Here is a 288358-nt window from a genome sequence, read left to right on the forward strand (position 1 = left end):
AAGGGTAAAGCCTACAGGTCAAGAATACAAATACAGAGGCTTCCAAGACTAGTAAGAGCATAGAACTTCAATGTGTTATGTCAAATTAGAAACTGTAGCCTATGCGCTCAGGATTCCCAAAAGACTTTCAACATGAAGGATACTTGCTGAATAGTAGCACCACACTGCAAATTTGTCTTCACCGCTACCTTCCAAGGTATTTTGGCCAGATAAGGTGAATGCCATTGTTTCGAAATGTGGCGAGGTAGTTGATTAGTAATGGATCTCCTTCAGTCCTGATTCTCTCACAATGACTGTGGACAGCCTTGTCCTGTAAGCAGAGTACATTTATGAAAATGTTAGCATTTGACAGAGCAGATGAAACAGCCCTGAGCTGTGGGAATCAGGGGGAAAACTTTCCACTGGCTGGAGTCATACCTAGCACAAAGGAAGATGGTTATAGTGGTTGGCGGTCAATCATCTTAGCCCCAGCAACTTACTTAGTCTCCCTGTGGCCTTGGTTATAGCTCTTTATTCTATTTCATTACTTGTATGCTGTTTTTTTTAGTTATTGGCTTTTTTGAGGTTTTTTTATATTCACGTGTTTGGAAGGCCTGGCTCTAAAATCTAGAAAACGTTATGACTTGCTTTTCATTGTCTGTTACTCAGTGTTTCAGATTGTAGCCATTGGTAATCCTGAGCAACAGTAACATACTAAGAATATATAGTGTTAAAGATTAAACATTCACTCCTTAACATATTCTGACAGTTTCTTGACTTCCTCTTGTTGAGAGTAAGGCAATCCAGCTGGCTATCGAGTTATCTGTTCATCCATATACGAACACTAACCATTATCCTCAATAAATGCACAATACCGGATTACAACCAACTTTACAAGTGACTTTCTTTCATCAGATAGGGTTTCTTTCAAAGTGAGCATCTGTCCCATTTGTGCATTTATAAAAACTTCAATAAGCATAGTAAAACACATTTGAGAAGTGATCACTGCATACCTAGAAAGGTAGGCTTGCTGGAAACCTTCAGCATATATGACCATATACCAACAAATTGTCCTTGACCACTAAATTCTCTTTTAAAAATTGAATTTTCAGTAATCAGTTCCCTATTTGTTCCTTTTGAAATAAAGTTGCTGAAAACTTTCAATCGAACAATAACGTTTAGCAGGTGGAAATGATGGGGTAGAAATTGGTCCTCGTTGTCAGGACCAATTTAAGTCAATGTTCTACCTGAAATAGGGTCGGGCCTTTTTTCAGCCGTACGGCTAAAACAGGAATTGGGCGTCTTGCATATTCTAATAAGGGGCCTAATGCCCGTTTAAAGACCGTTACCAGAAATTGGGCTGCCCCTAGAGGAGTGGGCCTTGAGCCTGCACCACTCAGGCTTTTGGAATAGGGCTGCGGCCTCGCCAGCGGACACCAATGAAACAGTAAGTGATTTTTTTTTTAATTGTGTGGAGCCTGGAGGTGCAGGAGTACTTCCACAAGCCACTGCCGGCTGCGATCGGCTCACCGCCTGATGTTGCCGTTCCCCCCCGATCCGGGATCTACCTGAGGGTTTCTGCTGGCAAGGCAGGTGTTCAAAATTGAATGGTTCCGTCAGGGGAGCTGATTGTGGTGGCATGATGGACACTGGCAGCTGCCCTGAATCTTCTCAGGCAGTCCCTCGGAGTTGAGGATGACTTGCTTCCACACTATTATGAGTTATCAGGTGACTGATGAGTCCAATGCGGGACCTGCAGTCTCCGTCATAGGTGGGGCAGACGGTGGTTGAGGGGATGGGTGGGTGGGGTGTTTAGGTTGTCCTGCGCTCCTTCCGCTGTTTGCGCTTGGCCTCTGCTTGCTCCCGGCGAAGAGACTTGAGGAGTTCGGCGACTTCCCGGATATTTCTCCTCCACTTTGACCGGTCTTGGACCAGGGATTCCCAGATGTCGGTGGGGATGTTGCACTTTTTCAAGGAAGCTTTGAGGGTGTCCTTAAAGCGTTTCCTCTGCCCACCTGGGACTCGCTTGCATTGTCAGAGTTCTGAGTAGAGCACTTGTTTTGGAAGTCTAATATCGTGCATGCAGACGATGTGCCTGTCCATTGGAGCTGATTGAGCATGGTCAATGCTTGGATGTTGGCCTGAGCGAGAACACTGATGTTGGTGCGCCTGTCTTGTCAATGGATTTGCAGGATTCAAAAAAGGAGGCAGTGTCGGTGGTACTTCTCCAGTGCTTTGAGGTGCCTGCTATACATGGTCCATGTATCTGAAGCATATAGGAGGGCAGGTATCACTACTGCTCTGTAAACCATGAGCTTGGTGCCGGGTTTGAGGTTCTAGTCTTCAAACACTCTTTCTCAGGTGACCGAAGGCTGCATTGGCACGCTGAAGGCAGTGTTGGACTTCATCATCGACGTCTGCCCTTGTTGACAGTAGGCTCCCAAGGTATGGAAAATGGTGCACGTTGTCCAAGGCCACATCATGGATTTTGATAATCGGGGGGCAGTCCAGGGTGGCGGGGACAGGTCGGTAGAGGACCTTTGTCTTACGGATGTTTATGTAAGGCCCATACGCTGTACGCTTCGGTGAAGGTGTTGATGATGATTTGGAGTTCGACCTCCAAGAGTGCGCAAGAATCCTCCTCAATCGCCTTCTCCCAGTGGCTGAAGAGTTCATTCCAGAGTCGCATTGCGGATTCCATCCACTAAGGGGAACAATGGACATGATCTTTACTGCGTGTCAAATTCAAGAGAAATGCAGGAAGCAGCATCATGGCCAGTACATGGCCTTTTTCGACCTCACACAAAAGCCTTCGACACTGTCAACCGTGAGGGATTATGGAGTGTCCTTCTCAAATTTGGCTGCCTTCAAAAGTTTGTCACCATCCTCCATCTGCTCCATGCAAGCCAGTGGATCTCCCACAGACCCAATTCACGTATGGACCGGGGTCAAGCAAGGCTGTGTCATTGCACCAATGCTCCTCTTGATTTTCCTTGCTGCAATGCTCCATCTCACGCTCAATAAGCTCCCTGCTGGAATGGAGCTAATCTACAGAACAAATGGGAAATTGTTCAACCTCCATCGCCTCCAGTTCAGATCCCAGGTCGTCCCATCCTCTGTCATTCAGTTGCCCCTGAATATTTAGATAGGGTCTGAAAAATGTTTTGCAATCCTCAGACATTCATCTTCAGGCACAGAGATCTTTTTCTCCATCTGTTTATCCCATTAAGAATGGCCTGAAGGAATTTCTAGGCTGATGTCTTGTCTTCTACTCAAAATGGAAGAGCAGATGAAATCAAGTTATTTTAAGTAACTTAAAATTTCTTCAGCATATTGTCACATACAAATGTTGATATTAAAATATTAACTTTTGATTAGTTAATAGTAGGTATGTTGTACACCATAGCATATATCAAATGAGAGAGTTATCTTAAAACAGTGCACAATGTTTTGTTACATTGAGGTAAAAAAAAAGAAATCTAGTAAGGAATTTAAAAAAAAATTTAAACCAATCTCCTTTTTATTTTTCTGGTTTTTTTTACTGATCTCATAAATTTCTAATGTTTTGAACAGAAGTCAATGGAGAACTGGTGGAAAAAGGATCTCCTGATCTTCCTTGCCCCATCTCAGTGCTGTCATTCAGGGAAGGCATAAGGGGGGGATCGGGGGGACAGATGGGGCAGTCGCCTGGGGCCCAAACCTAGAATGAGGCCCATACAGGGTTGGATTAATGGTCAGGGTAAACAGTATTGACATAAGTGAAGTAGCAAGAGTGGAGCGAAGCCACGAGGGCTCAGGCACATGTTATTCTCGACTTGATGTAAACAGACTCGAGATGCCCTTTTTCTAGAGGTGCATTCTACACACAAATCGGGGGTGGATAAAAGGAAAGGGCACCAGCTACACGAGGAGCAAAAGAGACGAGAAGCAGCTAAACTGCTTAAACTACATAATTTTTTCCAACTAAAAACCCAAGATCATGAAGATGAAGGCCAAGACGACGCTGTGCAGTCAACTTCAACAAAACCACTGATGGACCGGGAGTTGGCCGAGTTGGAGCTCCAAGTCCAAAAGATTGAGGAAGATGAAAACCAACTGGTGCATACTGAGCTGAAAGAGGCGCAACTTACGAGTGACATTGGGCTGTGGGGAGACAATATCTCAGAAGACATGCAAAGCCATTGGATTGCAAAAGGTAGTGAGGACTGCTGAAACTGCGATAAAGACTTCCAAAACTCTGGCATGATTCATGCCAAGGAAGGATGTTGCCAATACTGCTCGAAGTCCTTCTTCACACGTGTGCACCCGCTGACAGGGGAATGTGTGGAGCGAAGGTGGCTCTGTTATTCACCTTCAAACGGTAGAGTATACTGCTTTGATTGCAAGGTCACAGCACGAATAAATAGCCACTTTACTCATGGGTTTAATGACTGGAAGCATGGAGATGAGAAGATTTCACCTCACGAAAATAGCCACCAACATAGAGAAGCCATGGTAGTAATGTGCACTAGACATGCAGGCACTGGTTGTGTGGATGGACATATTGTCTTCCAGTTTGTAAATGATGGCAGTACTGGCGCAAGGTGCTAGAGCGGGCTGTCTGTGTGATAACGCTGTGAACAAGGTCATTCATTGCGAGGCAGAGACAAAGTCATTGAGTCTCCAAGTAATGGCAATTATCTGGGTGTGTTGGAGGTTCTCGCAAACTACGATGCATTTCTTGCTGAATGCATCAAGCGGTTCGCCAACAAAAGCAAGGGGCATACTTCATTCTTGTCTTCCACCACTTGTGAAGAGCTGATTAATCTGATGGGTGCAATTGACGATTATCTAGGAATTGAAATCAGCGAAGTTCTATTCAATATCTGTTGATTCAATGCCAGATAGCACACACTCAGATCAGCTTACATTTGTCGTACGCTATGTTCTACCAACTGGTCCTGAAGAAAGGTTTCTAAAGTTCTTGCCGATAATCGGTTATACTGACAAGAAATAGCAGAAATAGTACTGGCCTTTCTGGATGAGAACGGGATCAACATATAAAATTGTCGTGGACAATCTTATGATAATACTTCAAATATGAGTGGGAAATACATTGGTGTCCAAACTATTATCAAAGAGCAATGCCCATATGCGACGTTTATACCATGCGCAGCACATCCATTCAACCTTGTGCGGAAAAACAATGCCGAATGCAGCCCAGTGATCGTCAGATTTTTTGACATTCTTTTCTCTCTACATCGGCGTATTACTGGCGACTGCTTTATGAAAAACTAAAGTCTTTAGGGCTGTCTGCCGTCAAACAGCTTTCTGCTACTCAATGGTCAGCAAGGTATGAAGCAGTGTCAGCCCTACTCAAAGGTTACACTCCCATATGCGAAGTGTTGGAACACCTGGCAACTGACATGGATCAGAAAGTTGAATACCGAAATGAAGCTCAGTTGATCCTTGACAAACTGGGCAAACTGGATTTAGTTTCCTCATTGTTATTTGGAACACAGTCCTGAAGCGTTTTCACCTGACCAATCTCTCGCTTCAAGAGACCGGCTTGAATCTGAATGTCATGTTGTCCTTACTCGAGTCCCTTGTGAATTTTGTCAAGACCCAGCGGACAGAGTTTGAGGACTTCGAAGATCTAGGGATTAAACTGTGGCGCCACAATGAGTACAATTCAGCTCAGAGGCGCATCCGGGTACACAACTGCCGCTTTGATGATGGAAATCCTGAAAACACTGTACTGTCACCCAAGTAAAAATTCAAAACTGAAGTGTTCCTTGTCATCATTGATCAACTAATCAGTATCTTGAAACACCGCCTTGAAGCATACAAGGAAATTAACGAAGTTTGGATTCCTGTCCAAGCTAGCCGCGCTCTCGACTTATGAGATCAAGCAAGCCGGAGCAAATTTTACCCGCTCCTATCCTAAAGATCTGGAATTTATGATTGAAAGTGAATTCATCCAGTTTTCTAGCTTGGTGACATCCTCACCAGAGCTTCAAACCTCAATTTGTGTCAAACAAACTAAGTCAGCAGAGCTGAGAATGTATCAATTCCTCCATACACACGCCCTCACCCAAACCTTTTCTAATATTGAAATAGCTCTTCAGATATATCTGTCGATGATGGTATCAAATTGCAGTAGTGAGCGGTCCTTCGTGAAACCAGAACACATCAAGGACAGGAACCGAATGGGACGAGATCGATTTAATAGTCTTTCAATCATGAGCATTGAGAGCAAAGTACTGAGAGGATTTGACTTCTCGCAAATCATTGTCAAGTTTAGCCGACAAAAATCTAGGAAAAGACCAATGTAATGTTATATTTGTAGTTGCCTCTGGAGAAAATGGAATGCAAATGACAAATGATGGTCTTCCAAAAAAATTGCGCTGTCTTGTTCTTCTCATTGTCGATTTAGTTTCAGAATGTAAGGATTTTATTTTATTAAAGCATTGTTTACTGTTTATACAGGATTTCATCCAGGTGTCGGTTTGATTGTTTGGAAACATCATAAAATATTAAATGAGTGTCATCATAGTATCAATAAGAACATAACCTGAGATACAGACCTTACCTGACAATGACCTGATGCATACTCCGTATAGTGCCCTGTGATTTAGCTCACTAATGTCATTTACTGCAGGATGTGAATGGGAGCAAGGGGCCCATGGACGGGGTACTGTCCAAGGCACTCTTAATCTGTCCCTACTGTCATTGCATATATACTTTTGTTAGATTGGCTTCCTTTTTGAAGAAGGAACATACTGGGAAATATCAGTGTGGTTCTAAGAGCACTAGTTTTCCCTCCCTCCATGTGGGGAAAGTTTGGTTCTGCTTCGTGCTTCTGCATCATGATCCTGTCACGGTCAGGGACTTGGTATTTGTTGAACCATGACACAAACCTATGTCTTACAAAGTGCATTGGAACACACGGTGAAGTAGACTTTTCATGCATGTGCCATATTACAATGAAGACTATCGGCAAAAGTAAACTGGCCTTTTGTGCATTCCGTCCTTTCAGCCCTCCATTGGCGGCAGTGCTTTCATCCACTTACACCTCATATTATGGAATTCACTGCCTAAGCCCATCTGTCTCTCCATCTCTAAGATTTTGGGTGCCCCTCTTAATATCTCCTTTGGCTCAGCAGCCATTTATTTCTGATTATGCTTTTGTGTAACACTTTTGGCATTCCATATATTCTTTCATTAGATTGGCTTCCTTTTTGAAGAAGGAATATGCTGGGAAATATCAATGTGGTTCTAAGAACAATCTTTAGTAAAAGTAGCTTTTTCACTGCAATACAAAAGATAGTAACTCTTACATTATGCTGCCCTACAGACACAGATATACAGAGTTCAAATGTATGTCAAGGACTACAAAACGCGGATCTTTTTGTCTTTATTTTTCTACTATTAAGAAAGTAGGAAAATCACTAAGCTCGAATGTACAGTTACAAAAAGAGTTGCATTTCAGAATTTCAATAGTGGCAAACAATGTATGGAGTCTCTCAATTTGTTTGAAAAGTGAGGAACTGCTGATTAAAACTTAACTACTTGCAGGTCATTCTGCATGTGCATGTAGCCTCAATCTTTCTTCCAACTGTTGTGACATTTTACTTCCCACACTTTCAATACAGGCCTTCAGCCAAGAATGTCAATTTAGCATAAGTTTTATGTTGCGGACCCATGTCCACTAGGGATTAGAGAGAGCTTGTCAGTCAGAATTTATTTTCAGATATAACTTGCACAGAGATCCGTTTTGTCACCCATGCCTGGGCTGAATTTAATCCTGGTTCCCTAGAGGTAATAAACACTGTGTAAAGCCAGTGTTTAGTCCCTTATTTCATAGAGGCATTAAAATTAATCTGAAATTTTCCAGAAAGCACTGCCAACATCAAGATGGACATTATAACCTGGAAAATGTTGTCAGGGTAATTGCTTATGCCAATAGCGATTGCACAGGCAGAGGCAACAATTTCAGGAGTTTCAGAACTCATGTGTTTGCCATGTACTAAGCATTGAAATATTGGTAAACGTTCCATACTGGCAGTGTGATTTCTCGCACAGATTCTGCATTAGCTTCATTATCAATTCTAAATATGTTCATGAATAATACTTTGAGAAGGTGCCTATTTTCTATTTTGCAATTGCCCATTTTGACACAATTGTAGCTCAATGTATGATAAATCACAGAACCAGACCCAGATCTCATCTATATGTGCTGCAGTATTCTTGAGAGTGTCCTTCGAACAAGATTGTTTGGGATTGTAGCACTCAAAAGGTTAGTAATATTGGACTACAACAATAAGGCCTATCTCCTGGGGCTGATTTGAAAGCCACCACAAAGTAATGGGATTCAAATTGAATTAGTGTGAACTATCTTGATTTAAATCCACGGTGACTTTCTCCCTGAAAGAATAGCAGCAGATTTATTAAGTTAGTCAAGTTAGTATCCAGAACGTGTGCAGTCTTTTGTAAATGCTGAAAATCTACATTGTGCGGCTGAAAAGGCTACTTATTGTGTGTTAATTATGATGCAGCACTGGTAGTTATCTCCTGAACTACTTCCCATCAACTGGCTGTTAAATGGCAGGATATATAAAGAGGCAGAAAACAGGGCATTAATTTTTTTCCAGTTAGCATTCTTGCAATGTGTCTACACCGTGACACATACAAATCAAACGTGTAACAATATCTATTCTGTTGGTCTAGTCGTCCAAGTAAACCAGTTCGGTACTTCTGGCATTTTCACCTAACTCCCTCCCAACCGGATTAGTCTAGCTAATTAAGGTGATACTTTGGGGGTGATTTTCTGAGTCCATGCTGGTGGCCGAGAATCTCTCTTGCCAGAAATGTGCCTGTGCTTTTTCTGCCATGTGCTGCCAGGGGTGAAGTTCCCCGTTGCCACCAAATACTCAGGACACTAGTCCCTTTTGTAATGAGACATGGTTAATTAGCAATCTCATAGTAAAGGATCCTCTAGGACAGAGTGATCATAATATGATAGAATTTCACATTACACTTGAGAGTGACTTGCCCAAGTCCGAAAATAGAGTCTTAAACTTAAATAAAGCCAATTATATAGGGTGAGTTGGCTAAGGTAGATTGGAAAAATAGAATAAAAGGTGTGGCAGTGGATAAGCAGTGGCTAGCATTTAAAGAAATATTTCATAATTCTCAACAAAAATACATTCCATTGAAAAAAAAACACACAGGAAAAGTGATCCATCCGTGGCTAACTAAAGAACTAAAGAAATAGCATTAGATTAAAAGAAGAAGCTTATAATGTTGCAAATAATAGTAGTAAGTCTGAGGATTGGGAGAGTTTCAGAAACCAGTAAAGGATGACCAAAAAATTGATCAAAAGGGAAAAAATAGACTGAGAGAAAACTAGCAAGAAATATAAAAACAGATTGTTAGAGCTTCTATAAGTATGTAAAAAGGAAGAGAGTAGCAAAAGTAAACATTGGTCCCTTAAAGGCTGAAGCAGGAGAAATTATTATGGCAGAAACGTTAAACACCTATTTTGTATCTGTCTTCATAGTAAAAGATGCAAAAAGCATACCTAAAATGGTGGGGAACCAAGGGTCTAATGAGGGTGAGGAACTTAATGTAATTCATATAAGTAGAGAAAAAGTACTGGAGAAACTAATGGGACTAAAAGCTGATAAATGCCCTGGATCTGACGGCCTACATCCTAGGGTTTTAAAAGAGGTGGCTGCCAAGATCGTGGATGCATTGTTTTTGATCTTTCAAAATTCCCTAGATTCTAGAATGGTCCCAGCAGATTGGAAGGTAGCAAATGTAACACCGCTATTCAAGAAAGGAGGGGGAGAGAAAACAGGGAACTACAGGCCAGTTAGCCTGACATCAGTCATCGGGAAAATGCTGGAATCCATTGTTAAGGGAGTGATATCAGGGCACTTAGAAAATCATAACATGATTAGGCAGAGTCAACATGGTTTTATGAAAGGGAAATCATGTTTGACAAATTTATTAGAGTTTTTTGAGGATATAACTAGCAGGGTAGGTAAAGGGGAACCAGTTGGATTTGCATTTGTATTTCCAAAAGGCATTGGATAAGGTGCCACATAAAATATTATTACACAAGATACGGGCTCATGGGATTGGAGGTAATGTATTAGCACGGATACAGGATTGATAAATGGACAGAAAACAGAGAATAGGTATAAACGGGTCTTTTTCAGATTGTCAGGCGGTAATTAGTAGGGGGCCGCAAGGATCGGTGCTGGGACGTCAGCTATTTACAATCTATATTAATGACTTGGATGAAGAGACTGAGTGTAATGCATCCAAATTTGCTGACGATACAAAGCTAGGTGGGACAGTAAGCTGTGAGGAGAACATGAAGTGTCTGCAAAGGGATATAGACAGACTAAGTGAATGGGCAGTAAGGTGGCAGATGGAGTATAATGTAGGGAAATGTGGGGTTATTCACTTTGGCAGGAAGAATAGAAAAACAGAATATTTTTTAAATGGTGAGTAACTTAAATGTTGGTGTTCAGAAAGATTTGGATGTCCTTGTGCAACAAACACAGAAAGCTAGCATGCAGGTACAACAAGCAATAAGGAACCCAAATGGCATGTTGTCCTTTATTGCAAAGGGGTTGGAGTATAAGAGTAAGGAAGTCTTGCTATAGTTGTAGAGGGCCTTGATGAAACTACACCTGGAGTACTGTGGGCAGTTTTGGTCTCATTATCTAAGCAAAAGATATACTTGCCTTGGAGGCGGTGCAACGGAGGTTCATTAGATTGATTCCTGGGATGAGAGGATTGTCTTATGATGAGAGACGGTGTAGAATGGGCCTATACTCTGGAGATTAGAAGAATGAGAGGTGATCTCATTGAAACATACAAGATTTTGAAGGGGATTGGCAGGGTAGATGCTGAGAGGTTGTTTCCCCTGACGGGAGAGTCTAGAACTAGGGGTCCCAGTCTCAGGATAAGGAGTAGGCCATTTAAGACAGAGATGAGGAGGAATTTCTTCACGCAGAGGGTCGTGAATCTTTGGAATTCTCTGCCTCAGAGAACTGTGGATGCTGAGTCTCTGAATATATTCAAGGCTGAGACAGATTTTTGGGGTCTAGGGGAATCAAGGGATATGAAGATTGGGCGGGAAAGTGGAGTTGAGGTCGATGATCAGCCATGATCTTATTGAATGGCGGAGCAGGCTCGAGGGGCTCCGATTTCTTATGTTCTTGTGTTCTTATGTAGCATTAATACTGCACTATATATACATTTTATGTAGCTTCATGATTGGATACTGTCATGTATTCAACTATCATTGTAACCCATGTATAAGCTGATCTAAGTTGTACACCTTGAGAACATTGACCACAAGGGGGTGAACTTGTGGGAGACACTCCTAACCTGGACTTTCAGGTATAAAAGGGGAAGCTCCACCCACCTTCATCACTTGAGGTCTTGGTAATAAAGGCAACTGGTCGCAAGTATGGGCCTCGTGTGCATTTATACTGTATAGTAAGGACATATCAGATACCATATCGGAAATTAAATTGCTTCCAGAACTGGATTAATTTTTAAATATGTTGAACTTAATGCTATTGTTTAAAAAAAAGTGCACCAGTCAGTTCAACCAAAGTGTTGAAGATAAATGGGTTGCTGACTTAGTTAAATTAGACTGCACACAGGAATTTGACACAAAATGCATTAATTGTTGTACTAAAAGTCACACACAGTGAAATTTCAATTTCAAAGTGCCTAAAAGTCTTGATTCCTGGTCTGTGTATGAACTAATTTCATTTTGGGCAATATTAGGAGCTCTACAATTGGCCTCCGTGTGCTTGAGCTACAGTAGTAGTGATGTTGGGGAGGGCATCAAACATGAAATTAGGAGTGCGTGCAATAAAGGTGCAGCAGTTATAATGGGTGACTTTAATATGCACATAGATTGGGTTAACCAAACTGGAAGCAATACGGTGGAGGAGGATTTCCTGGAGTGCATAAGGGATGGCTTTTTAGACCAATATGTCGAGGAACCAACTAGGGGGGAGGCCATCTTAGACTGGGTGTTGTGTAATGAGAGAGGATTAATTAGCAATCTCGTTGTGCGAGGCCCCTTGGGGAAGAGTGACCATAATATGGTGGAATTCTGCATTAGGATGGAGAATGAAACAGTTAATTCAGAGACCACGGTCCAGAACTTAAAGAAGGGTAACTTTGAAGGTATGAGGCGTGAATTAGCTAGGATAGATTGACGAATGATACTGAAGGGGTTGACTGTGGATGGGCAATGGCAGACATTTAGAGACCGCATGGATGAACTACAACAATTGTACATTCCTGTCTGGCGTAAAAATAAAAAAGGGAAGGTGGCTCAACCGTGGCTATCAAGGGAAATCAGGGATAGCATTAAAGCCAAGGAAGTGGCATACAAATGGGCCAGAAATAGCAGCGAACCCGGGGACTGGGAGAAATTTAGAACTCAGCAGAGGAGGACAAAGGGTTTGATTAGGGCAGGGAAAATGGAGTACGAGAAGAAGCTTGCAGGGAACATTAAGACGGATTGCAAAAGTTTCTATAGATATGTAAAGAGAAAAAGGTTAGTAAAGACAAACGTAGGTCCCCTGCAGTCAGAATCAGGGGAAGTCATAACGGGGAACAAAGAAATGGCGGACCAATTGAACAAGTACTTTGGTTCGGTATTCACTGAGGAGGACACAAACAACCTTCCGGATATAAAAGGGGTCGGAGGGTCTAGTAAGGAGGAGGAACTGAGGGAAATCCTTATTAGTCGGGAAATTGTGTTGGGGAAATTGATGGGATTGAAGGCAGATAAATCCCCAGGGCCTGATGGACTGCATCCCAGAGTACTTAAGGAGGTGGCCTTGGAAATAGTGGATGCATTGACAGTCATTTTCCAACATTCCATTGACTCTGGATCAGTTCCTATGGAGTGGAGGGTAGCCAATGTAACCCCACTTTTTAAAAAAGGAGGGAGAGAGAAAACAGGGAATTATAGACCGGTCAGCCTGACATCGGTAGTGGGTAAAATGATGGAATCAATTATTAAGGATGTCATAGCAGTGCATTTGGAAAGAGATAATATGATAGGTCCAAGTCAGCATGGATTTGTGAAAGGGAAATCATGCTTGACAAATCTTCTGGAATTTTTTGAGGATGTTTCCAGTAGAGTGGACAAGGGAGAACCAGTTGATGTGGTATATTTGGACTTTGAGAAGGCTTTCGACAAGGTCCCACACAAGAGATTAATGTGCAAAGTTAAAGCACATGGGATTGGGGGTAGTGTGCTGACATGGATTGAGAACTGGTTGTCAGACAGGAAGCAAAGAGTAGGAGTAAATGGGGACTTTTCAGAATGGCAGGCAGTGACTAGTGGGGTACCGCAAGGTTCTGTGCTGGGGCCCCAGCTGTTTACACTGTACATTAATGATTTAGACGAGGGGATTAAATGTAGTATCTCCAAATTTGCGGATGACACTAAGTTGGGTGGCAGTGTGAGCTGCGAGGAGGATGCTATGAGGCTGCAGAGCGACTTGGATAGGTTAGGTGAGTGGGCAAATGCATGGCAGATGAAGTATAATGTGGATAAATGTGAGGTTATCCACTTTGGTGGTAAAAACAGAGAGACAGACTATTATCTGAATGGTGACAGATTAGGAAAAGGGGAGGTGCAAAGAGACCTGGGTGTCATGGTACATCAGTCATTGAAGGTTGGCATGCAGGTACAGCAGGCGGTTAGGAAAGCAAATGGCATGTTGGCCTTCATAGCGAGGGGATTTGAGTACAGGGGCAGGGAGGTGTTGCTACAACTGTACAGGGCCTTGGTGAGGCCACACCTGGAATATTGTGTACAGTTTTGGTCTCCTAACCTGAGGAAGGACATTCTTGCTATTGAGGGAGTGCAGCAAAGGTTCACCAGACTGATTCCCGGGATGGCGGGACTGACCTATCAAGAAAGACTGGATCAACTGGGCTTGTATTCACTGGAGTTCAGAAGAATGAGAGGGGACCTCATAGAAACGTTTAAAATTCTGACGGGGTTAGACAGGTTAGATGCAGGAAGAATGTTCCCAATGTTGGGGAAGTCCAGAACCAGGGGACACAGTCTAAGGATAAGGGGGAAGCCATTTAGGACCGAGATGAGGAGGAATTTCTTCACCCAGAGAGTGGTGAACCTGTGGAATTCTCTACCACAGAAAGTTGTTGAGTCCAATTCACTAAATATATTCAAAAAGGAGTTAGATGAAGTCCTTACTACTAGGGGAATCAAGGGGTATGGTGAGAAAGCAGGAATGGGGTACTGAAGTTGCATGTTCAGCCATGAACTCATTGAATGGCGGTGCAGGCTAGAAGGGCCGAATGGCCTACTCCTGCACCTATTTTCTATGTTTCTATGTTTCTATGTTTCTATGTTTCTATAGTTTATCTTTTGCAGGTGTTTCTAAATGTTGTGTTTGGTATGATAATGGACCATGAATCAGTTGTAATGTTAAGTAATAAACTTTATTGAAACGTTTACAATGTACTTTACTTTAGTGCAATAATAATAAAAGCGTTCTTGTCATGATTCAGTTTCAATGTACAATATATTTCATTGAAATCTTTACAATGTACTTTACTTTACTGCAATAAAATCATTCTTGTATCAAATTTGACATGACTCTTTCCGATCACTTAACAACCCCAAAAACGTATATAGTTTTAAAGATAGAAAACTTAGTAAACAATTTTAATTTGTGAACAAAATCACTGAAAAACATTAAGATAACTTTTAAAGCAGTAAATTTAAACAACTTATTAAGATCACTTAAAAATTCTAAGATCACTTATATACTTGTAAAGTTACAAAACTTAGTACACAATTTCAATTTGAAAACAGTTACAACAGTGGCATCAAATCTACTACATCAACACCAACAGCAAAGAAAGGCTGCACCCAGCTCTCATCCACATCTCAGTGCATGTGCACTGCCTCATGGTGGGGGGGTTGTAGGGAAAGAGAAAGGGTGCGGAGGTTTAAGGGAAGAGAAGGGGTGGTGGGGGTGGGGGGAGGGGAAGAGAGAGGGTGGGGTGGGAGAGAGGGGGAGTCCCAGCTTGGATCCCTACAGAGGCTGATTCTGGGATTGCAGTGGGAGGGGAATTTGATTGGCCGGGAGGTGTGCGCTTATTGCAGCAGCTAATTGCCTGATGGCCTCTGCCAGCATTTGCGCTGCCCCAGCGATTCCCGCACTCAGTTCACGTGGCATAACTGCTATTTGCTCAGACAGCGCTGTCAACTCATCACCAACCCCTCTGATGGTGCCCTCCAGTGAACGGGTAAGGTCATTGCCCTCCACACCCAATGCAATAACCTCACGCGCATTTGTTGAACGCTGCATCTCAGGAGAGCCTACTCGGGTTTTCCTTCCTCTCCCCCCGGCTCTGCCTCATGGCACCACTCCAGTGCGAGGTGCAGGGTGGGACGGTGGGGCCCTGGGTGTTCCACACTGCATTCCACCACCACCACCACCACCACTGGGACCCGCTTCTTCTGACACTCGGGCCCTGGGTGTTCCACACTGCATTCCACCACCACCACCACTGGGACCCGCTTCTTCTGACACTCGGGCCCTGGGTGTTCCACACTGCATTCTACCTCCATCACCATGCCCCCCTAGCTCTGATAATGAGGCCCTGAGTGTTCCACGCAGCATTCTACCACCACCACTGTGACCCTCTACCTCTGATAATGGGGCCCTAGGTGCTACAAGCTGCACCGCACCACCACCACTGGGACCCTCTACCTCTGATAGTAGGGAACTGGGTGTTCCAAGCTGAATTCCCTGCCACAGAGAGATGTTGATGCCAGTTCATTGGATATATTCAAGAGGGAGTTGGATATGGCCCTTAGGGCTAAGGAGATCAAGGGGTATGGAGAGAAAGCAGGAAAAGGGTACTGAGGGAATGATCAGCCATGATCTTATTGAATGGCGGTGCAGGCTCGAAGGGCCGAATGGCCTACTCCTGCATCTATTTTCTATGTTTCTATTTCCACCACTACCACTGTGACCCTCAACCTCGAAGGATGTGAAACGTCTTACCATGGAACGTCTTACCAGAACTTACATCACTAAGCGCGGATGGATACGTGAGAAGACGATTACATGCCGCATCAGAACTTAAAGCACCACGCAAGGATAGGGGTGGATGAAGGAGTGGAATGTTGGAGGAGAATTCATGGTATTCCCTGGGATAGTGAGGCCCTGCACTATGGACTGATCTATATTACGATCGACATTCTTCCCTGAACACATATCCATTCCCCCTCCCCCCCCCCCCCCCCAACCGCCTTGGTCTTGATCGCATACATCCGACTCTGCCTCTGAGTCTTCTGGATTGACATCATGTTCTGCAAAATATAACTGACCAGTCAAATGGTTAGCAGCACAGGAGTGGGCAGGATGGGTGACATGGATAGTCTCGCACATAGCAGGCTAGGCAGCAGGATGATTTGAAGGGTCACAATGCATTTTCAGGACTTACCCTCTCCCAAGCGTGTGGGCCCAGCATGCCTTTCTCCAGGCAGGACCCATCAAAACAGCGACCTTCTGATCCAATGTGTGTCAGTTGCTGCAGATTTGGCGGGCCTCCTCCTGTTCGTGTTCTTTCCCTTTTGTTGTGAGCCAATTTTTTCTGCAATGATGAAAATATAACTTTTTAGAGAGGATGCCTTTCTGCCGGGTGAGACATATACAGCTGGTCACATTTACAATTGCAATTCCATTGAGAAAATAAAGATATTACTTACACTAACGACTTGACCAAGGTTCTGCCATTTCTGTTTACACTGGGCTCCAGATCTCCTGGTATTCACCACTGCGCAGTATTCGTCTGCAACTAGGTCCCAGCGTTTCTTGATTTCTTTGGGTGTCACCTTTGAGCGGCCTCTGTTGCTGGTGTTCAGCTCCTGCCATCTACCATCAATGACATTAACTAGCGTCTCTACTTCGTCATGCAAGAAGTTCTTCGTTCTCGCTGCACGTTCTTGCATTGCTGTACAGGTACTGGATTTCCACTCAGTGATTTTTAAAAATACAGTCCTTTCCTTACATGCACATGTGCAGCACTCCTTTGCACTCCAAGAATCACTTAAAGACTTTTCACTCCTTCCCTTCCTGCACCCAAAAATCACGCAGCTCGCTGTAACAGAGTGCCACGTTTTCTCTTTAAATGTCCTTGCTTGCACCTATGCAGCACTCCTTCGCACAAGAATCAGTAAAATAATGTTTACACCTTTTCCTACCTGCAACCAGAAATCCCAGCTAGCTTTAAATTAGTGCCACGTTCTCCCTTTAAATGGCCGATTGCCAAGGTCGAGGTCCCATTGCGCATGCGCGCAAGTTGCAACACACACACGCAAGGAAGTCGGCTGTGAAATACACGCAGGGGCTTAGCCCCGCCCCCCTGCAGACTGCAATAGGCTTGCTCCGCCCCAGGGAGACTCCGCTGCGCCATGCCACACCATGCCACGCTCCAGGAGAACCGGAGAATTGCTCGGGAAGATTCCGGCGCACTTTCGAGCCCAGGCAGGTCACGTAAGTCTCGGAGGTGCGCTGTTTTCGCCAGAACCGGAAACCTGGGGCCCCATCTGATACGTCCTTACTACACAGTATAAATGCACAAGAGGCCCATGCTTGAGAGGTCAGTCTGTGACCTGTCCTTTATTCCTTAGCACTCAAGTGATGAAGGTGGGTGGAGCTTCCCCTTTTATACCTGAAGGTCCAGGTTAGGAGTGTCTCCCACCTAGTGGTCAGTGTTCTCACGGTGTACAACTTAGGTCAGTTTATACACGGGTTACAATGCTGGTTGAATACATGACATCACCTCCCCCCCAAAGTCTTATTGGGATCACAGGTTGAGTCTCTCTGGTGGTTTACGCTCCCTTGCAGAGCGTCTGAGTTGGGGCTCCGGTTGTTGGGCGCTGGCCTGAGTGTCTGCTGTTTGCAGTGCCTCAGGCCTCTCCGGACTGTCCACAGTGACTGGGCTCGCCTCCCTTTGGTTCCGGTGTTCGATCACCTGTGGTGGAGTGAACTCTATATCGTGTTCTTCCTCTGCTTCTTCTATGGGGTTGCTGAACCTCCTTTTTGTTTGATCCACATGTTTGCGGCAGATTTGTCCATTGGTAAGTTTAACTACCAGAATCCTATTTCCCTCTTTGGCAACCACAGTGCCTGCAAGCCATTTGGGCCCTGCAGCGTAGTTGACAAAAACAGGATCATTTACATCAATACATCAAGCCCTCGCATTCCTGTCATGGTAGTGATATTGTGACTGGCGCCTGCTCTCGACAATTTCTTTCATGGTGGGGTGTATAAGGGATAATCGGGTTTTGAGCGTCCTTTTCATTAGTAGCTCTGCGGGTGGAACCCCTGTGAGCGAGTGTGGTCGGGATTTATAGGCCAACAGGAGGCGTGATAAGTGGGTTTGTAGGGAACCCCCTTGGAATCTGAGCATCCCCTGTTTGATTATCTGCACTGCTCGTTCTGCCTGGCCTTTTGAGGCCGGCTTGAACGGTGCCGTTCTAACATGGTAAATTCCATTGCCTGCCATGAAGTCCTGTAATTCAGTGCTGGTGAAGCACGAGCCATTGTCGCTGACCAAGATGTCCGGTAGACCGTGGGTGGCGAACATTGCCCGTAGACTTTCTACCGTGGCAGAGGATGTGCTTGAATTTAAAATGTCACACTCGATCCATTTGGAGTAGGCATCTACTACAACCAAAAACATTTTCCCCATGAAAGGACCTGCGTAGACCACATGGATGCGTGACCAAGGCTTGGCGGGCCATGCCCAGGGGCTAAGGGGGGCTTCCCTGGGCGCATGGCCCAGCTGGGCACACGTGTTGCACCTGCGAACACAAAGTTCCAGATATGCGTCTATCCCTGGCCACCAAACGTGTGACCTGGCAATTGCCTTCATCGTGACAATGCCCGGGTGCCCATTGTGGAGTTCTCTGATGAACACCTCTCTGCCCATCTGGGGCATGACTTCGCGGTTTCCCCACAGTAGGCAATCGGCCTGAATCAAGAGTTCATCCTTGCGCCTGTGAAATGGTTTAAATTTCTCAGGGCATGCCCTGTACGTGGCTGCCCAGTCCCCATTCAGGACACATTTCTTGACTAGAGACAATAGCGGGTCTCTATTTGTCCAGACTTTAATCTGACGGGCTGTCACTGGTGAGCCTTCGCTTCCGAAAGCTTCAACAGCCATGACCATCTCAGCAGCATGCTCGGTAGCCCCCTCAGTGGTGGCTAGTGGGAGCCTGCTGAGTGCATCGGCGCAGTTTTCGGTGCCCGGTCTGTGCCGAATTGTGTAGTCATAGGCAGCTATGACCGGGCCGATGCGTTTGCATTTATGGCCTTGTTGTTGGCCAAAAGGGATGTTAGGGGTTTGTGATCTGTCTCCAGCTTAAATTTCCTGCCAAACAGGTACGGGTGCATTTTCTTTACCGCATATACACATGCGAGCGCCTCCTTTTCTACCATCCCGTAGCCCCTTTCTGCCTGGGACAGACTTCTGGAGGCATAAGCTACCGGCTGTAACTGACCCTTGGCATTGACATGCTGCAACACACACCCGACACCATAGGACGACGCATCGCACGTTAACACAAATTTCTTACATGGGTCATATAGCGTTAACAGATTGTTGGAACATAACAAATTGCGTGCTCTATTAAAAGCCCTTTCCTGGCTGTTCCCCCAGACCCATTCGCGACCTTTGCGTAGGAGCACGTGTAGCGGCTCTAGCAGCGTGCTCAATTTGGGAAGGAAGTTACCAAAATAGTTCAGGAGCCCCAGGAACGAACGCAGCTCCGTCGTGTTATGGGGTCTGGGTGCTCTCTGGATCACTTCCGTCTTGGATGCAGTAGGGCTGATCCCGTCTGCTGCTACCCTCATCTCCAGGAATTCTACCTCTGGAGCTAGGAAGACGCACTTCGCCTTTTTCAGTCGCAGACCTACCCGGTCCAGTCTGCGTAGCACCTCCTCCAGATTGTGGAGGTGTTCTTCAGTATCGTAACCCGTAATGAGGATGCCATCCTGAAAAACCACCGTCCCTGGAATCGACTTGAGGAGGCTTTCCATATTTCGTTGGAAGATTGCGGCGGCCGAGCGAATCCCGAACGGACATCTGTTATACTCAAACAACCCCTTGTGTGTCGTGATGGTGGTCAGCTTCCTCGACTCACTCGCCAGCTCCTGGGTCATGTAAGCTGAGGTCAGGTCCAATTTTGAAAAAAGTTTGCCACCGGATAGCGTCGCAAAGAGGTCCTCCGCTCTCGGTAGCGGGTACTGGTCTTGGAGTGACACCCGATTGATGGTGGCCTTGTAATCGCCACATATCCTGACCGACCCATCCGCCTTGAGCACCGGCACAATCGGGCTCGCCCAGTCACTGAATTCGACTGGCGAGATGATGCCTTCGCTCAACAGGCGGTCCAATTCGCCTTCTATCTTTTCCCGCATCACGTACGGCACCGCTCTGGCCTTGTGGTGTACTGGTCTGGCGTCCGGGTTTATGTGAATCACTACCTTGGCCCCCATGAAAGTGCCAATGCCAGGTTGAAATAATGAGTCAAATTTGTCCAGGACCTGTGAGCATGATACTTGCTCCACAGAGGAAATTGCATTGACATCACCCCATTTCCAGTTCATGACAGCAAGCCAACTCCTCCCCAGTAGTGCGGGACCGTCCCCTGGGACAATCCAGAGTGGTAGTTTGTTCTCCGAATCTTTGTGGGTCACGACTACCGTGGCGCTGCCTAGCACCGGAATGATCTGCTTTGTGTAAATCCGTAGCTGTGCGTCAATCGGCGATAATTTTGGCCTCCTGGCCTTGGATGCCCACAACTTTTCGAACTGTTTGATACCCATCAGGGACTGGCTGGCAACCGTGTCCAACTCCATTGATACTGGGATGCCATTGAGGAGCACTTTCACCATTATCGGTGGTGTCCTGGTGTATGAACTGTATACGTGCTCCACATGAACTCGCTGAACTTTAGCTTCCAGCGATTTCCCCCAGTGTCCATTTCTGCAATTTCTGCAGGTATTTTGCTCATCTCTGTAAACTCCGGCTGAATGTATGCCTCCACGCCTCCAGCATGAGTTGCGGTTTGAAACAAAAGGTCCCTTGCCAGTCGATCGTCCCTGACTGCCCCTGTTATTGTCCTTGAGTGCACCATTAACAGGTGTTGATGGCCCCATTACTGGCTGCATTGTCCCTTGCAATGGCATGAATCGCTGTTCAGCTTGCCATTGTCTCTGTCGAACTCCCCCTCTGGGTTCGACTACATGTTGGGGCATGCCTGACTGCCCTTATCTGCCTGGAGAACTGTGTCCTGCTTTAACAATGTTGAATCTCTGTCCCAACCATTCCTTAACACAGTACCTCTCGTCTGTTCTGCTAGTGGCCATGCTCGCGTGGTTTAAATCCCAGTTTCTTGTCGCCATTGATACGTCCTTACTACACAGTATAAATGCACAAGAGGCCCATGCTTGAGAGAAGGTCAGTCTGTGACCTGTCCTTTATTCCTTAGCACTCAAGTGATGAAGGTGGGTGGAGCTTCCCCTTTTATACCTGAAGGTCCAGGTTAGGAGTGTCTCCCACCTAGTGGTCAGTGTTCTCACAGTGTACAACTTCGGTCAGTTTATACATGGGTTACAATGCTGGTTGAATACATGACACCATCTACTTTGTCCTTTCCCCTCATCATTTTTAACACTGCTATCAAATATCAGAAAGTTGTGGGTTCAACTCCCACTCCAGAGATTTAAACACAAAATCAAAGCTGACACTTCAATGCAGCACTGAAGGAGTGCTACACTGATGAAGGTGCAGTCTTTCAGACAAGACGTTAAACCAAGGCCCCATCTGTCTTCTTAGGTGGGCATAAAAGATCCCGTAGCACTATTTTGAAGAAGAGCATGGAAGTTCCGTCAATATTTATCCTTCAACCAACATCACTAAAACAGATTATCATAGAATCATAGAAATTTCCAGCATGGAAGGAGGCCATTTTGGCCCATCGTGTCCACACCGGCTAATCCAGCCTAATCCCACTTTCCAGTACTTGGGGCTCAATATTCCCCAGTGACTTGCGCCGTTTTTTGGCGCTCGCTGATTTTTTGGGCATAAGTTAAAAAATTAAATTTTCTCCAAGGAATGTGCGCCAGCGTGACTCAGTTAGTTTTTTTTTTAGTTTTTTGTTTTGCATCATAGGAGGCGTAATCTGATGCCTGCGCCAGTCAATTATGGAAGGTTGCCCAAAAAACTGTTCTCCTAGGTTGGTATATGTGACCACTCCCGAAAAACCTTCTGGTGAGTTAAGAAAAAGCAGCAGCGCGCATTGAAAATCGGCGCAGAAAGACGCCATCGTTTTTCAGTGAAGGTTTGAAGGTAGTCAAGAAGACTTAAATATACATAATAAAGATTACATTGTTTTACCTTATCACGCAATAAGTGGAAGTTTGATGGAATTCTGTAAGTTTTCATATTTTTTCAACAGACACGCCACCACCGAATGTCTGCAACAGGCCTGGAGGGTCGGAACGTCGGCCGGCAGAATCGGTCCCACGCCCGGACTGAGGGGCTCAGGGCTCGGCTGCAAAAGAAGCCTAGTGGGGAGGTTGGGGGAAAGCGATCGGAAAGCAACAGAAAACTGCACTACGCATCAAATGTAGCCCGGGTGGGTGAGGGGGCTGTGGAAGATGATCGGAAGGCATCAGAAGCCTGCACTATGAATCAAATGTAGCCCAGGGGGTTGGAGGATGGAGGGTTCCCAATCGCTGCACCCGCTCAGACCTGGGTGTGGTCCATACAGACCTGTGGGGAGAGAGAACAAAGAACCTTGTCCTGCCTGCCTGCCGTTTTGAGCTTTTTGCAAAGGTAACATTTAAGCATGGGGGCAATACTGACAATACCATAACTTGTGCAAGCCTTTTGCATGATGGTGCTGCGGAAGAGACAATTGATTTGACGTCATCGCATGACGAACCTCAGAACCCATAGGGTGATGTGCAGGTGGCCTTACCCACATCGGGTATATCGAGACAGGCATTCGTACTTGCACCTGAGTGAAGCAGACTGTGTGAGAAGGCTGCATTTCCGCAAAGAAGTTGTAACTGAGATCTGTGAGTTGGTCAAAGCAAACCTGCAACCTGGAAGCATCAGGTGAACTGCTTTGTCAGTTGAAGTGAAGGTTACAGCTACACTTTCATTCTATGCATCTGGATCGTTCCAAGCTACAACTGGGGATGTGTGCTCCATTTCTCAACATGTATGCGTGATTTCTCAACATACAACACATGTCTGCATTCTGCAGGTGACTGCTGCACCATATGCCCAGAGGAATGACGACATAAAGTTCACCATGACCACCCAGGCAATGCGTGACTGGGCTGTGGGCTTCTCCAAAATTGCTGGCTTCCCAAAGGTACAGGCCTGCATTGATCGTACCCACATCGCCTTGCGAGCGCCACGGGCCAGGCACTGAGAACGGTACTAATGCCCTCAGTTGGCTACCATTGCCCACCACCGGGGTGGAAACGGCGCAGCCTGCAGACCCACTCGCGGTTGTGGAAATGCTAGAAAGCGAGGGGTCAACCGTAACAGCCCCCCTAGTTTAGGACCTGGACCAACCAGGATCCCATGTTACCGCCTGCCAAAGGTGAACTGCTGGATGGGATGTTGCAACCTATACGTCGCAAAGACGATAGGCCCATCCCAACGTTGCAAAGTAAGGCAGGGCGGCTACACACAGTCGGTGATCCGGATCCACGGGGAGCACTAGGCCTCTCACCACTACCGAAAGTCTCAAGGCCATTGCGGCCATTCTGGGCTTGCTAAACCTTAGGGTCAGTGACAATAGCCCGGAGCAGGCAGCCTAAATCTCTAAACCAAGCACCATGCGTGTCACGGTAGACTCCCTACAGACCTGGCTATCCTGGGTGCTATGCAGTCACCAGACAGAATCACTCAGAACCGAGCCTTCCATAGGCCATCAACAGAAAATGCACCATGATCACGCGGCTCCCCCCACGCGACATCAGAATAAGTGATGTAGACCATGTTCAGGGCCCCAGTTAGGTCCCTAGCACCGCATTAGCAAGGGGGGGAATGGAGTGTATATAATGAAAATGGAGCGTTTGATTGTAAAACCATGTACTGGGCTAACGAGTAAAGGATTTGGACCAGACCAAACTGCGAACTACAGATAACCAGGAACCACTGTGAAAGGACCTGGCCCCCAGCGACCCACTAACACGATCGACTTCGCCGTCAACCACGAGGATGAACTCACCATGTCAAGACTTCAACCCAGGGACACGGGGCGCCAGATCGCCTCAATTTACAAATAACTTGCACATAAGACTTTGGGGGGGGGGGGGGAGTGATGTTATGTATGTATATAAACCTTACCAAAATGTAAGACTTGCCACTAGGGGGTATACCTGTGGGAGACCTAAGGGTCACCTGCGCACCCTGGGGCAAGCAGGTCTAAAAGGTGATTCACCATGCTGCTGCTCCACTCTGGAGTCTGAATAAAGAGACCATGGTCATAACAGTTTGAGCTTGCAATACAGTCCTGTGGATTTATTCTGAACATAACAGTAATCTTCTGCAAGTTGGTTCCAGTGTTTCTTCTTTTCTTTGGGTGGAACTTTTATGTGAGCTCTGTTGGTGTCCAGCTTCTGCCATCTGGCCTGAATTACAGTAACTAGTGCCTCCACTTCATCCTGTGCGAAATTCTTGGTCCTTGCGCCGTGTTGCATCTTGTATTGCAGCTCTGGTTTTTCCAAAGAGAATTAAATGTTCTCACACACAGCTGGCTCTTTAAAAATGGCCGATTGCAGACCAGGAGCTGTACTGCGCATGCACGCCCATAGGAATCACGTCAAAAATGTCCTTTTTTTCCCCGTGCATATGCAGAAGGGATTTCTGGGCGCTGACAGTAGGCTCCACGCCCCCCCACCCCCCAAGGCTACAGAACAGGCTGCAGGGCGCCAATTTTGAAAAATAGAACGTGGAAATTTGGCCCATTTATTTTTGGAGTAGTTCTGATCTAGAAAAACGGGCTTAACTCTGGCAATACGCCAACAAACAGCTTTGGCCAAAATTGAGCCCATGGTCTGTAATCCTGTAGGTTATGGCACTTAAATATTGTGATGGTTTCTGCCTCTACCACCCTTTCAGGCAATGAGTTCCAGATCCCCACCACCCACTGGGTGAAGACATTTCCCCTCGTATCTCCTCTAAGCCTCCTACCAATTACTTTAAATCTATCCGCCCTGGTTGTTGACCCTTCTGCTAAGGGAAATAGGTCCTTTCTATCTATTTTATCTAGTCCCCTCATAATTTTATGCACCTCAATAAGGTCTCCCCTCAGCTTCCTCTGCTCCAAAGAAGACAAACCCAACCTACCCAATCTTTCTTCATAACTAAAATTCTTCAGTCCAGGCAACATCATCGTAAATATTCTCTGTACCCTCTCCAGTGCATTCACATCTTTCCTGTAATGTGGTTACCAGAACTGCACACAGTACTCTAGCTGTGGCCTAACTAGTGTTTTATACAGTTCAAGCATAACCTCCATACTCTTATATTCTATGCCTTGGCTAAGAAAGGCAAATATTCCATATGCTTTCTTAACCACCTTAATTACCTGACCTGCTACCTTCAGGGATCTATGAACCTGCACCCCAAGGTCTCTTTGTTCCTCTACACTTCTCAGTGTCCTCCCATTTAATGTGTATTCCCTTGCCTTGTAAGCCCTTCCCAAATGCATTACCTCACACTTCTCCAGATTGAATTCCATTTGCCACTGTTCTGCCCACCTGACCAGTTTATTGATATCTTCCTGCAGTCTACAGCTTTCTTCTTATCAACCACACAGCCGATTTTAGTATCATCTGCAAACTTCTTAATCATACCCCCTACATTCAAGTCTAAATCATTGATATATGCCACAAAAAGCAAGGGACCTGATACTGAGCACTGCGGAACTCCACTAGAAACAGATCATCTGGTCCTTCTCTCATTTCTGTTCCAAAATAAATAGTGCACAGAGGTAGATAATGTAAAAGTTAAGCAAAGTACACTAAAATGATGGGACCTAAAAATCCACGATTGAATGCACCTTTGGCAATGACAACGAGGGCCCTAACGGACTTCCTCAGTTCAGGGAGAGGTTCCCTTATTTTTGTGCCAATAGCAGGTGCTCGTCATAAGGCTACCCATCAAGTGTTTGGAGAGGAGGGGGTGGGTAAGAACTTTATGGTGTCCCAGCAGGCTCTTGGCAAGGAGACCACAGAAATATTGGATCCTCTTCAGGGGTCCCCACTTCTGTCTGTGTCAGTGAGATGCACCTAGTCTCACTATCCAATGGGTCCCACTACTGACCCGGGCACACCAATACTAGAGTTTGGGTTCCCTACCTTGATGCCGCTACCCTAACAAAGATGGCTATGTTTGGCATGAGCAGAGTGTCTACCCTCAACAGGTCAGCACTTCTGCCTAATCCTGCACTTGACGACATGTTCACCAGCCTGTCTGGGTCCTGGCTTATTTTCTGGTCATTCCAGCAGACCTCTGAAGTTAACGTGACTACGCTACAACGACCGCGGGTTTTCAGCACCCTAGTCATTTTGTCGATTAAGCAGAGCCAGGAAGGAATTCTCCTTTGAAGGAACTTCTGCCTTTATTAGTTTATCAGCAGGAATTGCTAATCTTAATGCAAGTCTGCATCATGCCCTTATCAGCTGCAATATGATCACCTTGTCCAGACTCAACTGATTGGTAGGTATCTGTAAGGGGCAGCTAAGGTTAAAAAATTAGCACTTTTAAAGATTGCCTACATGTGGAAGAACAGGCAGAGGCATCCAAAGAAGGAAGCAGGGTTTTGGAAGCAGGCAGAAAAAGACTAGCCCCGAATTTTAATGAGGCCAATCTACAGACATTCCTGGTGAAAATGCCACAAAATTGAGGAATAGACTGCTAAGTGCCTATGGAAAGAAACCTGAGAGAAATCTTTCTGCTCTGTGGAGTGAGGTGGTAGTAGTTCTGAGTGCCACCTTTCTCACCCCCAAACTGTAGAGCAGTGCCAGAAAAAGTTCAATGACCTGGCAAGGTCTCAAACACGCCACTGCCCCTTCTCTGTCCACAGTTTACCCTAATCTATACTCAATAGTTGCATTGATCTTACAATATGTGTTGTCTACTCCCCTAATAGGAATTACCTGCATACAGAACCTTAAAACCCCTTCCTCTACTTTAACACGGTGTTAACCAGCAGATCTATTAGATCAGCTGTCTGATGCTACCTGAGAGACATCCCTCAAATGCTAGCCTTTTTCACTCGTTACAAGAGAAACTTGTGCACAGTTTGCATGAAAAGCAGGAGAATGGAGGGGACATACTGTAAATTAGAGAGATGACCCCCTACAAGGAGCAGGCTGCAGGGATACTGGGAAGCCACTCTGCTCTAGCCATAAGGGATGGTGAGATTTGTGGGACAGTACAGCCAGCAGGTTAGCGGCTGCAGACCTAGACAATCGTAGACCTGTGAAGATGGGGACAGCCAGAAGCTTCCTCACCCTTTAATGTCTCCTTAACCTCAAGGACATTATACTCATCCTATCTTAACTTATTCTCTCCTTTCCTGCTTAGGTATTAGAGGGTAGAGGATGATGAAGAGGAAGAGGAATATCTTCTTGGTGGACGATGATCATGCTCATGATGGTGAATGATGATGAAGCCTTTGTAATCTGCGACAGTCCTCTATCTCAAAAGTGGCCAGGACCAGTAAGTACCTTGTTCTCTGTGGAAGCACATAAGAACATAAGAAATAGGAGCAGGCGTAGGCCATTTGGCCCCTCAAACTACTCCGCCATTTAATAAGATCATGGCTGATCTGATCATGGTCTCAGCTCCACTTCCTTGCCCGCTCCCCATAACCCTTTATTCCCTTATCGCCCAAAAATCTGTCTATCTCCGTCTTAAATATATTCAATGACCCAGCCTCCACAGCTCTCTGGGGCAGAGAATTCCACAGATTTACAACCCTCAGAGAGAAGAAATTCCTCCTTGTCTCCGTTTTAAATGGGCAGCCCCTTATTCTGAGACTATGGGCTCAAATTTCCCCAGGAGTTGCCCCATTTTTTTTGTAGTAAGTAGTTTTTTTTGGAGTAACTTAAAAATCGCAAATTTCCCCATTTAACTTACTCCAATGCAAGTCAGTTAGTTAGGTTTTTTTCTAGTTTCGTTCTTTTCTCTCCAAAAGGGGGCGTGACAAGCAACTTACGCCTCTTTTGGCCATAGAAGCAAATTTGGCCAGCTAAAAGTTACTCCAAACTAACTTAGGCCAGTGTATGTGGCCACTTTTGTAGGCACAGAAAAACCTTACCTATATTTAAGAAATCAGCATAGGTAGCCAGAGATGGTGGGGGAGGGGGGGGAGGTGAGTTAGAGGATTCTAAAGCATTAAACAACATCACAACATCTTCACCACAACATAGAAACATAGAAAATAGGTGCAGGAGTAGGCCATTCGACCCTTCAAGCCTGCACCATCATTCAATAAGATCATGGCTGAACTTTCACCTCAGTACCCTTTTCTTGCTTTCTATCCATACCCCTTGTTCCCTTTAGCCGTCAGGGCCATATCTAACTCCCTCTTGAATATATTTAATGAACTGGAATCAACCTCTCTCTGTGGTAGAGAATTGCAGAGGTTAACGACTCTCTGAGTGAAGACATTTCTCCTCATTTCAGTCCTAAATGGCTTACCCCTTATCCTTAGACTGTGAGCCCTGGTTCTGGACTTCCCCAACATCGGGAACATTCTTCCTGCATCTAACCTGTCCAGTCCCGTCAGAATTTTATATCTTTCTATGAGATCCCCTCTCATTCTTCTAAACTCCAGTAAATACAGGCCCAGTTGATCCTGTCTCTCCTCATATATCAGGCCCGCCATCCCGGGAATCAGTCTGGTGAACCTTCGTTGCACACCCTCAATAGCAAGAACGTCCTTCCTCAAATTAGGAGACCAAAACGGAACACAATATTTCAGGTGAGACCTCACCAAGGCCCTGTACAACTGCATTAAGACCTCCCTGCTCCTATACTCAAATCCCCGAGCTATGAAGGCCAACATGCCATTTGCCTTCTTCACCGCCTGCTGTACCTGCATGCCAAACTTCAATGACTGATGTACCATGACACCCAGGTCTCGTTGCACCTCCCCTTTTCCTAATCTGCCGCCATTCAGATAATATTCTGCCTTTATGTTTTTGCCACCAAAGTGGATAACCACACATTTATCCACATTATACTGCATCTGCCATGCATTTGCCCACTTACCTAACCTGTCTAAGTCACCCTGCAGCCTCTTAGCATCCTCCTCACACCGCCACCCAGCTTAGTGTCATCTGCAAACTTGGAGATATTACACTCAATTCCTTCATCTAAATCATTGATGTATATTGTAAATAGCTGGGGTCCCAGCACTGAGCCCTGCAGCACCCCACTAGTCATTGCCTGCCATTCTGAGAAGGACCCGTTTAACCCTACTCTCTGCTTCCTGTCTGCCAACCAGTTCTCTATCCATGTCAATACATTATCCCAAATACCATGGGCTTTAATTTGGCATACCAATCTATTGTGTGGGACCTTGTCAAAAGCCTTTTGAAAGTCCAAATGCATCACATCCACTGCTTCTCCCTTGTCCACTCTATTAGTTACATCCTCAAAAAATTCTAGAAGATGTGTCAAGCATGATTTCCCTTTCATAAATCCATGCTAACTTGGAACGATCCTGTCACTGTTTTCTAAATGCGCTATTTCATCTTTAATAATTGATTCCCACTATTGATGTCAGGCTAACCGATCAAAAATTTCCCGTTTTCTCTCTCCCTCCTTTTTTAAAAAGTGGTGTTACATTAGCTACCCTCCAGTCCATAGGAACTGCTCCAGAGTCGATAGACTGTTGGAAAATGATCACCAATGCATCCACTATTTCTAGGGCCACTTACTTAAGTACTCTGGGATGCAGATTATCAGGCCCAGGGGATTTATCGGCCTTCAATCCCATCAATTTCCCTATCACAATTTCCCGAACACAATTTCCTGATTAATAAGGATTTCCTTCAGTTCCTCCTTCTCTCCAGACCCTCGGTCCCCTAATATTTCCAGAAGGTTATATGTGTCTTCCTTCGTGAAGACAGAACCAAAGTATTTGTTCAATTAGTCTGCCATTTCTTTGTTCCCCATTATAAATTCACCTGAATCTGACTGCAAGGGACCTACAAATGTCTTCACTAATCTTTTTCTCTTCACATATCTATAGAAGCTTTTGCAGTCAGGTTTTATGTTCCCGGCAAGCTTCTTCTCGTACTCTATTTCCCCCCTCTTAATTAAACACTTTGTCCTCCTCTGCTGAATTCTAAATTTCTCCCAGTCCTCAGCTTTGCTGCTTTTTCTGGCCAATTTATATGCCTCTTCCTTGGATTTAACACTATCCTTAATTTCCCTTGTTAGCCACGGTTGAGCCACCTTCCCCGTTTTATTTTTACTCCAGACAGGGATGTACAATTGCTGAAGTTCATCCATGTGATCTTTAAATGTTTGCCATTGCCTATCCACCGTCAACCCTTTAAGTGTCATTTGCCAGTCTACTCTAGCCAATTTACGCCTCAAACCATCGAAGTTACCTTTCCTTAAGTTCAGGACCCTTATTTCTGAATTAACTGTATCACTCTCCATCCTAATAAAGAATTCTACCATGTTATGGTCACTCTTCCCCAAGGGGTCTCGCACAACAAGATTGCTAATTAGTCCTTTCTCATTACACATCACCCAGTCTAGGATGGCCAGCTCCCTGGTTGGTTCCTCGACATATTGGTCTAGAAAACCATCCCTAATACACTCCAGGAAATCCTCCTTCACCGCATTGCTACCAGTTTGGTTAGCCCAATCAATATGTAGATTAAAGTCACCCATAATAACTGCTGTACCTTTATTGCATGCATCCCTTATTTCTTGTTTGATGCTGTCGCCAACCTTACTACGACTGTTTGGTGGTCTGTACTCAACTCCCACGAGCGTTTTCTGCCCTTTGGTATTCCGCAGCTCCACCCATACCAATTCCACATCATCCAAGCTAATGTCCTTTCTTACTATTGCATTAATTTTCTCTTTAACCAGCAATGCCACCCCGCCTCCTTTTCCTTTCTGTCTATCCTTCCTAAATGTTGAATACCCCTGGATGTTGAGTTCCCAGCCTTGGTCACCCTGGAGCCATGTCTCCATGATGCCAATTACATCATACCCGTTAATTCGTCCACCTTATTCCGAACACTCCTTGCATTGAGGCACAGAGTTTTCAGGCTTGTCTTTCTAACACACTTTGCCCCTTTAGAATTTTGCTGTAACGTGGCCCTTTTTGCTTTTTGCCTTAGGTTTCTCTGCCCTCCACTTTTACTTTTCCTCTTTCTATCTTTTGCTTCTGCCCCCATTCTACTTCCCTCTGTCGACACAACCTCAAAATACGGGGGAGCCAATTTAAAACCGAGTTGAGAAGGAATTTCTTCTCCCAGAGGGTTGTGAATCTGTGGAATTCTCTGCCCAAGGAAGCAGTTGAGGCTAGCTCATTGAATGTATTCAAATCACAGATAGATAGATTTTTAACCAATAAGGGAATTAAGGGTTACGGGAAGCGGGCGGGTAAGTGGAGCTGAGTCCACGGATAGATCAGCCATGATCTTGTTGAATGGCGGAGCAGACTCGAGGGGCTAGATGGCCTACTCCTGTTCCTAATTCTTATGTTCTTATGTTGTGTTCTTATGTCTCCCTGCATAGGTTCCCACCCCCCTGCCATATTAGTTTAACTCCTCCCCAACAGCACTAGCAAACACTCCCCCTAGGACATTGGTTCCTGTCCTGCCCAGGTGCAGGCCATCCGGTTTGTACTGGTCCCACGTCCCCCAGAACCGGTTCCAATGTCCCAGGAATTTGAATCCCTCCCTGCTGCACCACCCCTCAAGCCACGTATTCATCTGAGCTGTCCTGCGATTCCTACTCTGACTAGCACGTGGCACTGGTAGCAATCCTGAGATTACTACTTTTGAGGTCCTACTTTTTAATTTAGCTCCGAGCTCCCTAAATTCACCTTTTAGGACCTCATCCCTTTTTTTACCTATATCGTTGGTACCTATATGCACCACAACAATTGGCTGTTCACCCTCCCTTTTCAGAATACCCTGCACCCGCTCCGAGACATCCTTGACCCTTGCACCAGGGAGGCAAGATACCATCCTGGAGTCTCGGTTGCAGCCGCAGAAACGTCTATGTATTCTCCTTACAATTGAATCCCCTATCACTATAGCTTTCCCACTCTTTTTCCTGCCCTCCTGTGCAGCAGAGCCACCCACGGTGCCATGAACTTGGCTGCTGCTGCCTCCCCTGGTGAGTCATCCCCCTCAACAGTACTCAAAGCGGTGTATCTGTTTTGCAGGGGGATGACCACAGGGGACCCCTGCACTACCTTCCTTCCACTGCTCTTCCTGTTGGTCATCCATCCCCTATCTGCCTGAGTAACCTTTTCCTGCAGTAAGACCAACTCACTAAACATGCTATTCACGTCATTCTCAGCATTGTGGATGCTCCAGAGTGAATCCACCCGCAGCTCCAGTGCCGCAATGCGGTCCGTCAGGAGCTGCAGCAGGATATACTTCCCGCACACGTAGTCGTCAGGGACACTGGAAGCACCCCTGACTTCCCACATAATATAGGAGGAACACAAGTGTCCGAGCTGTCCTGCCATGACTTAACCCCGAGATAAACTTAAATTGGCAACAACAATGCTAAAGGTTACTTACTGATATCGAAAAGAAAAAGCAAAACTACTTAGCAATCACCAACCCCCTTGGCTGTGACGTCACCTTTCGATTTCTTTCTACTTCTTTTCTGCCTTTTCACCCTGCTGCAGCTGCACCGGCTCACCTTTATAGGCCGCTGCCGATTCTCGGACTCCCGCTGGGCCTTTATAGGCCACTGCCGATCCCCGGACTCCCGCTGGGCCTTTATAGGCCTCACCAATGTTGCTGCTCCACCATTCCGACTGCCGCCGATCCCCAGACTTCCGCTGGGCCTTTATAGGCCTCACCAACATCCCACTCCGCCTCTCTGACTGCCGCTGATCCCCGGACTCCTGCTGGGCCTTTATAGGCCTCACCAACATCCCACTCCGCCTCTCCGACTGCCGCCGATCCCCGGACTCATGCTGGGCCTTTATAGGCCTCACCAATGCTGCTGCTCTGCCTCTCCGACTGCCGCCGATCCCCGGACTCAAGCTGGGCCTTTATAGGCCTCACCAACGCTGCTGCTCCACCTCACTGACTCCGAATGTTGTGTGGTCCTAATGGAACATGATTCAGTTTTAATGCAAAATATCTTTTATTGGATATTTTACAATGCACTTCAACAATAACAACAACAACAGCAAAGAAAGGCTGCACCCATCCCTCATCTCGGGGAAAGTGCATTTCCTCATATGATGGTGGTGGAGCGGGGGGAGGGGGGAGTTGGGGGCCCGGCTTGGGTCTCACTGGTGGTTGGTGCGTGGATTGAAGTGGGAGTGGCATTTGAGTATCCGGCCTTTGTGCTCTTATTGCAGCAGCTAGCTCCCTCATGGTATCTGCCATCGTTTGCACACCATCTGAAATGCAAGCCCTCAGTTCCCAACTCAGTGCTGATATTTCTCCCAACAGTGTTGCTACCTCATCACGCACCCCACTGATGGTCTCCACGAGTGACCTTGTAAGGGCATTGGTCTCCTCACTCAATGACATAACCTAATTAACATCTCATGAAGACTGCATCTCAGGACAGACTGGTCGGCTTCTCCTTCCCCTCGCCGTGGGTCTGCCTGGTGGCACCCCTCCAGTGCGAGGCGCAGGCTGGGACGGTGGGGCACTGGGTGTTCCAACATGCATTTCAGCACCACCACTGGGACCTGCAACCTCGGAAGGTGTGAAACTATGGAACGTCGCCGCGGAGCTCATGGAGGTTTCTGGCAGTGTGATGCCCGGTACTATCGACTGATCCATATCACGATCAGCATTCTCCCGTGAACACATTTCCATGGACTCCTCCTCCCCCCACCCGCCTTGGTCTGGAGCGCACACATCTGGATCTTCTGATGGATCTTCAGGATCTTCAGGATTGTCGTCTTCTTCTACAAAATACAACAGACCAATCAAATGGTCAGCAGCACAGGAGGGGACAGGATGGGTGGCATGAGTAGTCTGACGCATAGCAGGCCATTCAGCAGGTTGATTTGAAGGGCGACTATGCATTTAAATGACTCATCTTCACCCTCGTGTGTGGTTCCAGCTTGTGCAGAGCTGATTCTTTTTCTGCCGATGCGGCTCAGCAAAGCAGCAACCCTCTGTTCCAGGGGTGATAGTTTGTGCAGATTTGGCGGCCCTCCTCCTGTTCTAAGTCTTTTCCTTTTGTTGTGGGCCAATTTCTTCTGCAAAGATGACAATATAACTTTTTACACATGGGTGGGACACATACAGATGGTCACATTTACAACTGCAATTACATTTAAAGATGAAGATATTACTTACACTCACTACTTGACCAACGTCCTGCCACTTCTTTTTGCACTGGCTTCCAATTCTTGCGGTAGTCACCCCTGCGGAGTATTCTTCTGCAACTAGGTTCCATCCTCTTCTCATTTCTTTGGGTGGAACTTTTGTGGGACCACTCTTACTGATATCCAGCTCCAGCCATTTGTCCTCAATGACAGTGACTAGTTTCTCCACTTCCTCATGGAGGAAATTCTTTGTTCATGTTGCACGCTTTCTTGCGACATTGGTGTATTGGACTTACACTCAGGTAATCTTGAAAAATCACAGTTCTCACCTTTCTTCCACCTATGCAGCACTCCTTTCCACTTCCTCAGCCACCCAAAAATCACTATTCACACCTTACCTTTATATATGGTCCATTGCCAATGCTGCTGAGGCACTGAGGACGCTCTCCCTTTAATTGCCGATTGCCAAGCTTCCTGCTCCATTGCGCATGCGCGCATGCTGAAACGGACAGGCATCCCCCTGCCGGCACTCGAGGAAACGCTGGGCCCAAGCACCGCCCCTCTGCCGGCTGCGCTCAGCAAGCGCGGCCCAAGCTTTGCCCCCCGCAGGTTTCTCAGCGCCACGCCACGGAACCACAGGGATCCAGGAACGGCCAAATTATCCCGGTAAGTTTTCAGCGCATTTTTTCCTCCACGAAGTCAGCATACCACAGCTAACTATGCCGTTCTAAGCGGCTGGGTAAATTTGGGCCCTATGTCGCCTAGTTTTAGTTTCCACTATAAGTGGAAATATCCTCTCAGCATCCACCTTGTCGAGACCCCTCATTATCTTATATGTTTCGAGAAAATCACCTCTCATTCTTCTGAACTCCAATGAGTAGAGGCTCAACCTATAATCATAAGGCAACCTCCTCATCTCTGGAATCAACCGAGTGAACAGCCTCCAATGCAAGTATATCCTTCCTTAGGGAAAGCCAACATCGCTAGAGTCCTCCTCAATCATCTTCTCCCCGTGGAGAAGACGATTGAGGAGGTCCTCCTAGAGTTGCACTGCAGATTTCATCCCTTCCGGGGCACATCGGACATGATTTTTGCAGTGCGACAGCTGCAGAAAAAATGCAGGGAACAGCGCCAGCCCTTATACATGGCCTTCTTCGACCTTACAAAGGCCTTTGACACTGTCAACCGCAAGGGTCTATGGAGCATCCTCCTCCGTTTCAGATGCCCCCAAAAGTATGTCACCATACTCCACCTGCTCCACGACGACATGCAAACCGTGATCCTTACCAACGGATCCATCACAGACCCAATTCATGTCCGGACCGGGTTCAAACAGGGCTGCGTCATCGCCCCAACCCTCTTCTCAATCTTCCTCGTTGCCATGCTCCACCTCACAGTTGATAAGCTCCCCGCTGGAGTGGAGCTAAACTACAGAACCAGTGGGAAGCTGTTCAACCTTCGCCGTCCCCAGGCCAGGTCCACGACCACTCCAACCTCTGTCATCGAGCTACAGTATGCGGACGACGCCTGCGTCTGTGCACTTACAGAGGCTGAACTCCAGGACATAGTTGACGTATTTACCGAGGCGTATGAAAGCATGGGCCTTACGCTAAACATTAGTAAGACAAAGGTCCTACACCAGCCTGTCCTCGCCGCACAGCACTGCCCCCCAAACATCAAGATCCACAGCGTGGCCCTGGACAACATGGACCACTTCCCCTATCTCGGGAGCCTCCTATCAACAAGAGCAGGCATTGATGATGAGATCCAACACCGCCTCCAGCGCGCCAGTGCAGCCTTCGGCCGCCTGAGGAAAAGAGTGTTTGAAGATCAGTCCCTCAAAACTGTCACCAAGCTCATGGTCTACAGGGCCATAGTAATACCCGCCCTCCTGTATGGCTCAGAGACATGGACCATGTACAGTAGACACCTCAAGTCGCTGGAGAAATACCACCAGCGATATCTCCGCAAGATCCTGCAAATCCCCTGGGAGGACAGACGCACAAACATTCGCGCCCTCGTCCAGGTCAACATCCCCAGCATTGAAGCACTGACCACACTTGATCAGCTCTGCTGGGCAGGCCACATAGTTCGCATGCCAGACATGAGACTCCCAAAGAAAGCGCTCTACTTGGAACTCGTCCACAGCAAACGAGCCAAAGGCGGGCAGAGGAAACTTTACAAGGACACCCTCAAAGCCTCTCTGATAAAGTGCGACATCCCCACTGACACCTGGGAGTCCTTGGCATAAACTGCCCTAAGTGGAGGAAGTGCATTCGTGTGGGCGCTGAGCTCCTCGAGTATCGTCACCGAGAGCATGCAGAAATCAAGCGCAGGCCGCGGAAGGAGCATGCAGCGAACCAGGCTCCCTGCCCACCCTATCCCTCAAAGACTATCTGTCCCACCTGTGACAGAAACTGTGGTTCTCGTATTGGACTGTACAGTCACCTAAGAACTCATGCTAAGAGTGGAAGCAAGTCTTCCTCGATCCCGAGGGACTGCCTATGATGATGATCCTTCTTTAAATACAGAGACTAAAACTGTGCGCAGTACTCTAGGTGTGGCCTCACCAATATCCTGTGCAGTTGTAGCAGGACTTCTCTGCTTTTATACTCTATCCCCCTTCCAATAAAGCCCATCATTCCATTTTCCTTCCTGATTACTTGCTGTACCTGCATACTAACTTTTTGTGTTTCATGCACAAGGACCCCCAGGTCCCTCTATACTGCAGCACTTTGCAATTTTTCTCCATCTAAATTATAATTTGCTTTTCTATTTTTTCTGCCATTGTGGATAACCTCACATTTTCCCACATTTTCCCATATTATACTCCATCTGCCAAATCACAGCCTGTCTATACCCCTTTGCAGAATTTTTGTGTCCTCCTCACAACTTGCTTTCCCACCCATCTTTGTATCATCAGCAAACTTGGCTACATTACACATACTGCAGCCCTGATAGCTGTGGGGGACAGACTCGATAGAACCCTGTATATTAACCTTCAGGCACTTGGGGCTGGGGTGAAGTCTCCTGTCTATCAGGGCTTTCAGGGTCTGATAGTTGCCATTAGTCAAGATTTCCTGCTATTCGGTAGACAAACACATCACAGACTCAATATAACGTGACATTTGGAGCCGACCTGCTTGAAGTTGCCATTTCACAGGACAACTGAATCTCTTACTGGGGTTGGAGGGCAATATTCTGGTGGCCTGACCAGCCAACAGGCTGTTAAAGGCAAGGTCAGCATTGGAGCACACATTGGCTCAAATGGAAACACCAGCGTAGCTATTATGGGGCGGAGAGTTGACAGAAATAAATCCCACCCCAAAATATAGTAAAGTATAGGGGGCCAAAATTGCTCCTCTCCTTAAGGCCTGTTTACCATCGCAAATCAGTGGCCACACTGCGGAGTGGAGTAGCCACCAATTTTTCGTGGAATGGCTGCTGCTAGCCCAACGCCTTCCCGAGTTTTCCCGGCGGTGCCCCGATTTCCCCCCACCCCCACTGCTGCCGATCCGTCTTAAGTGCGTCATCACCGTGCGCACCGCCGATCTAACCGCCAACGGCGACATTCCCCTCCAAAAATCTTCGGCCCGCCCAGCAGTGCCAAAACAAACTTTTTCACCCTCTTGGGTGCCAGGCCGCTGGCCCAGCTGAAACCCTCCCTGGTAGCCCAGTGGGTGGAAGTTGAAAAATCGCAAAGCCTTTACGTGAAGGGGAGAGCCGTGGTGACGCGGCACCGTGATGACATCATCGCGGCGGTGACTCTGCCTCGCCCCCAACTTCCGCCCCTCAGTTGCTGTCATCACCTTTGCTCCTCAGGTGTAGTCACGCCCCCATTTACACCGACTTAAGGATCAAAACAAATTAAAACAAAGAGCAGAATTTTGCGAAAGAGTCGACCTGAACCGCAGCTGCGGTAAAAACCATCAAAACGGGGTGGGAGCGCATTCTGTTAGGCATTGTATGTACTCATTTATGGACTGTAATGGAGCAGGATGTTTGGCAGATTCTGCTAAATCTCTGCCGATTCTATGCTCTGTACACATTACCATGTCTGAGAAGATGGCTAGCAGGATGTTTTTGCACTAAAAGATAATAAAATGAAAGGTTGGATGGTGACATTTCAATTTCTGACATTGCCAGTGTGCATTATACACAATGCTCTTCACACCCATGTATAATGGGCATCCAGGGTTGCTAGACACTGAGCTGTATATGGAGGTAAGTTTAAAGGGCCAAGTAAGAAGATTCAATGCATACTCTTCTGCCCACTTCTGCACCATTTTTCTGTTTTTCTTTTAGACATCAGATGAGGATAGAATTAGGTTTTTTGTGATGTCCAAGATAGTTTGTTGTCACTGAGTGTTCAGACTCACACATGAAGAATCGGCACTTGAATGAGAGTATGCAAAGCTTCTGGGTGCCAAGGGAACCTTAAACCAGAGGAAAGAAGAAAAAGGTAAAATGGGGGCAGGCTGGGCAGAGGGTAGTTGCCTATCTCAAGTAATTTATTTAATTTGATGAGCATGTTAAAATGGGAAAAAAAAAACTTGTTTTCAACACGTTTTTAAAAAATCAGATACCGATATTTCCACTTTTACATAAATGTATTCTAATGTGGTAAAACATGTTGCAAGACATGACTATACTAGGGGGCCAAAATTGCCCCCCTCCATTGTGACGTGTCAGCGCAGCACGTCCGCCCCACAGCTGCCCAAAACACCGCCCCGACCCCCAAAAAAATTTAAAGTGGTAAATTTCTCCGGTATCTCCGCCCCATGGATTGGGGTGGAGAACAACTTTCCAAAATGATAGGGCTCAATTTCAGCACCTAGGCCTTTAAAGAGGCACCATCATTCCAGAGGTGAGAAGAAAGAGAACATGTACTTTATCATTTTCAGCACAATGATAATAGCCCAACAGAGCTTGTATTCTCAAGCCTACACTCTTTATCCCCAAACTTGATAAACAGATTAAATAAATGGCCTCCTGTCTGTAAGGCACAACTATACATGGCAATCTAGCAACAACTAGCGACGACTTTCCCAGTGGCTGATAGCAGGGATATTCCTCTGTAGTTGCCACAGTTGGACATGTCCCCTTTTTTTAAAGATGGTCACTGTTATGTATTATGGCAGACATTTAAAGATCACATGGATGAACTTCAACAATTATACATCCCTGTCTGGCGTAAAAATAAAACGGGGAAGGTGGCTCAACCGTGGTTTACAAGGGAAATTAGGGATAGTGTTAAATCCAAGGAAGAGGCATATAAATTGGCCAAAAAAAGCAGCAAATCTGAGGACTGGGAGAAATTTAGAATTCAGCAGAGGAGGACAAAGGGTTTAATTAGGAGGGGGAAAATAGAATATGAAAGTAAGCTTGCAGGGAACATAAAAACTGACTGCAAAAGCTTCTACCGATACGTGAAGAGAAAAAGATTAGTGAAGACAAATGTAGGTCCCTTACAGTCAGAATCAGGTGAAGTCATAATGGGGAACAAAGAAATAGCAGATCAATTGAACAAATACTTTGGTTTTGTCTTCACTAAGAAAGACATAAATAACCTTCCGGAAATACTAGGGGAACAAGGGTCTAGCAAGAAGGAGGGACTAAAGGAAATCCTTATTAGTCAGGAAATTGTGTTCGGGAAATTGATGGGATTGAAGGCCGATAAATCCCCAGGGCCTGATAGTCTGCATCTCGGCGTACTTAAGTGTTATGTATTGTCCAGGTACATTAAATGTATAAGTACAATGGTGCGCCATAGAGGGCGCTGTGGTGAAAGACCTGAAAGTACCTGCAAGACAGAGTATAAAAGGCTGCCCACCACACCTGAGAGGCACTCTGGAGTTGCACAATAAAGGACTAAGGTCACAGCAGTTACTACAACACCAGACTGTGTGGAGTCAGTGATTTGAGTGCTACATGCATCACATTGGCGACGAGGACACAGACGAGCTTCACTCAACCATGGCTACTCTGGGCTCATTAAAGGATTTTACGGTGGGCAATGATTGGGAGGCCTTTACGGAAAGGCTTGAGTACTACTTTACGGCAAATGACCTGACGGGGGGCACGGACACACTGAGAGAGAAGCGTAAGGCGATATTGCTTTCCAGTTGTGGCGATGAGGTTTACTGTCTCGTCAGGGATTTGCTGGCACCTGCGAGCGCCAGGGACAAGTCATATGAGAAGCTGATCGAACTCATTCATGACCAACTGAAACCGAAGGAGAGCATCCTCATGGCCAGGCACAAATTCTACCATCACTGCAGACCTGAGGGCCAGGATGTCACCAAATATGCTGCAGACCTCAGGAGACTCGCGGCGCCATGTGACTTTGGCACACACCTTGACGAGGCGTTGCGAGACGTTTTTGTTATGGGGATTGGCCATGAAGGTCTCCTTCACAAGCTGCTATCCGCTGAACCTACAGTCACCCTGAAGCAAGCCATCACCATCAGCAGGGCAGTCCTGATCTCGACTTGCAGCACCAAGCAGATGATACACACAGTCTCAAACCCGGCAGGCACTGTCCACAGGATAGTGCCCGCCACGGATAAAACTGCAGAACGTGGCTCTGCCCAGGGCAGAGAGCACGGACCTTGGGGTCCTGGAACTCAGAGTCTGCCGAGGGGGGCTAATCGAGTAGTACCATGCTGGCGCTGTGGAGGAAGCCATGGGGCTCACTGGTGCAGAAATGCGGAGTATACGTGCAATGCCTGCCACATGAAAGATCACCTTCAGCGTATGTGCAAAAGAAACCTGAGTCACCATGTGGCTGAGAAGTTGGTAGAGGATCCCAGCGAGGAGCAGGCAGAAGAAGATGAGGCGTTTGGACTGTACACCTGTACTGACGATTCGGCCCCAGTGATTATAGAAATCAAGATTAACGGAGTCCCAGTGAGTATGGAAGTAGACACTAGATCGGGTCTGTCGTTGCTGAGTCAGGAAACTTTTGATAAACTGTGGGTCAACCCAGCTGCATGACGCAAGCTGGTCTCGGTCACGGCAAAGCTGCGTACCTACACCAAGGAACTGATACCTGTTCTTGGCAGAGCGGATGTGCAGGTATCTCACGGTGACGAGATGCACGGTTTACCTTTGTGGATCATTGCAGGCGATGGGCCGACGCTACTCAGCAGGAGGTAGATGGGGAAGGTCCGTGGGAGCTGGGAAGACTTCATTCCTCCACAGACCGCTGTCCACCGGGTTCCCAAAGAGCAGCGCCGACCGAACTGGAGGAGAAAGAAGCAGTCCACCGGCAGGCTAAATCCCCACATAGACGAGCAGACCCGGGAAGAGCAGTTTTGTAGGTGTGGGCCGATCGCTGGGGTGCGGGTCGGCGACGCGCTGCGGGCGATGAGCGGGAGGTCTATCGATGGCCGACAAATCCGGGGGGCCCATGCAGAGGAAAAGTCGGGTGGCGGTCGCAGCTACGGTGGTGGTGGCTACGGCGGCCGCAGGAGAGGCGGCAGTTCCGGAGACAGTGACAGGAGCGGAGGCTACAGCGGCGGCTGGTGTGACTCGGGAGAACGCAACTTATGGCAGCAATTACGGAGGCCGCTCTCAGAGGGACTATGATTGATCGAATCCAGGGAACCACTTCTGCCAGAGTCAAGATAAAGTTGTTCTTGGCCGTTTTTCTCCTTTCTTTTTTGTTCCTTCTGTTCCTTCTTCGCCAGTGAGCTCAAGATGGTGGCGAGCCTCGTGGCAGCAGAGCTCTGCAGAGAAAGGCAAGCAGAGCAACTAAAATGACGGCGCCCAGTGGAAGCCTCGTGGGAAACACAAGATGGCATCTTAAAAGGGAAATGCACGCGGGAGTCTTAAAAAGGCCTTACACCGTTGGCGGTCCCCACAAAAAGACTTTTGTAAGGCAAGAGCGAGTCTAAATGATCAATGTGAATGTAGGATGACGGATTTATGATAAGAGTTAATATTTTAATGCTGAATGGTTGCTGTGTTTAAAATAATGGATATGAATTACGAAAAGAGTTAATACCACGAGGTACAAGTAAAAGAGTAATGGATCCGTGACTAACATGACTAATGGACTAATGTGATTTTCGATTTATGTGATTCATGCAATGGTTCAGCGGCTGCAGATGAGCCGCCAAGGTGACTACTTTCTGAGAACAGAGGCAACGCACCAGATGCAATACCCTGTCTCAGAGCAGCCCATTACCTTGGGCAAAAAGGGGCAGTATACCGCCACCGTACCTCACCCAGAGGAGCTGGAATTAAATAACTGTTCAGTGTACCTGCAACCTTTTGACATAACATCTGTACCACATATTATATGTACCATACAAATGTACTATCTATGTATACCTGCTTTCTGTTGGAGGTTATGCTCATGTACTTCATCACCCATGTAAGGACTGCAAACACCACATGCTTGCACCGGATCGCAAGCATAATCTCTACATGGGGGAGAAGAGGGAATTGGATGGTCATGGACTCACACTCACAAATCAACCAGGACGAACAAGGCCGAGGTTACCAGCAATGGCTTTTGGAACTGCGGGGGGAGTGAGATGTTATGTATTGTCCAGGTACATTAAATGTATAAGTACAATGGTGCGCCATAGAGGGCGCTGTGGTGGGAGACCTGAAAGTACCTGCAAGACAATATAAAAGGCTGCCCACCACACCTGAGAGGCACTCTGGAGTTGTACAATAAAGGACTAAGGTCACAGCAGTTACTACAACACCAGACTGTGTGGAGTCAGTGATTTGAGTGCTACGTACATCATATTAAGGAAGTGGCCCTAGAAATAGTGGATGCATTGGTGGTCATTTTCCAATATTCTATAGACGCTGGATCAGTTCCTATGGACTGGAGGGTAGCTAATGTAACACCACTTTTTAAAAATGGAGGGATAGAGAAAACATAGAATTATAGACCAGTCAGCCTGACATCGGTGGAGGGGAAAATGTTGGAATCAATTATTAAAGATATAATAGCAGCGCATTTGGAAAGCAGTGACAGGATTGGTCCAAGTCAGCTTGGATTTATGAAAGGGAAATCATGCTTGACAAATCTTCTAGAATTTTTTGAGGTTGTAACTAGTAGAGTGGACAAGGGGGAGCCAGTGGATGTGGTGTATTTAACCTTTCAAAAGGCATTTGACAAGGTCCCACGTAAGAGATTAGTGTGCAAAATTAAAGCACATGGTATTGGGGATAATATACTGACGTGGATAGAGAACTGGTTGGCAGACAGGAAGCAGAGAGTAGGAATAAACGGGTCCTTTTCAGAATGGCAGGCAGCGACTAGTGGGGTACCGCAAGGTTCAGTGCTGGGATCCCTGCTATTTACAATATACATTAATGATTTAGACAAAGGAATTGAATGTAATATCTCCAAGTTTGCAGATGACACTAAGCTGGGTGGTGGTGTGAGCTGTGAGGAGGATGCTAAGAGGCTGCAGGGTGACTTGGACAGGTTAGGTGAATGGGCAAATATATGGCAGATGTGCTATAATGTGGATAAATGTGAAGTTATCCACTTTGGTGGTAAAAACAGGAGGGCTGATTATTATCTGAATGATGACAGATTGGTAAAGGGGGAGGTGCAACGAGACCTGGGTGTCGTGGTACATCAGTCATTGAAGGTTGGCATGCAGGTGCAGCAGGCGGTGAAGAAGGCAAATGGCCTTCATAGCGAGAGGATTTGAGTATAGGAGCAGGGAGGGCTTACTACAATTGTACAGGGCCTTGGTAATGCCACACCTTGAATATTTTGTACAGTTTTGGTCTCCTAATCTGAGGAAGGACATTCTTGCTATTGAGGGAGTGCAGAGAAGGTTCACCAGACTGATTCCCAGGATGATAGGACTGACATATGAAGAAAGACTGGATCGACTAGGCTTGTATTCAATGGAATTTAGAAGAATGAGAGAGGATCCCATAAAAACATGTAAAATTCTGACGGGACTGGACAGGTTAGATGCAGGAAGAATGTTCCTGATGTTGGGGAAGTCCAGAACCAGGGGTCACAGTCTAAGGATAAGGGGTAAGCCATTTAGTACTGAGATGAGGAGAAACTTCTGGGCATGTGGAATTCTCCACCACAGAAAGTTGTTGGAGCTAGTTCGTTAGATATATTCAAAAGGGAGTTAGATGTGGCCCTCACAGCTAAAGGAATCAAGGGGTATGGAATGGAGTACCAAAATGCATGATCAGCCATGATCATATTGAATGGTGGTGCAGGCTTGAAGGGCCGAGTGGCCTATTCCTGCACCTATTTTCTATGTTTCTATGTTCATCCCTTGTAACCTGTATTACACTACCACCAGAGGGCCTACCTGTTGGAGTCCCAAGGGATCCCGTGCGAAAATGCAAAGAACAGTCGGTGTCCTGGAGAAGTTCTCAGAAGGGGACGATTGGGGGGCCTTCGTGGAGAGACTCGACCAATACTTCATGGTCAACGAGCTGGAAGGGGACGAGAACGCTACCAAACGAAGGGCGATCCTCCTAACTGTCTGTGGAGCAACAACCTATGGCCGCATGAAGAACCTCCTAGCTCCGGCAAAACCAACAGAGAAACCCTATGAAGAACTGTGTACGCTGGTCCGGGAGCACCTAAATCCGAAGGAAAGAGTTTTGATGGCGAGATATCGGTTCTACACGTGTCACGGGCCAGGAAGTGGCGAGCTATGTCGCCGAACTAAGGCGCCTCGCAGGACATTGTGAGTTTGAGGGATTCCTAGAACAAATGCTTGGAGACTTTTTTGTACTGGGCATTGGCCATGAGACAATCCTTCGCAAATTGTTGACTGCAGAAACTCCGAACCTAAGTAAAGCCATAACGATAGCCCAGGCATTTATGTCCACCAGCAAAGCCATAACGATAGCCCAGGCAACACCAAACAGATTTCGCAGAGTAAAGAAGTTTCAGCCAGTACTGTGCATAAAGTAACGTCGGTTTCGAGCAGAAGTATACATGGCAGAACATACACGCCGGCGGCTGCTGCCCGACCTCAGATGACCCAGAGTCCGCCATCAATCGTTAATGCGAGGCAGTTAACACCTTGTTGGCGCTGTGGAGGTGATCATCGGCCCCATCAGTGCCGCTTCAAGCACTATGCGTGCAACAGCTGCAGAACAATGGGACCTCCTGCGAATGTGCAGGCGAGCTGGAAACCCTGCAAACCACCACGTTGCAGTGGAAGATCGATCCACTGTGCATCAGGCTGAATTGAAGACTCATACCGAGGAGGCAGAAGTGTACAGGGTACACACATTCACTACGAAATGTCCACCAATAATGTTGAAAGTTGAACTGAATGGTGTTCCAGTATCTATGGAACTGGACACGGGTGCAAGTCAGTCCATAATGAGTAAAAAGGCCTTCGACAGGCTGTGGGGCACAAAGGCACACAGGCCCAAGCTCAGCCCCATTCACACCAAAATAAGGACTTACATCAAGGAACTAATCCATATAATTGGCAATTCAGATGTCAAAGTTTACTATGACGGAGCAGTACACGAACTCCCGCTGTGGATTGTGCCCGGGGATGGCCCCACGTTGTTTGGCAGAACCTGGCTGGGAAAAATCCACTGGAACTGGGACTACATCTGAGCGCTTTTGTCCGTAGCCGCCGCCTCATGTGCCCAGGTTCTGAGCAAGTTCCCATCGTTGTTCGAGCCAGGCATTGGAAGCTTCTCGGGGGCGAAAGTGCAGATTCATTTGCTTCCCAGTACAGTACCCATCCACCACAAGGCACAGGCAGTACCATACATGATGCGTGAGAAAGTGGAAATTGAGCTGGACAGGCTTCAGCGAGAAGGCATCATGTATGGAGAAAGAGTCAGACTGAACACTGTGAGCTCAAATGAAAGTGTGACCTTAGTCTTTTATTGCAGGTCTCCAGAGTGCCTCTTCAATCTGTGAGGGCCCCCGCAAATACCCGTGCTCCCAAGGGATTATTGGATCCCTTGGGACTCCAGGGGATGAACCTTCTGGTGGCTGCACAGAGTAAACACAGGTTCACATATATAACAGCGCCAGTGGAATTCAACGAATGGGCTATTCCGATTGTCCCTGTACTTAAAGAGGACGGCACAGTTAGAACTTGTGGGGACTATGAAGTAACAATTAATTGTTTTTCGCTACAGGACCAGTACCCGCTACCCAAGGCAGACGACCTATTTGCAACCCTGGCTGGAGGGAAGACATTCACCAAGCTGGACCTGACCTCGGCCTACATGATGCAGGAGCTGGAGGAATCTTCGAAAGGCCTCACCTGCATCAACACACACAAAGACCTGTTCCTGGGACTCCTTAACTATTTCGGTAATTTCCTACCTGGGTTAAGCACCCTGCTAGAACCCCTACATGTGCTACTGCGCAAGGGAGATGACTGGGTATGGGGGAATTCACAATAGGCTGCCTTTAAGAAAGCCAGAAATCTGTTGTGTTCAGACAAACTGCTTGTCCTGTATAAACCTTGTAAAAGATTAGTGCTAGCTTGTGATGCGTCATCATACGGGGTCGTGTGTGTGTAACAACAGGCTAACAAATCGGGGATTTTGCAACCGGTCGCTTATGCATCCAGGAGTTTGTCCAAGGCCGAAAGGGCCTACAGCATGATTGAAAAAGAGGCTCTGGCATGCGTTTACAGGGTAAAAAAAATTCATCAGTACTTACTTGGCCTCAAGTTTGAGCTTGAAACTGACCACAGGCCGCTCATATCGCTGTTCTCTGTGAGCGAAAGGATTAACACCAATGCCTCTGCCCGCATCCAAAGATGGGCGTTCACGCTGTCGGCATACAACTATATAATCCTACACAGACCGGGCACAGAGAACTGCGCAGATGCTCTCAGTCGGCTGCCATTGCCCACCACCGTGGTGGAAATGGCACAGCCAGTGGACTTGTGCATGGTCATGGAGGCATTCGAAAAGTCCCCCGTTACGGCCCGCCAGATCAGGACCTGGATCAGCCAGGATCCTTTGCTGTCCTTGGTAAAAAAACTGTGTCCTCCATGGGAGCTGGTCCAGTGTCCCAGCGGAGATGCAGGAGGCGATTAAGCCGTTCCACAGGCGCAAAGGCGAAATGTCCCTGCAGGCGGACTGTCTGCTGTGGGGCAATCGCGTGGTCTTGCCCAAGAAAGGCAGAGATACATTCATATGTGAACTGCACAGCACCCACCCAGGCATTGTAATGATGAAAGCCATAGCCAGATCCCATGTTTGGTGGCCAGGCATCGACTCAGATTTAGAGTCATGCGTGCGCCAGTGCAACACTTGCTCTCAGCTGAGCAATGCACCTGGAGAGGCACCACAAAGTTTGTGGTCGTGGCCCTCCAAACAGTGGTCGAGAATCCATGTAGACTATGCGGGCCCATTTCTAGGCAAAATGTTTTTGGTTGTCGTGGACGCTTACTCAAAATGGATCGAATGTGCGATAATGTCTGTAAGCACGTCCACGGCCACCATTGAAAGCCTACGAGCCATGTTTGCCACGCACGGCTTGCCTGATGTCTGAGTCAACGACAATGGGCCGTGCTTCACCAGTGCTGAATTCATGGAATTCATGACCCACAATAGGATCAAATACATCACATCTGCCCCGTTCAACCCCGCAACCAATGGCCAGACAGAACGGGCAGTTCAGACCATCAAGCAAAGCTTGAAACATGTGTCGGAAGACTCCCTGCAGACCCGGCTGTCCCGATGCTGCTCAGCTACTGGACCAGACCCCATTCACTCACCGGGGTTCCCCCAGCCGAGCTGCTCACGAAAAGGGCACTAAAAACAAGGCTCTCTCTTGTCCACCCTGATCTCCATGATCACGTGGAGGGCAAGCGGCATCAACAAAGTGTGTACCATGACCGCGCAAATTTGTTACGCGATATTGAGGTCAATGATCCTGTGTTTGTGCTCAATTATGGACATGGTCCCAAATGGCTCGCTGGCATGGTCATAGCCAAAGAGTAGAGTAAGGTGTTTCAGGTCAAATTGACCAATGGACAAACGCACAGAAAACATTTGAATCAAATCAAATTGCGGTTCACCAACAGCTACGAACAACCCAAAGAAGACACCACCAACTTTGACCCTCCAACACACACACAAGTGGCAACTGACATCATGGTTGACCACGAACCCGAACTCACCATCCCCAGCAGCCCGACAAGGCCGGCTGCCCAACAGCCCAGTGAAGAACTGACCAACCCACCCACACCAGCATTTGTACCGAGACGATCGACAAGGGAGCGAAAAGCCCCAGATCGTCTCACCATGTAAATAAATGTACTGTTGACTTCACGGGGGAGTGATGTTATGTATTTAACCCCTTGTAACCTGTATTTCACTACCACCAGAGGGCCGACCTGTTGGAGTCCCAAGGGATCCCAGCATCCCTTGAGAGCACGGTATATAAGCAGGCATATCAATTAACATTGCATTCTGCAGTGCACTACATTGTTGCGAAGCCCTAATGTTTATGGGTGATGCTTTCACCCCACCTTGCCTCAACCCCATCCAATGCCTTCCGCTCCTCCTCAATGTGACATCATAGCTTGCAGCAAGGCTACTAGAGGGCGCTGTGTTGGGGGTTCAGACAATTGGGATGGCGTCTGAGGATGCACTGGACCAACTCCCAGCGTGGAAGGCCCGGCTTCCGACTAATGCGCCTCTTCCTCATTGTTACCAGGTGGTTCAGGTGTCAGCTGTCATTGGTGCTTGGTTGGCGAATGAGTGGTGGGAGTTGGAATGCTGTCATCCTGAGGAATGCCAGCACCTCCCATTTCCGTGGAACCATTCTGTCGCCTTAGCAATCAAAGCATGATATAAAGCATCACCTTGCTGGCCTGCTTTGGCACTGTCACAGTGGGAACACAGAGAGTATGGAGGCAGACATGGACTGCATCACTTGCCCAAGCTGAAGCAGAGCTTGTGCCTGTGATGCGCCCGAGTGCTATGTGATCAAGGGCACGGGCCACACTCTCTGGAACTCCACTGTCGCTGCTCGAGGCCATCAGCCTCTGTGTATGGGTAATGATGGCCTCGCTGGACTCATGGCTCGCAACAACAATCTGCGACCCTGCCTCCGTAACAGTCGCAGTGAGCTTGTGGATGCTCGCGAGGATCCGTCCCAGGAGCAGCGAGGAGCAACTAGCCCCAGCACAGAGCGCCGACCCCCGGACCTGTGAGGGAACAACACCGGCGGCGGCAGATAAAAGGAGCAGCGAGCAACCAGCCAACGCAGGCAGCAGCACGAGCAGGTAAGAGAGGGTGACAGGAGAGCAGGGCGACTACATTCAACGTCACAGGGAAGTGATTGGTTGGTGAGTTTTCCTCTCCTTTCTTGCTTAATTTAAGGACTGTAAATTTGGGGCCGGGATTAAAAACTAAATCTAATTAATTACATACATTATAGATGGCAGGGCAGGCAATGTGTCACTGCTGCAACATTTGGAAGCTAGTTCGCGGTGACCACATCTGCAGCAAGTGTCTGCAGTTCGAGGAAGTTCGGCTCCACATGGATCAGCTGGAATCTGAGCTGCAGGCATTACCAGGAGCTAATTAGATTAATTAATTCAAATTCGATCTGTGGTCAGGTCCGTGGGTGTGACTACGAGTGAGGAAGGTATGGGGACTCAGGATGGAGTGATGGAGGAGCCTCAACCCTTGCTCTTGTCCAACACGTTCGAGGCTCTTACTCCCTGTGTGGACGAGAACAGGGACTGCAGGGAGGATGAGCAAACTGACCACAGCACCATTGTACAGGGCACTATTCCAGAGAGGGGAGTAAAAAGAAACATTGTAGTTGAAGGAAGCAGTAGCATTAGGGGAATAGATACTGTTCTCTGCAGCCGAGAGCGTGAGTCCCGAAGGCTGTGTTGCCTACCCGATGCCAGGATTAAGGACATCTCCTCTGGGCTGGAGAGGAACTTGGAGTGGGAGGGGGAAGATCCACTTGTCGTGGTCCACATAGGTACCAACAACATAGATAGGACAAACAAAGAGGTTCTGCTGAGGGATTATGAGCAGCTAGGGACCAAATTAAAAAGTAGAACCACAATGGTAATTGTTATATATGTGGACTTGTATTTGCTCTGTACAGCCACCAGAGGGTTCATCCCCTGGAGTCCTAAGGGATCCCATAATCCCTTGGGAGCACAGGTATTTAAGGAGGCCTCACAGGTTGGTGAGGCACTCTGGAGACCTGCAATAAAAGGCTACGGTCACACTTTACTTTGAGCTCACAGTGTTCAGTCTGACTCTTTCTCCATACATACCATCTGGTGACAAGATACAGATAGCGAACCCAAAGCGGAGAACAGTGGGCATCCTGGAGAAATTCTTGGAGGGAGATGATTGGAAAACTTTTGTGGAGCGACTCAACTAATACTTTGTGGCCAACGAGCTAGATGGGGAAGAGAACGCTGCCAAATGAAGGGCGATCCTCCTCACCGTCTGTGGGGCACCAACATATAGTCTCATGAAGAATCTTCTCACTCCAGCGAAACCCACGGAAAAATCATACGACGATTTGTGCACACTGGTCCGAGAGCATTTGAAGCCGAAGGAAAGCATTCTGATGGCGAGGTTCTACATCTACAAAAGGTCTGAAGGCCAGGAAGTGGTGAGTTATGTCGCCGAGCTAAGACGACTTGCAGGACGTTGCGAATTTGAAGGAAATTTGGAGCACATGCTCAGAGACTTTTTCGTACTTGGCACTGGCCACGAAACCATACTTCAGAAATTTTTGACTGTAGAGACCCCAACCTTGAGTAAGACCATAGCGATAGCCCAGGCGTTCATTGCCACCATTGAAAATACGAAGCAAATCTCTCAGCACACAAGTGCTGCTACAAGTACTGTGAACAAAGTGATGTTGTTTTCAAATCGTACCATACAGGACAGGTGACACATACCTGCAGCTGCACGTCCGCAGATGTCTGAGTCCACCCTCAAGGGTGATGAATGCAAGGCCATTAACACCTTGTCGGCGCTGCGGGGGTGATCATCGTTTCCATTCAGCCAATTCAAAGAGTCCGTTTGCAAGGGCTGTGGAACAATGGGACACCTCCAACGAGTGTGCAGGCGAGCTGCTAAGCCTGTTAAACTGCAAACCACCACATTGCAGAGGAGGACAGATCCACGGAGGATCACGATGAACCAGAGCCTCAGACCGAGGAGGCAGAGGTACATGGGTTACACACATTCACCACGATTGTCCCCCGATAATGTGGAATGTTGAACTAAATGGACTCCCGGTGTCAATGGAGCTGGACACGGGCGCAAGCCAGTCCATCATGGGCAAAACGACTTCCGAAAGATTGTGGTGCAACAAGGCCTCAAGACCAGTCTTAATTCCAGATCGCACTAAGAACTTACATAAAAGAACTGATTCCTGTAATCAGCAGTGCTACCGTAAAGGTCTCCTATGATGGAGCGGTGCACAAGCTAACACTCTGGGTGGTACCGGACGATGGTCCCACGCTGCTTGGCAGGAGCTAGCTGGGAACAATACGCTGGAACTGGAATGACGTCCGAGCGTTATCGCCCGCTGACGACACTTTATGTGCCCAGGGCTTAAACAAATTTCCTTCGCTGTTCGAACCAGGCATCGGGAAATTCCAAGGAACAAAAGTGCAGATACACCTGATTCCGAGGGCACGACCCATCCATCACAAGGCGAGAGCAGTACCGTACGCGATTTGAGAAAGGGTAGAGATCGAGCTAGACCGGCTGCAGAGAGAGGGCATCATTTCACCGATCGAGTTCAACGAGTGGGCCAGTCCGATCATTCCTGTCCTCAAGGGAGACGACACCGTCAGAATCTATGGCGATTACAAAGTAACTATCAATCGTTTCTCCCTGCAGGACCAATACCCACTACCAAAGGCCGCGACCTCTTTGCAACGCTGGCGGGAGGAAAGACGTTCACGAAACTGGATCTGTCTTCAGCCGACATGATGCAGGAGCTGGAGGAATCATCAAAGAGCCTCATCTGCATCAACACGCGCAAAGATCTTTTTATTTATAACAGATGCACGTTTGGAATTCAATCAGCGGCGGCGATATTCCAGAGCAACATGGAAAGTTGACTGAATTCGGTCCCGCACACCGTGGTCTTCCAGGACGACATCTTGGTCACAGGTTGGAACACAGCCGAGCATCTGCAGAACCTGGAGAGATTCTTAGTCGACTCAACCACGTGGGGCTCAGATTAAAACGCTCAAAGTGCGTTTTCCTGGCGCCTGAAGTGGAGTTCTTGAGAAGGAAGAATGCGGCGGACGGCATCAGGCCCACCAACGTGAAGACGGAGGCAATCGAGAACGCATTGATGATACAGAACGTGCGGAGCTGCGGTCATTTCTGGGACTCCTCAACTACTTTGGTAACTTCTTACCGGGTCTCAGCACACTGTTAGAACCACTGCATGTCTTACTACGAAAAGGGGATGAATTGGTTTGGGGCAAAAGCCAAGAAAATGCCTTTGTAAAAGTGAGAAAATTGTTATGCTCAAACAAATTGCTTGTGTTGTATGATCCATGTAAGCGTTTGGTACTAGCATGTGATGTGTCGTCATATGGCGCGTGTGTGTGTTGCAACAAGCTAATGATTTCGGGAAACTGTAACCGGTTGCTTATGCATCCAGGAGTCTGTCTAAGGCTGAGAGAGCCTACAGCATGATTGAGAAAGAAGCGTTAGCATGTGTCTATGGGGTAAAGAAAATGCATCAATATCTGTTTGTGCTAAAATTCGAATTGGAAACTGACCATAAGCCACCTATATCCCTGTTTTCCGAGAATAAAGGGATACATACCAATGCATCTGCCCGCATCCAGAGATGGGCGCTCACGTTGTCCGCATACAATGACGCCATCCGCCACAGGCCAGGCACAGAAAACTGCGCCGATACTCTCAGTAGGCTGCTTTGCCCAACACGGGGGTGGAAATGGCGCAGCCTGCAGATCTAGCCATGTTTATGGAAGCATTTGAGAGTGAGCAATCACCCGTCACTGCCTGGCAGATCAAAACCTGGACAAGTCAGGACCTCTTATTATCTCTAGTCAAAAGCTGTGTGCTTCACGGGAGCTGGTCCAGTGTCCCAGTGGAAATGCAGGAAGAGATAAAGCCGTTCCACCGGCACAAAGATGAAATGTCTATACAGGCAGACTGCCTTCTGTGGGGTAATCGAGTATTAGTCCCCAAGAAGGGAAGAGACACCTTTATCAATGACCTCCACAGTACCCACCCAGGCATCGTAATGATGAAAGAGATAGCCAGATCCCACGTGTGGTGGCCCGGTATCGATGCGGACTTAGAGTCCTGCATTCACAGATGTAGTACATGCTCACAGTTAAGCAATGCACCCAGGGAGGCGTCGCTAAGTTTATGGTCTTGGCCCTCCAAACCGTGGTCTAGGGTACACGTCGACTATGCAGGCCTGTTCTTGGGTAAAATGTTCCTTGTGGTTGTAGACACGTACTCCAAGTGGATTGAATGTGAGATAATGTCGGCCAGCACGTCCGTTGCCACTACTGAAAGCCTGCAGGCCATGTTTGCCACTCACGGCCTAACGCATGTCGTGGTGAGCGACAACGGGCCATGTTTTACCAGTGCTGAGTTCAAAGAATTCATGACCCGCAAGGGGATCAAACATGTCACATCTGTCCCGTTTAAACCAGCATCCAATGGTCAGGCAGAGAGAGCAGTGCAACCCATCAAGCAAGGCTTGAAGAGGGTAACTGAAGGTTCCCTGCAGACTCGCCTATCCCGAGTCCTGCTTAGCTACCACACGAGACCCCACTCGCTCATTGGAATCCCACCTACTGAACTGCTCATGAAACGAGCACTTAAGACAAGGCTCTCGTTAGTTCACCCTGATCTACATGAACAGGTAGAGGGCAGGCGGTTTCAACAAAGTGCATACTATGATAGCGCAAATGTGTCATATGAGATTGAAATCAATGATCCTGTATTTGTATTGAATTACGGACAAGGGCCCAAGTCGCTTCCCGGCACTGTCGTGGCCAAAGAGGGGAGCAGGGTGTTTCGGGTCAAACTTTCAAATGGACTCATTCACCGGAAATACTTGGACCAAATCAAACTTAGATTCACGAACTACCCTGAGCAACCCAGCTTGGACCCTAACTTTTTTGATCCCCCAACATACACACCAGTGGCAACCGGCACCACGGTTGACCACGAAGCTGAATCCATCATCCACAGCAGCCCAGCAGGGCCCAACACACCAGGTAGTCCAGCAAGGCCAGCTGCATAGCAGCCCAGCGAGGGCCCAACAAATGATTCAACAATACCAGCTTTCACACCAAGACAATCAGGGCGAGAAGGGCCCCAGATCGACTCACATTGTAAATAGTTACACTTTTGACTTTGTGGGGGGGGTCTGTTGTTATATATGTGGACTTGTACTTACTCTGTACAGCCACCAGTGGGCTCATCCCCTGGAGTCCCAAGGGATCCCATAATCCTCACAGGTTGGAGAGGCCTCACAGGTTGGAGAGGCACTCTGGAGACCTGTAATAAAAGACTACGGTCACACTTTACTTTGAGCTCATAGTGTTCAGTCTGACTCTTTCTCCATACATAACAGTAATAATCTCTGGGATACTACCTGAGCCACGAGAAAATTTACATCGGATAAATAAGATCAGAGAGTTAAACACGTGGCTCAAAGATTGGTGTGGGAGAAATGGGTTTTGGTTCGTGGGACACTGGCACCAATACTGGGGTAAGAGGGAGCCGTTCCGTTTGGACGGACTACACTTAGACCGTGCTGGGACTAGGGTCCTGGCGAATCAAAAAATGAGGCTGTTGAGAGGGCTTTAAACTAATTAGTGGGGGCGGGGAGGGTTCAGGTGAGCAAACATTTAAAAAGTCAAAGAATAAGGAGAAGGCAATAGAGCAGGGTAGCACTGGGGGAAATGAAAACCAGAGCATAACAGGAAGGAACAGAATGTATAAACATAAAGGTGAATCAGAAAGTGGGGTCGTAGCAGGAAAAATGGTTAAAAAAAAAACAAATTTAAAAGCTCTTTATCTGAATGCACACAGAATTCGTAACAAAATAGATGAGTGGATGGCACAAACAGATATAAATGTGTATGGTGTGATAGCCATTACAGAGACGTGGTTGCAAGGTGACCAAGGCTGGGAACTAAATATTCAAGGGTATTTGACAATTCGGAAGGACAGTCAGAAAGGATAAGAGGTGGTATAGCACTGTTAATAAAGGATGAGATCACTGCGTTAGTGAGAAATGATTTTGGCTCAGAGGATCAAGACATTGAATTAGTTTGGGTGGAGATAAGGAATAATAAGGGGAAAAAGTCACTGGTCGGCATAGTCTATAGACCCACTAACAGTAGATACACTGTAGGATGGAGTATAAATCAAGAAATAATAGAGGCTTGTAAAAAAGGAATGGCAATAATCATGGGCGATTTTAACCTTCATATTGATTGGACAAAGCAAATTGGCCAGGGTCGCCTTGAGAAAGAGTTCATACAGTGTATCCGGGATAGTTTCCTTGAACAGTGTGTTATGGAACCAAGCAGGGAGCAGGTTATCTTAGATCTGGTACTGTGTAATGAAACAGGATTAATAAACAATCTCCTAGTAAAGGATCCTCTAGGAATGAGTGACCATAACTGTTATGTATGCAACATCTTGTAACCAGCATTCTACTGCCACCAGAGGGCGCATCTGTTGGAGTCCCAAGGGATCCCAGCATCCCTTGGGAGCACTGCATATAAGCAGGTCTCCCATGCTGTGCCAGCACTCTGGAGTCAGAATACAGAGACTAAAGTCACACTTACTTAAGTCTACAGTACTCAGTCACGTTGCTTTGTTTGAGACATAACAACTGGTGACGAGTAATAGATAACGAACCATCACTTGAAAATGCAGAGAACTATTGGTATCCTGGAGAAATTCTCAGAAGATGGCGATTGGGAAGGCTTCGTGGAGCAACTCGACCAATACTTCGTGGCCAACGAATTGGAAGGGAATGAGAACTCTGCCAAACGAAGGGCGATCCTCCTCACCGTCTGCAGGGCAACAACCTATGGCGTCATGAAGAATCTTCTTGCTCCGGTGAAACCAATAACCAAATCGTATGAAGAACTGTGTACGCTGGTCCAGGAGCACCTAAATCTGAAGAAGTGCATTCTGACGGCAAGGTATCGATTTTATACATGTCAACGGTCTGAAGGCCAGGAAGTGGCGAACTACATCGCCGAACTAAGGCGCCTTGCAGGACATTGCGAATTCGGTATATTCCTGGAGCAAATGCTGAGACATTTTTGTGCTTGGCATTGGCCATGAGGTTATCCTTCGCAAACTATTCACTGTTGAAACACCGAACCTGAGCAAAGCCATAACGATAGCCCAGGCATTTATGTCCACCAGCGATAACACCAAACAAATTTCACAGCATAAAGATGCATCGGCAAGTACTGTACACAAAGTAATGACGTTTTCAGGCAGGAGTGCAAATGGCAGAACGTACACGCCTGCAGCTGCATCACCTCAGATGACTCCGAGTCCGCCATCAAGTGTGGATGCGAGGTAATTAACACCTTGTTCGCACTGCGGAGGTGATCATCGAGCCCATCAATGCCGCTTCAAACACTATGTGTGCAAAGGCTGTGGAACAATGGGATATAAAAACATAGAAAATAGGTGCAGGAGCAGGCCATTCGGCCCTTCGAGCCCACACCGCCATTCAATATGATCATGGCTGATCATGCAACCTCAGTACCCCACCCCTGCCTTCTCTCCATAACCCCTGGCTGTAAGGGTCACATCAAACTCCTTTTGAATATGTCCAATGAACTGGACTCAACAACTTTCGGTGGCAAAGAATTCCACAGGTTCACCACTCTCTGGGTGAAAAGGTTTCTCTACATTTTGATCCTATTTGTCTTACCCCTTACCTTTAGACTGTGACCCCTGGTTCTGGACTTCCCCAACATCGGGAACATTCGTCCTGCATCTAACCTGTTAGAATTTTATACGTTTCTATGAGATCCCCTCTCATTCTTCTAAATTCCAGTGAGTATAAGCCTAGCCGATCCAGTCTTTCTTCATATGTCAGTCCTGCCATCCCGGGAATCAGTCTGGTGAACCTTCGCTGCACTCCCTCAATAGCAAGAATGTCCTTCCTCAGATTAGGTGACCAAAACTGTACACAGTACTCAAGGTGTGGTCTCACCAAGGCCCTGTACAACTGCAGTAAGACCTCCCTGCTCCTATACTCAAATCCTCTCACTATGAAGGCCAGCATGCCATTCGCTTTCTTTACTGCCTGCTGTACCTGCATGCCTACCTTCAATGACTGATGTACCATGACACCCAGGTCTCATTGCACCTCCCCTTTTGCCATTCAGACAATAATCTGCCTTCCTGTTTTTGCCACCAAAGTGGATAACCTCACATTTATCCACATTATACTGCATCTGCCATGCATTTGCTCATTCACCTAACCTGTCCAAGTTCCCCAGTAGCCTCTTGGCATCCTCCTCGCAGCCCGCACTGCCACTCAGCTTAGTGTCATCTGCAAACTTGGAGATATTACATTCAATTCCTTTGTCTAAATCATTAATGTATATTGTAAATAGCTGGGGTTCCAGCACTGAACTTTGCGATACCCCAATAGTCACTGCCTGCCATTCTGAAAAGGACCCGTTTATTCCCACTCTTTGCTTCCTGTCTGCCAACCAGTTCTCCATCCACGTCAATACATTACCCCCAATACCATGTGCCTTAATTTTGCACACTAATCTGCTGTGTGGGACCTTGTCAAAAGCCTTTTGAAAGTCCAAATATACCACATCCACTGGTTCTCCCTTATCCACTCTAGTAATTACATCCTCAAAAAACTTAGATTTGTCAAGCATGATTTCCCTTTCATAAATCCATGCTGACTTAGACCGATCCTGTCACTGCTTTCCAAATGCGCTGCTATTACATCTTTAAGAATTGATTCTAGTATTTTCCCCACCACTGATGTCAGGCTAACCAGTCTATAATTCCCTGTTTTCTCTCTCCCTCCTTTTTTTAAAAAGTAGGGTTACATTAGCTACCCTCCAGTCCATAGGAACTGAACCAGAGTCCATGGAATGTTGGAAAATGACCACCAATGCATCTACTATTTCTAGGGCCATTTCCTTAAGTACTCTGAGTTGCAGACTATCAGGCCCTGGGGATTTATCGGCCTTCAGTCCCTTCAATTTCTCTAACACCATTTCCTGACTAATAAGGATTTCCCTCAGTTCCCCCTTCTCGCTAGACCCTTGGTCCCCTAAGATTTTCAGGAGATTATTCTTGTCTTCCTTCGTGAAGACAGAACCAAAGTATTTGTTCAATTGGTCTGCCATTCCCTTGTTCCCCATTATGAATTCACCTGATTCTGACTGCAAGGGACCTACATTAGTCTTCACTAATCTTTTTCTCTTCACATATCTATAGAAGCTTTTGCAGTCAGTTTTTATGTGCCCTGCAAGCTTACTCTCATACTCTATTTCCCCCCTCCTAATTAAACCCTGAGTCCACCTCTGCTGAATTCTAAATTTCTCCCAGTCCTCAGGTTTGCTGCTTTTTCTGGCCAATTTATATGCCTCTTCCTTGGATTTAACACTTTCCCTAATTTCCCTTGTTAACCACAGTTGAGCCACCTTCCCTTTTTTATTCTTATGCCACACAGGGATGTACAATTGTTGTCGTTCATCCATGTGATATTTAAATGTCTGCCATTGCCTATCCACCATCAACCCTTTAAGTATCATTCTCCAGTCTATCCTAGCCAATTCACGTCTCATACCATCGTATTGTCCTTTCTTTAAGTTCAGGACACTCGTTTCTGAATTAACTGTGTCACTCTCCATCTTAATGAAGAATTCTACCATATTATAGTCACTCTTCCCCAAGGGGCCCCGCACGACCAGATTGCTAATTAATCCTCCACGTTACACAAGTCCCAGTCTAGGATGGCCTGCTCTCTAGTTGGTTCCTCTACATATTGGTCTAGAAAACCATCCCTGACACTCCAGGAAATCCTCCTCCACAGTATTTCTACCGATTTGGTTAGCCCAATCAATATGTAGATTAAAGTCACCCATAATAACTGCTGTACCCTTATTTCACGCGTCCCTAATTTCCTGTTTCATGCCATCCACAACCTCCCTACTACTGTTTGGTGGTCTGTACACAACTCCCACTAGCGTTTTCTGCCCTTTGGTGTTTCGCAGCTCTACCCATATAGATTCCACATCATTCACGCTAATGTCCTTCCTTACTATTGCGTTAATCTCTTCTTTAACCAGTAACGCTACCCCACCTCCTTTTCCTTCCTGTCTGTCCTTCCTGAATATTGAATACCCCTGGATGTTGAGTTTCCAGCCTTGGTTACCCTGGAGCCATGTCTCCGTAGTCCCAACTACATCATATCTGTTAACAGCTATCTGCGCAGTCAATTAATCCACCTTATTACGAATGCTCCTCACATTGAGACTCAGAGCCTACAGGCTTGTTTTTTTAACACTCTTTGTCCTTTTAGAATTATGTTGTAATGTGGCCCTTTTTGATTTTTGCCCTTGATTTCTCTGTCCTCCACTCTTGCTTTTCTCCTTCCTACCTTTTAATTCTGCCCCCTTTTTTACTTCCCTCTGCCTACCTGCATAGATTCCCATCCCCCTGCCCTTTTAGTTTAAACCCTCCCCAACCGCACTAGCAAACATTCCCCCTAGGACATTGGTTCTGGTCCTGCCCAGGTGCAGACCGTCCGGTTTATACTGGTCCCACCTCCCCCAGAACCGGTTCCAATGTCCCAGGAATTTGAATCCCTCCCCTTTGCACCATTCCTCAAGCCACATATTCATCTGAGCTATCCTGCAATTCCTACTCTGACTAGCACGTGGCACTGGTAGCAATCCTGAGATTACTACCTTTGAAGTCTGACTTTTTAATTTTAACTTCTAGCTCCCTAAATTCAGCTTGTAGGACCTCATCCCGTTTTTTACCGATATCTTTGATACCTATATGTACGACGACAGCTGGCTGTTCACCCTCCCCTTCCAGAATGCGCTGCAGCCACTCCAAGACATCCTTGACCCTTGCACCAGGGAAGCAACATACCATCCTGGAGTCTTGTTTGTGGCCGCAGAAACGCCTATCTATTCCTCTTACAATAGAATCCCCTATCACTACAGCTCTCCCACTCTTTTTCCTGCCCTCCTGTGCAGCAGAGTCACCCCTGGTGCCATGGACTTGGCTGCTGCTGCCTTCCCCTGATGAGCCAACTCCCCCAACAGTACCCAAGATGGTGTATCTGTTTTGGAGGGAGATGACCACAGGGGACCCCTGCACTACCTTCCTTCCACTGCTCTGCCTGATGGTCACCCATTCCCTATCTGGCTGTGTAACCTTTACCTGCGGTGTGACCAACTCACTAAACGTGCTATTCACAACATCCTCAGCATCGCGGATTCTCCACAGTGAATCCATCCGCAGCTACAGTGCCGCAATGCGGTCTGTCAAGAGCTGCAGCTGGATACACTTGCTGCACATGTAGTTGTCAGGGACACTTCTCCCACATAGAACAGGAGGAGCATGACACGGGTCTGGGCTCTTCTGCCATGACTTAACCCTTGGGAGCACTGCATATAAGCAGGCCTCCCATGCTGTGTCAGCACTCTGGAGTCAGAATAAAGAGACTAAGGTCACACTTACTCAAGTCTACAATGCTCAGTCACATTGCTTTATTTAAGACATAACAATAACATGGTTGAATTTCAAATTCAGTTGGAGGGTGAAGTCTTAAGCTTAAATAAAACAGACTACAAAGGTATGAAGGCAGAGTTGGCTAAAGTGGACTGGGAAAATAAATTCAAGTGTGGAATGGTTGATGAGCAGTGGCAGACATTTAAGGAGATATTTCATAACTCACAACAAAAATATATCCCAATGAGAAGGAAAGACTGTAAGAGAAGGGATAACCATCCATGGCTAACTAAGGAAATAAGGGATGGTATCAAATTGAAAACCAGGGCGTAAATGTGGCTAAGACTGGTGGGGGGCCAGAGGATTGGGAAACTTTTAAAATCCAGCAAAGAACGACTAAAGAAAAATAAAGAAAGGGAAGATAGATGATCAAAGTAAACGAACACAAAATATAAAAACAAATAGTAAGAGTTTCTAAAGGTACATAAAAAGAAAAAGGGTGGCTGAAGTAAATGTTGGTCCCCTAGAGGATGAGACTGGGGAATTAATAATGGGGAACAGGGAATTGGCAGAGACTTTGAACAAATATTTTATATTGGTCTTCAAGGTAGAAGACACTAAAAACATCCCACTAGTGGATAATCAAGGGGCTATAGGGAGAGAAGAACTTAATACAATCAATAAAAAGAGTTCCCTGTGGAAACAAAAAGGTATTTTATTGTGTATTATTGCCACGCTGATTCCTTAAGTTAACATATGTTTTTTTTTTGGTGGGGCTTTTGGGCAGTGTGCGCATGCTGAAAAAAATCGCGGATGGCCAAAACCGATAAAGTTCACAAAAACGCCGTCCAATCCCATTTTGACTCGTGTCTGCGGCAAAAAATTTTAAACTGCCGCACATGGTCGACGCCAGCGTCCAAACGTTAGCGAAAGTTGGAAAGTGAGTATTTCATGCCAAAAAACGTTTGGACGCAAAAAAACGGCACACAGTCGTGGCAAAAAGAGGGGCCATAGACAGGTTAAGTGAGTGGGCAAAAATTTGGCAGATGGAGTATAATGTGGGAAAATGTGAGGTTATCCAATTTGGCACAAAAAATAGAAGAGCAAATTATAATTTAAATGGAGAAAACTTGCAAAGTGCTGCAGTACAGAGGGACCTGGGGGTCCTTGTTTTTGAAACACAAAAAGTTAGTGTGCAGGTACAGCAAGTAATCAGGAAGGCAAATGGAATGTTGGTCTTTATTGAAAGGGGGATGGAATATAAAAGCAGAGAAGTCTTGCTACAACTGTACAGGGTATTGGTGAGGCCACACCTAGAGTACTGCATACCGTTTTGGTCTCCGTATTTAAGGAAGGATATACTTGCATTGGAGGCTGTTCAGAGAAGGTTCACTCGGTTGATTCCAGAGATGATGGGGTTGACTTATGAAAATAGGTTGAGTAGGTTGGGCCTATACTCTGGGAGTCTCGTGTCTGGCATGCGAACAATGTGGCCTGCCCAGCGGAGCTGGTCGAGTGTGGTCAGTACTTCAATGCTGGGGATGTTGGCCTGGTTGAGGTCAGTCCTCCCAGAGGATTTGCAGGATCTTGCGGAGACATCGTTAGTGGTATTTCTTCAGGGACTTGAGGTGTCTACTGTACATGGTCCATGTCTCTGAGCCATTCAGGAGAGTGGGTATTACTACAGCCCTGGGAGAGTTGAGGGCCTGGTCTTCAAACACTCTTTTCCTCAGGCGGCCGAAGGCTGCACTGGCTCACTGGAGGCGGTGTTGAATCTCGTCGTCAATGTCTGCTTGTTGATCTGGAAGTAGAAAGCAACTGACAAGTGGTTAGCAGCAGGGGAGGGGACAGGGTGACATGACAAAGGCAGCATAGCACAGGCTCATTGAAAGGTCCACCTCTACTCCATTAGATGTCTCAATGTAGTGATTTGTGTCGCGTGATCCATTTACTTACCCTCACTATCCGAAGGAGGCTCGGCACCGCCCCCGGCAACTGTCCGACCTGTGACTCTAATAAGGGTCAAGACTCTCTCCTCCACGTCAGTCAGAGGAAGTGTTTGAGGCAGAACCCCGCCTGTCCGCAGTTGCTCCCTCTGGTTGTGGGAGTGCTTGACTGAAAAGATAAAAATGGGAAGAGTGAAAAAAAGGGTGCATCTGCTGTTGTGGCACAGATGCCTACCAAAGTAGTTTAGGTGTGAATGTTCTAGTGGCATCTGTTTAATGTGCTTGGCTCTTGTACAGAATCATTGAAGTTTACAGCACGGAAGAAGGCCATTTCGGCCCATCATGTCCACGCCGGCCTACAAGAGGCTATCCAGTCTAATCCCACTTTCCAGCTCTAGGTCCGTAACCCTGCAGGTTACGGCACTTCAAGTGCACATCCAAGTACTTTTTAAATGTGGTGAGGCTTCTGTCTCTGCCACCCTTTCAAGCAATGAGTTCCAGACCCCACAACCCTTTGTGTGAAGAAATTTCCCCTCAAACCCCCTCTAAACCTTCTACCAATTACATGTGCTTTGTCAGTATGTATTCAAAGATCACAGGCATCTAACATGTGGTCTGTAAGAGATCTTTCAGAAAGCGATAGGAGCAATTGCAGTGCATTGCGATGGACGATGTTAATTATGTGCATAGATCATTCAACACCAATAGGGTGTCGAAGTAAGCCTTCCTTTCTGTTATGCATTGTGAGAGGCACAGAGTGTTGTCAGGGACAAAAAGCATGAGAAAAATCAGATAGTGTGTGAGATTTATCTTTGAAGTCATGGAGGCTTGCATAGATGAAAGTGTAATTCACCGTGACGAGCCTCATGAGGTCGTTAAACTTTTTTCGGCACTGTGTGTCAGTCCTGCGCACAGTGTCTGCAGCAGAGACCTCTCGTGCTATGTCCCTCCAAATCTGCATGAACACAAGAGGCAGTGGTCTTGATCTCTCTCTAAGATGGATTGCAGCCCACCTCCTCTAAACCGCGCCCACCCACGCTTCATTCGCCTCATGGGTAAAGCGTCTGGTACGCTGCCTTCCCTCTTGCTCCTCTATCTCAGCAGAAGTGGCTGAAGTGGGCCGGTTTAAGTGCGCAGGAAGCTGCCGCGCCCTGCATTAGCATTTGCGACCAGAAAATAAACCAGGACGGTGGGGGGAAGGGGGGGAATTGAAAGCGCATGCGCAAAATGGCCTCTTCCTTCAACGTCGAAAGTTTCGGCTCTGGCGCACAGAGTCTGTAGTGCAACGCCCGACTTAATGCCGGAGCATTTTGTTGGCGAAAATTCCTCACGAGGTCGCAACTGTTTTTCTGATGAAAACTTTTGCACTCCGCCATGAATTGCGCCCGGAAATCCTAAAACCTCAAAATCCAGCCCCAGGGTCTGAACTATACTCAGGCCTCTGGAATCGTGGGGACATAAGTCAAGTGCTACTGACCCGATGGGTGTGGAAATTTGGGTAGGACCTGGGCGGGTGCCCCAAGCATGGTCCGTTACATCAGAGCAAGTGACACTGGGGGCTGGATTCATGTCTCTATTCACCCAGCAATTTGGCCACTGGGTAGTACTCGGCATACGGGGCACTCGTTGGATGGGAGTGGGGCCCACTGGATCTCCAGGCTATGGTCATTGGCCGGAAGAACTCAGAAATTCTTCCAGGAAATGTTTTGATTGGACCTCCTATAAAGGTGGCCAATCAGCTGGAGTGCCTACACTTTTGAAAGTGGCCCAGTAGTGGTCTCTACATTTCTCACCCTCCACAATCTGGTGGGCTCCCAAGATGTGTTGATACCGGCGCTGGTGCCCACCACAGACATGCAAATGAACTGACCCTGCTCTTATCCCAGACACTATGAATAGGCAGTAGCAGAGTTTAGCGGTGCAGCTCCTCAGCACTTACAGGGAGGGAGGAGCCTTAAGGATCTTCATGCCATGTCTCTTTAAAGGGCACTGCCTCAGGACAAAAATATGTTTAACAAATCCCTTCTTGTTTAGAGAGGTTGAAAGGCCATTCAGCACTGTTGTAATGTCATGTGCAAAAGATGCGATGTTGCAATTGAAAATAATTTACATCAAGTGGTGGAGTTGCTAATAAATGAGAGAAAACATTGGCAAACATTTTTTTAGGAACTGTATATCTTGGTACATGTTATAGAGAAAGCATTTCTCCTTTTTGTTTGTATTATTATACAGGAGCTATAAACAATACATATTTGAAATGCAGGCAGAAATGGGATTGCTCTTGCCCATAGTGTGGGAAATCTTGGAATGGTAGCACGGAGGGCTGTCCTCAGTAATTTTGCAAAGGTAGCCCACGCCTAATTATAATAGCCTTCTTGTGCATGAAAAATAGAGGCAGGAACCTGACCTGCAGCATGATTGGCTGGTAAGCAGAAAATCTGGCAAGGGAGGAGCTCCTAAAGGATTACTATTACAAAAAGCACTTCTTTGTTTGACTGAACAAACTGCTTTCTGGTATGAATAATATAGGCATGGAGGAATGCGGGAAAACTCCACCTATTCATAAGATAGAGGTACTGCTGCAGTTGAAAGGGGGCCTTGTTCGAGTGGGAATGTCACCCTTCTGTCAAAACAGAAAGTTAAAGCCGAATGGATGGAGATTGTGGAAAGAGGTGAATGGATCTGGAACAAAAGAGAAAGGAGGTGAAATTGGTTTGGGCCTGAAATGGGCACAGGGATCGCAAAGCACAATCTGTCCCCGCCCGTTCAAAGTGGTGCAGGCAGCAGGTAAAATTTGTGTTTCCTGCTCAGTATAGTGATTGGAGTGCTACAGGTTGACTCAGTGCTCAAGAGGGATATCTGGTGCAGTCGACTGGCCAATAAAATTTTGCCTAGGCTCTCTGCATTTCCCACACCTTGCACACAATCGCAGCTATTCAACCATGACGGGCATATCATCCAAACACATTGCACCACAATCACTGGCACAGTTCCCTTTCTCTTACAAGTCAAGGTAGCTCAACTGTCATGAGCAGCAGCAGACAGGCGGGAGTGAAGCACATCTGCAGAACCTTACTGTGCTGGAGATCATCGGAGAGGCAATCACTGAGGCCGTGGCGAGCCGCGAGGTTGACTGTATGCTCATACTTAATCCTTCTCACATCCCACTATCCCCTCGACACACAATCTCTTCTCACTTACAAGCTGCTTGATACATCCTTACTATAGAGTATAAATGCACACGAGGCCCATGCTTGAGAGGTCAGTCTGTGACCTGTCCTTTATTCCTTAGCACTCAAGTGATGAAGGTGGGTGGAGTTTCCCCTTTTATACCTGAAGGTCCAGGTTAGGAGTGTCTCCCACCTAGTGGTCATTGTTCTCACGGTGTACAACTTAGGTCAGATTATACATGGGTTACAATGCTGGTTGAATACATGACATCACCTCCCCCCCAAAGTCTTATTGGGATCACAGGTTGAGTCTCTCTGGTGGTTTACGCTCTCTTGTAGAGCACCTGAGTTGGGGCTCCGGTTGTTGGGCGCTGGCCTGAGTGTCTGCTGTTTGCGGTGCCTCAGGCCTATCCAGACTGCCCACAGTGATTGGGCTCTCCTCCTTTTGGTTCCGGTGTTCGGTCACCTGTGGTGGAGTGAACTCTACATCGTGTTCTTCCTCTGCTTCTTCTATGGGGTTGCTGAACCTCCTTTTTGTTTGATCCACGTGTTTGCGGCAGATTTGTCCATTGGTAAGTTTAACTACCAGAATCCTATTTCCCTCTTTGGCAATCACAGTGCCTGCGAGCCATTTGGGCCCTGCAGCGAAGTGGAGGATAAAAACAGGATCATTTACATCAATACATCGCGCCCTCGCATTCCTGTCATGGTAGTCACATTGTGGCTGGCGCCTGCTCTCGACAATTACTTTCATGGTGGGGTGTATAAGAGATAGCCGGGTTTTGAGCATCCTTTTCATTAGCAGCTCTGCGGGTGGAACCCCTGTAAGCGAGTGTGGTTGGGATCTATAGGCCAACAGGAGGTGTGATAAGCGAGTTTGTAGCGAACCCCCTTGGATTCTGAGCATCCCCTGTTTGATTATCTGCACTGCTCGTTCTGCCTGGCTGTTTGAGGCCGGCTTGAACGGTGCCGTTCTGACATGGTTAATTCCATTGCCTGCCATGAAGTCCTGGAATTCAGTGCTTGTGAAGCACGGGCCATTGTCGCTGACCAAGACGTCCGGTAGACCGTGGGCGGCGAACATTGCTCGTAGACTTTCTGCCGTGGCAGAGGATGTGCTTGAATTTAAAATGTCACACTCGATCCATTTGGAGTAGGCGTCTACTACAACCAAAAACATTTTTCCCATGAAAGGACCTGCGTAGTCCACATGGATGCGTGACCAAGGCTTGGCGGGCCATGGCCAGGGGCTAAGGGGGGCTTCCCTGGGCGCATTGCCCAGCTGGGCACACGTGTTGCACCTGCAAACACAAAGTTCCAGATCTGCGTCTATCCCTGGCCACCAAATGTGTGACCTGGCAATTGCCTTCATCATGACAATGCCCGGGTGCTCAGTGTGGAGTTCTCTGATGAACACCTCTCTACCCATCTGGGGCATGACTACGCGGTTTCCCCACAGTAGGCAATCGGCCTGAATCGAGAGTTCATCCCTGCGCCTGTGAAATGGTTTAAATTCCTCAGGGCATGCCCTGTAGGTGGCTGCCCAGTCCCCATTCAGGACACATTTCTTGACGAGAGACAATAGCGGGTCTCTATTTGTCCAGACTTTAATCTGACGGGCTGTCACGGGTGAGCCTTCGCTTCCGAAAGCTTCAACAGCCATGACCATCTCAGCAGCATGCTCGGTAGCCCCCTCAGTGGTGGCTAGTGGGAGCCTGCTGAGTGCATCGGCGCAGTTTTCGGTGCCCGATCTGTGCCGAATTGTACAGTCATAGGCGGCTAACGTGAGTGCCTACCTCTGTATGCGGGCCGATGCGTTTGCATATATGGCCTTGTTGTCAGCCAAAAGGGACGTTAGGGGTTTGTGATCTGTCTCCAGCTCAAACTTCCTGCCAAACAGGTGCTGGTGCATTTTCTTTACTGCATATACACATGCGAGCACCTCCTTTTCTACCATCCCGTAACCACTTTCTGCCTGGGACAGACTCCTGGAGGCATAAGCTACTGGCTGTAACTGACCCTTGACATTGACATGCTGCAACACACATCCGACACCATAGGACGACGCATCGCACGTTAACACAAGTTTCTTACATGGGTCGTATAGTGTTAACAGAGTGTTGGAACATAACAAATTGCGTGCTCTATTAAAAGCCCTTTCCTGGCTGATCCCCCAGACCCATTCGCGACCTTTGCATAGGAGCACGTGTAGCGGCTCTAGCAACATGTTCAATTTGGGAAGAAAGTTACCAAAATAGTTCAGGAGCCCCAGGAAAGAACGCAGCTCCGTCGTGTTACGGGGTCTGGGTGCTCTCTGGATCGCTTCCATCTTGGACGCAGTAGGGCTGATCCCGTCTGCTGCTACCATCATCCCCAGGAATTCTACCTCTGAAGCTAGGAAGACGCACTTCGCCTTTTTCAGTCGGAGCCCTACCTGGTCCAGTCTGCGTAGCACCTCCTCCAGGTTGTGGAGGTGTTCTTCAGTATCGTAACCCGTGATGAGGATGTCGTCCTGAAAAACCACCGTCCCTGGAATCGACTTGAGGAGGCTTTCCATATTTCGTTGGAAGATCGCGGCGGCCGAGCGAATCCCAAACGGACATCTGTTGCACTCAAACAACCCCTTGTGTGTCGTGATGGTAGTCAGCTTCTTCGACTCACTCGCCAGCTCCTGGGTCATGTAAGCTGAGGTCAGGTCCAATTTTGAAAAAAGTTTGCCACCGGATAGCATCGCAAAGAGGTCCTCCGCTCTCGGTAGCGGGTACTGGTCTTGGAGTGACACCCGATTGATGGTGGCCTTGTAATCACCACATATCCTGACCGACCCATCCGCCTTGAGCACCGGCACGATCGGGCTCGCCCAGTCACTGAATTCGACTGGCGAGATGATGCCTTCCCTCAGCAGGCGGTCCAATTCGCATTCTATCTTTTCCCGCATCACGTACGGCACCGCTCTGGCCTTGTGGTATACTGGCCTGGCATCCGGGTTTATATGAATCACTACCTTGGCCCCCATGAAAGTGCCGATGTCGGGTTGAAATAATGAGTCAAATTTGTCCAGGATCTGTGAGCATAATACTCGCTCCTCAGAGGAAATTGCATTGACATCGCCCCATTTCCAGTTCATGACAGCCAGCCAACTCCTCCCCAGTAGTGCGGGACCATCCCCTGGGACAATCCAGAGTGGCAACCTGTTCTCCGAATCTTTGTCGGTCACGACTACCGTGGCGCTGCCTAGCACCGGAATGATCTGCTTTGTGTAAGTTCGTAGCTGTGTGTCAATCGGCGATAATTTTGGCCTCCTGGCCTTGGACGCCCACAACTTTTTGAACTGTTTGATACCCATCAGGGACTGGCTGGCCCCCGTGTCTAGCTCCATTGATACTGGGATGCCATTGAGGAGCACTTTCATCATTATCGGTGGTGTCCTGGTGTATGAACTGTATACGTGCTCCACATGAACTCGCTGAACTTCAGCTTCCAGCGATTTCCCCCAGCGTTCACTTCTGCAATTTCTGCAGGTATTTTGCTTATCTCTGCAAACTCCGGCTGAGTGTGTGCTTCCATGCCGCCAACATGAGCTGTTGTTTGAAACAACAGGTCCCTTGCCAGTCGATCGTCCCTGACTGCCCCTGTGACTGTCCTTGAATGCGCCATTAACAGGTGTTGATGGCCCCATTACTGGCCGCATTGTCCCTTGCAATGGCGTGAATCGCCGTTCAGCTTGCCATTGTCTCTGTCGAACTCCCCCTCTAGGTTCGACTACATGTTGGGGCATGCCCGATTGCCCTTGTCTGCCTGGAGAACTGTGTGCTGCTTTAACAATGTTGAATCTCTGTCCCAACCATTCCTTAACACAGTACCTCTCGTCTGTTCTGCTAGTGGCCATGCTCGCGTGGTTTAAATCCCAGTTTCTCGTCGCCATTGATACGTCCTTATTATGCAGTATAAATGCACATGAGGTCCATGCTTGAGAGAAGGTCAGTCTGTGACCTGTCCTTTATTCCTTAGCACTCAAGTGATGAAGGTGGGTGGAGCTTCCCCTTTTATACCTGAAGGTCCAGGTTAGGAGTGTCTCCCACCTAGTGGTCATTGTTCTCACAGTGTACAACTTAGGTCAGATTATACATGGGTTACAATGCTGGTTGCATACATGACACTGCTGATGATGTAAGCATGCACATGTTGCTTCCCCGCTCCCCTCACCACAACCCAACCCTTGAGCCTTTTTCCTTTCAGATACCCAAGAACTGCCAGCAGCCCAAGTAGAGGAGGAAAGTAATGGAGAAGAGGCACCATCACTTGATCTGGCACTCCCATACACCAGCTCAGAAAGTGACACAGTGTGAACTTTAGAGGGTAATATAGAGGTGGGATCTGCACATGTTGAGTCACTGGGCACGAGTGGGCTGCAGCTAGGGCGGGGAGAAAGGGTAGGTCGGATGCCAGCTCCCCGGAGCACAAATTATGCTGCTTATGACTTGAATGAGGACTTTGATTCGACGGTCTTCAGAAGAAGGGTGATGGGCATGCACACACAAATGATTGGTGCAATGGCAGGCCTGCCAGAGAGCCTTTTGTCAGTGTCAAGCAGGAGTCCAGCTCCAACATTGCACGGGGCTTTGGGCAGAGCTTGGAGCCCATGATTTCTAGGATGGAAGTGATGGGTAACTTCATTACATCACGTGGATCCATCCATGATGCTGGGTGTGATGGGCGATGTTGCAGCTTCCATTGCAGGCCCAATATCGCAGTGCTGCAATGGAAACTCAGACTGATCTCATGCCATCTGAGCTTGTGTGGCTGTAGATTGATGCGAGTGTGGAAAGGGGCTGGCAGTGTTTCACAGCAGTTCAGCAATCTGTGTTCCAACAGATGACTAGGAATGCTGAGGTGCCGCCCTGGAGGAGTGGCAGTGGTTCCATGGAACAAGAACCTGCTGTCCTTTCTCAGGATGGCAGCATTTGTACTCCCACCACTGCCACTCCACCATTGCCCTTGCTGTTGCCTGTCAGCCAGCCAGCCTGGACTGCTGCCACTCATGCCAAGGTGGTGCAGTCTACAGCTGGGCTTTCTAGGCCCACAGCTGCTCGAGGTCATCCTGCAAGGCCATCTGTCGTCTCCCTCCACCATCAGCAGCCTTCCATCTACTGGGATAGCACTTCTTAGGACCACTAGACTAGGTAAAGGAACACAACAGACAAACACTGAGGGAACGCACAAGAATGATTAGTTAGTATTGGATTGAATCATTTATAAATGATTGAATGAAAGAAAGACTTGGATTTATATAGCGCCTTTCATTACCACCAGACGTCTCAAAGCACTTTACAGCCAATGAAGTACTTTTGGAGTGCAGTCACTGTTGTAATGTAGGAATGTTTGATTTGTGGTGGCTCTCATTTCAGCTTTGTGCCCAAGAGGATGCTGTGATATTCCATGAGAGAGCAATGGTAAGGTGGGGAGCTGTTGAGAAATGGGGATCTAGGGTATCATTCATTGGAGCTGAAGTCTGATGAGGTGCCCACGGACAGCCCGTTCAGAACGGGGATCTACTGCCTGCCTCTCCCCTTCTTCCTCGTCTTCCTGAGGTGGTCGCGGAACTCTCAGTGGCAAGGGCTGTGCCCTCATGATTGCCAAGTTGTAGGGAATGTAGCAGACCACCACGAAATGGGACACCCGCTCCAGCGTGTACTGGAGGGCTCCTCCCAAGCGGTCAAGGCAGCGGAACTGTTGCTTTAGCACCATGATGTTCTGTTCGATGAGGTTCCTCGTGACAGCATGGATGTCATTATATGACTGTAGGCCATGAGTGGTGGGGTTTCGGCGGGGAATCATCAGCCAGGTGTTGAGTGGATAGCTTTCGTCTCCAAGCAGCCACCCTCAGGTTTGACGTGCCTGGAAGATTGCTGGCACATCGGACTGGTGCAGGATGACGGCATCATGACTGGCTACCAGGATAGTGGGCATTCACCCTCATGATGTGCTGGGCGTGATCGCACACCAATTGCACATTAAGTGAGTGGTAGCCTTTGGGTTGGGGTACGTCTCAGGATTAATGTGCTGCGCCCTCAAAGCCATGTGTTTGCAGTCCACGGCGCCCTGCACCATGGTGAAGCCCGGTATTCTGGTAAAGCCACATGCATGCTACTCCTGCTTCTCTCAGTTCAGAGAGAAGACGATGAAGTACCTTCTCCTGGAGTACAGAACCTCTGTGATCTCCCAGATGCAGCAATGAATGGCGAACTGGTAGATGTTAGCTATGTCACCAGCTCCAGACTGGAAGGATCCGGTGGTGAAAAAAACTGAGGGCCACAGTGACCTTGAGGGCCACTGACAGAATCGTCATTGCCCTGTTCTGAGGCTGCAAGTCTGGTTCCAAGAGCTGGCAGAGTTCTGTGACCATCTCTCTTGGTGAAGCAGAAGTGAGGCTCCAGCCCTTTTTTTTGCCGAAACTGGCCTTAACAGCCGGCGCTAAGGTGCCAGATTTCGTGGCCAAAAAGGTTTTGCGATATCAGGAGGAGAGCCAAAGTAAGAACACCCACCTTTTGCTTATGTTATTTTGTTGCTGGGTAATAGTTCACATGACACAAGCCAAAATTGTGTTGTAATATCCTTGTGGTGCTTCTACACTTTCATGGCAGAAAAGCTGAAAAACACATTTTTCTTGTGGAGCTCACAAATCTTGCATCGTGACACATAATTGTGCTGTTGTATAAACTGGTCTTCTGAAAACCAACACTGCCACTAGGAGTGACATGCTTGCTGCTTTGGCGAGGAATCACACAAGGACTAATGTGAACTGGACACAGGCATTTTGTCCGTTCACAACATCTGGGTGTCTTCTGCACTTCCAGTGGGAAGGGTTCTCACAACCACTGTGAACAGATGAGCACTGTCAGGGGCCTTCCCAATGTCACACAGCTGTCCAGATTTGAGGAGGTGGCTCTCTGCATTTTCTCTCTGGAGTCTGTTGAAAGAGTTGGAAAGGGAGAATGTGGAGGCACGCTGCCACTGTCCAGCATATATTCTCCTTTAATTTGTCTCGCATTACCCATACACTCTCATTCAGTAACACTGAGGCATAAAATGTACAACAGTAGCAAGGCACACAAATGTATTAGATCCTATTGGAAAACATTCCATTCTGAAACCCTTGTAACACATCTTCCTTTCACTTTCCTTTAGGGTCTTTCTAAGATAAAAAATAATCATCTAACATGCATTTCTCCTTTAAAGGACAAGTTAAATGTGACCAGGTCCTTCCTCACCAGTCAAATCAGTTCTCATAAACTGTTGAATGCAACCCTTTGTAACAGCGGATTGTTTGACCTCTGTGGGTTAGAAAGTTAACTTAGTCCAGTAGAAGTGCGCCTCCGGCACAAAACCAGCTCAGAGTGGTTTTGCAGAAATGTCAGCAGCACTGAGCCAACAGAAGAATGCAGAGAAGAAAAAGTGTCTGAGGAACCAGTTAAAAAGTTTAAGAAACAAATAACTATGGTTTAAAAATGTGGCATAAACAAATGTCCTTTAAAAAGCACTTTTTATTTGAGAGAGATTATGCTTTGTTTGTTTTGATTTTGGACCAGAGCCAGGGGGATTTGCTTGTTAACTTAATAACGTCATGTACATTACAAATATTTACTTTTGCTTTAGAGGACAAATTATTGCACTAATCAGAGCCAATAACTTCATGCAGAATGCGAGATTTCCCCAAGTTAAGGTGACAATCGTTAACCTTGTATTTTGCCCTTCATTGATTCTGTGGTAATAGTTGTTGCACATGCTCAACATATTGTTTAGCAATACAGTTTACATTGTAATTTTGACTTTTGGAGTTTGTGTTTTCCCTAGATATTTTTAAGTATTCAGATACAGATTTCAAGGTTATTTCAGGCCCCAAATTGTTACTTTCATTTAAGGACGCATCTGGGCAACAGTTTTCAATATCAATCTAAGTTTCAGCCTGTTTCTTTTGTCTAGAGATGTACTTCACTTTCTACAACGGCAGCTGCATGGGGTTTTGAGGCTGGTCAAGGCCTGCTAACCACTGCTTTTGACGGTGTGCCTCAATGTGGCCTACATGAAGTGAGAGTACATGGCCATTGCTTGGATTTTACCTATAACGTGCTCTCCAGCTCCTAGGTCCATCTAAGAGTGAATGAGAGATTCAATTAACTAATTTCTTTTGACAAAAAATTATCCACTGTCACCTATTCTCTTCCATGTCTTCATCAACAATGACCGGGAAATTCCTCGGAGCCACTCCCAGTCAGCCTGAGTTACCTCGCCATAAGTGCAAAGGAAACTCCTTTTACGAATGTAAATAGGGTTTCTGCCACACATCCGGTGAAGTAACGACGCCGGAGGTATTTTCCGGCTAATGTGTTAGATAACATCATAATGGAATGAATTGAGAGTATTGTGACATGCACAGATGATATTGTGTTGTTAGTGGTCTCATCTGGGTGGGGAGGGGGGGCGGGGGGGGGGGGGTTGGGGGCGGGGGGGGTCTAGTGTACTTTGCCCACTATCTTGAACAGTGGGCTAACCAATGGGATATGGAGGTGGTTGCTTCCAAATGCAGCATTATGGCTTTGAGTGACTTAAGTGGGGGATCTCAAAGATATTGAATGTGTATACAAGGAGCATTTGTTCAACTATTCATTTATATCGGTACCTGGGAGACTTGGTAGATGCCAATTCCAGCCTGGGCACAATCCTTCAGCACTGCTATGAAAGGGCAAAACCCACCTTGATCTTAACTGTCTTTTTTCATTAACAGCAAAATCATAAGCTTATGGGTTTTAAGAAAAGTTCTCCTTCATAGTTCAGAACTCACTTCACTTTTTATTCTGATCCCCTTGCTTTCTAAACATTAAGTGATCATTTTAGAATTCCTTTGGCTCATATTTGTAAAATCTGGAATAAGCTCTATTTACATCATCTGACTTTCATCAGTTAGATTGAATCTGTTCCTAGCTTTAACTTATTCCCAGCCAGACTACCCTGAAGGTCATATTGTTACCTTTTCAAATTCAAATCAGAGATTGCCTATCGTCACAAGAAATCAGTTTGCTTTACTCAGATTAACCACACTCTGGAAGCCTAATCTATAATATTAAGGAAACATGCCAACAGAGGTCTATGGGCTAGACTTTCCACTTTTGTGCAGATCACCCAAAAATGGGCGTTATTTCCAGCGTTGGCAGTAAATATGGGTTTTGAGATCGCCGGATTATCGCCCATTTTCAAAACCCTAACTTTCCATTTTATAAAATGGGTATTACTGCGAGCGATCTGAAATGGCCGTTACCGTAAAATTTTTTGACCTTCTGCCATAAAGTGTCGCCGTCCATAGCAACGCTGTGGCAATGGTTGTTTCCCGCATTTCAGGAGGTTAGTGGTCATCAATACATGCGCAGAAGAGGGGAGAGAGAGAGAGAGAGGAACTGACCTTGTGGGTGTGTTGTATGCTTGTTTGGCTGTTGTGGGAGGTAGGAGGGAGATTTACCAGCAAAAAAGACTTGTGAGCATAAAGAGCGTTGTTCCCACGGAGTTTTTGGCGAAAAAAAAATATTTAAAATGGAAGGGATGGAGGAGGCGATACGCACACTGTGGAGGCTGAGGACGCTAGCGAAAGCAGTGAGGTGGGGGAGGAACAATTGGAAGGACTCAAACTAGTGAGGAGATTCTCCGACGAGGCAAATGCCTTCCTCCTGCAGGAGGTGGAGTCACGCTGGGGCGAGTTGACCCAGCATGGGCATGAGAAGCCCACCCCAAAGTTCTACCAGAAGATATGGGTCAACATAGCCGGGGTGGTCTCATCGGCGACCAACAATGTGCGTGAGGGCAACCAGTGCCGCAAGCGCTGGAACGACCTTGTCGGATTCGCCAGAACAAGTATTACATTTAGTTACATGTACTTATATATTTATATAATTTGAATTGTAAGCGTTTATGGTGTACATTTTTAGGTAAAGAATGATAATGATCTAATAATGATGATTACATCTGTCAGTTATGTGTTATATCAGTCTCTGTAACAATACCTAGCAATGATCTCACGCAATGATCTCATGTCATGTCGTGCTGGCATTACCTTTTACAGAAGAAACTTTCGAAGAATAGGGCCGAGCAGAGGCGAATGGGTGGCGGGCCACCAGTCATCAGCGACCTCATCGACATCGAGGAGCGGGTGCTGGCACTAGTGGGGAGCCACCCTCGGTCAGCCACAGAACCTGATGTGATGCCACGTGAGTAAAGTATACACCATTGCGTAATGTAAAGTCAATAGTTGCCACACCCACTCATATCCGACCAATAATATATGATAGATGATTGATAGAAGTGTTATATAAATAATGATGGCCTCATGAGAATCATTGCAATGCAGAATTTGGTGATGGTCATGAAATGTGATGTCTGTGATGATTTTGATAATGGTGGTGCTTTTGTCGTGCATATGCTGTGTGTAGCGCTGGAATCACCTTGTGACCCTAGCACCCCCTTCTCCTCTAATAACCTCATTTATGTTTTGTAGCTCAACCAGCAGCGCGGCCTCATGCAACACCACCGAGCCCAGAGGGTGGGGGTGCAGGGCCAGACTCGCCGAACGATCATGCATCTGGTGCTGAGGAGCATCGATTCTCGCGCGTGGAGCTGCTGGGTGCCTTCTCCACAGATGAGAGTGCGGACTTCGAGGAGCCTGCATCGCCAAGCTCCATAATGCAGTCAACACCCATGACATCGAGTGCTCCTGCGGCCATTCCCTCCTCCACCATGGATGGAACCGGGCCCAAACACCTTGCCGCAGGGCGCCTGAGGTGTCTCCAGGATGGCGCCGACAACGCGGAGGTTGGTTCGATGCAGCAGGTCTGCTCCACGAGCGGCAGATCTGAGCGGGGACATGGCACACTTGTCCAGGAGGAGTGTTTACATAGGTCAGCAGATCCTACAGACAATGGGGGGCATATCCCAACAAATGGCCAGCATGTCCGCCACCATGAGCGAGTACTTGCCACGGATGGCGGCGGCCCTAGAGGTGATAGCCAGGAACACTAGTGGCAGAGGCCTCTCAGTGGTTTCAGAGCACGGCACTCGACCCCAAGGTGCCGCACCCCCATTGCCAACGACTCGAGAGCCAGGAAGAAGATCTTGCTTCTGGCTCGGAGCACGTTCCCACCTCAAGATCGTCCTCTCCCGTATCCATCCAACCAGCGGTTCTGCCACCATCTCCCCCAATGAAACAGCGCCTGAGGAGCTCCTCAGCCAGGTGACTTGGAGTCAGGAGGGGAAAGGGAAGGGTTAGAGGTGGGGAGGAGAAGAGGGGGGGCGAAGCGAAAGGAAAGTGAGGTGCATGGCCGCAGGTGTTGTCACAGTATTTTTATGTTGTTGCTATTTTGTTGGGAGGTTTGTGGGAAGAGGGGAGGGGGGGTATTTTGTTGTTTTGCATTTGTGTTCTATGTTTATGAAGTGTTGTTGGAAATGTTTAACATTTAATGAATGATACAAATGTTATACATTTGTTGTGGGGTTTTTTACAGTTATAATTATGATCTTATACAAATGTTCTCATTAAATGTTTTTTATTTCACATAACCTTGTTGTGCATTGTCTCAGATAGCTGCACCATTACACACTGGTGATTCCTTAACACGAAAGGGGATAATTCAATGTCACTTGAATAACTTAACTGTCACCAAGGTAATGCACACCATCCATGTATGAGCTGCAGACATCAGTCTGGCAGCTTTGTAAATACCATCAACATTATTTCAAGCAAAGCGCTCATTTATGAGCTGCTGACGTAAGAGTCTTACATAGAAACATAGAAAATAGGTGCAGGAGTAGGCCATTCAGCCCTTCGAGCCTGTACCACCATTCAATAAGATCATGGCTAATAATTTACCTCATTATCCCTTTCCTGCTTTCTCTCCATACCCCTTGATCCCTTTAGCCATAAGGGCCATATCTAACTCCCTCTTGAATATATTCAATGAACTGGGATCAACAACTCTCTGCGGTAGGGAATTCCATAAGTTAACAACTCTCTGGCTGAAGAAGTTTCTCCTCATCTCAAGCCTAAATGGCTTACCCTTTATCCTTAGACTGTGTCCCCTGGTTCTGGACTTCCCCAACATCGGGAACATTCTTCTTGCATCTAACCTGTCCAGTCCCGTCAGAATTTTATATGTTTCTATGAGATCCCCTCTCATCCTTCTAAACTCCAGTGAATACAGGCCCAGTCGATCCAGTCTCTCCTCATATGTCAGTCCTGCCATCCCGGGAATCAGTCTGATGAACCTTTGCTGCACTCCCTCAATAGCAAAAACGTCCTTCCTCAGATTAGGAGACAAAACTGAACACAATATTCCAGGTGAGGCCTCACCAAGGCACTGTACAACTGCAGTAAGACCTCCCTGTTCCTATACTCAAATCCCCAAGCTATGAAGGCTAACATTTGACTTCTTCACTGCCTGCTGTACCTGCATGCCAACTTTCAATGACTGATGTATCATGACACCCAGGTCTCGGTGCATCGCCCCTTTTCCTAATCTGCCGCCATTCAGATAATATTCTGCCTTCGTGTTTTTGCCCCCAAAGTGGATAACCACACATTTATCCACATTATACTGCATCTGCCATGCATTTGCCCACTCACCTAACCTGTCCAAGTCACCCTGCAGCCTCTTAGCGCCCTCTTCACAGCTCACACCACCACCCAGCTTAGTGTCATCTGAAAACTTGGAGATAAATCTACATCATTAATGTATATTGTAAATAGCTGGGGTCCCAGCACTGAGCCCTGCGGCACCCCACTGGTCACTGCCTGCCATTCTGAAAAGGACCCGTTTATCCTAACTCTCTGCTTCCTGTCTGCCAACCAGTTCTCTATCCACATCAGTACATTACCCCCCAATATCATGTGCTTTAATTTTGCACACCAATCTCTTGTGTGGGACCTTGTCAAAAGCCTTTTGAAAGTCCAAATACACCACATCCACTGGTTTTCCCTTGTCCACTCTACTAGTTACATCCTCAAAAAATTACGGAAGATTTGTCAAGCATGACTTCCCTTTCATAAATCCATGCTGACTTGGACCGATCCTGTCACTGCTTTCTAAATGCGCTACTATTTCATCTTTAATAATTGATTCCAACATTTTCCCCACTACTGATGTCAGGCTAACCGGTCTATAATTACCCATTTTCTCTCTCCCTTCTTTTTTAAAAAGTGGTGTTACATTAGCTACCCTCCAGTCCATAGGAACTGATCCAGAGTCGATAAACTGTTGGAAAATGATCACCAATGCATCCACTATTTCTAGGGCCACTTCCTTAAATACTCTGGGATTGCAGACTATCAGGCCCCGGGGATTTATCAGCCTTCAATCCCATCAATTTCCCTAACACAATTTCCTGCCTAATAAGGATTTCCTTTAGATCCTCCTCCTCACTAGACCCTCGGTCCCCTAGTATTTCCGAAAGGTTATTTGTGTCTTCCTTCGTGAAGACAGAACCAAAGTATTTGTTCAACTGGTCTGCCATTTTTTTGTTCCCCATTATAAATTCACCTGAATCTGACTGCAAGGGACCTACGTTTGTCTTCACTTATCTTTTTCTCTTCACGTATCTATAGAAGCTTTAGCAGTCAGTTTTTATGTTCCCGGCAAGCTTCCTCTCATACAATATTTCTCCCTCCTAATTAAACCCTTTGTCCTCCTCTGCTGAATTCTAAATTTCTCCCAGTCCTCAGGTTTGCTGCTTTTTCTGGCCAATTTATATGCCTCTTCCTTGGATTTAACATTATCCTTAATTTCCCTTGCTAGCCACGGTTGAGCCACCTTCCACGCTTTATTTTTACTCCAGACAGGGATGTACAATTGTTGAAGTTCGTCCATGTGATCTTTAAATGTTTGCCATTGCCTATCCACCGTCAACTCTTTAAGTATCATTTGCCAGTCTATTCTAGCCAATTCACGTCTCATACCATCGAAGTTACCTTTCCTTAAGTTCAGGACCCTAGTCTCTGAATTAACTGTGTCACTCTCCATCTTAATAAAGAATTCTACCATATTATGGTCACTCTACCCCAAGGGGCCTCGCACAACAAGATTGCTAATTAGTCCTTTCTCATTACACATCACCCAGTCTAGGATGGCCAGCCCTTGATATATTGGTCTAGAAAACCATCCCTAATACACTCCAGGAAATCCTCCTCCACCGCATTGCTACCAGTTTGGTTAGCCCAATCTATATGTAGATTAAAGTTGCCCATGATAACTGCTGTACCTTTATTGCATGCATCCCTAAATTCTTGTTTGATGCTGTCCCCAACCTCACTACTACTGTTTGGTAATCTCTACACAACTCCCACTCGTGTTTTCTGTCCTTTGGTAATCCGCAGCTCCACCCATACAGAGTCCACATCATCCAATGCTAATGTCCTTCCTTACTATTGCGTTAATTTCCTCTTTAACCAACAACGCTACTCCCACCTCCTTTTCCTTTCTTACTATCCTTCCTGAATGTTGAATACCCCTGGATGTTGAGTTCTCAGCCTTGGTCATCCTGGAGCCATGTCGCTGTGATGTCAATTATATCATATTCATTAATTGCTGCCTGTGCAATTAATTCGTCCACCTTGCAGCTATGTAGCCATCACGGGCCCTTTTCTGCAGTCTAGAGGGGGGCGGGGGCATGGTTTCATCGTCAGCCTGATTGTCTGACCTGAGGTCAGCGTCCACCTCCTCGTCCTCTTCCTCTCTCTCCTGAGGTGGACCGGCAGTCCCCTCTGGCAATTCTTGTCTCCTCCTGATAGCCAAGTTATGCATCATCATCATCATCATAGGCAGTCCCTCAGAATCGAGGAAGACTTGCTTCCACTCTTAACATGAGTTCTTAGGTGGCTGTACAATCCAATACAAGAACCACAGTCTCTGTCACAGGTGGGGCAGATAATCGTTGATGGAAGGGGTGGGTGGGATTGGTTTGCCGCACGCTATTTCCGCTGCCTGCGCTTGATTTCTGCATGCTCTCGGCGTTGAGACTCCAGGTGCTCAGCGCCCTCCCGGATGCACTTCCTCCACTTCGGTCGGTCTGTGGCCAGGGACTCCCAAATGTCAGTGGGGATGTTGCACTTTGTCAGGGAGGCTTTGAGGGTGTCCTTGTAATGCTTCCGCTGCCCATCTTTGGCTCGTTTGCTGTGAAGGAGTTCCGAGTAGAACGCTTGCTTTGGGAGTCTCGTGTCTGGCATGCAGCACACCAACACGAATTGAGCCACCTGCACAGGGTGGTCTTGTAGCTCGCCTCCCAAGTGGTCCAGGCATCTAAAGCACTGCTTAAGCACTCCAATGGTATTCTCGGCGATATTGCATATGGCTCTCGTTGTATCGCTTCTCGGCTTCTGTCTGGGTGTTACGCAGGGGGGTCATCAGCCAGATGGCAAGGCCATATCCTTTGTCACCAAGCATCCAGCATTGACCTTGTGGCTGACTGGAAAACATGTCAGATACAGCGCTCTCACGCAGGATGTGAACATCATGGATGCTGCCCGGAAATTTTGCATTTACTGCCATTATAATTTCTTGGTGGTCGACAACGAGTTGTACATTCAGGGAGCGGAATCCCTTTCGGTTCCGAAAAACCTTTGCATCCTGAAAAGGTGCCCGCATCGCAATGTGCGTACAGTCTATTGCTCCCTGCACCCTGGGGAAGTTTGCAATTCTGGAGAATCCTAGAGCCCTCTCAGGCTGTGCCTCACTGGTCATAGGGAAGCTGATAAAGTCCATCCTGCGTGCGTAAAGGGCTTCAGTGACCTGTCGAATGCAGCACTGTGTGGCATGCTGAGATATAATGCAAATGTCGTCAGCTGAGGCCTGAAAGGAACCCGATACAGAGAAGGCAAGTGCCGCAGTGACCTTGATCTCAATGGACAGTGCAGTCCTGATGGTGCTGGCAGGCTGCACATCTCTCCTGATGAGCTGGCATATCTCACTGATAATCTCTTTCCGGAAGCGCAGTCTCCTAAGGCACGTGTTATCGGATAAGTTCAGGTAAGACCACTTCTCCCTGTAAATGCGTGGAGTGTAAGGTCTCGTCCTCCTCAGCAGTCTGCCACCTCTTTGATTGGGCACATAATGCTCTTGAATATACCTTCTGTTATCTCTAGTCTGCAGCATGTGCGTGGTCATCAAGACAGGCTGAGAAATTACAGGCCCCATTACAATCACAATCAGTATTATACCTAATGTTCACAAACAATAAATTTACCTACTAAAACACCTAAAATAAATTCAAATCATCCACAGTATAAGATGCTTGTTCAGATGTTCAAATCACCTTAAAAGACCTCTAGTGTACATCAAAACTCCCCAGAAGTTGAAACAGCCTTTTATATGAACTGACCTCCGATTTACAAAATGGCGTCCATACCGCTGGGTTTAGTTCAGGTGAGAGCAACTTTTTCTCAGCGGGTTTTTCGGCGAGCGATATTTTCGGCGATATGTGGGTGAGGTGCCGAAAGTAACGCTCGACGATATTATGAGCATTAGTTTCGCCCATTCTGATCTTTATGGCAAAGAAAGTGGGCGGGCGGTATTATTTCTCAGTGCTAACTACATGCCAAAAATAACGGCAGCTGCTAAGTGAGCGATACAGGGGCGTTAGTTTCCATTTTGTTGCTAAAGGGGCGCTATTCCTCATCTCAGCGTTAAAATGGACGTTAAGTGAGCGGTATCGATGCAAAAAGAGTGGAAAGTCTAGCCCTATGTCTTCAGAAAAAAGGGGGAAGCCGTTGTTTCCAACAGACAGTGAAGGAAAATTTAAAATCTCTATTCATTTCCCAAATGTAATTGCATAACAAATGTTGAGGAATCCCAGAGCTCAGATATCTTCAGATGAGACAAACAAAATGTTTCTGAATGCTCATTAGAATAAACACTGGGTTAAACAGGACTGGTTAAACAACTGCCAAGTAGAAAAATCACTTCTGAACTTAAATACTCAGCCATAACTAAGTGTAGATATTGATACTTTGGTTGCCTCAGCTTTTTCCTTTCTATCTGTTCCCTTTTTCTCTACTTCTGCCTGGATGATAAACAGCCCCTTAACCCCAAACAAACTCATTCCAGAAGAGTTGAGATTAATGTGCACCCCAGAGTCTTGTTGCTACTCCTCATCAACATTTCATGTACTGCCACTATATCTGTAATTGTTCTTGCCATGGTATTGTTATTTTTACTGCTACTTGTCTCAGAGCCACAAAAAAAATACAACTGTCCAACATGACTGAATTATTTAGACACCTTATGAACACCAAAATTCTTAGCCAATCACTGTATTTTGAAAAAAAAGGAAAAGTTATTGGAAAATTTAAACCAACACAAGTAAAACAAGCTAATGTTAAGTAATGTAGCAAAATCTCCAGTATACTCTCAGCAAGAACGTAGCCAGGCAGCTCTTAATATGACAGCATGGGATTTTCAAACAAAGGGCTACCAGGTTAAATTGTGGCTTTCTTTGACCAAACTGAACTGCACTCATCAATTTTTAGGTTTTATTACTATCCTCCCAGGACACTGGACAGATCTGTAGTCCAGTACTCTAACTTAGAGAAGGAAAAAAGCGACAGGTCGAGAAGCACACCTCCTGTCAGCTGAACATCTATCCTTCCAGATTGAAGTCAGAATTCCCTGATGGGTCATGTGGATAATGCAGTGAATAGCTAAGCAATACACAGGAGAAAGACCACAGTTTAAATCACTGGTTCTCTCTGAGCTAGTTGAGTTTCAGTGAGGGTAGTGGTAAGGGCACTGCAGGTCCATCGTCAAGAATCCAGAATTCCAGAATCCGGAATGTTCCAGAATCCAGACTCCAGACCGATCAGTGGCAGAGTTGTCCGGAATCCGTAAAATGTTCCGGAATCTGATCCCGACGACCCTGTCGTCCTCGAGGCTCCACTGCTGCCCAACCTCGGGCTTCGCCTCCACCGCCGCTGTCCTCACCTCGGGGCCTCCTCGCCAGCCCGCCCGACGACCTCCTCGGCAGGGGCTCGCCCAACGCTAACAGCTCGTCGGCGGGGCTGGCCCGACAACCTCCTTGGCGGGGCCTGCCTGATAACCTCCTCGGTGGGACCCGCCCAACATCCTCCTTGGCGGGTCCCACCCAATGACATCCTCCTCGGCAGGGCTAGACGGCCCGACGACATCCTCCTCGGCAGGGCCGGATGGCCCGAACAGCTCCTTGGCGGGAATCCCCCCCCGCTTTCTGACGTTCCAAAATCCGGAAATACCCGAACCTGGGCTTGGGTTTTTCCAGCTTTGTGACGTCAGAAAGCAAATCGAAAGTCCAGAAAAGCCCAGAATCTGGAACGGCCTCGGTCCTGAGGGTTCCGGATTCTCGACACTGCACCTGTAAAAGTGACCTTAGTGACACTGGGCTAGGGAAAATAAGTCAGGGTTCTGATTCTGATTGCCATCAGTGATCCTTACTGAACATTTGCATGTGTAGCTGTCTGGTGAGGAAAGGGAAAGCTTATCTATGAAGCTGTCAAATAATTTGCTGAAATATGCTCTCGAGGCTCACACATAGAGAATTGGATGTTACTGATGGCTCTTGGTACCTATAAAACCAGAAGAAGCTTTATCACTCAAATAATGATAAACCTTTGGATAACCTGCCAGACAGGGTAGTTGAGGCACAATAAGTTAGACTTCTATTCTTTACACTTTTTCATCTGTACATTTTTAAATGATTTTCATCGTTTTTTTTTCTATTTCTACGCTCAGAAGAATTGCTGTTTTTCTGAATGGTACACATAAATACAATGGTTCATCTGTTTAAGATGGACACACCTCATTAAACCAAAGTGTAATTTCGTCAATGCATTAAAAATTACCTGGCTACATCCTTATGCAGGATGCACATATCCTTCTTGTATTGTTTCACAATGGAATGCTGCAATTTGAAGATCACTATATTTATATGAATTGGTTATTATTGATATACCAGGAAACTCGCTCTCTGTTTCTTACCATCTTTGTTTTCAAATCTCTTCATGACCTAAATCCACTATACTTTCGTGACCTCCTCCTGTCCTGTATACCTACACACAATCTCCGTTCCTCTAACAGTGAACTATGCTTCACTCCTTCTGCTCCAACATCAGCAGCCGTTCATTCAGTCATTACACTTCTGTCCTCTGGAATTCTCTGTTCAATTCACTCCATCTGGCCATGTTCCTTCTGTTTTCAAAAGATTCTCAAAACCCTCATCTTTACACTTGCCTTCAGTTCCTATCCCTGCGTCAATATTTCCCTCCCCTTGCCACAAGCTCCATGTCCACCATATCTCTTGCCTCCTTATTGTAAAGTACTCTGAGTCATGATCCTGCACATGAGAAGTGCTATATAATTACAAGTTGTTGTCTCTCTTTCTCATTTACACACGCATATTGCTATAAATTATCAGATTTTTCTTCCTGTAATTGCACCAAATAAATTTGCCTGATAAATACAAGGGGTCCGAAATTCAGCCTCCCAATAAGGCTTTTGGCTGCCTGATAGCGGCAGCCAAGGGGCAGTGCCAAATGGCCGCCAACTTGCGGCGGCCTGGCCGATGCTCATTAAATTCACTTTGGGGCTTTTTGCTGAGGTGTGATGATCCGCCCCGCTCCTGCAGATGCGACTTAAAGACGTCTCAGAGTGCGCACCGCAACGGAGCCGTCCCGGAAGGGAAATTCATCTGAAAAGTCTCCCGGTGCCGCTCGGTGCCCCCGACAGCTTTTTGTGTCAGTGCACTCCTTGTTGGGCCTTGTTAGTTGGGGGCGCGGCCGTCCTTAAAGGGGAGGTGTCGCTGCTGGCGACGCCATTTTATTTTATTTGTCGGCCGACTGCCAGGTCGGGCTGACAATAATGCCCCCGGGTTCAGCCGGGCTGCCAACAAGTAGCCTGGCACTCCCTCTTGGGTGCCAGGCTTCTGGCCCAGCCGAAACCCTCCCTGGTGACCCAGTGGACCTAACTGAAAAAGATGCAGAGCCCGCAGCAGCTCTCCCCTTTAACTGAAGTGGAGAGACGTGTTGACACGTCAGCGCGATGATGTCATCGGCACAGCGCAGATGACTGACAGCGGTGGAGGCTCCGTCCCGTCCCCACTTCCGCCCCCGTGATGAGGCCACTTCCGCCCTGCTTGAAAAAGCAGTTTGAGGAGCTGAATTTCTCCGGATAGGCCGCCGCATCCAATACAGCGGCCAGAAGACTTTGAAAACGGTAGGTCCGCGCCGTTGCGTGCGGTGGTGAATTTTGGCCCCAAGATTTCTCGTAGATATGGGAGCATTCTTGACCAGCATTAATGGAGTCGAGATCAACTTGACTGAATGATAAAGCATAGCAATCAGAAACAACAGTGAAAGACCTAATAAAAATATCGATATGTTTATCAAATACAAACTGTTTCAGACGGAAGGTATTACTCGAAAAATAAACAAATGAAGAAAAAAACTTAATGTGCAATATATATTTCTTCGATCTAACTTGGGCTGTAAATATGCTGAAATATAGAATGTGATCCAAAGATTGAGTTATTAATAATTTACAGCTAATATTTAGTTACAAGAAGGAACACAACAGATGTAAATGGTGAAAAAGAAAAGAAAGGCTGAAAATATACAGTATATCAACCAGCATCTGAAAGGAAAAGATAGACTAGTGATCCTAGTTTGAGCCTTCATCAGAATATTTAATCTATCTTTTCACTTTAAAGTGCTAACCAACCTGGAGTGCCTTTCCATATTTTTTGTTTTATTTCAGATTTCCAGCATTAGCAGTTTTTCTTTTTATCTTTACTAAATGTAATAGTCATGTCTCTTCAAATCCTATTCAACAGTTTAAACATTTCCTCATTGTATGCACATTTGCTCAGAATTGAATACTTTTTTTTATTTATCCTGGGATGTGGGCGTCGCTGGCAAGGCTAGCATTTATTGCTCATCGCTAATTGCCCTTGAGAAAGTGGTGGTGAGTTGCCTTCTTGAACCGCTGCAGTGCTTGTGGTGAAGGTAACTCCCACAGTGCTGTTAGGGAGAGAGTTCCAGGATTTTGACCCAGCGATGATGAAGGAACGGTGATATATTTCCAAGTCAGGATGGTGTGTGACTTTAGGGGAACTTGGAGGTGATGGTGTTCCCATGCACCTGTTTCCCTTGTCCTTGTGATTGAATAGTTACTCCAAAACATAATTTAAGACAATATACACTGTACACATGTGGTTCTTCCCTATAATATTTAATGATTTAACGACTGTATATCCAGAACTTTACCATGTGGTGGCACTGTTCACAGAACATTCTTATAAGAACTCTGACATAAAAAGATATCTGCCCTACTCCTTTTTCCACTTTATTGTACTGAATTAGCAAATTGTAATCTATTTTCCTATTCCTGCATAACAGCGAAGTTTGCATTTGTTCTAGTACATTCCCCAAATTCATTGATACTGCAGTATTACTACTAGTATATACTTTTTAAAGAAAATTGTGAGATTTTGTGATTGTGGAAGAGTAGTATCAATTTTTTGAAAATGTGTATTAAGAGTAAATAAACTACTGTTGTTTCACTTCCTGCCATTATTAACAATTCATCAGTGAAAGAGGACAAAGGCCAAATTTTAAATGATATTTACTTTTCTCTCGACCAACAGTTTTCTTTGGCATGTAGCACCTAAAAAGGCTGAGGTTTGGGCTGTGCTACAAATTACTTGTCTACTTTCAGAATTTCTAGCCCTCCAAAGCAACTCACAGTTGTCCCAATTTTTTTAAGTCATCCCTTTCCACAGCTTACTAGCTCTCACATTTTAAAATTGTTTTGTAGCGCACATACACACGTGTGCCCACACATCTGTGCTTTTTTTCGGCTCAGTTATTTTTCTTATTGTTTACAATTTGTTCTCTTGAGTATAGCATTTCGCAGTCAGGCATGAAATCTGTTCTCAGTGGAGTATAAGCCTCCCAATTTCCAATGCAATTGAGGTGTTTGTGTTTTATGCCTCGGAGTCAAACCTAAGCAGTACTAAAGCTTGTAAAAACATCATTTCAAAGTCCCAGGATGCAGCACTCTGGCCTCACTGGAAAGGGGCTAGGGATCCAGAGATGCAAAAATGGCTCTAAATGGAAAGTCACTTTAGGAGCAACAACATCTATTTAATTGGGAGAATAATTTTTGAACTCAATGTAAGAGCAGGGTTATTAATACTAATTGCTAGGGCCGAAATTCAAGGTACCAAAGAGACCCGTTAATGCTCGTTTGCGGCGACCATTCCTAAAAATTGAATGGCTGCCGCTTTAGGGTCAACAGGCCGACCCAATCAAAATTAAGGTCGGGAATTTTTCGGCCTAGACCCCATCCCACCCACGTAGATGCACCGCCAAATTAAATGAATAAAAAAAATTTACCAGCCATTTTCACCTTCATTCGTCGATCCCCCGCCGCACGGTGCTCCCGGCAGGTTCTTCTACCGGTGCACTCTCTGAAGACCATGTGCAGCCAGCAGCACGACCGCCCTTAAAGGGGAGGGCCCACTGCCGTGGCCGCACCTCTTGGGTGCCAGGCCGTTGGCCCGGCCGAAACCCTCACTAATGGCCCAGTGGCCAAAGGTAAAAAAGGCTCGAATCACTCCCCTTTAATGACGGGGAGAGAGCGTGGTGACACACACGCGCTGTGATGTCACCACGTTGATTGACAGCGGCGGAGGGCCCAACAGACCCATTTTCAGTCAGTCAGTCAGCCTGGCTTTGAGTCTAAGGCCCGTCCCCATTATGATCCATTTCCTGTAGGACTTTGAAAAAAATTCAATCCTGAAAATGGATCTACTCACCGCACCAAGAGTTCCAGCAGTAACAGTTAAAAAGTTATAGGTGCGCCAGCTTTCTAGTACACTTGAATTTCGGACCCTTAGAGTACATCCTCATCATCATCATCATAGGCAGTCCCTCGGAATCAAGGAAAACTTGCTTCCACTCTTAGAATGAGTCCTTAGGTGGCTGAACAGTCCAATTCGAGAGCCACAGTCCCTGCCACAGGTGGGACAGACAGTCGTTGAGGGTAAGGGTGGGTGAGACAGGTTTGCTGCACGTTCTTTCCGCTGCCTGCGCTTGATTTCTGCATGCTCTCGGCGATGAGACTAGAGATGCTCAGCGCCCTCCCGGATGCACTTCCTCCACTTAGGGCGGTCTTTGGCCAGGGACTCCCAGTTGCCGGTGGGGATGTTGCACTTTATCAGGGAGGCTTTGAGGGAGTCCTTGTAACGAGTCCTTGGCTCATTTCCAATGAAGGAGTTCCGAGTAGAGCGCTTGCTTTGGGAGTCTTGTGTCTGGCATGCGGACAATGTAGCCTGCCCATTGGAGTAAAAGCAGACATTAATGAGGAAATTCAACACCAGTGCAGCCTTCAGCCACCTGAGGAAAAGAGCGTTCGAGGACCAGGCCCTCAAATCTACCACCAAGCTCATGGTCTACAGGGCTGTAGTAATACCCGCCCTTCTGTATGGCTCAGAGACATGGACCATGTACAATAGACATCTCAAGTCGCTGGAGAAATACCACCAATGATGCCTCCGCAAGGTTCTACAAATCCTCTGGGAGGACAGACGCACCAACATTAGTGTCCTCGACCAGGCCAACATCCCCAGCATTGAAGCAATTAGTGTACAACTTGGTCTCTTACATACAGTCGCATACTTCTGGTGAGGTTCCTATCTTGGTGTTGTATGCACACAGTCAATATGGTGCATTCTTATTTGGGTCTCTGTAGATCGAGATCATGATATTACTGATTCCTCAATGTGATGACTTTCTGTTGCATTGTCCTGATTCCTTCATTCCATTGGCCGTTTATTTGACCATTTAATTATTGCATCTTTTGTTCCATGAGAACATAAGAAATAGGAGCAGGAGTAGGCCATTTGGCCCCTCTAGCCTGCTCCACCATTTAATAAGATGATGGCTGATCTGATCATTTCCCTGCCTGCTCCCCATAACCCTTTATTCCCTTATCGTTCAAAGTCTATCTCTGCCTTAAATATATTCAAAGACCCAGCCTCAACGACCCTCTGGGGCAGAGAATTCTACAGATTTACAACTCTCTGAAATAAGAAATTCCTCCTTATCTCAGTTTTAAATGAGCAGCCCCTTATTCTGAGACTATGCCCTCTAGTTTTAGTTTCCCCTAAGAGTGGAAATATCCTCTCAGCATCCACCTTGTCGAGCCCCCTCATTATCTTATATGTTTTGATAAGATCACCTCTCATTCTTCTGAACCCCAAAGAGTATAGGCCCAACCTACTCAACCTATCTTCATAAGTCAACCCCCTCATAGAAACATAGAAAATATGTGCAGGAGCAGGCCATTCGGCCCTTCGAGCCTGCACCATCTTTCAATATGATCATGCAACTTCAGTACCCCACTCCTGCCTTCTCTCCATACCACCTGATCTCTTTAGCCGTAAGGGCCACATCTAGCTCCCTTTTGAATATAGCCAACGAACTGAACTAATGAACTTTCTGTGGTAGTGAATTCCACAGGTTCACAATTCTCTGAGTGAAAAAGTTTCTCCTCATCTCGGTCCTAGATGGCTTACTCCTTATCCTTAGACTGTGACCTCTGGTTCTGGATTCCCCAACATCGGGAACATTCTTCCTGCATCTAACCTGTCCAATCCCGTCAGAATTTTATATGCTTCTATGAGATCCCCTCTCATTCTTCTAAATTCCAGTGAATATAAGCCTAGTCGATCCAGTCTTTCTTCATATGTCAGTCCTGCCATCGCGGGAATCAGTCTGGTGAACCTTCGCTGCACTCCCTCAATAGCAAGAATGTTCTTCCTCAGATTAGGAAATCAAAACTGCACACAATACTCAAGGTGTGGTCTTCCAAAGGCCTTGTACAACTGCAGTAAGATCTCCCTGCTCCTATACTCAAATTCTCTCGCTATGAAGGCAAACATGCCATTTGCGTTCTTTACTGCCTGCTATACCTGCATGCCTACTTTCAATGACTGATGTACCATGACACCCAGGTCTCACTGCACCTCCCCTTTTACTAATCTGTCACAATTCAGATAATAATCTGCCTTCCTGTTTTTGCCACCAAAGTGGATAACCTCACATTTATCCACATTATACTGCATCTGCCATGCATTTGCCCGCTCACCTAACCTGTCCAAGTCACCCTGCAGCCTCTTAGCATCCTCTTCACAGCTCACACAGCCACCCAGCTTAGTGTCATCTGTAAACTTGGAGATATTACATTCAATTCCTTCGTCTAAATCATTGATGTATATTGTAAATAGCTGGGGTCCCAGCACTGAACCTTGCGGTACCCCACTAGTCACCGTCTGCCATTCTGAAAATGACCCGTTTAGTCCCACTCTTTGCTTCCTGTCTGCCAACCAGTTCTATATCCACATCAATACATTACCCCCAATATCATGTACCTTAATTTTGCACATTAATCTCTTGTATGGGACCTTGTCAAAAGCCTTTTGAAAGTCCAAATACAAGACATCCACTGATTCTCACTTATCCACTCTACTAGTTATATCCTCAAAAAATTCTAGAAGATTTGTCAAGCATGATTTCCCGTTCATAAATCCATGCTGACTTGGACCGATCCTGTCACTGCTTTCCAAACGTACTGCTATTACATCTTTAATAATTGATTCCAGCATTTTCCCCACGACCGATGGCAGGCTAACCGGTCTATAATTCCCTGTTTTCTCTCTCCTTTTTTTAAAAAGTGGGGTTACATTAGCTACCCTCCAATCCATAGCAACTGATCCAGAGTCCATGGAAAGTTGGAAAATGACCACCAATGCATCTACTATTTCTAGGGCCACTTCCTTACCTACTCTGGGATGCAGACTATCAGGCCCTGGGGATTTATTGGCTTTCAATCCCATCTCATCTCCGGAATCAACCTAGTAAACGTTCTCTTAACAGCCTCCAATGCAAGTATATCCTTCCTTAAATATGGTGACCAAAACTGTACGCAGTACTCTAAATGTGGCCCCACCAGTACCCTGTACAATTATAGCAGAATTTCTCTGCTTTTATACTCCATCTCCCTTACAATAAAGGCCAACATTCTATTTGCCTTCGTGATTACTTGCTGTACCTGCATACTAACTTTTTGTGTTTCATGCACAAGGACCCCCAGGTCTCTCTGTACTTGCAATTTTTCTCCATTTAAATTATAATTTGCTTTTCTATTATTTCTGCCAAAGTGGATAATCTCACATTTTCCCACATTATATTCCATCTGCCAAATTTTTGCCCCCTCACTTAGCCTGTCTGTATCCCTTTGCAGATTTTTTGTATGCTCCTCACAATTTGTTTTCCCACTCATCTTTATATCATTAGCAAACTTGGCTACATTACACGCGATCCCTTCATCCAAGTCATTAATATAGATTGTAAATAGTTGAGGCCCCAGCACCGATCCCTGCGGCACCCCACTAGTTACTGTTTCCCAACCGGAAAATTACCCATTCATCCCGACTCTCTGTTTTCTGTTAGTTAGCCAATCCTCTATCCATGCTAATATATTACCTCCGATCCCATGAACTTTTATCTTGTGCAGTAACCTTTTATGTGGCACCTTATGGAATGCCTTCTGGAAATCCAAATAAACCGCATCCTCCAGTTCCCCCTTATCCACCCTGCTTGTTACATCCTCAAAGGACTCCAGCAAATTTGTCAAATGTGATTTCCCTTACATAAAACCATGCTAACTCGGCTTGATTGAAATATGCTTTTCCAAATGTCCTGCTACTGCTTCCTTAATAATGGGCATGGGCCTTACGCTAAACATCCGTAAGACAAAGGTCCTCCACCAGCCTGTCTCGCCGCACAGCATTACACCCCAGTCATCAAGATCCACGTCGCGGCCCTGGACAACAGGGACCATTTTCCATACCTCGGAAGCCTCTTATCAACAAGAGACGACATTGATGAGAAGATTCAACACCGCCTCCAGTGCAGCCTTCGGCTGCCTGAGGAAAAGAATGTTCAAAGACCAGGCCCTCAAATCTACACCAAGCTCATGGTCTACTGGGCTGTAGTAATACCCGCCCTCCTGTATGGCTCAGAGACGTGGACCATGTACAGTAGACACCTCAAGTCGCTGGAGAAATAACACCAACGATGTCTCCGCAAGATCCTACAAATCCCCTGGGAGGACAGACGCACCAACATTAACATCCCCATCATTGAAGCACTGACCACACTTGATCAGCTCCACTGGGCAGGCCACATTGTCCACATGCCAGACACGAAACTCCCAAAGAAAGCGCTCTACTTGGAACTCCTTCACGGGAAATGAGCCAAAGGTGGGCAGAGGAAACGTTACAAGGACACCTTCAAAGCCTCCCTGATAAAGTGCAACTTCCCCACCGACACCTGGGAGTCCCTGGCCAAAGACCACCCTAAGTGGAGTAAGTGCAGCCGGGAAGGTGCTGAGCATCTCGAGTCTCATCGTCGAGAGCATGCAGAAATCAAGCACAGACAGCGGAAAGAACGTGTGGCAAGTCTGTCCCACCCTCCCTTACCCTCAGTGACTATCTGTCCCACCTGTGACAGGGACTGTGGCTCTTGTATTGGACTGTTCAGCCCCCTAAGGACTCATTCTAAGAGTGGAAGCAAGTCTTCCTCGATTCCGAGAGACTGCCTATGATGATGATGATGATGATGATGAATAATGGACTCCAGCATTTTCCTGACGATAGATGTTGGGCTAACTGGTCTAAAGTTTCCTGCTTTCTGTCGGCCTCCTTTTTTAAAACAGGGGTGTTGCATTTGCTGTTTTCCAATCCGCTGGGACCTCCCCAGAATCCAGGGAATTTTGGAAGATTACAACCAATGCATCCACTATCTCTGCAGCCACTTCTTTTAAGACCCTAGGATGCAAGCCATCAGGTCCAGGGGACTTTTCCAACTTTAGTCCCATTATTTTATCGAGTACTACTTCTTTAGTGTAAGTGATTGTATTAAGTTCTTCCCTCCCTATAGCCCTTTGATTATCCACTATTGGGATGTTTTTAATGTCTTCTACCGTGAAGACCGATACAAAATATTTCTTCAAAGTCTCTGCCATTTCCCTGTTACCCATTATTAATTCCCCAGTCTCATCCTCGAAGAGACCAACATTTACTTTAGCCACTCTTTTCCTTTTTATGTACCTGTAGAAACTCTTACTATCTGTTTTTATATTTTGTGCTAGTTTACTTTCATAATCTATCTTCCCTCTCTTCATTATTTTTTTAGTCGTTCTTTGCTTGCTTTTAAAAGTTTCCCAATCCTCAGGCTTCCCACCAATCTTGGCCACTTTGTTTTGCCCTTGTTTTCAACTTGATACCATCCCTTATTTCCTTAGTTAGCCACGGATGATTATCCCTTCTCTTACAGTCTGTTCTTCTCATTGGGATGTATTTTTGTTGTGAGTTATGAAATATCTCCTTAAATTTCTGCCACTGCTCATCAACCATCCCATGCTTTAATCTATTTTCCCAGTCCACTTTCGCCAACTTTGCCTTCATACCTTTGAAGTCTCCTATATTTAAGCTTAGAACCCTGGTTTGAGAGCCAACTTTCTTAACCTCCAACTGAATTTGAAATCAACCATGTTATGGTCACTCATTCCTAGAGGATCCTTTACTCAGAGATTGTTTATTAATCATGTCTTATTACACAGTACCAGATCTAAGATAGCCTGCTCCTTTGTTGGTCCCGCAATGTACTGTTCAAGGAAACTATCCCAGGGAGCAGATTATCTTAAAACTGAGATACGGAGGAATTTCTTCTCTCAGAGGGTTATAAATCTATGAAATTTTCTGCCCCAGAGAGCTGTGGAGGCTGGATCATTGAAAATATTTAACGCAGAGATAGACAAATTTTTGGGCGGTAAGGGAATAAAGGGTTATGGAGAGCGGGCAGGGAAGTGGAGCTGAGTCTATGACCAGATCAGCTTATTAAATGGCAGAGCAGGCTCGAGGGGCCAGGTGGCCTACTCCTGCTCCTATTCTTTTATTCTTATACACTCTATGAACTCTTCCTCAAGGCTAGTCTGGCCAATTTGCTTTGTCCAATCAATATGAAGGTTAAAATCACCCATGGTTATTGCAGTTCCTTTTTTACAAGCCTCCATTATTTCCTGATTTATACTCCGTCCAACACTGTAGCTACTGTTAGGGGCCTATAGACTACTCCCGCCAGTGACTTTTCCCCCTTAATATTCCTTATCTCTACCCAAACTGATTCAAAATCTTGATCTTCTGAGCCAATATCGTTTCTCACAAATACGCTGATCTCATCCTTTATTAACAGAGCTACTCCACCTCTTTTTCCTTTCTGTCTGTCCTTCTGAATTGTCAAATACCCCTGAATATTTAGTTCCCAGCCTTGGTTACCTTGCAACCATGTCTCTGTAATGGCTATCAGATCATACCCATTTGTATTGATTTGTGCCGTCAACTCATCTATTTTGTTACGAATGTTGCGTGCATTCAGTTAAAGAGCTTTTAAATTTATTTTTTTACCATTTTTTCCTGCTTTAACCTCACTCTCTGATTCACCTTTATGTTTTTCCATTCTGTCCCTTCCTGGCACACTCTGGTTTTTATTTCCCCCAGTGCTACCCTGCTCTATTGCCTTCTCCTTGTTCTTTGACTTTTAAAATTTTCGCTCACCTGAACACTCCCCCCACTAATTAGTTTAAAGCCCTCTCTATAGCCCTTGTTATTCGATTCGCCACGTACCTAGTCCCAGCACGGTTTAAGTGGAGTCCGTCCCAACGGAACAGCTTCCTCTTACCCCAGTGTTGGTCCAACTGGTGAATAAGGAGAGATTGGTAGAAATGAGTAGCTTTCTTTCGAGGTACCTCAGCACAATTCTTCCTCATCATCAGCAACAACATGTATTTATACAGTGCCTTTAACATAGTGAAACGTCCCAAAACGTTTCACAGGAGTATTATGAGATAAAAAATTTGACACCAAGTGCATAAGTAGAAATTAGCGCAAGTGACCAAAAGCTTGATCAAAGAGGTATGTTTTAAGGAGCATGTTGAAGGAGGAAAGAGAAAGAGAGAGGTGGAGAGGTTTAGGCAGGGAGTTCCAGAGTTCCTCATTACAAGACTCTCTTGCTGAAGTTTTCTGTTATATGGCAGCCAGTAAGAACTTGAGAATAGGACAGGACTACAAAATAAATACTTCACTAATAATTTGAGCATTAATTTTTGCTTATCATAAAAGGAGGAATAGGGAAATCAATCTGGACACATCATATGTGACTGGTTACACTGGCATGAATGGAGGCAATGGAGATCTAAGTGACAACTTGACTCAGTTGTAACACCCTCGCCTCCGAATCAGAAGGCTGACACTGCAATGCAAATCGCTGGAGAAATACCACCGGCATTGTCTCCGCAAGATCCTGCAAATCCCGTGGGAGGACAGACGCACCAACGTTAATGTTATATATTGAATGAAGGGCTAGACTTTCCACTGAGTGGCTAAGGCCCAAAAAAATGGGCCTTGTTCCAGCGATGTGGGACGTATCGCCCGTGCTGATCGCCGGCACAAGGCCCATTTTTTTTTGCAATTTTCCACTCGGCCTTACCCCAATGGGCGATCTGTTTTTTTGGCTACCTCACGATCGCCCAAAGAAAGCAGAAGTGAATGAAAAAAAAACTTCCCTAGTAACGCTATACTATGCATGTGTAGCTTGATTTTTTTTTAAAGATTGATTTTCTTTGCCGCATTTTGAGAGGTCAGGGATTGTCACACGTGCTCAGAAGCTCTGTGAGGGTCGGGGAGAGAGAGGGAGGAGAAAGGAGAAAAGAGAAAGAAAAATGCAGTTACTGGATTGTTTGAATTTATATAATATTACCTATATTTCGAAAATGGAGGGATCAATGGAAAGTGAAGGGCCAAGCCTTCAGCGAGGAGGCCAATGAGGCCCTCATTAATATAGTGAGCATGAGGTGGGAGGATTTGACACGGGGTGGGCATGGGAAACCTCCACCCCGTGCATATCGGAGGATTTGGGCAGAGATTGCCAACGTGGTCACGTCGGCATCAAATGAAGCACGGACACCGGACCAGTGCCACAAAAGATGGAACAGCCTACTGGTGGCTACCAGAGTAAGTTGAAATTTATATTTGAAATCATCCATATGTATTATTTAATGATGTATTGAAATTGTAACTAGAATCTGCAATGTTATTTCGTAATTTTTAAACATAACTAAATTATGAATACATTTATGTACCCTAACATAAAGTTGAATGTTATAGTATGAAATATTTTATTCCTATGCAATGTAATGCAAATTTGTAATTGAACATATAAATCTGTCAGTCTTAAATGTTTATTGCCAAATTTATTGGCTTATGCCGTGCAATGTTATCTTATCATTTACAGAAGAAGATATCTATCAACCACCGCGAGCAACGCAGGACGGGCGGGGGCTGTACCATGCTGCCGTCTCCAAGTGCTTACAAGGAGCTTGTGGTGGCCTTGGTGGGGCCAGAAAACCGTTCGGTCACAACCCGTGGTGTGGCCGACCCCACCCTTGAGTCACGTGAGTAATGAGAACTGTGCATTGTGCAATGTGTGAATCAATAGTAAATACTACATATATCTTAGTTACGCATGTAATGTTATGCAATTATAATGTAATTTGATATATAATTGAGATGTACTACTGGTCTTTGAATGAGGTCATGTTAGGCCTGGTGATCGCTTGTGCATATGGGGTAATGGAAAGCATTGAAATGTTTTGAGTTCTTGAAAAATTGAGATGTATTGGTTTGAATTGTTAAACGTTGTTTATAAATTTCATTTGTCTTTCAAAGGTCAACAACGTCCACGGACCCTTCTGGAACTTCGCAGGAGGAAGAGCCACTGCAGACTCGTGCTGCTGTGCATGAGCAGGAGGAGGAAGAAGAAGAGATTTTTTTTTTTGGGGGTGCGGGGGGAAACCTGCGGCCATCTCTTTTGAGATGGATGAGGCACCGGGACCAAGCGGTGTGCAGGTGGTGATGCCAAGGCGCGTGATATTGTACACGCCGACCCCATGGAGGTCCGGTCAGTGTGATATGCAATCGCCTACCACGGAGGACCAGACGGAGAGCTTACTATCCCTGTGCAAGGAGACGGTCGCAATTGGTCGCGACCTTATCCAGGGGTTCGCGGCTTTCTCATCAAATTGGAGCCAGTTCTCCACAGCTTGGAATGAGTTCTGCTCGCGCTTCTCCAGCTGGCCTTCCGAGCAGTCACGGACTGCTCGGGAGACGTTGAAGGCGATTAGTGAGCATACAGCCGCAACAAATGCCCTACTGCATGCGTTGCTGGCTGGACATGGCACTGCACCCCAAGGTGTCGTGTCCACTCGCAGCAAGACCCCAAGCACGCAAGCGAGTACAGAGGACACAGTTCCTCCTGACTCAGAAGTAGAGCCTGAGGCTTCCGCTTCTGCTCCGTCACCTCCACCACGGCAGGAAGTCTTGCCGTCACAAACTGCACAACGCGTTCATGTCGGTCTGCGTAAACCAAAACGGGCAGGTCGGGTGCGAACACGGGGTGGGACAGGATCTGGAGGGAAACGTGGCTGCAGGAAGGGAGGGGGGAGTGTTTTTCAATAGTTCCATGGGTTGTTACTTAAATGTTCACTTGTTACTATTACTTAAATGTTCAATTTCTTCTTATAACGTTTTGGGGATTTGAGGGAAGGGTGGGTTGGTGCGGGGAGCGGGGGGTTGGAAGGAGGGTGTTGTTCATTAGTTAATTAAAAAAATTCTACCTTTGTGAATAAAAAAAAAATTATTCAACAACTTTTGTGCCTTCTCTCTTAGTTACATTAGTTTTCAAACGTACAGTTTTTCATGCATATTTGTTTGTTTAATTTGTTATTTTACCAGTACTTTTACTTTGCCAGTACTTTAAACTTTACTTAAACTAATTCAGATGACAGGCCAGTGCAGGAAAGCAAGGAAACCCCATGCAAATGAAACTTTTGATTAACCCTAACTGTAATTGAACATTTGAATATCCACAATAGTTCATGCGAAGCGTTCATTAATGAGCTGCTGACGCAAAAGCTTGGCGGCCGTGTAAGTATCACCGGCTACTGGTCTTCGGGAAAGGTGTGGTGGTACCGGTGCTAGATCGCCAGGCTGATTAAGCTCCCCTGTGTCCTCGCCCGTGTTCTCTTCCCGCCTGTTCCTCCTCTTCATCCTCGCCGGCTGCCTCTTCTGTCTCATCTCCTTCTGGGGGTGGACCTGTAGCATGATCTGGTATTACTTGTCCTCTCTTTATCGCTAGGTTATGCAGCATGCAACACACCACAATAAACTCTGCTACCTGATCAGGGTGGTACTGCAGGCTGCCTCCAGAATGATCCAGGCATTTGAAGCGCTGCTTTAGGACTCCAATTGTCTTTTCAATGATGTTGCGAGTCGCTATGTGACTTTCATTATGCCGTTTCTGTGATTCAGTGAAGGGATTACGCAGAGGGGACATCAGCCAACCGGTAAGGCCATATCCTTTATCTGCCAGCATCCAACCGTGACCTTCTGGCTGATTGACAAACAGGTCAGGGATAGCACTTTCACGTAAGATGTGCGCATCATGGATGCTGCCAGGAAATGTAGCATTCATTGTTAAAATTGTTTGCTTGTAGTCGACAACAAGCTGCACATTTAGTGAGTGGAACTCCTTTCTGTTACGAAACACCTCTGCGCTCTTTAAGGGTGCGTTCAGGGCAATGTGCATGCAGTCTGTTGTGTCCTTACACACTACAGCAAATCAACATGAGGCACATACTGGAGACAAGGTCACTCTGTGACCTGTACCTTTATTCACAGGACCAAGAAGTGATGTCCCTGCGTGGGACCTCCCTTTATATACCCGGATGACCAGGTGAGGAGTGTCTCCCACAAGTTCACCCCCTGTGGTCAAGGTATGCATTATTCAGGTGTATACAGTGTACAGTGTTGTTACATAAAGGTTACAGTTATGTGAAGGTGACAAACATGACATCACCTCCTCCCAACGTCTTTGGGTCAAAGATTGAGTCTTTCAGGCGGTCGACGCTCTCCCGTGGAGCGCCGCAGTTGGGGCTCTGGTTGTTGAGCCTTGGCATGCGTCTTTGTCACCTGTGGTGATTCCGGCTTGTCCGGGCTGGCCGCAGGGACTGTGCATGCTGTTGACGGTTCTTGTTGCTCGTTCACTGGCGGTGGTGTGGGCAGCATCTCATGATGTTCCTCAGGTTCCTCAGTGTCCATGCTGAACCTTTTTTTTTACTTGGTCCAACTGCTTGCGGCATATCTGTCCATTGTTAAGTCTGACCACTATGACCCTATTCCCCTCTTTACCAATTACAGTACCCTCAAGCCACTTGGGCCCCAAAGCGTGATTAAAAACAAATACCGGGTCATCGATTTCTATCCATCTCCACTTTGAGTTACGGTCATGGCACTCATTTTGGGATTGGCGCTTGCCCTCAACAATGTCTGACAAGACTGGATGAATGAGGGACAGCCAAGTTTTAAGTGTACGTTTCATGAGTAGTTCTGCTGGCGGAACTCCCGTGAGCGAGTGCGGTCGGGACCTGTAGGCCAACAGGAGGCGCGATAGATGGTATTGAAGGGAGGGTCCTTGAATCCGGAGCATGCCTTGCTTTATGATTTGGACCGCACGTTCCGCCTGGCCATTGGAAGCTGGATTGAATGGCGCTGTCCTGACATGTTTGATGCCATTACCCGACATGAACTCCCGGAATTCATAGCTAGTTAACCACGGGCCATTGTCGGTAACTAGGATGTCCGGCAAGCCGTGGGTCGCAAAGACCGCATGCAGACTCTCCACTGTGGTGGATGTCATGCACGAATTCAATATGATGCACTCGATCCATTTCGAGTACGCATCAATGACAATGAGGAACATTTTTCCCATGAACGGGCCCGTGTGGTCTACGTGAATATATGACCATGGCTTGGTGGGCCAGGGCCACCGGCTGAGTAGGGCCTCTGTGGGGGCATTGCCCAGCTGGGCACATGTTGTGCACCTGCGAACACAGTGTTCCAGGTCTGCATCAATTCCCGGCCACCATACATGTGACCGGGCAATGGCCTTCATTAGCACGATGCCTGGGTTCTCGCTGTGGAGTTTCCTGATGAATGCTTCTCTTCCCTTCTGGGGCATGACTACCCGGCTTCCCCATAGTAGGCAGTCGGCTTGGATGGAGAGTTCATCCATCCTCCTGTGGAACGGTCTGACCTCTTCAGGGCATGCTCCGTGTGCGGGTGCCCAATCCCCAGTCAGGACACATTTCTTAATCAAGGATAGGAGGGGATCTCTGTTTGTCCAGGTTTTGATCTGGTGGACTGTGATGGAGGAGCCTGCGCTGTCAAAGGCATCGGCAGCCATGACCATCTCCGCGCTTTGCTCCGCTGCCCCCTCAGTGGTGGCCAGTGGAAGCCTGCTGAGCGTGTCAGTGCAATTTTCGGTGCCTGGCCGGTGCCGTATGGTGTAGTCATACGCAGCCAGCATGAGAGCCCATCACTGTATGCGAGCTGACGCATTGGCATTGACAGCTTTGCTATCGGATAACGGCTTGTGGTCCGTTTCTAACTCAAACCTTCTGCCAAAAATATACTGGTGCATCTTTTTCACCCCGTAGATACATGTGACTGCCTCCTTTTCAACCATCCCATACCCCCTTTCTGTTTGGGAGAGCGACCTGGAGGCATAAGACCCAGGTTGGAGTTGGCTCTCATCATTACTCTGTTGCAACACACACCCAACCCCGTAGGATGATGCATCGCACGTCAGAACCAATTTCTTACAGGGGTTGTACAGGGTCAATAACTTATTAGAACAAAGCAGGTTCTGCGCCCGATTGAAAACCCGTTCCTGACAGTCCCCCCAAAACCAATCGCAACCCTTACGCAGGAGCACATGCATAGGCTCCAACAATGCACTTAAGTTCGGCAGAAAGTTCCCGAAATAGTTCAATAGTCCCAGAAATGAACACAACTCTGATGTGTTGCCGGGCCTGGGCGCACGACGGATCGCCTCCGTTTTGGATTCGGTTGGCCGTATCCCGTCTGCGGCAACCCTCCTGCCCAAAAACTCAACCTCTGGGGCCAAAAACACACACTTGGACTTCTTTAGTCGGCGTAGCACCTCCTCCAGGTTGTGGAGGTGTTCCTCGGTGTCTCGACCCGTGATAAGGATGTCGTCCTGAAATACGATTGTTCCAGGGATGGATTTGAGTCGGCTTTCCATGTTCCTCTGAAAGATAGCGGCTGCTGAACGAATGCCAAACGGACACCTGTTGTAGACAAATAGCCCCTTGTGCGTGGTGATGGTGGTCAGTAGCTTGGATTCTTCGGCCAGTTCCTGGGTCATGTAGGCTGAAGTGAGGTCCGACTTGGTGAACAGCTTGCCGCCTGCCAGCGTGGCAAAAAGATCCTCCGCTCTCAGAAGCGGGTATTGGTCTTGTAGTGACACTCGGTTGCTGGTGGCCTTGTAGTCGCCACAGATCCTGACCGAGCCATCCGTTTTTAGGACAGGGATGATGGGGCTTGCCCAATCGCTGAATTCAATGGGCGAAATTATGCCCTCTCTTAGCAACCTGTCCAACTCACTCTCAATTTTCTCCCGCATCACATACGGCACAGCTCTGGCTTTGTGGTGCTCTGGTGTGGCGTACGGGGTGATGCGTATCACCACTTTGGTGCCTTTGAAAGTCCCGACGCCAGGTTGAAATAATGACTCGAACTTTTGTAGGACCTGTGAGCATGAACTTCGCTCCACAGATGAAATGGCGTGCACATCCCCCCATTTCCAGTTCATCTCGGTTAGCCAGCTCCTCCCCAAAAGCGCGGGAGCATTTCCCGGGACAATGCAGAGTGGCAGCCGGTTCTGGGATCCATTATGTGTGACCACCAACATTGCACTGCCTAGCACTGGGATGATCTCTTTGGCGTACGTCCGTAATTGTGTGTCAATGCGTTCAAGTTTGGGTCTGCTAGCTCTGAGTGGCCACAGTTTCTTGAATTGTTGGACACTCATAAGTGACTGGCTGGCCCCTGTGTCCAGCTCCATGCATACCGGAATGCCGTTTAACAGTACTCTCATCATCATAGGTGGCGTTCTTGTGTATGAGCTGTGGATGTTTGCCACCAGAACCCGCTGAACTTCAGCGTCCATTGCTGTATCCCAGGCATACTCCTGCCTTGCAGACCCCTCTTGCGGTTCATCCACTTCGTAAACCAGCCTCGCTGCGGGCATCCTGCACATCCTGGATAAATGTCCACTCAAGTTACATTTCTGCAGATGAATTGTTGAAACCGGCAGGTCTTCGCAGCATGTCTGCCCCCGCACCTCCAGCATGAGCTGAGATTGTTGTGAACAAAAGAGCTGTTACCAGGCATTGCTCTCGGATTGTCTCTTTGATTACTCTTGAGCACTCTGTTTGTGGGTGTCAATGGCCCCATCCCGGGACGTATTGTCCCTTGTTATGGTGTAAATGGCCATTCAACCTGCCATTGTCTATGTTGAGGACCCACCCTAGAGTCGGTTACTGCCTGGTTGGTGTCGCATTGCCCTTGCCTGCCTGCAGGGTTCTGAGTCGCGTTTACCATATTAACTCCCTGCTCCATCGCCACGTTGGGAGCAGAGTTGCGCATGTATATGATCTTGGTTTCCTCCTCCCCTGCCATGAAGGTTTGAGCCATCAACACCGCTGCTTCCAACATCAAGTCCTTGGTCTCAATTAGCTTCCTAAAAATCCCAGCATGATCAATGCCCTCAATGAAGAAATCTCGTAACATCTCCCCCCTGCAGGTGTCTGTGAACTTAGAGGCTGGCCAAGCGCCGAAGGTCCGCAACAAAGTCCGTTATGCTCTGCCCTTCCCGACGTCGGTGCGTATAGAAATCGGTGTCGGGCCATGTGTATACTACTTGCCGGTTTGAGTTGCTCACCGATCATTTTGCTGACCTCCTCGAAGGTCTTGTCCGCTGTCTTCTCGGGTGCGAGCAGGTCTTTCATCAGCACGTACGTCTTAGGTCCACAGCTGGTCAGTAGATGCGCCTTCCGCTTGTCAGCCGCTGCCGCTCCCAGCCAGTCCTTCATGACTAAATTCTACTGGAGCCTCTCAACGAAATCGTCCCAGTCCTCACCAACACAGTACCGTTCCTCCGTGATACCATTCTCTTGAGTCATTAATTCCTGTTTCTCGTCGCCAAATGTTGTGTCCTTACACACTACAGCAAATTAACACGAGGCCCATACTGGAGACAAGGTCACTCTGTGACCTGTACCTTTATTTACAGGACCAAGAAGTGATGACCCTGCACGGGACCTCCCTTTATATACCTGGATGACCAGGTGAGGAGTGTCTCCCACAAGTTCACCCCCTGCGGTCAAGGTGTGCATTTCTCAGGTGTATACAGTGTACAGTGTAGTTACATAAAGGTTACAGTTATGTGAAGGTTACAAACATGACACAGTCTATTGCTCCCTGCAACTTGGGGAAGTCTGCTATTCTCGAGAAACCCAAAGCCCTCTCCGTCTGTGCCTCCCTGGTCATTGGGAAGCTTATGAAGTCCATCCTGCGAGCGTAAAGGGCTTCAGTCACCTGTCGAATGCAGCAGTGTGTAGCGTGCTGAGAGATATGGCAGATGTCGCCAGCTGAAGCCTGAAAAGATCCCGATGCGTAAAAGGCTAGGGCAGCAATAACCTTCACCTCAACGGACAGTGCGGTTCTGATGGGGCTGGAAGACTGCAGATCATCCTTGACGAGTTGACATATCTCATCGATGACCTCCTTCTGGAATCGCAGCCTCCTAAGACAAGCATTTTCAGACAAGTTCAGGTAAGATTGTTTTTCCAAGTACCTTCGTTGGCTGTACGGTCTCCTCCTGTGTCTTCATCGCCATCTACGCATTTCTCTGCCACCTCTTCGATTGATCCTTTCAGTAACCAGTGTGTGAGCAGTTGCAATTAAAGGCAGGGAAAGTATGGGCCCCATCACTATCGATAATTACTTTCACTAATTTTAATAATCTTTCTATTCTATACTCTCTAATCACTGTACTCTGCACTCTCTACGCTGTATATCAGTCAGTTTGCTAGGCCCCAACAATATCAGTAATTAACTTCCCTATGTAAAAGCTATTTACACAATAATTTAAATATTTAAAAGCTATTTACCAAAAATAACTTAATACCTATTTATATTTCCTGACCCTCCAATATTCTGAGTACAATTATCTTCAATTTAACTCTCTAAATAGTTCACAGCTAATCCTCCACCCTTCCTCCGAAGTTCAAAATGGCATCCGTAGTGCCCATTTCCTTCTCTTAGGCCCAGAAAATGCAACTATTTCTCAGCACGCTTTTGGCCTTTGCATCGGCCCAGCGAAGTGTATGCTAGGTGCCGAAACTTGGGATGGGCCTTGTGTGGGCGATCATTTGGGCGAAGATCTCGGCGATCAAAGCGATCTTAGGCACCTGTTTTTCCGGCGATATTTTGGGCCTAGTTTCTACTTTTTGCTCAAAATGGGCAATAGAGGTCCGTTTTGGGCGATAGATGGGCCATAGATGGGCGATGTGAAGTGGAAAGTCTAGCCCAAAGAGTCTGACCAGACACTGTAAGCTCAAAGTAGTGTGTGCCCGTAGTCCTTTATTGCAGGTCTCCAGAGTGCCTCTCCAGCCTGTGAGGCCTCCTTATGTACCTGTGCTCCCAAAAGATTGTGGGATCCCTTGGGACTCCAGGGGATGAGCCCTCTGGTGATTAAACATTGTATTTACAGGTTCACATATATAACACTCCCCCCCACCCCCCTCCCCCCAAAGTCAATAGTTTTAACTATTTACAATGTGAGTCAATCTGGGGCCTTCCTTTCCCTGGTTGATCGTCTCGGTGCAAATGCTGGTTTGGTGATTCGTTTGTTGGGCCCTCACTGGGCTGCTGCGCAGCTGGCCTTGCAGGGCTGCTGGGTGTGGTGAGTCCTGTTGAGTTGCTGCAGGTGATGGGTTCTGCTTCGTGGTCAACCGCTGAGTCGGTTGCCACTTGTGTGTGTGTGTATAGAGTCTATTGTGGGTTGTTCTGGATAGTCCGTAAATCTTCGTTTGGTTTGGTCCAAGTGTTTCCAGCAGGTGAGTCCATTTAAAAGTTTGACCTGAAACACCCTACTCCTCTTTGGCCACGACAGTGCTGGGAAGTCACTTGGGACCTTGTCCATAGTTTAACACAAATACAGGATCATTAATCTCAATTTCGCATGACACATTTGCGCAATCATGATATGTATTCTGTTGAAGCCGCCTGCTGTCTACCTGTTCGTGGCGATCAGGGTGGACTAACGAGAGTCTTGTCTTTGGTGCCCTTTTCATGAGCAGTTCAGCAAGGGGAACCCCAGTGAGCGAGTGGGGTCTTGTGCGGTAACTAAGCAGGACTCAGGATAGGCGAGTCTGCAGTGAGCCTTCAGTTACCCTCTTCCAGCTCTGCTTGATTGTTTGCACTGCTCGCTCTGCCTGACCATTGGACGCTGGATTGAACGGGGCCGAAGTGACATGTTTGATCCCATTGCAGGTCATGAACTCTTTGAACTCGGCACTGGTGAAGCACGGCCCATTGTCACTTACAAGGACATCAGGCAGGCCGTGCATGACAAACATGGCCCGCAGGCTTTCAATGGTGGCAGCGGATGTGTTTGCCGACCTTATCTCACATTCAATCCATTTGGAATACGCATCTACAACCACAAGAACCATTTTTCTCAAGAATGGGCCTGCGTAGTCGACATGAACCCTGGACCACGGTTTTGAGGATCAGGACCATAAACTTAGTGGCGCCTCCCTGGGTGCATTGCTTAACTGGGAATATGTGTTACATTTGTGCACGCAGGACTCTTAAGTCTGTATCGATACTAGGCCACCACACGTGGGATCTGGCTATCGCTTTCATCATTATAATGCCTGGGTGGGTACTGTGGAGGTCACTAATGAAAGTATCTCTGCCCTTTTTAGGCACCACTTCCCGATTACCCCACAGGAGGCAGTCTGCCTGTATGGACATTTCATCTCTGCGCCACTGGTACAGCTTTATTTCTTCCTGCATCTCTAAGGGGTCACTAGACCAACTCCCGTGGAGCACACAGTTTTTTTACTAAGGACAGTAAGGGGTCCTGGCTCATCCAGGTTCTAATCTGTCGGGCGGTAACAGGTGATTGCTCACTTTCGAATGCTTCCATTACCATAACTAAATCTGCGGGTTGCGCCATCTCCACCCGTGATGGGCAATGATAGCCTGCTGAGAGCTTCGGCACAGTTTTCTGTGCCTGGCTTGTGGCGGATGGCATAGTTGTTTGCGGACTAGGTGAGCGCCCATCTCTGGATGCGGGCCGATGCATTCGTGTTTATTCCCTTACTTTCAGAGAAGAGGGATATCAATGGCTTATGGTCGGGTTCCAATTCAAATTTGAGCCCAGACAGATATTGATGCATTTTCTTTACCCCATAAACACAAGCTAATGCTTTTTTATCGATCATGCTGTAGGCCCTCTCAGCCTTAGACAGACTTCTGGATGCATAAGCGACCGGTTGCAATTTCCCAGATTCATTTCCTTGTTCCAATACACACCTGACACCATATGACGACGCATCACATGCTAGTACCAAACGCTTACATGAATCATACAACACAAGCAATTTGTTTGAGCATAACAGTTTTCTAGTTTTTACAAAGGCATTTTCTTGGCTTTTACCCCATATCCATTCATCTCCTTTATGCAGTAAAGAGTGCAGTGGTTCTAACAGTGTGCTTAGACCCAGTAAGAAATTATCAAAGTAGTTCAGGAGTCCTAGAAATGACTGCAGCTCCGTCACGTTCTGTGGTCTCGGTGCGTTCTCGATTGCCTCCATCTTCGAATCGGTGGGCTTGATGCCGTCCGCCGTGATTCTTCTCCCCAGGAACTCCACTTCAGGCACCAGGAAAACGCACTTCGAGCGTTTTAACCGGAGCCCCACACGATTAAGCCGACTAAGAAAGCTCCTCCAGGTTCTGCAGATGCTCAACGATGTCCCGACCTGTAACCAAGATGTCGTCCTGGAAGACCATGGTGCGTGGGACCGACTTCAGCAAGCTTTCCATGTTCCTCTGGAATATCGCCACGGCTGATCGAATCCCAAATGGGCATCTGTTGTAAATGAAGAGACCTTTGTGCGTGTTGATGCAGGTGAGGCCCTTCGATGATTCCTCCAGCTCCTGCGTCATGTAGGCCGAGATCAAGTCCAGCTTAGTGAACATTTTTCCTCCTGCCAGCGTCACAAATAGGTCATCAGCCTTTGGTAGTAGGTATTGATCCTGCAGGAAGAAACGATTGATAGTTACTTTGCAGTCGCCACAGATTCTGACAGTGCCATCTTCCTTGAGGACTGGAACAATCGGACTGGCCCACTCATTGAATTCGATCGGCGAAATGATGCCCTCTTGTTGCAACTGGTCCAGCTCAATCTCCACCCTCTCCCTCATCATGTACGGTACTGCTCTCGCCTTGTGATGGATGGGTCGTACCTCCGGAATCAAATGGATCTGCACTTTTGCTCCTTGGAACTTCCCGATGCCCAGTTCGAACAGCGAGGGGAGCTTGTTTAAGACCTGGGCACGTGAAGTGTCATTGACGGACGAGAGCGTTCGGACATTATCCCAGTTCCAGCGCATCTTTCCCAGCCAGTTCCTGTTGAACAGCGTGGGGCCATCGCCCAGTACCACCCAGAGTGGTAATTTGTGCACTGCTCCATCGTAGGAGACCTTTACGGTAGCACTGCCGATTATGGGAAGCAGTTCCTTTGTATACATTCTCAGCATAGTACGAATTGGAGTCAGGACTGGCCTTGAGGCCTTGCTGTACCACAGTTTATTGAAAGTCTTTTTGCTCATTATGGACTGGCTCGCGCCAGTGTCCAGCTCCATTGACACCGGGAGTCCATTTAATTCAATCTTCAGCATTATCGGGGGACACTTTGTGGTAAATCTGTGCACCCCATATACCTCTGCCTTCTCAGTCTGAGGCTCTGGTTCATCGTGATCCACCGTGGATCTGTCCTCCTCTGCAACATGGTGGTTTACAGGATTAGCAGGGTTTGCAGCTCGCCTGCACATACGTTGGAGGTGTTCCATTGTTCCACAGTGCTTGAAAACGTATCACTTGAAGCGGCATGAATGGAAGCTATGATCACCTCCGCAGCGCCAACAAGGTGATAATGGCCTTGCATTCACCACCCTTGATGGTGGACTCTGAGACCTCTGCGAACGTGCAGCTGCAGGTATGTGAGTCCTGCCCTGTACGTTACGATTCGAAAACAACATTATTTAGTTCACAGTACTTGGGACAGCACTCGTGTGCTGAGATTTGTTTGGTATTGTCACTGGTGGAGGTGAACACTTGGGCTATCGCTATGGCTTTACTCAAGGTTGGTGTCTCTACAGTCAAAAGTTTGCGAAGTATTACTTCATGGCCAATGCCAAGTACAAAGAAGTCCCTGAGCATGTGCTCCAAGTGTCCTTCAAATTCGCAATGTCCTGCAAGGCGCCTTAGCTCGGCGACATAGCTCGCCACTTCCTGGCCTTCAGACCTCTTGTACATGTAGAACCGGTACCTCGCCATCGGAACGCGTTCCTTCAGGTTTAGATGCTCCCGGACCAGTGTGCACAAATCATCGTACGACTTCTCTGTGGGTTTCGCTGGAGCAAGCAGATTTTTCATGAGGCCATACGTTGGTGCCCCGCAAACGGTGAGGAGGATCACCCTTCGTTTCGCAGCGTTCGCTTCTCCTTCCAGCTCGTTGGCCATGAAGTATTGGTCGAGTTGCTCCACAAAGGTTTCCCAATCATCTCCCTCCAAAAATTTCTCCAGGATGCCCACGGTTCTCTGCATTGTTGCGTTGGGGTTCGACGTCTGTATCTCGTCGCCAGTTGTTATATATTGAATAAAGAGTCAGACCAGATACTGTAAGCTCAAAGTAGTGTGGGACTGTAGTCCTTTAATGCAGGTCTCCAGAGTGCCTTTCCAGCCTGTGAGGCCTACTTATATACCTGTGCTCCCAAGGGATTGTGGGATCCCCTGGAACTCCAGGGGATGAGCCCTCTGGTGGTTAAACATTGTATTTACAGGTTAACATATATAACAGTTGTGTTCTCGATCATGCCAACATCCCAGCATCGAAGCACTGACCACACTTACATAAGAACATAAGAACATAAGAATTAGGAACAGGAGTAGGCCATCTAGCCCCTCGAGCCGGCTACGCTACTCAACAAGATCATGGCTGATCTGGCCACGGACTCAGCTCCACTTACCCGCCCGCTCCCCATAACCCTTAATTCCCTTATTGGTTAAAAATCTATCCATCTGTGATTTGAATACATTCAATGAGCTAGTCTCAACTGCTTCCTTGGGCAGAGAATTCCACAGATTCACAACCCTCTGGGAGAAGAAATTCCTTCTCAACTCAGTTTTAAATTGGCTCCCCCGTATTTTGAGGCTGTGCCCCCTAGTTCTAGTCTCCCCGACCAGTGGAAACAACCTCTCTGCCTCTATCTTATCTATCCCTTTCATTATTTTAAATGTTTCTATAAGATCACCCCTCATCCTTCTGAACTCCAACGAGTAAAGACCCAGTCTACTCAATCTATCATCATAAAGGTAACCCCCTCATCTCCGGAATCAGCCTAGTGAATCGTCTCTGTACCCCCTCCAAAGCCAGTATATCCTTCCTTAAGTAAGGTGACCAAAACTGCACGCAGTACTCCAGGTGCGGCCTCACCAATACCCTGTACAGTTGCAGCAGGACCTCCCTGCTTTTGTACTCCATCCCTCTCGCAATGAAGGCCAACAATCCATTCGCCTTCCTGATTACCTGCTGCACCTGCAAACTAACCTTTTGGGATGCTACGGCCACACTAGTCTGAAAACGCCCAATCTCATCTGATCTTGGAACCTAAGCAGAGTCAGCCCTGGTTATTACTTGGATTGGAGACCACCTTGGAATACCAGGTGCAGTAGGTTTACCGTTGGTGGACTTTGAATCCAGCGATCAGAGTTCAAATCTTGGTAAAAGCTGATTTTTAATGTTGGTGTTTCCCCCAGATCGGGGGGCACGGTTTAATGTTTTTTGTTTACTCCTAAAAAAGAGTTTCATGCACAAGGACCCCCAGGTCCCTCTGCACCGCAGCATGTTGTAATTTCTCCCCATTCAAATAATATTCCCTTTTACTGTTTTTTTTTCCACCAAGGTGGATCATCTCACATTTTCCGACATTGTATTCCATCTGCCAAACCTTAGCCCATTCGCTTAACCTATCTAAATCTCTTTGTAGCCTCTCTGTGTCCTCTACACAACCCGCTTTCCTACTAATCTTTGTGTCATCTGCAAATTTTGTTACACTACACTCTGCCCCCTCTTCCAGGTCATCTATGTATATTGTAAACAGTTGTGGTACCAGCACCGATCCCTGTGGCACACCACTAACCACCGATTTCCAACCTGAAAAGGACCCATTTATCCCGACTCTCTGCTTTCTGTTAGCCAGCCAATTCTCTATCCATGCTAATACATTTCCTCTGACTCCGCGTACCTTTATCTTCTGCAGTAACCATTTGTGTGGCACCTTATCGAATGTCTTTTGGAAATCTAAATATATCACATCCATCGGTACACCTCTATCCACCATGCTCATTATATCCTCAAAGAATTCCAGTAAATTAGTTAAACATGATTTCCCCTTCATGAATCCATGTTGCGTCTGCTTGATTGCACTATTCCTATCTAGATGTCCCACTATTTCTTCCTTAATGATAGCTTCAAGCATTTTCCCCACTACAGATGTTAAACTAACCGGCCTATAGTTACCTGCCTTTTGTCTACCCCCTTTTTTAAACAGAGGCATTACATTAGCTGCTTTCCAATCCGATGGTACCTCCCCAGAGTCCAGAGAACTTTGGTAGATTATAACAAATGCATCTGCTTTAACTTCCGCCATCTCTTTTAATACCTTGAGATGCATTTCATCAGGACCAGGGGACTTGTCTACCTTGAGTCCCATTAGCCTGTCCAACACTACCCCGCTTGTGATAGTGATTGTCTCAAGGTCCTCTCTTCCCACATTCCCATGACCAGCAATTTTTGGCATGGTTTTTGTGTCTTCCACTGTGAAGACCGAAGCAAAATAATTGCTTAAGGTCTCAGCCATTTCCACGTTTCCTATTATTAAATCCCCCTTCTCACCTTCTAAGGGACCAACATTTACTTTAGTCACCATTTTCCGTTTTATATATCGGTAAAAGCTTTTATTATCTGCTTTTATGTTTTGCGCAAGTTTACTTTCGTAATCTATCTTTCCTTTCTTTATTGCTTCCTTAGTCATTCTTTGCTGTCGTTTAACATTTTCCCAATCTTCTAGTTTCCCACTAACCTTGGCCACCTTACACGCATTGGTTTTTAATTTGATACTCTCCCTTATATCCTTGGTTATCCATGGCTGGTTATCCCTTCTCTTACCGCCCTTTTTCACTAGAATATATTTTTGTTGAGCACTATGAAAGACCTCCTTAAAAGTCCTCCACTGTTCCTCAATTGTGCCACCATTTAGTCTGTGTTTCCAGTCTACTTTAGCCAACTCTGCCCTCATCCCACTATAGTCCCCTTTGTTTAAGCATAGTACGCTCGTTTGAGATACTACTTCCTCACCCTCAATCTGTATTACAAATTCAACCATACTGTGATCACTCATTCCGAGAGGATCTTTTACTAGGAGATCGTTTATTATTCCTGTCTCATTACACAGGACTAGATCTAAGATAACTTGCTCCTTATAGGTTCTGTAACATACTGTTCTAAGAAACAATCCTGCATGCATTCTATGAATTCCTCTTCCAGGCTACCCCGTGCGATTTGATTTGACCAATCGATATGTTGGTTAAAATCCCCCATAATTACTGCCATTCCTTTTTCACGTGCCTCCATTATTCCCTTGATTATTGTCCGCCCCACCATGAAGTTATTATTTGGGGGCCTATAAACTACGCCCACCAGTGACTTTTTCCCCTTACTATCTCTAATCTCCACCCACAATGATTCAACATTTTGTTCATTAGAGCCAATATCGTCTCTCACAACTGCCCTGATATCATCCTTTATTAACAGAGCTACACCACCTCCTTTCCCTTCTTGTCTATCTTTCCGAATTGTCAGATACCCCTGTATGTTTAATTCCCAGTCTTGGCCACCCTGCAACCTCGTTTCTGTAATGGCCACCAAATCATACCCATTTGTAATGATTTGTGCCGTCAACTCATTTACTTTGTTTCGAATGCTGCGTGCGTTTAGGTAAAGTGTTTTAATACTAATTTTTAAACCATGATTTTTAGTTTTGACCCCTCCTGCAGCCCCTTTATATTCAAACATATTGTCCCTTCCTATCACCTTGTGGTTTACACTTACCCCAGTGCTACTCTGCTCTGTTGCCTCCTGCCTTTTGCATCCTTTCTTGGGGTTCTGTCATCTGAGCTCTCACCCACTCTAACTAGCTCAGAGCCCTCTCCTGGGTTCCCATCCCCCTGCCAAGCTAGTTTAAAGCCCTCCCAACCGCACTATCAAAACCACCCGTGAGAACATTGGTCCCGTCTCTGCTGAGGTGTAACCTGTCCGACTTGTACAGGTCCCACCTACCCCAGAAGCAGTCCCAATTGTTCAGGAAACTAAAGCCCTCCCTCCTACAACAATGCCCCAGCCACGTATTCATCTGACTAGCCTTCCTATTTCTACCCTCACTAGTATGTGGCACTGGCAGTAATCCCGAGATTACCACCTTTAGGTCCTGGCTTTCAATCTTACTCCTAGCTCCCTAAACTCAACTTTCAGGACCTCACCCCTCTTTCTACCTATGTCGTTGGTACCAATGTGGACCACAACCACTGGCTGTTCCCCTTTCCTCCCCAGAATGCCCTGCAGTCGCTCAGTGACATCATTGACCCTTGCACCAGGGAGGCAACACACCATCCTGATGTCACTTTTGCTGCCGCAGAAGCACCTATCTGCTCCCCTAACTATTGAATCTCCTATCACTATAGCCCTTCTCGTCTTCTTCCTCCCCCCCTGTACAGCTGAGCCACCCACGGTGCTGTGGACTTGGCCCTGGCTGCACTCCCCAGAGGCATCATCGCCCTCACCAGTAGTCAGAATAGAGTACCGGTTGGAGAGCGGGATAGCCTCAGAGGACTCCTGCACTACCTGCCTCGTCATACTCTTGTGTGCGACGGTCACCCATTCCCTATCCTCCTGTACCCTTTTAATCTGTGGGGTGACCAACGCCTGAAACGAGCTATCCACGTACCTCTCGTTCTCTCGGATGCTCCTCAGTGCCTCCAGTCCTCGCTCAAGCTCCGAGACTTGGCGCTCGAGTTGGAGGAGCTGGAGACACTTCCTGCACATGTGGTCATTCCCGTTGCGGGAAGCATCCAGGAATTCCCACGAGACACAGGTATTGCATTCCGTTTGAACGAGCTGCCCTGCCATCCCACTAGTTATCCTTAAATTACACAGCAAAAACACTGACTCCCACTACACACACTAAACAGCTATTTAGTAATTTATCCTCTTATCTATTAGAACACAAAATCAAAGAGATATACTCACCAGCCGATCAGCCAACCACTTACCATCTTGGCTGTGACGTCACGATTTGATTTCTTGTCCCTCCTCCCCACACTGCTCGCTCACCGACTGCCGCTGGGCCTTTGTAGGCCGCTGACCCCGGACTGCCGCTGACGCTGCTCCTCCCCGTACTTGATCAGCTCGGTTGGGCAGGCCACATTGTTCACATGCCTGACACAAGACTCCCAAAGCAAGTGCTCTACTCGGAACTCCTACACGGCAAGCGAGCCCCAGGTGGGCAGAGGAAATTTTCAAAAACATCCTCAAAGCCTCTTTGATAAAAGGCAACATCCCCACCCACACCTGGGAGTCCGTGGCCAAAGACCGTCCTAAGTGGATGAAGAGCATCCGGGAGAGCACTGTGCACCTCGAGTCTCGTCGCCGAGAGCATGCAGAAAACAAGCGCAGGCAGCGGAAGGAACGTGCGGCAAATCAGACTCCCCACCCACCCTTTACTTCAACCACTGTCTGCCCCACCTGTGACAAAAACTGTAATTCACATATTGGACTGTTTAGTCACCTAAGAACTCATTTTTGGAGTGGAAGCAAGTCTTCCTCGATTTCGAGGGAATGCCTATGATGATGATGATACTTTGCAATCTATAACTTCTCAGAAATGTTTATTATTTAAATAACAATTAAGAAATTAAGAAAATTGAAACATAAAATAACATACGCAACAAAAGAAAAATTGGTACAATAAGGTACTACTCATAATCGAACAGTAGCCATTCATGGTCATAATATGTTAGATTTATCAAGGAGATGAATTATACAAAAATGTAACTTCACTTTCTTTGCTTGTTTAAATGATTTACTCAAAAATATTGTCAAATAGGTTAATTCAGAATAACACCATCTACAAATCAGCTTGCAGGAAAATATTTATTGTTGCCCTCACATCTGAAATATTACTTTGAAGTAAAATATTCATCTGCATACTTTGTGTAAAAGCAGATGTGCACTACTTTACACAGGCAATTACTCCAACAGCATGAAAGTCTACCTGCCTTTGTGAATTTTGCACTGAAGATGAATTAAGCCAGTGCCATGGAATGGGGTAGTGCACAATAAGGAACAATTTGTATTGAACTCAGTGTGGTTTTGTGTATGAACTCACATCAATTGGGAATTACATTAACATTAATTCAAAATATATTTCACTTTTTCTAACTTATTCAGCCTGGAGTGTATTCGGAATGGTTTTCTCTGGCGTGTATTAGGGATGGTTTTCTAGACCAATATGTTGAGGACCAACTAGAGGGCTGGCCATCCTAGAATGGGTGATGTGTAATGAGAAAGGACTAAGTAGCAATCTTGTTGTGCGAGGCCCCTTGGGGAAGAGTGACTATAATATGGTAGAATTCTTTATTAAGGTGGAGAGTGACACAGTTAATTTAGAGACTAGCGTCCTGAACTTAAGGAAAGGTAACTTCGATGGTATGAGACGTGAATTGGCTAGAATAGATTGGCGAGTGATACTTAAAGGGTTGACAATCGATAGGCAATGGCAAACATTTAAAGATCACATGGATGACCGTCAACAATTGTACATCCCTGTCTGGAGTAAAAATAAAACGGGGAAGGTGGCTCAACTGCGGCTAACAAGGGAAATTAAGGATAGAAACATAGAAAATAGGTACAGGAGTAGGCCATTTGGCCCTTCTAGCCTGCACCGCCATTCAATGAGTTCATGGCTGAACATGCAACTTCAGTACCCCATTCCTGCTTTCTCGCCATACCCCTTGATCCCCCTAGTAGTAGGAACTTCATCTAACTCCTTTTTGAATATATTTAGTGAATTGGCCTCAACAACTTTCTGTGGTAGAGAATTCCACAGGTTCACCACTCTCTGGGTGAAGAAATTCCTCCTCATCTCAGTCCTAAATGGCTTACCCCTTATCCTTAGACTGTGTCCCCTGGTTCTGGACTTCCCCAACATTGGGAACATTCTTCCTGCATCTAACCTGTCTAACCTCGTCAGAATTTTAAATGTTTCTATGAGGTCCCCTCTCATTCTTCTGAACTCCAGTGAATACAAGCCCAGTTGATCCAGTCTTTCTTGATAGGTCAGTCCCGCCATCCCGGGAATCAGTCTGGTGAACCTTCGCTGCACTCCCTCAATAGCAAGAATGTCCTTCCTCAGGTTAGGAGACCAAAACTGTACACAATACTCCAGGTGTGGCCTCACCAAGGCCCTGTACAACTGTAGCAACACCTCCCTGCCCCTGTACTCAAATCCCCTCGCTATGAAGGCCAACATGCCATTTGCTTTCTTAACCGCCTGCTGTACCTGCATGACAACCTTCAATGACTGATGTACCATGACACCCAGGTCTCTTTGCACCTCCCCTTTTCCTAATCTGTCACCATTCAGATAATAGTCTGTCTCTCTGTTTTTACCACCAAAGTGGATAACCTCACGTTTATCCACATTATACTTCATCTGCCATGCATTTGCCCACTCACCTAACCTATCCAAGTCGCTCTGCAACCTCATAGCATCCTCCTCGCAGCTCACACTGCCACCCAACTTAGTGTCATCCGCAAATTTGGAGATACTACATTTAATCCCCTCGTCTAAATCATTAATGTACAGTGTAAACAGCTGGGGCCCCAGCACAGAACCTTGCGGTACCCCACTAGTCACTGCCTGCCATTCTGAAAAGTACCCATTTACTCCTACTCTTTGCTTCCTGTCTGACAACCAGTTCTCAATCCATGTCAGCACACTACCCCCAATCCCATGTGCTTTAACTTTGCACATTAATCTCTTGTGTGGGACCTTGTCGAAAGCCTTCTGAAAGTCCAAATATACCACATCAACTGGTTCTCCCTTGTCCACTCTACTGGAAACATCCTCAAAAAATTCCAGAAGATTTGTCAAGCATGATTTCCCTTTCACAAATCCATGCTGACTTGGACCTATCATGTCACCTCTTTCCAAATGCACTGCTATGACATCCTTAATAATTGATTCCATCATTTTACCCACTGCCGATGTCAGGCTGACCGGTCTATAATTCCCTGTTATCTCGTTCCCTCCTTTTTTAAAAAGTGGGGTTACATTGGCTACCCTCCACTCCATAGGAACTGATCCAGGATAGTGTTAAGGATAGTGTTAAATCCAAGGAAGAGGCATATAAATTGGCCAGAAAAAGCAGCAAACCTGAGGACTGGGAGAAATTTAGAATTCAGCAGAGGAGGACAAAGAGTTTAATTAGGAGGGGGAAAATAGAGTATGAGAGGAAGCTTGCTGGGAACATAAAAACTGACTGCAAAAACCTCTATAGATATGTGAAGAGAAAAAGATTAGTGAAGACAAAAGTAGGTCCCTTGCAGTCAGATTCAGGTGAATTTACAATGGGGAACAAAGAAATGGCGGACCAGTTAAACAATTACTTTAGTTCTGTCTTCACGAAGGAAGACACAAATAACCTTCCAGAACTACTAAGGGACCGAGGGTCTAATGAGAAGGAGGAACTGAAGGAAATCCTTATTAGGCGGTAAATTATGTTAGGGAAATTGATGGGATTGAAGGCCGATAAATCCCCGGGGCCTAATTGTCTGCATCCCAGAGTACTTAAGTAGGTAGTCCTAGAAATAGTGGATGCATTGGTGATCATTTTCCAACAGTCTATCGACCCTGGATCAGTTCCTATGGACTGGAAGGTAGCTAATGTAACACCACTTTTTAGAAGGGAGAGAGAAGGCGGGTAATTATAGACCGGTTAGCCTGACATCAGTAGTGGGAAAATGTTGGAATCAATTATTAAAGATAAAATAGCAGCACATTTGGAAAGCAGTGATGGGATCAGTCCAAGTCAGCATGGATTTATGAAAGGGAAATCCTGCTTGACAAATCTTCCAGAATTTTTTGAGGATGTAACTGGTAGAGTGGATAATGTAGAACCGGTGAATGTGGTGTATTTGGACTTTCAAAAGGCTTTTGACAAGGTCCGACACAAGAGATTGGTGTGCAAAATTAAAGCACATGGTATTGGGGGTAATGTACTGACGTGGATAGAGAACTGGTTGGCAGACAGGAAGCAGTCAGGATCAATGGGTCCTTTTCAGAATGGCAGGCAGTGACTAGTGGGGTACCGCAGAGCTCAGTGCTGGGACCCCAGCTATTTACAATATACATTAATGATTTGGATGAGGGAATTGAGTACAATATCTCCAAGTTTGCAGATGACACTAAACTGGGTGGCGGTGCGAGCTGTGAGGAGGACGCTAAAAGGCTGCAGGGTGACTTGGACAGGTTAGGTGAGTGGGCAAATGCATGGCAGATGCAGTATAATGTCGATAAATGTGAGGTTATCCACTTTGGTGGCAAAATCACGAAGGCAGAATATTATCTGAATGGCGGCAGATTAGGAAAAGGGGAGATGCAACAAGACCTGGGTGTCATGGTACATCAGTCATTGAAAGCTGGCATGCAGGTTCAGCAGGTAGTGAAGAAGGCAAATGGTACGTTGGTCTTCACGGCTTGGGGATTTGAGAATAGGAGCAGGGAGGTCTTACTGCAGTTGTACAGGGCCTTGGTGAGGCCTCACCTGGAATATTGTGTTCAGTTTTGGTCTCCTAATCTGAGGAAGGACATTCTTGTTATTGAGGGAGTGTAGCGAAGGTTCACCAGACTGATTCCCGGGATGGCAGGACTAACATATGAGGAGAGACTGGATTGACTGGGCCTTTATACATTGGAGTTTAGAAGGATGAGAGGGGATCGCATAGAAACATATAAAATTCTGACGGGACTGGACAAGTTAGATGCAGGAAGAATGTTCCCGATGTTGGGGAAGTCCAGAACCAGGGGACATAGTCTAAGGATAAGGGGTAAGCCATTTAGGACTGAGATGGAGGAGAAATTTCTTCACTCAGAGAGGTGTTAACCTGTGTAATTCCCTACCGCAGAGAGTTGTTGATGCCAGTTCATTGGATATATTCAAGAGGGAGTTAGATATGGCCCTTACGGCTAAAGGAATCAAGGGGTATGGAGAGGAAGCAGGAAAGAGGTACTGAGGTGAACGATCAGCCACGATCTTATTGAATGGTGGTGCAGGTTCAAAGGGCCGAATTGCCTACTCCTGCACCTATTTTCTATGTTTCGATGTTTCTACCGACTTCCCAGTTTCAAATACCAATTGTTCACTTAAAAATTAATAATTAGCTTGTTGAACTTACAGATTGTATGAACATTCTGTATTTTTCATAAATACTCCAGACAAAACACTGTTGCATAGTCAGTTGGCTTCACTTAATCTTTCCTCTACTCAATAACCAGGAGCATATGGTTAATACCCCAAACATCTTGAAACTCGCCCCAAAATCTCTGAGTTCGGCATGGACTGGTTAGGCCGAATGGCCTGTTTCTGCGCCGTATATCCTATAAATATCAAGAGATTGCAGACAAACTCACCCTGATTTTCCATCCATTCATATTACAGGCAACTCTCGATTATCCGGGTCCCTCGGGGATTGGGCTATGCCGGGTAAACAATTTCTCTGTTAGAGCGAGTTGACATTATAAAGTTAAAACTTCAATGATAAATACTGTGCAATCAGCTACAAACAGTATCAAGGCAGTTAAGTGGACATTATCAGCATGCATGCAGGTGGCCTCGAGGAGGAGATTGATAGCAGATTCCAATGGCACCCACATCCAAAGAAGAAATATTTTAAAAATGGTAAATCATGTGGAGTCTCTGATCTTTGTACCAGAATTGTAGATATGTGGTCGGAGTGTGCGTTTACCCTTTTGTATTTTGTTTTTCAGGGCATAAAATCCCTTTATTTTGTTTCCAGTTTCCACAGATTGCAGTTAATATAGTGATCAAGCCTCTACCAGTGTGACTCGCAGGTCGGGGGGGTCACGATGTTGCAGGGGCCCGGAGCTCCAGCTCTTTATCCTCCTGACCTGCGGTGTATTCTCTCGCAGGTCGGGGTGGCCCACAATGTGGGCCCCTGCAACATCGTGGGCCACCGCGACCTGCAAGGGAACACCACCGCAGGTCGGGAGGATAAAGAGCTGGAGCGTGCCACTGCAGCTTCCAGCACGAGCTGACACAGATATGCGGCGGCTTCGAGGTGAGCGACCCAGGTCGCCGTTTGGAGCGTGGGTGTTATATATGTAAACTTGTATTTACTCTGTACAGCCAGCAGAGGGCTCATCCCCTGGAATCTCAAGGGATCCCATAATCCCTTGGGAGCACAGGTACTTAAGGAGGCTTCACAGGTTGGAGAGGCACTCTTAAGACCTGCAATAAAAGACTAAGATCACACTTTACTTTGAGTTTGCAGTGTTCAGTCTGACTCTTTCTCCATACACAACAGTGGGCACGAACATCGGCTGGGCCCTGGTAAGGCAGAGGAGCATGGAAGATCATGGCCGACTTGCGACGAGTGATCGGGGCAGAGGAGCGATGAGGGATTGTGATTGAGATTTGATGGATGATCGTAGCGAGTGTTTTTGTGGCGGAGGAGTGCCGAATGTTTGTGGCGAAGGTGCGGCGAATGTTTGTGGTGGATGAGCAGCGAGATTTTGTGGCGGAGGTGTGGCGAATGAGGGTATGGGGCCCAGAAGAGCCGAGGGCCCAGGGACAGCACTAGGTCCATGCAGCAGAGCAGGTCTCCAGTCGTCCTGGTTAGCCCTTGCCACTGGATAAAGGCCTAGCTCTGTCAAGCCCGTGTGGTGGCTGATGTGCAACGGTCACCACACATTAAAAAAATCCACACACAGGCATCTTCCACCCCCTCAATTGGAGTTCAGGACTGGAACATCAGGCCCTTCATTGAAACATCTGTGAACTCAAGTGGAAGCAAGTGATCCTCGTTCGAGGGACAGCCCATGATGATACCAGTGCAACTCTGAGCTAGCTACTAGAAGGTGTGCAAAGCCAGCTCAGATCAATATTCCCTCAAATTTTGCCTCCCATTCCCCCCTCATTCTCATCCCCGCCCCCATTGGGTGCAGCCTGACCTCTGCTTCCACCTCCTCATAGCAATGCAGCTAACAGGAACTCAGTGGAATGGAGACTTCAAACCTCTGTGCCTCCATTCCATGGCATCAAACAGTTCAAATATATTCAGAAACAAACTCTATATATGAGGTAATACCATAAATGTTTTCTAGTAAAATAAAGAATAGAAGAACAATAGAAACTATTGAAATAATATGCACATGCATTTATAATGTTGAGTTTTAAACAAACTTGGATAGAAAATTGCTTGGGGATGGGATCCCGATAGTTACATCAGAATCACATCCGTGAGTAACCTTTGCCATTGGGGTAAGTCACCCTATATAAGTATTGCCAGTGGGCACCTACTCCACTAGAGGTGCATAAGAACATAAGAAATAGGAGCAGGAGTAGGCCATACGGCCCCTCGAGCCTGCTCTGCCATTCAATAAGATCATGGCTGATCTGATCATGGACTCAGCTCCACTTCCCTGCCCACTCCCCAAAACTCCTTATCCCCTCATTGTTTAAGCAACTTGTCTATTTCTGTCTTAAATTTATTCAATGTCCCAGCTTGCACAGCTCTCTGAGGCAGCGAATTCCACAGATAGACAATGCTCTGAGAGAAGAAATTCCTCCTCATCTCTTTAAAATGGTCGGCCCCTTATTCTAAGATCATGCCCTCTAGTTCTAGTCTCCCCCATCAGTGGAAACATCCTCCCTGCATCCACCTTGTCAAGCCCCTTCATAATCTTATATGTTTTGATAAGATCACCTCTCATTCTTCTGAATTCCAATGAGTAGAGGCCCAACCTACTCAACCTTTCCTCATAAGTCAACCCCCTCATCCCCGGAATCAACCTAGTGAACCTTCTCTGAACTGCCTCCAAAGCAAGTATATCTTTTCGTAAATATGGAAACCAAAACTACACGCAGTATTCCAGGTGTGGCCTCACCAATACCTTATATAGCTGTAGCAAGACTTCCCTACTTTTATACTCCATCTCCTTTGCAATAAAGGCCAATGGTCATTTGCTGTACCTGCATACTAGCCTTTTGTGTTTCATGCACAAGTACCCCCAGGTCCCACTGTATTGTGGCACTTTGCAATCTTTCTCCATTTAAATAATAACTTGCTCTTTGATTTTTTTTCTGCCAAAGTGCATGACCTCACACTTTCCGACATTATACTCCATCTGCCAAATTTTTTCCCACTTAGCCTATGTCCTTTTGCAGATTTTTTGTGTCCTCCTTACACGTTGCTTTTCCTCCTATCTTTGTATTGTCAGCAAACTTGGCTACATTACACTCAGTCCCTTCTTCCAAGTCGTTAAGATAGATTGTAAATAGTTCGGATCCCAGCACTGATCCCTGCAGCACCCCACTAGTTACTGGTTGCCAACCAGAGAATGAACCATTTATTCCGACTCTCTGTTCTCTGTTAGTTAGCCAATCCTCTATTCATGCTAATATATTACCCCCAACCTCGTGAACATTTATCTTATGCAGTAACCTTTTATGTGGCATGTAGGGCATCCAACAGCCCACAGAAACTGGAAAATCCATTATCTGGGGTAGTATCTGGTTCTCCTCCCCACTCTTTGTAAAGGAGATTGTACGATGATTAATTTTTTTTAAGTTAGTTTCCTTGAGTGATCCAGTTTACCTCCCTGGTCTGGTCTTGTGCCCTTCAGGAGAACAATGTACTTCATCTCACTCGCATACAGGCCTCTAAATTTATGCCAGATCCCTTTTGAAGCCGTGGAAATGGGAACACCTAGCATAGACATTCCTCATCCTCAGTCCCTCCTCCTCCTCATCAGTGACTTTGTTTTGGGCAGCCTGGGGCTCCGCCTGGTAAGGACATACCTGGGCTAGCTATCTGGATTCCAGTGGAGTTTAGGGTTTTCAAACCAGGAGTCTGCAAGAACAGCAGAGTCATTTCAGGGCAAATGTTTCTAAAGTGACAGCACCTCAGACTCAAGCTATTGCTTTTTCTAATGTAATCTATTTCCTACACCTTTGCTCCCATTTGAACTTTCACTCTGAAAAAAGCCCATGTTCTATTTTTCATCATGACACAGAGATTCTTTTATGTTACCCCTCATTAAGTTTACTCTGGTGCTGCTAATTTCAGTCAATTGCTACTATTAAAAGAATAAGTTTACCTGTAACATTCTAACCGGTGATAAATGAGTGAATCAATACCAGTTCATTTCTCTCATGCATTGCGAACTAGTGAATAAATAATCATTTATATAATGCTTTTCGTGACCTCAGGATGTCTCAAAGCACTTCACAACCAATTAAGTTATTTTGAACTGTAGTAACTGTTGTAATATAAGGCAGAAAATAGCAGAACATTTGTGCAGAGGAAGGTCCCACATACAGCAATGAGATAAATAATTAGATAATCTGTTGGCCAGGACATTAGGAGAACCTCCCTGCTCTTCTTCAAATAGTGCTCTGTGAATGTAATCTTTTACATTCACCTGAGAGGACAGAGAGGGCCTTATTCGAATGTCTTATCTGAAAGACAGCACTCCCTCAGTACTGCACAGAACTGTCAACCCAGATTATGTGCTCAAGCCTCTGGAGTGGTGCTTGAATCCCATAATCTTCTGACACAGAGGCAAGAATGCTACCGCTGAGCCAAAGCTGACACAAATAACGTGCGGACAAATCCATTTGTCAAGTGTTATGGCTACTGATTTTTTTTAAGTCACAGTTATTGAATCCAAAGGTGGGGAATATTTCAAAGGGCGATTTAATTATGAATAACTCAAGTGGGTCCAGGTGTCCAATTCGCGAGGCATCATATTCAAAGAAAGAGCTCAAGGCCTAATTTTTAAATAACATTTTGGAGTTCTCACACAGATTGTTTATAAGCCTTGTTACATCTCTTAATTGTAGTTAACAATATGTAAATAGGTTCAAGCCAAAATGAATGTCCTTTTCATCTGTTCAATCTTCCAATGCAACTTGCCCATATAAAATAGGTGCACCTGGGAGTTCCTGTTCTGGCCTTTTGAAGCTTGAATTTTAACGGTGTAATTGACAGCTTAGTATTACATTTGTGTTTTGATGTTTTTTGTCTGCTTCTCACATAGCATCTGCATTATCTCTGGTGTATTACTTGCTGCTGATATTTGTAGTTGCAGCCACGGAAGCCCTGGAAAAATGTCATAAACAGCGTGCATGCCGCTTACTCTGCTTTCTCAGGGTTTCTGCGACTCTGACGCCAAAGTTACAATGGCGAATCCCTGCAGAAATTCACCCCCAAGGTGTCCAAAATAATCTGCATCTGCTGTAAACTACAAAATTTTGCAATATAAATGGGGAAACCATGCGGAAAACAGAGAAGAAACAGCCTGAAGACTTTGGGGTGGAGGAGGAGGAACAGAAAATGGTTGATGGTGACTTGCAGCCAGGGATACTGGTGTGTCAATCATTAACTTTAACGTAACTCTGTAAATGTGCCCTGTATGAATAATCCTATGGTCACCACCATCATAATATACTACCTCTATGAACAGCATGCTCTGCCTAACTAACACGACTACAACTTTCATATCTACCTGGGAATCCCTGGCCCAAGACCGCCCTAAGTGGAGGAAGAGCATCTGGGAGGGCGTTGAGCACCTCGAGTCTCGTCGCCGAGAGCATGCAGAAACCAAGCGCAGACAGTGGAAGGAACTTGCGGCAAACCAGACACCCCACCCACCCTTTCTGCCCCACCTGTTACATAGACTGTAATTCCCATATTGGACTGTACAGTCACCTGAGAGCTCACTTTTAGAGTGGAAACAAGACTGCCGTCCCTCAAACAAGGATGACTTGCTTCCACATGAGTTCACAGATGTTTCAATGAAGGACCCAATGTTCCAGTCCAGAACTCCAATTGAGGAGGTGGAAGATGCCTGTGCGTAGATTCTTTTTTAACATGTGGTGACCGTTGCACATCAGCCACCACACGGGCTTGACAGAGCTAGGCCTTTACCAGTGCAAGGGCTAAGCAGGACGACTGGAGACCTGCACTGCTGCACGGACCTAGCGCGCACACATATTGCAGTGTGGGCTGGCCCATTCTGCCCCTGGGCCCTCGGTTCTTCTGGGCCTCGTACCCTCATTCGCCGTACCTCCGCCACGATTTCTCGCCGTTCCTCCGCCACAAACATTCACCGCACCTTCGCCACGATCCCTCACCGCTCCTCCGCCACAAAAACACTCACCGCACCTCCGTCACGATCTCCCACCGCACCTCCGCACCAAACATTCACAGAAACTCCGCCATGATCAGTCACCAAATCTCAGCCACGATCCCTCATCGCTCCTCCGCCCCGATCACGCGTCGCGAGTCCGCAATGACCTTCCTACTCCTCTGCTGTACCAGGGCCCCGCTGATGCTCCTGCCCACACTCCAAACGGCAATCTGGGTCCTGATGACATCACCCAGTCGCCTACCTCGAAGCCGTCGCACATTTGTGTCAGCTCGCGCTGGAAGCTGCAGTGACATGCTCCAGCTCTTTTTATAGCCTCGACCTGGGGAGATGTTCTCACACAGGTCGGGGTGGCCCAGGATGGTGATGGCCTATGATGATGATGATAACCTGCTGCATTAAAAAGTTGCTTCTGAAAATTAATCTCCTCAAACATTTCAAACAAGGTGCAACTACTTTATTTCTGTACCACTGTTTTGCTTTTACATTCTTAAGGGCGAAATTCCCCTGTTGATTACCTCCCATTTCGCCTGGGGGAGGGGGGGTCGTGCTACCGGCACCTGCAAAACTGATGTGTCTCTGGCAATTACATCATTGCCGTGATCATGGTGATCCCTTTGCTCAAGTCTCACTCCAGGGACTTGAGCACAAAAAAAATCTAGGCTGAGGGAGCGCTGCACTGTCGGAGGTGCCATCTTTCCGATGAGACGTTAAACCGAGGTCCCGTTTGCTCTCTCAAGTGGACGCAAAAGATCCCATGGCAATATTTCGAACAAGAGCAGGGGAGTTATCCCCGGTGTCCTGGCTAATATTTATCCCGCAATCAACATAACAAAAACAGATTATCTGATCATTATCACATTGCTGTTTGTGGGAGCTTGCTTGTGGCCAAATTGGCTGCCATGTTTCCTACATTACAACAGTGACTACACTCCAAAAGTACTTCATTGGCTGTAATGTGCTTTGAGACATTCAGTGGTCGTGAAAGGCGCTAGATAAATGTAAGTCCCAAAGCAAGTGCTCTATTCGGAGCTCCTTCATGGCAAATGAGCCAAAGGTGGGCAGCGGAAACGTTACAAGGACAACCTTAAAGCATCCCTGATAAAGTGCGACATCCCCACTGACACCTGGGAGCCCTAGGCCAAAGACCTCTCTAGGTGGAGAAAGTGCATCCGGGAGGGCGCTGAGCACCTCGAGTCTCAATGCCGAGAGTGTGCAGGAAACAAGCGCAGGCAGCAGAAAGAGCGTGCGGCAAACCAGTCCCACCCACCCTTCCCTCAACGACTATCTGTCCCATCTGTGACAGTAGCTCAGAGTATTGGACTGTTCAACCACCAAAGAACTCACTTCAGGAGTGGAAGCAAGTCTTCCTCAATTCTGAGGTACTGCCTATGAATGAATGAATATATAAATGTAAGTCTTCCTTTCCTGTCAGGGGCGGTTAGCCCAGTTTCGCTTTCGGGGTGGGACTTCTACACAGAGTGTAGAATGTCTGGTCTCCAAAAGGTTACCAAATGGGGCGATATGTAATTTCGGCCCTGACTGTTTGTTTTCTCAGTGATTCCCCTTGGTGAGAGCATTCGTAGATTTGAGACATCTCCTATCGAATCTTGTGCTCCCTCCGTAGAAGTAATAAGTGTGTTGGCAGCCTGCTACTCCAAGATGGGGCCTCATGTTCACAGTGGTGCTGTACATCTTTCTGTATAGTCAAGGGTGACCCTGCAATTGCAACCAGCTCTTTGGACCTCACGCTTCCTGGCAACTTCTTTATCAGACCTCAGAGACGATTGATTGGGCTGGATGAATATGGCATGACTGAGAGCCACTTATCTCATCCATGCCCCCTGCCATAACCCAGTTGTTCGGTTTCCCTTGAGGATCAGAGATCTGTGCAGCAATAGACCCTTGGCCACCACTTAGGAGAGTGAAGCCTGTCAGCAAGGTTCTCTCAAGCAGAGCCCCTCGCGTTTCAAAGACAGAAATGAGAGTTTCCTGTAAAGTGAATAGTTGCAGTGACAGTGTTAAGTATGCAATAAAGGTTCAAACTGAGTACTGTTTAACTAAGCAAGGTACGACCTTGGCTCTGCTTTATTTAGGCCCAAAGTGCCTGACTCTCAAAATGGCTAACCTTTTATACCATGTGCGTGCTGTTCAGTGGCCTCCAACAATGACGCCATCTGGTGGCTACAAACAGAATGTACATACATGACAATACCCCCCTCTGAGATCTTATCACAGTCTTTCACAGGTTGAGACGGTCCGGTGCTTTGCGCTCCCGGGTTGACCGTCTCAGTTCGATTCCAGCCTTGGGTGAGTGTATGGGATCTATTGTGGCTGATAGCTGGATGACTGACTTGTTGGGGGTGGCAGTAGCCATGTCAGGAATTGCAAGTCCATTTTTATTGAACAGGTCCGTGATGGAAATTCCGGGTTCACTGATGACCCTTGAGTCCTCTGAAGACTGCTGGTAGTTTGGTTGGTCGTCGATGGTTTCTTCGTCCGACTGCTCTGGCTCATCTGTGTGCCTCAGCTTTGTCTGATCCATGAGTTTCCTGCAAGTTTGCCCATTCTTGAGCTTAATAATGAATACTCTGTTGCCCTCCTTGGCCATGACCGTACCAGCGATCCATTTGGGACCCTGACCATAGTTCAACACATATACAGGATCATTAAAGAAATCTCGCGTGACACAGTTGCGCGATCGTGGTACCCTTGTTGACTTTGTCTTCTGTATTCAACATGATTATTTAAATCCGAGTGTACAAGAGATAGCTTGTTCTTAAGACCTCTTTTCATCATGAGTTCAGCAGGTGAGACCCCTGTGAATATGTGTGGTCTTGTCCTGTAACTCAGCAGCATGCAGGACAAGCAGGTCTGCAGTGACATAGAAACATAGAAACATAGAAAATAGGTGCAGGAGTAGGCCATTCGGCCCTTCGAGCCTGCACCGCCATTCAATGAGTTCATGGCTGAACATGCAACTTCAGTACCCCATTCCTGCTTTCTCGCCATACCCTTTGATCCCCCTAGTAGTAAGGACTACATCTAACTCCTTTTTGAATATATTTAGTGAATTGGCCTCAACAACTTTCTGTGGTAGAGAATCCCACAGGTTCACCACTCTCTGGGTGAAGAAGTTTCTCCTCATCTCGGTCCTAAATGGCTTACCCCTTATCCTTTAACTATGACCCCTGGTTCTGGACTTCCCCAACATTGGGAACATTCTTCCTGCATCTAACTTGTCTAAACCCATCAGAATTTTAAACGTTTCTATGAGATCCCCTCTCATTCTTCTGAACTCCAGTGAATACAAGCCCAGTTGATTCAGTCTTTCTTGATATGTCAGTCCCGTCATCCCGGGAATCAGTCTGGTGAACCTTCGCTGCACTCCCTCAATAGCAAGAATGTCCTTCCTCAAGTTAGGAGACCAAAACTGTACACAATACTCCAGGTGTGGCCTCACCAAGGCCCTGTACAACTGTAGTAACACCTCCCTGCCCCTGTACTCAAATCCTCTTGCTACGAAGGCCAACATGCCATTTGCTTTCTTAACCGCCTGCTGTACCTGCATGCCAACCTTCAATGACTGATGTACCATGACACCTAGATCTCGTTGCACCTCCCCTTTTCCTAATCTGTCACCATTCAGATAATATTCTGTCTCTCTGTTTTTACAACCAAAGTGGATAACCTCACATTTATCCACATTATACTTCATCTGCCCACTCACCTAACCTATCCAAGTCACTCTGCAGCCTCATAGCATTCTCCTCGCAGCTCACACTGCCACCCAACTTGGTGTCATCCGCAAATTTGCAGATACTACATTTAATCCCCTCGTCTAAATCATTAATGTACAATGTAAACAGCTGGGGCCCCAGCACAGAACCTTGTGGTACCCCACTAGTCACTGCCTGCCATTCTGAAAAGTACCCATTTACTCCTACTCTTTGCTTCCTGTCTGACAACCAGTTCTCAATCCACGTCAGCACACTATCCCCAATCCCATGACCCTTGGGTTACTCTCCTCATGCTTTGCTTGATAATTTGTACTGCATGTTCTGCTTGCCTATTGAACGCAGGCTGACTTTACATGTTTTATACCGTCAAGTTTCACAAACTCCTGAAACATGACCCATTGTCGTTCACCACTATGTAAGGCAGACCATGTGTCACGAACATGACATTGAGATTCTCTTTGGTTGCTGTGGACATGCTGGATGACATGATTATGCATTCTATCCACTTTGAATAAGCGTCCACCACCACTAAAAACACCTTGCCCAGGAACGGACCTGCAAAATCTACATGGATCCTTGACCAAGGTTTGGATGGCCATGACCACAGACTCAGCGGTAATTCCGCTGGTGCTTTGCCGAGCTGCATGCAGGTGTTACACTGATGCACGCATGCTTCCAGCTCAGAATCAATTCCTGGCCACCATACATGGGACTTGGCGATGGCCTTTGTTTTGTATCTGTAAAGCATGCACTCCCATGTTCCGCCACCAGGGAGTGCATCCCCAGAAGTCCCAAGGGGTCCCAGCATTCCTTGGGAGCACTGTATATAAGCCGGCCCCTAAGGCCAGTTCCTCACTCTGGAGTGTTTTAATAAAGACTGAGGTCACTGTTACTTTAACCTCCCTGTGTGCAGTCTCAACTGTGTTAGGAACACAATAGCCTTCATCATCACTATACCCGGCTGTGTGTGCTGTGTAACTCATGCACGAACTTCTCTCTCCCTTTCTTAGGTATTACAATGCGATTGGCCCAGAATATGCAATCTGCTTGAATAGTAACTTTGTCCTTGCGACGAATGTACAGTTTGGCCTCCTCGCACATTTGCTTAGGTATGGCAGACCGATCCCCTTTGAGGATGCAACCCTTTACCACTGATAAAATCGGGTCCTGGCTGGTCCAGGTCTTAACTTGTTGAGCTGTGACAGGGGTTCCTTCACTCTCAAAAGCATCCATGATTAACATTAGATCTGCCAGTTGCCACCTCCAGTGTGGGCAACGGCAACCGGCTCAAAGCATCGGCACAATTCTCTGTGCCAGGTCTGTAGCGAATGACATAATCATAGGCAGATAATGTCAGCGCCCACCTTTGGATGCGGGATGAAGCATTGGTATAAATACCTTTGCTCTCAGAAAACAACGAAATGAGCGGCTTGTGATCAGTCTCCAATTTGAACCTCAGACCGAACAGGTATTGATGCAACTTTTTAACACTGTACACACACGCTAAAGCTTCTTTTTCTACCATGCTGTAGGCTCTTTCCGCTTTAGACAAACTTTTGGATGCATACTCGACAGGTTGAAGTTTCCCCAACTCATTGGCTTGTTGGAGTACACAACCAATTCCATATTGTTATGTTCATAATAAAGTAATGTAACTGAGTACTGTAGACATGAGTAAGTGTGACCTTAGTTCCTTTATTCAAACTCCAGAGTGTTGGTACAGCATGGGAGGCCTGCTTATGTACAGTGCTCCCAAGGGATGCTGGGATCACTTGGGACTCCAACAGGTATGCCCTCTGGTGGCGGTATGATACAGGTTACACAGGTTGCATACATGACATCACTCCCTCCCAAAGTCAATAGTACACTTATTTACAGGGTGAGACGATCTAGGGATTTTAGCTCCCTTGTCGATCGTCTCGGTACAAATGTAGGTGTGGGTGAGTTGGTTGGTTCTTCGCTGGGCTGCTGGGGTTAGTGAGTTTAGCTTCGTGGTCAACCCTGATGTCGGTTGCCACTTGAGTGTGTGTTGGAGGGTCGAAGTTGGTGGTGTCCTCTTCGGGTTGCTCGTGACTGTCTGTGAATCGCAGTTTGGTTTGGTCCAAATGCTTTCTGCAAGTTAGTCCATTAACAGGTTTGACCTGAAACACCCTCCTCCTTACTTTGGCTATGACAGTGCCAGCAAGCCATTTGGGACCATGTCCATAGTTGAGTACAAATACAGGGTCATTGACTTCAATATCACGTGACATGTTTTTCACGATCATGGTACATGCTTTGTTGATGTTGCCTGCCCTCGACAAGGACATCAGGCAGGCCGTGCGTGGCGAACATAGCTTGTAGGCTTTCAATGGTGGCAGTGGATATGCTTACAGACATTATTACACACTCAATCCATTTTGAATAAGCATCCACAACAACCAAAAACATAGAAACTGGCCCGCAAAGTCAACGTGGATCCTAGACCACGGTTTGGAGGGCCATGACCACAAACTTAGCAGTGCCTCCCTGGGTGCATTGCTCAGTTGAGAGCAAGTGTTGCATTGGCGCACGCATGACTCCAAATCTAAGTCGATGCCGGGTCACCACACATGGGATCTAGCTATAGCTTTCATCATTACTGTGCCTGGGTAGGTACTGTGTAGGTCGCGTATGAATGTTTCCCTGCATTTGTTAGGCAAAACCACGCGATTGCCCCACAAAAGACAGTCCGCCTGTATGGACATTTCATCTTTTCGCCGCTGGACCGGCTTGATCTCTTCATGTATCTCCGCTGGGACGCTGGACCAGCTCCCATGGAGGACACAGTTTTTTACAAGGGACAGTAAAGGATCCTGGCTGGTCCAGGTCCTGATCTGGCGGGCCGTAACGGGTGACTTTTCATTTTCAAATGCATCCATCACCAAGAGCAAGTCTGCAGGCTGTGCCATTTCCACCCTGGTGGCAGGCAATGGTAGCTGTTTGAGAGCATTAGCGCAGTTCTCTGTGCCTGGTGTGTGGCGGATTACATAGTTATATGCAGACAGCGTAAGCGCCCATCTTTGGATGCGGGCAGAGACATTGGTATTAATCCCTTTGCTCTCCGAGAATAGCGATATGAGCGGCTTATGGTCAGTTTCTAACTCAAACTTGAGACCAAACAGATACTGGTGCATTTTTTTCACCCCGTAAACGCATGCAGGAGCTTCTTTTTCAATCATGCTGTAGGCCCTTTTGGCCTTGGACAAACTCCTGGACGCATAGGCGACCGGTTGCAATGTTCCCGATTCGTTTGCTTGTTGTAACACATCCGACCCAGTACGAAGACGCATCGCAAGCTAGCTCGAAACGTTTACATGGGTTACAGCTCGTCTGTACATTCACTGGAGGTGTTCCACATTGTTCCACAGCCTTTGCACACATAGTTTTTGAAGCGGCAGTGATGGGCTCGATGATCACCTCCGCAGCGTCAACAAGGTGTTAATTGCCTCGCATTAACGTTTGATGGCGGACTCTGGGTCATCTGAGGTCGTGTAGCTGCAGGCGTGTACATTCTGCCATATGCATTCCTCCCTGAAAACGATGTTACTTTGTGTACAGTACTTGCTGAAACCTCTTTATGCTGCAAAATTTGTTTGGTGTTATCGTTGGTGGACATAAATGCCTGGCTATCATTATGGCTTTGCTCAGGTTCGGTGTTTCAACAGTCAATAGTTTGCGAAGGATAACCTCATGGCCAATGCCAAGCACAAAAAAAATCTCTTAGCATTTGCTCAATGAGTCCATCGAATTCGTAATGTCCTGCAAGGCGCCTTAGTTCAGCAACGTAGCTCGCCACTTCCTGACCTTCAGACCGTTGACATGTGTAAAATCGATACCTTGCCATCAGAACGCTTTCCTTTTGATTTAGGAGCTCCCGGACCAGCGTACACAGTTCTTCATACGATTTGGTTGTTGGTTTCACCGTAGCTAGAAGATTCTTCATGAGGCCATAGGTTGTTGCCCCCACAGACGGTGAGGAGGATCGCCCTTCGTTTGGCAGCGTTCTCATTCCCTTCCAGCTCATTGGCCACGAAGTATTGGTCGAGTCGCTCCACGAAGGCCTCCCAATCGTCCCCTTCTGAGACTTTCTCCAAGATACCAACAGTTCTCTGCATTTTCGCCTGATTGTTCGTTATCTCGTCGCCAGTTGTTATGTTCATCATAAAGTAATGTAACTGAGTACTGTAGACATGAGTAAGTATGACCTTGGCTCCTTTATTCAAAATCCAGTGTTGACACAGCATGGGAGGCCTGCTTAAATACAGTACTCTCAAGGGATGCCCTCTGGTGGCGGTATGATACAGGTTACACAGGGTTGCATACATAACACGAATAACGATGCGTCACAAGCCAAAACTAAACGTTTACATGGGTCATAATGTACCAGCAGCTTGTTCGAGCAAAGCAGATTGGTGGCTTTCTTGAAAGCTCTGTCTTGCGATGCGTCCCACACCCAGTTGTCGCCCTTTCTCAATAACATGTAGAGTGATTCCAATAAGGTGCTTAATTTAGGTAGGAAGTTACCAAAGTAGTTGAGTAGACCCTGGAACGAACGCAGCGCCGTCACATTCTGCGGCTTGGGTGCATTCTTGATGGCTTTGGTTTTCACGTCAGTAGATCTGATGCCATCAGCGGCGATTTTCCTCCCGAGGAATTCGACCTCCGGTGCCATGAAGACGCACTTCGAGCATTTCAGTCTGAGTCCCACTCTATCCAAACGCAGTTGAGCCTCTTCCAGGTTGTTCAGATGTTTCTTGAAGTCATGACCGGTGATCAGGATGTCATTTTGGAACACGACAGTTCTGGGAACGGACTTCAGTGGACTTTCCATATTCCTCTGGAATATTGCGACAGTCGAGCAAATTCCGAAAGGGCACCTGTGGTAAATAAACAGTCCTTTGTGTGTGTTAATGCACGTCAGTCTCTTCGACATCTCAAACAACTCCTGTGTCATATAGGCCGACGTTAAGTACAGTTTTGTGAAGGACTTCCCCCCGGCTAGGGTCGCAAACAAGTCATCAGCCTTCAGTAATGGGTACTGATCTTGTTTCGAAACCCTGTTGATCGTAGCCTTGTCGTCTCCACAAATTCTGACTGTGCCATCACTTTTCAGCACAGGAACAATAGGGCTGGCCGGTCATTAAATTCGACCGCTGATATGATCCCTTCACGCTGGAGTCTGTCCAGTTCAATTTCGACCTTCTCCCTCATCATATACGGCACTGCCCGAGCTTTATGATGGACGGGTCTTGCATCAGAGTCCACGTGGATCTGCACCTTGGCTCCCATGAAGTTGCCGATACCCGGTTCGAACAGCGAGGGGAACTTGCTCAATACTTGGGCACATGTATCTTCCTCCAGTGACAACGCCTTTATGTCGTTCCAGTCGCATCTGATTTTCTCCAACCAGCTCCTGCCGAGCAACGTTGGGCCATTGCCTGGAACAATCCACAGCGGTAACTCGTGAACCACACCATTATATGACACGTTAAAGGTGATTGGCAGTGCACAAGTTATCAATTCTTTGGTGTACCTGCGCAGCATGGTATTAACAGGACTCAGCCTGGGCCTCACAGTCTTAGTATCCCACAGTTTATTAAATGCCCTCTCGTTCATGATCTGGGTGGCGGTGTGAGCTGTGAGGAGGACGCTAAAAGGCTGCAGGGTGACTTGGACAGGTTAGGTGAGTGGGCAAATGCATGGCAGATGCAGTATAATGTGGATAAATGTGAGGTTATCCACTTTGGGGGCAAAAACACGAAGGTAAAATATTATCTGAATGGCGGCAGATTAGGAAAGGGGGAGGTACAACGAGACCTGGGTATCATGGTTCATCAGTCATTGAAAGCTGGCATGCAGGTACAGCAGGCGGTGAAGGCAGCAAATGGTATGTTGGCCTTCATAGCTAGGGGATTTGAGTATAGGAGCAGGAAGGTCTTACTGCAGTTATACAGGGCCTTGGTGAGACCTCACCTGGAATATTGTGTTCAGTTTTGGTCTCCTAATCTGAGGAAGGACGTTCTTGCTATTGAGGGAGTGCAGTGAAGGTTCACCAGACTGATTCCCGGGATGGCGGGACTGACATATCAGGAGAGACTGGATCGACTGGGCCTTTATACACTGGAGTTTAGAAGGATGAGAGAGGATCTCATAGAAACTTACAAGATTCTGACGGGACTGGACAGGTTAGATGCGAGAAGAATGTTCCCGATGATGGGGAAGTCCAGAACCAGGGAACACAGTCTTAGGATAAGGGGTAGGCCATTTAGGACTGAGATGAGGAGAACTTCTTCACCATGAGAGTTGTTAACCTGTGTAATTCCCTACCGCAGAGAGTTGTTGATGCCAGATCATTGGATATATTCAAGAGGGAGTTAGATATGGCCCTTATGGTTAAAGGGATCAAGGGGTATGGAGAGAAAGCAGGAAAGGGGCACTGAGGGAATGATCAGCCATGATCTTATTGAATGGTGGTGCAGGCTCGAAGGGCCGAATGGCCTACTCCTGTACCTATTTTCTATGTTTCTATGATTCTAGGACTCGTTCCCGTGTCCAGTTCCATCGATACCGGTATCCCGTTAAACTTCACATTAATCAAAATTGGTTCACTCTTGGTTATGAAGAGTACAGTCCATATACTTCCTCCTCCGGCATCTCGGATTGCGTATCCGGATTCACGCTAGTCTGACTCTTTACCTCCAGGTGGTGTGTCGCAGCTCGCTTGCTCATCTGCAGACACTTGCACTGGAGATGCCCCACTCTCAGACAACATTTGCAACTACATTGCTTAAATCAGCACTGCCGGTGCTGATGATTTTCCCCACAACGCCAACATGGAGAAGTCGGATATATTCCCGTTGGCGGACTTTGGGCAGCCACAGGTTTGGCGAACACAGTCGGATAGGCCCTGCCATGTGCCGCTCTGCCGAACGCCGAATCAATCGCATTTACAGTACTTGCCAAGGTTCAGTTCTTCACCGATATTTGCTTTAAACTCCTGTCCGTCGTCAGACATGATTGAGCGATCTGGATGGCCCTTTTTAAATCCAACTCCTCCACCTCCAGAAGCTTGCGCAAGATCACCTCGTGGTTGATACCGATAACAAAGAAGTCCCGCAGGTGTCTGCCAATGCCATCCCGAACTTGCACGGTCCCGCTAGACGTCTCAGGTCGGCAACGAATTCTGCCGCACTCTGGCCCTCTGATCGAACTTATGTATAAAACCTGTATCTTGAGATGATGATGCCGTCGTCTGGCTTGAGGTGCTCCTGTACCAATGTACACAACTCTTCATACGTTTTCTCTGTTGGATCACTAGGCATGAGTAGATTCTTTATCAGACCATAGATCTTCAAACCACACCCAGTGAGGAACACGGCCCGGCCCCGATCTGCATCGTTGACCCCCTTCATTTTGTTGGCCACAAAGTACTGGTTCAAACGGCTCACAAAGTCTGCCCAATCTTCTCCCTCCATGAATCGCTCTAAAAATCCAATCGTGCTCATTTTACAAACAAAGATTCTTGTATTCTCGTCGCCAAATGTTATGTATGCAATAAAGGTTAAACTGAGTACTGTTTAACTAAGCAAGGTACAACCTTGGCTCTGCTTTATTTAGGCCCAAAGTACCTGACTCTCAAAATGGCTGGCCTTTTATACCTGAGCAGCACCATGTGCATGCTGCTCAGTAGCCTCCAATAATGATGCCATCTAGTGGCTACAAACAGAATGTACATACATGACACAGAGTTTGAGAGATAAACAGTATCTGTAATTTGGAGGTGTGTTGGAGGTTTCTCCTACAAATGTTCATGGAGTTACTAATCAATCCAGGGTGTACTGCTGGTTTCCCAATCCCTTTCCTCTCAAATTCCCCTTCCTAGACAGTTGCTTTAACAACACTTCTCCAGAGTCTCCAACTTTCTCAAAAGACAGCATTAAATACTTCTTCTCATTAATCAGCTGCCTTCTACAGTATTGGTGGCAGTAATCACGGTACAGTCATTGTGGAGACGAAGATTTAGAACACATCTACTTGCACAAAATTGGGCATCCATGAGGCGCTGTGGGCCATCAGCAGCAGCAGAATTGTATTTCACCACCATCTGTAACCTCATGGCCCGGCATATCCCTCACTCTACCATTACCATTGTCATGTATCCTACATGGCCACTGTTGGTACTATCACAAGGTGTGCCACCAGAGGGCACAGCAGTGGGAGACTCGTAGGTTACCTGTACAGGTGTGCCTGGCCTAGTATAAAAGGCAGGCCACCGGGTGTTATCCTCACTCTGGAGTTAACTAATAAAGGACTAAGGTCACTACAGTTCAAGTACAACATACTGCCTCGTGGACCCATTGTTAGAGCATCTAAGGACACAGCAATTGGTGACGAGATTACGAACTTTCACGCGGAAATGGCTACCCTTGGTACGTTGCAACAGTTCACCGATGATGATGATTGGGATGCCTTTGTGGAGAGGCTAGAACATTTCTTCACAGCAAACGACCTGGCAGGAGACGACCCGGCCACACTGGCTGATAAGCGGCGCGCTATCGTACTAACCAGTTGTGGGCCCAATGTCTATGGCCTTGTCAGGGACTTGCTGGCACCAGTGAAGTCAACAACCAAGTTGTACAAGGAGCTCATAACCCTGATCCAGGAGCAACTGAAGCCCAAGGAGAGCATCTTCACAGCCAGATACCGGTTCTATACCCACCGACGGCCCGAAGGCCAGGAAGTCGCGAAGTATGCCGCAGACCTCAGGAGGCTGGCGACACCATGCAAGTTCGGCACCCACCTCAACAAAGCGCTGCGGGACATTTTTGTCATTGGAATTGGCCATGAGAGCCAACAAGCTACTGTTGGCGGATACCACAGTCACACTGCAGAAGGCCATCTCTGTGAGCCAGTCATTCATGACTTCGACCTGCGGCTCTAGGCAGATGTCTCACCGTCAGGACTCAAATCCGGCAGGTACTGTGCACAGAGTGGCGCCCTTTAGAGGCTGGACTGAAGAGCGCGAACCCTCTCAGGAAAGAGAGAACAGGTCCCCGAGTCCCTTAGCTCAGAGTCCGCCGAGGGGGGCTAATCGAGTAGCACCATGCTAGCATTGTGGAGGGAATCACAGGGCTCACCAGTGCCATTTTAAAGACTATGTATGCAAAGGCTGCATCACAAAGGGCCACCTCCAGCGAATGTGTAAGAGAAATAGGACTAACTGTGTCGATGAAGAGTCCGCAGATGGCCATGAATCCAGTGTGGATTATGAATCGATAGACAGAGAGACAGCCCAGTCCCACGGGGAGGTACATAGCATGTTTACCTGCACCATCGAGTGTTCCCCGCTGAAGATGGAAGTCGAGATAGAGGGAAGTCCAGTCTTCATGGAAGTGGACACAGGGGTGAGCCAGTCAGTGATGAATCAAGGAGCCTTTGAGAGGCTATGGGACAAGCTAGCTGAACGACCCAAGTTGGCCCCGGTTCAGGCAAAGCTGCGCACCTACACCAATGAAATCATCCCAGTCGCTGGTAGTGTCATGTATCTTACATTATTATATATAACTGTATCCTAACATGCTATACATGACTGTAATAAGATATGACCTGTAACCACCAGCATACCTTACCACCAGGGGTGCACTTGCAAGGGACAGGTATATAAGGACAGGTCTCAGGCAAGTGAAGCATTCCAGAGCTGTGAAATAAAGGTGCAGGTCCAGAGTGACCTTGACTTCACTACATGCCTCGTGTGAATCTGTACTGAGGGGACAGGACTTTACAGTGGCGACGAGTTACGGGATTACAGAATCCACAGAATGGCGAACAACGGATCAGATGAAAAGTACAATGCGGGAGATAATTGGGAGGACTTTATAGAAAGGCTCCAGCAAAGCTTTGTAACCAAAGACTGGTTAGGCGATGATAAGGCAGACAAGAGAAGAGCCCATCTCTTGACCAGCTGTGGCTCGAAAACATACGCTTTAATGAAGGATCTGTTGGCACCCGAGAAACCAGCAAGCAAGTCGTTTGAAGAATTGAGCACACTGGTAAGAGACCACCTGAAGCCAGCGAGCAGCCTACACATGGCCAGACACAGGTTCGACAACTACAGACACTGTGTGGGCCAGAGCATACCCGACTTCGTGGCGGAACTTCGGAGGTTGGCTAGTTTATGTGAGTTCTCCGATGAACTGAGGAGAGAAATGCTGAGAGACTTTTTCATTGAAGGAATAGGCCACGCAGGTATATTCCGAAAGCTCATAGAGACCAAGAACCTGACCTTAGAGGCAACAGCACTGGTTGCACAGACATTCTTGGTAGGGGAAGAAGAAACGAGGTTGATTTACAATGCAGGTACGACAACTAACGAAATATCGGAACAAGAAGTTCACAGCACTAAACAAGCTGCTACCCCCACACACAGACAAAACTGGGAGAACAGGCTCTCGACAGCAGGCAGAAGTCATCAAGGGCCACAGGAACGGCAGTTCACACCTCATCAACCCAAAATGCGAGCAATCAACTACAAACCGAGTGAAGCTCAAGAGAGATCAGCCAGACGCAGCTCATTCTTTGGGAACACTTTGAACAATGGAACAGGTCTGTGCTGGAGGTGTGGGGGTGGGTACTCGTCAAGGGGATGTCGATTTCAGCAGGCTGTTTGCAGAAATTGTGAAAATACAGGGCATTTGGCCCGCATGTGCAAAAAAACGGCAGCTCGGCTGGTATACGAATCGGATGGGTCGGAAAGCAGACCAGAAGATGGTGGGGACAGTACCCGGGACACCGATGTACAGCGGGTCAACACGATCAATGGCCGCTGCTCCTACAACAGGACGCCTTCTATAATGATGAGGGTCCTACTCAACGGGATATCTGTCAACATGGAGCTGGATATGGGAGCGAGTCAATCTCTCATGGGCGCTCAACAATTTGAACAACTGTGGCCGCATAAAAGAGACAGACCAAAACTCACAAGGGTCGACACCAAACTAAGGACCTATACCAAAGAAATCATACCAGTCCTCAGCAGCGCCATGCTCTCTGTCACACACAAAGGGACAGTGAACCGACTTCCCCTGTGGATTGTCCCCAGAGACCCCCCCAGCACTGCTGGGGAGAAGCTGGCTGGCAAAACTAAACTGGAAATGGGATGATGTCCATGCCATGTCATTAGAGGAACGGACCTTCTGCTCAACAGTTTTAAAGCGATTTGAACATCTCTTTCAGCTAGGTGTGGGCACTTTCAAAGGGGCCAAAGTCAAAATCTACATCACACAGGATGCTAGACCAGTCCATCACAAGGCCAGAGCTGTACCCTATGTGATGAGGGAAAAGATTGAACACGAACTAGACAGGTTTCTGTGGGAAGGCATTATATCACCTGTGGAATTTAGCGACTGGGCAAGTCCCATCGTCCCAGTCATGAAGCCTGATGGATCCGTACGAATCTGTGGGGACTACAAATCTACCATAAACAGAGTCTCCCTACAGGACCAGTACCCGCTGCCCAGAGCAGAGGACTTATTTGCCACATTGGCTGGAGGTAAACTTGTCTCAAAATTAGACCTCACATCTGCGTATATGACGCAAGAATTGACCGAGGAATCCAAGCTACTCACCACCATCAACACACATCGAGGCCTTTTCATGTACAATCGATGCCCATTCGGCATCAGGTCGGCAGCTGCCATATTCCAGCGCAACATGGAGAGTCTGCTCAAGTCCATCCCGGGGACGGTTGTATTTCAAGATGACATATTTATCACGGGCAGGGACACCGACTCCCATCTCTGTAATTTGGAGGAAGTACAAAAGCGGTTGGATCAGGTAGGTCTACGAGTCAAGAAATCCAAGTGCCTGTTTCTCGCACCCGAGGTTGAATTTTTGGCCGGAAGGATTGCCGCTGATGGAATCCGCCCAACAGAGTCCAAAACAGAAGCTATTCGCCTGGTACCCAGGCCCCGGAATGTCTCAGAACAACGCACCTTTCTCGAGCTACTCAATTACTTTGGGAACTTTAGCACGCTGCTGGAGCCTCTCCACGAGCTACTCAGGAAGGGGTGCGATTGGTTTTGGGGGGACGCCCAGGAATGCGCCTTCAATAAGGCACGCAACCTTCTGTGTTCCAACAGTGTTTTGACTTTCTTTGACCCAGGTAAAAAGCTAGTTCTCACATGCGATGCGTCAGCATATGGGGTCGGGTGCGTTTTGCAACATGTCAATAGTGCGGGCAAATTACAACCCATAGCTTATGCCTCCAGGTCACTTTGGCGGGCGGAGCGCGGGTATGGAATGGTAGAGAAGGAGGCGCTCGCGTGCGTGTACGGTGTCAAAAAGATGCACCAATACCTTTTCGGGGCCAAGTTCGCGTTAGAAACCGACCACAAGCCCCTCACGTCCCTCCTATCCGAGAGCAAGGCAATAAACGGCAGTGCCTTGGCGCGAGTTCAACGGTGGGCACTCATGCCGGCGTCCTGCAACTATACCATAAGGCACAGACAACTGTGCCGACGCGCTCAACAGGCTACCCCTGGCGACCACGGAAGGGTCTGACGAACAGGACTGTGAGATAGTCATGGCAATCAATGCCTTTGAGTCCACAGGTTCGCCCATGACGGCTCGCCAAATCAGAGCCTGGACGGCCAGCGACCCCATGTTATCCTTAGTAAAAAGATGTGTCCTAACCGGTGACTGTACAGAGGCCTGCAATGCCTGCCCCGAGGAATTAAAACCCTTTCACAGGCGCATGCATGAGCTATCACTACAAGCAGACTGCCTGATGTGGGGCAGCCGAGTAGTCATGCCTCTGCAAGGCAGAGAGGCATTTGTCCGGGAGCTCCACCGCGAGCACCCGGTGATCGTTCTCATGAAGGCCATAGCCAGATTCCACGTCTGGTGGCTTGGTATTGACACGGACTTGGAGCTCTGCGTCCGAAGGTGCACCATTTGTGCCCAATTCAGCAATGCCCCCAGGGATGCTCCACTGAGCCCCTGGCCCTGGCCTACCAAACCGTGGTCGCGGGTGCACGTAGACTATGCGGGCCCATTCATGGGCAAAATGTTCCTCGTAGTTGTAGATGCATTTTCAAAGTGGATCGAATGCACCATTTTAAACTCGAGCACAACTTCCACCACTGTCGAGAGCCTCGCAACCATGTTTGCAACGCACGGAATCCCTGACATATTGGTCAGTGACAATGGTCCGTGCTTCACCAGCGCAGAATTCAAAGACTTTATAATTGACCACGGCATAAATCACGTCAAGACGGCACCATTCAAGCCGGCCTCCAACGGCCAGGTGGAGAGAGCAGTGCAAATCATTAAACAAGGCATGCTTAAAATCCAAGGTCCCATGCTGCAGGGTCACCTTCGCGACTGCTGCTGGCAAACAGATCTCGTCCGCACTCAGTGACTAGGATCCCCCCGCGCAACTGTTGATGAAAAGGACTTTAAAAACAAGGCTCTCATTAATCCTCCCAGACATGCACGAAATCGTTGAGGCAAAGCGCCATAAGCTGACTGAGTACCATGACAGAAATTCGAGGGGGAGATGGAATGAGATAGGGGACAAAGTATTTGTACTAAACTATGGCAGGGGTCCCAAATGGCTTGCAGAGACAGTAACGGGCAAGGAAGGAAACAGACTACTGGTAGTACAAATGGACAATGGCAAAACCCGCTGGAGGCATGTGGACCAAGTCAAAAGCAGATTTACCAACAACACTGCAGAACCAGAGACAGACTACAATGTGGAACTCGCACCACACCTGGTGGACAGACAGAGGGAACAACCTGAGGAAAGGGCAATCCCAACAGACAGCCCAGGCGAGTCAACAACAATCACACCAATCTAAACAGACAGCCCAGGCGAGATACCAGCAACCACACCCAAAGAAAAACAGACACCAAGGCAAACTACTGAACCACAACTCAGACGCTCCACGCGAGAGCGTAGACCACCTGAGAAACTGAACCTATAAAGACAATAAGACCTTGGGGGAGGGCGATGTCATGTATCTTACATTATTATATATAACTGTATCCTAACATGCTATACATGACTGTAATAAGATATGACCTGTAACCACCAGCATACCTTACCACCAGGGGTGCACTTGCAAGAGACAGGGATAGAAGGATAGGTCTCAGGCAAGTGTCGCATTCCAGAGCTGTGAAATAAAGGTGCAGGTCCAGAGTGACCTTGACTTCACTACATGTCTCGTGTGAATCTGTACTGAGGGGACAGGACTTTACAGGTAGTGCGAATCTAAAGGTGCTCCATGATGGCGCAGTGCACAAGTTACCTCTGTAGATTGTTGCAGGTGATTGCAGGTGATGGACCAACGCTGCTCGGCAGAAGGTGGATGGAGAAGATCCATTGGAAGTGGGAAGACTTCACCCCTCTAGTGATCGAAGCCCTCTGAGATCAGAGGCAAAGCAAGCCCTCACCTGAGCGTGGGCCCGGCACCGGAGAGCTGACCAGCACAGCACCCGAGACACAAACTGCTCAGCACGACTGCGCGAGGTACATGGCATGTTTACCTGCACCACGGAGTATTCCCCGCTGAAGATGGAAGTCGAGATAGAGGGAAGTCCAGTCTTCATGGAAGTGGACATGGGGGCGAGCCAGTCAGTGATGCGTGGAGATGATCCAGCTGAGACGACCCAAACGCATCTTCCAGGCTCTAGTGGCAGGACTGCGGAGGAAGAAAATCGGATCCAGAAGCGACTTCCCAATTGCGCAGGCGGAACCCGGGGAGAAGAGGATCACCGCAGTCAACATCGTGGACGAAGGAAAGATGCCGCCCAAACCACGAGGTGATGCGCTGAAGACAAAGAGGGCCGCGGCCAGACCACGAGGTGCAGCGCTGATGGAGCAGCAAACAGAGAAGCAGATTGGGATAAAGCAAGCAAGGCTCTCTTAAAGGAGGCCTGCATCCCACTCCAATTAAAAGGGACAGTTCCACACACTCAAGCAATGTAATAGTAACTGTAAGTCAGAGACAAAATGTGTAACTGATCATGTAAAATGTGTAACTGATAATCTGAATTGTATACGCGCAACCAGCGAGGAAAAGTCGCGCGATTATGTACAATGTGTAATTGATGATCTGAACTGTGCATATGCAACCAGCGAGGAAAAGTCGCGCAATCGTAATCGGACCCACAGAGTGCCCATCATAAGTAAGGAAAATCTGTGCGATGCAGGATTTCCACTGCACGCAGCCAATGCAGCGGGCAGACACCCATCGGATGCACACAGGTCTAGCGAGCTACCCAATGCTGTAGCCTGCGACCCGGGGACCAGAGTCATGCACCACGAAGTGTGGCCACAAGCAGCCAACACACACGAGCTGCGAAGCAAGCGACCTCAGCAGGGCAACGGCACCGGTATCGATACCATGCCCCTGATCGGTTCCACCTCTCAGACAACCGATAACACCAACGGCCACGAGCCTGAAGGAGCAGACTGCACCAAGGCCATACCCCTAGATGTAGGGTCACCCGCCACTGTTCCCACAAAGGAAACAGGCACCAGCCAGGATCCCAAACCAAAGGACACTCAGGCCAGCGAGTCAGCAGTTCCCTGTGCACTGCTAGACGACAGCTCCCCAGGAAGCAGCTGTGACCCAGGGCGCAAAGAAAGGACGGGAGGTCACAGACATCTGTGAACCGGCCCGACGCTAGGGACCACAACAACAGCCCCGAGAGCAGGCTACACGAGCCAACTGGCTTCCCACTGCCAGCACCGGGCACTGAGCCACCACCAGACTGCAGGACACCACCCAGCAGCTCCGGAACTAGCTTGTCCTCACGCACTGGTCACTGTATCGACAAGGCATCTAACGTACTTGTCGCACCACGGAACCACACACAAAAAAAAATATGCGAAACCCACTTACCTGAACTTGAATGTGCATGAATATCAGGAGCCCCCGCCATAATCGATGTGGGGGGGGGGGGGGGGGGGGGAGAATGGAGTGATCAGGGACACACACACACAGCAACCACCAGCATGCTACTGCACCAATTACTCACCCAAGATTGAAGTGACCCGCCAAGGGTCAACCAGACAGAGCCCACATAGAGCTAAGCCCAGGGCACAGTCAATGCAGAGGCGATTTGCACTGAGGGCTCAGGGAGGAGTGATGTCATGTATCTTACATGGCCACTGTTGGTACTATCACAAGGTGTGCCACCAGAGGGCAGAGGGAGATTTGTAGGTTACCTGTACAGGTGTGCCTGACCTAGTATAAAAGACTGCCCACCATATGTGATCCTCACTCTGGAGTTATCAATAAAGGACTCAGGTCACTACAGTCCAAGTACAACACACTGCCTCGTGGAGTCATTGTGAGAGCATCTAAGGACACAACAACTGTCAAGCCAGGGGATCAACCCTGGTTCAATAAGGAGTGCAGAAGAGCATGCCAGGAGCAGAACCAGGCATATCTAAAAATTAGGTGCCAAACTGGGGAAGCTGCAACATTATCCTCATAGGCAGTCCATCAAAATGAGGATGACTTGCTTCCACGACAAAAAAAAAGTATGAGTTCACAGGTGTTTCGAATGAAGAACCCGAACTACATCCTCAAGGGTAGAAGATGCCTGTGCGTGGATTTTTTTAATGCGTGGTGGCCATTGCACACCAGCCACCACACGGGCTTGACAGAGCTAGGTCTTGGTCCAGTGGCAAGGGTTACCCAAGACAACTGGAGACCTGCCCTGCTGCACGGACCAAGTGCGCACACATATCACACTGTGAGCTAGCCTGTGCTTCCCCTGGGCCCCTGGCCCCGAACCCACGCCTCCCCTGGGCACCGATCACATCCCTCCACAGTCTCTCACAGCTCCTTCGCGCCGATCTTGACACACATGCTGCATCTGCCCACGCTCCAACCACCGACCTGGACTTTGCTGATGTCACTCTTTGCTGCCGTCGCAGCTCGTGCTATACCTTGTAGTGGTCTCCATGCTGCTCCAGGGCCTCTGCATGGGAGGGGGGGGCCAGGGGGGAGAAGGACTACATACATGCCTGCTAAACAGCGGAAGCAACATACTGTAGACAGAGCTAAGTGATCCCACAATCAACGGATCAGCTCAAAGCTCTGGAGTCCTGCCACATCCGGTCGAATGGTGGTGGACAATTAAACAACTAACGGGAGGAGGGAACTCCATGAATATCCCCATCCTCCATGATAGCAGAGCCCAGCACACAAGTGCAAAAGACAAGGCTGAAGCGGTTGCAACCATCTTCAGCCAGAAGTGCCGAGGGGATAATCCATATCGGCCTTCTCCAGATGTCCCCACCATCACATAGCCAGTCTTCAGCCTTCAGCCAATTCGATTCACTCCATGCGATATCAAGAAGCGGCTGAGCTCACTGGATACAGCAAAGGCTATGGGCCCTGACAACATCCTGGCTGTTGTGCTGAAGACTTGTGCTCCAGAACTAGCCACACTTTCGCCAAGTTGTTTCAGTGCAGATTCAACACTGGCATCTACCAACAATGTGGAAAACTGCCTAGGTATGTCCTATCCACAAAAAGCAGGACAAATCCAATCCAGCCAATTACCACCCCATCAGTCTATTCTCAATCATCAGCAAAGTGATGGAAGGTGCTGTCAACAGTGCTATTAAGCGGCACTTACTCACCAATAACCTGCTCACCGATGCTCAGTTTGGGTTCCAACAGAACCACTTGGCTGCAGACCTCAATACAGCCTTGGTCCAAACATGGAGAAAAGAGCTGCATTTTAGAGGTGAGGTGAGAGTGACTGCCCTTGACATCAAAGCAGCATTTGGCATCAAGGAGCCCTAGTAAAATTGAAGTCAATTGGACTCAGGGGGAAAACTCTTTACTGGCCAGAGTCATACCTAGCACAAAGGAAGATGGTTGTGGTGGTTGGAGGTCAATCATCCCTGCCCCAGGACATCGCTGCAGGAGTTCCTCAGGGCAGTGTCCTTGACCGAACCATCTTCAGCTGCTTCATCAATGACCTTCCCTCCATCTTAAGTTGAGAAGTAGGGATGTTCGCTGATGATTGCACGGTGCTCAGTTCCATTTGCAACTCCTCAGAAAATGAAGCAGTCTGTGCCCACATGCAACAAGACCTTGACAACATTCAGGCTTGAGCTGATAAGTGGCAAATAACATTTGCGCCACACAAGTGCCAGGCAATGACCATCTCCAACAAGCGAGAGTCTAACCACTTCTCCTTGATATTCAATGGCATTACTATTGCCAAATCCCCCACCATCAACATCCTGGGATTACCATTGACCAGAAACTTAACTGGACCAGCCACATAAATACCGTGGCTACAAGAGCAGGTCAGAGGCTGGCTATGCTATGGTGAGTGTCTCACCTCCTGACTCCCCAAAGCCTTTTCACCATCTACAAGGCACAAGTCAGGGGTGTGATGGAATACTCTCCACTTGCCTGAATAATTGCAGCTCCAACAACACTCAAGAAGCTTGACACCATCCAGGAAAAGCAGCACGCTTGATTGGCATCCCATCCACCACCTTCAACATTCACTCCCTCCACCACCGGCACACCGTGGCTGCAATGTGTACAATCTACAAGATGCACTGCAGTAACTCGCCAAGGCTTCTTCGGTAGCACCTCCCAAATCTGTGAGCTCTACTACCTAGAAGAACAAGGGCAGCAGGCGCATGGGAGCACCATCACCTCCAAATTCCCCTCCAACTTACACACCATCCTGACTTGGAAACATATCGCTGTTCCTTCATCATCGCTGGGTCAAAATCCTAGAACTCCCTCCCTCACAGCACTGTGGGAATTCCTTCACCACAAGGACTGCAACAGTTCAAGAAGGTGTCTTACCACCACCTTCACAAGGGCAATTAGGGATGGGCAATAAATGTTGGCCTTGCCAGCAATACCCAAATCCTGGAATGAATATTTTTAAAAAAACATAAGATAAGCATCCATAGGCAGTGCATTGGAGGAACATCTTGCCTTCCATTCGCCTTGTTTCTGCTCATCAATGCCACTTCAGCTTGCTTCTCCTTACTTGTGCTCAAGAGACGCTTTCTGATTCCCAAGGTGGATGTACCTGACCTGGTGACTGTGTAATCTAGAGTTTGGGACCAATGCTTGTGAAATGGCCCAAGTTTCCTGCTCTGGGATTGTATATAATTCTTCTTGGGTAGCCCCCATACAAGAGAATAGGAACACATGTTAGCGTGGTGAAAGTATGAAATTATTCTGTACACAATATTAATGTCAATACACTGAAGGGTCATTCTGTAATCACATGCTCCAAGTGGGAATTTCACACTTGGAGATCGCGTGACAACAATGTATCACCAATTCTCTGAAGCATAATCCCTGTGAGCGTAATTCTCATGGTGGCATGGGATTCTGGTATTATTCCTTGAGGGCCATGCAGGTGCTACTGAGTGAGTGAATTTAAAAGGGAAGCAACAAGAATACATTACATAGAGCACTTGCCACCAATCTATCTCTAGCACAGACTCTCTATTGCCTCAACTCCCATGAACTGAAAGATCGCCTCTCGTGTGGATTCAAAATTTAGAGATTGGCAGGGCTGCCAGCAGTCCAATTTGATCTCTGGGGTTTCAGCAGCAGAAAATAACATTAAATGCTGTTTCAGTGCTAAGTCAACATCCCATCTTGTGTGAATAGATGACTAAGTTGCATGAAAATAGTTTCAGGTGGCATTTTGACTTGGTAGTACAACATGCAACGATTCAGTGTTACATTAGAAGCTTTTCTCTGTTCCAGTCCTGAAGTATTATGGACTTGGAAGTATTGGTGTGCAAGATGTGAGGGCTTATGTCATTGCTTCCAATTTTCCTTCACTGACGCTGTTCCATGTTTGGGGCACAGAGCTTGGGGTATGCAAACTATGAACATAGACTTAAGTTAAGTTGTCAAACTGTAGGTAACCCTACCATGGCCCTTCGCCAGGCCCAAGAATTTGTTTCTCATCTGCTCCTATGGCCAATGGATGTGGGTGACAGCTATTCACGGAAGAGGCGAGGGCCCAGGGGCAGCACGGGCCAGCCCACACTGCAATATGTATGCGCACTAGATCCATGCAGCAGAACTGGCCTCCAGTCATCTTGGTTAATCCTTGCCACTGGACCAAGACCTATCTCTGTCAAGCCCGTGTGGTGGCTGGTGTGCAACGGCCACCACATGTTAAAAAAATCCACGCACAGGCATCTTCTACCCTTCAAGATTTAATTCTGGGCCTGGAATATTAGGTCCTTCATTGAAACACCTGTGAACTTTTTGACGTGGAAGCAAGTCATCCTCAATTCGAGGGACTGCCTATGATAACGATGATCCACCACCTCCAATATTATGCATTAGCTCATGTCAGAGGGTTCACCTCAGCTTCAAAATATGCCTACCCTCCTCTTGCTTATTATTATAATGAGATAACCTCAGTGAATCCAGTGAGGTTAGCTCTCTGCTCCCCGTGCGTGAGATACCAATCCTGGCTCCTTTTTTACCAGGATCACAGAAACATCCCTTAAATGTAGATGTTCTGAAAATAATATCACAAAATAAATGGATGTTTTCCATTTATTTTTCCATCACATGGAAGCATCTATTGTCAGGTACCTTGGGGATATTTGTATTTTTTTCTGCTTTTTCTTCTTTATATAGAGTCTCCATTTCAGATCTCTATGCATTAGTGGGACTCCATAGCAAAGCCCAAATATTGGCCTCTTGGGCCAATCACAGATAATAATTTGGAGGTGTCAATGTTGAGATTATGTGTACTGGTCCAATTGTACTTGTTTGGTTGTGCAGAGAACCAGTCACACTCACATTTTCAAAGGCATCACATTTCAAGTCATTGTAAACAAGCCTAACTCCCTGTTGGTGTACAGGCTGTGTCCGTGTGCATGTACATAAGAACATAAGAACATAAGAACATAAGAAATAGGAGCAAGAGTAGGCCATACGGCCCCTCAAGCCTGCTCCGCCATTTAATAAGATCATGGCTGATCTGATCATGGACACAGCTCCACTTCCCCGCCCATTGCCCATAACCCCTTATCCCCTTATGGTTTAAGAAATTGTCTATTTCTGTCTTAAATTTATTCAATGTCCCAGCTTCCACAGCTCTCTGAAGCAGCGAATTCCACAGATTTACAACCTTCTGAAAGAAGAAATTTCTCATCATCTCTGTTTTAAATGGGCGGCCCCTTATTCTAAGATCATGCCCTCTAGTTCTAGTCTCCCCCATCAGTGGAAACATCCTCTCTGCATCCACCTTGTCAAGCCCCCTCACAATCTTATACGTATCGATAAGATCACCCCTCATTCTTCTGAATTCCAATGAGTAGAGGCCCAACCTACTCAACCTTTCCTCATAAGTCAACCCCCTCATCCCCGGAATCAACCTAATGAACCTTCTCTGAAGTGCCTCAAAAGCAAGTATATTCTTTCGTAAATATGGAAATCAAAACTGCACACACTGTTCCAGGTGTGGCCTCACCAATATCTTATATAGCTGTAGCAAGACTTCGTGCTTTTATACTCCATTCCCTTTACAATAAAGGCCAAGATACCATTGGCCTTCCTGATCACTTGCTGTACTTGCATACTATCCTTTTTTGTTTCATGCACAAGTACCCCCAGGTCCCGCTGTACTGCAGCACTTTGCAATCTTTCTCCATTTAAATAATAATTTGCTCTTTGATTTCTTTCTGCCAAAGTGCATGACCTCACACTTCCCAACATTATACTCCATCTGCCAAATTTTTGCCCACTCACTTAGCCTATGTCCTTTTGCAGATTTTGTGTGTCCTCCTCACACATTGCTTTTCCTCCTATCTTTGTATCATCAGCAAACTTGGCCACGTTACACTTGGTCCCTTCTTCCAAGTCGTTAATATAGATTGTAAATAGTTGGGGTCCCAACACTGGTCCCTGCGGCATCCCACTAGTTACTGGTTGCCAACCAAAGAATGAACCATTTATCCCGACTCTCTGTTTTCTGTTAGTTAGCCAATCCTCTATCCATGCTAATATATTACCCCCAACCCTGTGAACTTTTATCTTGTGCAGTGAAAGGGCAGATTACAAATCGTAATTACAATTAATAATAATAATTGGGATGTTTTAAAATGGAGTTAACAGGTTTTTAAAATGGATCCCACAGCCTGTTTTTCAGCCTGTGGGAAGCATGTGTTGGTGCCTTCTACAGAAGAGCAGATGTTCCAATTCATAGACCAAAGGCCTTGGGAGCTGGGTATAGACACAGATAACATAGAATTTGAATTGTATAACAAGATAAGAGTTAAATAAAAAGATCATGTATCTGGAATTACCAATTAAGGCATATAGAAGCCAGATTGGAGGAAGCATTCTACCAATCAATCATGTATTAATCAATCAGCACGTATTAATTGTAACTTGCGTAATTACGTAATGTTATAATCTGAAACTGTATAAAATAAGATGTCTCTGGCAGTTTCTTTGAGATTCCTTCAAGGATAGCTCCCCTGCCAGCTTGTATCTTTTATTAATAAAAACTGCATTTACTTTAAGGCTAACGGACTCCGAGTGGTGGTTTGAAGTTAACCCGAACATGCAGTAACCTTTTATGTGGCACCTTGTCAAATGCCTTCTGGAAGTCCAAATACACCACATCCACTGGTTCCCCTTTGTTCATTACATCTACAAAGAGCTCCAGCAAATTTGTCAAACATGACTTCCCCTTCATAAATCCATGCTGACTCTGCCTGACTGTATTTTGCTTTACCAATTGTCCTGCTACTGCTTCTTTGATAATGGACTCCAACATTTTCCCAGCCACAGATGTTAGGCTAACTCCTTCACTTTCCAGCATCTCAACACTACTTTTCTGCTTGTACAATAAGATCTGGAGATACTCTTTCCTGGCGAAGTGTAGATGGCAAAGACATAGCTCTAGCAGGATCTGTGGACCCACATCATTGGGTAACCGTGAGTTATGCACCCCACCTCAGGTACAGGCAGACCTCCCACTGCTTATTCAACTGTAACTTCTCATCTATGAGCTCCCTGAGAGCAAGAGGAAATCCAGAAAAGTGCCATTACAATCGCAATGGAGGCTGCTTCAATTAACAGTGTATTTCCCTTGAGTGATAGAAAGTGAAAAAAATTGCACTTCTAAATCCAAAAATTAACAATGCACCAAACTAAAAGCAACAAAAGCAAACCATAAAGGGAAAAATAATAGTACTTCACGTTCACTCGGAAACCAGCGGTTCACACCTTGAAGAAACTCAAAGCTGTAAACCAAGAAGTACATTCGGAAGAGCACCTGTTTAACATTCAGAGATAAAGCAAAACACAGAATTTTTTTTTTTTTTACTCGTTCCTGGGATATGGGCATCGCTGGCAAGGCCAGCATTAATTGGCCATCCCTAATTGCCCTTGTGAAGATGGTGGTGAGCCGCCTTCTTGATCCACTGCAGTCCTTGTGGTGAAGGAGGGAGTTCCAGGATTTTGAGCCAGCAACAATGAAGGAACGGTGATATATTTCTAAGTTAGGATATTGCATGCCTTGGAGGCGAATTTGGAGGTGATGGTGTTCTCATGCACCTGCTGCCCTTGTCTTTCCAGGTGGTAGAGTTTGGTGGGTTTGGGAGGTTGCAGGGGATGGGAACCCTTACCGATTTTCAGAATTTTCACACCCTTAAGACCTGTGCCACCTAAAGTGCAAGCTTCTGCTGTCATCAGCGCAATTAGCCAGAACAAAATAGGTAGCACACTCCCTGTGCATGTTTTGAACAAGGACTCTCTTGAATCTTTTGCCCACTCCCAAACCCCCACACTAGTTGTGCACATGGACAAGTAGGCTGGATCTGCAGAAAATGTTACCTTAAGTACTCTGCTGAAATGGCAATCCTTTAATAACCGAATCACTAAACAAAAGTCAATTGAACTTTGGAAGGACACGGATGACCTTCACAATCACAAACACAGGATAAGATGTCCCATATAATCAGGAAAGCTTGCATAAATTCATATCTATTCAATTACCCTGACAAAATATACATATTGCAATCGGGAGTGTCACACAAGTTTGTGAGTCAGCCAAAAGTGGGATTGAGTTGACCCATGACAGAAACAAATGGGTTGAGCTAGCTCTGCTGGCAGTCCAGGAAATGGGACTTGCTAAATTTTGTATCAGGAGTCCCTGCCTCTAGTTTAAATTGTTTGCTGACACAAGAAAAACTTACCAGAGGGCTTGACCTGTAACACACTTGGCCGAGGAGTGCAAAATGTGGCACAAAGCAGCTCTTAAAGGGCTGCAGCTTGTAACAGACATATGAGTCACACTTTAATGCTAAACACTCAGTGGTAGGAGCAAGATTAAAGTAAGTATGTTCTTATCTTTTGCACACAAGCATGGCACAAACCTAATTTGGGAACTGCTGTACCCTTTGAGATATATCATTTGAAGCAATGCATACAAGCATTATCCTTTCACACACACAAGCCATGATTTCTCCAACCGTGGCGGGTCCAAGGCAGCCGGGGTCGGTGGCGGTTTGCGACCCCGCTCTTGGCTCTAGCCCGCACTGTGAAAAGAATCTTCCCTACATTGGGCATGTTGACCCCGCCCTGTGAGGTTCCCGACCAATTAAAAAGAAGCGGGTCTGATGCCATCATTTGATGAGCATCATCAGCCGGTTTTCTCAAAGGGACCATGGCCACATTGATTTTGACAGTTGTTTTGTCACTGTTCTGCAGCACGAGCTGCTGCAAATACTGACACACACTGCACAAAGGTGCACGGCTGCACCCAGGCTCTCTCATGACTCCCTCCAGATGCTCATGGAGGAAGTCACAGCACACAGGTAGGTTCTCTTCCCTTCCAATGGGCGGAAGATACCTCCCCAGGATACCAACGCAGCCTGGTTGTTAATTGCACAGGAGGGCACAAGCAGGGATATCGCCAGGAGGAGCTGGCTGCAGTGGCGCAAGCCTTTCAATTATCTCAGTAGATCATGAAATTATGCCACACTCAACCTCATCCTGCTGTGCCACTCATCACATGCCCATCACTCTGCCTTCCCTACCTTACTCCTGCACATCCTTACTCACAGCAACTTACCTTGCACCCCCACCCATCCCTCTCTATCTACATGATCACATCCCCACCTCACTAGCCACATTTCACACTTGTCCAATCATACCAACTAACAACACACAAGGGTAGGCACTTGAGTCTTTTAGCCAATGTTCATGTAGAGCTTCTGCTAATGTGATGTCAAACATTGAAATCTTAATTTTGAACACTTTGCATTCTTGGATAGATTTGTGTGCACCTTTGGAAGTGGCTTCGTGAGTTGTAGTGAATGGTGAGACATAACGGTACCCTCCACAGTGGTGATGAATGTGAAAGGAATGGTTGGGCATTGCAGGGGTGCTTTATGATGCTGATGAATGGTGGTGCCAATCTGGCGCATCATGTGGCAGCCAGGGTGTACAGCGTCAAGTGAAATCAATCTGGCCATGGTGAGACCATCCCTGGCAGCAATGTGGTTGGGTTCTGATGCCCTGTGTCCTGTGCAGCATCAGGTGATTGCGGAGACGGTTGGTGTTGATGGTGATGCTGGTATGTCAAGTGATGTTGGTGTTGGGGCTGATCGTGGTGAGATTCTGAGGACCAATGCTGATCAAATAGATGGCAGCTGAGGTTGAGATGACAGAAGCGATCTGTCAATGGTGAGATACGTTGCTCCAAGCAGTCGACACTGGATAGAGAGTTCACTGCAAACACGTTAAATCTCCATAAAGCTGAAAAATGTACTCCAAATCCTGAAGACTCCAGCTTCTTTGATTGGACAATGAACAGCTGTGAAATGGTAGCTTTCATACCACTTTTGCAACTGTCAACTAGTCAAACCAATTCAGAGGTGTTGAGAACTCGACACACTTACGTGATGTGTTCCCCGAGGGACATGAACCTCGGAAAAAACTTGGCAAAATCCTTTGGACCTAAGATACCACATGAACAGTGATGGAGTATGTCATGTATGTAACCTTCATGTAACTGTAACCTTCATGTAATTGTATGTAACCTTCATGTAACTGTAACCTTCATGTAACAACACTGCATACTGTATACACCTAAGAAATGCACACCTTGACCACAGGGGGTGAACTTGTGAACTTGTGGGAGACACTCCTCACCTGGTCATCCAGGTATATAAAGGGAAGTCCCACGCAGGGTCATCACTTCTTGGTCCTGTGAATAAAGGTTCGGGTCACAGAGTGACATTGTCTGCAAAATGTGCCCCGTGTGAATGTATAGTCGTGTATAAGGACATTTGGCGACGAGAAACAGGAATTAACGACTCACGAGAATGGCCACTGGTAGCACAGAGGAATGGTACTGTGTTGGTGAGGACTGGGACGATTTTGTTGAGAGGCTCCAGCAGAGCTTTGTCACGAAGGACTGGCTGGGGGATGCAGCGGCCGACAAGCGAAGGGCACATCTACTGACCAGCTGTGGACCTAAGATGTACGCGCTGATGAAAGACCTGCTCGCACCCGAGAAACCGGCGGACAAAACCTTTGAAGAGCTCAGCAAACTGATCTGTGAGCACCTCAAACCGGCAAGCAGTATACACATGGCCTGACACCGATTCTATACACACCGACGTCGGGAAGGACAGAGTATACCGGACTTCGTTGCGGATCTTCGGCGCTTGGCCAGCCTCTGTAAGTTCACAGACGCCTGCAGGGGGGAGATGTTAAGGGATTTCTTCATTGAGGGCATTGGTCATGCCGGGATTTTCAGAAAGCTAATTGAGACCAAGGGCTTGACCTTGGAAGCGGCGGCGTTGATGGCTCAGACCTTCATGGCGGGGGAGGAGGAAACCAAGATAATATACGTGCACAACTCTGCTTCCAACGTGGCAATGGATCATGGAGTTAACATTGTAAACACAATGGAGCAGGGAGTTAATATGGTAAATGCGACTCAGAACCCCGCAGGCAGGCAAGGGCAATTTGACACGACCCAGGCAGCAACAGACTCCAGAGTGGGTCCTCAACAGAGACAATGGCAGGTTGAACGGACATTTATACCATCACAGTGGAAAATGCGTCCCGGGATGGGGCCATTGACACCCATTAACAGAGTGCTCAAGAGTAATCAAAGAGATAATCAGAGAGGAATGCCTGGTAACAGCTCTTTTGTTCACAACAATCTCAGCTCATGCTGGAGGTGCGGGGGCAGACATGCTGCAAAAACCTGTAAGTTTCAACAATTTATCTGTAGAAATTGTAACTTCAGTGGACATTTAGCCAGAATGTGCAGGAAGCCCGTAGCGAGGCTGGTTTACGAGGCAGATGAACCAGAAGAGGGGTCTGCAAGGCAGGTTGATGCTTGGCACAAAGCAATGGACGCTGAAGTTCAGCGGGTTCATGTGGCAAACATCCACAGCTCATATACCAAAACGCCACCTATGATGATGAAGTCCTATTAAACAGCATCCCAGTGCGCATGGAGCTGGACACAGGGGCCAGCCAGTCACTTATGAGTGTCCAACAATTCGAGAAACTATGGACACTCAGAGCTAGCAGACCCAAACTAGAACGCATTGACACGCAGTTACGGACGTACACCAAAGAGATCATTAGGCAGTGCAATGTTGGTGGTCACACATAATGGATCAGAGAACCGGCTGCCACTCTGGATTGTCCCGGGAAATGGTCCCGCGCTTTTGGGAAGGAGCTGGCTAGCCGAGATGAACTGGAAATGTGGGGGGAGGTGCACGCCATTTAATCTGTGGAGCGAAGTTCATGCTCACAGGTCCTACAGAAATTTGAGTCACTATTTCAACCTGGTGTCAGGACTTTCAAAGGTACCAAAGTAGTGATACGCATCACCCCGGATGCCAGACCAGTGCACCACAAAGCCAGAGCTGTGCCATATGTGATGCGGGAGAAAATTGAGAGTGAGTTGGACAGGTTGCTAAGAGAGGGCATAATTTCGCCCATTGAATTCAGCGACTGGGCAAGCCCCATTGTCCCTGCCCTAAAAACGGATGGCTCGGTCAGGATCTGTGGCGACTACAAGGCCACTACAAGACCAATACCTGCTTCCGAGAGCAGAGGATCCTTTTGCCACGCTGACAGGCGGCAAGCTGTTGGACCTCACTTCAGCCTACTGGCTGAAGAATCCCAGCTTCTGACCACCATCACTATGCACAAGGGACTGTTTGTCTACAACAGGTGTCCGTTTGACATTCGATCAGCGGCCGCTATCTTTCAAAGGAACATGGAAAGCCTGCTCAAATCCATCCCCGGAACAATCGTATTTCAGGACAACATCCTTATCACGAGTCGAGACACCGAGGAACATCTCCACAACTTGGAGGAGGTGCTACGCTGACTGGACCGGGTAGGCCTGCGACTAAAGAAGTCCAAGTGTGTGTTTTTGGCCCCAGAGGTCGAGTTTTTGGGCAGGAGGGTTGCCGCAGACGGGATCCGGCCTACCGAATCCAAAACGGAGGAGATTCGTCGTGCACCCGGGCCCGGCAACACATCGGAGTTGCGTTCATTTCTGGGACACTTGAACTATTTCGGGAACTTTCTGCCGAACTTAAGCACATTGTTGTAGCCGCTACACGTGCTCCTGCGTAAGGGTTGCGATTGGTTTTGGGGGGACTGTCAGGAATGGGCTTTCAATCGGGCGCGGAACCTGCTTTGTTCTAATAAGCTGTTGACCCTGTACAACCCCTGTAAGAAATTGGTTTTGACATGTGATGCATCATCCTATGGGGTTGGGTGCGTGTTGCAGCAGAGTAATGATGAGGGCCAACTCCAACCTGTGGCTTATGCCTCCAGGTCACTCTCCCAAGCAGAAAGGGGATATGGGATGGTTGAAAAGGAAGCACTCGCATGTGTCTTCAGGGTGAAAAAGATGTGGCAGTACCTTTTTGGCAGAAGGTTCAAGTTAGAAACGGACCACAAGCCGTTAACATCCCTGTTGTCAGACAGCAAAGCTGTCAATGCTCGCATACAGCGATGGGCTCTCACGCTGGCTGCGTATGACTACACCATACGACACCGGCAAGACGCGCTCAGCAGGCTTCCACTGGCCACCACTGAGGGGGCAGCGGAGCAAAGCGCTGAGATGGTCATGGCTGTTGATGCCTTTGACAGCGCAGGCTCTCCCATCACAGCCTGCCAGATCAAAATCTGGACCAACAGAGATCCCCTCCTATCCTCGATTAAGAAATGTGTCCTGACTGGGGATTGGGCACCCGCACACGGAGCATGCCCCGAGGAGGTCAAACCGTTTCACAGACGGATGGATGAGCTCTCCATCCAAGCCGACTGCCTACTACGGGGCAGCCGGGTAGTCATGCCCCAGAAGGGAAGGGAAGCATTCATCAGGGAACTCCACAGCGAGCATCCAGGCATCGTGCTAATGAAGGCCATTGCCCGGTCACATGTATGGTGGCCGGGAATTGACTCAGACCTGGAACACTGTGTTCACAGGTGCACGACGTGTGCCCAGCTGGGCAATGCCCCCAGGGAGGCCCCACTCAGCCCGTGGCCCTGGCCCACCAGGCCATGGTCACATATTCACATAGACTACTCGGGTCCGTTCATGGGAAAAATTTTCCTCATTGTTGTTGATGCGTACTCGAAATGGATCGAGTGCATCATATTGAATTCATGCACGACATCCGCCACTGTGGAGAGTCTGCGTGCGGTCTTTGCGACCCACAGCTTGCCGGACATCCTGGTTAGCGACAACTGCCCGTGTTTCACTAGCTGTGAATTCCGGGAATTCATGTCGGGTAATGGCATCAAACATGTAAGGACAGCATCGTTCAAGCCGGCTTCCAATGGCCAGATGGAACGTGCAGTCCAAATCATAAAGCAAGGCATGCTCCGGATTCAAGGACCCTCCCTTCAATGCCGCCTATCGCGCCTCCTGCTGGCCTATAGGTCCCGACCGCATTCGTTCACGGGAATCCCGCCCGCGGAATTACTCATGAAACGTACACTTAAAACTCGGCTATCCCTCATTCATCCAGTCTTGTCAGACATTGTTGAGGGCAAGCCCCAGTCCCAAAATGAGTGCCATGACCGTAACTCAAAGGAGAGATGTATAGAAATCGATGACCCTGTATTTGTTCTTAATCACGCTTTGGGGCCCAAGTGGCTTGAGGGTACTGTAATTGGTAAAGAGGGGAATAGGGTCATAGTGGTCAGACTTAACAATGGACAGATATGCCGCAAGCATCTGGACCAAGTAAAAAAAAAGGTTCAGCATAGACACTGAGGAACCTGAGGAAGATGATGAGATGCTGCCCACACCACCGCCAGTGAACGAGCAACAAGAACCGTCAGCAGCATGCACAGTCCCTGCGGTCAGCCCAGACGAGCCGGAATCACCACAGGTGACAGACGCATGCCAAGGCTCAACAACCAGAGCCCCAACTGCGGCGCTCAACGAGAGAGCGTCGACCGCCTGAAAAACTTAATCTTTGACCCCATAAGACTTTGGGGGGGAGGTGATGTCATGTATGTAACCTTCATGTAACTGTAACCTTCGTGTTACAACACTGCATACTGTATACACCTAAGAAATGCACACCTTGGCCACAGGGGGTGAACTTGTGGGAGACACTCCTCACCTGGTCATCCAGGTATATAAAGGGAGGTCCCACGCAGGGTCATCACTTCTTGGTCCTGTGAATAAAGGTACAGGTCACAGAGTGACCTTGTCTGCAGAATGTGCCTCGTGTGAATTTATAGTAGTGTGTAAGGACACTACAGAGTACAAACCCTTTCATGAGGGCTGTGGGCTTGATATGCCGACACGGCATTGTACATGATAGGACTCTGCCACTCACTGATAGCTGTGCAAAGTCCAGCTGATGCCACCTTTTCACAGATAAAGGATGAATGTGTTTCGCCTTGCACGTTCGCAACCCTCAAAGCTTTTTTTGAGTGGGATAATTTTAGCCCTATCCAGCTTGCAGAAACCATGCAGGTGGGTAGTTAAAATGCCCTGGGTTACTTACCAGCTGGAAAGCTGCCCGTATCTCACCGACCATGACTTTTCTGTCAGCTGTGGCTCAGTGGGTAGCACACGTGCCTCTGAGTCAGAAGATTGTGGGTTCAAGTCCCTCTCCAGGACATAAATCTAGGCTTGCAGTCCTGAGGGAGTACTGCACTGTTGGAGGTGCCGACTTTCAGATGAGACGTTAAACTGAGGCCCCGTCTGCTCTCTCAGGTGGACACAAAAGATCCTATGGTACTATTTTGAAGAATGCAGGGGAGTTATCCCCGGTATCCTGGCCAATATTTATCCCTCAATCAACATAACTAAAACAGATTATCTGGCCATTATCACATTGCTGTTTGTGGGAGCTTGTTGTATGCAAATTGGCTGCTGCATTTCCCACATTACAACAGTGACTGCACTTCAAAAGTAACTTAATTGGCTGTAAAGCGTTTTAAGATGTCCAGTGATCGCAAAAGGTGCTCTATAAATGCAAGTATTTCTTTCTTTACTCAGGCTTCTGAATGGATGGCTAAACCGCCCACCCACAGCCAGCGGGATCCTTTTTTAAACGGGCTGCATTTTTAACTCAGGCCGAAGTGGGGAAGTCACCATAGCTTTCTCACCAGGCTGGAGATTAAGGACCTGTTGGGAAGGTGAAAAGACCCAAACCACATAACCACAGCTGGATGTTAGGCTTTTCTGTTTTTGGGGCGAAAACGGAGGCGGGACAGGAAGGTTACCAGCTGGGAATAGTTTGCGCTTTGGTCAGGAAGTTTCGGCATTTGGGCCCTGCGTCAGGGGGCACAGCGCTAATTGAGGCGTTGTACACTTTTCATGGCGCAAGGATGGGAAACTCATGAACTAAAGTGCCTGGCCGTGTGCGCTCCGAGAGCGAACTGGGGAGGCGGGAGGCGGGTGGCGGGAACCTTTTTAAAAAAAACATTGCCCACACCACAACACAAATCGCTAAAAAAATTAAAAGAACACGCGCACTTACCTTTGGAGTACTTTACCTTCCTCTGTGCCGCCGGCTGTGCTGCACCGCACGGCACGGATTCCCCAGGCGGTCATTGCGGGCACACTTCTGGGCGGACAGATCGGCCAAAAGTCCAAAATACTGCCGGTGTTTTTTATACTGCCGGTGTTGCCACGAGAGACAGTGCACACCCGGTGCAGCTGTTCCTGGCGGTGCTGCTCAGCGGCGTCGCAAAACCGGACCGGAGGATCGCGACGGGGCACAGGAGACCTCAATGCCGCCTTTCACGCTGCTCCAGGGCGAAACACAGAGCACAAAGGACCAGAAAATCCAGCCCTTAATTTTTTTAACTTTCCTTTGTGGGGCAGGAGAAGCAGGGGAGCGCCTCCAGGTTGCACAAGGCAAGTCATGACATTCCCTGCCTCTGACTCCCTGCCCTTCCTTGCTGTGAGACCCTCCCCGAACTCCCTTCCCCAAATCTACCTTCACACAGCAGCTGCTTCCTACCCGCTTCCTGTACATGAACCTGCAGCATGTTAAAGAGGCCGAGGAGTTAACATAGCCTGACTATCAAATTTTGTACAACGTTTGCAATTTTTACACATAACTCCCCACCTGAGGTTAAAATCGAACCCGTGATTTCAAACCCAGTAATCAAGAATGATGATCCTAAGTATTGGCATGTGGAAAAAGCAATAATGCAAAAATGGAGGACCACCCAGCAAAAACAAGAAAATAAAGAAAATGGTAACTAAAAATGTAAAAATAAAACAAAAACATTATTTTAAGAAACCTACTTGAGTAGGGCACATCCCAGGGCTCCCCTTACCCCTGTGCTCAGTTTTATGAGGTGGGGGGAAGAAGAAGATTTTGAAAGAAATCTCGCCCACAATCACGAGATTAGACAAGGCTGAATATTTGAAGTGCTGTTTAGAAGCTTTTACTAAGTTATGATCCTCTAACTTGTATACAAACTCGGCCTTTAAAGAGCCCAGCACATGGTAGGTACGCAGACTGTCAGCGCGCTCAGCACTGAGTATGCTTGAGCACCCCATAATGTGAGGTGCTGGCACTTGATGCAATGACCAGTGCATTTACAGCTCTTGGGGCTAGACTTTCCATTTCCTACCGTTACTGCCCGTATCTCGACGGTAATTGGGCGGTATGAACTTATTAAGTTTTCAATACTGCCCGATTACCACCTAGATCAAAAGCTGCTCGTTTTGGCTTTTTGTGCCCGGCGGTAGCAGGCCGTAGTGAGCGGTATACATCCCTCGTGTAAGGCTGGCTTCTGTTGCAACGCCCTTACTGTGCATGCCCGTTTTTTGTGGCGGGGGGGGGGGGGGGCGGTTCCTGCGTTTCGGAGGTCAGGTGTCAGCCCACGCATGCGCAGTGGAAGTAGGGAGGGGTATAGAGAGGGCGAAGAGAAATTGCTTAGAAGCAGCCTATCTTGAAATCTTGGTAGCTTAAATATTATATTGAATACTATAGCTCTTGTGTGCTAAATATTATATTGCATACTATAATATTAAAAACATACTCATATTATCATAAATAAATAATATTACTATTAAAAAATATTATAATGGAAGATCAGTTGATGGTCGAGGCCGAGGCAAAGGTGGGAGGGAGGAAGAGGGCAAAAGGGTTCACCGTGGACTCCCAAGCTGCCTTAAGTCCACGAAGTGGAGGCATGGTGGGACCAATTGACTCGGGGTGGCCGTGGCAAACCCAGCCCCCCATTTATCAGAGAATATGGGCAGAGATTGCCGAGGCAGTGACCTCGGCTGCCCAGATCCGTCAGGGGCCAATCCAGTGCCGCAAGCGCTGAAACGACCTTGTTTCTGCCGCAAGAATAAGTAATAACTTTAATAACTTTAATCATGCACCGACTCATTACTTAAAGTGTAAAACTGCCATATTGTGATTTTGTAATGCTTGGTAAACTTGGTGTTACACATTATTACTATAAACGATGTTATTATATTGTCTTCCTGTAATTAATAAGATGTGCTCATCATGCATCACTTACTTGCATGCTAACAGTGCATTAATGGGACAGTGTTGAAAGGCATTGGGGGTGGGTACTAGTACGAGAGCAATTATCTTATGGACGCGTTTATTTGTACTGCCAAAATGGCTGCCATGCTCCACCCTTTGTTTCTGATTGGTCCCCTTGGAGGATAAGCCACACCCTGAAGTTTCACAGGAATGTGTCACTGGAACCACCCATCCCAAGGTCTTGCTGATTTTGCAAATTGTAACTCGATCTACTTTGACTTCCTGAAGGGACAGAGAACAGAGCTCTCCAGAAGACAGCAAGGGCCAGCCAATGTGCCTTACCCCAGTCCAAGTACATGCCTCACCCAGCCAAAGTGCCTTACCCCAGCACAAGTACATCCACCCCCCCACCATAGATGGGGCATTGTGTACAGATTGTTAACAGGTTTATTAGTTATGAAGTGAATAGTGACAGTGTCATGACTTCTGGATATCATCCACTCCAACGATATCCCTTGTAGGGGGTTGGAAGAACGTGACCCGTCTTCGCTGAGTTCCCTCTCTCCCCTATGAACACCCGCCCCCCCTTGTGTATCTCTCTCCCCCCAGCCTTTCTCTTCCCCAGCCTCTCTCTCCCCCCCCAGCCTGTCTCTCTCCCCCCCGCCCTCCCCCCCAGGCTCTCTCTCACCCCCCCCCCCAGCCTCTCTACTCCCCCCCGCCACCCTCCAGGTTCTCTCTCTCTTCCCCCCCGCCACAGCCTCTCGCTCTTCCCCCCAAGGCTCTCTCTCTCTCCATCCGCCCCACCCCGCCACCACTCCCCCCCACCCCCCCCGCCAATGCCGAAGCTTGGGACTCTCGGCTCACAGGAGGCTCGGGGCTCAGCAGGAGGCATGGTTGCGCTGTCTAGGGCGAGCATCGACATAGATCGAGAGCTCCTCCAGGCAATTGGTGGACTAGCCAGAAACATCGCAGCCCAATTTAGCGCGCCAATCGGAGGACACGGCGGCGCTGGTTGCGGTGATGCGATGAATCTCTGATTCCATTGATGCCATGTGACAGCCGTTGGAATCGGTGTACGACACTGAATCCCAAGCTGTCATACCACCACTGCCGACAGCACATGGGAGTCAGGAACATGGCAATACTTCTGACTCTGAAGACGGGTCAGATTCCCCACACATGGCGCTGCCACCATCACCCCCCCTACAGCAGCAGCACTCGGGGCACCCTGCTGCACAACGCACTGGTCCCAACTCGGGCAGGGTTGGGGCGATGCCAAAAACATTTGGGGATGAGGTGTGGGGGGTGGGAGAGAGAGGCGGTGGTCGCAGGTAGATTTGTTGGCAGGTTGGGGGGGCGGAGGTTTTTTTTTCAAAATATGTTTACTGTTTGTGGGGGACGTCATGGGTGTTTATTAATGATGAGGCTTCTTGGTAAGTAAAAGCTGTGCAGCATGTAGCACATAACCACCATCCTTGAGATCTTATCAAGACTATATTACAGGACAATCCCAGATCAATCCATGCACCTGAAATGCACTTTCAATATGCCAGTGGTGTGCAAAATTCTTACTCTGTTGCATAAACCGAGATATCATCAACCATGGCAGAAGAAAACAGCCTTGATCTCTCAGAAGTCACCCAGAGACTTGCCTCTCCAGGTAAACAATCTGCTAATAACCTGCATATAGGGAATACTTTCCTATTGACCTAGGGGATGACATTAAGCAAGTCATTTAATGCATCTCTCCACTGCTGATTGGTTAATGTTAGTGATACCCCAGTGGCAGCATGGAATGACCCCCTGGCAAAAAAGTTAAGGATGGTTGTGTCCTTAACAGTCACTGGCAATATGGTGGCTATGTTAGAAATTCATGTTAAGTCAGGTTGCAGCATGTGACCTAATTCAATGATGGCTCCATTTGTAAAGCAAACCCTCTGTAAACACCGCTCTGGAGGTAGAAACACATCTGCTCTGGTGTGGAGGTATTGACATGCATTGCTGGTCCTGACTCCTGACTAATCAACCTGACATCCCTCTGTTATTTTTCCTCTTCTATAAAAGCAAAGATACAGGAGAATTCACACTAGGAAAACCATTCTGCCCTGTCTGAAACAGTGAAAAGGAAAATGACAGACTTGCAGGAACTGGTACAAAGGCAGGTGGGGAAGTCATTAGCAAGAAGAAGGAAAAAAAAATCCCAAAATTGATTGAGAAATAAAAGACCTGAAAATCTTCCAATTTTCCAGTGCAAAAACATGCAGACTGGACGGATTATGTAATTGACATTTATGACATTAATTGCTTTTAGCAATTATGGACACTGCCATCTGCACAGTTTCATTGGGGCCGAATTTGGTCAAGGCCTCCGCCCGCCCAAGTGTCGCCCAAAGTGCCGCTGATGGCCAGCAAGATACCGGACGGTACTTTCGGCAGGAATTTCATCACCAAGGTCCCTCGAAGGTTGGTGGGCAGCAAACGAGGGAATTATGCCACCAATCTGGGAAGTAGCCGGCGGGAGCTCTCATTCTCGGCGGCAGAGGGGCTTGCCACCCAAATGCCACCGAGGATGGAGTCGGGCCCATGGAGGGTCGAAGACCTAAAAATAAAAATCATTAACAAAGAATTTTAAAACTATCGGAAGATCTTTAGGGGATCCCATCAAGTTAAGTCGCTGTGGAAAAAAACAAATAAAAAATGTTCACGAATGTTTTTTCCACGATCTTCCGACTTACCATCAGGGACAGATCAGCCTCCAGCCAGCGGTCCACCCCTGTTCTTCTGTCCGCACCAATCTAGCATCTTGGTGGGTGGGAGTCTACTTACATCACTTGGCCATCCGCTGACATCAGCGGGCGCTTCCCGGCGGTTCTCCCCTCCCGCTCACTCCAGGCCACGTCGAAAGTGGCACTGGGCAGATGTTGCAGAGGAACGTCGACAGCAGAGGGCGGTAAGTTGATCAGTTTCGGCCCCATTATCTTCATGGATATCAGCTGGTGATATTTAGTGCACTGATGATCTCACCAATTTCTATCACTTGGTTCACTTCGACCTCATCTAGCTTCAAGCAGCTAAATTTGGTCTCCTGATTATTCTTTCCAAGCTCCAATTCCACAACTAGTGTGTCAACTTGATAATAGCATCTGGACCAAATTCTACGATCCTTTTAACATCCATTAAAAATTCCACCAGAAGTGCGAGTGAGAACAAGAAGTGACTGTCTCTTTCTCAGATGATTCCATACCATGGGGTAATGAGGGATCATGTGACCTGTCCGAAATTCTGTCATTTGTGTCTGATTTGCACTAACATTATCTACACTTGCATTAAGTAGGTATTTGTGGCTGCAGTAGCAGATCTAATCGGATGTTATTTAAGAGTTGAAGCTGTGAATCCATACAACTGCTTATAACTTGTGCATTTGAGCAGCAATTTAATAATTTTATTCAATTATGCAGCCCTCAAGGGGCCGTCAACTTGCCTAACTACCTTCTCTGGAGTCATCAAGGAAACGGGGATTCATTTAGTTAACATTGTAATTTCTACCTCCTTCCACATGATGCATGCCACAGCCTTTTGGGATCACTTGCTGCCCACCCCAAACAGACCATTCCTCCTCTGCTCCATCTTACTCAGGCATAGCCCCAGGTCAGAATCAGAAAAATAGTTTGCCCAATGCTTGCCTGCCAGCCCTCCTGCCATGATTTTAATCCTGCTCCAAACTCCTACCCACTTGCTGCCACTGCGCGTTTAAGCATGGCACCGGTTCCCCATATCCCTTGATTCCCTTAGTGCCCAAAAATCTATTGATTTCAGTCTTGAATATATTCATTGACAGAGCATCAACAGCCCTATGGGGTAGAGAATTCCAAAGATTCACAGCCCTATGAGTGAAGAAATTTCTCCTCATCTCAATCCTAAATGGCTGACTCCTTATCCTGAGACTATGGACCCGAATTCGGTCGAAGCCAAGGCCCACCCAAGTGCCGTCCAAAGGACTGCCGATGGACGCCGAGAGACCGCGCAGTACTTTGCCAGGAAGATTCCTCTAAAAGAGATGGCAGTACCACCCGGCAGCCAAATTACAGCTTACGCCATCAATCTGGGCGGCAGTGGACGGGAGTTCTCAATCTCAGCAGCAAATGCACTCGCTACTCAAGTGCCGCCGAGGATGGAGTCGGGCCCAGGGAGGGTTGAAGACCTGCAAATAAAAATCATAGCAAAAGAAACACCGCAACACCTTCAGGGGACCCCATCCAGGTAAATCGCTGTAAAAAAAATGTTTCTAATATGTTCACTAACCTTTTTTTCCATTCTTCGTACTTACCATCGGGGTTAGACCAGCCTCCAGGCAGTGGTCCTTCCCCCTGCTGGCGCCGACTCCCGCCCGCACCAATCTGGCAGCTCGGCGGGCGGGAGGCCACTTACGCTACTTGGCCTCCAGGGGACGTCAGCGGGTGGTTCCCAGTGGTAATCCCCCCCCACCCCCCCCCCCGCCTGCTCCAGCCCACGTGGAAAATGGCACAGGAGACCGGCAGCAAAACTCTGCGGCAGTCGGCGGCAGCAGGCGGTAGTGGGCAGTAAGGCCACCAATATCGGGGTCTATGACCCCTAGCTTTAGACTCTCCAGCCAGAGGAAACAAATTCTCAGCATCTATCCTGTCAGTCGCCCTCAGAATTTTATATGTTTCAATGAGATCACCTCTCATTCTTCTAAACTCCAGAGAATATACTCAATCTCTCCTCATAGGGCAGCCCGCAGGAATCGATCTCGTGAACCTTTATTGCACCCCCTCCAAGGCAAGTATATCAAAACTGTACATAGTACTCCCGGTGCAGTCTCACCAAAGCCATATATAATTGCAGCAAGACTTCCTTACTCTTATACTCCAATCCCTTTTGCAATAAAGGCTAACGTACCATTTGCCTTCCTAATTGCTTGCTGTACCTGCATGTTAACTTTCTGTGATTTGTGTATAAGGACACCCAAATATCTCTGCTACCAACATTTACTAGTCTCTCACCTTTTAAAAATTATTTTGTTTTTCTATTCTTCCTATCAAAGTCGATAATTTCATACTGCCCCAGACTATACTCCATCTGCCACGTTATTGCCCACTCACTTAATCTGTCTATATCCCATTGCAGCCTCTTTGCATCCTCCTCAGTTTACTTTCCCACAGCTTTGTATTGTCATCAAACTTGGATACGTTACACTCAGTCCCCTCATCTAAGTCATTGATACAGATTGTAAATAGCTGAGGCCTAAGCACTGATCCTTGCGGCACTCCACTAGTTGCACCCTGCCATCCCAAAAATGACCCGTTTATTGCTACTCTCTGTTTTCTGTCCGTTAACTAATCCTCTATCCATGTTAATATATTGCCCCCAATCCATGATCCCGAATCTTGTGTAGCATCCACTTGTGTACCTTATTGAATGCCTTCTGAAAATCCAAGTATGCAAATCCATTGGTTCCCCCTTATCTGCTGCTGAAACTCTCATCATCGCCTTTATTACCTCTAGACTTAACTATTCCAATGGATTCATAGCCGACCTCCCTAGTTCTACCATCCATAAACTTGAGGTCATCCAAAAACTCTGCAGCCCTTGCACCAAGTCCCGCTCACCCATCTCCCCAGTGATTATTGACCAACATTGGCTCCTAGTTAAGAAATGCCTCGATTTTAAAATTCTCATCCTTGTTTTCAGATCCCTCCATGGCTGGCCACTCGCGGGGTGATAGTTAAAGGGGGGGTGTAGTGCTTTTGAAAAAAAAGATCCAATTTTTTGGTGTGCCCCATTGGCGCTTTGAATGTAAGGTCTGTGCCGCGATCGGTCAGAGTGGCACTCTGCTCGAGTGCTGACTGTTGGCATGGCAACCCTGCTCCCTGGTGGTCCAGGTAGGTCCCTTTTTGAAATTCAGAGTTTTGCAGCTTGGGCCCTTCCTCTTAATTATGGGAAGAGCCCCATTTACACGGTAGCACTGCACCCCGCTCCCATGTGTCCTCCCTGCTACCGCTCCAGAAACAAAGTGGAGTGCTTTATTTTACACCCCATTTCCTTTCGGGGGTGGTAACACCAATTTCTTGTGTAGGTACCCATTTTTCCCCCTCTGTTGCTTCCTGACACAATCTACTTGTTTTTACCCTCTGCTCTACAGTCTTGACTTCTCGCTTCAGACATAAATTTACCCCTACCTGAACCCTCTCCCTCCCTTTATATTCACTTATACCTTTTCGACAGTGTCAAGCAACCTTGGAGACCTTTTGATGCAGGCAAGAACAGGAGCTAGCATAAATGAGGTAGAAATGAAAGAACATTTGATATATGAAATACCACTTCATTATTTCCTTGTTTGCATGTGCCTGCCCAAAAATGAGTGTGCATTTTCACTGACTTGGAAATTATATTAAAAAATAGAGCATGAGCCAAATCAGGCAGATTTTTGATAAGCACTGAGCTCGGACCCATTTTCCAATCCATTTGGAAAATCTAACCTAAACTAACAAAAATATTGGCCTAGATATTGCACTGGCCAAGAACAGCCATGATAATGAGTTGAACGGGGTCATTCCCAGCCCTCGTTCCTCAATTTCCTCCCCTTGCTTCCAAAAGGCAATCACTTTTAGGGGCATCAAAAGAAGCTGGCAATGGGCCATGAACCTGGGACCCCCTCAGATCGGATGGTCTGTGAGGGACAAGCAGCAAGGCAAGGGAAGGAAGCCATAAAAGTAAATACTTCCTTTACCTTGCAGTCTCCCAACAGATCTTCAGGCCTAGAGCAACTAGAAGACTCCAAGACCAACAGCCTGTCTTACAGTTGCATTTCCTTTTCACTTTCTAGAAAAAGGCCATGTCAGAGGACATCCTGCCTCAAGAGTGTGACTGGACGATACTTAACCACCCCTTTAATCCTGTATTGTCTCCCACCTCCACTGCTCTCCCTGGTACAATAACAACCTCAAATTCATGGGCCTCATAACCTGGTTCTTCACTAGCAACTCTGGCTGGACTACGTCAAGCTGTAGCATCTCTTTCTCTCTCCATAGTTAAAGCTACTATGGCTTTGAAGAGCAGGAACAACTCCAAACCCCTCTTCTCCGCCACCAACCATCTCTTGCAACTTCTCTCCCCTGTTCTCCTAGTCATCAACTGGGATACAAAATGCAAGAAAGTCTTGTATATTTTCCTGTCCAAAATAAAGGCCATCCTATAGGTGCAATTGCCTTCTCAGGCCCCACCTTCCTTCCCATGACCCCCCTCAACTCCCAGCACTCCTTCCTGTACTCCTCCTAATTGAACTTTCATTTATCTAATGTCCTATCACCTTCTCTGCCTCATTGTACACACCTCTTCTATGAAGCTCGCCACCTGCTCTGTTGAATCCTTCCCATCCCAATTCCTGAAGACTCAGCTTCACCTCCTCACCCTCATGCTTGTCAATATTATCACCCTGTCTCTATCTGCTGGCACTGGCTCTATATCCTTTATCTGAATGCACGTAGCATTTGTAACAAACTAAATCAATTGACGGCACAAATAGATACAAATGGGTATGATCTGATAGCCATTACAGAAATATGGTTGCAAGGTGACCAGGATTGGGAACTAAATATTAGGGGTATTTGACAATTCGGAAGGACAGACAGAACGGAAAAGGAGGTGGAGTAACTCTGTTAATAAAGGATGGGACCAGTGATTAGTGAGAAACGATATTGGCTCAGAAGATCAAGATGTTGAATCAGTTTGGGTGGAGATAAGGAATAATAAGGGGAAAAAGTCACTGGTGGGTGTAGTCTATAGACCCCTATCAGTAGCTACACTGTAGGACGGAGTATAAATCAAGAAATAATAGAGGCTTGTAAAAAAGGAATGGCAATAATCATGGGCGATTTTAACCTTCATATTGATTGGACAAAGCAAATTGGCCAGGGTAGCCTTGAGTAAGAGTTCATAGAGTGTTTCTGGGATAGTTTTTTTGAACAGTGCATTGCGGAACCAACCAGGGAGCAGGCTATCTTAGATCTGCTACTGTGTAATAAGACACGATTAATAAACAATCTCCTAGTAAAGGATCCTCTAGGAATGAGTGACCATAACATGGTTGAATTTCAAATTCAGTTGGAGGGTAAGAAAGTTGGCTCGCAAACCATTGTCCTAAGCTTAAATAAAGCAGACTACAAAGGTACGAAGGCAGAGTTGGCTAAAGTGGACTGGGAAAATAAATTAAAGTGTGGGGTGGTTGATGAGCAGTGGCAGATATTTAAGGAGATATTTCCTAATTCGCAACAAAAATATATCCCAATGAGAAGGAAAGATTGTAAGAGAAGGGATAACCATTCATGGATAACTAAGGAAATAAGGGATGGTGTCAAATTGAAAACCAGGGCATACAATGTGGCCAAGACTGATGGGGATTGGATTGGGAAACTAGTGGGGTGCCGCAGGGATCGGTGCTGGGGCCTCAACTATTTACAATCTATATTAATGACTTGGATGAAGGGACCGAGTGTAATGTAGCCAAGTTTGCTGATGATACAAAGATGGGTGGGAAAGCAAATTGTGAGAAGCACACAAAAAATCTGCAAAGAGATATAGACAGGCAGTATCTGTGGGCAAAAATCTGGCAGATGGAGTATAATGTGGGGAAATGTGAGGTTATCCACTTTGGCAGAAAAAATAGAAAACCAAATTACAATTTAAATGGAGAAAAATTGCAAAGTGTTGCAGTAAAGAGGGACCTGGGGGTCCTTGTTCATGAAATACAAAAAGTTAGTATGCAGGTACAGCAAGTAATCAGGAAGGCAAATGGAATGTTGGCTTTTATTGCAAGGGGGATAGAGTATAAAAGCAGAGAAGTCCTGCTACAACTGTACAGGGTATTGGTGAGGCCTCACCTAGAGTACTGCGTACAGTTTTGGTCTCCGAATTTAAGAAAGGATATACTTGCATTGGAGGCTGTTCAGAGAAGGTTCACTAAGTTGATTCCAGAGATGAAGGGGTTGACTTATGAAAATAGGTTGAGTAGGTTGGGCCTATATACATTGGAGTTCAGAAGAATGAGAGGGGATCTTATTGAAACACATAAGATAATGAGGGGGCTCGACAAGGTGGATGCAGAAAGGATATTTCCACTCATAGAGGAAACTAAAACTAGTGAACATAGTTTCAGAATAAGGGGCCGCCCATTTAAAACTAAGATGAGGAGGAATTTCTGATCTCAGTGGGTTGTAAATATATGGAATCCTCTGCCCCAGAGACCTGTGGAGGCTGGGTCATTGAATATATTTAAGGCAGAGATAAACAGATTTTTGAGTGATAAGGGAGTAAAGGGTTATGAGGAGCGGGCAGGGAAGTGGAACTGAGTCCATGATCAGATCAGCCATGATCTTATTGAATGGCGGAGCAGGCTCTATGGGCCAAATGGCCTAATCCTGCTCCTATTTCTTATGTTCTTATGTCCTTCAAAATCCCATAAGTCTGGTGACATCATCTAGAGATATGGGATCATCTTCCACATACAGATCAACGACACCCAACAGTACCTCCCTGCCTCCATCATTAAAGCAAAGGCTGTTGCTACACTCGCCAACTGTTTGTCTGAAATTAAGACCTGGATGAGCCAAAATTTCCTTCAGATAAATATTGTCAAAAGCATAACCATTCTCTTCACCTCCCATCAGCACTTACTTGCCTCTAGCCATCACTCACTCCCCCGACTGCTCTGGCTGGCACCTCAGGCTAATTCAGGTGGCGATGAGCCTGAGTATCCTGTTCCACCCCAAATTGAGTTTCTTCCCCAGATCCATTCTGTTACTAAGTGCTTTCTTCTCCCTTCACAGCTTTGCCCACCTCTGCCTTAACCTTCATCACACATCTGCTGAAATTTTCATCCATGTCTTTATCATGTTGAAACTCAGCTTCTCCAATTGTTGCTAGCTGGCCTTCTTGCCATAATCCTCTACAAAATACAGCTCATTTAAAACACCACAGACCATGTCCTCACCAGCATGAAGTATGACACTCCCGTCACCACTGCCCTCTTCTAGCTCCACTGCCTCCCCATGTCCAGTCTATTACCTTTCAGATTCTTGTCCACACTTTCAAATCCCTCCATGGCCTCATCCCATCCTACATTAGTTAAGTGATTGGGAAAATCTGTGGCAGATGGAATTCAATGTGAGGAATTGTGAGGTCATCCATTTTGGACATAAAAAAGATAACTCAGAGTAATTTCTAAATGGAGAGAAGCTAGGAACTGTAGAGGAGCGGAGAGATTTAGTGATCCAAGTATAGAAATCACTAAAAGCTAGTGGACAGATACAAAGGCTAATGGAATGTTGGCCTTTATCTCACTCGTGCTGGAATACAGAGGAGTGGAAGACATGTTCCAGTTATATAAAGCTCTGGTTAGACCCCATTTAGAGTACTGCATTCAGTTCTGGGCACCACATCTCAGGAAGGATATACTGGCATTGGAAGGGGGTGCAGGACAGATTCACCAGAATAATACCGGGCTGAAAGGGTTAAATTATGAGGACAGGTTACATAGACTAGGCTTGTATTCCCGAGCGTATAGAAGATTAAACAATGATGTAATTGAGGTGTTTAAGATGATTAAATGAGTTTATCGAGTAGATAGAGATAAATTCTTTCCTCTGGTGGGCGAGTCCAGATCAAGGGGGAATAACCATATAATTAGAGCTAAGCCATTCAGGGGTGATGTCAGGAAGCACTTCTTCACGCAAAGAGTAGTGAAAATCTGAAACTCCACCAGAAAGCTGTTGAGCTTGGTCAATTGAAAGATTTTTGTTCGGCAAGGGTATTAAGGGTTATATAACCAAGGTGAAAGATGGAGTTAAGATGCAGATCAGCCATGATTTAATTGGATAGCGGAACAGGCTCAAAGGGCTGAATGCCCTTCTCCTGTTCCTATGTAATCTGCTCCAACCCATATGTACCCTCTGCTTCTCTGACAATGGGTTACTATTTATGCCCTGTTCCACCATTGGTGGCTTTTCTTTTAACCACTAGGCTCCTATTCTCTGAAGCTTTCTCCCTAGATCGCTCCCCCTTGCTAACTCTCGTTTGCCTTAAAATATTTCACAAAAACACTTTCCTTCTATTCTGCCTTTGTTTTCCCTCGCCACCAACCCTCTCCATTTTCCTTCCTGCTTGGCATTCATAGTTGTCTTCCTCAAGAAGAAGTATCAAGCCATTTTACTGTATCTGAGGATCACTAGAGAAATGCAAGCAATTGTTGCTGTTATAGTAGAAAAGTTCGATACCACATATGGACAGGTATTATGTCACAATTCATGCTCAGGCAATTTGTCTCAATGATTATATCAATGGTCCAACAATACAGAACGCACATACCTCGACTACAAGTACCACTTTTAAAGTAAATATTTGCACAATTAGGAAAGGTGGAAAAATGAGTATGCAGGGTCCTAAAATTATCAGAAATAGAAATGAAGAATGGAACATATGGGCCTGGATTTTAACTCCAGGTGTGAGCCGTGTGGACGAAGGTCGAGGTGGCCGGCAAACCATCCAGGACCCCTCACCCCACCGCCACCGCCCCCCCACCCCCTCACCCCACACCCCTCGCAGAATGAGGCCCAGTAGATTTTAACTACTGATCCTAAATTCCATGTTGGCCATCCTTGTAGCACCCCACTAGTTACAGCCTGCCAACTTAAAAATGACCCGTTTATTCCTACATTTTGTTCTCTGTCCGTTAACCAATCCTCTATCCATGCTAATATATTACCCCCGACCCCATGAGCTTTTATCTTACCGAACAACCTTTTATGTGGCACCTTATCAAAAACCTTTTGGAAATCCAAATATACTACATCCACTGGTTCCCCTTTATCTACCCTGCTAGATACATCCTCAAAAAACTCTAATAAATTTGTTAAATAAGATTTCCCTTCCATAAAACCATGTTGACACTGCCTAATATTATGAGTTTCTAAATGCCCTGTTACCACTTCCAGCATAATGGATTCCAGCATTTTCCTGATGACTGATGTCAGGCTAACTGGCCTGTGTTTCCTTATTTTCTCTCTTCCTCCTTTCTTGAATTGCAGGGTTGGGAGTGATGTACTCCAACGGCCCGATATTAACTTCGAGGCACATTGGGAGCAGTCAGTTCCGATATCACATGGGAAAACTTGGACGTAATTTCAGCATGTCTGTCTGTAGCATTTTATTGCAGCCACCTCATTATAATTTTATTTCCGGGTTTGGCATTGAACATGCGCATGACACAAACTCAACTCTAGTATTTAAAGGGCCAATCTAAAGATGGAATTTGGAGGAGTTGGGAGGCTTGGCACAGAGACAGAATTTCAAAATTTGGATTCAGGACACTCAAAGGCTCCGCCCCGCATTAACGACACCTTGCTTGATGCACTGCTGAGGGTGTTATGTCTTTAGCTGCACTGATAATGACTCCACGAGGTAATGTATTGTACTTAAACTGTAGTGACCTTAGTCCTTTATTGATAACTCCAGAGTGAAGATCACACCTGGTGGCCTGCCTTTTATACTAGGCCTGGCACACCTGTATAGGTAACCTACAAGTCTCCCACTGCGATGCCCTCTGGTGGCACACCTTGGAATAGTACAAGCAGTAACCATGTAGGATACCTGACATCACTCTCCCCCAAGCCTTTAGTGCAAATCGCCTCTGCATTGACTGTGCTCTGGGCTTAGCTCTACCTGGTTGACCCTTGGTGGGTCATTTCCATCTTGGGTGAGTGGGTGGTGTTTCGTTGGCAGTAGAGGTGCTGGTGGTTTCTGTTTGTGTGTCCATGACCACTCCATTCTCTCCCCACCCCCACAACATACAGATGGTGCCGTTGGTTCATAACATTCCTATACATTCAAGTCCAAAAAAAAATTTGCATTTAAAGTATTGTATTCATGGTACATGCTTGGAATATTCTTGGGAGCCAGTGCTGGGATCAGTGCCGGTGCATGAGGACAAACTAGTGCCAAAAATGCTGGATGATGTCCAGGTGGTCTGGTGGCGGCGCGGTGCCCAGTGCTGGCAGTGGGAACCCGGTTGGCTCAAGTTGCCTGCTCTCAGGGCTTTTGCCCTTGCTCCTAGCATCGGGCAGATTCACAGATGCCTGTGACCTCCCTGTCCTCTCCTTGCACCCTGGGTCGCTGCTGCTCCGAGGAGCAGTCGTCTAGCAGTTCACAGGGAACTGCTGACTCGCTTGCCTGAGCATTATTTGGTTTGGGATCCTGGCTGGTCTTGGTACCATTTGGGAGAACTGTTGCGAGTGACCCTTCATTACTGGGTATGGCTTTGGTGGCAATAGGATCTGGGGGCTGCGCCTTAGCACAGTTTGCTCTTTCAGGCTCGTGGTGGTTGGTGCCATCGGGTGCCTGAGAGGTGGAGCCAATCAGGGGCAGGGTATCGATACTAGTGCCGTTGCCCTCCTGAGATCGCTTGCTCTGCAGCTTGTATGTATTGGCTGCTTGTGGCCACACTCCATGGTGCATAACTTTGGTCCCAGCGACTCAGGCTACAGCATTGGGTAGCTTGCTGGACCTGTGTGCTCCCGATGGTTGTTTACCTGCTGCATTGACTGAATGCAGTTGAAATCCTACAGCGCACAACGTTTCATTCTCATTGTAAATAACCTGAAGCTCCGATCGCGATCGCGCGACTTTTCCTTGCTTGTTGCATGTACATAACTCTGATCATCAATTGCACGTTTTACATCTAACCCACAGTTGCTCTTACATTGATTGAGAATGTGGAACTGTCCCTTTAAGTGTGGTAGGTTGCAGGCCTCCTTTAAGAGAGCCTTGCTATCTTTACCCCAATCCTCTTCTCCGTTTGGTGCCACGTGTTGCTCCATCAGCGCTGCACCTCGTGGTCTGGCCGCTGCCATCTTTTTCTTCAGCGCCTCACCTCTAGGTTCGGGCGCCATCTTTCCTCCATCCACGATGTCGACTGTGGTGATGCTCTTCTCCCCGGGTTCTGCCACCAAAGCTGGGAAGTCGCCTTTGGATCCAATTTTCTTCCTCCCGAGTCTTGCCACTGGAGCCTGGAAGGTGCGTTCGGGTCGTCTCAGCTAGATCATCTCCACGCAGTCGTGTTGAGCAGTCTGTGCCTTGGGTGCTGTGCTGGTCTGCTCTCTGGTGCCGGGTCCACCCTCAGGTGAGGGCCTTCTTTGCCTCTGAGCGCGGAGGATGTCGATCGCTAGAGGAATGAAATCCTCCAAACTCCAAAGCATCGTCTCCATCCACCTTCTTCCGAGTAGCATTGGTCCATCTCCTGTGACAATCCACAGAGGTAACTTGTGCACCACGCCATCATGGAGTACCTTTACATCTGCACAACCAAGGACTGGGATAAGTTCATTGGTGTAGGTGCGCAGCTTAGCCTGAACTAGGACCGACTTGGGTCGTTCAGTTTGATTGTTCCATAGCCTCTCAAAGGCTTCTTGATTCATTACTGAGTGGCTCGCTCCCATGTCCACTACCATGAAGACTGGAACGTTATTTATCTCGACTTCCATCCTCAATGGTAAACATGTCATGTACCTCATCGTGGGGCTGAGCTGCCTCTCTGACTATCGTTTCATAATCCGCGCTGGATTCATGGCCATCTGCAGACTCTTGGTCAACACAATGAGTCATATTTCTTTTACACATTCGCTGGAGGTGGCCCTTTGTGCTTCAGCCTTTACACACACAGTCTTTAAAGCGGCACTGGTGAGCCCTGTGATTCCCTCCGCAAAGCCGGCATGGAGCTACTCGGTTGTTGCCTCCCTGGTGCAAGGGTCAAGGATGTCTCAGAGCGGGTGCAGGACATTCTGAAAAAGGAGGGTGAACAGCTAGTTGTCGTGGTGCATAAAGGTACCAACGATATAGATAAAAAAATGGGATGAGGTCCTACGAGACAAATTTAGGGAGCTAGGAGCTAAATTAAAAAGTAGAACCTCAAAAGTAGTAACCTCAGGATTGCTACCAGTGCCACATGCTAGTCAGAGTAGGAATCGCAGGATAACTCAGATGAATACGTGGCTTGAGGAGTGGTGCAGAAGGGAGGGATTCAAATTCCTGGGACATTGGAACCGGTTCTGGGGGAGGTGGGACCAGTACAAACCGGCCAGTCGTCACCTGGGCAGGACTGGAACCAATGTAATGGGGGGAGTGTTTGCTGGTACTGTTGGGGAGGAGTTAAACTAACATGGCAGGGGGATGGGAACCTATGTAGGGAGACAGAGGGAAATAAAATGGAGGCAGAAGCAAAAGATAGAAAGGAGAATAGTAAAAGTGGAGGGCAGAGAAACCCAAGGAAAGAAACAAAAAGGGTCACATTACAGCAAAATTCTAAAGGGGAAAAGTGTGTTAAAAAGACAAGCCTGAAGGCTCTGTGCCTCAATGCGAGAAGTATTCGGAATAAGGTGGATGAATTAACTACGCAGATAGCAGTTAACGGATATGATGTAATTGGCATCACGGAGACATGTCTCCAGGGTGACCAAGGCTGGGAACTCAACATCCAGGGGTATTCAACATTTAGGAAGGATAGACAGAGAGGAAAAGGAGGCGGGGTGGCTTTGCTGGTTAAAGAGGAAATTAATGCAATAGTAAGGAGAGACATTAGCTTGGATGATGTGGAATTGGTATGGGTGGAGCTGCGGAATACCAAAGGGCAGAAAACGCTAGTGGGAGTTGTGTACAGACCACCAAACAGTAGTAGTAAGGTTGGGGACAGCATCAAACAAGAAATAAGGGATCGGTGCAATAAAGGTACAGCAGTTATCATGGGTGACTTTAATCTACATATAGATTGGGCTAATCAAACTGGTAGCAATACGGTGGAGGAGGATTTCCTGGAGTGTATTAGGGATGGTTTTCTAGACCAATATGTCGAGGAACCAATTAGAGGGCTGGCCATCCTAGACTGGGTGATGTGTAATGAGAAAGGACTAATTAGCAATCTTGTTGTGCGAGGCACCTTGGGGAAGAATGACCATAATATGGTAGAATTCCTTATTAAGATGGAGGGTGACACAGTTAATTCGGAAAGTAGGGTCCTGAACTTAAGGAGAAGTAATTTCAACGGTATGAGGCGTGAATTGGCTAGAATAGACTGGCAAAGGATACTTAAAGGGTTGACGGTGGATAAGCAATGGCAAACATTTAAAGATCACATGGATGAACTTCAGCAATTGTACATCCCTGTCTGAAGTAAAAATAAAACGGGGAAGGTGGCTCAACCGTGGCTAACAAGGGAAATTAAGGATAGTGTTAAGACCAAGGAAGAGGCATATAAATTGGCTAGAAAAAGCAACAAACCTTACGATTGGGAGAAATTTAGAATTCAATAGAGGAGGACTAAAGGTTTAATTAAGAGGGGGAAAATAGAGTACGAGAGGAAGCTAGCAGGGAACATAAAAACTGACTGCAAAAGCGTCTATAAATATGTGAAGAGAAAAAGATTAGTGAAGACAAATGTGGGTCCCTTGCATTCGGATTCAGGTAAATTTATAATGGGGAACAAAGAAATGGCACAGCAATTGAACAAATATTTTGGTTCTGTCTTCACGAAGGAAGACACAAATAACCTTCCAAATGTATTGGGGGATGGTGGGTCTAGTGAGAAGGAGGAACTGAAGGATATCCTTATTAGGCGGGAAATTGTGTTCGGGAAATTGATGGGATTGAAGGCCGATAAATCCCCAGGGTCTGATAGTCTGCATCTCAGAGTACTTAAGGAAGTGGCCCGAGAAATAGTGGATGCATTGGTGATCATTTTCCAACAGTCTATTGACTCTGGAGCAGTTCCTATGGACTGGAGGGTAGCTAATGTAACATCACTTTTTTAAAAAAGGAGGGAGAGCGAAAACAGGGAATTATAGACCGGTTAGCCTGACATCGGTAATGTTGGAATCAATCATTAAGGATGAAATAGCAGCGCATTTGGAAAGCAGTGACAGGATCGGTCTAAGTCAGCATGGATTTATGAAAGGGAAATCATGCTTGACGAATCTTCTGGAATTTTTTGAGGCTGTAACTAGCAGAGTGGACAAGGGAGAACCAGTGGATGTGGTGTATTTGGACTTTCAAAAGGCTTTTGACAAGGTCCCGCACAAGAGTTTGGTGTGCAAAATCAAAGCACATGGTATTGGGGGTAATGTACTGACGTGGATAGAGAACTGGTTGGCAGACAGGAAGCAGAGAGTCGGGATAAACGGGTCCTTTTCAGAATGGCAGGCAGTGACTAGTGGAGTGCCGCAGGGCTCAGTGCTGGGACCCCAGCTCTTTACAATATACATTAACGATTTAGATGAAGGAATTGAGTATAATATCTCCAAGTTTGCAGATGACACTAAACTGGGTGGCGGTGTGAGCTGTGAGGAGGATGCTGAGAGGCTGCAGGGTGACTTGGACAGGTTAGGTGAGTGGGCAAATGCATGGCAGATGCAGTATAATGTGGATAAATGTGAGGTTATCCATTTTGGGGGCACAAACAGGAAGGCAGAATATTATCTGAATGGCGGCAGATTAGGAAAAGGGGAGGTGCAACGAGATCTGGGTGTCATGATACATCATTCATTGAAAGTTGGCATGCAGGTACAGCAGGTGGTGAAGAAGGCAAATGATATGTTGGCCTTCATAGCTAGGGGATTTGAGTATCGAAGCAAGGAGGTCTTACTGCAGTTGTACAGGGCCTTGGTGAGGCCTCACCTGGAATATTGTGTTCAGTTTTGGTCTCCTAATCTGAGGAAGGACGTTCTTGCTATTGAGGGAGTGCAGCGAAGGTTCACCAGAATGATTCCAGGGATGGCTGGACTGACATATGAGGAGAGGCTAGATCAACTGGGCCTTTATTCACTGGAGTTTAGAAGGATGAGAGGGGCTCTCATAGAAACGTATGAGATTCTGACGGGACTGGACAGGTTAGATGCGGGAAGAATGTTCCCGATGTTGGGGAAGTCCAGAACCAGGGGACATAGTCTTCGGATAAGAGGTAGGCCATTTAGGACTGAGATGAGGAGAAACTTCTTCAATCAGAGAGTTGTTAACCTGTGGAATTCCCTGCCGCAGAGAGTTGTTGGTGCCAGTTCATTGGATATATTCAAGAAGGAGTTCGATATGGCCCTTACGGCTAAAGAGATCAAGGGGTATGGAGACAAAGCAGGAAAGGGGTACTGAGGGAATGATCAACAATGATCTTATTGAATGGCGATGCAGGCTTGAAGGGCCGAATGGCCTACTCCTGCACCTATTTTCTATGTTTCTATGTTAGCCCCCCTCGGCGGACTCTGAGTTAAGGGGCTCAGGGGCCTATTCTCTCTTCCCTGAGAAAGTTCACATTCTACAGTCCAGCCTCTAAAAGGTGCCACTCTGTGCACAGTACTTGCCAGGTTTGAGTCCTGAGGATGAGTCATCTGCTTAGAGCCGTAGGTCAAGGTCATGAATGCCTGGCTCACGGAGATGGCCTTCTGCAGTGTGACTGTGGTATCCGCCGATAGTAGCTTTTGAAGAAGGCCCTCATGGCCAATTCCAATGACAAAGATATCCCGCAGCGTTTCGGTGAGGTGGTCGCCGAAATCACACAGTGCCGCCAGCCTCCTGAGATCTGCAGCATACTTTGCGATTTCCTGGCCATCGAGCCATCGGTGGGTGTAAAACCGGTGTCTGGCTCTGAGGATGCTCTCTTTGGGCTTGAGTTGTTTTTCGATCAGCATTACAAGCTCCTCGTATGTCTTGGTCATTGTCTTCGCTGATGCCAACAAGTCCCTGACGAGGCCACAACTGGTTAGAACAAAAGAACATAAGAATTAGGAACAGGAGTAGGCCATCCAGCCCCTCTAGCCTGCTCCGTCATTCAATAAGATCATGGCTGATCTGGTCGTGGACTCAGCTCCACTTACCCGCCCTCTCCCCATAACCCTTAATTCCCTTATTGGTTAAAAATCTATCTATCTTTGACTTGAAAACATTCAATGAGCTAGCCTCAACTGCTTCCTTGGGCAGAGAATTCCACAGATTCACAACCCTCTGGGAGAAGAAATTCTTTCTCAACTCAGTTTTAAATTGGCTCCTCCGTATTTTGAAGCTGTGCCCCCGAGTTCTAGTCTCCCCTACCAATGGAAACAACCTCTCTGCCTCTATCTTGTCTATCCCTTTCATGATTTTAAATGTTTCTATAAGATCACCCCTCATCCTTCTGAACTCCAAGGAGTAAAGACCCAATCTACTCAATCTATCTTCATAAGTTAACCCCCTCATCTCCGGAATCAGCCTAGTGAATCGTCTCTGTACCCCTTCCAAAGCTAGTATATCCTTCCTTAAGTAAGGTGACCAAAACTGCACGCAGTACTCCAGGTGCGGCCTTACCAATATCTTATACAGTTGCAGCAAGACCTCCCTGCTTTTGTACTCCATCCCTCTTGCAATGAAGGCCAACATTCCATTTGCCTTCCTGATTACCTGCTGCACCTGCAAACTAACCTTTTGGGATTCATGCACAAGGACCCCCAGGTCCCTCTGCACCACAGCATGTTGTAATTTCTCCCCATTCAAATAATATTCCCTTTTACTGTTTTTTTTTCCCAAGGTGAATGACCTCACACTTTCCGACATTGTATTCCATCTGCCAAACCTTAGCCCATTCGCTTAACCTATCCAAATCTCCTTGCAGCCTCTCTGAGTCCTCTACACAACCCGCTTTCCCACTAATCTTAGTGTCATCTGCAAATTTTGTTGCACTACACTCTGTCCCCTCTTCTAGGTCATCTATGTATATTGTAAACAGTTGTGGTCCCAGCACTGATCCCTGTGGCACACCACTAACCACTGATTTCCAACCGGAAAAGGAACCATTTATCCCGACTCTCTGCCTTCTGTTCGCCAGCCAATTCTCTATCCATGCTAATACATTTCCTCTGACTCCGCGTACCTTTATCTTCTGCAGTAACCTTTTGTGTGGCACCTTATCGAATGCCTTTTGGAAATCTAAATACACCACATCCATCGGTACACCTCTATCCACCATGCTCGTTATATCCTCAAAGAATTCCAGTAAGTTAGCTAAACATGATTTCCCTTTCATGAATCCATGCTGCGTCTGCTTGATTGCACTATTCCTATCTAGATGTCCTGCTATTTCTTCCTTAATGATAGTTTCAAGCATTTTCCCCACTACAGATGTTAAACTAACCGGCCTATAGTTACCTGCCTTTTGCCTGCTCCCTTTTTTAAACAGAGGCGTTACATTAGCTGCTTTCCAATCCGCTGGTACCTCCCCAGAGTCCAGAGAATTTTGGTAGATTATAACGAATGCATCTGCTATAACTTCCGCCATCTCTTTTAATACCCTGGGATGCATTTCATCAGGAACAGGGGACTTGTCTACCTTCAGTCCCATTAGTCTGTCCAGCAGTACCCCACTAGTGATAGTGATTGTCTCAAGGTCCTCCGTTCCCACATTCCTGTGGCCTGCAAATTTTGGCATGGTTTTTGTGTCTTCCACTGTGAAGACGGATGCAAAATAATTGTTTAAGGTCTCAGCCATTTCCACATTTCCCATTATTAAATCCCCCTTTTCATCTTCTAAGGGACCAACATTTACTTTAGTCACTCTTTTCCGTTTTATATATCTGTAAAAGCTTTTACTATCTGTTTTTATGTTTTGCGCAAGTTTACCTTCGTAATCTATCTTCATTTTCTTTATTGCTTTTTTAGTCATTCTTTGCTGTTGCTTAAAATTTTCCCAATCCTCTAGTTTCCCATTAACCTTGGCCACCTTATACGCTTTGGTCTTTGATTTGATACTTTCCTTTATTTCCTTGGTTATCCACGGCTGGTTATCCCTTCTCTTGCCGCCCTTCTTTTTCACTGGAATATATTTTTGTTGCGCACTATGAAAGAGCTCCTTAAAAGTCCTCCACTGTTCCTCAATTGTGCCACCGTTTAGTCCTTGTTTCCAGTCTACTTTAGCCAACTCTGCCCTCATCCCACTGTAGTCCCCTTTGTTTAAGCATAGTATGCTCATTTCTGACACAACTTCCTCATCCTCAATCTGTATTACAAATTCAACCATATTGTGATCACTCATTCCAAGAGGATCTTTTACGAGGAGATCGTTTGTTTTTCCTGTCTCATTACACAGGACCAGATCTAAGATGGCTTGCTCCCTTGTAGGTTCTGTTACATACTGTTCTAAGAAACAATCCCATATGCATTCTATGAATTCCTCCTCCAGGCTACCCCGTGTGATTTGTTTTGACCAATCAATATGTAGGTTAAAATCCCCCATGACTACTGCCGTTCCTTTTTCACATGCCTCCATTATTCCCTTGATTATTGCCCGCCCCACCGTGAAGTTATTATTTGGGGGCAGGATAGCTCTGCGCTCATCAGCCAGTAAGGCCGGATTGTCGCCTGCCAGGTCGTTTGCTGTGAAGAAGTGGTCGAGCCTCTCCACAAAGGCGTCCTAATCATCACCATCAGTGAACTGCTTCAACGTATCAAGGGTAGCCATTTTCGCGTGAAGGTCCATAATCTCGTCGCCAATTGTTATGTCTTTAGATGCACTGATAATGACTCCATGAGGCAATGTGTTGGATTTGAACTGTAGTGACCTTAGTCCTTTATTGATAACTCCAGAGTGAGGATCACACCTGGTGGCCTGTCTTTTATACTAGGCCTGGCACACCTGTACAGGTAACCTACAAGTCTCCCACTGAGGTGCCCCCTGGTGGCAGTACAAGCAGTCACCCTGTAGGATACATGACAGAGGGCAGTGAGGATGCAGAGAGAGATACTCTTTCCTAGCAATGGGAGGAAGAAACCTGCTGCTGTTACAAAGAAGGTGTGGCTGGAGATGGCCCTGGAGGTTAGCAGCAGAAGCATTGTGCCATGCTCCTGGCTTTCGTGCAGGAAGCACATTATTGACATAACCAGGTTAGGAAAAGTAAGTACTGTTGCACATTCACCTGCATCCTGCTGTGTGCAATCCTCATTCTGCCTTGTCAAGCCTACTCCATCACATCACTGCTCACATCCACTTACCTTGCAAGTGCACCCATCCTTCTCTTTCTATGGACTTCCTCACATCCTCATCTATCCATCCACCACTGCCACTCATCCTCATTCTTATGCACTTTGATGCCTCTCCCTGATAGTCACCCTCACCAAATGCACTGCATCCATTGGGTGAACACATGCCATTTACTCATAGGTCTGTTCTTTTCCCTGTTGTAGGAGAAGAGAGCGCAATACACAAGGGAGAAGGAGAGAATCGGAGGTGGTTCTCCACAGATCTCGTAGCTGGCAACTGCCGAGGAGGCAGCGCTCGAGTTAAGTGGTGTCTCGTCCCTAGTCCCCAGCTCATCATCATAGGCGGTCCCTCGAACAAGGATGACTTGCTTCCACACCAAAAGGGATGAGTTCATAGGGGTGGAAGATGCCTGTGCGTAGATTTTTTTAATGTGTGGTGACCGTTGCACATCAGCCACCACACGGGCTTGACAGAGCTAGGCCTTTATCCAGTGGCAAGGGTTAACCAGGACGACTGGAGACCCGTTCTGCTGCACTGGCCTAGTGCGCGCACATATCGCAGTGTGGGCTGGCCCGTGCGGCGTATCTAGCTCTCCTTTAAATGCTTCCATACTTTTCTCCTCAACTACTCCACATGGTAGAGAGTTCCACATTATAACCACTTTCTTAACTAAAGAGATTCATCCTGAATTCCCTGTTGGATTTATTAGTGACTATCTTATATTTATGGCTCCTAGATTTGGACTCCCCACAGCACGTGGAAACAACTTGTCTACATCTACCCTATCGAATCCTTTCATAATTTTAAAGACCTCTATCACCGCTCAGTCTTCTGTTTTCTAGAGAAAAGTGTTGCTGTCTGTTAAGAACATGTGAATATAAGAATTAGAAGTGGGAGGAGGCTATTCGGCCCCTCGCGCCTGCTCCGTCATTCAGTGTCTATCTCAGCCTTGAAAATACTCAATTGACTCACCATCCACAGCTCTTTGGGCAGAGATTTTCAAAGATTCACAACCCTCTGAGTGAAGCAATTCCTCCTCATCTCAGTCATAGATGGCTGACCCCTTATCCTGAAACTATGATCCCTAGTCTAGACTCTCCAGCCAGGGGAAACAGCCTTTCAGAATTTACCCTGTCAGCCCCTCTCAGAATCTTATAAGATTCAATGAAATAAAGAGGGTTCAGACTTACCTGTTAGTTATACTCCTGCTGTTCTGGTATAACTCTTGTAAATCTTTTGGATACTTTCTCCTGTGATCTATATCCTTTTCTAATATCCTCTTCCTATCTGTGTGTCCGCAGCATTGAGAGTTTTGAATTGTCAGCAGCTTGTCACAATCAGGGAGTCATTTGTGTTGCCCGGATTTAGATGGTCAGTCACCTGGTGATGGAATGCAATATCATTCACCCACATGTCATACAACACTAAGTCGTGTTGACTTGATTTCAGGAGCGAGTGAAATATGATCATCTTAAGTTGCAATATTCTTACCTTGCCAGTACTAATCTTTTCTCTCCGCCAGCGCCTTCACGTGTCCAGCAGCAGTCACTGGATCTCGCGAATGTTGAATCCTCAAAGGAGCTCATTCCTTCTGAGGGTGCAATGTCACAGGACTCATGGAGGGGCAGCAGAAAATCTGCGACATAGGCCTTCCACGCACACTGTCCATGATTGCAAAGAGAATGGAGGAATCCAGCTCAAGCATGAATAGGTTGGTGTTGCAGGGTATTGCGACAACGTTTACTTCCATGGATAGATTGGCTAACTCTGTGGAACATCAATCGCAGCAATCAAATGAGTCCATGCAGGCCTTGACCATGGCCGTGCAGACTCTGGTAGCCAACATGTCTAGAGCCTTAAATAGGATGACAGACACCTTAGTCTTGGCTTTACAGCATGTCACTGATTTGCACCAAACTGCTCTCCAGCAGAGTGGTAGAAGTGAAGTGCAACTGGCCCATGAGAGGGATGATAGTGAAAGGGTACATGGAATTGGGGACTCCACTCAAAGCTTCTCACCTACTGCCCATCCCAGTAGGGAGCAGGTCTTCTTCAAGGAGGCCGTTGACGCCTGCCACCATCTGATGTGACAACCTCAGCCTCCTGAAGCTCTGCTCTTCAGAGAGGGTCTAGAAAGCTGAGCCTCTATCTGTACACCCTGTTACATGGGTAGTGCCTCCTGCAAGCTCAACCCCTCTGCTCACCCCTTCTCCGCTGCTTCCCTCTCTGCTCACCATCTGCAGGTCTCTCAGCATCAGGCTGTTGCTGATGGTCATCTTGATATTCGTCCGAGGTCCAACCTAAGGCAGCCAAGGTGCCACGCATCCTGATCTGAGTCTCAAATCATCCAACGTGTAGAAACTAACAACTTACCACAGTACTCTGAACAAACACTTTCCCAATGGTAGGTCAGAAAGCAGCTGTGAGCACTGAGTATTTATTGACATATTTGCCTGAATTTTAATGAGCCCCATGAATTTGCTTTTGAATTCTTGCCTTGGTTTCAATGGTGAGTTCCAGGAAGTCTGCATGTACTGCTAAATTTGAAAGGACGTTGAAATATTGCTACAATGGAGCAATTTGCATATTTTAAAAATTGGTAAACAGTCTCTCTGAGGGGCATACTCGCAACCTGCCAAATGTGCCTGAGTTAAAACCAAAAGTCAGCAGGTTGAAGCCGGCTTCTGGACGCACCAACATTTTCAGCGAACTTAGCCCCCGCACCCGCACCTAAACCCATGCGCTCTTCAATGTTAAAATTCCCCCCATCCAAGAGTCAGTGATGGTTCACTTTTGTTCTTGATATAGATATATATATATATATAGATGATTTGGACTTGACTGCTGGGAACACAAAATTTGTTGATGACACCAAAGTAGGGGATTGGCAAACAATGAGGATAACTGACTTCAGGAAGACAATAGACAGGTTAACGAATGGGCAGACAGGCGGGATACTCAATTTAATATAGATATGTTTAAGAAAATGCATTTTGTGAGGAAGAACAAAGAATGGAGTATACAATCAATGGAAATATGTTGAAGGTTACGGATGAACAAAGAAGCCTAGCAGTTACACAGATAATTCCCTAAATGTGTGAGTACAGATAGATAAATCCATAAAAAAGGCCAACAGGATTTGGATTTTATAAACGGAGTGACTGCTGTCAACGAACTGGAAGTAACTGCCAATGACCAGAAGATGCGCAGAACCATTCTGTGCATTAATCTGGAAGCCGATATCGATGATGTTTCTGCTATTTTCAAAGGCCCGTTTCATGTTCCCAGCATTTCTTCTGTGAGACCCGAAAGCCCACTCCGTATTCCTGGCATTTTCTCCCCAGACTCTGTGAGACCCAAAGGCCTGCTCCGTATTCCCAGCATTTCTCCTCCAGAGTCCTTGGAGCCGAAATTGCCACTGTCTGAAAGTGGCGGCCACAGGTCGGTGTGGAATGGCTGTCAAGTCTCCGTGGAGAGGCTGCCATTCCTCAGGTTTGGAGCGGTGTACGGAACAGCTCCACCCATTTTGCTGCTCGCGGCGTGCACGTGCCGACCCCTTACCGACTGGCGGCAACCCCTTCCCAAAATTACCCCTTTCCCGGAATTGCCCCGCGGGAGCGCCGCTGCCGCCAATCGGTGCCCCGGGCAGCTTTTGCTGTCGTTACAGTCTCTGTGGCTGGGCGGCGAGGCCACCCTTAAAGGGGAGGTGTCATTGCTGGCAATGCAATGTTATTTTTTTTTGGCTGACTGCTAAGTCAGGCCGACAATTATGGCCATGGGTTCAGCTGGCCGCCAAGAGGCAACTGGCCCGGCCAAAACCCTCCCTGGTGGCCCTGTGTTTGCCACTAAATTGACTGCAGCATTCGCAGTGGCTCTCCCCTTTAACTGATGGGGAGGTACTTTGTGACGCGCCAGCGCGATGACATCATCAGTGCGGCGTTGATGCCTTGCAGCGTGGGTCACTCCGCCCCGCCCCCCACTTCCGCCCCGCTAGTGATGGTCACTCTGCCCCGCCCTCACTTCCGCCCCCATGATGAGGTCACCTGCCCTGCTCAAAAAGAACCCCAAAGTGCTGAATTTCGAATGTTAGGTCGCCCCATGCATTGGAGCAGCCGGAATACTTCAAGAGCGGTAGGTGCGACTCTTTTCGGGTGGTGGGCCATTTCGTCCTGCGTGAGTCCAGAAACGAACAAGCAAAAAAACACTGACTGCGCATGTGCAACTACTTCAACATCGTTGGCAGCAGTCGTGTCCTTTTATAAATAGGGTGTACAGCACAAGAGCTAAAAATGGTTAAGGCAGATTTCAATGCATTTTTAAGGAAAAATTAAATAACTATTTGAAGCAGAGGCAAGTACATGGAGAGCACAGAGCAGTGGAATTAGTTGTGGACTGCTCCAGCATTGCTGACACAGGCGCAATGAGCCAAATGACCTCTTCATGCTATAAACTTCAATGGTACAAATGTACATTGTTCCTGTCATTTTTTAACTGGCCTCACAACTTCCTTCATTTTCCATGGTGATGTTGATGCGTGTTAGCGACAAGATTTGTCGTTAGTTCCTTGCTCCACATGGCTTGGATACACCAGCTGTTAAGTATGGAAGAACTCCACAAGGCTGAGTACTGTGAGCTAAAACTTATGTGACCTTAGTTTCTTTAATACAACTCCAGAGTGCCTAAGCAGCATGGCAGACAACCTTTTATACTCCCTTGCATGAGGTGTGCAGGTGACCCTTGGGCCTCCAACAGTTGCGCCCTCTGGTGGCAAGTCTTACACAGTTACAATGTTTACATACATAACATCACTTCCCCCCCCAAAGTCTTTGATACAAATTATTTACAAGTTGAGACGATCCGGAGCCCTATGCTCCCGAGTTGATTGTCTCAGTTCAAACTCTGGCATGGATGAGTTGGTCGGACCATTGCTGCACTGCGGTGCGGCTGGTCTGACAGAACCTACCAGGAATGGTGGGTTCCTCCTCTTGATTGACAATGAGGTCGATTGCTGGTTGGGTGTGTGTTGGTGGATCAATGATGGTGATGTCCTCTTCAGGTTGTTCCTGGTTGTCGGTGAACCGCAGTTTGGTCTGATCCAAATGCTTTCTGCACGTTTGTCCATTCAGTAGTTTGACTATAAACACTCTATTCCCCTCCTTGGCCAAGGCAGTGCCAGTGACCCATTTAGGACCATGACTGTAATTAAGGACAAACACAGGGTCGTTAACATCAATGTCACGCGATACAGCCGCGCAATTGTGGTACATGTTTTGCCAGTGACACCGGGTTTCCACATGATCATTTAGATCCAGGTGGACTAAGGAGAGCCTGGTTTTGAGTGCTTTTTTCATTAACAATTCTGCAGGGGGAACCCCAGTGAGTGAGTGAGGTCACGTCCGGTAGCCGAGCAGAACTCGAGATAAGCGGGTCTGCAAGGAGCCTTCTGTCACACGTTTCAAGCTCCGCTTGATAGTTTGGACTGTCCGTTCTGCTTGGCCGTTGGATGCGGGCTTAAACAGGGCAGACCTGACATGCTTGATGCCATTGTGGGACATAAACTCGTTGAATTCTGAGCTGGTGAAACACGGTCCATTGTCACTGACAAGGATGTCGGGTAAGCCATGGGTGGCGAACATAGCCCGGAGGCTTCCAATGGTGGCAGTGGATGTGCTGGATGATATGATTACGCATTCAATCCATTTAGAGTAAGCGTTCATTACAACTAAAAACATCTTTCTGAGAAAGGGGCCAGCTACATCTACGTGGATCCTGGACCACGGTTTGGAGGGCCATGACCACAGACTCAATGGAGCCTCCCTTGGTGCATTGCTCAATTGTGAGCACATGTTGCACTGGTGTACACGTGACTCTAAGTCCGAGTCAATGCCGGGCCACCAAACATGCGACATGGCTATAGCCTTCATCACGACTATGCCTGGGTGGCTATTGTGTAGTCGCGTATAAATGTTTCCCTACCTTTTTTTGGCAAAACCACGCGATTACCCCATAAGAGACAATCCGACTGGATGGACATTTCATCCTTGCATCAGTGAAACGGTTTAATTTCATCTTGCATTTCCCCAGAAATAGCCGACCAGCTCCCATTGAGGATGCAACTTTTTACAAGTGATAGCACAGGATCCTGGCTGGTCCAGGTCCTGGTCTGGTGAGCAGTGACGGGTGGCCCCTCGCTCGCAAAAGCATCCATGACCAGAAGCAAGTCTGTGGACTGCGCCATTTCCACCCCGGTAGTAGGCATTGGTAGCCGACTGAGGGCATCAGCACAGTTCTCCGTGCCTGGTCTGTGGCGGATAACATAGTCATAGGCGGACAATGTTAGTGCCCATCTTTGGATGCGGGACGAAGCATTGGTGTTTATATCTTTGCTTTCTGAAAACAGCGAAATAAGCGCTTTGTGGTCGGTTTCAAGCTCAAACCGAAGTCCAAATAGGTATTGGTGCATTTTCTTAACCCCATATACACATGCTAAGGCCTCTTTCTCGACAATACTGTAGGCTATTTCAGCCTTAGACAGACTTCTAGATGCGTATGCAACCAGTTGAAGTTTGCCCGATACATTAGTTTGCTGTAACACACAGCTAACCCCATACGAAGATGTATCACAAGCTAGCACTAATCGTTTACATGGGTCATACAGTACAAGTAACTTATTAGAACAAAGTAGGTTTCTGGCCTTCTCAAAGGCTGTCCCTTGAGACTTACCCCAAACCCAGTCATCACCCTTACGTAGCAATATGTGCAACGGTTCCAGCAAAGTGCTTAAACCGGGTAGAAAGTTACCAAAATAGCTTAGCAGTCCCAGAAACGAACGCAGCTCCGTCACATTCTATGGTCTGGGTGCACTCTTGATGGCCTCTGTCTTTGAGTTCGTGGGTCTGATGTCATCTGCCGCAATCTTCCTCCCCAAAAATTTGATCTCTGGCGCCAGGAAAACACATTTGGAGCGTTTCAGCCTGAGTCCCACTCTGTCTAGTCGACTTAGAACCTTTTCCAGGTTGTGCAGGTGTTCGGTGGTGTCACGACCGGTGATCAGGATGTCGTCTTGAAACACAACGGTGCGCGGAACCAATTTCAGCAGACTCTCCATGTTCCTTTGGAAGATGGCAGCAGCCGAGCGAATCCGAAAAAGGGCACCTGTGGTATATAAACAGTCCTTTGTGCGTGTTGATGCACGTCAATCTTTTCGAAGATTCAGCCAGTTCCTGGCCAGCTAGGTCCCGAGCTAGTCGGGAGCAACAGCGGGAGCGGGCGGACCTGTGAGGGAAGCGGTGGCGGCGAAGCATGGCAATAAAGCCCGAGGCTCGAGGCCCAGTCCGAGCTAGTCGGGAGCAGCAGCGGGAGTGGGCGGACCTGTGAGGGTCGAAAGTAAGAGGGAAGTCAAAATTAATCAAAGTGTGACATCACAGCCAAGAGGGTAAGTGATTGGCTGGTTGAGTGGTAAGTAGTTGTATTTTTCTTTATCTTTTTTCTTGTTCTTAGCAGTAAGAAACCTTGTCATTGTTGTCAAATTAAGTAATTTAAGGGTTAAGTCATGGCAGGAGACCCCAGACCCATGTCATGCTCCTCCTGTGCTATGTGGGAACACAGGGATGCTTCCAGTGTCCCTGACTGCTATGTATGCAGGAAGTGTGTCCTGCTGCAGCTCCTGACAGACCACATTGTGACACTGGAGCTGTGCATGGATTCACTCTGGAGCATCCGCGATGCTGAGGATGTCGTGAATAGCATGTTTAGTGAGTTGGTCACACTGCAGGCAAAGGTTACACATGCAGATAAGGAATGGGTGACCATCAGGAAGAGCAGTGGAAGGAAGGTAGTGCAGGGGTCCCCTGCGGTCACCTCCCTCCAAAACAGATACACCGTTTTGGGTACTGTTGGAAGAAATTGAAAATGGGGAATTATAGACCAGTTAGCCTGACATCAGTAGTGGGGAAAATGTTGGAATCAATTATTAAAGATGAAATAGCAGCACATTTGGAAAGTAGTGACAGGATTGGTCCAAGACAGTATGGATTTATGAAAGGGAAATCATGTTTGACAAATTTTTGAGGATGTAACTACTAGAGTGGACAAGGGAGAACCAGTAGGTGTGGTGTATTTGGACTTTCAAAAGGCTTTTGACAAGGTCCCACACAAGAGATTGGTGTGCAAAATTAAAGCACATGATATTAGAAACATTGAAACATAGAAAATAGGTGCAGGAGTAGGCCATTCGGCCCTTCGAGTCCCCAACCTCACTACTACTGTTTGGTGGTCTGTACACAACTTCCATTAGAACTTTCTGCCCCTTGGTATTCCTCAGCTCTACCCATACAGATTCCAGATTATCCAAGCTAATTTCCTTCCTTACTATTGCATTAATTTCCTCTTTAATCAGCAATGCTACCCCATCTCCTTTTCCTTTCAGTCTGTCCTTCCTGAATGTTGAATACCCCTGGATGTTGAGTTCCCAGCCTTGGTCGCCCTGGAGCCATGTCTCCATAATCCCAATTATATCATATTCGTTAATAGCTGCCTGCGCAGTTAATTCGTCCACCTTATTATGAATACTCCTCGCAATGAGGCACAGAGCCTTCAAGCTTGTCTTTTTAACACACTTTGTCCTTTTAGAATTTTGCTGTAGTCTGGCCCTTTTTGATTTTTGCCAAACCTAGAGTGCAGCGAAGGTTCACCAGACTGATTCCCGAGATGGCAGGACTGACATATGAGGAGAGACTGGATCGATTGGGCCTGTATTCACTGGAGTTTAGAAGAATGAGAGGGGATCTCATAGAAACATATAAAATTCTGACGGGACTGAACAGGTTAGATGCAGGAAGAATGTTCCCGATGTTGGGGAAGTCCAGAACCAGGGGTCACAGTCTAACGATAAGGGGTAAGCCATTTAGGACCGAGATGGGGAGAAACTTCTTCACTCAGTGAGTTGTTAACCTGTGGAATTCTCTACCGCAGAGAGTTGTTGATGCCAGTTTGTTAGATATATTCAAGAGATATGGCCCTGACTAAAGGGATCAAGAGGTATGAAGAGAAAGCAGGAAAGGGGTACTGAGGTGAATGATCAGCCATGATCTTATTGAATAATGGTGCAGGCTCGAAGGGCCGAATGACCTACTCCTGCATCTATTTTCTATGTTTCTGTGTTTCTATGTCCAACTTGGTGAACAACTTCCCCCCTGCTAACATTGCGAACAGGTCATCTACCTTGCGTAGCGCATACTGGTCTTGTAATGAGACTCGGTTGATCGTTACCTTGTAGTCTCTGCAGATTCTGACCGTGCCATCGCTTTTCAACACCGGAACAATCGGACTGGCCCACTCGTTGAACTCGACTGGTGATATGATTCCCTCTTGTTGAAGTCTGTCCAGTTCGATCTCGACTTTCTCCCTCATATATGAAACTGCTTGAGCCTTGTGATGAATGGGCCTTGCATCGGGGACTAGATGGATCTGCACCTTGGTGCCTGTGAAGTTGCCGATGCCTGGTTCAAATAGCGCCGGAAACTTGCTCAGCACTTGGGCACACAAGGCATCATCCACTGAAGATAGTGCTTTGATGTCGTCCCAGTTCCATTGAATCTTTCCCAACCAGCTTCTGCTGAATAGCATTGGGCCATCGCCTGGTACAATCCACGGTGATAAATCAGGTACAGCTCCATCGTACGATACCTTAACTGCCGCACAGCCAATGACTGGTATGAGCTCTTTGCTGTAGGTGCACAGTTTTGTCTGAATCAGGCTCAGTTTTGGCCTTTGTGCCTTGTTGCCCCACAGTTTCTCAAAAGCCTTTTTGCTCATAATTGACTGACTCGCCCCCATGTCCAACTCCATTGATACCAGAATACCGTTCAATTTGACTTTCAGCATGATAGGAGGGCTCTTGATGGTAAGGTGTGTACCCCATACACTTCTTGTTGAGTTGTCTCTCTTGTTTGTTCTGCGTGACCCGCGCCGGATCGATCATCCTCTGCCGACTCTGCCACGTGGTGAGTCGCAGCACTCTTGCACATTCGCTGGCGGTGCCCCATTGTTTCGCAGCCTTTGCACAAGTAGTGCTTGAATCGACATTGATGGGCTCGATGATTACCCCCGCAACGCCAACATGGTGCTAATGGATTCGCATTCACACCTGATGGCGGACTCGGAGTCATCCTAGGTCTTGCAGCTGCAGACATGTCGGCCCCGCCATATGTAGTTCTGCCTGCAAGCGACGTTATTTTATGCACAGTACTTGCCGATGAGCTTCGATGCTGGGAAGATATCTGCCTGGTATTATCGCTCATGGATATGAATGCTTGGACTATCGTGATGGCCTTGCTCAGGTCTAGAGATTCGGCAGACAGCAGCTTGTGAAGAATGACCTCATGGCCGATGCCAAGTACAAAAAAGTCCCGCAGCATTTCCCCCCAAAATCCAGCAAATTCGCAAGTTCCTGCAAGGCGTCTCAGGTCGGCGACATAACGTGCCACGTCCTGGCCCTCGGAACGGTGGTGCGGGTAGAAGCGATACCTGGCCATTAAGACGCTCTCCTTCGGCTTGAGGTGGTTCCAAACCAGCATACACAACTCTGTATATGTCTTCTCCACTGGTTTCTCCGATGCCAGCAGATTCTTGATGAGGCCGTATATTGTGGACCCACACACGGTGAGGAGAATCACCCTGCGCTTGATCGCTTTATCGTCCCCATCCAGCTCATTGGCCACGAAGTATTGGTTGAGATGCTCAACGAAGGCTTCCCAATCATCACCCACTACAAATCTCTCTAAAATACCAATGGCAGCCATGACCACGTGAAAGTTCGTAATCTGTTACTTGTCGCCAGTTGTTAAGTATGGAAGAGCTCCACAAGACTGAGTACTGTGAGCTAAAACTCATGTGACCTTAGTCTCTTCAATACAACTCCAGAGTGTCTAAGCAGCATGGCAGACACCTTTTATACTCCCTTGCACGAGGTGTGCAGGTGATCCTTGTGCCTCCAACAGTTGCGCCCTCTGGTAGCAAGTCTTACACAGTTACAATGTTCACATACATAACACTAAACATATGGAATCACTTGAAGTGGTTTGCTCAATCTATCAAAACACAGTTCACAACAAGACTACCGGTAGTTGTTCATGAGATTTTAAAATAAGAGTAAGCATTTACAGTACATTTTCAATGTATTTTTATATGCCTACTTAGTCAACTGTCATACTTATTGTTAATATATTACACTGACAATATCCTCATCTGAAGTTCTGATAGCATCTAATGTTCTTTCTCCTGTGACAATTTGGCTACTCATTTGCATGCATATCACTGTATCTTTAGTGTGCACGATAGTCATAGATGTTGGGGATATATTATATCTCTCACGTTGGCTGTCATATCACATCTACCTTTTAACCATTTGTTGATCCCCACCTTAGTACTCTGTATATTTTCCTGTGTGTGTCTTTATAGTACAATAGCAAAATACTGCGGATGCTGGAATTTGAAGCAAAAACATAAAATGCTGGAAATAGCAGCCTAGGCAACATCCATTGAGAGAGAAACAGAGAAACGTTTCAGTTCTGAGAGCCTTCGTCAGAGCTTTAAAACTTAGAGATGTAACATAGTTTAAACAGGTGCAGAGGCAGGGAAAGCGGGGAGGGGAAGAGAGAACAAAAGGAACGGTCTGTGATAGGGTGGAAGGCAGGAGGGACCACACCCTCTGCGACACCCTGGTCCACTCCTCAATCACCCCAACAACCCCTCTCCTCCACATGACACCATCCTGTGCAAGCGCAGGAGATGCAACATCTGCCCTTTTACCTCCTCCCTTTCCACCATCCAGGGCTCCAAACATTCCTTCTAGGTGAAACAGCAATTTACTTGTACTTCTTGCAATTTAGTATACTGTATGCGCTGCTCGCAATGTGATCTCCTCCACATTGGGGAGACCAAATGCAGATTGGGATTGGGTGACCGCTTTGCGAATCACCTCCATTCAGTCCGTAAAAGTGACTCCGAGCTTCCGGTCACCTGTCACTTTAATTATCTGCTCCACTCACATTCGGACCTCTCTGTCCTCGACCTCTTACACTGTTCTAATGAAGCTCAACGCAAGCTCGAGGCATATTACAGCTTTCTGGACTCAACATCGAGTTCAACAATTTCAGAGCATAACTTCTGTCCCTATTTTTCAGGCGGCAGCTGTTTATGATTCTGCCATCCCCATTTGCAACATTTAATCACTTCTGCCTTCTTCCCTATCCGGAAGTACGAGGAGACCGAGGGTCTAGTGAGAAGGAGGAACTGAAGGATATCCTTATTAGGCGGGAAATTATGTTCGGGAAATTGATGGGATTGAAGACCGATAAATCCCTGGGGCCTGATCATCTGCATCCCAGAGTACTTAAGGAAGTGGCCCGAGAAATAGTGGATGCATTGGTGACCATTTTCCAACAGTCTATTGACTCTGGATCATAGAAACATAGAAACATAGAAAATAGGTGCAGGAGTAGGCCATTCGGCCCTTCGATGAGTTCATGGCTGAACATGCAACTTCAGTACCCCATTCCTGCTTTCTCGCCATACCCCTTGATCCCCCTAGTAGTAAGGACTACATCTAACTCCTTTTTTAATATATTTAGTGAATTGGCCTCAACAACTTTCTGTGGTCGAGAATGCCACAGGTTCACCACTCTCTGGGTGAAGAAGTTTCTCTTCATCTCGGTCCTAAATGGCTTACCCCTTATCCTTAGACTGTGACCCCTGGTTCTGGACTTCCCCAACATTGGAAACATTCTTCCTGCATCTAACCTGTCTAAACCCGTCAGAATTTTAAACGTTTCTATGAGCTCCCCTCTCGTTCTTCTGAACTCCAGTGAATACAAGCCCAGTTGATCCAGTCTTTCTTGATATGTCAGTCCCGCCATCCCGGAAATCAGTCTGGTGAACCTTCGCTGCACTCCCTCAATAGCAAGAATATCCTTCCTCAAGTTAGGAGACCAAAACTGTACACAATACTCCAGGTGTGGCCTCACCAAGGTCCTGTACAACTGTAGTAACACCTCCCTGCCCCTGTACTCGAATCCCCTCGCTATGAAGGCCAACATGCCATTTGCCTTCTTAACCGCCTGCTGTAACTGCATGCCAAACTTCAATGACTGATGTACCATGACACCCAGGTCTCATTGCACCTCTCCTTTTCCTAATCTGTCACCATTCAGATAATAGTCTGTCTCTCTGTTTTTACAACCAAAGTGGATAACCTCACATTTATCCACATTATACTTCATCTGCCATGCATTTGCCCACTAACCAAGTCACTCTGCAGCCTCATAGCATTCTCCTCGCAGCTCACATTGCCACCCAACTTAGTGTCATCCGCAAATTTGGAGATACTACATTTAATCCCCTCGTTTAAATCATTAATGTACAATTTAAACAGCTGGGGCCCCAGCACAGAACCTTGCGGTACCCCACTAGTCACTGCCTGCCATTCTGAAAAGTACCCATTTACTCCTACTCTTTGCTTCCTGTCTGCCAACCAGTTCTCAATCCACGTCAGCACACTACCCGCAATCCCATGTGCTTTAACTTTGCACATTAATCTCTTGTGTGGGACCTTGTCGAAAGCCTTCTGAAAGTCCAAATACACCACATCAACTGGTTCTCCCTTGTCCACTCTACTGGAAACATCCTCAAAAATTTCCAGAAGATTTGTCAAGCATGATTTCCCTTTCACAAATCCATGCTGACTTGATCCTATCATGTCACCTTTTTCCAAATGCGCTGATATGACATCCTTAATAATTGATTCCATCATTTTACCCACTACTGATGTCAGGCTGACCTGTCGATAATTCTCTGTTTTCTCTCTCCCTCCTTTTTTAAAAAGTGGGTTTACATTGGCTACCCTCCACTCCATAGGAACTGATCCAGAGTCAATGGAATGTTGGAAAATGACTGTCAATGCATCCGCTATTTCTAAGGCCACCTCCTTAAGATCAGTTCCTATGGACTGGAGGATAGCTAATGTAACACCACTTTTTAAAAAGTGAGTAATTAGCCTGACATCAGTAGTGGGAAAAATATTGGAATCAATTATTAAGGATGAAATAGCAGCGCAATTGGAAAGCAGTGACAGGATCGGTCCAAGTCAGCATGGATTTACGAAGGGGAAATCATGCTTGACAAATCTTCTGGAATTTTTTGAGGATGTAACGAGTAGAGCGGACAAGGGAGAACCAGTGGATGTGGTTTATTTGGACTTTCAAAAGGCCTTTGACAAGGTCCCACACAAGAGGTTGGTGTGCAAAATCAAAGCACATGGTATTGGGGATAATATACTGACATGGATAAAGAACTGGTTGGCAGACAGGAAGCAGAGAGTCAGGATAAACGGGTCCTTTTCAGAATGGCAGGCAGTGACTAGTGGAGTGCCACAGGGCTCAGTGCTGGGACCCCAGCTCTTTACAATATACATCAATGATTTAGATGAAGGAATTGAGTGTAATATCTCCAAGTTTGCAGATGACACTAAACTGGGCGGCGGTGTGAGCTGTGAGAGGGACGATAGGAGGCTGCAGAGTGACTTGGACAGGTTAGGTGAGTGGGCAAATGCATGGCAGATGCAGTATAACGTGGATAAATGTGAGGTTATCCACTTTGGGGGCAAAAACGCGAAGACAGAATATTATCTGAATGGCGGCAGATTGGGAAAAGGGGAGGTGCAATGAGACCTGGGTGTCATGGTACATCAGTCATTGAAAGCTGACATGCAGGTTCAGCAGGCGGTGAAGGCAAATGGTATGTTGGCCTTCATAGCTAGGGAATTTGAGTATAGGAGCAGGGAGGTCTTACTGCAGTTGTACAGGGCCTTGATGAGGCCTCACCTGGAATATTGTGTTCAGTTTTGGTCTCCTAATCTGAGGAAGGACGTTCTTGCTATTGAGGGAGTGCAGCGAAGGTTCAGCAGACTGATTCCCGGGATGGCGGGACTGACATATCACAAGTTGAGTCTCTCTGGTGGTTTACGCTCCCTTGTAGAGCGCCTGAGTTGGGACTCCGGTTGTTGGGCGCTGGCCTGAGTGTCTGCTGTTTGCAGTGCCTCAGGCCTGTCCGGACTGCCCACAGTGACTGGGCTCTCTTCCCTTTGGTTCCGGTGTTCGGTCACCTGTGGTGGAGTGAACTCTATATCGTGTTCTTCCTCTCCTTCTTCTATGGGGTTGCTGAACCTCCTTTTTGTTTGATCCACATGTTTGCGGCAGATTTGTTCATTGGTAAGTTTAACTACCAGAATCCTATTTCCCTCTTTGGCAACCACAGTGCCTGCGAGCCATTTGGGCCCTGCAGCGTAGTTGAGGACAAAAACAGGATCATTTACATCAATACATCGCGCCCTCACATTCCTGTCATGGTAGTGATATTGTGACTGGCGCCTGCTCTCGACAATTTCTTTCATGGTGGGGTGTATAAGGGATAATCGGGTTTTGAGTGTCCTTTTCATTAGTAGCTCTGCGGGTGGAACCCCTGTGAGCGAGTGTGGTCGGGATCTATAGGCCAACAGGAGGCGTGATAAGCGGGTTTGTAGGGAACCCCCTTGGAATCTGAGCATCCCCTGTTTGATTATCTGCACTGCTCGTTCTGCCTGGCCATTTGAGGCCGGCTTGAACGGTGCCGTTCTAACATGGTTAATTCCATTGCCTGCCATGAAGTCCTGGAATTCAGTGCTTGTGAAGCACGGGCCATTGTCGCTGACCAAGATGTCCAGTAGACCGTGGGCGGCGAACATTGCTCGTAGACTTTCTACCGTGGCAGAGGATGTGCTTGAATTTAAAATGTCACACTCGATCCATTTGGAGTAGGCGTCTACTACAACCAAAAACATTTTCCCCATGAAAGGACCTGCGTAGTCCACATGGATGAGTGACCAAGGCTTGGCGGGCAATGGCCAGGGGCTAAGGGGGGCTTCCCTGGGCGCATGGCCCAGCTGGGCACACGTGTTGCACCTGCGAACACAAAGTTCCAGATCTGCGTCTATCCCTGGCCACCAAACGTGTGACCTGGCAATTGCTTTCATCGTGACAATGCCCGGGTGGCCATTGTGGAGTTCTCTGATGAACACCTCTCTGCCCATCTGGGGCATGACTACGCGGTTTCCCCACAGTAGGCAATCGGCCTGAATCGAGAGTTCATCCCTGTGCCTGTGAAATGGTTTAAATTTCTCAGGGCATTCCCTGTACGTGGCTGCCTAATCCCCATTCAGGACACATTTCTTGACTAGTGACAATAGCGGGTCTCTATTTGTCCAGACTTTAATCTGACGGGCTGTCACGGGTGAGCCTTCGCTTCCGAAAGCTTCAACAGCCATGACCATCTCAGCACCATGCTCGATAGCCCCCTCAGTGGTGGCTAGTGGGAGCCTGCTGAATGCATCGGTGCAGTTTTCGGTGCCCGGTCTGTGCCGAATTGTGTAGTCATAGGCAGCTAACGTGAGTGCCCACCTCTGTATGCGGGCCGATGCGTTTGCATTTATGGCTTTGTTGTCAGCCAAAAGGGACGTTAGGGGTTTGTGATCTGTCTCCAGCTCAAATTTCCTGCCAACCAGGTACTGGTGCATTTTCTTTACCGCATATACACATGCGAGCGCCTCCTTTTCTACCATCCCGTAGCCCCTTTCTGCCTGGGACAGACTTCTGGAGGCATAAGCTACCGGCTGTAACTGACCCTTGACATTGACATGCTGCAACACACACCCAACACCATAGGAGGACGCATCGCACATTAACACAAGTTTCTTACATGGGTCATATAGCGTTAACAGATTGTTGGAACATAACAAATTGCGTGCTCTATTAAAAGACCTTTCCTGGCTGTCCCCCCAGACCCATTCGCGACCTTTGCGTAGGAGCACGTGTAGCGGCTCTAGCAGCGTGCTCAATTTGGGAAGAAAGTTACCAAAATAGTTCAGGAGCCCCAGGAACGAAGGCAGCTCTGTCGTGTTACGGGGTCTGGGTGCTCTCTGGATCGCTTCCGTCTTGGATGCAGTAGGGCTGATCCCGTCTGCTGCTACCCTCATCCCCAGAAATTCTACCTCTGGAGCAAGGAAGACGCACTTCGCCTTTTTCAGTCGCAGACCTACCCGGTCCAGTCTGCGTAGTACCTCCTCCAGGTTGTGGAGGTATTCTTCAGTATTGTAACCTGTAATGAGGATGTCATCCTGAAAAACCACCGTCCCTGGAATCGACTTGAGGAGGCTTTCCATATTTCGTTGGAAGATCGCGGCGGCCGAGCGAATTCCGAACGGACATCTGTTGTACTCAAACAACCCCTTGTGTGTCGTGATGGTGGTCAGCTTCTTCGACTCACTCGCCAGCTCCTGGGTCATGTAAGCTGAGGTCAGGTCCAATTTTGAAAAAAGTTTGCCACCGGATAGCGTCGCAAAGAGGTCCTCCGCTCTCGGTAGCGGGTACTGGTCTTGGAGTGACACCCGATTGATGGTGGCCTTGTAATCGCCACATATCCTGACCGACCCATCCGCCTTGAGCACCGGCACAATCGGGCTCGCCCAGTCACTGAATTCGACTGGCGAGATGATGCCTTCCCTCAAAAGGCGGTCCAATTCGCCTTCTATCTTTTCCCGCATCACGTACGGCACCAGTCTGGCCTTGTGGTGTACTGGTCTGGCGTCCGGGTTTATGTGAATCACTACCTTGGCCCCCATGAAAGTGCCAATGCCGGGTTGAAATAATGAGTCAAATTTGTCCAGGACCTGTGAGCATGATACTCGCTCCACAGAGGAAATTGCATTGACATCGCCCCATTTCCAGTTCATGACAGCAAGCCAACTCCTCCCCAGTAGTGCGGGACCGTCCCCTGGGACAATCCAGAGTGGCAACCTGTTCTTCGAATCTTTATGGGTCACGACTACCGTGGCGCTGCCTAGCACCGGAATGATCTGCTTTGTGTAAGTCCGTAGCTGTGCGTCAATCGGCGATAATTTTGGCCTCCTGGCCTTGGATGCCCACAACTTTTTGAACTGTTTGATACCCATCAGGGACTGGCTGGCACCCGTGTCTAACTTCATTGATACTGGGATGCCATTGAGGAGCACTTTCATCATTATCGGTGGCGTCTTGGTGTATGAACTGATACGTGCTCCACATGAACTCGCTGAACTTCAGCTTCCAGCGATTTCCCCCAGTGTCCATTTCTGCAATTTCTGCAGATATTTTGCTCATCTCTGCAAACTCCGGCTGAATGTATGCCTCCACGCCTCCAGCATGAGATGCGGTTTGAAACAAAACGTCCCTTGCCAGTCGATCGTCCCTGACTGCCCCTGTTATTGTCCTTGAGTGCACCATTAACAGGTTTTGATGGCCCCATTACTGGCCGCATTGTCCCTTGCAATGGCGTGAATCGCTGTTCAGCTTGCCATTGTCTCTGTCGAACTCCCCCTGACTGCCCTTGTCTGCCTGGAGAACTGTGTGCTGCTTTAACAATGTTGAATCTCTGCCCCAACCATTCCTTAACACAGTACCTCTCGTCTGTTCTGCTCGTGGCCATGCTCGCGTGGTTTAAATCCCAGTTTCTTGTCGCCATTGATATGTCCTTACTACACAGTATAAATGCACACGAGGCCCATGCTTGAGAGAAGGTCAGTCTGTGACCTCTCCTTTATTCCTTAGCACTTAAGTGATGAAGGTGGGTGGAGCTTCCCCTTTTATACCTGAAGGTCCAGGTTAGGAGTGTCTCCCACCAAGTGGTCAGTGTTCTCACGGTGTACAACTTAGGTCAGTTTATACATGGGTTACAATGCTGGTTGAATACATGACAGACCTGAAACATTAACTCTGTTTCTCTCTCCACAGATGCTGCCCAGCCTGCTGAATGTTTCCAGCATTATATGTTTTTGTATCTTTACAGTGTTCTGCTATGACATGACACACTCACACACCCACTTTCATCTCAACCAGCTGCATACTCATATGGGATATTTCCTTATCTTCATGGCACTCTTTGGTCTCTCTAACACAAGCATGTGGCAAGACATGCTCATGAAGGGCACGTCTTTCATCTTCAAGGAAAGTTCTGAGTGATGATTTGTGTAGCCAATTAAATGAGGCTGACAGTGGAGGGTGCACACCCAATCTCAAACCCTTACATTTCCAGGATAATGTCACTCTACGGCTAGAATTTCCACTGCATCTCCACCCGGTTTCTCGGCAGTATTGATCGTTGTTAGCAAAAATCGGATCGGCGAAAATTTCCACAAAGAGTTCCACCGGCGAAACACCACTGAGAAGCAGACCACCGGCGTGCACCGTCCATGGACCGCCATCGCCGATTTTTGACTTAGCAGTGACCTGTAGGTAAGTAGTAAATAAAATGCCCACAAGAAGCAGCAGGAGCTGGGTGGTAGGTTAGCAGCCCTGCAAAAAAAAGGTAAGTTAATGGATTTTTAATAATTATTTTTAAATTCTCTTAATGATTAAGGTGAAAACGGTCCTGAGAATTTTTTATTTTATGTTTTTCGGAAAAATTTTTTTTTGTGTTTTCCTCCTCCTCGGCCCAACCCGCAGCCTCGGTGTAAATTTTTGTAATTACCGTTCATTTTATTTAAAAAAACACCCAATCGCCTCAAGATTCTATTTTCCGCTGAGAATTGGGGTGTCAGGTCCATTTTTTTTCGACGGGCGAGATTTTTTCGTATTTTTCTGGAATTTTTCAGTGGTAATTTTTAAATCTTAACGGTATTTTGGGCGGCAATCCGGCACTGGCGGATTTTTTGGAAAAATTGCCCTAAATATCACGGGGTTGCCAGTCCATGGAGCCAATTAGAGATGCAATTTTAAATCTGTAACTGCATTCTAGTACCTATTGTCATTAGTAGTAATTGTCATGTATGTACATTCTGTTTGTAGCCACCAGATGGCGTCATTGTTGGAGGCCACTGAGCAGCACGCACATGGTGCTGCTCAGGTATAAAAGGCCAGCCATTTTGAGAGTCAGGCACTTTGGGCCTAAATAAAGCAGACCCAAGGTTGCATCTTGCTTTGTTAAACAGTACTCAGTTTGAACCTTTATTGCATACTTCACATTTGGCGGTGAGAATACAAGAACATTTGTTTGCAAAGTGAGCACGATTGGATTTTTAGAGTGATTCGTGGAGGGAGAAGATTGGGCAGACTTTGTAAGTCATTTGAACCAGTACTTCGTGGCCAACAAAATGAAGGGGGTCGACGATGCAGATTGGCGCCGGGCCGTGTTCTTCACTGGGTTTGGTGCAAAGATCCACGGTCTGATAAAGAATCTCCTCATGCCTCGTGATCCAACAGAGAAAACGTACGAGGAGTTGTGTACATTGGTACGGGAGCACCTCAAGCCAGACAACGGCATCATCATCTCAAGTTACAGGTTTTATACACACGTTCGATCGGAGGGCCAGAGCGCGGCGGAATTCGTTGCCGACCTGAGACGTCTAGCGGGACCGTGCAAGTTCGGGACGGTGTTGGCAGACACCTGCGGGACTTCTTTGTTATCGGTATCAACCACGAGGTGATCCTGCGCAAACTTCTGGTGGTGGAGGAGTTGGATTTAAAAAGGGCCATCCAGATCGCTCAATCATGTATGACGACGGACAGGAGTTTAAAGCAAATATCGGTGAAGAACCGAACCTCGTTAAATACTGTAAACGCGATTGATTCGGCGTTCGGCAGAGCGGCACATGCCAGGGCCTATCCGACTGTGTTCGCAAAACCTGTGGCTGCCCAAAGTCTGCCAGCGGGAATGTATCTGACTTCTCCGTATTGGCGTTGTGGGGGAAATCATCGGCACCAGCAGTGCTGATTGAAGCAATATAGTTGCAAATGCTGTCTGAGAGTGGGGCATCTCCAGTGCAAATGTCCACAGATGAGCAAGTGAGCTGCGACACACCACGTGGAGGATGAGAGTCAGACTAACGCGGATCCGAATAAGCAATCCGAGATGCCAGAGGAGGAAGTGTAAGGACTGTAGCCTTTCATAACCAAGAGTAAGCCAATTTTGATTAACGTGAAGTTTAACGGGCGAATCAATAAATCATGAACGGGAGGTCATTTAATAAGCTGTGGGATACTAAGACTGTGAGGCCCAGGCTGAGCCCTGTTAACGCCAAGCTGCGCACGTACACCAAAGAACTGATAAAGGTGATTGGCAGTGCACAAATTAATGTGTTGTATAATGATGCAGTTCACAAGTTACCGCTGTGGATTGTTCCAGGCAATGGCCCAATGCTGCTCAGCAGAAGCAGGTTGGAGGAAATCAGATGCAACTGGAATGATATAAAGGCGCTGTCGTTGGAGGAAGATACATGTGCCCAAGTATTGAGCAAGTTCCCCTCGCTGTTCGAACCGGTTATCGGCAACTTCACAGGAGCCAAGGTGCAGATCCACGTGGACTCAGATGCAAGACCCGTCCATCATAAAGCTCGGGCAATGCCGTATATGATGCGGGAGAAGGTCGAAATTGAACTAGACAGACTCCAGCGTGAAGGGATATCACCGGTCGAATTTAATGCATTGGGCCAGCCCCATTGTTCCTGTGATGAAAAGTGATGGCACAATCAGAATCTATGGAGACTACAAGGCTACGATCAGCAGGGTTTCGAAACAAGGTCAGTACCTGTTACCGAAGGCTGATGACTTGTTTGCGACGCTAGCCGGAGGGAAGTCGTTCACAAAACTGGACTTGCCGTCGGCCTATATGATGCAGGAGTTGGTCAAGACGTCGAAGAGACTTACGTGCATTAACACGCACAAAGGACTGTTTATTAACCAAGGTGCCCGTTTGGAATTCGCTCGGCTGTAGCAATATTCCAGAGGAATATGGAAAGTCGACTGAAGGCCGTTCCTAGAACCGTCGTGTTCCAAGATGACATTACCAACGTTTCATCCCGCATCCAAAGGTGGGCACTGACATTATCTGCCTATGATTATGTCATTCGCCACAGACTTGGCACAGAGAATTGTGCCGATGTTTTGAGCCAGTTGCCATTGCCCACACCAGAGGTGGAAATGCCACAACCGGCAGATTTAATGTTAATCATGCATGCTTTTGAGAGTGAAGGTACCCCTGTCACGGCTCAACAAGTTAAGACCTGGACCAGCCAGGACCCGATTTTATCAGTGGTAAAGGGTTGCATCCTCAAAGGGATGGGTCTGCCATACCTAAGCAAATGTGCGAGGAGGCTAAACCGTACTTTTGTCGCAAGGACGAACTGTCTATTTAAGCAGATTGCATATTATGGGGCAATCGAGTTATAATGCCTAAGAAAGGGAGAGAGAAGTTTGTGCGTGAGTTACACAGCACACATCCTGGTATAGTGATCATGAAGGCCATCGCCAGGTCGTATGGTGGCCAGGAAATGATTCTGAGCTGGAAGCATGCGTGCATCAGTGCAACACCTGCATGCAGCTCAGCAAAGCACCAGTGGAATCGCCGCTGAGTCTGTGATCATGGCCATCTAAACCTTGGTCCAGGATCCATGTAGATTTAGCAGGTCCCTTCCTGGGCAAGACATTTTTAGTGATGGTGGATGCTTATTTGAAGTGGATAGAATGCATAATCACGTCATCCAGCACGTCCACGGCAACCATAGAGAATCTCAATGTCATGTTCGCGACACATGGTTTGCCTAACATAGTGGTGAGTGACAATGGGTCGTGCTTCACCAGTCAGGAGTTTCAGGAGTTTGTGAAACTTAACGGCATAAAACATGTAAGGTCAGCACCGTTCAAGCCTGCATCCAACGGGCAAGCAGAACGTGCAGTACAAATTATCAAGCAAAGCATGAGGAGAGTAATCCAAGGGTCACTGCAGACCTGCTTGTCTTGCATACTGCTGAGTTACAGGACAAGACCCCACACACTCTCAGGGGTCTCACCTGCTGAACTCATGATGAAAAGAGGTCTTAAGACCAAGATATCTCTTGTACACCCAGATTTAAGTAATCATGTTGAATACAGAAGACAGATTCAACAAGGGTACCACGATCGCGCAATTGTGTCACGCGAGATTTCTGTTAATGATACTGTATATGCGTTGAATTATGGTCAGGATCCCAAATGGATTGCTGGTACGGTCATGGCCAAGGAGGGCAACAGAGTATTTTTTATTAAGCTCAAGAATGGGCAAACTTGCAAGAAACACATGGATCAAACAAAGCTGAGGCACACAGATGAGCCAGAGCAGTCGGACAAAGAAACCGTCAATGACCAACCAACCTACCAGCAGCCTTCAGTGGACTCAAGGGTTATCAGTGAACCCAGAATTCCCATCACGGACTTGTTCAATAAAAATGGACTTGCAATTCCTGACATGGCCACTGCCACCCCCAACAAGTCAGCCATCCAGCCACCAGCCACAACTGACTCCGAACATTCACCCAAGGCCGGAATCGAACTGAGACGGTCAACCTGGGAGCGTAAAGCACCAGACCGTCTCAACCTGTGAAAGACTGTGATAAGATCTCAGAGGAGGGTATTGTCATGTATGTACATGCTGTTTGTAGCCATCAGATGGTGTAATTGTTGGAGGCCACTGAGCAGCACGCACATGGTGCTGCTCTGGTATAAAAGGCCAGCCACTTTGTGAGTTAGGCAATTTGGGCCGTAATAAAGCAGAGCCAAGGCTGTACCTTGTTCAGTTAAACAGTACTCAGTTTGTACTTTTATTGCATACATAACACTATTCTTGAAACTTTCTCTTCACTCAAGGATTTGTCCTTCAGTAAGGAATCCTGTCAATAGACAACTTACCACAACATCACATCATGGCATTAAAATGTAAATGGAAAGCGTTTCCTACAGATCACAATACATCCTTCTTCCTACTGTGTTTCAATAGAGAAGGTTGAGGAGCAGCAGCTCACAGGGCCTGAGGCTGAAGGCTCCTGGTTCATCTGACAACATATGACATAGCATCATTCACTTCACTTGCAATATGTGATAGCTCAGGAATATCCACTTTGTGGGGAAAATATAGAGTTAGACTTAGAGTAGGGCAATAAATGTATGTATACCAGCTTCACACACATCCCAAAATACATTTTAGAAGCAAGCAGCACTGGGTGAAATATGGCATGAGTAAGGAAGAGTAAGTGGCAGCAGAGGAGCAGGAAGAAGTAGACCAGGGTGCCAGCTCCAGGTCACCTTCAGATGCTGAGTTCTGCGATTGGTGACATCCAGGACTTATCTGCAATAGGTGACTGTTCGCATCGCACCATCAACTCACTGAGTCATTTCAGAGTGTGCAAAGAATCTTGCTAAGTATAAAAGTTAGTATGGAGAAGACCATGGCCCAAATCTGTACAGTAACGTTTGGCCGCTTCACAGAACTGCAAGCCACCATGGACCATGTGACACCTCTGGGAGTATTTGCAGGGGAAGCTCATGTTAACAAAATGCTAAGCACAGATGTGGTTTCTCTCAGTTATAACTGAGGCTATAGAGACCACAGGCTCCAATATCTGTCATTCATTTCTGTATTGTTTCAACAGCACCCTGATGCAGGGGTTGAATGATCTCATTGCAGTTCTGCAATCTGCCTCCAAACAGATGGGCATGCTGAGGGAGTACTTGGCAATGTGAGGGATGGATGTAGGAGCTTTCTGTGAGGTACTCTTGGTCCTCTGCGCGGGCTGGAAAGAATTTGAAAAAGGAGTGATTGGAGAGGTGAACACAGGGCTAGATAGCGAAATAATGTTCCAGGGGGATTGGAGATTGATGTAGGGTTCGCTGGCTGAAGGTTGAAATCACAAAGGTTGAGGAGTCACTTGCTGCAAAGGCTAAGTGATGAGAGAAGGGAAGATGTTTCAACGGAGAAGGCTCCAGCAGATTTAGAAGGACAATAAAGGACTTTAAGGAAAGGGAGGTGGGATGTTAGAGTAAATTCCCATAAAAGTGTGATGCTTAGGCTGTTTACAGAAGTGACTGACACCACTGAACAGAAGAATATATCTATGACAGACCCATTGATTGTAAGAGTGAAGACACTGGTGGATGTGCTAATGGCACAAGAATGGCGATGGAATAGGCTGGGAAGTAGGCTAATAGATATGATTCTGAGTACAACTGTGTTAGGCTGTTATTTAAATATTACGTGGGTTACATGTAGGACATTAACAAAGCAGGTTTCTTTTACAACAATCCAGCAGCTTTGATATCATAATTTTCCTGATTTATTGAATTAAATTTCACAACTTTCCATGGTACAATTTGAACTCACAGACTAGTATTATAGGGGTCAAGTTTCGGCCTAAGTTGCTCCTATTTTTTTGGAGCAATTAGTTTAGAATGGAGTATCTTAGAAATTGCAATTCTCGGCATTTAGTTTGCTCCAGTTCTAGTGAGTTAGAACAGTTTCATTTTAGAACAGATTTTTTTTTTTCAAAAGCGGGCGTGTCCGGCCACTTGCGCCTGTTTTGTAAGTTTAGGCAGCGAAAACTTACTCCAAACTAACTTAGAATGGAGTAGTGTAGATTTTTGTACGCTCAGAAAACCTTGCCTATACTTACAAATCAGGCGTAGGGAACGAGAGATTGCGGGGGAGGGGGGCGGGGGGGGGGAAGGGAAGTAATTAAATTTTACAAGCATTCAACAGTCTCATTTATACAAATAAAGAGCCATCCTGAATAAAAAGTTATGAATAAAGCAAATAAAAAATACATAAATTTTCCTACCTGTGTGAAGCAGCAGCAGCAGCAGCCTTCGAGCTGCGGCGGAGCATCAGGCCATTCGACCAGGAGACAGGGACGGGACGGCAGCAAGCTGTGTCTCACAGCGTGCATGCACAGGGCTGCTGGCACGACGTCGTCTTCCCGCCCCCCCTGCAGTCTCAGAATCGGCGCCCCGCTTTGACCCCGCTCCCCACAGATCTTGCCACGCCGCGCCGAGCTGGACAGGAGCAGCAGGGAACCGGAGAATTGCTCCCTAAGTTTTTGACGCGTTTTTGAGCGCGGAAATCAGGTGTGGCTCGCGGGGCTGCGCCATTCTAGGCGTGGCCCGAAACTTGACCCCATAGCCACTACACTGGGATAGAAGAGAAAGGGGAGGGGCAAACTAGGGCCAGAAAAGATTTGATAGAAAGGGAGGAGAGCTTGGGTCTGGATAATAGTCATGAATTAATCAAGGACAGTCAGCATGGATTTGTTAAGGGAAGGTGGTGTCAGACTAGCTTAATTGAATTTTTTGAGGAGGTAAAGAGGAGGGTCGATAAGGGCATTAATGCATTCGTGCATTAATGTAGTCTCTATGGATTTTAGCAAGGCCTTTGAAAAGGTCCCACATGGCAGACTAGTCAGAAAAGTAAAAGCCCATGGGATCCAAGGAAAAGTGGCAAGTTGGATCCAAAATTGGCTCAGTGGCAGGAAGCAAAAGGTAATGGTCAACGGGTGTTTTTGTGACTGGAAGGCTGTTTCCAATGGGGTTCCACAGGGCTCAGTACAGTCCCCTGTTTTTTGTGGTAAGTAATAATGAATTAGACTTCAAAGTAGGGGGAGTGATTAAGAAGTTTGCAGTTGATGCAAAAATTGGCCGTGTGGTCGATAGTGAGGAAGATAGCTGTAGACTGCAGGAAGATATCAATGGACTGGTCAGGTGGGCAGAAAAGTGGCAAATTGAATTCAATCCAGAGAAGTGTGAGGTAATGCATTTGGGGAGGGCTAACAAGGCAAGGGAACGCACAATAAATGGTAGGCTACTGAGAAATGTAGAGGAACAGAGGGACCTGTTCACAGATGCATGTCCACAGATCCCTGAAGGTAGAAGGACAGGTAGATAACTTGTTTAAGAAGGCATACGGGATACTTTACTTTATTAACCGAGGCATAGAATATAAGAGCAGAGAGGTTATGCTAGAAATGCATAAAACATTAGTTAGGCCACAGCTAGAGTACTGCGTACAGTTCTGGTCACCACATTACAAGAAAGATGTGATTGCACGAGAAGGTATAGAGTAGATCAATGAGGATGTTGCAAGGACTGAAGAATTTTAGCAACCAGGAAAGATTGGAGATGCTGGGGTTGTTTTCTTTGGAACAGAGGAGGCTGAGGGAAGACTTAATTGCGGTGCATAAAATTATGAGGGGCCGAGATAGAGTGGATAGGAAGGACCTATTTCCATTAACAGAGAGTTCAATAACCAGGGGGCAAATATTTAAAGTAATTGGTAGAAGGATTAGAGAGGAGTTGAGGCAAATTATTTTCACCCAGAATGCAGTGGGGGTCTAAACGCACTGCCTGAAAGGGTGGGAGAGGCAGAAACCCTCATCACATTTTAAAAGTACTTGGATATGCACTTGAAGTGCCGTAACTTGCAAGGCTATGGACTAAGAGCTGGAAAGTGGGATTAGGCTGGGTAGCTCTTTTTCGACTGGCGCAATCACAATGGGCCAAATGGCCTCCTTCTGTGCCGTAAATTTCTATAATTCTATGATTTTCCAAATTCCTAACTCTGCACATAGAGTGTGACAGGGGCTCATGTTAGGAATTTGGCCATGGAGTTCAGCACCATGCACGATTTCTGTCTGCTAAAAAACCTTGCTCATTAAGTGATGAATAACAAATTCGTAATCAATGAGCAGGATAACATTTCCACATTTTTAAAAATTGCTTAAGCCACCTTTGTGAAAAAAGCTCAAGTTGGTTATTCTCAGCTGTTACGCAGCTGAATTTCTAAGATGCTATGGACCTTTTAATTGGTGGAAGATTATCATGCAGCATAAGAATACAGAAAATATTTACAGTTGATCAGTAACTTTGAGTTGTTTATGTATATTGTAATTACTGCAAAAATAATCTTTAAACTTGCACTGGATAATATAGCCTTAGGTTCTTTATAAACATGGTGCTGCAGCTAAATTCTGGTTTATTGTAATTTATCAGATATTTTTCTGAATAATCTTATTGTCAAAATTCTCTTGAAACATATTCCAGTGCAATTCAAACATCAGTGAACAGCAGACTAATAAGATGGATGAATATAATGATTCAATATATTTGTCAATTGAAATTACATTAAATACTCAATTCTGATCTTATATGGTCTCCATAGGCCAGATTCTTTGAAACTAAGAACTAAAGGGCTGGATTTTCGAGCCGTTTGCGACTGGGTTTTCGCCGAGTTTTGGCCCTCCTCGGCGAAAAATGGAGAAGTAAGCATTTTTATGGCCAGGCGTGATCTGTTTTTGCTGGTATAATTTAGGACAGACGTTCATATCACACCACACCACAAGCTGCACCACAAACACCCACAAAAGTGGCCAATGAGACAAGTTAAATTTAATTTCTTCTTTGACAGCTCCAAGAACCTAATTTCTATACTTGATTTTATCTACTCCAACAAAATCCACAATCTGTAAGCAGCAACAAGCACAGTAAAGTCCAGTTTCTACCTTGTAGGTATCCACAGTTATAGACATATGCTGAAGCTACAGTCCGTCGTGTCATCGGGCAGGAAAGTGGAGCTGAGTCCATGATCGGATCAGCCATGAATTTATTTAATGGCAGAGCAGGCTCGAGGTGACAAATGGTGACTCCTGCTCCTATTTCTTATGGTGGGGGATCTACAGACCCTGCCACAGGTGAGGCAGATGGTGGTTGGAGGGACGGGTGGGTGGGGTGCTTGGGTTGTCGTGCGCTCCTTCCGCTGTTTGTACTTGGCTTCCGTGCTCTCCTGGCGAAGAGACTCGAGGTGTTCGGCGTCTTCTTGAATGCTTCCCCTTCACTTTAAGAGTTCTTGGGCTAGGGGTTCCCAAGAGTCAGTGGTGATGTTACCTTTTCTTCGAAGGAGGCTTTGAAGGTGTCCTTGAAGCGTTTTCTCTGCCCTCCTGGGGCTCGCTTGCCATGACGGAGCTCGGAAGTAAAGCGCTTGTTCGAGGGTCTAGTATCGGGCATGCGGACGATGTGGCCTGTCCATCAGAGCTGATTGAGCATGGTCAGTGCTTCAATGGGCCGCCCTAACCTGTGTGAGAACACCACCGCAGGTCGGGGCAATAAATAGAGCTGGAACGCCAGGCCCTGGAACATCGTGGGCGAAGGTGCAGCGAATGAGGGTATGGGGTCCAGAAGAGCCGAGGGCCCAGGGGCAGCACAGGCCAGCCCACACTGTGATATGTGTGCGCACTAGGTCCGTGCAGTAGAGCAGGTCTCCAGTCATCTTGGATCAACCCTTGCCACTGGATAAAGGCCGAGCTCTGTCGAGCCCGTGTGGTGGCTGGTGTGCAACGGTCACCACACGTTAAAAAAAATCCACGCACAGGTATCTTCCACTCCCTCAACTGGAGTTCAGGACTGGAACATTGGGTCCTTCATTGAAACATCTGTAAACTCTTATGGAAGCAAGTCATCCTCGTTCAAGGGACCGCCTATGATGATGATCAAATGGCCATGCATTATGCATGTAGATTGTGTTACAGTGCCTTTATGTTTAGAGCCTTTGATGACATGAGTGCGTCAAGGTTATCAATTATAAGTTACAGAAAAAAAAAGACTTATATTTATATGTGCACTTTCACAACCTCAAGATATCTCAAAGCCTTTCATAGCTAATGAAGTACTTTTGAAGTATAGTCACTGTTACAATGTAGGAAACACACAGCCAATTTGCACACAGCAAGGTCCCACAAACAGCAATGTGATAATGACCAGATAATCTGTTTTAGTGATGTTGGTTGAACTATTGACCAGGACACCAGGGAGGACTTCCCTGCCATGGGATCTTTTACAGCCACCTGACAGCTGTAAAGTGTGCTGTATGGATATGCATGGTTAGCAGTGAAAAAGCTGTAAGGTTGTGTAAGGACCAGACATGGGCTAGCAGTAAATGTGAAACAGTTTGCCCAGCAACACTTTGTGGTATGCATACGAAGGATATGTACTTGGAAAATGGAATCATTGTGCAGTCCTAACTTGTCAGCTTCTTCAATGTCTATAGCCAGGTCTTGCATTGAACTTGGTCACCATCTCCTGCCAGGGATACTACGCCGATGTCGTCTGAGGAGGAGCACTTGAATGACAAATAGACTAACCATCTCTGCATCCACCTCATTTAGCAATAACTACTTTTCCAGCCAACAAACAGAAATGCCACTGCTGCCAGCGCCACACTAAATTTCTCACTTCCAAATTTATAGTGCCAGCCACTGTAATGCCTCAAGCAACCTATGAAAAGGCCCAATATGAGACTGGAATTTGCTTAGATTGTTTGCTGGAAATTTCACTAGAGGTCTCCAAATTGGCTGCTGAAATTTTGGCAGAAACCCTGTTTACATGTGTAAATGGGGTTTCCACCGATCTTCCGCTGAAGTTATGGCGGTCGATCCAGAGAACCCCATTAGAAAGTCACCCCATTATAATTAGGCAAACCTACAGGGTCAGCACTTATCCAATCAGGTGGATGCAAATCACATTGTGTCTGCCTCCCTCTGGGTCTATGCACAGACCCGTTAAGATATGTCTACTTTTATTTGTTTAATTCCTTCTTTAGGTTTTGCTGTACCCTGCACCATTTTCTGAATAACCCAAGAAAATGAGATTAAGAAAAATAAAAACATTGAAAAGCAAGGTAAACAAAAAACAATAAGTATCAAGGAAGAAGCCCAATGTGGGTCAGATTTTAAAAAGTAAGAATATCTGGGTGACTTTCTCCTCTGCTACATTGATTTTTCTTCATTTCCATTGGATACATGCTGGGGCTCTTTTCCACTGATGGCTGACCTGTGGGAGTGTGGTAAATGCTGCAATGAGGAGAGACTGGATCAACTGGGTCTTTATACACTGGAGTTTAGAAGGATGAGAGGGGATTTCATAGAAACATATAAGATTCTGACGGGACGGGACAGGTTAGATGCGGGAAGAATGTTCCCGATGTTGGGGAAGTCCAGAACCAGGGGACACAGTCTTAGGATAAGGGGTAGGCCATTTAGGACTGAGATGAGGAGAAACTTCTTCACTCAGAGAGTTGTTAACCTGTGGAATTCCCTGCCGCAGAGAGTTGTTGATGCCAGTTCATTGGATATATTCAAGAGGGAGTTAGATATGGCCCTTACGGCTAAAGGGATCAAGGTGTATGGAGAGAAAGCAGGAAAGAGGTACTGAATGATCAGCCATGATCTTATTGAATGGTGGTGCAAGCTCGAAGGGCCGAATGGCCTATTCCTGCACCTATTTTCTATGTTTCTATGTTTCTATCCTTATCACTGAAGTTTTTTTTCATTTGATTTATTTGCAACTTTCAGAATTCCCAACCTTATAGCTTTGTAATTACACTTAATCTGCATTTCAATCCGCTGCAGAAATGGGTCTAAACAAACCTTGTCATGAGAGCATTGAAGCACCAAATTGTGAAAAATCCAAACTTTTTCCTGGTGACCCTAAATGCAGAAAGGTTAAAAATGTCCTTGTGGGCTGTGGCAAATGGAAAATAACCTAATCTAAAAACATCATTACAGAAATGAAACAAATAACTCACCTCTCTTAAGTGATACGCTGTCTCATTATGAAGTGTTGAACAGATTTGTACTATCTCTTTTCGCTCTATAAGTATTGCCCAGAGGAGGATTAAGATCAACAAACCTTGTGATCTAGATGAGATCCCAGAATGGGTGTGGAGAAAAGTAGCTTATTTTCGACCACAACAATTTTAATTCTAAAATGTTAAAAGGTTACATTAGGTTTGCTATCTCAGTGCCTAAAATTTATGAAACACACTGAAAGGATTTACATCTGTTTTCCCTCATTCCACTGTAAGCAAAATCTAAGTAGATCTGAAACATGATTAGATCTAACAATGTTTCATAGACTGTAATGCAGATTAAAAAAACAATGTACAATGAATATATTAATTAAGTTTCATGTAATCATAGAATGGTTGCAGCACAGAAGGAGGCCAATTGGCCCGTTGAGTCTGTGCTGGCTTTCTGCAAGAGCACTTCAGCTAGTCCCACATCCCCGCCCTTTCCCCGTATCCCTGCAATTTTTTTCCTTCAGGTATTGTATTTTGAAAGCCACAATTGAATCTGCCTCCACCACCCTTTCAGGCAGTGAATTCCAGATCCTAACCACTCACTGCATAAAAAAGTTTTTCCTCATGTCGCCTTTGGTTCTTCCACCTTAAATCTATGTCCTCTGGTTCGCACCCCGTCTGCCAATGGGAACACTTTTTCTCTATCTACTCTGTCTAGACCCCTCATGATTTTGAACACCTCTATCAAATCTCCTTTCAAACTTCTCTGATCTAAGGAGAACAACCCCAGCTTCTCCAGACTATCCACATAGCTGAAGTCCCTCATCCCTGGAACCATTCTTGTAAATATTTTCTGCATCCTCTCCAAGGCCTTCACATCCTTCCTAAAGTGTGGTGCCCAGAATTGGACACAATACTCCAGTTTAGACTGAACCAGTGTTTTATAAAGGTTCATCAGAACTTCCTTGCTTTTGTACTCTATGCTATTTATGAAGCCCAGGATCCCGTATGCTTGTTTAACCGCTTTCTCAACCTGCCCTGCCACCTTCAATGATTTGTGCACATATACTCCCAGGTCTCTCTGTTCATGCACCCCCTTTAGAATTGCACCCTTTAGTTTATATTGCCTCTCCTCGTTCTTCCGACCAAAATGTATCACTTCTCACTTTTCTGCGTTAAATTTCATCTGCCACGTGTCCACCCATTCCACCAGCCTATGTCTTCTTAAAGTCTATCACTATCCTCCTCACTGTTCACTATAGTTCTAAGCTTTGTGTCATCTGAAAATTTTGAAATCGTACCCTGTACGCCCAAGTCTAAATCATTAATATATATCAAGAAAAGCAGTAGTCCTAGTACCAACCTCTGGGGAACACCACTGTATACCTTTCTCCAGTCTGAAAAACAACCGTTCACCCCTAATCTCTGATCCTTATCACTTCGCCTATGTTGTATCCATGCTGCCACTGTCCCTTTTATTCCATGGGCTTCAACTTTGCTGGTAAGCCTATTGTGTGTCACGTCATCAAACGCCTTTTGGTAGTTCATGTACACCACATCAACTACAACTCTTTTGATAGGAGACAAAATTAACCAGTTAAATCAAGTGCCCCCTATAAAAGGGGAGGGGGACACTAAAACCGGCAATTAAAACAAGTTAAACTTTAAAACATATAAAATCAAATTAAAATTTGGTTGCCGGGGGTAATAATGCACTCCAGTCCCCCCGGTGCCCACCTCTCGCGGAAGGCCGCGAGCGTACCGGTGGACACTGCGTGCTCCATCTCTAAGGACACCCTGGCCTGGATGTAAGCACGGAAGAGAGGCAGGCAGTCAGGCTGAATGACCCCCTCGACCGCCCGCTGCCTGGACCGGCTGATGGCACCCTTGGCCGTGCCCAGGAGCAGTCCTACAAGGAGGCCCTCGGACCTTCTCGCTCCCCTCCGCACAGGGTGCCCAAAGATCAGGAGTGTGGGACTGAAGTGCAGCCAGAAATTGAGGAGCAGCCCCCTTAAATAATGGAACAGGGGCTGCAACCTCGTACATTCAATAAAAACATGGAACACGGACTCTTCCAGACCGCAGAAATTGCAGGCGGCCTGGGAGCCCGTGAACCGACTTAAAAATTTATTGCACGGGACTGCTCCGTGCACCACCCTCCAGGCCAAGTCCCTGATAAATAGTGGGAGGACTCCCGCGTAGAGTGCACTCCATCGGGGACCCTCGCCTCCTCCGGACGGCAAGATGGTACGCCATGGCGTGTCCGGACGGCAGACGAGGACGGCAAGGTTGAGAGTGTGCAGGAGCAGCCCGTACAGGAAACCCCTCCGCGCAGAACTGAAAGGCACAGAAGGGATTTCCCCGAGGCGGCTCAAGTTGTGAGGCGCCGGCTCCCGAGGGAGGTTCTGGGGTTTGGCGCCGATGAGGAATTCCGTCCGGACGGTGGTCAATTCGGAAGGGGTCTCCCCATGTGCTTGAGCCTCCTTGACACACCGAACAGAGTCAGGGCCCAGAGCTGTTTTTAGCGACTCGATGGCATCGGCCGCGCGGCGGACGTCTGCTGAATTTAGGCGCCGTGCCAGCCCACTCCTCCGCCATCGAGCAGGTCCCTGACCCTGGTCACCTCGCCAGCCACAGCCCTCTCGTCCGACTGCCACCTAAAACCTCGGTCATGGAGGTACGGATTCCTGAGCAGCGGCTCCTGCAGGACAGCCGCCACTCCAGACAGTGGAGAGCTGCGCTTGGTGGAGACTTTGTTCCAGACCCTGATGAGTTCCTGGTAAAAGACAGGCAGTCCCTGGACGGCGGTCCTGACGCCCCCCCAAGCTCACAAACAGGAGCTGCGTGTCGTAGTTGAGGCTGTGCTGCTGGCGGAAGAAATACGTCGCCAGTGCACGCCACCTAGGAGGGGGCTCAACGCAAAGGTATCTCTGCAGGGTCTGAAGATGGAACGTCGCTAGCTGGGTGCCACATCAACTACATTGCCCTCATCAACCCTCTCTGTTACCTCATCAAAAAAAACTCAATCAAGTTAGTTAAACACACTTTGCTTTTAACAAATCCATGCTTTCTTTCCTTAATTAATCCATACTTGTCCAAGCGACTGTTAATTTTGTCCCTGATTATCGTTTCTAAAAGCTTCCCCACTACTGGCCTGTAATTGCTGGGTTTATCCTTAAACCCTTTATTAAACAAGGGTGTAACATTTGCAATTATCCAGTCCTCTGGCACCAGCCCCATATCCAAGGAGGATTGGAAGATTATGACCTTACCTCCACGATTTCTTCCTTCACTTCCCTCAGTGTCCTAGGATGCATCCCATCTGATCCTGGTGACTTATCTACTTTAAATACAGCTAGCCTTTCTAGAACCTCCTCCTTATCAATTTTTATCCCATCCAGTATCTCAACTCTCTTTTTCACTATGACTTTGGCAGCGTCTTCTTCCTTGGAAACAACAGATGGAAAGTACACATTCAGTACCTCAGCCATGCCCTCTGCCTCCATGCGTAGGTCTCCTTTTTGGTCTCTAATCAGCCAACACTTCCTCTTACTACCCATTTACTATTTATATGCCTGCAGAGGACTTTTGGATTCCCTTCATCATTAGCTGCCAATCTGTTCTCATGCTCTCTCTTTGCCCCTCCTATTTCCTTTTGCACTCCCCTTTGAACTTTTTATATTCAGCCTGGTTCTCACTTGTATTCTCAACCTGACATCTGTCATATGCCCTCTTTTTCTGCTTCATCTTACTCTCTATCTCTTTCATTGTCCAGGGAGCTCTGACTTTGGTTGCCCTACACTTCCCCCTCATGGGAATGTTCCTCGACTGTACCCGAACCATCTCCTCTTTAAAGGCAGCCCATTGTTCGATTACAGTTTTGCCCGTCAGTCTTTGATTCCAATTTACCCGGGTTAGATCCATTCTCAACCCACTGAAATTTGCTTTCCTCCAATTAAGTATGTTTACTCTAGATTGTTCCCTGTCCTTTTTCCATAGCTAATCTAAACCTTACAATACTGTGATCACTGTTCCCTAAATGTTCGCCTACTGACACTTGCTCTACTTGACCCACCTCATTCCCCAGAACCAGTTCCAACAATGCCTCCTTCCTCGTTGGGACAGAAACATACCAATCAAGAAAGTTCTCCTCAACAGACTTCAGAAATTCTTCCCCCTCTCTGCCCTTTACACTATTACTATCCCAGTCTACATTAGGATCATTGAAGTCCCCAATTATCACTACTCTATAGTTCTCGCACCTCTCTGTAATTTCCCTGCAAATTTACTCCTCTATATCCTTCCCACTAGTTGGCGGCCTATACCTGTTTTCTCTTCAAAAGCAAAGAACAGAATGACATCTATGTATAAACATCTGCAAATGTAAGTCTTTCTAGTGTCATCATAGGTAGTCCCTCGAACGAGGATGACTTGCTTCCACGAGTTCGCAAGTGTTTCGATGAAGGACCCAATGTTCCAGTCCTGAACTCCAGTTGAGGGGGTGGAAGGTGCCTGTGCATGAATTGTTTTAACATGTGGTGACCGTTGCACACTAGCCACCACATGGGCTTGGCAGAGCTAGGTCTTGGTCCAGTGGCAAGGATTAACCAAGACGACTGGAGACCTGTTCTGCTGCACGGATCTAGCGCGCACACATATCGCAGTGTGGGCTGGCCCGTGCTGCCCCTGGGCCTTCGGCTCTTCTGGGCTCCATATCCTCATCTGTCGCACCTCCGCCACGATCTCTTGCCGCTCCTCCGCCACAAACATTCACCGCATCTCGCCACAAGCACTCGCCGCTCATCCGCCCCGACCTTCCCACTGCTCTGTACCTGGGTCCTCCCGATGTTCCTGCCCACGCTCCAAAACGTCACCCAGTCGCCCATCTCAAAATCGTTGCACACTTGGAGCAGCTTGCGCTGGAGGTTGAAGTGGTATGCCGCTCCAGCTCTTTTACTTCCCGACCTGCGGAGCTGTTCTCTCGCAGGTCGGGGGGCCACGATCTGTACCTGTGTGGTAAAGCACTAAGACAAAGGGAACAGATGTGTTTACAGACGTATTTACAGATACAACAGATAGGGTGGAGGGGCGGGGGAGGACGGTCGCAGTAGAGAGCAATCTAGAATGCTAAAGAGAAAAGGAAGCAATGCAGGAAAGTGATTGTGGTAAGGATAACCAGATTGTGTCAGGAAGGGTCAGAGCATACAAACAAAAGAGTGCACGAGCAAATAGGGTCCAGGTTTAAAAAAATAGCGATAAGACAAATAGGGCTATAGCACAAAATAATGTTAAGGGGCTAGAACCGACACTTTTTTTGCATGCTTAATGCCCATTTAACCGCTGAAATGACGTATAACGGCCATATATTGCCCATTCTGGCACAAAATGGAACCTGACGGGCTTTTTTTTTTTAGGAGACTTATCGCTGAGTGTTATTCTCCCAATGGGCTTAACGCCGAGAAAAAATATCACCGCCCCCCGTCCACTTTTTTGGGACGGAATCAGCAGAATGGGCGAATTCAATGCCCATAATATCACCCAGCGTTACTATCTGCAGGAATTAACGCTGAGATTCAATATTAACATCCGCCCGCTGTTTTTGTCGTAAAGAGTATATTTACCCAAACTAGCAGCCATGGAGATCGGCCATCTTCAATTTCACCACCTCGCACACATATCGGCCACAATATCACTCGCTCAAAAAACTGCCCACAAAAAGTGGAACTAACCGGGACGGGCGCCAGCGGTGTGGCTGGCATTTGTTAAATCCCACTCTTACGTGAGGAGCTGATATCTGAAAGATTTGCCTGAAAGAGCACTGATGTGAGTGACAACACTGACACACTGCTGTGTGTGTGCAGCTCAGACATCAATGGTCCCCATCATCTTGGTGCCAGTTAAGGTTTACGTTGATTGATGTTAAGTTGTATTTAACCCTTTCACGGTAAGGAATCGCCAGTGTGTAACGGTCCAGCTATCTGAGACAATGCACAACAAGGTTATGTTCAATAACAAAAGTTTAATACCAACATTGGTCTGAAATCATAAGTATCACAGCCAATAATACCCAACACCCGCCCACACCCCACTTTTTCCAAAATTGACATAAATCACATGTTCAACATGTCCACCAACACAGACTACAAAGGCAAAGCAGGAGCGTAGTCCCCAGCCCCCATACATTGCAACAAATTGCATACACCCAGCTGGAGATATAACACAGCCATTACCTGCGGACATGCACCTCACTTTCCTTCCCCCCTCTCCTTCTTCTCCCCACCTCTACCCCTTCCCCTCCTCGCTCCATGGCGCCTGGACGAGAGCTCCTCAGGCGGTGCCTCATTGGGCAGGATGAAGGCAGATGCGGTGGTTGCACGGGTACGGGTTCCGGGTGTGCCGAGGGGGCAACATTCTCTGATGCAGAAATAGGATCTTGGTCCATGCTCTCATCTGTCGGTCGCAGTGGTGGTGCGGAACCTAAGGGTGGAGTGTCGCGCTCGGGGACCAATGGGAGGCCTGTGGCAGCAGTGTTCCTGGCTATCGCATCCAGGGATTCCGCCATGTGTGGAATGTACTTGGTCATGGTGGCCAGGTGTCTGGATATGCCCCCCAATGCTTCGATGAGCTGGTCACCAATGTCTACAGTCCTCCTGGACAACTGTAACATCTCTCCGCTGTCATGTGGCGCACGTGGAACAGACCTGCCGTGTCCACGAGACCTCCACGGGGTTGGCGCTGTCCTGGGGACAAATGGGGTGCCCTGTGGAGAGGTGCTTGGGGCCAGCACCTCCAGAGTGGAGGCGGGAATGACCGGAGGACCACTAGATGGCCTTGGGGTGGAATGGGTTCTGGAGTGTGGCGATGCAGGTTCTTCGAAGTCCGCACTCTCATCCATCGAGAACAGACCCAGCGGATTGACGGTAGACAATCGGAGCCCCTCAGCACCAGCTGTAGTAGGATCATCCGCCGACTTCTGCCCCGCGCCCCCCATCTTCTGGCCTCTGTGGCCTTGCCTGGGGCCGCGCTGCTGGCTGAGCTGCAAAACACAAATGAGCTTATTAGAGGAGAAGGGGGTGCTAGTGTCACAAGGTGAGTCCAGCGCTACACACAGTATATGCACAACAAAAGCACCACCGCTCTCAAAATCATCGCAGACATCACATTTCATGACCATCAACACATTGTGTACTGCAATGATTTTCATTAGGCCAGCATTATTTCTATGACACTTTTAGAAATCATCTATCATGTATGATTATTCGGATATGAGTTGGTGTGGCATCTATTGACTTTACATCACGCAATGGTGTAAGCTTTACTCACGTGGCATCACTTCAGGGTCTGCAGATGCGTCCATGGCTGTCTGGGGTGCTTCCCCACAAGTGCTAGCACTCGCTCCTCCATCTCTGTGATGTTGCTGGGGACTGGTGGCCCCCCACCCGTTCGCCTCTACACGGACTTCATCGTCGATAGCTTCTTCTGTAAAAGGTGATAGGATGATATGGCATGAGATCATTGCATGATATCATTGCTAGGTACTGTCAGAGACTGATATAACACATAATAATCATGATTACATCTGTCAGTTATGATTATCATTCTTTACCTAAAGATGTATACCCTGATCGCAGACTTTGAGTAAAACATTCCCGGTAAAAGTGCAAGACCTCACATCTGCTGATAGCCACTCATGACTGTTACAAATCAAATTATATAATACATAAGTACATATAAATCAATGTAATACTTACTCTTGCGGATCCCACAAGGTCGTTCCATCGTTTGCGGCATTGGTTGCCCTCATGCACCTCGTTGGTCGCCGACGAGACCACCTCTGCTATCTCAGTCCATATCCTCTGGTAGACCTTTGGGGTGGGCTTCCCACGCCCTCCCTGTGTCAAATCACCAGCATGACTCGACCTCCTGCAGGAGGGAGGCATTTGCCTCATCCGAGAACCTCCTAGCTCTTTTGTGGCCTCCAATGTGCTCCTCTCCCACCTCACTGCTCTCTCCAGCGTAAGTCTCCTCCTCTCCCTCCATTATAGGGCAAATTCGGTCAAATATGTGGCTGGTAACAGCTACTTTTTGTTTGCCTACTTGCTGTGAAGCTCTAAAGTCTCCCTCCTTCCTCCCAAAGCAGCCACACCACACCCAGCCACGCCTTCAGTCCCTCTGAGTTCCCTCTCTCTGTCTCCTCTTCCGCGCATGTCATGGTGACCCTGGACCTCCAGAATCCAGGAATCGAGCGTTGCCATGCTGTTGCTAGGAACAGCCACACTTTACAGCAGAAGGTCAAAAAAATTTAACACTACCACCCATTTGATATCGCTCATGGTAACGCCCATTTTCAAAAATGTAAACCAGGTGTTTTGAGAATGGGTGAGAAGCCAGCGATCTGAAAGCCCTTTTTTACCGCCCGCACCGGAAAGAACACCCATTTTTGGGCAATAAGCACAAAAGTGGAGGTTCTAGCCCTTAATGTCTAAGAATGTTAAAAAGACAAATCTAAAATCATTGTATCTGAATGTACGAAGCATCTGTAATAAGGTAGACGAATTCACAGCGCAAATAGATGTAACGGATACGATATAGTTGCAATTACGGAGACATGATTGCAGGGTGACCAGGGTTGGGAACTGAATATCCAAGGATATTCGATATTTAGGAAGGACAGGCAAGAAGGAAGAGGGGGCAGTGTGACATTGTTAGTAAAGGATGAAATCAGAGCAATAGTGAGAAAGGATATTGGCTCAGAAAATCAAGATGTAGAATCAGTCTGGGTGGAGCTAAGGGGCACCAAGGAAAGTTGTCTATAGTTGTCTATAGGTCTCCAAACAGTAGTGGTAGTGTAGGGGACGGCATCAAACAGGAAATTAGAGAGGCATGTAGCTACTGTAATCGTAGATGACTTTAATCTACATATAGACTGGCCAAACCAATTTAGTAATAATACTGTGGCAGATGAATTCCTGGAGTGTGTACGAAATGGTTTTTTAGACCAGCATGTTGAGGAGCCTTCTAGGAAATAGGCTATCCTAGATTGGGTATTGTGTAATGAGAAGGGGTTAATTAACAGTCTTGTTGTGCGGGGTCCTTTAGGGAAGAGTGACCATAACATGATTGAATTTCTTATTAAGCTGGAAAGTGAAGTAGTCCAATCCAAAACTCGGGACCTAAATCTAAATAAAGGAAACTACGAAGGTATGAGGAATGAATTGGCTATGATAGATTGGGAAGATTCATTAAAAGGCATGACGGTGGATAGGCAATGGCTAATATTTAAGGAACGAATGAATGAATTGCAACAGTTATACATTCCTTTCTGGCATAAAAACACAAAAGGAAAAGTGGCCCAATCGTGGCTAACAAAAGAAATTAAGGATAGTATTAGATCCAAAGAGGGGTTATACAAAGTTTCCAGAAAAAATAGCAAGCCTGAGGATTGGGAGCAGTTTAGAATTCAGCAAAAAAGGACCAAGAGATTGATTAAGAGAGGAAAAATAGAGTATGAGAGTAAACTTGCAAGGAACATAAAAACCGACTGCAAAAGTTTCTACAAGTACGTAAAAAGAAAAAGATTGGTGAAGACAAATGTAGGTCCTTTACAGACAGAAACAGGAGAATTTGTAATGGGGGACAAGGAAATGCTGAACAATTAAATAAATACTTTGGTTCTGTCTTCACGGAAGAGGAAACAAATAATGTCCCAGAAATGCTAGGGAATCAAGGGTCTAGTGAGCAAGAGGAATTAAAGGAAAAGATAATTAGTAAGAAAATAGTGCTGGAGAAATTAATGGGACTGAAGGCCAATAAATCCCTAGTGTCTGATGATCTGCATCCCAGAGTACTAAAAGAGGTAGCCATGGAAATAGTAGATGCATTGGTTGTCATCTTCCAAAATTCTATAGATTATGAAACAGTTCCTGCAGATTGGAGCGTGGCAAATGTAACCCCACTATTTAAAAAAGGAGGGAGAGAGAAAACGGGGAACTACAGACCGGTTAGCCTGACATCAGTAGTAGGGAAAATGCTGGAGTCTATTATAAAGGATGTGATAATGGCACATTTAGATAATATCAATGGGATTAAACAAAGTCAACATGGATTTATGAAAGGAAAATAATGTTTGACAAACCAACTGGAGTTTTTTGAGGATGTAACTGATAGAATAGATAAGGGAGAACCAGTGGATGTAGCGTATTTCGATTTTCAGAAGGCCTTTGATAAAGTCCCACATAAGAGGTTAGTGTGCAAAATTAAAGCACATAGGATTGGGGGTAATGTATTGACATGGATTGAAAATTGGTTAACTGACAGTAAACAGAGAGTAGGAATAAACAGGCCATTTTCGGGGTGGCGCACAGTGACTAGTGGGGAACCACAGGGATCAGTGCATGGGCCCCAGCTATTCACAATCTATATCAATGATTTGGATGAGAGAACCAAATATAATATTTCCAAGTTTGCTAATGACACAAAACTAGGTGGGATTGTGAGTTGTGAGGAGGATGCAACGATGCTGCAAGGTGATTTAGATAGGTTGAGTGAGGGGGCAAACACATGGCAGATGCAGTATAACGTGGATAAATGTGAAGTTGTCCACTTTGGTAGGAAAAACATAAGGACAAAGTATTATTTAAATGGTGATGGCTTGGGAAGTGTTGATGTACAGAGGGACCTGGGTGTCCTTGTACACCAGTCATTGAAAACAAACATGCAGGTGCAGCAAGCAGTTAGGAAGGCAAATGGTATGTTGGCCTTAATTGCAAGAGGATTTGAGTACAGGAGCAAGGATTTCTTACTACACAGTTATACAGGGCCTTGGTGAGACCGCACCTGGAGTATTATGTGCAGGTTTGGTCTCCTGACCCAAGAAAGGATATACTTGCCATAGAGGTAGTGCAGCGAAGGTCCATCAGACACCCCGTCCGATTTTCCTTTCCAGTGAAATAATAAGAAGGAAATTTGGGCAGGGTTTATGATGGGCAGCTGATCTGATATCTCCTGCGTTACACCCCCAACAAAGTTGAAAGTTCAGCCCATGATCTCTGTCTCTTACCTGTCTATGTTGTCTTCATATTATTTGTTGCTTTCTTCTTCCTGTTCTATTCTGCTTCTCTCTTCTTTACTCTTTTCCTTTTCCTCTTCTCCTATCCTTTTCTTCCGTCCTTTTGGGTGGGAGGTAGTGGAGCAGGAAAAGGAAGCATCCGTGGCTGCTTTTGGGATGTGAGTTGTGGGGGTAATGTGGCATTCTAAAATGCTGCTTTCCCCACCCCTCTTCCTCCCCGCTCTCTCACTCCCAATCATATCCCCCTACTCCTTTTCCGAGCACCACTTCTCTCCCATTGTTCTCCATACTCACTCCCAGTTGACACAGAACTTTTTCATTTTAATGTGGACATGTGAATTTATAATGGACACAGCTGACACAAAAGTGTGACAAAAGAAGTGATAACAGGAAATAAGGTTTTGTAGAGAGGAAGTATGCAGTTGTAAGTTGCCCGATTTTATATTTCACCCCAATGCTGCACAGGAGTAGTGTGCTCAAAGTGACTGTAACAAAAGTACAAATCAGAACTGCTCCATTTAGTAAAGCAGCTTTGGAGGTTATGCCACAGGAGATCCTTCAAAGAAGGCTGGCCCTTTTTGGAGCTGAGAGCCAGCTTGCAGTTTGGAGCATTACTACAGTAGCCTGGATAGAGGTGACTGAAAGCTGTCTCACCTATGCCACAAACCTTGCATGTGGGGAACATTTTTTGGTCCTAGGAAGGTGGTAAAGGTAAGTGTATTCACATGTTGGTTAATTGTTTAATCATACATAGAGCTGTATAGTATATAGATTAGAATACATATCACAAGATGTGATACTGAACCTATGCAGGAAATTGGTTCATCCCCATCTGGATTTGTGTGTACAGTTTTGGCCACCATCTTACCAGAAGGCTATCACGGCACTAGAAAAGTTGCAACAAAGAGTTACCCATCTGATATCTATTATCAAACTACCAACTACAAGGAGAGACCAGAGAAGCTGAGTTTGCTTTAAGTAGAGAAAGCTAAGAGCAGATCTTTTTCAGGAATTCAAGATCTTTAAGGATGTAAACAAGCTTTCAACAAACATTTTACTATGGCCCCATGAACAAGGGGGGTGCTGGGCAGATAATAAAGCTCAGAAGAGGGAAGGAGAATGAATGGATCAGGTGTAATTTCAAACAGAGAATGATGAATGTTTGGAATGGTCTGCTTAGGGAGATGATCAACCTTAATGAAATCAGCAATTTTAAGAGAAGGTTGGACAGTTATTTGGCAAGTTAACTATGTATTTGATTTTGAAGTCTGGGACCACCCATTTGGTCTGGAATGTTTTTTTCAGGCCCTCCCTTTCTATCTTTCTATGAAACAACAACTCACTGCCAACTTGGTGGAGCACCATAACTAGAGAATGCACAGCACCTGGTAACTGTTTGTAAAGCACAGGTCTGCCCATGTTTCACCACATTGTCATGCGCTTTCCTACTTCCATCTCCTTTTCTACAGAGCATCAACATGAGCACAACAGGTCTGCCCAATTTCACCACACTGCTGCATTTCTGCAGTACGGGGTGGGTGGGGGGCGGGGGTAGTGGCGGTGGTCACTGATGGTAGCCATGTGGCCACCTGGACATTAGCTTCCTGCTTTTCATTGGGCACTACCACTTGCTCCTCTTCACCTATGTACTTTGACTTACCTATTGCTACTTCCTCAAATTCACTAACTGCATATAACTGAGAATGTATAGTATTTTCAGGCTTAGTACTCCAGAATACAATGAGATGCTGACTTGTTCTGGGCCACTTGCAATGTGTTACACTGCTCTTCCAGACTTACAATGACAGAAACGTAACAAATATTAGAACATTGGCTCTAAAGCACAATCTTCCAACAGAGCTCTAATTACAAGATACTATTGGGCTGATTTTCTGAGCATGCAAAGCTGATGGAGCCTTAGCTGCTGGCCATACATATTGGGACATTGTAGGACTCTGATTTCATTGCATGGGAAATCATGGGCAGCAGCTGGTAATGTTCTGATATGCCTGGCTAGCAGTTGAGTTTCCCCACCAGACTTTTTATAGTTGTATGCATGCTTTTGGATGTGAGTGAATGAGAAGGCAACAGGTAAGCACAAAAACAGGATGCCACTAGGCCTGAACTTGATGGAGGGCCATAGCTTCATTTTAATTTACTGCCTCCATACTGTTTTGGCAAAGATGCCCAAGCTGGCTTACTCAAAGGGGATGAAAGGCCTATCATTTCTGGGCTCTCTTCCAGTTCAGTTCTGCTCCCTTGCATTAGCAGCCATCTTGTCTTGTAATAGTCTTCAGATGTGTAAGTTGAAGTAGTACAAATAGTGACAGATATATGAGCAACCTGCAGCTCATGCTGTGTGTCCATCACAATGCAGCTAGGTTGTGTCAGCATGATTTATAGAATCATAGACTAGTACAGCACAGAAGGAGGCCATTCTGCCCATCGGGTCTGTGCCGGCTCTTTCAAAGAGCAATCCAGTTAGTCCTCCAAGTATTTATCCAATTCCTTTTTGAAGGCTACTATTGCACCCTATCAGGCAGTGCATTCCAAATCCTAACCACTCATTGCATAAAAAAGTTTCTCTCATGTCGCCTCTGGTTGTTTTGCCAATCACCTCAAATCTGTGCCTTCTCATTACCGACCTTTCAGCATTGGAAACAGTTCCTTTTTATTTACTCATGATTTTAAATGCCTCTATCAAATCTCTTCTTAGCCTTCTGTGCTCCAAGGAGAACAACCCCAGCTTCTCTAATCTATCTATGTAACTGCATATCCTCATCCCTGGAACCATTCCAGTAAATTTCTTCTGTACCCTCTCCAAAGCCTTCATGTCCTTCCTAAAGTGTGGTGCCCAGAATTGGACACAATACTCCAGCTGGGGCTGGATCCGATATGTTTGTATTTGTGTTGTTTTTTGTTTAATTATTTAATGTAATTCATTATTTGTTGCATGAAGTCTTTTTAAGGTGATTTTAACCTCAATATTGATGGACAAATCAAATTGGTCAGAGTAGCCTCGAGGAAGAGTTCATAGAGTGCAAAAGGGACAGCTTCTTTGAGCAGTATGTAACGGAACCAACCAGGGGGCAGGCTATCTTAGATCTGGTCCTGTGTAATGAGACAGGATTAATAAACAATCTCCTAGTAAAGGAACCCACTGGAATGAGTGATCATAGCATGGTTGAATTTCAAATTCAGATGGAGGGTGAGAAAGTTGGATCTCAAACTAAGCTTAAATAAAGGAGACGATGAAGGTATGAGGGCAGAGTTGGCTAAAGTGGACTAGGAAAATAGATTAAAGTGTAGGACGGTTGATGAACAGTGGTGTACATTTAAGGAGATATTTCACAACTCTCAAGAAAAATATATTCCAGTGAGGAGGAAAGGGTGTAAAAGAAAAGATAGCCATCCGTGGATAACTAAAAAAATAAAGGACGGTATCCAATTAAAAACAAGGGCATACAAAACTAGTAGAAGGACAAAGATTGGGAAGCTTTTAAAAGCCAGCAAAGAATGACTAAAAAAATGATTACGATGGGGAAGATAGACTATGAAAGTAAATTAGCACAAAATATAAACACAGATAGCAAGAGTTTCTATAGGTATATAAAAAGGGAAAAAAAAAGAAGAGTGGTTAAGTAAATGTTGGTCCCTTAGAGGACGAGACTGGGGAATTAGTAATGGGGAACATGGAGATGGCAGAAACGCTGAACAAATATTTTGTATCAATCTTTACGGTAGAGGACACTAATAATATTCCAACAGTGGATAGTCAAGGGTCTATAGAGGGGGAGGAACTTAACACAATCACACTCACTAAGGAGGTGGTACTCAGTAAGATAATGGGACTAAAGGCAGATAAATTCCCTGGACCTGATGGCTTGCATCCTCGGGTCTTAAAAGAAGTAGCAGCAGGGATTGTGGATGCATTGGTTGTAATTTACCAAAATTCTCTGGATTCTGGGGAGGTCCCAGCAGATTGGAAAACTGCAAATGTAATGCCCCGATTTTAAAAATCATGTCCGTTGTGCCCCATAAGAGATGAAATCCGCACTGCGACTCCGGGATTCTTGCAGCGCGACAGCTGCAGGAAAAATGCAGGGAACAGCACCAGCCCTTATACATGGCCTTCGACCTTGCAAAGGCCTTTGACACGGTCAACCGCGAGGGTCTATGGAGCGTCTTCCTCCGTTTCGGATGCCCCCAAAAGTACGTCACCATCATCCACCTTAATATGTCCTTCCTATACAGTACAAATGCACACGAGGCCCATACTAGAGAGAAGGTCACCCTGACCAGTATCCTTTATTAGCCAGCACTGAAGTGGAGAAGGTGGGTGGAGCTTCCCCTTTTATACCTGAAAGTCCAGGTTAGGAGTGTCTCCCACAAGTTCACCACTTAGTGGTCAGTGTTCTCACGGTGTACAACTTAGGTCAGTTTATACATGGATTACAATGACAGTTGAATACATGACATCACCTCCCCCCAAAGTCTTATTGAGATTACAGGTTAAGTCTTTCTGGTAGTTTACGCTCCCTTGTAAAGAGCCTGAGTTGGGGCTCCGGTTGTTGGGCGCTGGCCTGAGTGTCTACTGTTTGCGGTGCCTCAGGCCTGTCCGGACTGCCCACAGTGAGTGGGGCTCCCCTCCACTTGGTTCCGGTGTTTGGTCACCTGTGGTGGAGTGAACTCTACATCGTGTTCTTCCTCTGCTTCTTCTATGGGGTTGCTGAACCTCCTTTTTGTTTGATCCACGTGTTTGCGGCAGATTTGTCCATTGGTAAGTTTAACTACCAGAATCCTATTCTCCTCTTTGACAATCACAGTGCCTGCGAGCCATTTGGGCCCTGCAGCGTAGCTGAGGACAAAGACAGGGTCATTGACATCAATACATCGCGCCCTCGCATTCCTGTCATGGTAGTCACATTGTGACCGGCGCCTGCTCTCAACAATTTCTTTCAGGGTGGGGTGTATAAGGGATAACCTGGTTTTGAACGTCCTTTTCATTAGCAGCTCTGCGGGTGGAACCCCTGTGAGCAAGTGTGGTCGGGATCTATTGGCCAACAGGAGGCGTGATAAGTGGCTTTGTAGGGAACCCCCTTGGATTCTGAGCATCCCCGTTTGATTATCTGCACTGCTCGTTCCGTTTGAGGCCGGCTTGAACGGTGCCGTTCTGACATGGTTGGTACCATTTCCTGCCATGAAGTCCTGGAATTCAATGCATGTAAAGCATAGGCCATTGTCGCTGACCAAGACATCCGGTAGGCCATGGGCGGCGAACATTGCCCGTAGACTTTCTACCGTGGCAGAGGATGTGCTTGAATTGAGAATGTCACACTCGATCCATTTGAGGTAGGCGTCTACGACAACCAAAAACATTTTTCCCATGAAAGGACCTGCGTAGTCCACATGGATGCATGACCATGGCTTGGCAGGCCAGGACCAGGGGCTAAGGGGGGCTTCCCTGGGCGCATTGCCCAGCTGGATACACGTGTTGCACCTGCGAACACAAAGTTCCAGGTCTGCATCTATCCCTGACAACTAAACATGTGACCTGGCAATTGCCTTCATCATGACAATGCCCAGGTGCTCATTATGGAGTTCTCGGATGAGCGCCTCTCTGTCCATCTGGGGCATGACTACTCGGTTTCCCCATAGTAGGCAATCGGCCTAAATCGAGAGTTCATCCTTGCGCCTGTGAAATGGTTTAAATTCCTCAGGGCATGCCCCGTACGTGGCTGCCCAGTCCCCATTCAGGACACATTTCTTGACTAAAGACAGTAGTGGGTCTCGATTTGTCCAGACTTTGATCTGACGGGCTGTCACGGGTGAGCCTTCGCTTTTGAAAGCTTCAACAGCCATGACCATCTCAGCAGCATGCTCGGTTGCCCCCTCGGTGGTGGCTAGTGGGAGCCTGCTGAGTGCATCAGCGCAGTTTTCAGTGCCCTGTCTGTGCCGAATTGTATAGTCATAGTCGGCTAATGTGAGTGCCCACCTCTATATGCGGGCCGATGCATTCGCATTTATGGCCTTGTTGTCGGCCAAAAGGGACGTTAGGGGTTTGTGATGTCTCCAGCTCAAATTTCCTGCCAAACAGGTACTGGTGCATTTTTTTTACTGCATATACACTTGCGCTTCTTTTTCTACCATTCCGTAGCCCCTTTCTGCCTGGGACAGGCTTCTGGAGGCATAAGCTACCGGCTGTAACTGACCCTTGGCATTCACATGCTGCAACACACACCCGACCCCATAGGACGACGCATCGCACGTTAAAACAAGTTTCTTACATGGGTCATATAGCGTTAACAGATTGTTGGAGCATAACAAATTGCGTGCTCTATCAAAAGCCCTTTCCTGGCTGTCCCCTGAGACCCATTCGCGACCTTTGCGTAGGAGCACGTGTAGCAGCTCTAACAGCGTACTCAATTTGGGAAGAAAGTTACCAAAATAGTTCAGGAGCCCCAGGAATGAACGCAGCTCCATCGTATTACGGGGTCTGGGTGCTCTCTGGATCGCTTCAGTCTTGGACGCAGTAGGGCTGATCCCGTCTGCTGCTACCCTCATCCCCAGGAATTCTACCTCTGGAGCTAGGAAGATGCATTTCGCCTTTTTCAGTCGTAGACCTACCCGGTCCAGTCTGCGTAGCACCTCCTCTAGGTTGTGGAGGTGTTCTTCAGTATCGTAACCCGTAATGAGGATGCCGTCTTGAAAAACCACCGTCCCTGGAATCGACTTGAGGAGACATTCCATGTTTCGTTGAAAGATCGCGGCGGCCGAACGAACCCCGAACGGACATCTGTTATACTCAAACAACCACTTGTGTGTCGTGATGGTGGTCAGCTTCTTCGACTCACTCGCCAGCTCCTGGGTCATGTAAGCTGAGGTCAGATCCAATTTTGAAAAAAGTTTGCCATCGGATAGCATCGCAAAGAGATCCTCCGCTCTCGGTAGCAGGTACTGGTCTTGGAGTGACACCCGATTGATGGTGGCCTTGTAATCACCACATATCCTGACCGACCCATCCACCTTGAGCACCGGCACAATCGGGTTCGCCCAGTCACTGAATTCGACTGGCGAGATGATGCCTTCCCTCAGCAGGCGGTCCAATTCGCCTTCTATCTTTTCCCGCATCACGTACGTCACCACTCTGGCCTTGTGGTGTACAGGCCTGGCATCAGGGTTTATGTGAATCACTACCTTGGTCCCCATGAAAGTGCCAATGCCGGGTTGAAATAGTGAGTCAAATTTGTCCAGGACCTGTGAGCATGATACTCGCTCCACAGAAGAAATTGCATTGACATCGCCCCATTTCCAATTCATGACAGCAAGCCAACTCCTCCCCAGCAGTGCGGGACCGTCCCCCGGGACAATCCAGAGTGGCAACCTGTTCTCAGAATCTTTGTGGGTCACGACTACCGTGGCGCTGCCTAGCACCGGAATTATCTCCTTTGTATATGTCCGTAGCTGTGCGTTAATCGGCAATAATTTTGGCCTCCTGGCCTTGGGCGCCCACAACTTGTCGAACTGTTTAATACTTATCAGGGACTGGCTGGCCTCCGTGTCTAGCTCCATTGATACTGGGATGCCATTGAGGAGCACTTTCATCATTATCGGTGGCATTCTGGTGTATGAACTGTATATGTGCTCCACATGAACTCGCTGAACTTCAGCTTCCAACGATTTCCCACAGTGTCCATTTGGCCTTGTAGGGCTTACATCGGGCCCGTCCTCCTCATACATCAACCTGGCTGCAGGCTTCCTGCACATATGCGCCAAGTGACCGCTGACATTGCAATTTCTGCAGGTATATTGTTGATATCTGCAAGCTCTGGCTGTGTGTTTGCCTCCACACCTCCAACATGAGCCGTTGTTGGAAACAAAAGGTCCATTACCAGTCGATCGTCTCTGACTGTCTGTGTAACTGTCCTTAAATGCACCATTGACAGGTGTTGATGGCCCCATTACTGGCCGCATTGTCCCTTGCGATAGCATGAATTGCCGTTCAGCTAGCCATTGTCTCTGTTGAATTCCCCCTTTGGGTTCGACTACATGCTCGGGCATGTCCAATTGCCCCTGTCTGCCTGAAGAACTGTGTGCTGCGTTAACAATGTTGACTCCCTGTCCATTTGCTGCATTTAAACCAAGATTTTTGTCAAACATCATTCTGGTCTCTTCCTCCCCTGAGATAAATGTCTGGGCTATCAAAGCCGCCGTTTCCAGGGTCAAGTCTTTGGTCTCAATCAGTTTCCTGAAAACCCCAGCATGCCCGTTGTCCTCAATAAAAAAGTCTCGCAGCGTCTCCGCTCTGCATGCATCTGGGAACTTACATAGGCTCGCCAGTCGCCGGGGATCTGCCACGAAGTCAGGAACGCTTTGCCTTTCTCGCCGCCGGTGCGTGTAAAACCGGTGTCTCGCCATGGACATGCTGCTCGCCAGTTTAAGGTGTTCCCCAATCAACTTACTGAGCTCTTCAAAAGACTTGTCCGCCCCTTCTCTGGCGCTAGAAGGTCCTTCATCAGGGAGTACGTCCTGGGTCCACAAACTGTCACGAGATGAGCCCTGCGTTTGTCGGCCGAATCCTGTTCCAGCCATTCCTTAGTGACGAAACTTTGCTGTAGTCTCTCAATAAAATCGTCCCAATCATCACCAACACAGTATCTCTCGTCTGTGCTGCTAGTGGCCATGCTTATGTGGTTTAAATCACAGTTTCTCGTCGCCAATAATATGTCCTTGATATCCAGTACAAATGCACAAGAGGCCCATATTAGAGAGAAGGTCACTCTGTGACCAGTATCCTTTATTAGCTAGCAATAAAGTGGAGAAGGTGAATGGTGCTTCCCCTTTTATACCTGAAAGTCCAGGTTAGGAGTGTCTCCCACAAGTTCACCACCTAGTGGTCAGTGTTCTCACGGTGTACAACTTATGTCAGTTTCTACATGGATTACAATGACAGTTGAATACATGACACACCTGCTCCATGATGACATTCAGGCCATGATCCTTACCAACAGATCCATCTCATACCCAATCCATGTCCGAACCGGGGTCAAGCAGGGCTGCGTCATCGCCCCAACCCTCTTCTCAATCTTCCTCGCTGCCATGCTCCACCTCACAGTCGACAAGCTTCCCGCTGGAGTGGAACTAAACTACAAAACCAGTGGGAACCTGTTCAACCTTCACCATCTCCAGGCCAGGTCCAAGACCACCCCAACCTCTGTCGTCAAGCTACAGTATGCGGACGACGCCTGCGTCTGCGCACATACAGAGGCTGAACTCCAGGACATAGCCGAGGTGTACGAAAGTATGGGCCTTACACTAAACATCAGTAAGACAAAGGGCCTCCACCAGCCTGTCCTCACCGCACAGTCATCACGATCCATGGCGCGGCCCTGGACAATATGGACCACTTCCCTTATCTCGGGAGCCTCCTGTCAACAAGAGCAGGCATTGACGACGAGATCCAACACCGCCTCCAGTGCGGTAGTGCAGCCTTCGGTCGCCTGAGGAAAAGAGTGTTTGAAGACCAGGCCCTCAAAACTGCCACCAAGCTCATGGTCTACAGGGCTGTAGTAAAACTCGCCCTCCTGTATGGCTCAGAGACATGGACCATGTACAGGAGACACCTCAAGTCGCTGGAGAAATACCACCAGCGATGTCTCCTCAAGATCCTACAAATCCCCTGGGAGGACAGACGCACCAACATTAGCATCCTCGACCAGGCCAACATCTCCAGCATTGAAGCACTGACCTCACTTGATCAGCTCCGCTGGGCAGACCACATAGTTCGCATGCCAGACACGAGGCTCCCAAAGCAAGCGCTCTACTCGGAACTCCTTCATGGCAAATGAGCCAAAGGTGGGCAGTGGAAACGTTACAAGGACACCCTCAAGGCCTCCCTGATAAAGTGCAACATCCCCACTGACACCTGGGAGTCTCTGGCCAAAGACCGCCCTAAGTGGAGGAAGTGCATCCGGGAGGGCGCTGAGCACCTCGTCGCTGAGAGCATGCAGAAATCAAGCGCAGGCAGTGGAAAGAGCGTGCGACAAACCAATCCCAGCCACCCCTTCCCTCAACGACTCTCTGTTCCACCTGTGACAGAGACCTGTGGTTCTCGTATTGGACTATACAACCACCTAACAACTCATGTTAAGAGTGGAAGCAAGTCTTCCTCGATTCCGAGGTACTGCCTATGATGATGATGATTTAAAAAAGGAGGCAGACAAAAAGCAGGAAACTATAGACAAGTTAGCCTAACATCTGTGGTTGGGAAAATGTTGGAGTCCATTATTAAAGAAGCAGTAGCAGGACATTTGGAAAAGCATAATTCGGTCAGGCAGAGTCAGCATGGATTTATGAAGGGGAAGTCATGTTTGACAAATTTTCTGGAGTTCTTCGAGGATGTAACGAACAGGGTGGATAAAGGGGAACCAGTGGATGGGGTGTATTTGGACTTCCAGAAGGCATTTGACAAGGTGCCACATAAAAGGTTACTGCACAAGATAAAAGTTCACGGGGTTGGGGGTAATATATTAGCATGGATATAGGATTGGCTAACTAACAGAAAACAGAAAGTCGGGATAAGTGGTTCATTCTCGGGTTGGCAATCAATAACTAGTTGGGTGCCGCAGGGATCAGTGCTGGGATCCCAACTATTTACAATCTATATTAACGACTTGGAAGAAAGGACCAAGTGTAATGTAGCCAAGTTTGCTGATGATACAAAGGTGGGAGGAAAAGCAAAGTGTGAGGACACAAAAAATCTGCAAAGTGAGTGGGCTAAGTGAGTGGGCAAAAATTTGGCAGATGAAGTATAATGTTGGAAAGTGTGAGGTCATGCACTTCGGCAGAAAAAAAAATCAAGAGCAAGTTATTATTTAAATGGAGAAAAATTGCAAAGTGCTGCAGTACAGCAGGACCTGGGGGTACTTGTGCATGAAACACAAAAGGGTAGTATGCAGGTACAGCAAGTGATCAGGAAGGCCAATAGAATTTTGACCTTTATTACAAAGAGGATGGAGTATAAAAGCAGGGAAGTCTTGCTACAGTTATACAGGGTATTGGTGAGGCCACACCTGGAATACTGCGTGCAGTTTTGGTTTCCATATTTACGAAAGGATATACTTGCTTTGGAGGCAGTTCAGAGAAGGTTCACGAGGTTGATTCCTTGGATGAGGGGGTTGACTTATGAGGAAAGGTTGAGTAGGTTGGGCTTCTACTCATTGGAATTCAGAAGAATGAGAGGTGATCTTATCGAAACGAATAAGATTATGAGGGGGCTTGACACAGTGAATGCAGGGAGGATGTTTCCACTGATGGGGGGAGACTAGAACTAGGGGGCATAATACTAGGGGGCATAATCTTAGAATAAGGGGCCGCCCATTTAGAACTGAGATGAGGAGGAATTTCTTCTCTGAGGATTGTAAATCTGTGGAATTCACTGTCTCAGAGAGCTGTGGAAGCTGGGACATTGAATAAATTTAAGACAGAAATAGATAGTTTCTTAACCGATAAGGGATTAAGGGGTTATGGGGAGCGGGCAGGGAAGTGGAATCGAGTCCATAATCAGATCAGCTATGATCGTATTAATTGGCGGAACAGGCTCAAGGGGCCGTATGGCCTACTCCTGTTCCTATTTATTATGTTCTTATTGAGGTGCGTATGTGCACAGGGTTTCAGTTGTACGTTGCAGCTGGACTACGGCTACGCGCAGTAAACAACAGCTGTAAGGCTTTGTATTAGCTTTGCATAGACCAACAATAAATGGTTGACAACAACACTTTTTGCGATGCTTACTTGGGCTATCCACCTTGTATATGATACTATTGGGCAGATGTAGTGGCAGCTTTCTTGAAGGTTTGCCATCCTTTAGTGCATCTGTTCCCAGATCTTAAAGGTTCTATACACAACAATACGCTGGCCACTATTTCCTACTAATCTTGATGCACTACTTTCCTTTAAAACACTTTTTCAGAGTCCTTTGACTGGGTATTTGGATGATTGTTATGGGGAACATGCTCGCCCCCAGCTTTCTCTCTTATACAGCTGTGACATGGAAGATAAAAGTAAGCTAAGTGAACTATAGCTCAGCTATACACCTCACTGCCTTTGAAGTGGAGGCCAGCTTCTTTGAAAAAGCCTCTGGTTCTTTCTCAGCAGGCCGGTAATAATATCAATTATTTCTATTAACTGGTCGAGATTTCTGAGGGACGCTAGGGTTGCAATAGCAGAAGCTCTGACCACAATTTTTCAATCCTCCTTGGATATGGGAATGGTGCCAGAGGACTGGGGGATTGCAAATTGCACACCCCTGTTCAAAAAAAGGAAGGGGGATAAACCTGGTAACTACAGACCAGTCATAGATGGTCTCTAGTAGTTTTTCCACCATTGTCAAGGACAAAATTAATTCTCACTTGGAGAAGCATAAGGGCAGCCAGCACGATTTGTTAAAGGCATATCGTGTCTGACTAACCTGATTAAATTCTTTGATGAAGCAACAGAGAGATTTGATGAAGGTAGTGCAATAGATGTTGCATATATATATGGATTTTCAAAAGGCATTTGATAAACTACCACATAGAAGCACATGGTATTAAAGGAACGGTGATAACTTGGGTACGTAATTGGCAAATGGACAGAAGGCAGAGAGTAGTGGTGATCAGATGTCTTTCTGACTGGAGAGACCATAAGAACATAAGAAATAGGAGGAGGAGTAGGCCATTTGGCCCCTGGAGCCTGCTCCACCATTTAATAAGATCATGGATGATTTGATCTTAGGCTCAGCCCCACTTCCCTGCCCACTACCCATAATCCTTCACTCCCTTAATGTTCAAAAATCTGTCTATCTCCACCTTAAATATATTCAATGTCCCAGCCTCCACAGCTCTCTGGGGCAGATAATTCCAGAGTTTCCCGACCCTCTGAAAGAAGAAATTCCTCCTCATCTCAGTTCTAAATGGGCGACCCGTTATTCTGAAACTATACCCCCTAGTTCTAGATTCCCCCTCGAGGGGAAACATCCTCTCTGCATCTACCTTGTCGAGCCCCCTCAACCCCTTCATCTCAGAAATCAACATAGTGAACCTTCTTTGAACTGCCTCCAGTGCAAGTATATCCCTCCTTAAATAAGGAGACCAATACTGTATGCAGCAACCTAGGTGAGGTCTCATCAATACCCTGTACAGTTGTCGCAGGACTTCTCTGCTTTTATACTCTATCCCCCTTGCAATAAAGGCCAACATTCCATTTGCCTTCCTGATTACTTGCTGCACCTGCACACTCACTTTTTGTGTTTCATGCACAAGGACCCCCAGGTCTCTCTGAAATGCAGCATTTTGTAATCTCTCCCCATTTAAATAATAATTTGCTTTTTTAATTTTCCTGCCAAAGTGGATAATCTCACACTTTCCCACATTATACTCCATCTGTCAAATGTTTGCCCACTCACTTAGCCTGTCTATATCCCTTTGCAGATTTTTTGTGGCCTCTTCACAATTTGCTTTCTCACCCATCTTCGTATCATCAGCAAACTTGGCTACATTACACTCGTTTCCTTCATCCAAGTCATTAATATAGATTGTAAATAGTTGATGTCCCAGCACCAATCCCTGTGGCACCCCACTAGTTATCATTTTCCAACCGGAAAATGACCCATTTATCCCGACTCTCTGTTTTCTGTTAGTTAGCCAATCCTCTATCCATGCGAATATATTACCCCCAACCCCGTGAGTTCTTCTCTTGTGCAGTAACCTTTTATGTGGCACCATATCGAATGCCTTCTGAAAATCCAAATACACCACATCCACTGGTTCCACTTTATCCACCCTGCTTGTTATATCCTCAAAGAACTCCAGCTAATTTCTCAAATGTGATTACACTTTCATAAAACCATGGCTGACCCTGCTTGACTGCATTATGATTTTCCAAATGTCCTGCTACGGTTTCCTTAATAATGGACTCCAGCATTTTCCCAATGACAGACGTTAGGCTAACTGGTCTATAGTTTCCTGTTTTGGGTGCCCCTCCTTTTTTAAATAGGGGTGTTACATTTGCAGTTTTCCAATCCGCTGGAACCTCTCCAGACTCCAGGGAATGTTGGTAGATTGTAACCAATGCATCCTCTAGCTAGAAGTATGTAGTGGTGTCCCCAGGAGTCAGTATGAGGACCATTGCTTTCCTTGTTATATATAAAATGACGTAGACTGGGTATAGGGAATACAAATTGAAGTTTGTGGACAATAAAAAACTTCGCAATGCAGTAGATAGTGAGCAGAATAATATAGCAGAGTTCAGGAGGGCATAGATAGACTGGTGAAATGGGCAGACACATGGCAGATGCAATTTCATGTGGATATGTGTGAAATGATGCACTGTGAGAGAAAGAACATGGAGAGGCAGTATAATCTAAATTGTACTATTTTGAGCAGGATGCAAGAGTGGAGGGACCTGGGGTTGAAATGCAGTCATGATGGAGAATGAGCTGAAAATCTTTTAAGATCAAGTTCAATTTGTGGGAAAGAAGGATAAAATCATAGTCCCATCTCGAACCAAGGTTAATATTGTGTTCCTAACACAGATGAGACTGCACACAGGGAGGTTAAAGTATCAGTGACCTCAGTCTTTATTAAGACACTCCAGAGAGAGGAACAGGCCTTAGCGGCTGGCTTATATACAGTGCTCCCAAGGGATGCTGGGATCCCTTGGGACTTCAGGGGATGCGCTCCCTGGTGATGGAACATGGGAGTGCATGCTTTACAGATACACAACATTACTCCCCCTACCCCGAAAGTCAAAGTGAAAACTATTTACAAGGTGAGGCGGTCGGGAGCCTTTCTTTCCCTGGTGGACCACCTTGGTACAAATGTCTGTTCTGGTGTGTTGGCTGTGCCCTCGCTGGGCTGGCGTGTTGTTGGCCCTGCAGGGCTGCTGGGTGAGCTTGGCCTTACTGGGCTGTTGGGCGTGATGGGTTCAATTTCCTGGTCCGGGGTGGTGTCGTTGATCCTTTGGGTATGTGTTGTGGGCTCGAAAAAGGTGGTGTCTGCTGTGGGTTGTTCAGGGCAGTCTGTGAACCGTGGCCTCGTTTGGTCCAGGTGCTTTCTGCAAATTTGTCCATTGTCGAGTTTGACGACAAACACCCTACTCCCTTCTTTAGCTATCACCGTGCCCATGATCCACTTGGGACCATGTCCATAGTTTAGCGCATACACAGGGTCATTCAGATCAATTTCCCGTGACACAGTGGCGCGACCATCGTTTACATTTTGTTGCTGCCGCTGCTCTCTACCTGATCATGCAGGTTGGGGTGAACCAGCGAGAGTCTGGTTTTAAGTGTCCTGTTCATCAGTAGCTCAGCCCGAGGCACACCTGTGAGCGAGTGGGGTCTCTTGCGGTAGCTGAGCAGTACTTGGGACAGGCGGGTTTGGAGTGAGCCTTCTGTGACTTGTTTAAGGCTCTGTTTGATTGTTTGTACTGCCTGCTCTGCCTGCCCATTGGAGGCTGGTTTAAACGGGGCCGAGGTGACATGTTTGATCCCATTGCGGGTCATGAATTCTTTAAATTCGGCACTGGTGAAACATGGCCCATTGTCACTGACCAGTATGTCAGACAGGCCGTGGGTGGCAAACATGGCCCCCAGGCTTCCAATGGTGGCGGTGGCGGTGCTTCCCGACATTATTGCACATTCAATCTATTTTGAAAAATCATCCACCACCACCAGGAACATTTCACTGAGAAATGGGCCCGCATAGTCGACATGGATCCTCGACCATGTTCTGGAGGGCCAGGACCACAAACTTAGTGGTGCCTCTCTGGGCGCGTTGCTCAACTGAGCACACACGCTGCATTGCCATACACAGGACTCCAAGTCAGAGTCGATACCAGGCCACCACACGTGGGATCTGGCTATCGCTTTTATCATTACTATACCCGGGTGTGTGCTGTGGAGATCCGAGATGAACCTCTCCCTGCCCTTTTTGGGTAGCACTACGCGGTTACCGCACAACAGGCAGTCTGCCTGAATGGACAGCTCGTCCTTTCGCTGCTGGAACGGCTTGATTAGCACTTGCATTTCAACGGGGATGCTGGCCCAGCTCCCATGCAGTACACCGTTTTTTTACTCGGGACAGCAGAGGATCTTGGCTGGTCCAAGTCCTCATCTGGCGGGCCGTGACAGGTGATTTATCATTTTCAAATGCTTCCATGACCATCAACAAGTCTGCAGGCTGCGCCACCATCAACAAGTTTGCAGGCTGCGCCATTTCCATCCCCGTGGTGGGCAATGGTAGCCGACTGAGCGCATCCGCACAGTTCTCGGTGCCTGGCCTGTGGCGGATGGTATAGTTATACGCTGATCGCGCGAGTGCCCACCTTTGTATGCGAGCTGAGGCATTAGTATTTATCCCCTTGTTTTCAGCGAACAGGGATATGAGGGGCTTGTGATCAGTTTCCAGCTCAAATTTGAGGCCAAACAGATACTGATGCATTTTCTTTACCCCGAACACACACGCTAATGCCTCTTTCTCAATCATGCTGTAGGCCCTCTCGGCCTTAGACAAGCTCCTGGAGGCATAGGCGACAGGTTGCAACTTCCCCGCAATGTTACCTTGTTGTAATACACACCCGACTCTGTACGACGATGCATCACATGCTCGCACAAGTCTTTTACACGGGTTATACAATACAAGCAGCTTGGTGGAGCATAAAATGTTTCTGGCTTTCTCAAAAGCAATTACTTGGTTTTTTCCCCATACCCAGTTCTCACCTTTATGCAATAACACATGTAGGGGCTCTAAGAGGGTGCTTAACCCTGGTAGGAAGTGACAAAATAGTTGAGGAGTCCCAGGTACAACCGCAGCTCCATGACGTTCTGTGGCCTGATCGCGTTCCTGATAGACGCCAAGACAGAGGCTGTGGGCCGAATGCCATCCGCCACGATCTTTCTCCCCAAAAACTCCACTTCTGTTGCCAAGAAGACGCATTTTGACCTCTTCAGCCGCAGCCCAATGCGATCCAGTCGCTGGAGGGCCTCCTCCAGGTTTTGTAGGTGCTCAACAGTGTCCCGACCCGTGACCGATATGTCGTCCTGAAAAACCACCATGCGTGGTACCGACTTGAGTAGGCTCTCCATGTTTCTCTGGAAGATCGCTGCAGCCGACCGAATTGCAAATGGGCATCTGTTCTGGATGAACAGTCCCTTTTGTGTGTTGATGCAGGCAAGGCCCTTCGAAGACTCCTCCGGCTCCTGCATCACGTAGGCCGAAGTCAGGTCGAGCTTGGTGAACGTCTTGCCTCCTGCCAGTGTCGCAAATAAGTCATCTGCCTTAGGTAGCAGGTATTGGTCCTGTAGCGAGAAACGATTAATGGTTACTTTATAATCGCCGCAAATCCTGACCGTGCCATCACTTTTGAGTACTGGAACAATCGGGCTGGCCCACTTGCTGAATTCCACTGGGGAGATGATGCCCTTGCGTTGCAGCCTGCCCAGCTCGATTTCCACTCTCTCCCTCATCATGTCAGCTACCACTCGCGCCTTGTGGTGAATGGGTCATGCCTCTGGGACCAAGTGGATCCACACCTTCGCCCCGGAAAAGTTTCCAATGCCTGGCTCAAAAAGGGAAGGAAATTTGTAAAGAACCTGGGTACATGAGGTCTCCGCTCGGATGTCATCCCAGTTCCAGCGGATTTTGCCCAGCCAGCTCCTTCCAAGCAGTGTGGGGCCATCGCCTGGGACAATCCAGAGTGGCAGTTCATGCACCGTGCCCTCATAGGTGACCTTGACCATGGCGCTGCCCAGGACAATTATGAGCTCTTTGGTGTACGTTCTCAGTTTCATGTGGATGGGGCTCAGGGCTGGGCTGAGTGCCTTGTTGCACCACAGTCTCTCAAACATCTTTTTACTCATGGTGGATTGGCTAGCGCCAGTGTACCGTTCCATGGCTACGGTAAGCCATTCAATTTTACATTTAGCATTATAGGTGGACATTTCGTCGAAAATGTGTGCACCCAGTGTACTTCAGCATCTGCCTCCTCTCTGAGGCTCGAAATTGCTTTGATCCACCATGGACCGATCTTCCTCTGCCACGTGGTGGTTAGCAGGTTTTGCAGAGCTTGCAGCTTGTTGGAGGTGCCCCATTGTTCCACAGCTCTTGCAAACACACCCTTTGAAGCGACATGAAAAGGCTGAATGGAAGCCTCCACAATGCCAACAAGGTGTGAATTGCCTTGCATTCATCCTTTGTTGCGGACTCTGAGGCATCTGGGCCACCTGAGGCCTGCTGGCAGTTGCAGACTCCTGGTTTCTGCCCTGTACATTTCTGCTCGCAAACACAGTTCCAGTTAATTTATGAATATTGCTAGCACTTGTGTGCTGAGAGATTTGTGTGCAGACGCAGCATGGATTCATGATGGGGAAATCATGTTTAACTAATTTACTGGAATTCTTTGAGGATATAACAAGCATGGTGGATAGAGGTGTATCGATGGATGTGGTGTATGTAGATTTTCAAAAGGCATTCGATAAGGTGCCACACAAAAGGTTACTGAAGAAGATAAAGGTACGCAGAGTCAGAGGAAATGTATTAGCATGGATAGAGAATTGGCTGGCTAACAGAAAGCAGAGAGTTGGGATAAATGGGTCCTTTTCCGGTTGGAAATCGGTGGTTAGTGGTGTGCCACAGGGATCGGTGCTCGGACCACAACTGTTTACAATATACATAGATGATCTGGAGGAGGGGACAGAGTGTAGTGTAACAAAATTTGCAGATGACACAAAGATTAGTGGGGAAGCAGGTTGTGTGGAGGACACAGAGAGGCTGCAAAGAGATTTAGATAGGTTAAGCGAATGGGTTAAGGTTTGGCAGATGGACTACAATGTCGGAAAATGTGAGGTCATCCACCTTGGAAAAAAAAACAGTAAACGGGAATATTATTTGAATGGGGAGAAATTACAACATGCTGTGGTGCAGAGGGACCTGGGGGTCCTTGTGCATGAATCCCAAAAAGTTAGTTTGCAGGTACAGCAGATAATCAGGAAGGCGAATGGAATGTTGGCCTTCATTGCAAGAGGGATGGAGTACAAAAGCAGGGAGGTCCTGCTGCAACTGTATAGGGTATTGGTAAGGCCGTACCTGGAGTACTGCGTGCAGTTTTGGTCACCTTACTTAAGGAAGGATATACTAGCTTTGGAGGGGGTACAGATACGATTCACTCGGCTGATTCCGGAGATGAGGGGGTTACCTTATGATGATAGATTGAGTAGACTGGGTCTTTACTCGTTGGAGTTCAGAAGGATGAGGGGTGATCTTATAGAAACATTTAAAATAGTGAAAGGGATAGACAAGATAGAGGCAGAGAGGTTGTTTCCACTGGTCAGGGAGACTAGAACTAGGGGGCACAGCCTCAAAATATGGGGGTAGCCAATTTAAAACCGAGTTGAGAAGGAATTTCTTCTCCCAGAGGGTTGTGAATCTGTGGAATTCTCTGCCCAAGGAAGCAGTTGAGGCTAGCTCATTGAATGTATTCAAGTCACAGATAGATAGATTTTTAACCAATAAGGGAATTAAGGGTTATGGGGAGCAGGCGGGTAAATGGAGCTGAGTCCACGGCCAGATCAGCCATGATCTTGTTGAATGGCGGAGCAAGCTCGAGGGGCGAGATGGCCTACTCCTGTTCCTAATTCTTATGTTCTTATGTTCTCCTCTCTCTGAGTCTCAAAATTGCTTTGATCCACCATGGACCGATCTTTCTCTGCCACGTGGTAGTTAGCAGGTTTTGCAGAGCTTGCAGCTTGTTGGAGGTGCCCCATTGTTCCACAGCTCTTGCAATCACACCCTTTGAAGCGACATGAATAGGCTGAATGGAAGCCTCCACAACGCCAACAAGGTATGAATTGCCTTGCATTCATCCTTTGTTGCGGACTCTGAGGCATCTGGGTCATCTGAGGCCTGCTGGCAGTTGCAGACTCGAGGGTTCTGTCTGTACATTTCTGCTCACAAACACAGTTCCAGTTAATTTATGAACATTGCTAGCACTTGTGTGCTGAGAGATTTGTTTTGTGTTATCACTGGCGGACATAAACGCCTGCGCTATCGCAATGGCCTTACTGAAGATCGGTGTCTCTACATTCAAAAGTTTTCATAGGATGGTCTCGTGGCCAATGCCCAGTACAAAAAAGTCTCTGAGCATCTGCTCCAGGTAGCCATCAAACTCACATTGTCCTGCAAGTTGCCTTAGCTCAGCTACGTAGCTCGCCACTTCCTGACCTTCAGATCGCTGGCACGTGTAGAACCGATACCTCGTCATCAGCATGCTCTCCCTCGAGTGAAGATGCTCCCGAACCAGTGTACACAGCTCTTCATACAACTTATCTGTGGGTTTCACCGGAGCCAGAAGATTCTTCATGAGGCTGTAGGTCCGTGCCCCGCAGACTGTGAGGAGGACCGCGCTCCTTTTTGCAGCGCTTCCTTCTCCGTCCAGCTTGTTGGCTACAAAGTACTGGTCTAGCCATTCGACATAGGCTTCCCAGTCCTCACCCTCCGAGAACTTTTCCAGGATGCCCACAGTTTGCTGCATCTTTGCGTTGGATTCGTATACTCGTCGTCAGTTATTGTGTTCCTAACACAGATGAGACTGCACATAGGGAGGTTAAAGTAACAGTGACCTCAGTCTTCATTAAGACACTCCAGAGTGAGGAGCAGGCCTTGGGAGCACTGTATATAAGCTGGCCCCTAAGGGATGCTGGGATCCCTTGGGACTTCAGGGGATGTGCTCCCTGGTGGCGGAACATGGGAGTGCATGCTTTACAGATACACAACAGTTAACTTCCTGTTTTGATTTCTGTTAGAAATGTTCGTTATATGGTTTTGACTGTAGAAGTCCAAAAGTAAAGGTTTAACGTCTCCTCATCTATGCCCTTGTTGCCTCTTGACTTGACTATTCTAATCCACGCCTGCACTCTGCATATTCACAAATCCTTGAAGGTGGCAGGGCAAGTTGTTAAGATGGTTAAGAAAGCATGTAGGATACTTGGTTTTGTAAAAAGGGGCATTCAGTGGAAAAACAAGGAAGTCACGCTAAACTTTACAAATCTTTGGTTAGGCCTCAGCTGGAGTATTGCGTACAATTCTGGACACCACACTTTAGGAAGGTTGTCAAGATCTTGGAAAGGGCACAGAGGAGGTTTAACTGACGATATCAGGGGTGAGGGACTTAAGTTACGTAGCGAGATTGGAGAAGCTGGATTGTTCTTCATAGAGTAGAGAAGGTTAAGGAGAGACCTAATAGAGGTATTCAAAACTATGAGGGGTTTTGATAGGGCAAGAAGGGAGAAACTGTTTCCTCTGGCAAGTGGATTGGTAACCATAGGTCATAGACTTAAAATAATTGGCGAAAGAACTAGAGGGGAAATGAGCAGAAATTTCTTCACACAGAGGGTCGTTAAGGTCTGGAACGCACTACATTAAAGGCTGATGGAATCAGATTTCATAGGAACTTTCAAAAGGCAATTGGACATGTACGTGAAGAAGACTCATTTGCAGGGTTATACAGAAAAGGCTAGAATGTGGGACTAAATTGGATAGCTCCTTCAAAAAGTCGGCACATGCCCGACAGACCAAATGGCCTCCTTCTCTTCTGTAAGATTCTATGATTCTACGCATTAGAAATTGGTGGTGTTAGCGCTAGCCGTTAAGTCCTGCTTTGGAAAAAAAAATTGCGACTGCCTCAATGCCGCCCACCAGTCCCGTGGTGGCCACCATTTTCAGCTGGGTGACAGTGCTGCCAATGTATGCTATTATACAGATTGTGACGTCAGTGAGTGTACAACGCTCACCTGATGCCCGATCTGCCATTTTCGAGATTGTCGCTCCACTTACCAGCCTGTGTTAATTATGACCACCTGACCAGTTTAAAAGCAGGAAGAAGCCTCCAGCAGCGCTATTTAAAGGGATCAACAGCAACAACTTGCAGCTGACATGGTTTCTCAGTTTGACTGGCTCTGTGAAACTTTCTGAAACTCTTGCAGTTTTCTAAACTTGTTTCAAGTTATTACAGTGACAGGGATTGTTGGTGCAAGTGGAGAACACCTTCATTCTTATTTAAAGAGTTCTACTAACAACACTTGCTCACAATCATGGGGGCTCTACTTGCAGTCCCTCTCATGCTCGAGTATCTTCAGGAGAGGGTGTCATGTATCTTACATGGCTACTGTTGGTACTATCACAAGATGTGCCACCAGAGGGCACAGCAGTGGGAGATGCGTAGGTTACCTGTACAGGTGTGCTTGGCCTCGTATAAAATGCAGGCCACCAGGTGTGATCCTCAATCTGGAGTTAAGGGCTAAGGTCACTACAGTTCAAGTACAACACATTGCCTCATGGAGTCATTACTCAAGCATCTAAAGGACACAACAATTGGCGACGAGATTACGAACTTTCACACGAAAATGACTACCCTTGGTACATTGCAGCAGTTCGCCGATGGTGATGATTGGGACGCCTTTGTGGAGAGGCTAGAACATTTCTTCAAAGCAAACAACCTGGCAGGAGATGATTCAGCCACACTGGCTGATAAGCGCCGAGCTATCTTGCTAACCAGTTGTGGGCCCACTGTCTATGGCCTCGTCAGGGACTTGCTGGCACCAAAGACAACGACCAAGACGTACAAGGAGCTCGTAACCCTGATTCATGAGCAACTGAAGCCCAAGGAAAGCATCCTCACAGCCAGACACCGGTTCTATACCCACCGACGACCCGAAGGCCAGGAAGTCGCGAAGTATGCCGCAGACCTCAGGAGGCTGGCGGCGCCATGCGAGTTCGGCACCCACCTCAACGAAGCGCTGCGGGACATTTTTGTCACTGGAATTGGCCATGAGGGCCTTCTTCACAAGCTACTGTCGGCGGATACCACAGTCACACTGCAGAAGGCCATCTCTGTGAGCCAGGCATTCATGACCTCGTCCTGCGGCTCTAGGCAGATGACTCACCCGCAGGACTCAAACCCGGCAGGTACTGTGCACAGACTGGTGCTGTTTAGAGGCTGGACTGTAGAGCACAGACCCTCTCAGGGAAGAGAGAACAGGTCCCCGAGTCCCTTAACTCAGAGTCCGCCGAGGGGGGCTAATCGAGGAGCACCATGCTGGCGTTGCGGGGGGAATCACAGGGCTCACCAGTGCCATTTTAAGGACTATGTATGCAAAGGCTGCAGCACAAAGGGCCACCTCCAGCGAATGTGTAAGGAAAATATGACTCAGTGTGTCAATGAAGAATCTGCAGATGGCCAAAAATCCAGCGCGGATTATGAATCAATAGGCAGAGAGACAGCCCAGTCCCACGGGAAGGTACACACCATGTTTAGCTGCACCACCGAGTACTCGCCGCTGAAGATGGAAGTCGAGAAAGAGGGTGTTCCACTCTTCATGGAAATGGACATGGGGGTGAGCCAGTCAGTGATGAATCAAGGAGCCTTTGAGAAGCTATGGGACAATCAAACTGAACAACCCGAGTTGGTCCCGGTTTAGGCAAAGCTGCGCACGTACACCGATGAAATCATCCCAGTCATTGGTAGCGCGAATGTAAAGGTACTCCATGATGGCGCGATGCACAAGTTACCTCTGTGGATTTTTGCAGGTGGTGGACCAACCGCTGCTCGGCAGAAGGTGGATGGAGAAGATCCATTGGAAATGGGAAGACTTCACCTCTCCAGTGATCGAAGCCCTCTGCGCTCAGAGGCAAAACAAGCCCCCACCTGAGAGTGGACCCGGTACCGGAGAGCTGACCAGCACGGCACCCGAGGCACAGACCGCTCAGCACGACTGCGTGGAGATGATCCAGCTGAAACGACCCGAACGCACCTTCCAGGCTCCAGTGGCAGGACTCCAGAGGAAGAAAATCGGATCCAAAGGTGACTTCCCAGCTTCTGTATCAGAACCCGGGGAGAAGAGGATCACCGCAGTTGACATCGTGGCTGGAGGAAAGATGGCGCCCGAACCACGGGGTGAGGCGTCGAAGACAAAGATCGCCGCGGCCAGACCACGAGGTGCAGCGCTGATGGAGCAACATGTGGCACCAAACGGAGAAGTGGATTGGGGTAAAGAAAGCAAGGCTCTCTTAAAGGAGGTCAGCAAACCACCACAATTAAAGGGACAGTTCTGCACACTTAAGCAATGTAATAGTAATTGTAAGTCAGAGAAAAAAAGTAATTGATCATGTAAAACATGCAACTGATAATCTGAATTGTATATATTCAACCAGCGAGGAAAAGTCGCGCGATTATGTAAAATGTGTAATTGATGATCTGAACTGTGTACATACAACCAGCGAGAAAAATTCACACGATCGCAATTGGACCCACAGTGTGTCCAGCATAAGTAATGACTCTGGTCCCCGGAGTCATGCACCATGGCGTGTGGCCACAAGCAGCCATCACACACGAGCCGCAGAGCAAGCACTCTCAGCAGGGCAACAGCACCAGTATCGATACCACGATGCCCCTGATCGGCCCCACCTCTCAGGCACCCGATGGCACCAACTACTACGAGCCTGAAGGAGCAGACTTTACTAAGGGGCAGTCCCCAGAAACCATCGCCACCAAGGCCATACCCGTAAATGTAGAGTCACCCGCCACGGTTCTCCCAAAGGAAACCGGCACCAGCCAGGATTCCAAACCAAACAATGCCCAGGCCAGCGGGTCAGCAGTTCCCTGTGCACTGCTAGACGACAGCTCCTCAGGGCGCAGCAGCGACCCAGGGTGCAAAGAAAGGACAGGGAGGTCACAAGCATCTGTGAACTGGCCTGACGCTAGGGACCACGGCAACAGCCCTGAGAGTAGGCTACACGAGCCAATTGGGTTCCCACTGCTAGCACCAGGCACTGAGCCGCCACCAGACTGCAGGGACATAAAAAGGGATATAAAAGGGGTCAGAGGGTCTAGTAAGGAGGAGGAACTGAGGGAAATCCTTATTAGTCGGGAAATTGTGTTGGGGAAATTGATGGGATTGAAGGCCGATAAATCCCCAGGGCCTGATGGACTGCATCCCAGAGTACTGAAGGAGGTGGCCTTGGAAATAGCGGATGCATTGACAGTCATTTTCCAACATTCCATTGACTCTGGATCAGTTCCTATGGAGTGGAGGGTAGCCAATGTAACCCCACTTTTTAAAAAAGGAGGGAGAGAGAGAAAACAGGGAATTATAGACTGACCTCAGTAGTGGGTAAAATGATGGAATCAATTATTAAGGATGTCATAGCAGCGCATTTGGAAAAAGGTGACACGATAGGTCCAAGTCAGCATGGATTTGTGAAAGGGAAATCATGCTTGACAAATCTTCTGGAATTTTTTGAGGATGTTTCCAGTAAAGTGGACAAGGGAGAACCAGTTGATGTGGTATATTTGGACTTTCAGAAGGCTTTCGACAAGGTCCCACACAAGAGATTAATGTGCAAAGTTAAAGCACATGGGATTGGGGGTAGTGTGCTGACGTGGATTGAGAACTGGTTGTCAGACAGGAAGCAAAGAGTAGGAGTAAATGGGTACTTTTCAGAATGGCAGGCAGTGACTAGTGGGGTACCGCAAGGTTCTGTGCTGGGGCCCCAGCTGTTTACATTGTACATTAACGATTTAGACGAGGGGATTAAATGTAGTATCTCCAAATTTGCAGATGACACTAAGTTGGGTGGCAGTGTGAGCTGCAAGGAGGATGCTATGAGGCTGCAGAGTGACTTGGATAGGTTAGGTGAGTGGGCAAATGCATGGCAGATGAAGTATAATGTGGATAAATGTGAGGTTATCCACTTTGGTGGTAAAAACAGAGAGACAGACTATTATCTGAATGGTGACAGATTAGGAAAAGGGGAGGTGCAATGAGACCTGGGTGTCATGGTACATCAGTCATTGAAGGTTGGCATGCAGGTACAGCAGGCGGTTAAGAAAGCAAATGGCATGTTGGCCTTCATAGCGAGGGGATTTGAGTACAGGGGCAGGGAGGTGTTACTACAGTTGTACAGGGCCTTGGTGAGGCCACACCTGGAGTATTGTGTACAATTTTGGTCTCCTAACTTGAGGAAGGACACTCTTGCTATTGAGGGAGTGCAGCGAAGGTTCACCAGACTGATTCCCGGGATGGTGGGACTGACCTATCAAGAAAGACTGGATCAACTGGGCTTGTATTCACTGGAGTTCAGAAGAATGAGAGGGGACCTCATAGAAACGTTTAAAATTCTGACGGGTTTAGACAGGTTGGATGCAGGAAGAATGTTCCCAATGTTGGGGAAGTCCAGAACCAGGGGTCACAGTCTAAGGATAAGGGGTAAGCCATTTAGGACCGAGATGAGGAGAAACTTCTTCACCCAGAGAGTGGTGAACCTGTGGAATTCTCTTCCACAGAAAGTTGTTGAGGCCAATTCACTAAATATATTCAAAAGGGAGTTAGATGAAGTCCTTACTACTAGGGGGATCAAGGGGTATGGCGAGAAAGCAGGAAGGGGGTACTGAAGTTGCATGTTCAACCATGAACTCATTGAATGGCGGTGCAGGCTAGAAGGGCTGAATGGCCTACTCCTGCACCTATTTTCTATGTTTCTATGACACCACCCAGCAGCTCCGGAACTAGCTTGTCCTCATGCACCAGACACTGCATCGATAAGGCATCTAACGTACTTGTCGCACTACAGAACCACAAAAATAATGCAAAACCCATTTTCCTGAACTTGAATGTACATGAATGCTAGGAGCCCCTGCCATAATCAATATGGCGGGGGGGGGCGGGGAGGGGGCGGAGAATAGCGTGGTCAGGGACACACACACACACACACACACACACAAACAGCAACCACCAGCACATTACTGCACCAACCACTCACCCATGATTGAAATGACCTGCCAAGGGTCAACCAGACAGAGCCCACAGAGAGCTAAGCCCAGAGCACAGTCAATGCAGAGGCGATTTGCACTAAAGGCTCAGGGAAGAGTGATGTCATGTATCCTGCATGGCTACTGTTGGTACTATCACAAGGTGTGCCACCAGAGGGCCCAGCAGTGGGAGACTTGTAGGTTACCTGTACAGGTGTGCCTGGCCTAGTATAAAAGGCAGGCCACCAGGTGTGATCCTCACTCTGGAGTTAACTAATAAAGCACTAAGGTCACTACAGTTCAAGTACAACACATTGCCTCGTGGAGTCATTATTGGAGCATCTAAGGACACAACAGAGGGAGCAGAGGCAATGAGCTGATCAAGTGTGGTCAGTGCTTCAATGCTGGGGATGTTGGCCTGGTCGAGGACGCTAATGTTAGTGCGTCTGTCCTCCCAGAGGATTTGTAGGATCTTGCGGAGACATCGTTGGTGGTATTTCTCCAGTGATTTGAGGTGTCTACTGTACATGGTCCGTGTTTCTGTGCCATACAGGAGCCCTGTAGACCATGAGCTTGGTGGCAGATTTGAGGGTCTGGTCTTCGAACATTCTTTTCCTCATGCGGCCGAAGGCTGCACTGGCGCACTGGAGGCAGTGTTGAATCTCAGCATCAATGTCTTAAAGCTTTATTGTGCACATTACTACTGCCATGATGAAGGTGAGCAGGCATGGTTCGGGGATGGGCAATGCACAGTGGGTCCAGGTAGCTACCTTGCAGCACGGGTTTTAGGGGAAAGGAAAATACGTTTAGGGGTAGGAAATGCACCCATTATTAGGGCCGGCGGGGGGAAGAGAAGAGAAGAGTGAAGGATGGCAGCAGATGGCCAGAGGGAAATTTGTTCAGGGAGAGCTCCCTAGGGAGCTGTCATCCCGTCCGCCAGTTTGATGGTCCTCGTCTCCATCCCGCAGCATGCTAGCCACCACCATCTCAGCAAAACCCCAGCTCTGCACGAGGTAGAAAAGGCCATCCATCAGGTCAAGAACAACAAGGCATCAGGAGCAGACGGAATCCCCGCTGAGGCACTAAAGTATGGCGCAGAAGCACTATTGGCACGAATGCATGACCTCATCTCTCTTCTCTGAGATCGAGCCTCTGGTTGTCATGTATCCAAACATGTCTACTGCTTGTACTATTACATATGATGTGCCACCAGAGGGCACTGCAGTGGGAGACTTGTAGGTTACCTGTGCAGGTGTGCCAGGCCGAGTATAAAAGGCAGGCCACCATGTGTGATCCTCACTCTGGAGTTACATTAAATGGACTAAGGTCACTACAGTTCAAGTACAATACATTGCCTCGTGGAGTCATTATCAGAGCATCTAAAGACATAACAATTGGCGATGAGATTACGCACTTTCACGTGAAAATGGTTAATCTTGGTACGTTGCAGCAGTTCGCCGATGGTGATGATTGGGACGCCTTTGTGGAGAGGCTCGACCATTTCTTCACGGCAAATGACCTGGCAGGCGATAATCCGGCCACACTGGCTGATCAGCGCAGAGCTATCCTGCTAACCAGTTGTGGGCCCAACGTCTATGGCCTCGTCAGGGACTTGCTGGCACCAGCGAAGACAACGACCAAGATGTACGAGGAGCTTGTAAAGCTGATCCAAGAACAACTCCAGCCCAAAGAGAGCATCCTCACAGCCAGACACCGGTTTTATACAGACTGAAGGCCAGGAAATCGCGAAATATGCTGCAGACCTCAGGAGGCTGGTGGCACCGTGTGATTTTGGCGACTACCTCACCGAAGTGCTGCGGGATATTTTTGTCATCAGAATCGGCCATGAGGGCCTTCTTCCTAAGCTACTATCTGCGGATACCACAGTCACACTGCAGAAGGCGATTACCATGAGCCAGGCATTCATGACCTCGACCTGTGGCTCTAGGCGGATCACTCATCCTCAGGACTCAAACCCGGCAAGTACTGTACACAGAATGGCGCCTTTTAGAGGCTAGACTGTAGAGCGCAAACTCTCTCTCTGGGGAGAGAGAACAGGCCCACGAGTCCCTTAACTCAGAGTCCACCAAGGGGAGGCTAATCGAGGAGCACCATGCTGGCATTACGGAAGGAATCACAGGGCTCACCAGTGCCGTTTTAAGGACTATGTATGTAAAGGCTGCAGCACAAAGGGCCACCTCCAGCGAATGTGTAAAAGAAATATGACTCGCTGTGTTGATGAAGAGTCTGCAGATGGCCATGAATCCAGCACGGATTATGAAGCGATAGTCAGAGAGGTAGCTCAGGCCCACGATGAGGTATATGGTATGTTTACCTGCACCACAGAATGTTCCCCTTTGAGGATGGAAGTCCAGATAAACAGCGTTCCAGTCTTCCTGGAAGTGGACACTGGGGCGAGCCAGTCAATAATGAATCAAGAAGCCTTTGAGAGGCTATGAGACAATTAAGCTGAACGATTCAAGTTGGTCCCCGGTTCTGGCAAAGCTGCGCACCTACACCAATGAACTTATCCCAGTCGTTGGTAGTGCAAATGTAAACTACTCCATGATGCACAAGTTACCACTGTGGATTGTTGCAGGTGATGGACCAACGCTACTCGGTAGAAGGTGGATCGAGAAGATCCATTGGAGCTGGGAAGATTTTATTCCTCCTGCGATTGACGTCCCTCATGCTCAGAAACCAAGCAAGCCCTCGCCTGAGGTTGGATCTGGCACCAGAGAGCAGACCAGCACTGCACCCGAGGCACAGACCGCTCAGCACGACTGCGTGGAGATGGTCCAGCTGAGACGACCCGAACGCACCTTCCAGGTTCCAGTGGCAGGACTCCGGAGGAAGAAAATCGGATCCAAAGGCGACTTCCTAGCTTCGGTGGCAGAACCAGGGGAGAAGATAATCACAGCAGTCAACATCGTGGATGGAAGAAAGATGGTGCCCAAACCATGAGGTGAAGCACTGAAGAAAAAGATGGGGCTGCCAGACCACGAGGTACAGCGCTGATGGAGCAACACGTGGTACCAAGCGAAGAAGAGGATTGGGGTAAAGATAGCAAGGCTCTCAAAGGAGGCCAGCAACCCACCACACTTAAAGGGACAGTTCCACATTCTCAATCAATGTAAGAGCAACTGTGAGTTAAATGTAAAGCTTGTAATTAATGATCAGAGTTTTATACATGTAATAAGCAAAGAAAAGTCATGCGATTGTGATCAGAGCTAAAGTTTATCTAAAATGAGTAATGAAACGTTGTGCGATGTAGTAATTCAACTGCATTCAGTTAATGTAGCGAGCAAACACCCATCGGGAGCACACAGGTCCAGCGAGCTACCCAATGCTGTAGCCTGCGTCCCTGGACTAGAGTGATGCACCACGGAGTGTGGCCACAAGCAGCTAATATAGACAAGCTGCACAGCAAGCGATCTGAGGAGGGCAACAGTACTGGTATCGATACCCTGCCCCTGACCGGCTCCACCTCTCAGGCACCCGATGGCACCAACTGCCACGAGCCTGAAAGAGCGAACTGCGCTAAGGCACAGCCCCAGACCCTATCGCCACCAAGGCTACACCCAGGAACGTAGGGTCACCTGCAACGGTTCTCCCAAATGGGACCGGGACCAGTCAGGATCCCAAACCAAATAACGCCCAGGCAAGCGAGTCAGGAGTTCCCTGTGCACTGCCAGACGACTGCTCCTCCGGGAGCAGCAGCGACCCGGGGCGCAAGGGGAGGACAGGGAGGTCACAGGCATCTGTGAACCTGCACGATGCTAGGAGCAACGGCAAAGCTCCAAGAGCAGGCAACTTGAGCAAACCGGGTTCCCATTGCCAGCACTGGGCACTGCGCCGCCTCCAGACCACCTGGACACCATCCAGCAGTTCTGGTACTAGTTTGTCCTCACGCACCAGTGCTGGCACCAGTACTGATTTCAAGAATGTATCTCACCAGTCAAATGTATTTGCCTCACAACTGTACCACAAATGTAATGATGTAAATGCAAATTTTTTTTGCTGGACTTGAATGTATATGAATGTAATGAGCCACCAGCATAATCTATATGTGGGGGTGAGAGAATGGAGTGGTCATGGACGCACAAACAGAAACCACCAGCACCTGTACTGCCAACGAAAAACCACCCACTCACCCAAGATGGAAAGGACCCACCAAGGGTCAACCAGATAGAGCTAAGCCCAGAGCACAGTCAATGCATGAAGGCGATTTTCACTAAGGACTTGGGGGAGAGCGATGTCATGTATCCAAACATGTCTACTGCTTGTACTATTACATATGATGTGCCACCAGAGAGCACTATTATGGGAAACTTGTACACTAACTGTATGATCACTAAGGTGTGCCACCAGAGGGCACTACTATAGGAAACTTGTACACCAGCTGTATGATCACGAAGGTGTGCCATCAGAGGGCACTGCAGTGGGAGACTTGTAGGTTACCTGTACAGGTGTGCCAAGCCTAGTATAAAAGGCAGGCCACCATGTGTGATCCTCACTCTGGAGTTACATTAAATGGACTAAGGTCACTACAGTTCAAGTACAATACATTGCCTCGTGGAGTCATTATCAGAGCATCTAAAGACATAACACTGGTATTAGTGGAAATATATAGAGTTGGATTCAGAACTGGCTGAAGAGCTCCTCCCTGTGTCACAATGTGGATTCCGTCCGGACATGATCTTCACCGCGCGACAACTACAAGAAAACAGCACCAACCCTTGTACATAGCACTCTTTGACCTCACAAAGGCCTTTGACACTGTCAACCATGAGGGTCTATGGAACTCCTCCATTTCGTCTGCCTCCAAAAGTTTGTCACCATCCTCCGCCTGCTCCACGATGACATGCAAGCTGTGATCCTGACCAACGGATCCACCACAGACCCAATCCACGTCCGGACCAGGGTCAAGCAGGGCTGTGTCATTGCACCAAGGCTCTTCTCAATCTATCTTGCTGCAATGCTGCATCTCACTCTCTCAACAAGCTCCCCACTGGAATGGAACTAAACTATAGAACCAGTGGGAACCTGTTCAACCTTCGTCGCCTCCAGGCTAGATCCAAGGTTGTCCCATCCTCTGTCATCGAAGTACAACATACAGACGACGTTTGTGTCTGTGCACATTCAGAGACTGAACTCCAAGCCATCTTCAACACCTTTACCGAGGCATACGAAAGCATGGGCCTTACACTAAACATCTGTAAGACAATGGTCCTCCACCAACCTGACCCCACCACACAGCACTGCCATCGGTCATCAAAATCCATGGACAATGTGGATTATTTTCCATACCTTGGGAGCCTACCATCAGCAAGGGCAGACATCGACAATGAGATCCAACACCACCTGTAGTGTGCCAGCGCAGCCTTGTGGAAAGCAAAATTGGGGGAAATAATATATTAGCATGGATAGAAGATTGGGTTGCACATAGAAAACAGAGAGTCGGGTTAATGGTTCATTCTCTAGTTGGCAATCAGTAATGAGTAGGGTGCCACAGGGATCAGTGCTGGGACCCCAACTATTTACAATCTATATTAATGACTTGGAAGAAAGGACCAAGTGTAACGTAACCAAGTTTGCTGACGATACAAAGATGGGAGGAAGGGTAATGTGTGAGGAGGACATGAAGAGGCTGCAGGAAGACATAGACAGGCTAAGTGAGTGGGCAAGAATTTGGCAGATGGAGTATAATGTTGGAAAATGCGAGGTCATGCACTTTGGCAGAAAAAAAATCTAAGCGCAAGTTATTATTTAAATGGAGAAAGACTGCAAAATGCTGTAGTACAGCGGGACCTGGGGGTACTTGTGCATGAAACACAAAAGGATATTATGCAAGTACATTTTTTGAGGATGTTTCCAATAGAGTGGACAAGGGAGAACCAGTTGATGTGGTATATTTGGACTTTCAGAAGGCTTTCGACAAGGTCCCACACAAGAGATTAATGTGCAAAGTTAAAGCACATGGGATTGAGGGTAGTGTGCTGACGTGGATTGAGAACTGGTTGTCAGACAGGAAGCAAAGAGTAGGAGTAAATGGGGACTTTTCAGAATGGCAGGCAGTGACTAGTGGGGTACTGCAAGGTTCTGTGCTGGTGCCCCAGCTGTTTACACTGTACATTAATGATTTAGACGAGGGGATTAAATGTAGTATCTCCAAATTTGCGGATGACACTAAGTTGGGTGGCAGTGTGAGCTGCAAGGAGGATGCTATGAGGCTGCAGAGCGACTTGGATAGGTTAGGTGAGTGGGCAAATGCATGGCAGATGAAGTATAATGTGGATAAATGTGAGGTTATCCACTTTGGTGGTAAAAACAGAGAGACAGACTATTATCTGAATGGTGACAGATTAGGAAAAGGGGAGGTGCAAAGAGACCTGGGTGTCATGGTACATCAGTCATTGAAGGTTGGCATGCAGGTACAGCAGGCGGTTAAGAAAGCAAATGGCATGTTGGCCTTCATAGCGAGGGGATTTGAGTACAGGGGCAGGGAGGTGTTGCTACAATTGTACAGGGCCTTGGTGAGGCCACACCTGGAGTATTGTGTACAGTTTTGGTCTCCTAACCTGAGGAAGGACATTCTTGCTATTGAGGGAGTGCGGCGAAGGTTCACCAGACTGATTCCCGGGATGGCGGGACTGACCTATCAAGAAAGACTGGATCAACTGGGCTTGTATTCACTGGAGTTCAGAAGAATGAGAGGGGACCTCATAGAAACGTTTAAAATTCTGACGGGGTTAGACAGGTTAGATGCAGGAAGAATGTTCCCAATGTTGGGGAAGTCCAGAACCAGGGGACACAGTCTAAGGATAAGGGGGAAGCCATTTAGGACCGAGATGAGGAGGAATTTCTTCACCCAGAGAGTGGTGAACCTGTGGAATTCTCTACCACAGAAAGTTGTTGAGGCCAATTCACTAAATATATTCAAAAAAGAGTTAGATGAAGTCCTTACTACTAGGGGAATCAAGGGGTATGGTCAGAAAGCAGGAATGGGGTACTGAAGTTGCATGTTCAGCCATGAACTCATTGAATGGCGGTGCAGGCTAGAAGGGCCGAATGGCCTACTCCTGCACCTATTTTCTATGTTTCTATGTTTCTATAGCAAGTGATCACGAAGGCCAATGGAATCTTGGCCTTTATTGCAAAGGGGATAGAGTATAAAAGCAGGGAAGTCTTGTTACAGCTGTACAGGGTATTGGTGAGGCCACACCTGGAATACTGCATGCAGTTTTGGTTTCCATATTTACGAAAGGATATACTTGCTGTGGAGGCAGTTTAGAGAAGGTTCACTAGGTTGAACCTGGGGATGAGTGGGTTGACTTATGAGGAAAGGTTGATTACGTTGGGCCTCTATTCATTGAAATTCAGAAGAATGAGAGGCGATCTTATAGAAACGTATAAGATTATGAGGGGGCTTGACCAGGTGGATGCAGAGAGGATGTTTCCACTGATAGGGGAGACTAGAACTAGAGGGCATGATCTTAGGATAAGGGGCTGCCCATTTAGAACGGAGATGAGGAGAAATTTCTTCTCTCAGATGGTTGTGAATCTGTGGAATTCGCTGCCTCAGAGAGCTGTGGAAGCTGGGACATTAAATAAATTAAAGACAGAAATAGACAGTTTCTTAAACGATAAGGGGTTATGGGGAGCGGGCAGGGAAGTGGAGCTGAGTCCATGATCAGATCAATTATGATATTGAATGGCGGAGCTGGCTTGAGGGGCCGTATGGTCGACTCCTGCTCCTATTTCTTGAAATCTTATTAAGATTTCATGTATACGCCATCTGCAGCTCTCGTGTAGTTTCAGCTTGCTGCCAGGCAAGCTCACACTGCTGCCTTTGTTGCTGGGTTGCCACTGACCACACTTGATCCGCTAGACGGGCCACATTGTCCACATGCCAGACACGAGACTCCCAAAGCAAGCGCTCTACTCGGAACTCCTTCACGGCAAACAAGCCAAAGGTAGTCAGAGGAAACAATACAAGGACACCCTCAAAGCCTCCCTGATAAAGTGCAACATCCCCACCGGCACCTGGGAGTCCTTGGCCAAAGACCGCCCTAAGTGGAGGAAGTGCATCCGGGAGGGCGCTGAGCGCCTCGAGTCTCATTGCCGAGAGCATGCAGAAAACAAGCGCAGGCATCGGAAAGAACGTGCGGCAAACCTGTCCCACCCTCCCTTACCCTCAACGACTATCTGTCCCACCTGTGACAGGGACTGTGGCTCTCGTATTGGACTGTTCAGCCACCTAAGGACTCATTGTAAGAGTGGAAGCAAGTCTTCCTCAATTCCAGAGGACTGCCTATGATGATGATGATGAAGTCACAGTTGTTACAATTTTAGACCATTTTAAGAAATCAAGACAGGTCAGTTATTACAGATAACAACCTTTATTTGTTTCCTCAGTCGGCCTTATACATTTGGTCAAACAATCCTGACTGTTGCATTTAATATGCTAATGAATCCCCTCCACCAGCTGCCCATAGCCTGTATTGCATATACACCCTCCCCTCAGGCACCAAGGCAAAGGCGATCCTTTCAGAGTGCAGCTTTTCTTATTTCAAATAGTACATCCTATCAGTTTTTACTCCACTCCTCCAATGCTAATATTTATATAGTGATTCTCCCTCCAGACATCAGATTTCGTTCTTGCTGCGGATTTCAAATTCCAGCTCCAATTCCTGCTGGGCTGTCCCTGATTTTATCTCAGTAGTGAAAGCCTGGACTGAAGTTGGGATATTTAAGTATCACCTGAATGGTGCAGCAGAGTAGAGCAACAGCCAACAGCAACAGCTGGTAGGAGTGCACTGCAATGGTGCAGCTGCAGCCTTTGTTTTTAGAGGAACTGCTCTGTTAGGAGGGAAACCAGAGGGTGGATATGACTCACATATAAGCCGACCTCACACTATTAGGTTCAAAATGAGATCTAAATATCTAGTCTTATATGCACAAGTATACGGTTTGTTCTTTTAATTTCCAGTATATTACTATATTTCCACTCATAAGAAAGATCTAATAATCACTTGTGCCCTAATTATTTCTGGGTTTGTCAGGCCCTTCTCACTCATGGGAATGTTTTTAGTACGTTACCAAAAGCCCTGAGTAGTATCTATTTAACTTTTTAGATCCTTTTTATAACAGTCTAATATGAACCTTGACTGTTACCATGGCAATAGAACACTTCAACATTTCAAACCGACATTGTAATCTGTGTTGCATAACAAAAGACTGTGGTAACCATGGCAACAGAACATTTCAACATTTTAAAACTAGTACTGTGTCCTAACCTTCATTATATTAAAAGGACTGCTGTAAACAGATATTAGCAAACAGTTTTACAATAATGCCTTGGAAAATCTGAACTCAACCAAACCACTGAACTTGGATGAACCTCATAAAAGTTACATTCCCTCCTTCTGTGCAATGGCAATGTGAAGACATAGCTGAAAAGCAAGTGAAGTTTTTTAATAATGGATATATTGATTTTTGCCTGGCCCAATTGGACCAAAAATTCAATTTCTGTTTTATTTCAGGTGGGAGTGGGGGTTTGTTAAAATCTGTCACCACTGTACTTATTCCTAGTTGTAACCATAGAATCAGAACTTTTACAAATTCTTTGTCCATCTTCCAAAATTAAGTTTTTACCATGGTAATTAATCTGGTGCTTGAAAGGATTGTTTTTGTTTTGAAAAATGTGTGCTTTTGCAAAATCTCATCATAAACAACTATCAATTTCCATTCATTTCCTGCTCCAATTCTGCACTCAGTTGTTGCGAGTTATATTGAATAAAAGACTGTAGTTGGGGATCTGGAAGATAGGGTTGCTATTGATTTACATCACAACAGATCCTAATGCTTACTCCCCTTTTACTCTTGATTTATCTAGATACCTTGGGGATAATTATGACTTGTGATAGTGTAGTCGGCAATTCAGCCAGCCATTATACATCTCTCCCGAAAATCGTATAATGCGTAGCTGATTCCATATTGTCCATTTTACACTATCACCCAAAGACAAAATTACTCCTTTTACTCGGCAATAAAAACATGTTTCAATAAATATTCCTTGAATTAAAAACCTCAGCGTTCATATTCCAGTTTAAGCATGATCTGATTGGCAGGTGGGTGTGGTGGGTTTTGCATTCATCAGATTGAAGGAAAGACGCTGGGGTTACCAATCTCCAGGAATTAAAGATTTATCCCCTGGGCACTGCTGCGAGCAACCCAGGAGAAAAATCATAGAGACACTAAAAAAATATATTTTTTCCATTTTCTTTGAAGACTTTCATTTATGCTTTATAAAAAATATTGCAGATGGGGAAAAAGGGATGTTTGACTGGGCGGAACGGTTGGAAGCAGGAGGTCATGTGATGAAGCCTTCAGGAATACATCGAACTGCAGTTGGCAACCGTAAGGAAGGCTGATCCTGCTGCCACAACAGAAATGAAACTATAAAAGAAGTTTTCTTACTTTTTTGAGCAGCCTCCAGTGGTCCCTTTAAGGACTACTGGTTAGGCCGCTCAAGACCCAGAACTACTGACTGAGGCATGCATGCCGTCAGCTTTGGCGATTTGCTGACCAATTTCAAATCAAGGTCCTACAGCCGGCATTAGGATTATGATTTGAATATGCAAAGTGCCTATTGCCTGTTTCAGGCAGGTGCCCTGCACACCTACAGGTCGCTAGCTTCCAATTTTGGCAGCCAGCACACATCCGGGGAGATCACGATCCCAAATTCGTCCCCATGATTTGATGCCCAAAAAATGGGCACAATGATGTTGAATTCTCTCCTGTAGTGCTTCCTCCCTTCACACTATCTTACAATACGTTCAACTTTAATCTGAATGCAGTTGCAATGATACATACACATGTAATCACATACAATATGGGTCATACAATAATGCTTGGATATTTTTTATATCTTCCTAACAATTTGAACTTCGTACCCCAACTTTTCTGTTTTCTGGAGAAGATTGCACATGATAGGAAGGAGCAACTCAACATGATAAGGCCCAAAGGTTAGAGGCGTCCTGAGTAACTTTGAGGAAGACAAGATGGCATAGCGGGAGTAGAAAATGGTGAAGTGGGACTCCTTCTGCCAGCTCATGGTTAGTACTATCATTTTCATGCTCTTGCTTCTCACCCTATTCACTCACTCACCAGCACCAAAGCATACAGTGAAGCACCATGTTCTATGACTTCCAGTTGTAAGTTACACTTCGAGGGTTATCAAAATGATTGCATTGTAACCCATGTTCCTCGTGTTTTCTAGGTGGGCCACATAAAGCTGGGATAGGGCTGAGTAGGCCACACCTGCCCAACATTCAGTGACACTCGCTCCTACCCTAGGTTGTCTCAAACCTTTTCTTCCAAACTGTGGCAGAAAAAAATAGAAAAGAAAATTATAATTTAAATGATTATAAGTGATTGGCACGAATCTCTCTTTCTCTTTTATAATCACGTCTAATTAGAAGGATGGCAGGGCAGCTCAGTCATGTGGAGTGCATGGCCTGTGGCATGTGGGAAGTTTTGAATGCTTCGCGCAGCCTAGACAACCATGTGTGCAGGAGGTGTCTCCAGCTTCAACTACTCGAGCTCTGCGTTTCGGAGCTTGAGTGGCGGCTGGAGTCAATATGGTGCATCCACGAGGCTGAGAGCTATGTGGATAGCACGTTTCAGGAGGTGGTCACCCCACAGCTTAAAAGCGAGCAGGTAGAGGGGAAGTGGGTGAACACCAGATGGAAGAAGATTGCTAGGCAGGTAGTGCAGGAGTCCCCCCATGAGTCCATCTTGCTTTCCAACCGATATTCTCTTCTGAGCACCGGTCAGAGCGATGGTGCCTCTGGGGAGTGCAACCAAGTCCAAGGTACCATGGGTGGTTCAGCTGCATAGGGGGAGGGACAAAGAAAAAAAGTAGTGGTACAGGATTCAATAGTTAGGGGAATAAAGAGGCATTACTGCGGCCGTAGACGTGACTCCAGGATGGTATGGTGCCTCCCTGGTGCCAGGGTCAAAGATGTCACAGAGCGAATGCAGGGCATTTTGGGGGGGAAGAGGGTAAACAGTTGGAGGTCGTGGTCCATATCGGGACCAATTATATAGTTAGAAAGAAGGATGAGGTTCTGCAGGCAGAATTTAGGGAGTTGGGAGAAAAATGAAAGGGTAGGACCTCGAAAGGTGGTAATCTCCGGGTTACTACCTGTGCCACGTGCTAATGAGCACAAGAATTGAAGGATAGAGAGGATGAATGCATAGCTGGAGAGTTGATGTAGAAGGGAGGGCTTTAAATTCCTGAGGCATTGGGACCACTTCTGGGGGAGATGGGACTTGTACAAACCGGATGGGTTGCACCTCAACAGTGCGGGAAGATTTGCTAGTGCTATTGGGAAGAATTTAAATTAGCTTGGCAGTGGGATGGGAACTTGAGAACTAATTCAATAGGGAAGGAAGTAAAGCTGAAAGTGGAAAGCAAGAATGTAGAAAGTGAATCTGTAAGACAGAGGAAAGAAGGATAGTAATCAAGAAGATTTTCCTGTGCTAAATGGCATATAGTTCAATGCAAAGAGTATAGCGAATAAGGCGGATGAGTTGAGAGCACAGTTAGACACTTGGGAGTATGACATTATAGTGTCATTACAGAGACATGGCTGAATGAGGGGCAGGTTTGGCCGCTAAATATTCCTGGTTCCAGGATTTTAGACAAGAAAGGGGGCGGGGGGGTTGGGGAGGGTCGCGGTATTGATTAATGAAGCCATTACAGCTGTGAGGAGGGATGATATGTTAGAGGGATCATCAAATGAGGCCATATGGGTCGAACTGAAAAATAAAAAAGGGGCGATCACACTGCTGGGCGTGTACTATAGACCACCAAACAGTGGGAGGGAGATAGAAGAACAAATATGTAGGCAAATTTCTGTGAAGTCCAAAAACCATTGGGGATTTCAACTATCCTAATATTGATTGGGACAAATATAGTGTGAAGGTATAGAGGGTGCAGAATTCTTAAAATGCATTCAAGAAAACTTTTTTAGTCAGTATCTAACAAGCCCAACACGGGAGGGGGCGGTTCTGGATTTAGTTTTGGGGAATGAAGGATTGGCAGGTGGAAGAGGTATCAGTGGGAGAGCACTTGGGTGCCAGTGACCATAATTCAGTCAGATTCAAGGTAGTTATGGATAAGGACAAGGATAGACCAGGAATAAAAGTCCCAAATTGGGGCAAAGCTAACTTTGCTAAGTTGAGAAATGATTTGGCCACAGTGGACTGGAAACAGCTACTTGTAGATAAATCAGTGTTGAAACAGTGGTCAAGGAGGAGATCCAGAGGGCTCAGGCCAAACATGTGCCCTTAAAGAAAAAGGTTGGGAATAATAATTCTAGAGCCCCCTGGATGTCTAGGGACTTACAGGGGAGGATAAAAAAAAAAGGGAAGCTTATGTCATATACCAACGGCTCAATACTGTAGAATCTCTGGAGGAATATAAAAAGTTCAGAGGTGAAATTAAAAAGGATATTAGGAATGCTAAGAGAGAGCATGAAAAATTTTTGGCAAATAAAATTAAGGAAAACCCAAAGATGTTCTATAAATATATAAAGAGTAAGAGGATAACTAAAGGGTAGGGCCTATTAGAGACCATGAGGATAATCTCTGTGTGGAGGCGGAAGATTGGTTGTTAATGAATACTTTGCGTCTGTTTTCGCAAAGGAAAGGGGCAATGCAGATACTGCTATCAAAGAGGAATGTGAAATTCTGGATGAAATAAACATAGTGAGAGAGGAGGTTAGCAGCTTTGAAAGTGGCTAAGTCCCCAGGCCCGGATGAAATGAATTCCAGGCTGTTGAGCGAAGCAAAAGACGAAAACAGCAGAGGCCTTGATCATCATTTTCCAGTCCCCTTTGGATTTAGGCATAATGTCGAAGGACTGGAGAACTGCTAATGTGGTACCGTTGTTTAAGAAGGGAGAAAGGGATAAGCCGAGTAATTACAGGCCTGTCAGCCTAACCTCAGTGGTGGGAAAATTATTGGAAAAAATCCTGAAGGACAGGATAAATCTACATTTAGAAAGGCATGGATTAATCAGGGACAGTCAGCACGGATTTGTTGCGGGAAGATCGTGTTTGATTAGCCTGATAAAATTTTTCGAGGAGGTAACCAGGAGGGTCGATGAGGAAAATGTGTATGATGTAGTGTATATGGACTTTAGCAAAGCTTTTGATAAGATCCCACATGGCAGACTAGTCACGAAGGTAAAAGACTGTAAAAGAAGGGATAACCATCCGTGGCTAACTAAGGAAATAAGGGATGGTGTCAAATTGAAAACAAGGGCATACAATGTGGCCAAGACCAGTGGGAGGCCAGAGGATTGGGAAACTTTTAAAAGCCAAAGGATAACTAAAAAAATGATAAAGAGGGAAGATAGATTTGGAAAGTAAACTAGCAGAAAATATAAAAACAGAAAGAGTTTCTACAGGTACATAAAAAGGAAAAGAGAGGTAAATGTTGGTTCCCTAGGAGGATGAGACTGGGGAATTAATAATGGGGAACAGGGAAATGGCAGAGACATTGAACAAATATTTTGTATCGGTCTTCACGGTAGAAGACACTAAAAACATCCCAATAGTGGATAATCAAGGGGCTATAGGGAGGGAGGAACTTAACACAATCACTATCACTAATGAAGTCGTACTCGATAAAATAATGGGACTAAAGGCGGACAAGTCCCCTGGACCCGATGGCTTACATCCAAAGGTCTTAAAAGAGGTGGCTGCAGAGATAGTGGACACATTGGTTGTAATCTACCAACATTTCTTGGATTCTGGGGCGGTCCCAGCGGATTGGAAAACCACAAATGTAATGCCCCTATTTAAAAAAAAAAGGATCAGACAAAAAGCAAGAAACTATAGACCAGTTAGCCTAACAGCTGTCATTGGGAAATTGCTGGAGTCCATTATTAAAGAAGCAGTAGCGTGACATTTGGAAAAACATAATTCAATCAAGAAAAGTTAGCATGGTTTTATGAAAGGGAAATCATGTTTGACAAATTTGCTGGAGTTCTTTGAGGATGTAACGAGCAGGGTGGATAAGGGGGAACCAGTGAATGTGGTGTATTTGGATTTCCAGAAGGTATTCAATAAGGTGCCACATAAAAGGTTTCCTCACAGATAAAAGTTCACAGGATTGGGGGTAATATATTAGCATGGATAGAGGATCGGCTACCTAACAGAAAACAGTCGGGATAAATGGGTCATTTTCCAGTTGGCAAACAGTGACCAGTAGGGTATCATAGGGATTGGTGCTGGGTCCTCAACTACTTACTGTAGTGTCCCTGCACCTTGTTACAAACTCACACAAGGCATGTATATATCAGACACGGTCACTGTGGCCTTCACTTTATTCCCAGGATCAAGGAGTGCTGACCCTGGATGGAACCTCCCCTTTTATACCTGGAAACCCAGGTGAGGAGTGGCTCCCGCAAGCTCACCCCTGTGGTCAGGATATGCATTTCATTGGTACAGGTACAGTGTGCATGAGTTACAGTTACATAACTATTGCCATTGCAAGATGGTGAAATACATGACATCACCGTCCCCCTTGAGTCTTTTAGTTTCAGAGGTTAAGTCTATCGGGTGGTCGACGCTCTCTCATGGAGCACCGCAGTTGTGGCTCTGGTGGCTGAGCCTCAGCATGCGTCTCTGTCACTTGAGGTGATTCTGGCCTGTCCGGGATGGCCGCAGGGACTATGCATACTGAGGGCTGTCTTTGTTGCTCGTACGCTGGCAGTGGTGTGGGTGCTATCTCATCATGCTCTTCTTCTGGTTCCTTGTCTTTACTTGTTCCAAGTGTTTGCGGCATATCTGCCCATTGTTTAGTCTGACCACCATGACCCTGTTTCCTTCTTTGCTGATTCCAGTGCCCTCAAGCCATTTGGGTCCCAAAGCATGGTTAAGAACAAATACCGGGTCATCTATTTCTATACACCCCTTGAGCCTCGATCATGGAGCTCGGTTTGGGACTGGCGCTTGCACTCAACAATGTCTGCCAGGTCTGGGTGAATGAGGGACAGCTGCGTCTTGAGCGTGCGGTTCATGAGGAGTTCCGCTGGCGGGACTCCCGTGAGCGAGTGCGGCCGGGACCTGTAGGCCAGCAGGAGGCACGATAGGCGGCACTGAAGGGAGGGTCCTTGGATGCATAGCATGCCCTGCTTTATGACTTGGACCGCCCGTTCCACCTGGCCATTGGAAGCCGGCTTGAACGGTGCTGTCCGTACGTGCTTGATCCCATTGCCCGACATAAACTCCTGGAATTCATGGCTGGTAAAACACGGGCCATTGTCGCTGACCAGGATGTCCGGCAAGCCGTGGGTCGCGAAAACCGTACGCAGACTCTCCACTGTGATGGATGTCGTGCACGAATTCAATATGATGCACTCGATCCACTTCGAATATGTATCAACTACGATCAGGAACATTTTCCCCATGAATGGGCCCGCATAGTCTACGTGAATGCGTGACCATGGCCTGGTGGGCCAGGGCCACAGGCTGAGTGGAGCCTCCCTGGGGGCATTGCCCAGCTTGGCACACGTCGTGCACCTGCGAACCCAGTGTTCCAGGACTGAGTCAATCCCCGGCCACCATACATGTGACCGGGCAATGGCCTTCATTAACACGATGCCAGGGTGCTCGCTGTGGAGTTCTCTGATGAACGTTTCCCTTCCTTTCTGGGGCATGACTACCCAGCTGTCCCATAACAGGCAGTCGGCTTGGATGGAGAGTTCATCCATCCGTCTCTGAAACTGCCCGACTTCCTCGGGGCTCGCCCTGTGTGCGGGCGCCCAATTCCCAGTCAGGACACATTTCTTTATCATGGATAGGAGGGGGTCCCTGTTGGTCCAGAGTTTGATCGGTCGGGCTGTGATGGGGGAGCCCGCAGTGTCAAAAGCCTCAACGGCCATGACCATCTCGGCGCTCTGCTCCGACGCCCCCTCGGTGGTGGCCAGTGGGAGCCTGCTGAGTGCATCAGCGCAATTTTCGGTGCCTGGTCTGTGCCATATGGTGTAGTCATACGCAGCCAGCGAGAGGGCCCATCGCTGTATGCGAGCTGACGCGTTAGCATTAACAGCCTTGCTGTCGGATAACAGGGGTGTTAACGGCTTGTGGTCCGTCTCTAGCTCGAACTGTCTACTGAAAAGGTATTGGTGCATCTTTTTCACACATACACACACGCGAGTGCCTCCTTCTCGACCATGCCGTATCCACACTCTGCCTGGGAGAGCGACCTGGAGGCGTAAGCCACCGGTTGGAGTCGGCCGTCATCGTTACCCTGCTGCAACACACACACAACCCCGTAGGATGACGCATCGCATGTTAAAACCAGTTTTTTTTAAAAACAGGGGTCATACTAAGTCAACAGTTTGTTGGAACACAGCAGGTTCCTCGTCTTATTGAAAGCCTGTTCTTGACAATCCCCCCAAAACCATTCACACCCTTTATGGAGGAGCGAGTGTAACGGCTCCAACAATGTGCTTAAGTTCACCAGAAAGTTCCCAAAATAGTTCAAATGTCCCAGGAATGATCGCAACTCCGACGTATTGCCGGGCCTGGGCGCCCGGCGAATCGCCTCAGTTTTTGATTCAGTGGGCCAGATCCCGTCTGCGGCAACTCTCCTGCCCAGGAACTCGACCTCTGGAGCCAAAAACACGCACTTGGCCTTTTTCAGCTGTAAACCTACCCAATCCAATTGGCGTAGCACCGCCTCCAGGTTGCGGAGGTGTTCCTCGGTGTCTCGACCCGTTAGAAGGATGTCGTCTTGGAATACGACCGTTCCAGGGATGGACTTGAGCAAGCTTTCCATGTTTCGCTGAAAGATGGCCGCTGCCAAACGAATGCCAAACGGGCACCTGTTGTAGACAAATAATCCTTTGTGCGTCGTGATGGTGGTCAGAAGTTTGGAATCTTCAGCCAGTTCCTGAATCATGTAGGCCGAAGTGAGGTCCAGCTTCGTGAACAGCTTTCCACCTGCCAGCGTGGCAAAGAGGTCCTCCGCTCTCAGAAGCGGGTATTGGTCTTGCAGCGATACTCGGTTGATGGTGGCTTTTTAGTCGCCACAAATCCTAACCGAGCCATCTGCTTTGAGGACGGGAATGATGGGACTTGCCCAGTCGCTGAATTCAACGGTCGAAATTATGCCCTCTCTGAGCAGCCTGTCCAGTTCACTTTCAATTTTCTCACGCATCACGTACGGCACCGCTTTGGCTTTGTGGTGCATTGGTCTGGTGTTCGGAGTGATGCGTATCACTACTTTAGTGTCCTTGAACGTTCAGACACCGGGTTGAAAGAGTGACTTGAATTTTTTAAATACCTGCAAACATGAACTTCGCTCCACGGATGAAATGGCGTGCACATCCCCCATTGCCAATTCATCTCAGCTAGCCAACTCCTCCCCAAAAGCGCGGGGCCATTTCCCGGAACAATTCAGAGTGGCAGCCGGTTCTGTAATCCATTATGCGTTACCAAGTTTGCACTGCCCAGCACTGGGATTGTCTCTTTGGTGTACATACGTAGCTGCGTCTCAATGCGTTCCAGTTTGGGCCTGCTAGCTGTATGGCCATAGTCTCTCAAATTGTTGGGCGCTCATGAGTGACTGGCTAGCTCCCGTATCCAGCTCCATGTGCACTGGGATGCCATTCAGTAAGACTTATCATCATCATGGGTGGCGTTTTAGTGTATGAACTGTGGACGTCAGCCACATGAACTCTCTGAACTTCAGCATCCATGGTTGTTCCCCAGGCCTCATCCTGCATTGCAGACCCCTCGTCTGGTTCCTCTGTCTCGCAGACTAGCCTCGCTACTGCCTTTTTGCACATCGTGTCCACTGACATTACAAATCCTACAGGTATAAAGCTGGAACCTGCAGCTTTTGGCAGTGTGTCTACCCCCTCATCTCCAGCATGAGCTGAGATTGCTGTTAACAAAAGAACTATTCCCAGGCATTCCTCTCTGATGGCCCGTTTGGCTGTTTCTAAGCACTCTGGTGGAGGGTGTTATTGGTCCCATCATGGAATGCATTGTTCCTCGTGATGGTGTGAATTGCCGATCCCCTTTCCATTGTCCCTGCAGCTTGTTGCTGCCTGGATGGTGTCGAATTGCCCTTGCCTGCCTGTCTGGGCGGTGTCGAATTGCCCTAGCCTGCCTGCGGGGTTCTGTATCACTTTTACAACATTGATTCCCTGGTTCATCGCAACGTTAAAACCAGGGCTGCGTGCGTAAATTAGCTTGGTCTCCTCTTCTCCTGCCATAAAGGTCTGAGCTATCAACGCCGCCCCTTCTAAAGTCAAATCCTTAGTCTTTATGAGCTTCCTGAAAATGCCGGGATGATTAATGCCCTTGATGAAAAAGTCCCTTAACATCTCCCCCCTGCAGGCATCGAAGAACTTAGAGACTGGCCAAACGCCGCAGTTCCGCCACGAAGTCCGAGAGTAGAACCGGTGCCGGGCCATGAGTACGCTACTTACCAGCTTGAGATGCTCACTGATCAGCTGGCTGAGCTCTTCGAAGGACTTGTCCGCTGGCTTTTGGGGTGCGAGCAGGTCTTTCATCAGCGCATACGTCTGTGGACCACAGCTAGTCAGTAGATGCGCCCTCCGCTTGTCAGCCATTGTCTCTTCCAGCCAGTCCTTCGTGACAAAGCTCTGCTGGAGTCTTTCCACAAAGTCATCCCAGTCCTCACCCACACAGTAGCATTCCTCTGTGCCACCGGTGGCCATCCTCATGGTTCGGTGATTCCAGTTTCTCGTCGCCAGATGTGGTGTCTCTGCACCTTGTTACAAACTCACACGAAGCATGTATATCTCAGACACGGTCACTCTGTGACCTTCACTTTATTCCCAGGACCAAGGAGTGCTGACCCTGGGTGGAACCTCCCATTTTATACCTGGAAACCCAGGTGAGGAGTGTCTTCCGCAAGCTCACCCCTGTGGTCAGGGTGTACTTTTCAAGGGTACAGGTACAGTGTGCATGAGTTACAGTTACATAACTATTGTCATTGCAAGATGGTGAAATACATGACACTTACAATCTACTTTAAATGACTTGGATGAAGGGACTGAGTGCAATGTAGCCAAGTTTGCTGATGATAAAAAGATGGGTGGGAAAGCAAATTGTGAGGAGGACACAAAAAATCTGCAAAGGGATATAGACAGGCTAAGTGGGCAAAAATGTTGCAGATGGAGTATAACATGGGTAAATGTAAGGTTAATCCACTTTGACAGAAAAAAAATAGAAAAGCAAATTACAATTTAAATGGAGAAAAATTGCAAAGTGTTGCAGTACAGAGAGACCTTGTGCATGAAACACAAAAAGTTAGTGTGCAGGTACAGCAAATAATCAGGAAGGCAAATGGAATGTTGACCTTTATTGCAAGGGTATAAAAGCAGAGAAGTACAGGGTATTGGTGAGGCCACACCTGGAGTACTGCGTACAGTTTTAGTCTCCGTATTTAAGGAAGGATATACTTGCATTGGAGGCTGTTCAGAGAAGGTTCACTAGGTTGATTCCAGAGATGAGGGGGTTGACTTATGAAGATAGGTTCAGTAGGTTGGGCCTATACTCATTGGAGATCAGAAGAATTAGAGGTGATCTTATCGAAACGTATAAGATAATGAGGGGCTCGACAAGGTGGATGCAGAGAGGATATTTCCACTCATAGGGGAAACTAAAACGAAGGGTCATAGTCTCAGAATAAGGGGCTTCCCATTTAAAACTGAGATGAGGAGGAATTTCTTCTCTCAGAGGGTTGTAAATCTATGGAATTCGCTGCCCCAGAGAGCTGTGGAGTCTGGGTCATTGAATATATTTAAGGTGGAAATAGACAGATTTTTGAGCGATAAGGGCATAATGGGTTATGGGGAGCGGGCAGGGAAGTGGAGCTGAGTCCATGATCAGATCAGCCATGATTTTATTAAATGGCAAAGCAGGCTAGAGGGGCCAAATGGTCTACTCCTGCTATTTTTTTTATGTTCTTATGTAAATAGAAGTTCATGGAAACTTAAAAAAAAAAGTATAAGGAAGCCACAGATTGTATATTCACATCACTTTAATCCTGAGGCTGGATCATTGATTGACAAGAGCCTGGGCACAGAACAGAGCTCACCGACTAGACTATATAAATTGCATATTGCTCAAATTGATGACTGCTGGGAAAACTTATAATAAATGGTGCAAGAAAGAAAACAAGTAAATAACTGTGACATAGTTCTTACTAATATGTTGGTTAAGAGCCAACTAAAACTGCAGCTTTAAACGTGCATGTAATATCTTGTTACAATATAACGGTTTGCAAAGTTTATTTTATGAAAAAAGCAGACTATACAGAAAGTCCTGTCCAGTAAGAAATAATAAAATCAAAGCAATTATTTAGTGCAATTGTACATTTTTGACCACCATAATCAATGCATCCTTTTCCACTGGTTGGTTGAATAATTCATGTCGAACATAATTATTTTTTATTCGATAAGCTGCTACAAATCAATGCAATAGTGTACTCAGAAGAGTTGATAACATGAACACATTATAAGATATGACTCATAAGGAGGTGGTTACCTATATTGATGCTCATCAGCCAAAGGGCAAACCCAGATTGAAGGAAAACCCTATCTGCACTCTGTACGCTTTCTAGTACAGTAGTTCTCTAGTAACGAGGAAAGCTCAGGGTAGTACTCTCGCGTTTATCCAATCGAATTTCCCATAACATTTAAAAAACCTGAAATGTACCAATAAGAAAAAGTGGTGAAAAAACATCCTATCTGTAATTGGTTTGTTTTATTTCTTGCTTTACAGCAACACACAGCATTTTTGGCAGGTGGTTGGTTGGTTTCTGAAAGCAAAAAAAAATCGTTTAGGCAAAGGAATATTTGTTGAGCACTCTGTATGCATGTTAAAGCAGCGATGCGATTATTCCGGTTTTATTGTTCAGTGATGGTTGTTGGTGGGAGCAGTTAAGAGATTGAATTGTAGATGCACACGGACTCTGCTGCATTGCATCGCAGTGAGGCGGGCGGTCGGGGCTGCCGTGCTGCTCGCTCTCTGCATTACGGACACGCAAGAAGCTCGGGTCGGAGACAAAGTGCCGTTTGCAGCCCGGCGCCGGAGCTCCTGCCGTTACCAGGCAGCCCATCATCAGCTGAGCCCCGGCCAGGAGAAAATAATAAAATACCAATAATAATAACCACCACCATCATCATCCCAGGCCGGAGATGAAGTGTTTTGAAAGAGGCGGCGAGAAATGAGGAAGCGTTGTTCTAAAGAGGAAAAGAGAAAAAGAAGGGGGAAGGCCTTTGTGTCTAGGCCGTGCCTGGCTCTGCCGCGGATGGGATTTCTCAAATAGACTGGAAGAATCGAAGGAGGGAGAAAGAACAAAACCCACCAGGAGGCAGCGCACCAAAGATGGGACTGGGAGCAAGCCGCTGTGGCCGGGTGTCGGTGACTGAGATTGACGAGTGTTTGTGTTCACTCGGAAAGCGAGATACCTGAACTTGCAGCAGCGAAAGGCGGCTTGGAGAGCGAGCACAGGGCTGCCTGGCGCGGGTGTGTGTTGTTGTGGCCGGCCGGCCGGCCTCCCTCTCTCTCTCTCTCTCTCTACCCCAGCCCGGCCCGGCCGCTTTACTTTACCCTTTTTCTAAAATGCCTAGCTTGGACCTGTTGTAGTTTTGTTATCGCTGCTGTTTCTGCTTTGTTTCCCCAGTGCCCGTGTGTCCAGAAGGCCCGCTCCGTTCCCGGTTCAATGGCAGTATGTTACCAGTACCAGTTACCGGTGCTGCCTCTCGACAGGCCGGTACCCAAGCACGTCCTGAGCCGCAGAGGGGCCATCAGCTTCAGCTCCAGCTCGTCCCTTTTCGGCTGCGCCAACCCTAGAGTCCTGTCACAGGTAAGAGGAGGCCGACCTCCGCTTGTGCCCAGCGTCTTTTGCCCGCCGTCACGCCAAGTAAAGTTTCACATGATGATTATTGTTTACCTGTTTCTACACGCTCAACTTCTGGCTTTGTTCATATTTTCTCTTCATTTTACATCAATTGCCCCCCCGGAACTTTATTTAACTCGTCTTTGCTCGTCCTCAGTTGTGGGTGCACATCATTTACAGTCACCGATCACTGTTTTATGTATCTGAACAAGTGCTTTCCCTTGGTTAAATTCAGATTATAAAATGATTTTGTTGATTTTATTACAAGAACTCTTCCGAAATGACTTGTTTAGGACTATAATTACAGGCCATTGACATCCAGGTGTATAAGTGCTGATTGTGTGGGGCACCATCCTCTTGCATGATTGTGCACATTTCACTCGAGATTAGAGAATTGTTAGTTTGGGAGATGCTTATGCTAGATTTGGCACTTCTAGAGATTGACTAACTCATTATAGAGCAAGGTTTGAATCTGGTATCTTCCTGAAGTATTATTGGTATCATACCACTCTGAGCCATTGGGAGAGTCTATAGGCAACTTTTTTCTTCTTTCTTTGACTTATGTTGATGCTGCTGGATATGGGTGTATGCTCAAAGAGATCGTTCTTTATGTGTGAGTCTATACAGGATATTTGACCATGGATTATATAATGAAGCTCAATCCTGTTAACCACTTTTTTTTTTTTCTATCGTAGTTTAAAAAAAATTATTGGGATGCTGGCATTTATTGCCCATCCCTAGTTACCTCAGAGAATGTGGTAGTGGGCCGCCTTGAACTGCTGTAGTCTGTGTGGCAAAACTACTCCCACAATGCTGTTGGGTAGGGAGTTCTAGGATTTTGACCCAGCGACAGTGAAAGAATGGCGATTAAATGTCCAAAGTCAGGATGATGTGTGACTTGGACGGCAACATGAAGGTGATGGTATTTCCATGCTACCCTTGACCTTGTAGGTGGTGGAAGTTGCAGTTTGGGGAGGTGCTGTTAGAGAAGCCTTGGTAACTTGCTGCAGTGTATCCTGTTGATAGTACACACTATAGCCAAATTATGTCAGTGATGGAAAGAATAGATGTTTAAGCCAGTGGATGGGGTGCCAATCAATTGCACTGCTTTCTCCTGGATAGTGTTGCACTTCACTCGTTCAGGCAAGTGAAGAGTATTCCATCACACTCCTAATCTGTGCCTTGTAGATGGTAGGGAGGCTTTGGGGATTCAGGTGAGCCACTTGCTGCAGAATACCCAACCTCTGACTTGCTCTAGTAGCCACAGAATTTATGTGGCTGATTCAGGTTCTAGTCAATGTTGACCACCAGGATGTTGTTGATGGGGAACTCTGTGATAATGCCATTGGTTGTCAAGGGGAGGTGGTTATGTTCTCATTTCTTGGAGGTGGCCATTGCCTGACATTTGTGTTACTTGTCATTTAACAGCCCAATCCTGGATGTTGTCCAGGTCTTGCTGAATCAAGGAGTTACTGGATGGTGGTCAGGAGCTGGAACTTTGTCCAATATTTTTCTACCGCTTTCTAGTCCAGAGGCACTTGGGCCCACTGCAGCTCTCGTATTGCTGTCCCAGTTGAGAGTAGCTCCTTAGTACAAACTGTTAATTTGCCATTTGCAGTGTTCAGTGTAGTTCTGTGTATTTTGGGCAGAAATAGGTGTTTACTCAGTAGTTTGCACCTCGTTAAGGTGCAATTCCCTCATATATACTTAATGATCTCTAACTGGTGTTCAGTTGCAGTTTACATTACTCAGCGCTGACTGCAATAACAAACATGTTAAATATGTAAATTATACCTCATGAAGGTCTAATTACTTGTGTACTTAATCCACTCTAAGTGGTGTGGATTACAGCATCATTAGTGATTTTCTACAGTCTTTTTCAATAGTAATAACATTACCTTGTTAAACTATCCAATGCGTATAGTGGGCAAATAGCGTTGGCACCAAGTGGTGGGGGCTTTAGTTTTTGTAGTTTTGTAGTTTTGAACAAATGCTACTTTCATAAGAACATAAGAAATAGGAACAGGAGTAGACCATACGGCCACTCGAGCCTGCTCTGCCATTCAATAAGATCATGGCTGATCTGATCATGGACTCAGCTCCACTTCCCCACCTGCTCTCCATAACCCCTTATCCCCTTTATCGTTTAAGAAACTGTCTATTTTTATCTTAAATTTATTCAATGTCCCAGCTTCCACAGCTCTCTGAGGCAGCGAATTCCACAGATTTACAACTCTCTGAGAGAAGAAATTTTTCCTCATCTCCGTTTTTTAAATGGGCAGCCCCTTACTCTAAGATCATGCTCTCAAATTCTAGTCTCCCCCATCAGTGGAAAGATCCTCTCTGCATCCACCTTGTCAAGCCCCCTCATAATCTTATACGTTTCTATAAGATTACCTCCCATTCTTCTGAATTCCAATGAGTAGACGCCCAACCTACTCAACCTTTGCTCATAGGTCAACTCCCTCATTTCCGGAATCAACCACGTGAACCTTCTCTGAACTGTCTCCAAAGCAAGTATATCCTTTTGTAAATATGGAAACAAAAACTGCCGCAGTATTCCAGGTGTGGCCTCACCAATACCTTATATAGCTGTAGCAAGACTTCCCTGCTTTTATACTCCATCCCCTTTGCAATAAAGGCTAAGATACCATTGGCCTTCCTGATCACTTGCTGTACCTGCATACTATCCTCTTGTGTTTCATGCACAAGTACCCCCAGATCCCGCTGTACTGCGGCACTTTGCAATCTTTCTCCATTTAAATAATAACTTGCCCTTTGATTTTTTTTTTCTGCCAAAGTGCATGACCTCACACTTTCCGACATTATACTCCATCTGCCAAATTTTTGCCCACTCACTTAGCCTGTCTATGTCCTTTTGCAGATTTGTTGTGTCCTCCTCACACATTGCTTTTCCTCCCAAATTCCTTTTAGGCATTTCCAAACTATTCGGTTCTGATTGGCTCAAAGTAAAACTGCAGCAAATAAAGATTGATGGTTACATGATGGAAAGTGTGCAGATATACTGTTTTTATATTAGAAGATAAATAGCTTTAAAAGGCTCACTTAGTATACCCTTTTTGTCTCACTACTTGTACCACAATTTTGTCACCTTTTGTATGTGTATTTAAGAAGGAGTTTAGAACATGTCCCGAGAATTGTAGACCAGTCAGCTTAACATCAGTGGTAAGAAAAATAATGGAATCCCTACTAAAGGAGAAAATAGAAGAACATCTAGAAACCAAAATTATAATAACGAATAGACAGCATGGATTTCAAAAGGGAAAGTCTTGCTTGACCAACCTCATTGAATTTTTTTAAGAGATAACAGAGGGAGTAGACAATGGTAATGCAGCAGATGTAATTTATCTAGATTTTCAAACGGCCTTTGATAAGGTATCCCATGATGGACTGATGAACAAGGTCATAGAATGTGGTGTCAGGGGACAAGTGGCAGAATGGATAACTAGCTGGCTTCAAGATGCAGAAGGTGGGTAGTGGTCCACGAGGATCAGTGCTGGGACCACTGTTTTCACAATTTATATTAACAATTTAGACTTTGGAATCAAAAACAGCATTTCTAAATTTGCAGATGACACCAAATTGGGGGTGATAGTCAATACTGAGGAGGACTGCAACAAATAATAGGAGGACATTAATAAACTTGCAGAATGGGCATGTAATTGGCAAATGAAGTTTAACACATAAATCTGAGGCATCACATTTTGGTAGGAGGGATAGGGTGATGGGGCGAGTGGGGGATGGCGCGGAGGATGAGAGTCCGGGTGGGAGAGGAACAAAGAGACCTCGGAGTATAAATACACAAATCGTTAAAAGTTGTGACACAGGTAACCTATAGCAAACCAAGCACTAGGGTTTATTTCTAAAGGTATAGAATTGAAAAGTATGGAAGTTATGCTGAACCTGCAGTGAACTTTGGTTAGACCACACTTGGAGTACTGCGTACAGTTCTGGTTGCCATTTTATAAAAAGGATATAGAGGCACTGGAGAGGGTGCAGAGAAGATTTCTAAGGATGATACTAGAAATGTGAGGGTATACATATCAGGAAAGGATGAACAGGCTGGGTCTCTTTTCTCTTGGTGGGGGGGGAAAGAAGGATGCGGGGTGACCTAATAGACATCTTTAAAATTATGAAAGGTTTTGATAGAGTGGATACAGAGAGAATGTTTCCACTTGTGGGGAAGAGCATAACCAGAGGCCATCAATATAAGATAGTCACCAAGAAATCCAGTGGGAATTCAGAAGAAACTTCTTTACACAGAGAGTGGTGAGAATGTGGAACTCACTACTGTTGTGTATCTGTAAAGCATGCACTCCCATGTTCCGCCACCAGGGAGTGCATCCTCTGAAGTCCCAAGGGATCCCAGCATCCCTTGGGAGCACTGTATATAAGCCGGCCCCCAAGGCCTGGAGTGTCTTAATAAAGACTGAGGTCACTGTTACTTTAACCTCCCTGTGTGCAGTCTCATCTGTGTTAGGAACACAATAACTGGCGACGAGTATACGAATCCAACGCAAAGATGCAGCAAACTGTGGGCATCCTGGAGAAGTTCTTGGAGGGTGAGGACTGGGAAGTCGATGTCAAACGGCTAGACCAGTACTTGTAGCCAACGAGCTGGACGGAGAAGGAAGCGCTGCAAAAAGCAGAGCGGTCCTCCTCATGGTCTGCGGGGCACCGACCTACAGCCTCATGAAAAATCTCCTGGCTCCGGTGAAACCCACAGATAAGTTGTATGAGGAGCTGTGTATACTGGTTCGGGAGCATCTTAACCCGAGGGAAAACGTGCTGTTGGCGAGGTATCGGTTCTACACGTGCCAGCGATCTGAAGGTCAGGAAGTGGCGAGCTACGTCGCCGAGCTAAGGCAACTTGTAGGACAATGTGAGTTTGATGGCTACCTGGAGCAAATGCTCAGATACTTTTTTGTACTGGACATTGGCCACGAGACCATCCTACGAAAACGTTTGACTGTAGAGACACCAACCCTCAGTAAGGCCATTGCGATAGCACAGGCATTTATGTCCACCAGTGATAAAACCAAACAGTCTCTCAGCGCACAAGTGCTAGCAATGTTCATAAATTAACTGGAACTGTGTTTGCGAGCAGAAATGTATAGGGCAGAAACCACGAGTCTGCAACTGCCAGCAGGCCTCAGGTGACCCAGATGCCTCAGAGTCCGCAATAAAGGATGAATGCAAGGCAATTCGCACCTTGTTGGCGTTGTGGAGGCTTCCATTCAGCCTGTTCATGCCACTTCAAAGTGTATGTTTGCAAGAGCTGTGGAATAATGGGGCACCTCCAATGGCTTGCAGACGAGCTGCAAGCTCTGCAAAACCTGCTCACCACCACATGGCAGAGGAAGATCTGGGTCCATGGTGGATCAAAGCAATTTCGAGCCTCAGAGGAGGCAGATGCTGAAGTACACAGGGTGTGCACATTTTTGACAATGTCCACCTATAATGCTGAATTCAGGCAGACTGCCTGTTGTGGGGTGAGCGTGTAGTGTTACCCAAAAAGAGCAGCAAGACGTTCATCTCGGATCTTCACAGCACACGCCCTGGTATAGTAATGATGAAAGCGATAGCCAGATCCCACGTGTGGTGGCCCGGTATCGACTCTGACTTAGAGTCCTGTGTACGGCAATGCAGCGTGTGTGCTCAGTTGAGCAACGCGCCCAGAGAGGCACCACTAAGTTTGTGGTCCTGGCCCTCCAGACCATGGGGGAGGATCCATGTCGACTATGCGGGCCCATTTCTCGGTAAAATGTTCCTGGTGGTGGTGGATGCTTTTTCAAAATGGATAGAATGTGAAATAACGTCGGGAAGCACCGCCACCGCCACCATTGAAAGCCTGAGGGCCATGTTTGCCACCCACGGCCTGTCTAACATACTGGTCAGTGAAAACGGGCCATGTTTCACCAGTGCCGAATTTAAAGAATTCATGACCCGCAGTGGGATCAAACATGTCACCTCGGCCCCGTTTAAACCAGCCTCCAATGAGCGGGCAGTACAAATCATCAAACAGAGCCTTAAACGAGTCACAGAAGGCTCACTCCAAACCCGCCTGTCCCGAGTACTGCTCGGCTACCGCACGAGCCCCCACTCGCTCTCAGGGGTGCCCTCGGCTGAGCTACTCATGAAAAGGACACTTAAAACCAGACTCTCGCTGGTTCACCCCAACCTGCATGATCAGGTAGAGAGCAGGCAGCAGCAACAAAATGTAAACGATGGTTGCGCCACTGTGTCATGGGAAATTGATCTGAATGACCCTGTGTATGTGCTAAACTATGGACATGTTCCCAAGTGGATCACGGGCACGGTGATAGCTAAAGAAGGGAGTAGGGTGTTTGTAGTCAAACTCGACAATGGACAAATTTGCAGAAAGCATCTGGACCAAATGAGTCTGCAGTTCACAGACTGCCCTGGACAACCCACAGCAGACATCAACTTTTTCGAGCCCACAACACACACCCAAAGGATCAACGACACCACCCCGGACCAGGAAATTGAACCCATCACACCCAACAGCCCAGCAAGGCCAGGCTCACCCAGCCACCCTGTAGGGCCAACAACATGCCAGCCCAGCGAAGGCACAGCCAACACACCAGAACAGGCATTTGTACCGAGGCAGTCCACCAGGGAAAGAAAAGCTCCCGACCACCTCACCTTGTAAATAGTTTTCACTTTGACTTTGCGGGGGGAGTGATGTTGTGTATCTGTAAAGCATGCACTCCTATGTTCCGCCACCAGGGAGTGCATCCCGTGAAGTCCCAAGGGATCCCAGCATCCCTTGGGAGCACTGTATATAAGCCAGCCCCTAAGGCCTGTTCCTCACTCTGGGGTGTCTTAATAAAGGCTGAGGTCACTGTTACTTTAACCTCCCTGTGTGCAGTCTCATCTGTGTTGGGAACACAATAACTACCACAGGGAGTGGTTGAAGCGAAATAGTATTGATTCATTTAAGGGGAGGCTAGACAAGCATATGAGGGAGAAGGGAATAGAGGGTTATGCGGATAGATTTAGATGAGGAAAGATGGGAGGAGACTCGAGTGGATCATAAATGCTGACATGGACTGGTTGGGCCGAATGGCCTGTTTCTGTGCCGTATATCCCATGTATTTGCCATTATTACCTTTTCGTCTTCCCATGTGGCACTGCAGGTAACTTTTATTTATAATTTATTTTTTCCTTCTGTTCCCTTGAGGTAATTTTTTTTTAAACTTATTTCCTAGCGCCACCAGGTAATTTTTAAATTTTGAATTTAATTTCATTTAAAATGTCATCATCTTGGTGCTACCTCAAGTCCTCACACTGCATCCCTTACCAACTTCTTCTCCTCTGGGCCTGTCTGTCTTCACAGGACCTTGGGACTTGAGTAATGTTTACTACTTCTTTTTCCCTTTGTTGACCCTCTGCCCTCCCTTGGGTTGTCCTACCCGGTGTTATCAGCATTGAGCCTCTGTTGCTTACCCTCACTTTCTCCCTCATGTTTGTTTGTGATGCTGGCGTGTTGCCCTGTCATGTCCTTTTTTTCGACTCTTCATACACAACGTGAAGGGACGTTGTAAGAAATGGTGTTGATAGATGGCAAGGGGAGAACTGGGGGAGCAAGGGGATGGGATGGGATGGGATGGAGTGGAAGGAATTGGTGGTGAGAGGATGGGGCATGGAAGGGGAGGAAACAGTAGACCAACAGGGACAACCAGGTCATTGGAAGGGATTGGGGAGGCAGTGCAAACAAAAGGGGTGCTCGGAAGTGAAAGGCTAAGGAGGAAGCTTGATGTGGGGCTGTGGAATTAAATGTCAGGCAAATGGGCTGGAATGCTGGTTTATCATAACTAAAGCCTTTCATTCTTGGTTTCATCCTAGTAAATCTCTTCTGTGCTTTCTCCATGGTCTTCACAATCTTCCTGAAGTCTACCTAATACTGGACATCATATTCTGACTGCAGGCTAACCAATGATCGTGAGCATTGCATCGTTGCTTTCGCACTCTGATCCCATATGCTGGCAAAGTTATCTACTTGTCTTCCCACTTTTAAAGATTTGTGTTTCTAAACCCTTGCGTTCTTTGCTCTTGTCCTTTTTTAAAGTTTTACCGATTTAGTATATATTGTCACTTAAATAGTTTATATTTATCTGAAGTGACTTGTCTTACAAATCCATTCTGGTTGTCCTTAATTAACCCATGTCTTGCCAGACGTATTAATTTTATCCTTGAGAAGCTTAGCTGCTTGGTCTGTAGTTACCCAAATAATCTCGTTCTTCAACAAAGGGTAATCCTCTGATTTTTCTTTTGGCACAACTTCTATATCTAGGGATATTTGAAAGATTGCACTCAGAGCTTCTGATATTTCCTCAGCATTCTAGGATGCATGCTATTAGGGCTCAGTGTCCTTTCCACTTTGAATTGTACCATCTTTTTCTATATTCCTTCCTTATCTATAGTTATCCTATCTAATTGCTGCACCATTTCTGCTTGTAGCCTTTTATTCACACTTGTGTATAAAAGTGAAGAAAAGTACTCATTTAGTATCTCCACCATTCCTTCACCTTCCATGAAACAAACGTTTGTCTTTTTTGTGTCTCATGTGTTTTTAAAATCCTTTATTATTTCTCTTTATCTGCCAGTCTTTTGTATGCTCTCCCTTGGCCTGACCTTTTTTTGCTTCTCTTCTATATTTGCTATACTATATTTTATTTTCCATATGCCTTTCTAAGTCTCATTTTAATTTTTTTACTCATCCACTGAACTTCAGCTTTTGCTGCAGCCCTTTTACTTGTGGGAATATGTCTGATATGTTTGCAGACCATCTCCTGTTTGAAAGTTTCCCATTGTTTCTTCTTTGTCTTATGTCAGTTTTTCTTTGCAATTTATCTGGAATAGTTTCCCTTTTCTCTCATTAATATTTGCATTTTCCAGTACAAGTACCTTTATCTTTAACTTCCTTTTTTTTAGGTTATTTATCTAACCTAATTATGTTGTGGTCGCAGTTTTCATAGATATTTCTCTACCCTTACATTACCCATTTGTACCATCCATTTTTTTAAAAACTAGACTCAACTACTTTCCTTGTTTAAACTAAAAATATACTGATCTAGAAAGTAGTTCTGCAATAGATTGTAGATAAGGTCCCACACAAGAGATTGGTGTGCAAATTAAAGCACATGGTATTGGGGGTAATCTACTGATGTGGATAGAGAACTGGTTGGCAGACAGGAAGCAGAGAGTCGGGATAAATGGGTCCTTTTCAGAATGGCAGGCAGTGACTAGTGGGGTGCCACAGGGCTCAGTGCTGGGACCCCAGCTCTTTACAATATACATCAATAATTTAGATGAAGGAATTGAGTGCAATATCTCCCAAGTTTGCAGATGACACTAAGCTGGGTGGTGGTGTGAGCTGTAAGAAGGACGCTAAAAGGTTGCAGGGTGACTTGAACAGGTTAGGTGAGTGGGCAAATGCATGGCAGATGCAGTATAATATGGATAAATGTGAGGTTATCCACTTTGGTGGCAAAAACACGAAGGCAGAATATTATCTGAATGGCGACAGATTAGGAAAAGGGGAGGTGCAACGAGACCTGGTGTCATGGTACATCAGTCATTGAAAGTTGGCATAAAGATAGAGCAGGCAGTGAAGAAGGCAAATGGGGTGTGTTGGCCTTCATAGCTAGGGGTTTTGAGTATAGGAGCAGGGAGGTCTTACTGCAGTTGTACAAG

At 46.9% G+C, this 288358-nt stretch overlaps 1 protein-coding gene and 2 long non-coding RNA genes across 6 annotated transcripts in view; 1 reads left to right on the plus strand and 2 right to left on the minus strand.

The window, feature by feature from the left end:
* Positions 1-61405: 61405 nt before the first annotated feature.
* On the minus strand, positions 61406-162576 carry LOC139259780 (uncharacterized). Its single transcript, XR_011592655.1, has 3 exons — positions 162225-162576; positions 63293-63451; positions 61406-63137 (listed from the first exon to the last, which is right to left on the minus strand). It is a non-coding gene; the product is annotated as an uncharacterized lncRNA (long non-coding RNA).
* Positions 162577-264035: 101459 nt separating this feature from the next.
* LOC139274959 (uncharacterized) lies at positions 264036-277496 on the minus strand. Its single transcript, XR_011595640.1, has 2 exons — positions 277261-277496; positions 264036-267038 (listed from the first exon to the last, which is right to left on the minus strand). It is a non-coding gene; the product is annotated as an uncharacterized lncRNA (long non-coding RNA).
* The window catches only part of LOC139274924 (high affinity 3',5'-cyclic-AMP phosphodiesterase 7A-like), a 270952-nt gene continuing 260073 nt past the window's right edge, over positions 277480-288358 (plus strand). For 3 of the 4 annotated variants that reach the window (XM_070891706.1, XM_070891663.1, XM_070891716.1), the window contains exon 1: positions 278402-278584. In XM_070891706.1, coding sequence (XP_070747807.1) covers positions 278441-278584 — 144 coding nt within the window. In that variant the 5' untranslated portion in view covers positions 278402-278440. Of the gene's footprint in view, positions 278245-278401; positions 278585-288358 lie in introns of those variants that run through there. The other variant, XM_070891671.1, reaches the window with a different exon arrangement.

Source organism: Pristiophorus japonicus, chromosome 1 (assembly GCF_044704955.1).
Source record: "Pristiophorus japonicus isolate sPriJap1 chromosome 1, sPriJap1.hap1, whole genome shotgun sequence".
Taxonomy (NCBI): domain Eukaryota; kingdom Metazoa; phylum Chordata; class Chondrichthyes; family Pristiophoridae; genus Pristiophorus; species Pristiophorus japonicus.